This window comes from Microcaecilia unicolor, chromosome 2, assembly GCF_901765095.1.
Source record: "Microcaecilia unicolor chromosome 2, aMicUni1.1, whole genome shotgun sequence".
NCBI lineage: Eukaryota > Metazoa > Chordata > Amphibia > Gymnophiona > Siphonopidae > Microcaecilia > Microcaecilia unicolor.
Window position 1 is genome coordinate 205,629,805 of NC_044032.1, and position 247,469 is coordinate 205,877,273.

Here is a 247,469-nt window from a genome sequence, read left to right on the forward strand (position 1 = left end):
AGAAAGGTCTGGGTCACTTTGCTGTACTGAATATCTAAGTAGGAAGTGTCAGAGGACACTAGAAACTATCGCCTCAATGGGCATGTGAAGGCACAGATATCATTACTAAGAAACAGGGACTTATAGGACCCCCTTCCCTTACATCCATAACAAAAGCAAAATCAGAACAAATAAGAGGAATCTATGGACCTCTTTTATCAAGCCACTCTAGCGGTTCCTGAGCAGCAATGCTGACGGAGCCCATTCAAAGTGAATGGGCTTTGTCGGTATTACTGCACCAGGAGCCGTTAGTGTGGCTTGATAAAAGAGGCACTAGATAAGCTTGTTTGCTTTAACATTCAATTAAATATGAAAACTTGTGCTGATAGAACTGTCACTGTAGGTTCTGTCTTGCTAACAGATACTACCATTAAGAAGGATTTTGCAGGTCTATATCCTAGAGTGCATCCCTAAGGTCCCCTTCCCCCCAAGTGTCTGAGTTTTCCAAATCTTCAATGTATAAGCTAGGAGATGAAGTCAGGGGGCTCCTTTAGCAGCTTCACAGCATAAACTTAGACTTCAAGTTCAGTGAAATTTAGGAATCTGAATATGAAAGCGCTCTATGAAGGTGAGATGAATGGAGTAGAGTAGCATTATGACCATGCAACCTACAGCACATCAGGTATACAAATAACTCTTGTCTCCTAATGAAAGCGTCTGAGCAGGGTTTAGTTGGCATCTACCACTGTTCACAGCTCAGTTCACCTACATTCCTATGCCAGATCTGCTGAATGCCTTTGGCTGAAATCCCGTGCCCAGGCTGACTTCATACCTTTCAAATTCTGCTCTTTCACTTGCCAAACAAGACTACTACATCCATTTGACAAACTGTCTTGGTTCAAACCCTCGATGTCTCTTTGCCACACTGAACTCTCTACTCAAAGTGCTTTCACCTCCATCTCCCCCCCCCCCCTTCACTTTCTACCCAGGCTATGGCTGAGTAGTTCCACGACAAGGTTCACAAGATTAGCCTTGAGCTCTCAACCACATCATCTCTACTTCTCCTTCCCCCCAGCCCATTCTGTCAACCCTCCTTAAACCCCTGCCACCTTTGCTTCCTTTTCTGAAATCACTGAAGAGGAAAATGCACATTTTTTTCTTCCTCCAAACTGACTACCTGTTCCTCGTATCCTATTCCTACCCATCTACTCAGCACTATCTCTCCTACTGTCATCCCTTCTATATGTCATATCCTCAATCTTTCACTTTCCGTTGCAACTGTTCCTGATGCCTTCAAACATGCTGTAGTTACATCACTCCTCAAAAACCCTTCATTGGACCCTACCTTCACTTCTAACTATCGCCCCATCTCTCTCCTCCCTTTGTTATCAAAGCTACTTGAAAGTGCTGTTCACCACCTTTGACTTGACCTTTTTTCATCTCAAGTTATTCTTGATCCACTTCAATCTGGCTTTTACCCTCTACATTAATTCAACTGAAACAGCCAATTGTCCCGTCTGTGGCCGTGACAACCCTCAGACTTACCCTGTTTCTGGGAGTCAGTGTCTGTGCTGGCTTCTGCTTGTCTCTGTGTCTGTGTCTGTCTTAGGTTCTCTCTGGCTCTGTGTGCTGATTGCCCTACTGAACCTCACCTGTGTGGGCTATGCCTCTTCCAAGATGGCTGCCGCCTCTTCCTCTTTGCCAGTATCCAAGATGGCTCCCGCTGTTCCTTCCTATGGGATGACTGCTCTGTGTGTCAAGCCTCTGTTTGGTTGCAAGGTGATTGCTGCAGCTGTGGCTCTGGTGTTGGAGGGCTTTATTAATCACTTGAAGACTACAGTCCTGGCCTTTGCATCTCATCTAAAGGTCCTGGTGTATAGAGTGCTCTGTACACGGTTTCAGTGTTTGCTCTGTGTGAGTTTCTATGTTTGTTTAAACTAGCTAGCTTAGGCACCGTCTGGCTTGTAGCCTGTGCATAGCTCTGCTAGTTCTCTGTGTTTGTTTCCAGTGCATGACTAGTTAGCTTAGGCACCGTCTGGCTTGTAGCCTGTGCATAGCTCTGCTAGTTCTCTGTGCTTGTTCCTAGTGTTAGACTAGCCGCCCTTGCTAGCCACTATCCCAAGACTGTGTTTGTTCCTAGTGTTAGACTAGCCGCCCTTGCTAGCCACTATCCCAAGACTGTGTTTGTTCCTAGTGTTAGACTAGCCGCCCTTGCTAGCCACTATCCCAAGACTGTGATTATTCCTAGTGTAGACTAGCCAGCTTAGGCACCGTCTGGCTTGTAGCCTGTGCATAGCTCTGCTAGTTCTCTGTGTTTGTTCCTAGTGTTAGACTAGCCGCCCTTGCTAGCCACTATCCCAAGACTGTGATTGTTCCTAGTGTAGACTAGCCAGCTTAGGCACCGTTTGGCTTGTAGCCTGTGCATAACTCTGCTAGTTCTCTGTGTTTGTTCCTAGTGCAGACTAGCCAGCTTAGGCACCGTCTGGCTTGTAGCCTGTGCATAGCTCTGCTAGTTCTCTGTGTTGGTTCCTAGTGACAGACTAGCCAGCTTAGGCACCGTCTGGCTTGTAGCCTGTGTAAAGCTTTGCTAGTGTTCTGCGTTTGTTTCCAGTGCATGACTTGTTAGCTTGGGCACAGCTTAGTTGTTAGCTGGTGTATAGCCTTCCAAGTCTCCTGAGTTTGCTCTGTGTATGTTCCTGTGTATGACTGGTTTGCCTGGGTATAGCATTCCTATTAGCCTGGGTACAGTTTACTAGTCATTGTGTTGAATCCTGCCGACTGCCAGAACCCGGACAGTCCCTGCTCGTCTGCCTTGCCTTCGCCTAGGTGCCAGGGGGCACTCCTGGATCTTCATTCCTGCTGTTCCTGTAAGTCCTACCGGCTGCCAGAACCTGAGGGCTCAACCCTCGGGGAAAGGCAGTCAAGTGTAGGTGAAGCCTAGGTCCAGGGTGTTCCAGTTCCGCGGGTTCCGCTCCAGTGTGTTCCAGCCCAGCGGGTTTTCACTCCTGTATGTTCCAGTCCAGTGGGGCCACTCCAGTGTGTCCAGTCCAGCGGGCCCCACTCCAGTGCGCACCCGTCCGGTGCGTTCCAGTTCCGAGTGTTCCGGTGTAGCACTCCAGTCCGGAGTTCCGGTACAGTCTTGTTTCCTCTCTACCTGGAAGGTGATTTTGCCTGCCACTGCCGCTCCACGGTAGTGGCCTATGGACTCACAAACCCCGCGCTCCCGGGGAAGAAGCCTGAAGGTATGCCAAGGTCCTCGAGAGCGCGGCAAGCGCGACAGGATCGCGACACCAATGGCCTGTTCCTGGACAGATCCAAAGGTCTCTATTCTACCCTCATCCTTCTTGATCTATCTACTGCTTTTAACACTGTTGATCACCACCTTGATAAACTGTTTTCACTTGGATTTTGGGGCTCTGTTCTTTCTTGGTTTTCTTCTTATCTCTCCCATCACACTTTTAGTGTATGCTCTGGTGGATCCTCCTCCACTTCTATCCCACTATCAGCTGGTGTACCTCAGGGCTCTGTCTTGGGACCTCTCCTTTTCTCCATCTATACTTATTCCCTTGGTGCTCAGATCTCCTCCCATGGTTTTCAGTATTTCTACACCAGAAATTTCAGCTGGAATTCAGACCCAAGTCTCAGCCTGCCTGTCTGTCAATGCTACCTGGATGTGTCACCTCCATCTGAAGCTAAACTAAACATGGCCAAGACTCAGCTTCTTATCTTTCCCCTTAAACTCCCCTCTCCAATTCCCCCATTCTCTATTTCTGTGGATAACACTCTCATCCTCCCTGTTCCATCAGCTCATAACCTTGGGGTCACCTTTACTCTTCTCTTTCTCTGCACATATCCAACAGATTGCTAAAATTTGTTGTTTCTTTCTCTATGATATCACCAAAATTCATCCCTTCCTTTCTGAGCACACTACCAAAACCCCTTATCCACACTCTTATCACCTCACACTTAGCCTACTGCAACTTTCTTCTCAAGTCTCCCACTAAGCCATCTTTCTCCCCATCAATCTGTTCAAAATTTTGCTGCACAATTTATATTCTGCCAGAGTCGCTATGCTCATATTAGCCGTCTCAAGTCACTTCATTAGCTCCCTATCCTTTTCTGCATACAGTTCAAACTCCTCTTATTGACTTACAAGTGCATTCACTCTTCAGTTCCTCAGTACCTCTCTACTCTTCATCTTTCCCTACACTCCTTCCAGGAAATACCGTTCATTGGGTAAACCTTTCTTATCTGTACCCTTCTCCTCCACTACCAACTCCAGACTCTGTTTCTTTTATCTTGCTGCACCATATGCCTGGAATAGACTTCCTGAGTCAGCACATCAAGCTCTATCTCTGGCCATATTCAAATCTAGGCTAGAAGCCCACCTTTTTGAGGCTGCTTTAAACTCCTAACTCCTATTCACTTGTTCAGTACCCATGTCTGTTTTATAATTCCCAACATAAGTTATTTCCCTAATTCCTTATTTGTTCTGTTTGCCTATCTTGATTAGATTGTAAGCTCTATCGAGCAGAGACTGTATCTCCTATATAATAATTTGTCAATCTGCGTCACTGGACGGATGGCTGACTGGGTTAGTAACTGTATGCAAATGAGCTACTATGGAATTGGCTCACCTCCAGCCTTCCTTTCCCTCTCAGTGTCCCGCCCTCACAGAAAGAGGAAATTAAATCAGAGGAGGGTGGGACACTGAGAGGGAAGGGAAGGCTGGAGGCAAGCCCAGCCCAGCCTACTGCTTTCATTGATGCTGCTGCGACTTGAGGTAAAATAAAAGTTTTAAAGGAAAGGCGGCAGGAAGAAAAGGAGGGCTGTTGTGGGAGAAGAGGGTGGGCAGGTGAGGGCTGGGGTTGAACTGGAACTCAGGTGCTTAAAAGAGGGGCAGGTGGGGGTTGGGGCGAGTCACTGGACATGGAGGAGAGGGCAGAGAAGAATCGGTGGACATGGATGGGAGGGGAGGGCAGGGGAGAATCGCTGGACTGGAGGGAAGGGAAGGGAAGGGAAAAGAGGAGAAATCGCTTAGACGATAGCCTTCCTAGAGCCCGTTTCATTTTTTGGAGAAACGGGCTTTTTTGCTTGTCTTATATGTTTAGTGTACAGCACTGCATACATCTAGTAGCACTATAGAAATGATAAGTAGTAGTACCAGCTCATATGCCCTCTGAGCATCATATGAATGTTATCATAGACAGTATACCTAACTTCACTCAAAATAGCTTTTTCTTCAGTCCAAACATCTATTTGTTTTACTACTGATGGTATATATTATCCCAGTAAACATGCCACTGTTTGAGAAAAAGCAGCAATGTTAGGCATACCTTGAGCACTGCCAATAATAGGATGGAAAAGAAAACCTATGATTCATATTGTTTTTAACTCGTTTCCTTTTATTTATTTCCATTAGCACTGTCTCTCTCACCAAGGCATTTTTTAACAATGTTCATAAACACACATAGGCAAAGCATAGGAAAGATTCGACATGAAAATGCATTGAATTACATAATTCTGTAACAGCATTAAAGACAGAAACAGATGTGCATTCAAACTAGAAAAAGGAGTTGTTGCACTGAAGATCACTCTACCATCACAAGCCTCTGATTGGCTCTCTAGAGGCCAGTCTTGATTGACAAGGCTGTCTGTGCTTCCTTTTTCTAGCAAGGCTTTGCTAGTTCAACAGCTCAGAAAGATTATTTATTTATTAGGATTTATTTATCACCTTTTTGAAGGAATTCACTCAAGGCGGTGTACAGTAGCTGCTCCATGTCCATTTTCATTGGTTCCAGTGTATCTACAGAACTTGTTGGCAATTGGAATTACAGTTCATTATCTTGGGTAAAGTGGTAGGGTAGCCGTGTTAGTCCATTTTCAAAGGTAATAAATAGAACTAAAACAAGACAAAGAAAAGAAAATAAGTTGATTCCTTTTTTTTTATTGGATTAACAATACATTTTTTGATGCGCTTTCGAAGGTAACCCTTCTTCAGATCAAAAATTCAGAAATGAGCAAATGATGACATATATCAGAATATATCTGTGAAACATAAAAGCATTCCAATGGCATGGGGAAGGTAGGGGTGGGTGGGGAGAGGGGGTGAGAAACAGGGAGAGATGAATGAGTGATCAGAGGGTGACAAAGCAGTATTATTTTATAGTTTATAACGTGATAGGAAACCCAATTCGTGATCTAAAAATTTTTTTAAATTCCTTTGCATGCTTTAATGATGGTATTCACTAACAAACTAATCCCAGTCAGCACTCAATAAAATGCTATTAAAAAGGGAGCTTATAATCTAACCTCCAAATTAAATAGCGCCTTATGCTATACATGCTAATGTGGCTGCATGGCCAAATTACATGCACAACTTAATTGATTAAAAAGCCAATTAGTGGTGATATTTGGTACTTAACAGCCAGTTAGTGGCACTAATTGGCTTTAATTAGAATTTATGCGCACAATTTTCTAGGCGTATTCTATAATGTGGTACGTGTAAATTCTAATGTGTGCAGCTGCTAGATCTCCCTCCTGCCTGGAGGTGACACCACACTGCTACCTCTCAGCTGCCAGATGTCCACCTAGAAAGGTCACTTCTTCACTACCTCTCTGCTGCTAGACCTCCCTTCCACATGAAAAGGTCATTTCTCTATGAGTTCTCAACATCTTGCAGGGTCTGCCTCTTTGGAAAACGTTTCATAACCCTGTTAGGTCCAAGGCTCAGTAGTTCTAGGACTTTGTGAATTAAGGTTTTATTAATTCTAGCAAGCAGAACCTATAGTTAAACTTTCCCAGCCTGGAGAGGCCCCTCCAACCAAAAGGTCAAGACTCAAGCAGAAGGCTAGGAAAATAAACATACCAAGCCTCCTGCTAATCAGTTCATGCAAGGTTCAGCGTTGGGAGTCACGAACCAAGAAAGGGATCTAGGTGTCATCGTTGATGATACGTTGAAAACTTCTGCTCAATGTGCTGCTGCGGCTAGGAAAGCAAATAGAATGTTGGGTATCATTAGGAAAGGGATTGAAAACAAAAATGAGGATATTATTCTGCCATTGTATCGCTCCATGGTGCGACTGCACCTCGAGTATTGTGTTCAATTCTGGTCGCCGCACCTGAAAAAAGATATAGTGGAATTGGAAAAGGTGCAGAGAAGAGCAACAAAGATGATACAGGGGATGGGACGACTTCCCTATGAGGAAAGGCTGAAGAGGCTGGGGCTCTTCAGCTTGGAGAAAGGGCAGCTGAGGGGAGACATGATAGAGGTCTATAAGATAATGAGTGGAATGGAACGGGTAGATGTGGAGCATCTGTTTATACTTTCCAAAAACACTAGGACAAGGGGGCATGCGATGAAGCTGCAGTGTGGTAAATTTAAAATGAATCAGAGGAAATGTTTCTTCACTCAACGTGTAGTTAAACTCTGGAATTCGCTGCCGGAAAAAGTAGTTAAGGTTAACTTAGCGGACTTCAAAAAAAGGTTGGACGGCTTCCTGGAGGAAAAGGCCATAAAATGTTACTGAATGGACGAGGGAATAATACACTATTTCCAGGATGGGCGGAATAAATTGCTTGTTCTTTTGGCCGCTGTCGGTGACAGGGTGCTGGGCTCGATGGACCCTTGGTTTGTCCCAGCATGGCGATGCTAATGTACTTATCGTCAAAACATGGCGCATGTTTTTCTGCTAGTTGGTGCTGTATAAGAAGTGATTTCACTGCCACCTAAAATTGGATGGTTCCTTATAGAGTTGAGCACCTCCAATCATTTTGAAAAGTTGGCTCCTATGCAAGGGTATAGGAATGTGAGGGGGTAGGGGACAGTGCAAAAGATGAAACAACTCTCATATGAGGAGAGGCTAAAGAGGTTAAGGCTTTTCAGCTTGAAGAAGAGAAGGCTGAGTGTGGATGTGATAGAAGTCTATAAAATCCTGAGTAGAGTGGAACAGGTAAACATGAATCGATTGTTTACTCTTTTAAAAAGTACAATGATCAGGCAACGTGCTATGAACTTATGCTGTAATATTTTTTAAAACAAAGAGGAGAAAATATTTTTTCATTCAACACATAGTTAAGCTCCGGAACTCTATGCCAGAGAATGTGGTAAAAGCAGTAAGTGTAGTGGACAAATTCCTGGAGGTAAAGTCTATAAACCAATATTAAGGTAGATCTGGGGAAATCAACTGCTTATCCATGGGGGTAGGTAGCTTGGAATCTTGATACTTTTTTGGAGATTCTTCCAGGTACTTGTGACGTGGCTTGGTCACTGTTAGAAACAAGATATTGGGCTAGATAGACCTTTGGTGTGACCCAATAAGGCAATTCTTATGTTTATATGTGCATCAGAGGGGGGGAGGGGGACACAGAATGCCTATATGCCAAGAGGAACACACCTTCCACCACATACAATGCTCAAAGACACCCCCACATTCCAGTCTCACACACACATACACACACTTACTCCCATGCCCTATCTCACACACAGATATGCTGCCACCTGTTACACTGCTACCCCATCACATACCCACAAGCACACCCTGCCATGCATCCACACACTGACACACAAACACATACACACACCCTATCATGCACCTATAACCTGCTGCCTGCAACATCCCACAACTCTACCTCCAATAGCCTACACACTCATTTTCACACACCTACGCTTTCAAGACAGACACAAATATATACATAACCCCAATCCCCCTCCCCATGTGTCCACCACCCACTCAAACAGCTACATAGCCCTTGGCAAAAGCCTGCAGTTGTGGTCCCTTGAAGCAATATTGAAAGACCTGGAACAACATCTTACATCTAGGACATTGACAAAATCATCATCTGTCAACTACAGAAGGCTGCGCTACTTGGAACTGCCCACATCCTGCATCAATACCTCTGAATGTCCTAGGTTCTTGGGAAGGACTCAATATTCAGAATGCCAAACTCAATATTTAGAGAGCCATGAGCATCTGGCAGGCTGTGCAAAACCACAATAATAATAATAAATTACCAAAAAAATGAATCAGTCCTTACCCAAGCCATGTCAAAAGGAACACAATTCTAGACATACCATTATCCGCAACTGAAAATTCTGTAAAATAACAAGAAACATTAAGAAAATCTTTAACTAGGAGTTGTTCTTTTACACATATTACATTATCCTTCAAAAACTAATTAGCAAACAAAATTGCTATACATGCTCAGAAGTATTGCATTCAAGCAATGACAATTGTCCACCACAGTCATCTTCTGAGATGACCTATAATGAAGTATATTAGAAAATTACATAGTTCTAACTAAACATATTCTTCAAATAATATGTAAAAGGACAGGGAGGTCTCGGTGAATAAAATATGCTCTATCCAAGCACACTTTACTATGGTGTCTTTTTACAAAGCAGAGCTAAAAAGTTGCCTTAGCGTGCCCTTACGCGGGTCTTTCCTCCACACTAAGACCATTTTTAGCGCAGCAGTAAAATAGCTGATTTTTTCATTTTGTATTAATGGCCTTGTGCTAATGTTGCCATTAGTACATGCTCATTAAAAAACGATTAGCACATTAGACCTTACTGCCATTTCTTTTGTAGGTGGTAAGGGCTTATGCGCAAACCAAGTGCTAAATAGTTAACGCACAACAATGCACCTGCACAAACTGATTACTACAGACATGCCCCCTCCACAGTAAAAATAAAAACTATTTTTTACCACATGGTGTGCACATGCTACCCCGGAACAACTTACTGCAGGACGTAGTAACATAGTAAGTGACGGCACTTCAAAGACCTGAATGGTCCATCCAGTCTGCCCAATAGTCACATTCATTCTCAATTCAAGATTAAATCAACAATGAACGTGATATTATATACTTGATCATGGTCTTTGTTGCTTGTGGGACATAGACCATAGAAGTCCGTCCAGCTCTGTCCTTATGTTCTAACTACTGGAGTTGCCGTCAAAGCCCACTCCAGCCTATCTGAATCTATCTTGTTATCTGCGGGACACAGACCGTAAAAGTCTGCCCAGCACTGTCCTCACTTTCAAAATTACTGGAACATCCATCAAAACTCTCTACAGTCCATCCTAAACTGGATTGCTATATGTGAGACTTAGACCATACAAGCCAGCCCAGTACCGGCCTTAGTTGATACAGCCAGAGTTGCCATCTAAGTACCACTTGACATTCAAACATATATGTAACCCTTTCAGTCTTGTTTTTTATTCCATTAATTTTCTAATTAGAGACCCTCTGTGTTTATCCCATGCCTTTTTGAATTCTGCCACAGTTTTTTTTCTCCACCACCTCTCTCAGGAGGGCATTCAGGCATCAACCACCCTCATCATAAAAAAGAATTTTCTGACATTACTTCTACGTTTACCACCCCACAGCGTCAATTCATGTCCTCTAGTTTTACCATTTTCCCTTCTCTGGAAAACCCTTGTTTCTATATTAGTATCTTTCAAGTATTTAAACGTCTGTATCATGTCTCCCCTGTCTCTCCTCTCCTCTAGGGTATAAATAGTCAGGTCTTCAAGTCTCTCCTAATATGTCTTTTGGCGCAAGCTCCATATAATTTTTGTCACCTTGCTCTGGACCGCTTCAAGTCTTCTTACATCTTTAGCAAGATACAGTCTCCAAAACTGAACACAATACACCAGGTGGGGCCTCACCAATGACTTGTACAGGGGCATCAACACCTCCTTTCTTCTGTTGGTTACACCTCTCTCTATACAACCTAGAATCCTTCTGGCTATGGCCACCGTCTTGTCACACTGTTTCGTCACCTTCAGATCCTCAAATACTATCGCCCCAAGGTCCTTCTCCCTGTCTGTGCATATCAGCCTCTCACCACCTAACACATATGTCTCCCTTGGATTTCTACTCCCTAAGTGCATCACTCTGCACTTCTTTGCATTGAATTTTAGTTGCCAAACATTAGATCATTCTTCTAACTTTTGCAGATCCTTTTTCATGTTTTCCACTCCCTCCATGGTGTCCACTCTGTTACATCTTGATATCATCCGCAAAAAAAGGGCAAACCTTACCTTCTAACTCTTTGGCAATGTCACGCACAAATATATTGAACAGAATCGGCCCTAGCACCAATCCTTGAGGCACTCCACTACTCACCTTTCCTTCCTCCGAGTGAATTTGATTAACCACGACCCTCTGGCATCTGTCTGTCCACCAGTTCCTAATCCAATTCCCCACTTTGGGTCCTAACTTCAGCCTCTCAAGTTTATTCAAGAGCCTCCTATGAGGAACCGTGTCAAAGGTTTTGCTGAAATCTAAGTAGATTACATCTAGCGTATGTCTTTGATCCAATTCTCTGGTCACCCAGTCAAAGAATTCAATCAGATTTGTTTGGCACAATTTACCTTTGGTAAAACCATGTTGTCTCAGATCTTGTAATCTATTGGATTCCAGGAAATTCACTATCCTTTCCTTCAGCATCGCTTCCATTACTTTTCCAATAACTGAAGTGAGGATTGCTGACCTGTAGTTTCTAGGTTCTCCTACAATCCCATGGAACCTCCCCCTTCTCCAAGGATTTATTAAACAAATCTTTAAGAGAACCCGTCAGAACCTCTCTGAGCTCACTTAATATCCCAGGATGGATCCCGTCTGGTCCCATGGCTTTGTCCACCTTTGAATTTTCAAGTTGTTCATAAACAGGAGTGAGGAGGGGAAGAATTGATGAGTGCAATTGAGAAAATGCAGGAAACGAGGAAGAAATAAACAGAAGGAGAAATCATTTTGTGGCTGCCACTGGCCCAAGGCAGCTTGGTAAAAGGACCTCTATGTGTTTTCCCACTGAGTTCCACACATGGACATTCTTCTCACCTCAGAGATGCACAGGAGTCCACCAACAGCTGCTGGTAAATTTTATGTTGCAAACCCTTTTAACCTCAAATTGTGACTGTCACCACATGCTGGTAGATAGGTTCTTGTTGTTAGTGCTGATAACTCTCCAGTAATCAAAGAAAAAGCTTTCTAAGCTTCTCTCCCTAGCATTTCTGTTGTTGGACTTTGTTCTCCTTCCTCATCATGGAACTTGATATCCCAGCCAATGGAATTAGCTGCATTGTCATTCTCATGATCCTCATGCTCACTCCCCAGCAGAATTAGAGTTCCAGAAAAGCACAAGCCCGAGAACCTTTTCTTTCTTTTATTCCCTTGTGCAACACTGTGTAAGACAGAGGGTTTCTAACCTTTTTCATGTAAAGGGCCGCAAAGTGGACACGAGAAAGCTCTAGGGGCCAGAGCCACCGAGAGACACAGCTGGGCCCAGGGGAGAACAGGACTGCCATGCCCCCACCCTCCCCCCACTCATGCTTCTACCCCCGCCCACTCACACTGCCACCCCTGCCTGCTGTTTGAAACTATAAGTGGAATCAAAATAAAAATGCTACCAAGCAATAAAGAACCACAACGTGGATGCAGCAGCTCATAGGTTTGTTTGCTTTGTTGAGGGATGACTGCAGCACAGGGAAGGCAAAAGAGAGACTAACCTAATTGGCTTCAACTTTTGACATCATCCCATCTCCTGTTTCAGCCAACCTCCTTGGTCTGTGCTCTCCTGCTCGTACCAGGAGTCGGGACCCGGATGATTGCATTAATGCAATCGTCCCGGTCCTGGGCAACATGCAGGAGCAGGAGAGGACAGACCCAGAAGAAGCAGGCAGGCCCGGGCTCCCCACCCCCCCCAACCTTGGAGGCTGGGCCCGAGGAACTTTGCCCCCCCCCTCCCTACACACACACACACACCTCAGCAGCCCTGCCGGGGGCCATCAAAAGATTTTAGGCTTACACATGTAATTTTAAATATTAATTTTGTTTCTTCATAGATATATTTTTTTAAAACTCACTTTATTTTGGCTTAACAGCTGCAAACTCCATATATGTGACTCCTGACTGAGTAATACACTTAAGAGATATTATTAATGAGATACCTGTGTCTGCATATTGTTCACTAGTCTAGATTAGACTGATTTAAAACAGTAATGAAATATCATTCAAACCAATTAAATAAAGCCATATCCAGATTATAGCAGAAAAATATTTTAGTTGTACTACATATTCTTTCAGTCCAAATCTCAGTCACTAAAAAGGGATAGTGCACAACAGTAAAACATCCCTAACTCATGGCAGCCCTCAAACATATGGGCAGCAGGACCCCATAGAGAGCCCTCTTTGTCCTGCCTGTCACAGTTTTGCGGCCCCATAACAGATAGTTTAAAGATATTTTTGGGAGGAGGCCTGTCCTGAGTGGAGAATGGAGAGTTAGCACATAATAATTAATTTCTGTTTCTCATATTAGTATTCCATGCAGCCAAGGGGACAAACAAAGTGACCACATTACAGTATCCTACTATTAACAGGGCACCTCCCAGCACAGTGACACCAATTAAAATTGGCCCCATAATAGACAGTTGAAAAATTAAAATTTCTCACCAGAAGGATGCAGCACCTTCTGGAGGCGAATAGAGCAAGAAGGCCCCATGGAGCTCTACTGGGTAATAAGTGCCTTATATTGACGCGTGCGCTAAATGTGACCACACATGGCCTGTAGGCACTCACAACCCAGTGGAGCTTTGCGAGGCCTTCTATCTGCCTCCAGATGGTGCCACATCCTTCTGGTGAGCAGATTTATGGGGCCACAAAATTGTACTACCAGGCCGCATGTTGGAGACCACTGCTGTAAGGGAACCTAACTGCTCCTCTCCGGAAGCTCTAACCCAATTCAGTGCAATGATTAGTATCACATTTATGAGGAGGGACACCAGCCTGCTCTGCAAAATGGCTACAGGGGAAGCAGTTTTGCTTTTCTAGAGCTGGTAGCTCTGCACTTTGGCTATAATGGTACAAGAAAGGCTTTTCCTTGGGAGGTCTGTGTGTTAAGATAATGTGTTATTTTTTAATGGTACTATCAGTGCTAGCTTTTCAGGCTGGTGCTTGGAAGGAAGGATGAGATCATTGCCACCTGTTCTGACTGAGACTGCTGTGATAGTGATGGTAACGTTGGAGGGTCTCTGCTAACCTGAGGCTAAAAGCAACTGTGGGAGTTCCAGCTTTGTTTGTTTCTTTGTCTCTAGTCTTTCCAAACAATCGTGTTTTCTCTTTGATGCTGCCCCTGTTGGTGCTGTCACTCTTAAGTCTCTCTTCTTCAACTACAACAGATTTAAAGAAAAAAAAAAGCTAAATCTCTCCTGTGGGATTTTTGACATTTCCCCCCAGATTCTATAAAGGTCACCCAAATGTGAGCGTGAGTACCAAATCTACGTGCAAACTAATTAGTTAATGAGCTGTTAATCAAATTATTGACATTAACTAGCAGTAATTAGGACTTCCACGTAGAACTACCTATGTGCTATTCTATAACACTGAACCGCTTAAATTATCTTGCATGCAACTCGAAAGGGGGTGTGGCCAGGGAGGGACATGTGTGGGTCAGGGGCATCCAACTGCCATTAGTTCTGCGTCTGCATTTACACCAGGTTTCAGAGGGCATAAGGACTTAGCGCAGATCTTATCGGCGCCTAACTTTGGGCGCCAACCATTTACTGATTCTAGCCCTTACTGTAAACCACGTGTTGTTACCTGCATTACAAATGGCCCATCAACTACCATAGCTCTCCTTTACAATGTAACGCACAATGCCAGCAACATATCTAATTATAGTAAAGTGCTAAATCACTAGTTATTCTGGGTCTGTCACCTACTGATCAGAACTGTACTATGGTAATGTGGGCGAGGGTGGGCCTGGAGCAGACCTACCAAGTCTCCCGCATTCATCGGGAGACTCCCACTTTGGCGGGTCATCTCCCGCACTCGCGCCAAAGCAGGAATGTCTCCCGCTGAGACGCTTCCTGCCACCACCACGCTGCTGCTGCTGTCACTGCTGCTTTTCCCAATGAGCAGCAGTGGCTGCGGCAAAACAACCAAAAATGGAAGCGTGGGGCCTCGGCAGCAGCCTTCAAATATGCGCTGCGCTGTCAGTTCTGCCAGTCCTTTGCCCCTGCCGGAGCGGGAAGTTGACATCTGCAGGAGCAGAGGACATGCAGGGCCGAAAGCACAGCACATGCCTGAAGGCTGCTGCCACGGCCCCACGCTTCCATTTTTTGTTGTTTTGCCAGAGCCACTGCTGCTCATGGGGAGAAGCAGCAGTGGCCAGGAAACAGATACTGGGGGGAAGGGGAAGACGGAAAGGGTGTGGAGATGGAGGCAGGAATTGCTAAAAGAGAGCACAGGGGAGAAAATGGTAGAAGAGTGGAGAGCTAGATGGAAGACAGGTAGAGAGAGATGAGTGCAAAGATGAGGAGAGAAAGAGGGGACATGGAAAAAGGCAGGAGAGAGAGAAGCAGCTGGGGTGAAAGGGGGGAGACCCAGGCTAGATGGATAGAGAGAGAAAGACAGGAGAGAAAGAGGGAAGATGTTGGATGGAAGGGTAGGGGGGAAAAGAGGAGATACACTGGAAGAAGGGAGAGAGAAGGGACATGCTGAATGGAATAGAGAGCGAGAGAGAGAGACACTGGATGGAAAGATTGGGAGAGAGGGTAGATGTTGGATGGAAGGATGAGGAGAGAAAGAGGAAAGACGTTGGACAGAAGGATGGGGAGAGAAAGAGGGAAGGCGCAGGATGTAAGGGTAGGGAGAGACAGGATAGATGGATGCAGAGAGAAAAGAGGAAATGCTGGAAGGACGAGGAGAGGAAGAGAGGAGATGGATGGAAGGGTAGAGAGGGAAAGAAAGGAGCTGCTAAATGAAAAGGGGGACAGGATAGAGTTAGTGAAATATTGGAGAATAAGAGGAAGGGGCGTGGGGAGTACAAGGGTGAGGAAAAGATGAAAATCCATACATAGATGAAGTAAAAAGAGGGAAATTAAAGACTGGAAAAGCCATGGGTAGATGATGTAAAAAGAGAAATTAAAGACTGGATAGTAAGAATAAATTAAACCCGGACAGAGAAAGACAGAAAAATAAGTTGAAGAAAACAAAGAAAAAGGAGAGAGAAAAATGACAAATAGACAGGAAACGCTGGTGAGAGATCTAAGAGAAGATGAAAGAAAGCAGAATCAAGAGACTGGGACCAACACAATTAGAAAAAGTAAATGGACAGACAACAAAGGTACAGAAAATAATTTTTATTTTGAATTTAGGATAAAGTAATGTGGTAGCTGTAATAAAGGTTAATAAATGCAAATCAGTAGAGAATCCACAAACGTGGAGAACTCAACGAAATCCCACGGATAGTCACAATACAACAAAGCAGTGGGTAAAAAACCAGGAGTTCCAGAGTGAAGGTGAACCAAACTTTATTAATCAGTATACTGATTAATAAAGTTTGGTTCACCTTCACTCTGGAACTCCTGAATTTTTAACCACTGCTTTGTTGTATAATAAATGCAAATAAAACATAAAACATAAAATAGAAAATAAGGTGATATCTTTATATTGGACTGGTTTTAATACATTTTTGATTAGCCTTCACAGACCAACACTTCCTTCCTCAGGTCAGGAGAGGATACCATACCAGCAGTATGCTGTCTTAACCTGACCTGAGGCAGGAGGTTTTGGCCTCTGAAAGCTAACTGAAAATGGTATTAGGCTAGTACAATAAAAAGGTATCATCTTATTTCTATTTTCAAGTGCTTGAACTGAGTATATGCGGGAGGGCCGGCATTGGCGGTTGAAGCACGCTCAAACAGCACAGTAGGAGGCAGAGGCTTGGCCAGGTTCTGATCTCAGGGGGAGCAGACTTTTATAAAATAGGCGCCAGTTGGTGTCAGCTAGACAGCAGTGTCTGTGTTGTTGCTCAGGTGCTATGGTGGGCAATGATCAATACAGGCTGTCTCTGTTGCATCCTGCCTACAAGGAAACAGTAAGTTACATCAGGAGGCAGGACGCAGAAGAGGTCCCTCAACTGGCCAGAGCAGGCAAACTGTCTTCTTAACTACAAAGTAAAAATATTCAGGATTAGCATACACATTCCTTCCACTGCTAGACACCTTGTTTAAATCAGATGGGCCTTTGTTTGTGTGGTGACTGGCAAGGGGGTACTCCAGGACTGCCCTAGAACACAAAACTTACCACACCATAACAGCCCTAACCCACCTATCAGAAGACAATGCTACATATATTACACTGGACTGTGGAGCACCTACAATTGGGAAACTGGAACAAACTGCACTGTTACACATTCCTACACAGACACTACATGCTAGCAGAATCCTTCACCCCAGTCACACATGCAGAACATGGACAGACCCTCATCTATATAACATAAGAGTAGCCATACTGGGTCAGACCAATGGTCCATCTAGCCCAGTATCTTGTTTCCAATAGTGGCCAACCCAGCTCACAAGCACCTGGCAGAAACCCAAACTGTGACACCATTCCATTCTACCAATGTAATACAGAATAGGGAGCCACAAAAGAAAAAAAACAACAACAACAGAATTGAAATACAGACATCCCTCCCCCCCCCCCCCCCCCCCCCCACACACACACACACTCTCTCTCTGTCCAAGGAAGCCAGATTCTATAAACAGTGCAATACTGCTTTAAAAAAAAGAGACAGAAATGCATTTTTTCCTGTACATTTTACAAAGCAGGTACATCTCAGTCTTTACAAAGTATTAAATAAAAATTTCTACCTTTGTTGTCCGGGAATTTGGCTGGTCCCAGTCTTTTTTTCCATGTTCCATGAGTCAGCCTTACAAATTCTTTTCCAGTTTGGCCTTCCATGTCTTCTCTCGCCTCTTGTCTTCTTCCTTTGCTTCTCTACATCTGTTTGGCACTGATCTTGCATTTTACGTCCCCACTATCAAACAGCTGTGTATAGAGCTGCCAAGTGATCCAGTTCCAGAAGGGAGATTTTTCAACCAGTCCTAGTGTGAACTCACATCCCAAATTCATGTGGGATTTGCAGTCCCTGATTCTACCCATCAAAATATGTGCTGCAGTACATCCAAAATGACTTAAGAAAATGCACTCGGATCCCTCTACTGTTGTTTGAACAATTTATTTTCTCATTTGCTTTGGTCCCGCTGTCTCTTTTCTGTTTTTCTCTGTTTCTTCTGCCTTTACAGGGGGCTAGATGCACGAATCAATCGTTAGAGCCCTTCCCTTACCGAATCAGTAAGGAACGGGCATGCATCAAGGAATAGGAATGCAATGTAGCTCACTTGCATTCTCTATTCCATCGTTAAACAGTCAGCCAATCGGCCGGTGGAGCATGCGTAGAGCAGCCAAGCATTATGCTGGCTGCTCTGCCATGCCAAGGACGCCCTTTATGGACGTCCTTCACTATAAAAAAACTCCCTCTAAAAAGACGTTCTTTTTACACGCTACAAGCTAATGTACAGTTCAGAGGCGAGAGAATAAAAACTAACCTGATGATACGGAGGAGGTCTCTCTCAGCCAATCACAGTGTGTTTAGCTGATACTGGTAACAGCTAAACACGGTGGGATTGGCTGAGAGAGACCTGGAGCTGATCAGTTATGCTATTACTTACTTGTTCTGGAGTGCTGTATTTTGTTATGCTGTTTTGATAAATGTTCAATAGACTTCATACAACTTAAAAAAAGTGGAAAAAAAATCCAAGTGCTGGTCCTTTTTTTTTTAACAAAACTATTAATGGGATTTGAACCCACCACCTCTGGATTACAAGACCGGTGAACCACTCGGCTACAACTCTACTTGTTTGGATGTTCCACCCTTACTTCCAGGTCTCTCAGCTGAGTGAAGCATGGCCAAAAAGGACGATTTTATTATTGCGGGGGAGGGGGGGAGAGGCCGCCCGAAATGTATGTTGTTTTTTTTTTTAAGTGAAGCTTTATTTAAAAAAATCAAACAGGCTCTGATGCTGCAGGCTCTTTTTGGACATCATTGAACTCCGGAATAATAAAAACGTCCTTTTTGGCCGTGCTTCACTCAGCTGAGAGACCTAGAGGTCTCTGAGCCAATCACAGCGAGTTTTAGGTGGTGGGATATCAACTAAGCGTATTCTATATACCACACCTAAATCTAGGCACCATTTATAGAATACGCTTAGGCTGAAATGTTTTCCGTGCGGATTTTTAGGCACTATATATACAATGCCCCCCCCCCCCCCCATATGGGAACAAGGACATTTTAGCCCACCCGGCTTGAGATCTTTTGACTCAAATCCTCAGAGCTAACTGAGGTTTTTTAAAAATGAACTGTTTTACCAGATTGCTAAAAGATGAATTATAAAGGGGAAAGAAAAGTTTATGCTCTTTTAATATGTCTTCTGCTTGTCGAATGTTTCCCTGTGGAGTCTGTGGTTCAAAGTTGGGAAGTATCTCATGTTATGAGTTTTGTGGTGGGTATTGCAGTAAATTGGCAAGACTGGGTGCCTAATCCAGAGCATTCCCATGGAAATATTGTACTATAGTGTGCCAGGTCCAGAGCATTACCAAAAGAATATCACACTGTAGTGTGCTACCAAGAACATTCCCCCAGAAAGACCATCCTATACTGTCCCAAATCCAGAGAATTCCTATAGGAACACCACACTATAGTGTGTCAGACCCAGAACATTCTCATATGAATACATTACAGTGTGCCACACCCATAGTATTCCCACAGGAATAATGTACTGTGCCAAACCTTGTTATAGTATTAGAAAAGGCAGTATATTAAATTTAATATTAATAACCCATTTTGCTCATTTAGGCAAAAGGGAGAGTCTTCAAAACTGATGAACACATTGCCTGAATTTTTAGACATCAATGGTATGGACATCAAATATTTATAAATTGGCACCTCATTTGAGCCACTACAAAGGGGCATGTTTAGCAGACTTCTAGAAAGGCTTAAGAGCACTCTTAAACTACTATATTTGTTTATTTTAAATATTTATTACCTGCACAATCCAAAAGTACTTGGTGGTGAACAAATCAACATCCATAATAAGATCACAAAAGCAAGAAAACAACATATCACACATATTCGAATCTTCGACACATAAAATATATTCATATATATTCGGCTCGATAATGTCGCTGCCCTAAATCATACTGATTTCTGTTATCTTACCCATTCCATTTACTTCTCAATCTAATCTCCAAAGGCCTGTTGAAATAGATAAGTTTTCAAGTTCCATTTAAATTCTGCACGGTTTCGTAATTACTCTTAATGTAGGTGGTGATTCATTCCATCGTTTTGGACCAATGACTTTGAACACTGAGGATCTGTATTCTTCAAGATTGAAAAATTTAAAAGATGGAATATCCAGTAAATTAAAATTAGATAACCAAAGTGTCCTTGGGGGCTGATATATCCACAACAATGTAGCAATACTAGGAGAAATCAAATTACTTTATTTATTTATTGGGATTTATTAACCGCCTTTATGAAGAGAGTCGCCCAAGGAGGTGTACAGCAGGTACAGTTTAACATAAAATGTACAATTTTATTAACAGCATAACAATAGTAAAATAACCAAGTAAAACATAAATACAATAAAATAGGTAAACTTGAAAACAGTAAATTGAAACCTAATAATAGAACTACCGTGAAACAGTATTGAAAATATACATATGTAACAGCAGTGGAATTCAAATACCAGAAGTATAATACAATGTTAGCACAATACTAATAATACACCTAATAATAATACATTAGAACATTCAACTAACATGACTATGATGCTAGAGATTTTCTATAATATGGTTTACCATATATCGGCAGGACCAAGAGCAGATATATAAGTACATAAGTGCATAAGTAATGCCACACTGGGAAAAGACCAAGGGTCCATCGAGCCCAGCATCCTGTCCATGACAGCAGCCAATCCAGGCCAAGGGCACCTGGCGAGCTTCCCAAACGTACAACATTCTATACATGTTATTCCTGGAATTGTGGGAACAAGATGCATAATACAGAGTCTGTTAGTATAATTTGGTGGTTAGCTAAACTCAAGGCAAGTTCATTGGATAGTTAAGCAAGAGATAAGGAACTAATCTAAGTTATAGTGTGTATAGCAAGCTAGTCCAGGTGCAGAATGAGTGTATTTAGCACCTTGAACACTAGTAACAGAATTTTAAAACTAATTCTTTGTTCTGCCGGGAGCCAATGCAATTCTTTTAACACTGATGTAATAAAACAAAACTGTGAAAAATCTAGGACAGTTCTTGTAGCTGCATGTTGAGCTATTTCAGTCCTACCACTAAACCATTAGAATAATCAAAGTATGGCATCACCAAACTTTGAACAATCAATCTAGAATTGGAAGGACTAAGGAGATTTCATAATCTTTTCACCATTTTCAATTTAAAAAATACTTGCCTAATCAATTTAGTAACTTGTGGCTTCATAGATAAGAATATTAGTGCGAAGATTTATTGGCACACCAACAGTTAGGTGCGCCTGCTTATGATAGGTCAATGACTGGCGTAAGTGGGCATGCCTATGTACTATGCAATGCATGCAACCGATAGCTGGGCGCTAAGCAATTTAGGCAGACTCAAGGACCACAATCCAGTCAGGTTTTCAGGATTTCCCCAATGAATATGCATAAAACTACTTCTTATTGCAAATTTTATTAATATTAACAAATCAGTTTAAATCATTAATACTTTCAATGTGGATATACCTCCTGCTCATACTGTATAACTTAAACCACTAAATCAAAATTAATAACCATACATACTATCATTCATACTTATGCAAATGGAGCATATGCGCACCACTCTAGCTCAGTAATGACTCAAATCTATACAAATACACTCCTGAGCATAACAAATTATTTCCTATCACAATTTGATTATAGTGACAAAGTACATGTAACAAAGAACATCCTTGTAGGTAGTGTTCCAATAATCAAGGACTGTCTTTTAAGTGGAAATCAACAGTTGTATATTCCAGTCAAAATTGTCTTATAAGCAAAGTTCAGCAGTTGTACATGCTCATCATATTCTCTTGAGTGGTGCCAAAAGAAAACTCTTTATCTATATACCGTATCCATAGGTTTACTAGCGTAATAAATGCAAGCCCTTCAAATCCTCTTGTAGATCAGCGTTGTTAATCCACACCCTCACAGGCGTGATTGCTCCAAGCCCGACGCGTTTCACACTAGGCGTCTTCAGGGGCTCCAATTCTCAACTATTGTGTGTTCTCATATCTTCAGGCTATTGCCAAGATGACTCCCTCCATGGAATGCCGGAAATGAGATCAGCGTTACCGCTCTGCCTTACACAGGAAAAGGTTGACAAGTTCTACTATGCATGAGATCTATTTGCATGCCCTGGGCTCCTGTAGGAGGTCGATCCTGTGGAAGCAGCCTGACCAGTTAAAAAAAGGTACAACTTTTATTGTTCACATTCAGAAGGTAGAAGGGAGTAAGAAAGTATAGGAATAGGGTACATCTATGGTTCTTGTGTGTTTATTTGTAGTTAAACCCCTGAAGATGCGGCAATGTGAAACGCATTGATTGCGTAGGGTTTGACATGTTGTGGTGCTGTTCATCAGTTTACATCAGAGAATACTAAGATGGTGATTTGAACTGGAGTATGAAATAACTGTACTGAACTCCACTGAAATATCAAGGGAGAAGTAAGATGCAGTACGATACAGTGATTGGAAGAACATACCTGGCAATCCATAAGAACTGCAGGAACATTTGGCTTAGAGAGTCTTTGCAACAACTCTGAAGGAAGTACATCACGTTTGAAGGAATAGCAGCACCTCAAAATGGAAAGTGCTGCCACAGAATATTGAACTTGAAATATAGTACAATTATAGGCAACAAGAGAATATAAGTTGCAATGAAATTCTATGTAATAGATAGGAAAATTAGAATTTTTGTAACATACAGCAGTGGCGTAGCCACAGGTGGGCTTGGGTGGGCCAGGGCCCACCCATTTATGGCTCAGGCCCACCCAACAGTAGCACATGTTTAGTGGTAACTGGAGGGAATCCCAAGCTCTGCCAGCTGAAGATTTTCCCCTGATGGTAACGAAAACGCTACTCTCCATGACACTGGCACCTGCACATGCTCAGTTTTCAGTGCATGCCTGCTGCCAAGGTGGAAAGAAGTGTTTTCCCACCAGCTGAGATAATTTTTTTTTTTTGGGGGGGGGGGATAGAACACTTGGTGCCCACCCAATTCTTGCCTAGGCCCGCCCAAAATCTGTTGTCTGGCTACGCCCCTGACATACAGTCTCCAAGGGTACAGTGGATGAAACAGAAAAGAAAGATTGAATGAAATTAAGTGAGGATTAGGAGTGAAAGTAGTGTATGGATGGAATACATGAGAACTATAAAACTATAAAAATTGAGGTAGTAGCAGATTTTATTTGCATTGTGATATAAATAAAGCAATTAAGTCATAAATAAGTAGTTACTTAATTTCTAATATTATTCAATTAGTGTAACTAGAGAGAAACAGAGGGATCTCATTATAGGGACTAGTATAAATGAATATTCATCGGGAAAATCCTGAAAACCTGACCTGGTGAGGGTCGAGGTTGGACACCCCTGGTTTCAACTAGTGGCAGCCATCACATGCATAAGCATTACTATTCTTAAAACTAGGCACATTAAGTTAGTAACATAGTAAATGATGGCAGATAAAGACCTGAATGGTCCATCCAGTCTGCCCAATAGTCACATTTGTTCTCAATTCAAGATTAAATCAACAATGAATGTGAGATTACACACTTGATCCTGGTCTTTCTTTGGTGTATCTGGGACATAAACCGTAGAAGTCCACCCGGCTCTGTCCTTGTGTTCCAACTACTGGAGTTGATGTCAAAGCCCACTCCAGCCTATCTGAATCTGTCATGTCATTTGTGGAACACAGACCGTAAAAGTCTGCACGGCACTGTCCTCACCTTCCAAATTACTGGAGTCTCCATCGAAGCTCTCTCCAGTCTACCCTAAACTGGATTGCTATATGCAGGACTCAGACCGTACAACCAGCCCAGCACCGGCCTTAGTTTTTACAGCCAGAGTTGCCACTAAGCACCACTTGACATGCAAACACATATGCAACCCTTTAAATTTTTTTTTATACCATTCATTTTCTAATTAGAGATCAAAATTGCCTTTCATATGACTTTGTATTAATTTATGAGAATGCTAATATTAAAAGAATGCCTTCATATTCACAATATTTATGAACCAAAAATATGTTTAAATTGAGCATCTACCCAAATGACTCCAGTCAGTTTCAAGTATTGACCTGCATGGCTAACAGGGTGCAATGCACTGAACACTACCATTCACTTTTTACTCATGACTAGGTCGTGTTTGCTTTATCTTGAAATAATTCCACTAATTCCTTTCATTCATCATTCAAGTCGAGGCATTTTTGCTCCAGTCTTTGGAAACCCACACTCTCTTCTTCTGCCTTGGGAACAGTATTTATCTGCTTTGCTAATAGCCCAGCACTGAATATTGAAAGAGTAAGGTTGTCCACCACATACACCCAGCTCTTTGTTCTTCCAGGAAAAAAAAAGCCACTTCTCTGCCTTGGTTTATGCAGCAGTTTTCCCATCCTGACTTAAATTTAGCTTTGCGTAGGACACCACAAGATCATTCTGCATGTCCCTACCAGGCGGATCATACTGACACCTGCCACAGCTGCATGTGAATGGAACTGTTAACCTTCCTAACATGGGGTTTGTTATATCAGCAAACTCCTCCCTCGCCTGCATGTGAGGTCTGCTTTTAATCCTCACAACATGAGTCAGTTCTGGGCAACTTCTTAAGGCGGCAGGGAGCTTGTTAACATCACTGGGAAACCATGTGTCCCTTCTTTTGCATATTATCCTCAACAACCGAAATGGAGGAGAAAATTATACCAGCCACAGGAGGACAGGTTAGATTGCGACCAAAAAATGAAAATATTACCTTAAATAGATTTGTTAGATTCCATTATGTGACTGGTGGTAAGTGTTTACGTCCTCCACAAGTCATGGATTTAACAGCTTTATGATCCATGAGCTAAAATGCTACGCTTTTCTCTGTGTTTCAGAGAGGAAAACAAAACAAGTCAGCAGTTCGAGGCCTCCCATGCTGCTTTCATCTTGACAGGGCAGTTTTTCAGTTTAAGACTTCCCTCATTTCCACCAAAGGCTGCCAAGGATGGGCCACATCTAAATGTTAACATTGCAACAAAAGCATGATTCTTAGTTGGTATTTTGGTGTTTTATGTAAATAAAGATCTAGTTTTAAAGCTGACTGAAATATATGCTATATAATATCATTAAGGGACCCTAGGGGTCCTTTTACTAAGCTGCAGTATAAGGGGGCCTGCGCTAGCGTCAGCGTGTGTTTTTGATGTGCTAGCCCAGCAGTAACTGGGCAGGATTACCGCCGGGTAAGCACCGGCACTACAAAAATAAAAAATATATTTTTGTAGTGCCAGAAATGGCAAGCGCTGGGGGTAGGAACTAACACCGGGCTCCTGCGGTAGCGCGGTGATAGTTCTGGATTGGCGCACAGCAAGCCTGCTGCTGCACGCCAACCCTTTAGCAAAAGGGCCCCTTAATGCAACTTAAAATGGTGCACCGCAGGATGCGTTCAGGCTTCTTGAAATAACTGCCATTTTAGCACTTGCTAATCTACACAGTAAAAAAAATTTCAATTTTTATTTTTAGGAGAAAATGTTCCTGCACTAACCACACAACTACATTATTGTGCACTGAGGACCAAATTCTATATATGGCGCTGAAAATATCAGCATAGAACCCCCCCCTTCCCCCCCCCCCCCCCCCCCCCCCCCCGGGGGCCGCAGTTTATTTATTTATTTATTTATTTGGATTTATTTACCACCTTTTTGAAGGAATTCACTCAAGGTAGTGTACAGCAAGAATAAGTCAGACATAAGCAATGGACAATTACAGCAGTAAAAATATTCAAACAACAATACAAAGTATGGCACAGTATGCTATATTATAATCAGGCTCATTTTCGAAAGAGATGGACGTCCAAAAAGTGACATAATTCGGAATTTGGACGTCCATCTCACAGAAATGTCCAAATCTGTATAATTGAAACCACATTTTGGACATCTTTCTTAGAAGTTTGTCGGAAGGATGTCCAAATCTCAAGGGGGCGTATCAGGGGCGTGTTCAAGGCGGGACCTGGGCGTTCCTAAGACGTGGAGTCTTTGAGCCACAATGGAACAAAGCAAAAATGTCCAGCACCAAAACTTGGACATTCTGAGCTAGACCTGTTTTTCTTATGAATAAGGCACAAAAAGGTGTCCCAATTGACCAGATGACCACTGGAGGGAATCAGGGATGACCTCCCCTTACTCTCCCAGTGGACACTAACAACCTCCCACCCCCAAAAATTGTGTTGAAGAACATTACCTGCCAGCCTCTATGCCAGCCTCAGATGTCATACTCAGGTCCATGACAGCAGCATGCAGGTCTCTGGAGTAGTCCAGCGCACTTCAGACAGGTGGACCCAGGCCCACTTAGCGCTATTCTATAAACTGTGCCTAATGTTAGGTGCGGCTTATAGAATACGCGTAGCTCCCAGACCCACAAATAAATTTAGACGTGACCCTTTACACCAGCTAAAACCTGGTGTAAATTCCCACACCTAACTTAGGTGCGGATCGGGCATATTCTATGACAGTGTGCGTAATTTGTAGAAATGCCCATGATTCGCCCATGCCCCTCCCATGGCCTTACCCCCTTCTGAGATCTGCGGATTAGAATTTGCACGCACCACTTTACTGAATACGCTTAGAAAGTTGCGCACGTAAATTCTAATTTGTGCCAACTAGCGCCAGTAATTGCTTGCTTTTGGTCAATTATTGGCACTAATTGGCTTGCTAAGCAATTAAGTTGCATGCGCAATTTGGCCGCACTGCCAATTTTGTGCACCCAACATTAGTCACCATATATAGAATCTGGGGGTAACTGGTTAAGTACATAAGTATCGCCATGCTGGGACAGACCAAGGGTCCATCGAGTCCAGCACCCTAGCACCCTGTCACCAACAACGGCCAAAAGAACAAGCAATATGTCCCGCCCATCCTAGAAATACTGTATTCCCTCATCCATTCAATAACATTCGATGGTTAGTACAGGATTACTGCGTGAGCCCTTAACATCTACAAAATGGGTGGTCACAAATACTCACTTGGTAATTTTTTTAATGGCTTCGCACTCATGGTGGCATTAGAACATAGCTATTAATACAAAAGAAATGGAAAATCCGCCATTTTACAGCTGCAGCAAAAATGACCTTAGCATGCAAGAAAAAAACTGCACGAGGGTGCGCTAAGGCCACTTTTTACTGCAGCTTAGTAAAAGGGCTCCTAAACTCTTAACCAAAATTAGAGTACAGGACTATATATTTTTTATAAATGGAATACATAATTTAAACAACTTTCATATGTTTTTATTCCATGCGTTAGCCGATTCTGTTTTAACAAGTGGCAAAGTGATGAACTGGCAGTTCAGTCAGAAGAAACAAAATAAAGCAGGTAGCTGGTTTCCTTTTTCATGCGTATTATATGGAGCACATGGGCAGAGTCATTTATTTTCCCTTTGAGGAAGAATAGAAATACAATTTCCTATGTAGCCTGGGTCTCACGCTCACAAGGTCCTTGAGCACCAACTAGCTCTCAGGGTTGGGCACCCTTGACCTGGGCCACAAACAAACTGGTTTATTTTCTCTAGGCACAGGCAAGGGCTGGACTTATTTTGGTAGGCTGCGGGGTGTTAAGCTGGTTTTTTCCTGAGTTTTACTCTTTAGTATTCTTTGTTAGTCTGCGAGCAAACAAACTTCACTGTCACTCAAAGGCTTACTCAAACACCATTAAAGATTTAAGTTTCAGGAGAAGTTCCCTCTGCTCACGCCAATTTTTCCAGCTCCAGCTCCCATTGGGCTGTTCCCAAAAGCCACTTTTTTTCTTGAAATAAAATTCAGGATTCTTTTCACTTCTGCATACAATCGCAGACTTCTCTGTCACACCAAAAACCAGCTCTCTTTAAAGCAATCACTGTCAGCCAATTTTCTGTCCAATTTCCTCAAAACTCAGACTCACCAACTTCACACATCCAGTCAGTACCTTAGCTCAGCTCCAACTGCCAAATGGTTATTTTTCCTCCTGATGACATCACTCAGCTTCCAAGCAAGTTCATGCACGTGGGGGTTCTAATCCCTGCACATGCTGCATAGCACTGCTCTATTAAAATCCACAAGCTTTAAAAACAACATAACCCAAACATTCACATCCTCAATCCATAGGTCAGAGCTCTGCCATACAACCATACACTAGTCATCCATTTCATACTCTCACCACAAGCTTCCCACAGCCTTGTTGCATCTAGCTGCAATAGTAGCCAGCTCCAACTTGCAGCACATACCTCTTAAGTACTGCTCCTCAGCCACGACACCCTGTCCAGCAGCCGTGCAGCTGGCTCACCTCACAGCCAGCACTTCCATTGTAGCACCACTACTCCCAGCTGCCTCAGCATAGCACTCTGCCTCCCAGCAGCAGCCATGCAGCAACTTCTCCTTTCCCACTGCTGCACATTGCCAGAGCCCTGGAGCAAGTAAGTTTTTTTTTAATAATAATCCTTTACACTTGGTCAGACCATTATTTACATATTTTTCATCTTCACAATCAGGTCAGTGCACAGAGACAGAAAGGTGTGGAAAGTGCCCATTGTTTAAAAAAAAATTGACAATGATGAATTTTTGACTTCTATATATTCTCGTTTAGAACCTTCAGATTATGTATCTCTGGAGGCGTTGGTAAAGACCTAGCATGATTTGTTGATGTGGGCATCTGTTCATATATGTGAGGAGAACTGTATAGCGCAATGTGGTGGGGCTTCTTGGTATACCACTGACCTTAGGGATCAAAAGAGAGCCTTGTGTAGTTTGAAAGATGCTGGAAGAACACCAAAGACCCTATTTAAGTTGAGTAACTATATGGAGCAGCTATGGCAATATCGGCTTTTGGTGGAGACTAAGAAGAAGGATTATATTTCTCTAGGTTAGAGTATGCTTTGAATCATTAGTTATTTTCACAGGTTTGCACCATGGTTCATGAGCCAGAGGAGTACTCTAGAAATCAAGTTCTGTCTGCACAAGTATTTGGTGGCAATTTTGCTTCTAAATTGTAGGTTAAGATCCGAGTTGATCTTTTGGTGATCCCCATAGCTAGTGATAGGATGACTGGTGCACCTTTTAACTCCCTAATGCTGCTGGCATTTGTGGAGTCATTGGGTCCTTGAATACTACCAAATCTTCCACAGACCCTTGTCCTACTAGCTGGATAAAGATTGTCCAGGTAGTGACCTTACTTCATATTGTCCATCCATCTGTTATATCTTGTGAGATGCCGTTGAGCCTGAATTGGGCTATCGTTCATCCAGTTTTGAAGGGCCCTACTTTACATGTTTTTTTTCTCCCAAGTCTTATTGGCCTGTTTCTAGTCTGCTCTTTCTTGTGAATTTAGTAGAGCATTTGGAGCTAGCACAAATGGAGAATCATCTTGACCAGCATTTTCTGCTAAGTAAACATTAGCATGGGATCAATGCTGCTATGGGGCTGAATCATTAATGGATTGCTTATTTGATAGGTTGATACAGAGATTGGCGGCGAAGAAGTGTGGTTTTGTATATATTTTTTAGTCATTTCTTGTGCCTTTGATTCAGTAGACCGTAAATTGTAATTAGGGTGATTGCAAGAGCATGGAATTGTTTCTGTGGTTCTCCACTGTTTTCTATCATATCTGGTTTGGAGCAACAAGTAGAGGCAGGAACTTTTGCTTCATTGTGGTATAAACAGCACTCAAAAATAGATGCCAAAAAAGATAGACACTAAGCAAAATTCTATAAAGGGTGTGCAACCTATATAGAATCTTGCTTAGCGCCAATTCTCATGCCCAAACGTTAGGCGCCAGACTTATGCCTGCTGAAACCAATTTGGATGCACTGAACCAGTATTCTATAACTACATGCATAACGTTTTGGAACACTCCTGATACGCCCATGCTCCTCCCATGGCCACGCCCCCCTTTGAGAGACACACTATAAAAGATAGGTGCCCTGCCCAGATGTGCATGTAAATTTTATTGGGTCCCAATTTACATCGATTATTGGTTGTTAGCAGCCAGTTATTGATGGTTAAAAGCACATTAGTCAATTAATTTGTACACACATTTCGGGACCACGCACATATCTGGGTACCATATGTAGAATCTGAGGTTATGTTCCTTTGTCCAGTCATATGCAGTCTATTACCATCTCTATGCAGATGACATTTTTCTAACTACACCTTTTTGGTCCGTGATGGTATCCAGTCACCTGCAGTGTAGACTACATGGCCAATTGGTTGAAGATGTATGGCCTTGCTTTCAATTATTCCACAACCGAGGTACTTATTTTTATGTGTGTTCTTTGTGTTGTGCTACTTCCCAACATTGGAAGTTGGGCATATTTGTTTGTCTGTGAAACCACAGTGTATAAGAAACTGCTGGTCCCTCACAATAAGAGGCCTAGCTGTAGACTGCTCAGCAGTCAGGGTGTGGTTCAATGAGTGCAGATTTAAAAAAAAACAGCAGAAACAAGCCAGGGAGGCCCAGGGAAGACAAGAGCAGCCCTCCAGTATATGCTTACACAACCTATGTGTGTAAAGTATCAGAGGACTGGCTAAGATAGGAAAAGATTTTTCTTGGAACACTGGGAAACGTTCAACCCTTGCTCATGCTGTCACATGGAGGTCCAGTATATGACTGTCCTCCTGGATTCACAATTGTCTCTGCGGGCTCATGTTAATAAGGTTGTGAGATCTGTCTTGTATAAATTGAAGGTAATAAGCGTTTGCTGTCATCTTTCCTCCACCTCTTTACCCCTCCAGAGTTGCCTTCATCGCCCTGCAATTTTTTGGACAGTGACAACTGTGATGCTAAGCCCCGCCCTGACACTGACATCAGATGCCAGAGTTATTAGCTCTACAAGAGGGCTAACAAACAGGTTCGGGAACATCTTCAGCTCTCTGGAAAGGTCTAGCTGGGTAAGGAGGCATTTACTGTCATATTTTCTCCAACACCTTACCCCTCCAGAATTGCCTTCAAGTTCCTACAATGGTTTGGACAGTGATATCTGTGGCGCTATTCCCACCCTGAAGCTGATGTCAGACACTAGATCTACAAGAGGTCCCACAAGCAGGAGGGCCCTTCGTGTGGACCAAAGCAACCAAGGCACTAATTTTCTTTAGACTTGTTAGTAGGTTTTATTCTGTCCATTTTAATCTTATTTTTATTTGTAATGATGGAAGGTGGGACCTATTTTGGTATATTTTAATGCAAAATGTTGATGCTGTGGTCATTGATCCATTGGATCTTTTTTAATGGGATTTAGTGTTGAATGGAGGGGTTCTGTTATTATGTCTTGTAAGTGTAATTTGAGATTAGATGATTGTTTTTAATATTCAGACTGTTTGGGGAAAGGGAAGCTACTCCATGGAGACTATTTGCCCTGGGCTGGGGAGATATGAGATTAAAATACTATCTTTAGGTAAATCACAAAATAACAAGCTTGATCGTATGGATCATTGTAATACCAAGTATAATTTAATCAGCTGTTTGCTGGTTAATTGTGAAAGTAGGAGTGGCCTAGTGGTTAGAGCCCCAGTCTGGACATTCAGAGGTGCCCTGTTCAAATCCCACTGTTGCTCCTCAAGATCTTGGGCAAGTCACTTAACCCTCCATTGTCTCAGGTACAAGCTTAGATTATGAGCTCTCCAGGGTCTGGGAAAATACCAAGTGTACCTGAATGTAACTCACCTTGAGCTACTACTGAAAAAGGCATGAGCAAAATCCAAATAAATAAACTGAGGTTTTTCTGGTAATGGTAAATATGGAAGTCAAAGATTTTCTGAGAAAAGGAAGCATTGCCTTATTAAACTTAAAGGCTTAGGTCTTCTTTTACAAAGCCACCCTAACGATTCCTGTGCTGTAAATGAGAGGAAGCCCTTGGGAATTGAATGGGCTTCCTCTCATTTGCCTCGCAGGAATCACTAACACAGGTTTGTAAAAGAAGCCCTGAATGTATTAGAGAAGATTTGCTGCCAGTACCCATCTGGTATACTAATATCAGCTCAGTAGTAAAAAAAAAACCCTGATATTATTAGAGAATTTGTGGTAGATAATCGAGTTGGTTTCTTTCTACTAAATGGGCCAAGTTTCTGACAAATATCAAATGTTATCTGCAAAGTTAAAGCAGCTTTACATTGTTTGGAAACTTGGGCTATGGTTTCGAAGTTAAAACTAAACATAGATAAGACCAAATTTCTGTTGATAAGTCATCCTCGTCGGATGTGTTTAGATTTTACACTTAATGGAACAAATTATAACTTGGAACCCCATTCATTTGACCTTTGATACACACATGCAATTGTTGACAGCAAATGTTTTCAAATTGATGTGGTAGAGAAGACGAATTAGATCTTGCTTTGAAGCAAATGTTTTTCAACTAGTCATTCAGATGCTGTTATTGTCACACTTAGATTATTGCAGCATCATATATGTAGGATGTGTGTCTCAATCTGTCACAGATTGCACATTGCAGAACGCTGCGGCTCGATTGATTTTCAAATCTTCTAAATTTGAGAGTGCTTTGCCTTTCATTTGTAAACATCATTGGCTGCCAACTAAAGCCCATTCAATTTTTAAGCTATGCTGTTTTGTGTTTTTGATTTTATATGTTCAGGCCCAATATTATATGTTATCCTTAAGTACATTATATGGGAATAATTATATAAAGGACTCTAGGCATTACCTTTCCCTCCAATTATAAATCAGAGTTCTCTACTTTGTTTTCTTACCAAGCAGCCAAATGGTGGAATTCATTACCATGAATGCCATGAAACTATTCGATCTTTCATAAACTTCTAAAGACCTGGCTCAATCACAGATGTGTAGTCTTATGAATTGTTCTGCAAATTTCTTTAGTAATAGTTAGTTACAGGGCTTTTTTTTGAGGGGGTACTTGGGGGTACTGAGTACCAGCACCTTTTCCATTGTCTGCTAAAATTGACCCATGGTCCCCAAGTTTTAATGAAAGATCTCAGCCTCTGCACACCAATTCTGCTTTGTCACAAATTCAGTGACTGGTTTCAGGGAGCCTAGCTATTGTGGGGTGGGTCCCTGAAGGTGGCCTGGCATTTGAGTACCGGCACCCTTTTTGCTACCAAAAATGCACTGGTTAGTTATCTGTTATAATCTAGGGTTTGCCCTATTCCTGTTATGTAAAACGCACTGTTCTGAATTTTTTTGGTATGTGCTGCCTAGAAGTACTAACTGTACGTAACCAGCTGGAGTTAGTTGAGGTAATCATGAAAAATGAGCTGGAGGTAAAAGTACCCTCTGAGGGGACTGCAGTGGGAGTACTGGTTCTGTATAGACCACCAGGAAGCTGGGAGGGAGTTTTGAAGATCTCTGCTCAAAATTGATGTAGCCCTCCTCTCAAATTCAATTTACTCTCATTGCTGGGGATTTTAATATCCATTTAGAGAAGCAAGATGATAAACGAGTAGTAGAATTTGTGGAACTTTTACAGAAATTCAATTTGCAGATCATAAATGAAGGTAGCACACCTGAGGCAGGACATATGCTAGATGCTATTATAACATCATTCAACTTCCCTCAAAGTACCCTGGTAGACCATTGGGTCATTCACAAGTCTTTTGGGTCTGATCATTTTGTGCATGAATTTACTTTACATTTACAAGTAAATAATTTACATTGTATGGATAGAGCTACAGTCCTTTCAAGGGGTAGCACAGATCTTTCTCAATTGTGGTCAGAAACTGAAAAACATTTTTCTCAGTCATTAACATCTCCCACAAACATCTCACTGCAAATCTGGAAAGAAACTTTCCAGTCTGCATCCAAGGCCTTCAATAGACCCATGGTACACTGTTGAAGCAAAGTAGGAAGGAATGCAAAAAAAACTGGAGAGAGCTTGAAGAGTAGAGCAGACAGATAAGTTGAAATATCTCTGGAGACAACAGGTATGTCTTTATAAAAAAAAAAGAGATTCAGCTGCAGAAGAAGAGATATTTTTCAAATAGGATTGTAGAGACTTGTAATTCTAAGCAACTTTTTAATATAATGAGAAATTTGTCAACACGTGCTGAGCAACTAGTTTCACAATCAGATATTACTCAGGAAGACATAGCTCTACATTTTCTGGAGAAAATCCTAAAACTTCAATGAGAACTGGATAAAGAGAGAAATTCCAAAGGAAAGATAGAAATAGAGTTAGACTGGGATCAGACCACTGTGGTCCCTATGGGAATCCCTGTAGATTGGGTTTGGAACACCTTCTCTATTGTAGATGAGGTGTCAACAGCTAAATTGCTTTAAAAGTTTGCAAAGGGGTCCTGTAAGTTAAATCCTAGCCCAGCCAACATTTTGAAATCCTTGCCTTCTCATCTACTACTACTACTACTATTTAGCATTTCTATAGCGCTACAAGGCGTACGCAGCGCTGCACAAACATAGAAGAAAGATAGTCCCTGCTCAAAGAGCTTACAATCTAATAGACAAAAAATAAAGTAAACAAATCAAATCAATTAATGTGTACAGGAAGGAGGAGAGGAGGGTAGGTGGAGGCGAGTGGTTACAAGTGGTTACGAGTCAAAAGCAATGTTAAAGAGGTGGGCTTTCAGTCTAGATTTAAAGGTGGCCAAGGATGGGGCAACACGTACTTCAGTTTGTATAAACTTAGTCAGCAAAATTAAGGAAAATTTTCAGTCGCAACCTAGATTCTAAATCCACATTAGACAACCTGTGGAAAATTAGCCCTAGGTACTTAATGCATTAACTAATATCAGCCTCACTGCCCCCAATCTTGGACAAGTGAGAAACAGGTCCTTGTACATGAGTAGCACAGTTGGGCTTTTCTGGAGTATCACAAGACTTTCCCAGGATTCATCAGGTTTTTGGGATCCAAGGTGGCTTTCAGCTGCCGCATGGTCTCCATGCCAACCTCTCCAATCTCTTCCTCCAGCAGTTTTTGCTTCCCCAGTCCGATTCCATGTTCACCCGTTCAGGTGCCATGCAGTGCTAATGCCCTCCTGGCCAGTCTGTCTGTGAACTCTTTCACCCTCTGGACTTCTTCCAGGTCGTCTGGATTCAGCACCATGATGCAGTGGAAGTTTCCATCTCCAACGTGACCTACGATGAGGTGTCAACAGCTAAATTGCTTTAAAAGTTTGCAAAGGGGTCCTGCCAGTTAAATCCTAGCCCAGCCAAAATTTTGGAATCCTTGCCTTCTCATCTGGTACCTATCTGATCTCTGAGGGTGTTCCGGAAGGGGGTCTGATCTCAGAGGTGTTTGGGGAGAGGGGTCTGATGTCGGGGGGTTCAGGAGGGTGGTCAAACCATGTTGGGGAGGCAGGAGGAAGGGGAAAGCATTTGCATCTTCAGACAGGCCGGCCAGTATTCAGTGCCAGCACCCACATAGCTAAGCAGCCAAAGTTAAGACTGCTATTTATGTGGTCCTATTTGGTTGCTTAGCTATGTGAGCACCGTTACTGAATACTGCCAGCACCCACACAGCTGCCAGCTTTTCCCTCACTCTGCCCTCAGAATGCCCTTGTGTCATTGAATATCGTCAGCCAGCCTGTTGAGTGCAATTTAAGTGGTCTCTTGCCTGCTTCAATTGCTTTGAATATCACACCCTGTGCTTATATTTGTCAGAGCATGATTTCCATACAGTATTTCAGACATTGTTGAAGCCTTGTTGAGACTATTGTAATGTTATTTATCAAGGTCTGCCTGGTCTTACAATGAAACCACTGCAAATGACACAAAACACAGTTGCTTCTCTATTGTTGCAGCAACCTAAATATTCCCATGTAACTCCCTTCTTGACTCAACCCCATTGGTTACCTGTTGAGGCTCATGTTAAGTTTAAGCTACTATGGTTTAGGTATAAAAGAATTCATAATGTGTCTGCCTCTTCTTTGTCTCTTCTTTGTCATCTTTTGTTCATATTCACACTTCTACTAGACTGATGTGTCAGGGTTCTCAAAACACCTATATGCCCCCCTCTTTGATTTTGTGTAGGAAGCAGTTTATATGGGCTCCTGCTTTTTTTTTTTTCTTTGCCTCTTGATTGTGGAATTCCTTGTCCCTTAGCCTTCATGCAATTATTGAACTCTTCAGGAAGAGTTTGAAGACATATTTGTTTGAGCAAGTGTTTGATGCATAGTTCTTTGGTTTGGGCTAGTAAAAGGGTCTCTAATCTAAACCATGTATGTTCGGTAATTTTGTTCTTTATAATGGTCTCTACTATTTTGCCCAGCACTGACTTTAGGCTCACCGATCTGTAGCTTCCCAGATCATGCTTGAAACTCCAGCAGAAAACCCTAGCTCTAAAACATACTGTCTTGCTAGACAGGCGCTTAACCTAGGTAGATGATAAAACTTTATTATATTTTGCCCTTGATCTTTATCTTTCCATCTCTCCATAGTACAGTTAGAGGAATAAATCAGGTTTTTGCTTGATTCACTGTGTACAATATTTCACACACAGTGCTCATGTTTGTATCTGAATGCAAGCTAGTCTTATGTTTAAAACACTTTTTCTTTTTTTTTAATGTACTTACATGGCTATTTATGATTCTTTTGGGGAAATTAAGCTGAGGTTTGGCATGTTAACAGCTAGCTGGCAGGAGTGACTTTCCCCTCCTGTTTCTCTTCTCTTATTTGATGATAGAAAGAATCAGATGCTGATTTATTTATCATAAATTATATTTTTATTTATTTAGAAAGGTTTATTTTTGATGTGCTGAGAGTTTTAAGAACATAAGAATAACCATACTGGGGCAGACCAACAGTCCATCTAGCCCAGTATCCTGTTTCCAGCAGTGGCCAATCCAGATCAGAGGAGTGGCCCAGTGGTTAGAGTACTGGTCTTGATAGCCAGAGGTGGCCGGTTCTGATCCTACTGCCTCTCCTTGTGATCTTGGGCAAGTCACTTAAGCCTCCATTGTCCCAGGTACAAACTTAGATTGTGAGCCCTCCTGGGACAGAGAAATATCCAGTGTACCTGAATGTAATTCACTTTGAGCTACTACTGAAAAAGGTGTGAGCTAAATATAAGTATATATATAAAAGTACCTGACAAAAACCCAAATAGTAGCAACATTCCATGCTACCAATCTCAGGGCAAGCAGTGGCTTCCCCATGTCTGTCTCAATAGCAGACTATGGGCTTTTCCTCCAGGAACCTGTCCAAACCTTTTTTAAACCCAGATGCACTAGATGTTACCATATCCGACAATGAGTTCTCAAGCTTAACTATTTGTTGAGTGAGAAATATTTCCTCCTACTTTGTTTTAAAAGTATTTCCATGTAACTTAATTGTGTCCCCTAGTTTTTGTACTTTTTGAAAGAGTAAAAAATCGATTCACTTTTACCCATTCTATACCACTCAGGATTTTGTAGACCTCAATCATATTTCCCTTCATCTGTCTCTTTTCCAAGCTAAAGAGCTCTAACCTCTTTAGCCATTCCTTATATGGGGAGGAGTTCCATCCCCTTTATCATTTTGGTCACTCTTCTTTGAACCTTTTCTAATTCCACCATATCTTTTTTGAGATACGGCGACCAGAACTGAACGCAGTACTCAAGGTATGTTGGGGTTTTTTAAAAGCCTTTTTGTGCACTGGGTAACAAATATTCTTTTTTGAATTGGTTAAAGACAGCATGTGACCTAGTTTGTATTCTTTAAGAAAGAATGACTAGCTTCAGTTTAGCTCATTTTGGAAGTGCTTCAATGACTTTTGCAAATTAAAATGATAACGGATGGCCCAGTGGTTCTGTAGTAATATGCAAGAAGCCTGGGTTTGAGTCTTGTTCTTTGAGCCTGGGGTTGCATTCATAACCTTCAGGGGGAGAGTCCTAGCCATCCCATGACAGCAACATCAGGTACACAGGTACCATTTCCAAGTACAGCTGATGTCTATGCCACTTAGCTGAGGATTATCACAGAAGGGGGTTTAAAAATGGTAGTGACAGGGGAACAGGTATTTTTGAATGAAGGCCAGTTCCAACTGAATGGAGAAGTGTCCTAATAGTAGAATAAGTATGAAAGAATCAGTATTCCAATTCTACTGTTCCTACTGACACATCCCTTAACTTGCCATTAACTCATGATATGAACATATGGGCCATTGATCTGGACAACCAGGGCTTTTTTTTCAATATGGGGGGATGGGGGAAGCTAGTGGTCCCACTAGCCCACCAGGGATTTTGTGTTTTGGGGGGGGGGCGGCCTGGAGGTCCGCCAGACCTCCAGGCCTTGTGTTTTGGGGGGGGGGGGTCAGGCTTAGGTTTGACAGGCCCGGGAGAAAATCTCAGACCTGTCAAACCTCTTCAGTGGGTCTCCCCCATTCTTCCCTTGCTGGCAAACCCTCATGCCAGCTCCTAGGTGGCATAGGGTTTGCAGCAGGAGCAGCACCCTTGTTTGGTGCGCTGCTCGCTGATCATTAGGGAGGAATGTGGGAGACTCAGGCGTTGAGGGAGGACGTATGCTAGTTGAGTTCCCGTTTTACACCAGAATGCCTGAAGAAGAGGGTACGCTCCCCAGAGAATGGGGAAGAGAAAATGCAAAGCTGTGGTGCTGTCCTCCTCGAACACGGCTGGGGTTCCCACCACTTCTCAGTCTATTTTGGAGAGATTCGGAGTCATAACGTCGGGGATATCGGTTCTTGCTTCAGGGAACAGCAAGGCTTTATTGCCGAATCTCAGTGGAGGGAGTGACTTTGAGTCCCCCTGTTGGCACGACCCCTCCAAGACCCGGAAATAGTAATGCTTCGCTATGGAGGTCAATAATGGAAACGCCCGAAATGGGTTAGGATTTTCATGTGACCCGAGGAGGTCCTGACGCAGCATCGACTCAGATAATAAATCAACTGGGGGATTGGAGAGTGAGCTCTTCCCCCCGAAGATATCTGGAGCGGTTTCTGTGGAGAAATTGGACTTGGTGAAGCCAATAATGTCATAATGGACGTACTATAGGAACTGCAGCAGAATGTGAATAACTCTCTTCTTCAGATGTTTAAAAATTTTCACTATGTGAATACTTATCTAATACTTATCTAACAAAGTGGAAGTCCAAGATATAAAAATAGAGACTTTGATTACGGAAATGGCTTCTCTATGAAAATCAGATAATTTGGTAGTGAAGAATAGTTATCTTTCTTGTAAAAATTGGAATTTCTGGAGAACCAATTAAGGGAAAAAAACTTGAGAATGATAAATTTACCTATAATATCCTATATATCAGCTACTGAATTCTTGAAGAAATATTTCTCTGATACTTTGCTAATACCTTCTGATAGCCACCTTTTGGTGACTAAAATTATATTTCCTTTAAAATCTTCTTTATCAGAGAAAAGAGATGTAAGTTTAACTGACATTTTGGAAAATTCAGAAGTTATAGATAGAGTTATTATTAGTGACTTTTGTCTTTGATTTAGATAGGAACAATGTTTTGAAATTGTATTTCCGATACATGGTTGATAGTTTTTTGGGTTCAAAGATGCATATATTTCCTGACACATCAAGGGAATCGCAGACTGGGAGGTGTAAGGTCTTGGCTTTTAAGCCAGGAATCATTGCCCTAGGTGGGACCTTCCTAGCGCGATTCCCTTATAAGTGTTTTATTTCCTTATTACTTATTTGTTTGAACCTAAGAAATTATAAGAGTTTGTGGAAACAGGTGAAGAATCCTCTGCAGCAACTTCCTTCAGTTACCACTGTACCGGCTGCAATAACCGATTAACCTTCCTCCCTCAGAAAATGTGAAGTGTAAGATTAACCATTTTGAGTTTTTCTTATTTTCTTTAAGATTGTTTTCCTGATCTTGGATCTTCCAATTGTGGACAATTATGTAAATATATATTGTTGAGAGAAAATGTTTTTCTTTTTCTATTAATTTCTGTATTTCCTTACATTTATGTGAAAAATGTGAATGTAATTAAGTAAAATGATAAATAAAAAAAATAAAAAAAGAATGTGGGAGACTCTCGCTTTCATGCATTTGCATGCAATTAGCGATCAGAGCCGGCGAGCACATTGTTTCATGCACTGGCCAACTCTGATCATCAGGCGGAAGCAAACGGGAGAGTTAGTAGGGCACTATTGACCTCTAGCACCCGTGTTTGCTTTTGATCATCTGCCCGATAGGCCCTAAGGCTCCTTCTTAAAATCCCAGAGTAAAATTGCATGTTTGGGCAAAAGGTTACCTCAGCACTCACAAACATGGATTAGATTGTAAGCTCTTTGAGCAGGGACTGTCTTTCTTCTATGTTTGTGCAGCGCTGCGTACGCCTTGTAGCGCTATAGAAATGCTAAATAGTAGTAGTAGTAGTAATAATTAAATATGTCTCTAATCAGAAGGTTCTTCCACAGTCACTGAAGGAATCAACAGTGGCCCCCTATTCTTTGTAGGGTGTGGTGGTTTTAGACTTATTTTCTTATCTACGTTGATCAAGAAAGAGGTGGTAGTGCAGGTTGCAATTGTAGCAGGCTTCCAAAAAGTGCTTTCTTTGCAGTTACAGAAAGAACATTCTGAGTCCCTGCTCCAGAAAGGTGCCAATCAAATATGAATAGTGTGTGGTCCATTCTGAGAAAATGACCCAATAGCTTTAGAGGGAAGTATAAAACTGAGTTCAGGGAGGAGTCTTGTTTTTCCTTCTCTCTCTGGGGTCCAGTAAGGAAATGTAAAGCTGTACTGAGTGGGTACTCACTCTGAGGCTCACAAGAGCCTTGAGGCTAAGGTGAAAAAGAAACCAGAACAGAGGCTGACAGTCTGGTCCACAGCTATTCCCTGGTAGATATTGAGAGGAGTGAGGTTTGTTCCAAAAATGACTGAATAAATAAGAGGTTGCTAGTCTGGTCCAAATCTGTCCCCTGAGGCACAGAGTACTACAGTTAAAAGAGGAGGGAAGTGAGGACTCTGACATACTGCTCCGTTTTCTGATTTATTTTTCTTTCTTATACTGAGGGCTTACCTCAGTTTTTGGATGCCAAAAAAGAAGGGCAAAGTTCGGGCCTCAAGAGTATCCCTCGGTCCCAATATCTGAGAGGTCCATTGCACAGTGTTTCTAGAGGAATATCTGTATTAGATAGGGGACAGAGAGGTTTTAGAACAGGATATGGGGTGGAATCCTTGCCAGTCTCCACCATGGTCTCCATATATAACTGAATAAAAATAAAGCAGCTGTGTTGGTGTCCATGCACTTTTTATCTACATTTGATTTAATAAGAACAAGCTTCTTAATCTCATAGAGATACTGTTATATACAGTGGAGGAGTAGCCTAGTGGTTAGTGCAGTGGACTTTGATCCTGGGGAACTGAGTTCGATTCTCACTGCAGCTCCTTGTGACTCTGGGCAAGTCACTTAACCCTCCATTACCCCTGGTACAAAATAAGTACCTGAATATATGTAAACCGCTTTGAATGTAGTTGCAAAAACCCCAGAAAGGTGGTATATCAAGTCCCCTTTCCCTTATATCTAAATAGTTGGATGCTCAATCTCTTGCTGACTTTTTTCCTTCTAAAGTTGATAAGATTAGGATAGAATTATAATTGCAGTCTTTCACTGTAATAAATGAGGAAGTATCATCTTCCTTTGTGCGTGATTTTGGTCATCTTTTGATGTAATATCATGTGATAAAATTACATCAATTAGTCTGTAAATTTTCACATTCACACAGGGGCTCATTTTTGAAAAAGAAAAATGTCCAAAAATTGGTATAAAGCAGCAAACAGGTCCCTGGAGTAGCCTACTGGTTGGTGCATAGCAGTGTAGAGAAGGGGACCCAGGCCCATATCCCACTCTAACTGATACACTTGTGGTGGAACATATGAGCCCTTCAAAACCCATCAAAAACATACTGTACCCAACTGTGCACCAATACAATAGCCCTTATGTCTGCAGGTGACACTTAAATGTAGGTACAATAGGTTTTTGGTGGGTTTTGGAGGCTCACCATACAATTTAAGGGGGTAACAGTCAGATATGTACCTTGAACCTTTTATGTGAAGTCCACTGCAGTGCCTCGTAGGATGCCCTGCTACTTTGCTGGGATGTCTATGTGGCTAGACTAATGCTGGCCCTCCATAAATCCCAATGGCTTGTTTTTGTGCGTTTTTCCCTTGGACTTTTTTTTCTTTCAGAAAATGGTCCTAAAAGATAGGCACACTGAGCACAAAAACATCTAGCAAATGGCCATTTTCGAGCAAAAAGATAGACTTTTTCTGGTTCGAAAATCGCTATTTTTTGACGCTTTCAACAAAACATCCTACATCGGACTTAGACGTCATATCAAAAATAACCATCTGAGGGGCCCTTTTACTAAGCGGAGGTAAGCCCTCCACATGCCAATCTTGAACTACCTCCAGCCCAATGCGGGTGCTGGCGGTTGTTCCACCCCCAGCACGCAGCATTTTTGGCTCTAGCGGAAATATTCAAAAAATATTTTCGCAGGGGTTACCCGGTGGTTATTGGGCAGCACTATGTGCCACCTGGTTACCACCAGGTTAGCACGGGAGCCCTTACCACCCCCTCAATGGGTGGCATAGTAGGTGCTCTCCCTCCCCCCTCCCCCGCGTGGTCATATCTTTTTTCAGTCTTTTTACTCACTGCAGTAAAAAGGGCCTCAGCACGAGGCAGAAATGGCCCCCACCACTAGTGCAGGGCCCTTTTTACTGCAGCTTAGTAAAAGCGCTCTGTAGTGTACTAGATTACTGTCTTTCACATTTACTGGAATATTCTCCTCCAAGTATTATGTTATGGATTACTATAATTCGGCTTATGTTTGACTTCCACAGAAAGTTGATAGATTACAATTATTACAGAATACTGCTGCTAAAATGATCTTTCAAAATAATAAATATGATAGAGTCACTCCTTCCTTTGTTAATTGATTTACACTGGTTACCGTTGAAAGATAGGATTATTTATTTATAAGATTTCGTGTTTAGTTTTTTTCTGTCTATCTACATGACTTATTTTTTCACTCTCTTTCCAAGTTAGTATTTAGATTCATGAATAATAATTTTATTCTCTTTCTTCTGGCTCAATATTTAACAACCCCCCCCCCCCCCCCCCCCCCCCCCCCCCCCCCCCGTTTACTAAGCCAGTGTGCTAATGCCAACACAGCCCTTTCACTTTGAATGAGCTGTGTCGGCATTGCCACATGGCTTAGTGATCAGGGAGGTTAATATCAAAGAGAAATTATGAATGATCATATTCCTTTCACTGGAATTCTTTTCTGATGGAATTAAGAACTGATAATTTATATTCCTTATTTCGTAAAAATCTTAAGACGTCTTTATTAAATGAATTACTTATAAATTCTGTTTAACCTTACTTTGGTAGCTGTATGATCTATATTATTTTGTATTTTTCAATCTCGTACACCACTTGCTCCTTTTAGGAACTGGCAGTTAATAAACACTAGATTAAATTAGATTAGATTAAATTTATAGAAAGGAGAAGATTTCAGGTTTGGTTCAATGGGGAATAGTTGAAACCTAAAATTGTTACTTAACATACATAGAGGGGCATAATCGAACAGAAACGCCTATCTCCATGGGCGTTTATCTCCGAGAACGGGTCCGTGAAGGGGCGGACCGAATCGTATTTTCGAAAAAACATGGACGTTTATCTTTTTTTGAGCTGGGCGTTTTTGTTTTTCAGCGATAATGGAAACTGAAAACGCCCAGCACAAAAACGAATAACTCCAAGACATTTATTCGTGGGAGGGGCCAGGATTCGTACTGCACCGGTCCACCTCACATGCCAGGACACCAACCGGGCACCCTAGGGGGCACTTTTACAAAAAAAAAAAAAAAGGTAAAACAGCTCCCAGGTGCATAGCACCCTTTCCTTGGGTGTTGAGCCCCCCAAATCCCCCTCAAAACCCACTGCCCAGAAGTCTACACCATTACTATAGCCCTAAGGGGTGAAGGGGGGCACCTACACGTGGGTACAGTGGGTTTGGGGGGCGGTTTGGAGGGCTCCCATTTACCAGCACAAGTGTAACAGGTGGGGGGGGGGATGAGCCTGGGTCCACCTGCCTGAAGTCCACTGCTCCAGTGACCTGCATACTGCTGCCAGGGAGGTGGGTATGACATTTGAGGGTGAAAATAAAAAGTTGTGAAACGGCATATTTTGTGGTGGGAGGGGGTTTGTGACCACTGGGGGAGTCAGGGGAGGTCATCCCCGATTCCCTCCAGTGGTCATCTGGTCATTTAGGGCACTTTTTGGGGCCTTATTCGTGGAAAAACAGGGTCCAGGAAAAGTGCCCTAAATTCTCGCTAAAAACGCATATTTTTGTTCCATTATCGGCGAAAGGCGCCCATCTCTGATCGGCAGATAACCACGCCCCAGTTCCGCCTTCACCACGCCTTCGACATGCCCCCATCAACTTTGTCCGCATCCGCGACGGAGTGCAGTTGAAAACGTCCAAATTCGGCTTTCGATTATACCGCTTTATTCGTTTTTGTGAGATAAACGTCTATCTCCCGATTTGGGTCACAATATAGGCATTTTTCTATTTCGATTATAAGCAGGATAGTAACATAGTAAATGACGGCAGATAAAGACCTGTACAGTCCATCCAGTCTGCCCAACAAGATAAACTCATTTTACATGGTATGTGATACTTTATATGTATAACCGAGGTTGATTTCTCCTTGCCTTTCTCAGGGCACAGACCGTAGAAGTCTGTCCAGTATTGTTCTTGTACTAAGTTCTGAAGCTAACGTCGAAGCCCCTTAAAATTTACACTCCAGGCCATCCCTATCTATTCAGTCACGATCAGGGCGTAGACCGTAGAAGTCTGCCAGCTCCTGTTTTGTTTCCCAATTACCGGCGTCGCCACCCAATCTCCGCTAAGATTAACATTTTTTTACAGTCTTTAGGGGAGATTGTTCACGTATCAGTCATCCTATTTTTCCAAATGCTGATATGCAATTGCTTATTCCTCCGGGCCAAGATCCAGATCAAGTAATTATGCGTCTCAGTAGCTGTCTGATATGGATTCAGAATTGTATGAGATTAGAAGCCTGGTCCTAAACTCCTGAGAAACAGAATTCTTATACTTTGGAGCCCTTGTGTGGAAGGATCTAAAGTTAAGATCAATGATTCTGGTACAAAAAAAGAAATCCCTATAGATCTTTGGAGTCCTCCTTTGTCAGTTGTCGCTTTTACCACTCACAATAGTAGTTACTGATAATCCTATGTAAATGTATTATAACGAGCTCATTCATATTAAAATGAGCATTCCATGCGATGCACAGAAAGGAGCACTTACCTTACCATTCAAAATGTTTCAGCAGGTCTGGAGCTCTCATTGCATGAGGGTGACATGTGTGCCATGTGCATGTGTTATCTGTGTGTGTATCCTGAGAAAAAAAAAGGAAACTCCATGTGACATCACTGAATGCACGCCTACAAAAGTGGTTGTTGCCTTTTTTCCCTGGGCATGGGTAGAACATCGTCGCTTTCTGCAAAAGTGTTCTGTACATATACTAGGCACTTTCCCTACTGAGCCACTTGCAGAATTTCCATGCATCTCATTTGCATGCAATTTCCTTTGAGCATTGATTGCTGTTTCAAAATTGGTAACTTCAACTGCTGACACAGATGCACTTGGTATTTATTTAAATTTCTTTATTAATTTCAGATTAAACAAAGATAAACCTCTTTGATTAGATACATCCAGTTCAAACAACAGAGTCAAAAAGGAATAATCTATACATCAATCTTATATTGAAAATGGATTTTATAGTCCACTAGAAAAGTACAGTGAGATCAAGGTGGATTGAAAAACCAAAGGAAGTTGGCATGGCCAAAGTAATTTAAGGAAGACAAGCATTAGTTTCTAAATTTCAAATTTTTTCGGGACTCGAGGTTTGGAGTGGAACCTGGTTCCTCTTCATATCAAGGAAGGACCGCAATTGGTCAGGTTCGAAGAATATATATTTTTTCTTCTTGAATATCAGCATGCATTTACATGGAAATCGTAACTGGAAGACCGCCCCCATATTAAGGGACTCTTGTCTCATGTCCAAGAATTTTTTCCGCCTCTGTTATGTCCATTGTGCAATGTCTGGAAATATAGAGACCTTACTTCCTTTAAAATCTGGATGAATATCTTTAAAATAAAGTCTCATTAAAGATTCTTTATCTTGCAAAAAGACAAAAGTGGCAATTAAGGTTGTTCTAGTCTCTAGATTGCTCTAGAAAATTTGTTAAATCCAGGGTTTCAGGTGGATTAATCTGTTTAGAGGTATCTTGTTTTGGGGTAGTCTTCATTTCCAGGTAATACATTTTTTGAAGTGGGGGCAATGATTGATCAGTATATTTATATACCTCTTTCAAAAACTTCGCAAACATATCCTTAGGAGTGACAAATTTGGATCTTGGAACATTTAATAGTCTTAAATTCAGGTTTCTTGACAAGTTTTCAAGATTCTCAAGCTTCCTATGAGTTAGTATTTGTTATTACTATATTCGATCCCCTGAAATTAATACTTGTTGTTGAGACATTTTCCCCATTTGTCCTTCCAGGTCAGTTTGTTTTTTCAATAACCCCTCAGTCTGAGATTTTAATGAATTTATCTGTGCAGAATTATTCAAGGAGACGGTAATAAATGAGGTACAGACCTTGTGAAGTGATTCCAGGGCCGTCCAAATCGTCTCCAACGACACCTCCTGGGGTTTAATCAGAGGCTGCATCGCCAAAACACAAGAAGTAACTTCTTCTTGTGTTGCTGTTATCGGCGAGTCCTCTAGAATTCCCCCCGACGATATTCCGGTCGTTCGCTGGACTCCCTGTGCCAGCCCCAAGCTTGCATCGGGCATCGCTTCTGCCACCGGGGTGCGCCACTCCTTCGAATCTGCACTTCTTTCCGCGATCGGCACAGCGCTTCCGGGTGCATACGGCGGCGTAGGGGTCAACGGTCCCAGCAGGCTGAGCGAAAAATCGCTCTCCTGAGCGGGGCTCTTCCCAGCCCCACTAATGGAAACGTCCACATTCGGAGTAGAAACCCAAGATGCAGGCAAAGACTGCTGTCCAGACAAGGAAGGGCCCTGCTTCGAGAGGAGTGGTCCCTTCGGCTTGCCCTTCCTTTTCAGCATTTTTCAACAAAGAAAGGTATATTGTGGAGAACTGTCAGGAGTGTCTTGGTCATGCATCCTGCTTGGATGCCATCTTGGTCTCTGAAAAGCATGCACTCGGTATTTAACAGTGATTTTTGAGCACTGGGGCCTGAATGAACTGTGCACAGCACAGAGAATTCATACAGCACAAACTACTGTTGAAATTCTATGATGTTACACCATTATTTATTTATTAGGATTTATTTATTGCCTTTTTGTCCAAGTATTTTTTTATTTATTTTAATAAGTTACATAGCAATTACAACAACAATAACATAAGAAAATGGGCATAGCATAACAGTAAGGTATTATATTATACAAGGTAGTAAATAGACACAACCAAAGAAATATATACTATTCATATGTTAATATTGTCTGATCACACCATACGCCAGGAAGAAAACTAGTTAGAAGCTAAGTAAATGATACTTTGCACATGCTCAGTTTCATCAAAACTGAGTATGGGTGACGTGAGGGGAAGCAGGGCAGACAATGCAGAGGAGAACAGCGCTGGAGGAAGGTTTCTCCTAGTGGAGCTTGGGAACCCCCACCAGCCAAGGTATATGGAGATGTGGTGGGGGTGGCAGGAAGGTAGGGCAAAATGCGCCCCCCCCCCCCCAACACTTTAGGCTCCGCCATCTCCCCCTAATCTTTGAAATCTGGGAAAGCAGGAGTGGCCCGAGGGAGGAGCGGCAACTGTGACTGTATCCTGAGTGGGGGTGGCGGCGGCAATAGCAGCAGTCTTGCCCCAGGCCCACTGTGTCTTTCGGCGGCCCTGTCTCTATTCACCCACAGGGACCTCTTTTGGGAATGCTAGAGGGTTCTGTAGGCTCGGTAAAGGGACACAAAGGATTTTTCAGAACGTCATTATAGTAGCATTTAAGTGTATTCTACAGTGTTGGACACAAAGGGAAGAACCCCATTATTGGCATTTGCAGAATAGGTTTCGCACTTTGGTGCTTCTAGAATCCCATGCAGCTTGAGATACTCCTTGGAGCAGGAAAAAATTCCTTGTCATGAATGTTATCTTCAATCTCTGTCACATAAGACAGTAGAGTATTTAATGGATTGGAAGAATGTAGTGTAATATGAGTCTTGTGTCCCTCCAAATCACACTAACAGTGGTTCAAAGCGGTAACAAAGAAAGAAAAGGAAAAGGAAAATCACTCATAGATATGTAACAATCATTTAACCAATTTTTTTTAAAGAGATACGTCTTCAAATTCTTGCAAAAAGAAAAATAAGAAAAGGATGAGCAAAGGGCAGGAAGGAGGGATAACCAAAAATGAAGGGCTTGATAACAGAAAGAATCCTCTAAAATTCTTTTAAATTTGACACCCAAAAACAGGGCACAAATAATTGAAATGGATCTCTAGCTCATGAGATACAACAAACAGGGGGAAAGGAAAGCTAATTAAAAAGGTAGACAGGGGCAAGGCCATTGACCATTTTAAAAATTATACAAGCCACTTTAAACAAAACTCAGGCCTGGACTGGTAGCTAGTGGAAAGAAATGAGCAGTCGTAGCACTGTCAGACCTCTGAAAACCATAGATGAGTTTAGCTGTGGTGTTCTGTTGGATCTGAAGCTTAGAACGGAGTTTAGCCAGAAGAAACAAATAAAGGACATTACAGTAGTCTACATGGGCTAAAACAACTGCCTGGACCAGAATAGCAAAGTGTTTGCAATCAAAATAGTGGCAAGTACGACATAATTGACAAAATTTAAAGAATACCAATTTAACCAGATGGTTTACTTGGGGCTCAAATGAAAGCGTGGAGTCAAGGATAAACCCTAAGACCTTAGATGATCATTTGACCTTTAAAGATAGATCAATAGAAACCTAAAATGAATCTGGAATAGAATTAACATTAAGGTCAAGCCAAAGCAACTTGGTCTTGTCAGCATTCAATTTAAAACCATGAATTGAGCTATAATATTTAATCTTGGAAATACAGGTAGCAATTCTAGATGTGATATCAGTTAAATCCTCACTGACTGGAATTAATAACAGCATATCATCTGTATAGGAGTAAAATGTTACTCCTACAGAAGAAAACCTAAATCCATAGATGTCATATACACATTAAATAGAATAGACGACAGGGGGAGGCCCTGTGGGATTCCTCAGGGTGGAATCCATGAATCTGAAAAAACCTCCTTCATTTTAACCTTATAATGTCTATTACATAAAAACTCTTTAAACCATGAAAAAACACTGCCAGAAATACCAGTAGCATTTAAAAAGAAGTATATCATGGTTCATTGTGTCAAATGCAGTCATAAGATCGAATTGAAGTAGACATAAGAAGTCTGGCATCTGAAACAAGTGCTAGTATGCTCTAAAATGTAATGGGATCAGACATCCAAGGTTGTCCAGATAGAACGTTAGTTGACTCACGATGATGGCCTCTGAAGGTTTAGACAGAAGATGGATACTGCTAACCGTCTTGACAAGGTTTGAGTGGATTTTTTTTCCCATATGGCCTAGTGTGTGGGAGGGTGAGGGATGTGGACTTTACGTATAAATTATGACTTCCTGTAAGGATGAAGGTGAGAGGTTATAAGAAACCAAACCTTTCGCGGCCTGTTGTTGAATGTGAATACCTGGAAAAGAATGGGATGGGGAGGGAGGATGGGGACAAGGGAGGTGAGATAGGGAGGGGTCTGGGACCCTTTGGGGGGAGTTGGAATGTAAAAATGACTATGACTCTTTTTACGGTTTTGGATGGTTTATTGTCTCATTCAAAGTCAACATAAGTACATAAGTATTGCCACACTGGGGCAGACTAAAAGTCTATCAAGCCCAGCATCCTGTTTCCAACAGTGGCCAATCCAGGTCACAGATACCTGGTAAGATCAAAAAACAGTTCAATACATTTTATGCTGCTTATCCCAGAAATAAGCAGTGGATTTTCCACAAGTCATTTTAATAATAGTCTATGGACTTTTCCTTTAGGAAGCCATCCAAACCTTTTTAAAACCCTGTTAAGCTAACCGCCTTTACCACATTCTCTGGTAACGAATTCCAAAGTTTAATTACACGTTTGAACATAAACTGACAGTGATGATATTCAAAGCCCTTCATAATCAAAGACTTACTTTTCTGTTAGGACATTTACAGAGGTACACTCCAGACAGATGTTTTCATTCATCTCAAGGGCATTTATTAAGAATACCATCAATGCATTGAAAAGGTGAAATGAAGAACAGGACCAGAAGTATAGACTAAACTTCCATTGGAGTTACAGGTAGAATAGAACTTGTTTTCAGAACACAGTGGAGGAGTGGCCTAGTGGTTAGGGTGGTGGACTTTGGTCCTGAGGAAGTGAGTTCAATTCCCACTGCAGGCACAGGCAGCTCCTTGTGACTCTGGGCAAGTCACTTAACCTTCCATTACCCCATATAAGCTGCATTGAGTCTACCATGAGTGAGAAAGCATGGGGTACAAATGTAACAAAAAAAAAAAAAGCATTTATTTTTCCCTTGGTAATGTACTACTAGTAGAATAAAATGGATCAGATCTGGTTGTTGCAAAACCAAACAATACGGGAGGGGGGAGATTAGCTGTTAAAGGTATTCTGAAGGATCTGAAAGTGTAATGACAGGTTTCATTAGCTTCTCTCAGAGGGTCTAGGGAATGGGGATTGATTGCATTTGTGTAAATTAGGTCCAACTGGGTTAGATGTGTGTTTTTATTTGTCTGTTTTTATATGATTATAAACTGCCTTGAATGATTACAGTCAAATTTTGGCAGTATATAAGTTTTATAAACAGTTTAGTATCGTGAGTTAGTAAATGTTTTCTGCCTTGCTGAGGCCAGGAACATTGTGTGTTCCTGGCCTCAGTATCTTGTAACGAGAACAGAAAATGGTGAAAATAGCTCACCCTAAACCCTAATCCCTGCTTTAAAAAATGAGGAACTGACAAAACCCCCAACTTCTGATATCTTCTAAAAATTATAGATCCCATCAGACCCCCCCCCCCCCCCTCCTACCACTGATCTCTTTTTAAAGAATAATAGATCTTCCTAAAGCCCCTCCCTCAATCCTTTTTTCAAATGAAGAGCACCCTATGCTCCCTGCCCTGATTCATTTTCCAAATAAAGAGAACTCCGTACCTTCACCCCCCCCCCCCCCAAATCCCTTTTCAAATTCTGTGAACCAACCCCCAGATCTTCCTTCCTGGAATGTAATGAATATTTAGTAGGGGATATGTAAGATCCCTGGTCTCTCCAGAGCCAGCAACTTCCTCTTCAACCATGACAGTCTTGGGATCTAAGACAGCAACTGAATAAGAAGCTGGCCTGTCTACTCTAATAATAGCGTTGTTGCTATGTTTTGTTGGATTTTTCCTTTATGTGCAGGTTTTTTTCTTCTAATAGGGAAGAGGAGGGGCAAAGTAAAAGAATTATCCACCTGTTCTTTGCCCAGAATTTTCTTGCAGCAAACTGTTACCCCAGAGTTTTTGTAGTCTATATCCCCCTGGTAGCTCACCCACAGTTTCTGCTGTCCGGCAGATGATGAAGGATCCTTCATGGGTGGAGGTGTCTTTGAGTCAAGGTGAAGGGACTGTACCAGTGCTTCAGGCACATAAATTGGACTGTGACTGCATCAGGGGGTGAGACAAGTTGGTCTACTTTTATTATGGTGGGCTCACAGACCCTGGCTCTTCGGAACACAACTGGAGGCACTGCGGTTGAGCACTGGGTAACTGAACGAGCATCCATTGGAGAGTAGTGGTGGAAGGAAATTGGTTGCACCTCAGACATTGAAAGGAGAAGCTGCTAAGCCCCTGGAGATGATAAGAGAGAAGTTTTGAGTTACAACTGGGAGGTACTTACTGCCCATCCAACAATCATTATCTTCACGACAGTAAGAATAAAGAATAAAGTCCAGTCTCAGGCTGAGGTTTTAGATATACATAGTACCAGGATTACTGCTGTAGAATATAAAGTTGCTCAGATGGCCTCTCTTCAAAAGTGGAGGTCATCCATGAAAAATCAGTGGTCAACAAGAGGCTGGAAAACCTAGAAAATTGAAGCAACAGCCCATAATTGAGGGTTGTGATGTCTCCTAAGGGTTCCTGTTACACTTTAGGACCTTTTTTAAAAGTATCTTTGTGAGGTTTTGGGGATACAGGACAAGGCTAACTCCCATCTTTTTTTTACCATCAAGGAGTCAGGCATTTGAACAAGAGGAAGGAGTCCAAAGAAGGAATGACTTTGTGGACAGTCTTGAGTTATGTAGACGTCTTGAAGAATCCTCTAGGGGAAAAAATGTAGAACAGTTACTCTCAGGATAAAGACTCTGGGTCAAATATTCAAAGGGGTTTAACTGGGCAGGACAGGCTTCTGCCTGGTTAAACCCTACTGATCTGGCTGGCCACCAATATAAGTACATAAGTACATAAGTAATGCCATACTGGGAAAAGACCAAGGGTCCATCGAGCCCAGCATCCTGTCCACGACAGCGGCCAATCCAGGCCAAGGGCACCTGGCAAGCTTCCCAAACGTACAAACATTCTATACATGTTATTCCTGGAATTTTGGAGTTTTCCAAGTCCGTTTAGTAGCAGTTTATGGACTTGTCCTTTAGGAAACCGTCCAACCCCTTTTTAAACTCTGCTAAGCTAACCGCCTTCACCACTTTCTCCGGCAACGAATTCCAGAGTTTAATTACACATTGGGTGAAGAAAAAATTTCTCCGATTTGTTTTAAATTTACTACACTGTAGTTTCATCGCATGCCCCCTAGTCCTAGTATTTTTGGAAAGCGTGAACAGACGCTTCACATCCACCTGTTCCACTCCACTCATTATTTTATATACCTCTATCATGTCTCCCCTCAGCCGTCTCTTCTCCAAGCTGTATAGCCCTAGCCTCCATAGTCTTTCTTCATAGGGAAGTCGTCCCATCCCCGCTATCATTTTAGTCGCCCTTCGCTGCACCTTTTCCAATTCTACTATATCTTTCTTGAGATGCGGCGACCAGAATTGAACACAATACTCAAGGTGCGGTCGCACCATGGAGCGATACAACGGCATTATAACATCCTCACACCTGTTTTCCATACCTTTCCTGATAATACCCAACATTCTATTCGCTTTCTTAGCCGCAGCAGCACACTGAGCAGAAGGTTTCAGTGTGTTATCGACGACGACACCCAGATCCCTTTCTTGGTCCGTAACTCCTAACGTGGAACCTTGCATGACGTAGCTATAATTCGGGTTCTTTTTTCCCACATGCATCACCTTGCACTTGCTCACATTAAACATCATCTGCCATTTAGCCGCCCAGTCTCCCAGTCTCGTAAGGTCCTCTTGTAATTTTTCACAATCCTGTCGCGATTTAACGACTTTGAATAACTTTGTGTCATCAGCAAATTTAATTACCTCGCTAGTTACTCCCATCTCTAAATCATTTATAAATATATTAAAAAGCAGCGGTCCTAGCACGGACCCCTGAGGAACCCCACTAACTACCCTTCTCCATTGTGAATACTGCCCATTTAACCCCACTCTCTGTTTCCTATCCTTCAACCAGTTTTTAATCCACAATAGGACATTTCCTCCTATCCCATGACCCTCCAATTTCCTCTGTAGCCTTTCATGAGGTACCTTGTCAAACGCCTTTTGAAAATCCAGATACACAATATCAACCGACTCCCCTTTGTCCACATGTTTGTTCACTCCTTCAAAGAACTGAAGTAAATTGGTCAGGCAAGATTTCCCCACACAAAAGCCATGCTGACTTGGTCTCAGTAATCCATGTCCTCGGATGTGCTCTGTAATTTTGTTTTTGATAATAGCCTCTACCATTTTCCCCGGCACCGATGTCAGACTCACCGGTCTATAATTTCCCGGATCTCCCCTGGAGCCTTTTTTAAAAATGGGCGTTACATTGGCCACCCTCCAATCTTCCGGTACCACGCTCGATTTTAAGGATAAGTTGCATATCACTAGCAGTAGCTCCGCAAGCTCGTTTTTCAGTTCTATCAGTACTCTAGGATGAATACCATCTGGTCCAGGAGATTTGCTACTCTTCAGTTTGCCGAACTGCCCCATTACGTCCTCCAGGTTTACCGTGAAGTCAGTAAGTTTCTTCAACTCGTCCGCTTGAAATACCATTTCCGACACCGGTATCCCACCCAAATCTTCCTCGGTGAAGACCGAAGCAAAGAATTCATTCAGTCTCTCCGCTACGTCTTTGTCTTCCTTGATCGCCCCTTTTACCCCTCGGTCATCCAGCGGCCCAACCGATTCTTTTGCCGGCTTCCTACTTTTAATATACCGAAAAAAATTTTTACTATGTTTTTTTGCCTCTAATGCTATCTTTTTTTCATACTCCCTCTTGGCCTTCTTAATCTGCGCCTTGCATTTGCTTTGACACTCCTTATGCTGTTTCTTGTTATTTTCAGACGGTTCCTTCTTCCATTTTCTGAAGGCGTTTCTTTTAGCCCTAATAGCTTCCTTCACCTCACTTTTCAACCAGGCCGGGTGGCACCAGAGGCACTTAACCAGGCAGTGAAACCAGCTAATGAAGGGCAGTCTATGGGTGGAGTTTGGGTGGAGCTGCTACTTAACTAGTTAGCAGAGATATTCAGTCCACTAACCGCTTAAGTAACAGGATAAAGTTAGGACAGATCTCCCCTCCCTCTCCCCCTGAAGACAGGAAGTCCCCAGACAGGCCCCCACCTCCCAGACTCCCCTCTCCCCAGGTCTACCTTTTCTTGCCCTGGTGATCTAGGGGTCCTATGGGCAGGAGCAATGAGCAGCCTCACAGTACTAGCAAGCATTTGGCATTCCAGGGAAATCTTCTTGATGTATGGAAATGCCAAGTTTAACTGCAGAGGCTTGATGACATGAGTTTTTCAGAAATGTCTGAGTTGTACCAGAGGGCTTCATAAATTTTGCTGCAAGTCAAGGTAAGGATAAAACAGGTGCTGGGGCTCAAGCCATGGAGGGTAAGTGAAGGGATATAGATCTCACTTTGGCATCACTGCACACCTTGACCAGAATCTGAGATACCTCTGTTAATCTTTTTGCATTAACAATAATGCCTCTTTTCTTATAATGTACTATTTTGTATAATGGAATAGTACCTTAAGCAACATGTAAAAACAGATACAAAAAAGAAATCATGTTGCTGTCTGTTTCTATGTGTTACTCTAAAGTGCATTGTTCTTTTTTGAAACCTAATCTTAATTGATCAAAATTATCCAGTTTTTGTCTGGATTTATTATCTCCCCAAAACTAGTTCTGCAAGTGTGTATGGCCAATTTTCAGTCTTAAAGGCAGAAATGTTTTCCATAATGCTAGAGGGACTTGCAGGCAGAGAATTAGAAACACAGAAACTTTCAATACGGCATAAGATAAGGACCATAACACCCATATAGTCTGATAAGTGTATACTTTCTTCTTGTTGCAATATCATAGACCCCAGCTGAGCTCCAGCTTTTTTATCGCTTCCTCTTAATCAAGGATGTTTTATGCTTATGCCATGCCTACTTGAATTTTGTTACTGCTTTTAACTCTGCCACCTCCCCTGAGAGGTTGTCCAATGCTTCCATCACGCTTTCTGAAAGAAATACTTCCTAATCTTACTCCCGATTCCATCCCCTTTGAACCTCATAGCATGTCCTTTTCTTCTAAAACACATTTTTTTACTGAAAAATTGCTTGTATCTTGCACATTATTAACGATAGTAACATAGTAGATGACGGTAGATAAAGACTTGTTCGGTCCATCCAGTCTGCCCAACAAAATAAACTAATTGCATAAGGTATGATGTGATAATACATATGTATACCTGATCTTGATTTGTCCTTGCTGTTTTCAGGGCATAGATCGCAGAAGTCTCCCCGGCACTGGACTTGTTCTAAAACTTCAGAAGTTGTCATTAAAGCCACTGAAAAGCTCCACTTCAACCTATCCAAATCTGTTCAGCTACAATTAGGGCACAGACCATAGAAATCTGCCCAGTACTGGCTTTGCTTCTCAATTACTGGTGTTGCCACCAAATCTTTGCTAAGCTTCTTTGGATCCATTTCTTCTAAACAAGATTCCTTTGTATTTATCCCACCCATTTTTGAATTCCATTACTGTTTTCATCTCTACCACCTCCCATGGGAGTGCATTCCAGATATCCACCACCCTCTCCTTGAAAAATACTTCTTTATATTATTCCTGAGTCACTACCCCTTCAACCTCAATTCATGTCCTCTAGTTCTATTACCTTCCCATCTCTGGAAAAGGTTTGTGTGCAGATTAATACATTTCAAATATTTGAACATCTGTATCATATCACCCCTATTTCTCCTTTCCTCCAGGGTATACATGTTCAGGTCATCAAGTCTCTCCTCGTACGTCTTGCTACACAAACCCCATACCATTTTTGTTGCTTTCCTTTGAACCATTTCAATTCTTTTTACATCCTTAGCAAGATACAGCCTCCAAAACTGAACACTACTCCAAAATGGGCATCACCAATGACTTGTACAGGGGCATCGATATGTCCTTTCTTTTGCTGGTTATACCCCTCTTAATGTAGCCTAGCATCCTTCTAGCCTCAGCCACAACCTTGTTACATTTTTTCTCACTTTAAGATCCTCAGGCACCATCACCCTAAAGTCCCTCTCCTGAGCCGAGCTTACCAATCTCTCCTCTCCTATCTGGTATATCTCTTTTATATTTCTGCACCCCAAGGGCATCATTCTGCACTTCTTCGCATTAAATTTTAACTGCCAGACCTTTGACCATTCTTCTAATTTTTGGACATTTCTTCTCATGGTTTCTACTTCCTCCGGAGTATCCACTCTATTGGCTATCTTTGTGTAGTCCATTTTCCTTCTATCCCTTCAGCAATGTCTCTCACAAATATGTTAAACAGAATCAGCCCTAGCACCAGCCCCTGAGGCACTCCACTGCTCACCTTTCTTTCCTACAAGCAGATTCCATTTACCACCACACTCTGCCGCATCTTAGTCAACCAGTTTCCTATCTAGTTCACCACTTTAGGTCCCAAATTCAGCCCTCTCAGCTTATTCATGAACCTTCTGTGAGGGAGCGTATCAAAGGCTTTGCTGAAATCCATGTAGATTACATCTAGTACATGTCCTTTATCCAATTCTTTGGTCATCCAGTCAAAGTCAATCAGATTCATTTGGCTGGACTTTCCTTTGATAAAGCCATTTTGCCTCAAATCCTGTAACCTGTTGGCTTCTAGAAAGTTAACTATATTTTCCTTTAGCAGTGTCTCCATTAATTTTCTTATCACCGACGTGAGGCTTACCAGCCTGTAGTTTTCCACTTCTTCCCTGTCTCTGCTTTTGTGAAAAGGGACCACATCAGTTCATCCCCAATCCCACAGAACATCTCCCATCTCTAAACATCTACTTAATAAATCCTTAAGAGGTCCCACCAGGACTTCTCTGAGCTCCTTCAGTATCCTGGGATGTATCCCATCCAGCCCCATTTTGTCCACTTTCAGATTTTCAACGCTTTCTTCCATGAACGTTGCAATAGCCACAGAAGTATTTGTTTAGCATATTTGCTTTATTCTCCTCATAGCCATTCTTAGCATCTTTCAGTCTTACAATTCCATTCCTATCTTTTCTCCTTTCCCCAATATATCTAAAAAAGGTCTTGTCACCTCTCTTTACATCTTTAGCCATTTTTTCCTCCGCTTGTGCTTTTGCTAGTTGTATTTCCCTCTTCATTTATTTGAGTTTAATCTGGTAATCTTTTCTGTGATCCTCTTGTTGTGTTCCTCTTATTTCTGGAATGAAGTTTCTTTTGTCCTTATTTTTTCACCCACATGTTTGGCGAAAAGTATAGGCTTCCTATTTCTCTTGTTTTTGTTTAGATTCCATGTGTAAAGATCAGTTGCCATATTTAAAGCAGCTTTCAGCTTGGACCACTGTGCTTCCACTTCACCTATGCATACCCATGCTGTCAGCTCCTTCTTCAGATATTCCTCTATTTTACCAAAATCAGTATGTCTGAAATCCAGTACTTTGAGTTTTGTGCATCTGCACTCCGCTTTTGCTCTTATATCAAACCATATCATGTGATGATTACTATTGCCTAGGTGGGCACCCACTCGGACATAGGAAACATTTCATCCATTTGTGAGCACTAGGTCCAGAGTTGACCTTTCCCTCGTGGGTTCCGTCACCATTTGTCTGAGCAAGGCACTTTGACAGACATCCACGATCTCTCTACTTATCTCTGATTCTGCTGTCAGGATGTTCCAATCCACATCAGGCCAGTTGAAATCTCCAGCAATAGCACCTCCCCTTTCATGCCAAGCATATGAATATCTTCTATCAGATCCTTGTCCAGCTTCTCCATTTCTGCCATGTAGATATGGGTTCCATCTTCTCTTTCCAGGACGATCCATATAGCTTCTTCCTTTCCCCAGGTTCTCTGCATTTCAGCCACTCTAATATTGTATTTTACATACAGTGCCACTCCTCCACCTCTTCAGCCCTCCCTGTCCTTCCTAAAAAGATTATAGTCTGGTATGGTCGCATCCCATTCATGAGAATCAATGAACCATGTCTCAGTAATAGGAACAGTATCCAAGTTTTCCTCAAACATCAGGGCTTGCAAATCTTGAACCTTTTTACTTAGACTACAAACATTTGTGCTCATTGCTTTCCATTATTTGTTTCTTTGGTGTATCTGAATTTCTCTGTCATATCTCTGTCCCTCTCCTCTACAAAATAAATATTTAGACCTTAAATCGCATGCTTATGCTTATGGTGCAGGTTCTGCATAATTTTGATAGCTCTTCTCTTGACTGCTCCTACTTATTCCATATCCTTTTGGATGATAGTGCCTTGAGAATTAAATTCAAAATTCCGCATGAGGTCCCACTAAAGATTTACACTGGAACATTATCACCACCTTTTATCTACTGATAGTTTCTTCCTGTACATCCTAACATTCTACTTCCTTGTCAAATAACAACCTAACCACCCTCTTCCTAGTACCAGTGGGTGTGGAAGAATTGGCTGTCAGTCTCTATCAGGAGTTGTGAGGATGGTGATTTGAATCCTTCATGGAAAGACCTTAGGATAGATGTAGCAATCTTCACACCAACTTGGGGTTCCCAAGGTTTTCTATTAAATTAAGTAGTAATTAGAAATCCATCACTCACAGGAACAGATATTCACCAGTGTTGCTGCCACTTCTCTTCCTGAAGTTGGAATGCCATCTGGAGAAATATCAGTTGTTGGGAGACTGCCAGACCAAGAATGACCAAGCGTGTCTGCAGGGGAGGTAGAAGGTAACCCCAATGGGCTATCGGGGAATACTGTAAGACCCGGGAAATCTGATGCTGCTTTTAGGATGCTCCATAGTTTAAAGAAGAATCCTGAAACATAACATTGGAGGAAGTATGGGAAGTAATTGGAAAGTTCTTTGGTGACTCGTCTAGACACTGTTTTGTCTGTTCCTGAGCAGGTACAATCATATTAAGCAATGTGGGGATTCTGTTACTGGCTAAGATAAAAGGATTAAAGAAACTGATAAATTAGTTGAGCACTTACGTTCCACTCAGGTGGCTCTTGTGAAGCCTTGGAGGCTTATTTTCGAAAGAGAAAAACGCCCAAATTCCGACCTAAATCGGGAGATGGACGTCTTTCTCTTGTGGGTGCCCAAATCAGTATAATCGAAAGCCGATTTTGGGCGTTTCCAACTGCACTCCATCGCGGGAACGCATAAAGTTGACGGGGGCGTGTTGGAGGCGTGGTGAAGGCGGGACTGAGGCGTGGTTATCGGCTGAGCAGAGATGTGCGTGCTCGGCCGATAATGGAAAAAAGAAAGGCGTTTTCAGAGAGAATTTAGGTCACTTTTGTTGGACCCGTTTTTTTCACGAACAGGTCCCAAAAAAGTGCCCTAAATGACCAGATGACCACCGGAGGGAACCGGGGATGACCTCCCCTGACTCCCCCAGTGGTCACTAACCCCCTCCCACCAAAAAAAAACGAATGTTAAACACTTTTTTTTCCAACTTGTAAGCCAGCCTCAAATGTCATCCCCAGCTCCATGACAGCAGTATGCAGGTCCCCGAAGTAATTTTAGTTTAGTTAGTGCTGTGCGGTACCCATGCAGAGAGGAAAAATCGGAAGAAAAGAAAAACAAACAAGCAAGTGCAGTCAGGGACGTCTAAATAACCAGGGTAGTAAAAGGGGGAATCAAACCAGCAACCTTCTGATTACAAGCTCAATGCTCTAGCCAGTGAACCACATTATTCAGGTGCTTAGATGTCCTTCCCTTTCCATTAAGTCCCTCCAAGTTTCTGTCAGCCAATCACCGCTGTTTAGCTGACACAGATGTCAGCTAAATGAGCTGTGATTGGCTGACAGAAACTTGGAGAGACTTAATGGAAAGGGAAGGATGTCTAATCAGTGGTGCACTGGCTAGAGCACTGAGCTTGTAATCAAAAGGTTGCTGGTTCAATTCCCCCTTTTACTATCTTTTAATTTGGACGTCCCTGACTGCACTTGCTTGCTTGTTTTTTTTTTTCTTCCGATTTTTCCTCTCTGCATGGGTCCCGCGCAGCACCAACTAAAGTAAAATTGTTCTGGGACCTGCATACTACTGTCATGGAGCTAGGTATGATATTTGAGGCTGGCATAGAGGCATCTCAGGGGGACCAGTGCACTACGAATGCTGGCCCCTCCCACGACCAAATGCCTTGGATTTGGTCGTTTTTGAGCTGGGACGCTTCGGTTTCAATTATCGCTAAAAAACAAAAACGCACAGCTCAAAAAACGCCCCAATCCAATGTATTTTCAAAAAAAAAGATGGACGTCCATTTTTTTCGAAAATACAGTTCGGCCCGCCCCTTCACGGACCCGTTCTCAGAGATGGACGTTTTTACAAATGGGCGTTCGCGTTCGATTATGCCCCTCTTGGAAAACTATGATTGTAGGCTGAATTTGAGATTTTTAAACTTCCCTAAATCACCAGTTCTCTCTCTGTCTCCTTTGGAGATGATTAAGAAATATCTGAATGAGATCTTGCAGATCCCCACTGATAATTTTCCAGCAATTATGAAGGCTTTTTATTTTGACTGAGGAACTCCAGGGATCAAAGCTGCAACAGGTCCTACAGGCTTCTTGTAGACTTCTAACCCAGTTGTAACAAATGCAATTTTAATAGCTACCTTTGCCCTTGAATATGACCGAAATTGGATTCTTCGTTTGTATTTTCAATTTAAAGGTGTTGAATTTTTGGAACAAAATGTGCTAATATTTCCTGGCCTTTGCCAAACTACTCAGATATTACAGAGAGCTTTTTTAGCATTAAAGTCTCAACTGGTGACCTTGGGAGGGAACTTTTTTCTTCAATTTCCATGTAAATGTATGGTAACATTTTTTGATAACAATTATGCTTTTCCGGACCCGGAATATTTGAAAAATTTACAACATCCAGGCAACCTCCAGTCCTACTGGAGTCCTTCTGAACGGAGAAGTAATTCCATTTTGTTCTCCATTCAGAATATATTTCCTGTTGTATATCTTAGGATATATTTAATTTTCTTTTTCCTGTTTTTCAGTGCTGTTCCTCATGTGCAACTGAATTTCTGTATTCTTGTCTCCTTGTCCTATATTTTTCTTCAGGTTAGAGGTTAAATGCTTATTTATTTATTTGTTGCATTTGTATCCCACATTTTCCCACCTTTTTGCAGGCTCAATGTGGCTTACATAGTTCCGTTTATGGTGTTAGCTGGTTCCGGTCTAGTACATAAGTACATAAGTAATGCCATACTGGGAAAAGACCAAGGGTCCATCGAGCCCAGCATCCTGTCCACGACAGCGGCCAATCCAGGCCAAGGGCACCTGGCAAGCTTCCCAAACGTACAAACATTCTATACATGTTATTCCTGGAATTTTGGAGTTTTCCAAGTCCGTTTAGTAGCGGTTTATGGACTTGTCCTTTAGGAAACCGTCCAACCCCTTTTTAAACTCTGCTAAGCTAACCGCCTTCACCACTTTCTCCGGCAACGAATTCCAGAGTTTAGTTACACATTGGGTGAAGAAAAAATTTCTCCGATTTGTTTTAAATTTACTACACTGTAGTTTCATCGCATGCCCCCTAGTCCTAGTATTTTTGGAAAGCGTGAACAGACGCTTCACATCCACCTGTTCCACTCCACTCATTATTTTATATACCTCTATCATGTCTCCCCTCAGCCGTCTCTTCTCCAAGCTGTATAGCCCTAGCCTCCATAGTCTTTCTTCATAGGGAAGTCGTCCCATCCCCGCTATCATTTTAGTCGCCCTTCGCTGCACCTTTTCCAATTCTACTATATCTTTCTTGAGATGCGGCGACCAGAATTGAACACAATACTCAAGGTGCGGTCGCACCATGGAGCGATACAACGGCATTATAACATCCTCACACCTGTTTTCCATACATTTCCTGATAATACCCAACATTCTATTCGCTTTCTTAGCCGCAGCAGCACACTGAGCAGAAGGTTTCAGTGTGTTATCGACGACGACACCCAGATCCCTTTCTTGGTCCGTAACTCCTAACGTGGAACCTTGCATGACGTAGCTATAATTCGGGTTCTTTTTTCCCACATGCATCACCTTGCACTTGCTCACATTAAACATCATCTGCCATTTAGCCGCCCAGTCTCCCAGTCTTGTAAGGTCCTCTTGTAATTTTTCACAATCCTGTCGCGATTTAACGACTTTGAATAACTTGTGTCATCAGCAAATTTAATTACCTCGCTAGTTACTCCCATCTCTAAATCATTTATAAATATATTAAAAAGCAGCGGTCCTAGCACGGACCCCTGAGGAACCCCACTAACTACCCTTCTCCATTGTGAATACTGCCCATTTAACCCCACTCTCTGTTTCCTATCCTTCAACCAGTTTTTAATCCACAATAGGACATTTCCTCCTATCCCATGACCCTCCAATTTCCTCTGTAGCCTTTCATGAGGTACCTTGTCAAACGCCTTTTGAAAATCCAGATACACAATATCAACCGACTCCCCTTTGTCCACATGTTTGTTCACTCCTTCAAAGAATTGAAGTAAATTGGTCAGGCAAGATTTCCCCACACAAAAGCCATGCTGACTTGGTCTCAGTAATCCATGTCCTCGGATGTGCTCTGTAATTTTGTTTTTGATAATAGCCTCTACCATTTTCCCCGGCACCGACGTCAGACTCACCGGTCTATAATTTCCCAGATCTCCCCTGGAGCCTTTTTTAAAAATGGGCGTTACATTGGCCACCCTCCAATCTTCCGGTACCACGCTCGATTTTAAGGATAAGTTGCATATCACTAGCAGTAGCTCCGCAAGCTCGTTTTTCAGTTCTATAAGTACTCTAGGATGAATACCATCCGGTCCAGGAGATTTGCTACTCTTCAGTTTGCCGAACTGCCCCATTACGTCCTCCAGGTTTATCGTGAAGTCAGTAAGTTTCTCCGACTCGTCCGCTTGAAATACCATTTCCGACACCGGTATCCCACCCAAATCTTCCTCGGTGAAGACCGAAGCCAAGAATTCATTCAGTCTCTCCGCTACATCTTTGTCTTCCTTGATCGCCCCTTTTACCCCTCGGTCATCCAGCGGCCCAACCGATTCTTTTGTCGGCTTCCTGCTTTTAATATACCGAAAATTTTTTTTACTATGTCTGAACAAATACAATGTGTAACGAATACACAAGGTGATGTTGTGGTAGAATGAGGTACATGTGTGATAGGTATAATTGGGGGGAGATTAGAAAGAAGAAGGAAGAGTCAGGTAAAGTCCATTACGGTCTTTGGTTACGTTGTGTCGCAGGTATCCAAGTATTTTTATGTTGGGTCGGTGGGGTATGCTCTTCTGAACAGGTCTGTCTTTAGTGCTTTCCGGAAATTTAGGTGTGACTCATTATCTTTTCATATTTTTAGGTCAAAGCTATTTTTCTTGTCAAATGTTAAAAGCTTGTGTAATTTATAATTGCAATAAACAAAAAATAAAAAATAAATGTTTGGCACGGGAGACATGTCTGGGGCACAGAGATTGGGGGCTCTTTTACAAAGGCATGCCAAAAAGTAGCCCACAGTAGTGTGGGCGCATATATTGGGTGCTCGCTGGACCATTCTCCACCGCATCTGGAAAAAAAGAGGGGATTACATAAGTACACTAGTATCACCACACTGGGACAGACCAAAGGTCCATCAAGCCCAGCATCCTGTTTCCAACAGTGGCCAATCCAGGTCACAAATACCTGGCAAGATCCTGAAACAGTTCAATACATTTTATGCTGCTTATCCCAGAAATAAGCAGTGGATTTTCCCCAAGTCAATTTAATAATGGTCTATGGACTTTTCCTTTAGAAAGCCATCCAGACTTTTTTTAAACACCGCTAAACTAACCACCTTTACCACATTCTGTAGCAACAAATTCCAGAATTTAATTACACATTCAGTGAAGAAAACTTTTCTGTGATTCGTATTAAATTTACTACTTTGTAGCTTCATCGCATGACCCTAGTCCTAGTATTTCTGGAAAGAGTAAACAAATGATTCATGTCTACCTGTTCCACTCCACTCATTATTTTATAGATCTCTATCATATCTCCCCTCAGCCGTTTTTCTCGGCAGGAAATGGATGTGCAGCAAAATGAAAACCAGAGTGCATCTATTTATGCCCTAAGACCTTAACGCCACCCATTGACTTAGCAGTACGGGCTCACACATTACCCACACGGTAACTATCAAGCACACGCCAACTGCCAATTACCACCAGGAACGCCCCTAAGGTAGAAAATAGAAATTTATTTTCTAACATGGGCTTTCGGTGCATGCCAAACTCGGAATTACCGCCAGGCAAATGTGCTAGTCGGGCAATGCCATTGATCTGGATACTGAAGGACCAAAACAAGACAGAATTTGCATTACATGGTAATTTGCACTTTGTACATTTCAAGCATCCATGGTTGACTCTGAGCTTACATTAAAATATTCTTATTTTTTCTTCAAAGTACCTTACAAAACGTTTAGGATTCTAGGAAAAGTCATGCTTTTTCTATGGTAATTTTCATTGATCAACTGCAGATCAAGATCACATTTCCTCAAAGATGATCTGGCACAGATTACTTTTAGATAGCTTCAAAGAAAGGTTAATGTTTCCAGACTCCAAAACAAATGTTAGGATTCTTGTAGGACTCTCACATACCAAGCATGCTTCCTCATTCAGGACCATATCAAGTTAGAGCAGAGAGGGAATGTATACTATCTACTTACAGCATCTCCCTTCTTGAGTTGGCTGCAATGATACTGCCTGCCCTTTTCCATATAATAAACCATATCCCGTTCATGCCCTTGATTTAATTCTTTAATCATTTCATTTTAAAAAAATCAAATTCTTTGATATGATCTGCTTCTGAGAAAACTATACGTTTAATTGGACCTTGTAACCCATTGGATGCTCCATTGATGGATTCACACCCCAGGTCCTCATAGAACACGGGGAAGAAGGAACACTCCTTCTTCCCAGTCCTCTCCTCTCTCTGCTCTCAGCATGCATAATCTTATGTCAGGGGTTCTCAACCCAAGTCCACAGGCCACACCAGACCAGTCTAGTTTTCATGATATCTACAATGAAAATGCATGAGATAAATTTGCCTGCACTCCCTCCATTGTGTGCAAATCTATCTCATGCATATTTATTGTAGATTTCATGAAAACATGACTGGTCTGGTATGTCCTAAGGACTGGGTTGAGAATCCCTATCGTATGCAAAGGAGCAGGTTTTCTTGGGGGGGAGGAAGGTCCCTTCAACAATTTAGAGACAGATGTGGAGTGTTCCAACAAATACTGCTTTGAAGTAGTCTTTGGGGCTCATTGTCAAAAGAGAAAAATGTCCGAAAAGTGGCATAAATCTGCATGTGGATGTTTTTCTCACAAAAACATCCACACTGGTATTTTTTAAACCAATTTTTAGATGTTTTTCTATAAAGTCCATCAGCAGTGCATTCAAATCACAAGGAGACATGTCAGGGGCATGTTAAGGGTGGGATCTGGGCTTTCCTAACACTTGGATGTTTTTCTGCCATAATGGAACAAAACAATAGCATCCAGGGCTGTAAATTGAATGTTTTGGTCTAGACCTGTTTTATTAATGAATATGCCACATAAACGTGCTCTAAATGACCACTGGAGGGAATCAGGGATGACCTCCCCTTACTCCTCGGTGGTCACTATCCCCCTCCCACCTCAAAAACTGCAATTAAAAACATTACTTACCAGCTTCTGTGCCAGCCTCAGATGTTATACTCGGGTCCATTATAGCAGCAAACAGGACCCTGGAGTAGTCTAGTGGTGGTGCAGTGTACTGCAGTCAGGTAGACCCAGGCCCATACCTCCCCCTACTTTTCACACTTGTGGTGGAAACTGTTAGCACTCCAAAACTCACCAGAAACCCACTGTGCCCACATTTAGATACCCCCTTCACCCATAAGGGCTATTGTAATGGTGTACAGTTGGGGGTAGTGGGTCTGGGGTGGGTTTTGGGGGGCTCAGCAGACAACATAAGGGAGCAACGATGAGATGTGTACCTGGGAGCATTTATATGAAGTCCACAGCAGTGCCCCCTAAGGTGCTGCTCCATTGCTGTCCTGGTATGTCTGTGTGGCCAGTCTACTAAGAATGCTGGCTCCTCCTACATCCCAATGGCTTGATTTTATGCATTTTTTACTTGGACATTTTTTTTTTTCGAAAATAGACCAAAAAGATAAATGCACAGAGCACAAAAACATCAAGAAAATAGCCACTTTTGAATAAAAAACATAGACATTTTTCAGTTTTGAAAATAGCTATAGTCCCCACTTGAATTTTGGATGTTTTTATTCAGCCTTAGGTTATCTGGGCCTAACCAGGACACCCCCTCTCCTCATAGGTCCTGGTGGGGGTGAAGGTAACCAAAGACCACGTGCTCACTAATCCCATCACTTTTATTACCTTCCAACTCCACTCCAACTATAACACCTACTATCAGTTACTCTTTGCAAATCCTCCGTCTGGGCTGGGCTTTCCCCCTCCCATCCACACTGCTGTTCCTCCCCCCAGTGACTCTGGAGAGTTCTACAGCAGTCTAGTAATCCCCTGAGGAAATTGCCAACTCAGTTTGCCAGGGATTACATGAGAAATGTAGTGCTATTTCTATTGATAATTTTGATGCATTGACATAAGCATAGGATGGGAGCTTCAGCTAGATCATACGAAGGCCCATGGTATGCCTAGGAGTTTGTCTTTAGGAAGTATGAATTGCATAAGGTGGAGCATAGGTTGCACCAATCAAGTTTATCTTCTTTTGAAGATAACTTTCTGGCACCATGTGGGACAATCAAGGAGGTTAGATTAAGAACAGAAAATCTGAAGCTGCACAGCTGCCATTTTAATACATCCAAAATAAAGCAATCAAACCTATCAGATGTTGCATCCCCATTGTCGTTCATTATTGTTGGTAGCATTTTTATTTGATCTCACTTATATTTTCAAACATAACGACTTCTGCAGCATACAGATGTACACAGAGGAAGTATTGGTTTCATCAGTTAGAGATTTGGAGGAGCTGGTAATAGGAACTCCCTATCACCCTAACAGGCATTGTATTTGTGCAGAGGTTTTTTTTTTTCACCCAGTACAGGACCACCAAAACAGACATCATGTTATGAGAATCAGATGCTCAACAGTCAGAGTTTCCATTTGTAAGTACAATGGAGTTTTTTTAACATCTTTTTTTTTCCTATGTATACATCAAAAGAGAAAGATGGTATGTGGGAACTTGCTCCTTTTGTTGTGTAGAATGCAGTGGTATATTAAAATGCACCTGATTTTTTTCTTATAACCACTATTTCCAAAAGGAGGTATTGAATAATCAGAGCTACCTTCATGCAGAAGTTCTGTCCAGCGTCAGTCTAAATGTGCCAACATTGTCCAGTTCTGTTATACATATTTATTTCTTCTCCAAGTATGTTTGGTTGTAAATGGCTCTTTTTGTTGTTGATGTTGTTGTTGTTGTTGTTGTTGTTTTAGAATCTTTGTCTCCCGGCTGGGTGTTTGCATATAGATGAGTGTGATTTTATTAGGTAGACAAACAATACACCACCAAAATACAATAGCAAGTAGCGCACTATTAGTCGCCAAGTTCACTCAAAGTTAATTATGTTCAGTGGAAAATAAATCTGTTGGCTGCCTGCTATCTGAATATTTCATCACTGTTTCATTATTGCTACCAAGTATTATATATTATGGGTATTTGCTTTCATCTTTGATTGTTTTAATTTGTTTATCTAGACCTTAAATGCACATGGTATTGCTTGTTAAAACCCAAAAGTGAAACCTAAGGGTGATTAAACAATTTGGTATAAACTGTGTTGTGCAAGGTATATGGATGTCTGTTCTGGTGTGTGCATGTGATGATGTTTGAATAACTGTCTATACTTATAGCTATGATTTCTGAACATGCAGCACCATCAAAGGACAGGCTTTTAAATGCCCAGTTGGATATATATGCTAATGTTAACTTTGTTAAATCCTTCAGACATATCCATCAACTTGCTCCCATGATATTACTGAATTCTATTATTTTGTCTCACTGTATTTCCAAATGAAAGCCAGATTGAACCCGAGTTTGCTTGGGACAATGTGGGCTATAAATGTCAAATTTTTTAAAAAAACAGATCTTTTATCCTCCACATTTTAAGGCACTGGCTATCCAACTGGAACAGATTTAGTCTTTTTACAGATGAACCACACATAGGCAGTCTTTAATTTCTAATTACCTTTTGCTATTGTTTTCAATGCGTTTGCTATTGTTTTGAGTGAATTAAAATGCCAGCAAGCTCCCCCAACTGGCTTCTGCCCCCATAATGGGACAGAAAGGCTCATGCCGCCTTTTGTCTCAATATAACATCCTTGGGGACAATGTAGGGCTCTGGTAGAAGCCATAGAAAAGGCTTGTTTTATGCAACAATTGCAGATGGTTCTTAATTGCCAATGTAATTTTTTTCTATTGTGCAAGCTCTGGTTGATGGTCTATCTGCATTTAATCAATCTGAAGAATTGAGCCAAAAGCTATTTTTAGAATATTTTGTTAAGAAAGTGGAACATATTTGTGACACCCTGCCCCATGAGATGAGGGGGCAATGTTTCCAAATGGGATAGTTTTGTGCATACCATGACAGTAGTGAACCTCACTGTTATGATGTATCATTAGAGGATCCCATATAGTAGAACTGGAAACAGATTGTAAAGAGGAAATTTTTGTCTCTGGAGTATTCATCTGAGATTCCACAAAAGAGATATTAGAATCTATTGTTTTAAACTTAGCAATGGCTTCAGATGTAAAAGTAACAGAGCAGCTGTAGTAGATTTAAGTTCTTCAGTTCGAGTGACAACAGTCCAAATATCTTTCAACAATACTACGGGAGATGTTTTAGAAGTGGATGGCTATAAATTTTGAAAAGGAAAAACAACTTCCCTTGGCAAACCTGAAGCAGGAATTTTTCCTAATTCTTTAGAACAGGTTTTTCTCCTGCTCCAGGTCGGGGAGTTAATGCAGCTGAAGTAATTGGTTCTGGGGGGGGTTCTCTTAGCAGAGTTTAGCAGTGCTTCATTGTTCACTACCTCAGATGTAACAAGCAAAACAGAGGAATCAACAATAATTTGCTTGTTCATTGGGCCAATAGGAGTAGGTGTAGAAGTCAAAGTACACTGAATCTTCCCCTTCCTTTTCCTCATCAGATCTTGCAATATAGTCACAATTCCCCAAAGAGTCTATTCTCTTGTTAACTCCAGTGACCTTAAGATGCTCCCAAGGGGCCTGGCATGCGCACTGGGGCCACACGCTGCAAGGCATGTGCAGCTTTATTGGAGAGGTTACATTTTGATGACATCAGACATCATGCGTCTCTCATGTTCCAAAGCCCTGATTTCACTTGCAAGCAAACAGTTCATCCAGAACAAAATACCTGTGATCAAACAGGTGCTACCACACACTCCAGGTAAACCTGGTCTTCCCCCAGTCTTCCTCTGTTAATGCAGAGTGCCTCAATTTGGTATTGGATCTTTCTCATTATCTTTACTGATCTTGATCTTATGAGATATCAGGGACACCTCCGCTCACAATAATTTTATTTTTCCTTCAGCACAGTTTTTCAATGAGGAGTTATTCTCTTTCTCTTCTTCCCCTTCCCCTGCCCCTGTATCGTTACTGGTAAAATTGTGCCGGTAGTTTTTGCTGCACAATATTGGATTAAATTAATTTCTATGATATTAATAAATTGTGTCTTTATACAGGTTAAGGCCTTACTCGTTTTACTTAATGAACTCTTCATTCTAGGTGTTAAATTCAACTTGGGTAATCTTTCCCTGTCTGTGAACACAGTGGCCTCGATATTCAGACCGCGGGAGGTAGCCGGGCTGTCTCCCATGGTCTGCACTGAACCCAGATATTCAATGCTGGGCCATTTCCGGTCACTGGCATTGAATATCCAGGTTTTTTCCAGCCTATTTCTTAGGACAGTTCCAGCAGCCCTCTCCATGCTTCTTATTAATATCTATGGAGTAGATATTCAAAAGGATTTAACCAGACAGGAGAGGCTCAGTCGATATTCAGACACAGCCGGTTATCTTTAAACCAGCCAAAGATGTACCAGGGTTTGATGCAACCAAATATGACCGCCAAACCCGGTTTAAAAATCAGCGGATAGCCAGTTATATCACATGATATAAACAGTTATCTGCCAGCTGTTAACCACGATTATTCAGCGGCAGATAGTCAGTTATCTCCCGCTGAATATCAATGGATAAGTGCTATTTAACTGGTCAGCATCCGTTCTGAGCGATTAAATAGTGCTAAATATCGGGCGGAGTATATTTATATATTTCCAGAGAGGCTAAGAGCTCAGTCATTAATTCTTCCACTTCTGGTCTTTCTCCCTTCTTTTTTCTTCCTCTTCAGCTAACATCTTAGCTTGTCTTTCATTTATTTCACTTTCTTGCAGTAATAGATTTCCTCTCTATTGTTACCTTATCATTGCTATTAGTAAAGGACTGTGGGGTACTTAATGTTGCCTCTAAACCTGAACCGGCACTTTGGACTAGCTTTCATCTTTTGTCCAAATCCATTATCAGCTGAAGTTATGAAGGGTGGAGCAAATATAACTGCCAATGTTCTACTGCATATTGGGGGAAATTCTATATATGGTGCCTTAAAAGTTGGTGCTGTAATACCACGTGGATAGCGTGATTCTATAAACTATGCCTAAAGTTAGTTTATAGAATATACTCACGCGCCATTCTTGTGACTAAAATTAAGTGCAGATCTGGTGTATTCTATAATAGTGCATATAGTTTTTTTGAAATGCCCACAACCCGATCATTCCATACCCATGGTCATGCTGTGCACATTAGGATTTGACTGTGCACATTAGGATTTACACACACCACGTTATAGAATATGCCTAGAAAGTTGTGCATATTAATTCTAATTAAAGCCAATTAGTGCGGCTAATTGGTTGCTAAGTACCAATTATCAGCACTGTTTGGTTTGTTAATCAATTAAGTTGTGCATGTAATTTGGCCATGCAGCCAAATTAGCACGCACAACTTAAGGCACCATATATAGAATTTGGGGGATTATGAATGCAATGTTGACTGAGAGTGGCCTACCTCTCTGTCAGAAGTAGGCTGGTGTTAAATCAAGAAAGCTACATTGGATTCAGTGGATCTTGCTGTTTATCACCCTATTTCAAATCTACCTACTTGGAAAAATTAATTGAAGCAGTAGTCCTTCGTCATTGATAAAAATTTATTAACGAACATGGCATTTTAAATGAGCATTAACACGGTTTTCAGATGGGACGTTGAATGGAACTCTTCCTATTGTCAATGTTCCAACAGGGCTGCTGAGTGGGGGAGCAGGGGGGCAGGGGGGCCCAAGTGGGGGGCTGACCACCACCCGAGTGGGAGAGGTGGCCATGGCCCGAGTTGGGGGGAGAAACGGTGGGGGGGGGGGGGCAGTAGTGGCAGCGGCCCTGTCCCGAGCCCAGCTCTGTCTCTCGGCAGCCCTGTGTTCCACTCTTCATTTACAGCTTTAGATAGCCCTGATACAACTTGTCTGATGATTTTCACTAATTATATCATCAGCTTTTGATACACTAGACCATTCTGGGTGTCTTTTACTAAGACGCACTCATGTTTTTAGCGCACGTTAAAATTGGGTGCGCGCTAAACGTTAGAGACGCCAATGCATTCCTATGGGTGTCTCTAATGTTTAGCACATGCCCCATTGTAGCGCACACTAAAAACATGAGCGTAACTTAGTAAAAGGGGGGGTCTCTGTTTTTTATGTAATTTCAGAATTTAGGTATTGATTCATGGTGCTGAGGTGATTTGCCTCTTATTTCTTAGGACAGTTCCAGCAGGTGAAGGTGGGAGACAAGATCTGATTAATCTGGGTTATGTTCTGGAGTTCTTCAGAGATCAGCTCTCTCCATGCTTCCTATTAACGTCTATGGGGTAAATACTTAAAAGGATTTAACCAGACAGGAGAGGCTCCTGCCTGGTGAAATCTCGCTCATTGAACCAGCAACCGATATTCAGCATCACAGGGCCTGATGATCAAACGTAAATGCAGGCGCTAGAGGCCACTTGCGCCTGACTAGTGCCGCATTTACCCAGAGTCAATGATCAGAGGGTGTCTGGCGTGAGCGCGCAGGGAATACCTTCAGTCCTGGGGGTCCAGTGGACACCCAGACCCTCCAATGGCTGAGGTCCTGGTGGCCTTGTGCTCCCCCACACCCCCCCTGGATAGCAGCATGGGTAAATGGAGGGCCAACGGACCTCTAGTCCCCTGACTCCCCCCCCCAACATGAGGGCACAGGGAGGCTAGAGGTCTAGTGGAGGTCGGCAAGGGTCCTGAGTGCCTACCATGGGGAACAGTGCAAGCAGGCTGTTCCCCATAATGACAGGTCCGGACCTGCCATAAGATTTTGAACGGTATAGGTAGATGCTCAGGTCTGTGCATTACTCAGAATGCTCATTTTCATACTAATGAACTCCTTGCAATATATTTGCATAGAATTCTTGGTAGCTGCTAACAGCACAACTTTGAGCTGTCTGAGTGCATCTCATCTTCATCACTGTCGTCATGTCTCTCCTACTCTTCTCTGTATTCTCTTTCTCCTTCTCCTGCTCTTTGTTGGGGATATCAATCCCAATCCTGGTCCTCCTAATCACCCTACTCATGCAGGTCACACCGCAATGTCTCCAATCTAATTTCTGTTCCTCTCCTCTCCTCTTCTTTTCTGCTTTTCTCCTGTGCTATGTGGAATGCCGCTCAGTCTCCAACAAACTTTCCTACATCCATGACTTCTTTATCTCTCGTACTCTCCATCTGCTTGCATTAACTCAGACTCGGCTTTGCCCTGAAGACTATGCATCAGCTACTGCCCTGTACCATGGAGGTTACCGTTTCTCCCATACACTTCACCAGGTTGGCTGCAGAGGTGATGTTGGGCTACTACTCTCACCCTCTTGTAGATTTCAACCTCTTCTTCCACCTTAGTCTCATTGCTTTTCTTCCTTTGCCTCTTGCTTTTCTTCCTTTGACAGCCAGCATGGTTAAAAAGTGAGGTGAAGGAAGTTATTAGAACTAAAAGAAAATCCTTCAGAAAAAGCAAAAAGGAACTGACTGAAAATAATAAGAAAAGGCATAAGGAATGGCAAGTCAAATGCAAAGTGCTGATAAGGAAGGCAAAGAGGGACTTTGAAAAAAAGATTGCGTTGAAAGCAAAAACACATAGTACAAAATTTTTTAGGTATATAAAAGCAAGAAGCCAGCAAAAGAATTGGTTGGACCGCTAGATGACCGAGGGGTAAAAGAGGAACTCAGGGAAGACAAAGCCATAGCAGAGAGTGAAGAGATTAAATTAATTCTTTGTTTCTGTCTTCACCGAAGAAGATTGGGAGACATACCAGTGCCAGAAATGGTATTCAAAGCTGAGTCAGAGAAACTGAATAAAATCTCTATAAACTTGGAGGATGTAATGGTGCAATTTCACAAATTGAAGAATAGCAAATCTCCTGGGATGGATGGTATTCATCCCAGAGTATTGATAGAATTGAAAAATAAATTTGCAGGACTATTGTTAGTAATATGTAATTTCTTTACAGTCAAGCATAGCTCCGGAAGATTGGAGAGTGGCCAATATAATGCCAATTTTTTAGAAAGGTTCCAGAGGAGATCCGGGAAATTATAGACCATTCAGCCTGATGTTGGTTCCGGGAAAAATGGTAGACTATTATAAAGAACAAAATTACAGAGCATATTCAAAAGCATAGATTAATGAGACAAAGCCAACATGGATTTAGTGAAGGGAAATCTTGTCTCACCAACCTATTACATTTCTTTGAAGGGGTGAATAAACATGTGGATAAAGGTAAGCCGGTCGATATTTTGTATCTGGATTTTCAAAAGGCATTTGACAAAGTACCTGATGAAAGACTACAGAGAAAATTGGAGAGCCATGGGATAGGAGGTAGTGTCCTATTGTGGATTAAAAACTGGTTAAAAGATAGAAAACAGAGAGTAGGGTTAAATGGTCAGTATTCTCAATGGAGAAGGGTAGATAGTGGAGTTCCGCAGGGCTATGTGCAGGGACTGCTGCTTTTTAATATATTTATAAATGACCTAGACATGGGAGTAGCTAGTGAGGTAATTAAATTTTCTGATGACACAAAGTTATTCAAAGTTGTTAAATCGCAAAAGGATTGTGAAAAATTACAAAAGGACCAACTTAAAAGTTGGTGCTGTAATTTTACTGTGTTGTTGGCGGTAAATCGCCATTTACCGACAACAACACAGGCTGCTACCTATATGCCCTTGACAAAGCAAGAGACCGCAAAACAGGGTCCTGTCGGGCTTATCAGATTATCGGAGTTGCCTAAAGAGGTTTCACTAACCTAAACCGAAACCCGATGAGCTCCAGCCGTTGAAGTTATTAGACAGAGCTGGGAGCTTACAAGCTAAGTTGATTTTGTGCATTACTTGCTCATTAATTGCAATAATGTTTAATTTTTGAATTATTGAACAATGGTACCCACGGACAATGTTGTGCCTTTTTGCTGAAATTAATGAACAATATATAGGCAATTTTTTTCACATATGAGAATTAGCGGGTACCATTGGTTGGCTGGAGGTGGTCAATGATTACAAATACATACAGACCGGTGAGCCAGAACAACAGTTGGCACACACGGATATTTCTGACGTTATGAGATAACCTCCCCAGCCGTTCATGGCCCTATTGCAATACGTGAACTTTGTCCAGTTTTTGTTGTGTGCTTTGTACAAATTACTGTTGGACTAAGTTTAGCCATTATTTATTCTTTGTTGTTGTATTTCTAGGATAAGCAGCATAAAATGTATTGTACTCTTTTGGAATCTTGCCAGGTACTTGTGACCTGGATTGGCCACTGTTGGAAACAGGATCCTGGGCTTAATGGACCTTTGGTCTGTCACAGTATGGCAATACTTAATGTACTTATGTACTTAGGTATGAGATATTAGGTATTTCTTATTCTATTAATGTGAATGTCATAATATTTTGTAAGCTGCATTGAGCCTGCAAATGGGTTGGGAAAATGTGGGATACAAGTGCAGCAAATAAATAAATGACTATATTGTGTCGATAGCCAATTATAGCATGCAACAAACTTTTGAATTCATCAACACCGGGGAAAGATCTCCCAACCCTACCCCATTGTCTTTTTTTTCTCCAAATCAGCCCTAATGATGGATTATGAATGGAGGAAAGGGGAGACAAGATAGTCAAGAGTGGGTTTGTTCTAGTCAGATGGGTGTGTAGTGGTGTGTAGCAATATGTCGGCCTGAAAGGGTCTAACCAGACGTGGAGTGGAATGTGGGACTGGTGTAGGTGTGTTAAGTGCCCCATATGTTTAACTGACTGACTAAACCAAAGGAGACAGGCCTCAGAGCCAAAAAGCTGTTCTTTCAAATGCAGTGAGGGAGGTGAGAAAGGTGGCATGGGGTAGGGGTTGGGTAGATAACTAGTGGAGGTAGGGATATAAAAATAAAAAAAACTGTATGGCAATAGTATTGGGAAGTAGTAGTGCTGGATTTGACGTATGTTGCCACAGAGGTCATACGATTGTGAACATTTGTTGTCTTGTGTGTTGCTAATAATGAATTTGTAAATTAATGTGTTGGACTATCAACAGGAGATAGCATACAGTATCTGCTGCAGCCATTCCGTACTCTGTGTAAGCAATACATGTGAGCATTGAGTTTCTGCATTAACCATTTTTGTTCACTCCAGGCAATGGCAAAATAGTCTGGATTTTATGTGAGGAATCTGGGAGCAAAGGAACTTCTTAGGCCTTTGAATAAAGCTTTCCTCCTACTGCAGTGATTATAACATCTCGGAAGAGGAGTTCTGTTTTACTCAGTACAGTCTCCCTCTTGACTTTTGCCTCATCTTCTTTCCCCACAGCTTTTCTCTGACTGATCTCAGGATTCTTCCACTCAGTGTAGTAAAAGGATTCCCTGGACATAAGCACCTGAAGGATAACCAGATTTGATGGACTCAAGTTTGCTGATAATGTACCCTCCCCCAAAAAATTCTACTACGAGACATAAAACGAAATCTAAGTTCTCCAAGCATTAGGGAAAACCCTACCACTGAGAGTCTTAATTTGTTCCAGGCATAATTCTGATGAAATTATTTTCCATAGATCAACTGGCCAAATATGTCAGCTAGAACGTTAATCCAAATTTATTGCTCAAACAAGAACTGAACAACCAGTTAAATCATCTGGTATAATGTACTGAATAACGCAGTAAGTTCCTCGTGCATTGGAAATTGTTTTTTACAAGTAATCTTTGCCATGCTTTAGACGCAGATAGGTAAGAGAACTATTCTCCCATATGCAACAAGTTTAAGGGGTGAATATTTTGTTCTGGTAAGCACATTTTGATTGGGGAAACAAGAAATTCATTAAGACTAAAGTTTACCCTTCTTATAATTTACTTATTTGGAATCTACTTCTAACCAGCGGCTATCTGCCTAGGTTTTATTATGCTTCAATTTACTATTGCTGAGAGGCAGAAACTATTTGGGCAGAACGGTTTTGAACATTTTCTCAGCTTTGAAGATGTAGGTTTTGCACAGCTGTAGGGTCGTCTTAAATAGCTGCATCTATTGAAACAGTTTTACAGTCTTCCTCTCTATTTGTTCTCCTGGTGCGGGAAAAGCTATTCTCCTGTTGACCTCTAGCCAGTTTGGCTGAAGTGATTCCAGCTCCTCAGTGTCACTGTCAGATCTGTATCTTTTAGAAATAGTGCACCAATTACACTCTTGCTATGGGGTAAATATTCAACTAATGGTGGTGAGCGATTTTATAGTTGCCGCCAGCCATTTGTCTGATATTCGATGCCAGGCCATATCCAGGCACCAGCATTGACTATCCAGGTATGTGCAGATGGACAGCACTTATCAGTTAAGGCCCGTATTCATTATTACTTAGGGCCCTGTTTACAAAGGTGAGCCAGCGTTTTTAGCGCGTGCTAAAAATTAGTGTGCGCTGTGTAAATGTCCATAATATTCCTATGAGTGTCTACATGGTTAGCATGTGCTAAAAACGCTAGTGCGTCTTTATAAACGGGGCCCTTAATTAGATAGGTAAAACTGGGCAAAGATAGGACTGTTTTATGCAGTCCAATTTCTCCGGTTACCTTATCCGGTTACGTACGGCACGTAACCACATAAGTTCATGTTTATGTTTATTCCGGGACTAGATATACTGCCTTTACAAAATCAAGGTCAAAACAGTTAACAAAATCAATAAAATAGAAAAACCAAGAATTCCAATAAAAATAGGAAAGGGCACAATCAGCCAACATGATTAAAAAAAGAAACCAACATAGCAGGCACATACATACACACACAAACCCACCCTGACTCCACCCCCAGATTTGATGGACTCAAGTTTGCCAATAATGTACCCTCTCCCCTCCCACCCCCCCCCCCCAATCCTTCCCCCAAAACATAGCTGGTTTGGGCATAAGTGGTAGTCTCCAGTTAAGGGCCACTGAATATCCACAGAGTGCACTGCACAGGTAATTTAAGTGAGTCAGAGTTTCTTCTGCCTGGTGAAATTGCTTTGAATATTGACCCCTGTGCTTCTTATCCTTTGTAAGTGACATAAGTACATAAATATTGCCACACTGGGTCAAACCAAAGGTCCATCAAGCCCAGTATCCTGCCAATCCAGGTCACAAATACCTGGCAAGATCCCGAAAAAGTTCAATACATTTTATGCTGCTTATCCCAGAAATAAGCAGTAGATTTTCCCCAAGTCAATTTAATAATGGTCTATGGACTTTTCCTTTAGGTAGCTGCCCAGACCTTTTTAAAACCCTGCTAAGCTAACTGCCTTTATCACATTCTCTGGCAATGAATTCCAGAGTTTAATTACACGTTGAGTGAAGAAGCACTAATTTTAATACTCCTGCTCGGTGTCTGTCCTGGTATTCCTACCATCAGCATTTGTCCCTGAGCCTCGGGTGGAGCAGGAATTCCACAAGCTCAGAAGCATTCCAATGAATCAGAGCCACCACTCAGCCCATTAGAGAGTGGTTGTTCCAGAGGAGAAAGATGGAATAATGCTTAGAGGGCAAGGCATCTGGGAATCATAATTTTAGGAGAGTGTGCTGCTTTAAGAAAAAGACTGCTGGGTAAAGGTTTCATTAGACAATAAAAAGAAAGCAAGCCCTCTGCGGGGTAACAGAAACATGAAGTAGGAGTGGGGGTAAGGGTAGACCCACTGACTGCAAACAGGTGTGACCATTACTAACTACAATAAATACACCAACAAATAAAAGGGATTAAAAAAGGAATAACAGAGAAAAAAAACTGACAAAGTGTTACAAATAAATCAATAACAATAGTACATTAATTGGCCTGCAAGACAGACATTTTATTTATTTTTATTACATTTGTACTCCACACTTTCCCACTCATGGCAGGCAATGGAGGGTTAAGTGACTTGCCCAGAGTCACAAGGAGCTACCTGTGCCAGGAATTGAACTCAGTTCCCCAGGACCAAAGTCCACCACCCTAACCACTAGGCCACTCCTCCACTCCATACAATAATAATACAATATTAATATAGATCCGACATGGCCATGTTCTGTCTTGATGCCTCATCAGGGACACATGATATAGCATACAACATACCTAGAATAAATACCGAAAAATACAAAATTACAGTTACTAGAAATAACTTCTGTAGCTTTCAGTATTTTTTTAGACCAGCTTATTTTCTTACCTAGGTTTCCACTGCTTGATGTTTCAGTCATGCCTGCTTCAGGGGCTGCCAAAACAAGCAGAAAACATAATGCACTATAAGCTGCTACATTCATTTCACAAAATAAAAAGAAATCCTCTATTCAGGGCCAAAAATAATAACTCATTAGTACTAGCTGCAGGCTCAGCAACACAGACCTTAAAGACATTGAAATGGCACAGGTTGGAACACCTTTTCTAAAGTACGGAAAGGTAGGAGACTATTTTACAGCAAGGCTTGTGACACAGTTCCACATAAATAAACTGTATCAGCCTGTCTTTATTCATGAGAGGTGTTCCATCCCTTTTATCACTAGTTTTCCATTTAAGCCCACATCTCGGAGAGTGGGTTTCCAAAAAAATCTTATACTAAATCTCTCAAACTGCAAATGATCTAAAAATAAATAATCAGTTTGGTGATATTTAACCAGTCATTTGCATGAGAACTTAAAGAAAAAAGAAGCCCCCAATGCAAGTTCCTAGGATTTTATTTGAAGAAAAGTTTTTTTTTTGTTTTTGTCGCTCTTTTCTGAGCTTATTCTGGTGTAATAGCCTGAGCAGGGCGGGGCAGAGAGCCTCTTGCAGGCACAGCCAAGCCGCAAAGTAAAAGTAAGAAAATTTCTTTTAATGACGTTTCCCTCACAAATATACACAGAACCCTGTTCTCTCCATATGCCTGGAAACACAGGATTAAACATAAATCATTTGACAGTTCAAGTCCAGTCATCAAAAGGGATTGGCTCCTGCCAGGTTTCAGAAAATCACAGTTTGCACACGAGTATCAGCTTGGAGTTCAGTATTAAACAAAAAGGAAAATCCTGCCAGGCCCCAAAAGTCATGAATTATATTGTTGAAATGAGAACTCTTCCTACTTTGACCAGTCTTCTGGTCCTTTGCGCAAGTCATGGAGGGCATGTTCTGGAGGGCTGTTCCCTTCTGCTCCATGCCCTCCATGGTTTGTTTCTGCTCTGGGGGTTTTTCTCCCGTGGCTGAACCAGGCTTTCCATGCTGAGCAGTCTAGAGCTAGGTTCCTTTATGTGACCCTGTGTGGGAATATGCTTAAGGGGGACTGGTTGTTTCCTATATTCTCCATCACATGCTGCTATATCTTTTTTTGGTCTTATATTCTCTTTGTATTATTAACCACTAGTATTTCATCAATGGAAATCTCCAAACTTCTTTAAATTTTGTTAATAAGATAGTACTTAGCTTTTAATACGCAGAGCCGGCTATAAAGGGTTCTTCAAACTGAAATACAAACTAACGCATGCGTCAACCTTTTCCTACTTGAGCACACAATTCTGGAACGCGCTTGCCATACAACTTAAAAACGATCTATGAACTAACTAACTTCCGCTAACTACTGAAGACCCATCTCTTTAACAAGGCATACCACAAAGATCAACAAATGTGAACTCCTACACTTATATTCAGAATTGTCTTACAATATTTGCTTGTTATACTACTATTATGTTTTAATCATTATCATGTTACCCAAGATCCTTCTGTTATACTAAATGTCTATTTTCTTATATACTTCCACTATTCATGATGTATTGTAAGCCACATTGAGCCTGCAAAGAGGTGGGAAAATGTGGGATACAAATGCAATAAATAAATAAATAAAACATGTTATATCTTGATGACATTAGAATAAGGCTGTCACCATGTATGGCAGGCATTTAAAATTGTGTGTGTGGGGGGGGGGGGTTGTCCTTGAAAAAGCCGCTTGACAGCAAGACATGTAACATGTCGGATTGAAGAACCCTAATGAATCCCAGAACAGTGTGTCAATCAGATTTACCAAAAGACAATGTAAAGAACCAAGGTTTTAATGAAGTCTTAAAAAATTCGAAGGAAGTCCTCAGACTGAAGAGAAGGAGGAAGATTGTTCCAAGTGTGGGAAGCGAGAAAATAGAAAGCGCTGTATCTAGTGGAATCACAAAATGGTTGCTTGGGGCCAGGAAGAACCAGACGATGGTCATTTAGGGAGTGAAGAGTATGAGAGGGGTTAAGCATGCTAGATAATCCGGAACCCCAAAGCAAAAGGCATGAAAAATCATTGTAGTCACTATTTAGCTGAAAAGGTGATATTTGGTCCACTAACCAAATAAGCACATAAAGTTAAGACAGCAAAAATGCTGTCCTAATTTCACAAGTCGAATTAACCAGGCAATGGTCTGAATATCAGCTGGTGCCCAGTTAACTTCTGGGTCAACACACATAATCAAATATTCTTTTTTTTTATTTTTTTTATTTTATTATTTATTCATTTAAACAATATTTACAAGAAACATCTTGGTTAGGATAGAGTCAATAATAAGAATTACACAAAGTGAATATAAGAACAAGGAAAAAAAAAAAGAAAGCATAATGGGAAAGAAAAAGTAAATAAATCTTTACTTTTCAAAATCTTATGACTCTCAAGTCCATAAATGGAGATCCAAGATTAAATAATCTAGGGGAGAAATATAACACAAGAACTATTTAAACGGCAATTCTTGCTCTGCTAAGAAATTGTACATCTTCTTCTTAATGCTTCTCCATTTTAACTGAGGTTATCAGTGTTGAAACGTGAACAGGTTCAGTAAACATATATTTTTTACCCCCAAGCCTTATTATGCACTTGCAGGGGTACCTTAAAAAGAAGGTACCCCCCAAGTGCAAAACATCTGGCTTAAGGAGCAAAAATTGTTTCCTCCGTCTTCTTGTCTCCTTAGAGACATCAGGAAATAGCATTATTCTGAAACCCAGAAAGGGTTTCTCTTTATTTTGGAAAAACAGACGGAAAATCCAGTTCTTATCAGGCATCAATGCGACAGTCACCACCAAAGTAGCGGTCGTCGCCAAGTCAGAGTCAGAGGTCTCAAGCAAAAGAGAGACATCTATCGATTTTTCTTGATCCAAATTTTTTCCTGGGACATAATATACTTGTGAAAAGGGTGGAAAGTCCTTTTCCAAGATATTCAAACCTTCAGAAAAATAGCGTTTCAACATATCCAAAGGAAGAACATTTAGAGGGGCATAATTGAACGAAAACGCCTATCTCCATGGGCGTTTATCTCCGAGAACGGGTCAGTGAAGGGGCGGACCGAACCGTATTTTCGAAAAAAATAGACGCCCATGTTTTATTCAACAATGTGTGAGCTGGGCGTTTTTGTTTTTCAGCGATAATAGAAAATGAAAGCGCCCAGCTCAAAAACGAATAAATCCAAGACATTTATTCGTGGGAGGGGCCAGGATTCGTAGTGCACTGGTCCCCCTCACATGCCAGGACATCAACCGGGCACCCTAGGGGGCACTTTTACAAAACCAAAAAAAAAGGTCAAAGAGCTCCCAGGTGCATAGCACCCTTCCCTTGTGTGTTGAGCCCCCCAAATCCCCCTCAAAACCCACTGCCCACAAGTCTACACCATTACTATAGCCCTAAGGGGTGAAGGGGGGCACCTACATGTGGGTACAGTGGGTTTGGGGGGGTTGGACGACTAATAAGCATTAAGCAGCACAATTGTAACAGGTAGGGGGGGATGGGCCTGGGTCCACCTGCCTGAAGTCCACTGCACCCCCTAACAACTCCTCCAGTGACCTGCATACTGCTGCCAGGGAGCTGGGTATGACATTTGAGGGTGAAAATAAAAATGTGTGAAACATCATTTTTTTGTGGTGGGAGGGGGTTAGGTACCACTGGGGGAGTCAGGGGAGGTCATCCCCGATTCCCTCCAGTGGTCATCTGGTCATTTAGGGCACTTTTTGGGGCCTTATTCGTGAAAAAACAGGGTCCAGGAAAAGTGTCCTAAATTCTAGCTAAAAACGCATACTTTCTTCCCATTATCGCTGAAATGCGCCCATCTTTGTTCGGCAGATAACCACGCCCCAGTTCCGCCTTCACCACACCTCTGACACGCCCCCATAAACTTTGTCCGCATCCGCGACGGAGTGCAGTTGAAAACGCCCAAAAATCGGCTTTCGATTATACCGCTTTATTCGTTTTTGTGAGATAAACGTCCATCTCCCGATTTAGGTCGGAACTTGGGCGTTTTTCTCATTCGATTATAAGCTGGTTGGTAACCTAGGAAAATTGACAAATCTCAGGTTATGATTTTTAGTGAAATTATCAAATATTTCCATTTTTTGCCTGATATTTGTCACATCTTTCAACATCGTAGTTTGTATTGTTTCCAACTTCATAACCCTTTGATCAATTTTTTCTACTTTTTCGTTCAAAACTTTAGTCTCTTCTTCCTTTTTTTGCAATTCCATTTCAATATGCTTTACTTTTGGTAAAACCTCATTAACTTGTTTAAGGAAAATCTGTCCCAGGTTAGACATTAAGTCCCACAAAACATCTAGAGTCACTTCCTTTGGTTTTACCGCTAACTCTTTAGGAAGTTCAAACCTTGCTGAAGACTGCTCACGATCTTCACTTCGACTCTCAGTTTCTCTCCCTTCATTCCCCACCGGCACTGTGGGCAAACTGCCCTCCATTCCCTCCTCAGATAGAGTCGACGCTTCTCCCCGGCATTCTCCTGGGTCCGTGCCTTCTTCCAAGGGGGACCCTGTCGGGTCAGAGAGGAAAGAACTTGCGCCGAGGGGTTGAGGAGGCAGAGTTCGCGCTGCGGGGCTCAAAGTTGTTTCAAGACCAGGGGAAGCCGAAATCTCCCTTTCGCCGACGTTCCCTACTGGTGGCATTCCGCATTCAGGTACAACTGCTCGTGGCCTCAAAAATTGGTCAATTGGACCCGGTAAAGGAGGTTGAGGCGGGGAAGCTGTGCCCGCTATTCTCCCCCTACACTTCGGCATCTTGGGAGCGAGGTTCAGAGCGTCCTAACAGAGCGACGCCATCTTGGATCCATAATCAAATATTCTTGCACATGCCCTGGCATTGAATATCTGAAGTTAGTTCACTAGCAGCTTACTACCTCCCTCCCCCCCCACCCCCCCCACCCCCCCATAAAAATATTGCAAGAAAAGTTACACTGTAGATGTGGGGAGAGCTGGAAGGCAAATGATATTTACAAATATTCTAATGCCAGCATCTGACCTGACGAACACTAGTTACTAGAGCTGCAATATAACCGGCTATCCACCAATATTCAGTGCCTCGCCAGCTAAGTTTGGAGCAGTTGAAGATTACAGCTGGCAGCGTGGAGACAGAGTTGGTTCTGCATATCAGGTCACCTGATAATAATACTGGTTTTAGCGATTTCAAGATTATTTTTTAGTGGTCACATCGAAATATGATGATTACAGTGGATACACAAGCTTTCTAATGGAGCGATATCAAATGATTTAAAAGAGCTGCATTTTGGTGGTTCAAGTTGTGGAGCATTTGACAATGATATATCACTGGATTTGGACTCTCATATTTTGGAGTTTACAAGACAATTTGTGTGACCATTTAAGTCTCACATTGGACTTATTTATTGGTATTATTCAATTTAAAGAGTTCATACTTTGTTGTTCACAGGATTATGTGGTCTGACTGGTATGAGTGAAAGGCTTGAATGTGCTTTGTGTGAATTGTTAACTTTATAAATGTATTGAAATAAAAGATAATTATATAATCTTTTGTAAATTCTGGAGTATTTAATTAAGAATACTGTATATTTTGCCCTAGTTTATCTTAGTATATCCCCTGAGTTTGGATTATAGCCAAATTAGACCACCAAAATAGCTGGAAAATATTTGGCTGATTTAAGCTTAACTGGCCAGCGCTGAATATCGGCTTGGCTGGTTAAATTTAAACTGGCCATAAAACATCCGGATATTCAATGCCAGTCACCAGAAACGGCCTGGCATTGAATATCCAGGCTGACTGCCAACCTCAGGAGTGTGCCAGGCTCCCTCTCAAGGTTTGAATATCAGGCCCTATGTTACTGTTACCCATGGCATTTTTTTACAGGGTAAAGTTTATTGTGTAATAGTAACAGACATTGCCTGTCTGGATCTTCTACCTTGTTTGTAGTGAGAGAAAGGTAAGAAAGGTCACAGTTCTATCTTGTGCACAGATAGAGTTTTGTTATGTTTCCATATCTCTTAACTGACCTCTCATCTAGTCATTTCTGACAGCACAAGCAGGAAACCAGGATTGTTTCTCCTCACCATCAGATTTTGGATAAACATAGAGAAGACTGTAGCTCCTTGTGACTCTGGGCAAGTCACTTAAACCTCCATTGCCCCAGGTTCAAAATAAGTACTTGTATATAATATGTAAACTGCTTTGATTGTAACCACAGAAAGGTGGCATATCAAGTCCCACTCCCTTTCCCTTATGCCACAAGACAAGTACAAATAATTGAGTCCTGGTCTCACTAACAACTTGTACATGAGCATTATCACCTCCTTTTTTTTTCTCTCATTATACACCTCTCAGTGCAGCCGAGCATCCTTCTGGCCTTGGCCATGACCTTGTCACATTGTTTCGCCACCTTGATATCCTCAGACACTATTACTCTAAAGTCTCTGTCCTCATCCATGCACATCAACCTCTCATCTCCTATCACAGATAGCTCCTTTGGATTTCTGCACCCCAAATGCATCACCCTACATTTCTTCACATTAAAGCTTAACTAACAAGCATTAGACCAAGCTTCTAATTTTTGTAGATCACTTCTCATCTCCTTCTGGGGTGTCTGCAAAAAGGAATACTTTCCCTTCTAACCTTCTAGCAATATCACTCACAAATACATTGAACAGAATCAGCTCCAGATTGGATCTCTGAGGCATTCCACTACTCATCTTTCTTTCTTTTGAGTGAATTCCATATACCACTGCTCTCTGCCACCTATCAGTAAGCCAATTTCTGATCCAGTTTACTACTTCAGGTCCCATCCTCAAGCTTCTCAGTTTATTTCTTTTTTATTTATTTTTATTTATTTATTTGTAGCATTTGTACCCCACATTTTCCCACCTATTTGCAGGCTCAATGTGGCTTACATTTGCTGTAGTGGCGATTGCTATTTCCGGTCTACAGAGTTGCACATGGTTTTACATTCAGTGCATACATACATGGTATAAGAATACATTGTGATCTTGCGTAGGTGTCAACATTATATTATTGCTCAGTTATCGACATTAGGGTAGAAAGTGATAGTGTTTGGCAGTGAGGTTAGTCAGCATTGTGTGGTTACATAGTAATCGATTTTAGATTAGAAGTGGGATTGTTTGTTTATTAAAAGCATTGAGGTTATTTGATCGAGTGATTAAGGTCGATCCTTCTATGAGGAACAGTATGAAAGACTTTGCTGAAATCTAAGTAGACCACACTGAGTGCATGCTCTTGATCCATTTCTTTTATCACCCAGTCAAAGAAATCAACCAGATTTGTTCAACATGATTTGCTCTTGGTAAAGTCATGTTGCCTCAGACCATGTAACTCATTGGATTGTAAAAAGTTGACTATCCTTTCCTTCAGTAGCATCTCCATTACCTTTCCCACCACCGAGGTAAGGCTCACTGATCTGTAGTTTCCCACCTCTTCTCTATTAGTCTTTGTGAACAGAGATCGCATCGGTCTTTCTCCAACCCTGTGGCACTTCTCCAGTCTTCAAGGATCTATTAAACAGATCTATTAGAGAGCCCACCAAAAACTCTTTAAGCTCCCTCAATATCCTGGGATGTATCTCATCCAGTTCCATGGCTTTGTCCACATTCAGTTTTGCAAGTTGTTCATCAACACTTTCTGTCATGAACAATGTGGTATCTGTGCCATCCCCATATGGAGCTTTGCCAGGTTTTTCTTCTGTAAATCCTAAACAGAAGTAATTGTTGAGCCATTCCACCTTTCCCTCATCACTTTCTACACATTGATCATAGTATTTTTGAGTCTCTGGCCATCCTTCTTTTGCCAATATACCAGTAAAAAATATTGTCGCCTCACTTTACATCTCTAGCCTGCACTTTTGCTATCCCGATTTATTTCTTCATCTCTCTCAGCAGTATTCTTTTTTGTGTTCCTCTTTTTTGGCTTATTTTTTTCTCTTGCTCTTTTACTTGACTTTCCTTGACTTGCCCTTTTTATAGCACCTTTCAATTTAGCCCTACTGTCCCTCCACTTCCTTTAACCTGCCAGTTCCTCTTCACGTTCTTCTCCATTTTGCTGCAGTCTGTGTATTTGAAATCCAGGGTTTGAGTTTGGTATGAATGGACTCAACTTTAGCTCTTGGGTCAAACTATACCATGCATGGATCATTGCCAACCAGGTGGGCTTTGGCCTGTGCCTCAGTAGTCTCTGCCTTCCTTTCTTGATACAGCATTTACAGAGTAATGTCTAGACAAAAAATAAAACAGAGAAAAGAAAATAAGATACCACCTTTTTATTGGACTAACTTAATACATCTTTTGATTAGGTTTCGAAGGTAACCCTTCTTCTTCAGATCAGAAATAAGCAAATGTTGATAACAGTATATATAAGTGAAACATCAAAGCATTCCAATGTCAGTCTCACAGGAAGAGGGTGGGGTGGGTAATGTGAGAAATATGGGAGCTGGGTGGATAAGAGACAGGGAAAGAGGCATGATAAGAGGGTGACACCCTTACCATGCTCCCATGTTTCTCACCTTACCCACCCCCACCCTCTTCCTGTGAGACTGTCATTGGAATGCTTTGATGTTTCAGTTATATATACTTTATTTATCAACATTTGCTTATTTCTGATCTGAAGAAGAAGGGTTACCTTCAAAAGCTAATCAAAAAATGTATTAAGATAGTCCAATAAAAAAAGGTATCATCTTATTTTCTTTTCTATGTTTTTTATTTTATTTCTATTGATTGTCTTTAAAAGTGGACTAACAAGGCTACCACATCACTCTACTCAGAGTAATGTTCAAATCATCTTTTTGTGTAGTTAGAAGCAGCAGCAGTGACAGTGTTAGCAGTAGCTATTGCAGCTGCCATTTGTTCCTCTTGTACTCCTCTCTAACTTCAGGGCAGTCTCTTGTTTAATAAAACTTGTGCATATCTTTGCAATTTTTGCTTCAGCATGCACTCCTGCAACAGCTATGCTTCTTGTGGACCAGTTTGAGTGTGTTGACTTTACTGACCTTGAAGATCTTGATGTATGTCTAGAAGAGCTGAAATGCTGTGAGGTGACTTGGGTCGAGTCCCATCCTGGCCTCTGCCTTTTTTGATAGTATCCTCCACTAGGTTCTTGCATTCCTGATCTATGCCTTCCTGAAGGTCCCTTTCTTCTAAGTATTCGTATGTAATATACTCCATTAGGATGTTGAGATATTTTTCAAACAGAATTTCATAAGACTTGTTACTAGACCAGTGGTTCCCAAACATTCTCAGGTCACAGCACTCCTAGGCTACATATTTCTTTTCAAGTCTCCCCTCCAGCTCCCTGCCCCGCCCCCATCACCACTGAGTCCTAGCCCAAGCCCCACTAGCTGAAGAGGTCTACTGCCTGAGGTCCAAGCACCATGCTTCTTGCATAAGCAAATCAGTAGCATGCTTCAGTCACCAACACCTGCATTCCTATGCATGCCCTCTCCCCCTTCCATCCAGCATCTGCCCTCCTTGTCTCCCCCTTCATCCAGTGTCTCCCTCTTTCTCCTTCCTTCCATCCGTCTGCCCTCCTTGTCTCCCCCTTCCATCCAGCGTCTGCCCTCTATCTGTGCCAAGTGAATCCCCTTTCTTTGTTTTCCAAAAGATCTGACTAGAACTTGGTCCCCTATCCTCAGTGACTCTTCTGGCCCAATCAGAATATGCATACCTACTGTCCAAATGATTTAGCACAGCAGAAGTCCAGTGTTGGTCCAGACACTCTCCATGAGCATGTTGGTGCCTTCAAAAGGGGCACACAGGCATTATCACATATTTGGGGGTTATAAATCTGTCCAGCTTCACCCCCCCCCCAAGATAAAATAAGATGTTCTCTGTGCTAACAGTGTCCTTGGTCAGCAAGCACTGTCCATGGGCTGATAGAGAAATAGGAAATGTCCAAGCAGCCATTTTATTCTTGTTCACACAGATGATTCAGGTTCAGACCTGTATAGTACATAGGCCTCAGTTGTGCACAGGGTGACACACACCTGGGATACCTCTACAGGGGTATGTCTACTAAAGCATGCAAGGTAATAGGTGGGAAGGGGCATTTATGATATGATGTCTAAATCCAATTTTGGATGTTTTGCTGAACAAATCCAAAAGTCAAGTGGAAAAAAACATGGCTTTTTTTCAACCTGAAAACATCTATCTTTTTGTTTTGAAAATGGCCATTTTCTAGATGTTTTTAGATGTTTTGTGTTCAGTGCATTTTTTTTTTGTGATCATTTTGGGGAAAAAAAAGTCTCCAAGGGAAAAATGCACCAAAACAAGCCAGTAGGACATATGGCGGGCCAATATTCTTAGTAGACTAGACACAGACATCCCAGCAGCGGGCACCCTAGGGGGTACTGCAGTGGACTCCACATAAAATGTCCCAGGTACATATCTCACCATTACCCCCTTATATTGTATGGAGATCCCTCAAAAATTCACCAAAACATTAGTGCACCCAACTGTCTACCACTACAATAGCTCATATGGCTGCAGGTGTCACCTATATGTGGGTACAGTAGGTTTGTGGTGAGGTTTGGAGGGCTCATGCTTTCCACTACAAGTGCACCAGTTAGAGTGAGATATGGGCCTGGGTCACCTTCTGTACAGTGCACTGCACTGACTTCTAGGCTACAGCAGGGACCTACTTGCTGCTCTAATAGGACTGGCCATAACATCTGAAGCTGTCATAGAGGCTGGTATGTACTGTTTCTTTCACATCTTTAGGGGATGGGTGGGGTTCGGTGACCACTGGGAGAATAAGAGGGGGGAGGTCATGCCTCAATCCCTCCAATGGTCATCTGGTCATTTAGGGCACCTTTAAATGACTTATTTGTGATCGAAACAGGTCCAGACCAAAACATCCAACTTATAGCCCTGGACATTTTTGCTTTATTCCATTATGGCAGAAAAACGTCCAAGTTGTGGTAACGCCCCAAATCCCACCCCAACATGCCCCCTTGTGATTTGGATGTACTGTAGATGAAGTGCATAGAAAAACCTCTAAAAATGGGTTTCAAAAAATAATGATTTGGACGTTTTTGCAACACAAACCCGCCCCTTTTTGGATGTTTTTCTGTTTGAAAAATGAGCCCCTTAGTGTGTGCTAATGCGGGACTTTCCCGTGTGCTAAGCCCATTTCTAGCCCACCTAGGAAATGAAGCATTTTCAACTATTTCTTTTTCAGGTTGTGTGTTAATGTTTCCAATAACGTGCATAACTTGAAAAACTATTAAGGCAATAAGGGCTTCTGCATTATGGACGCACTAACCAGTTAGCACATGCAAATGTTGGCAAGCCAACTGAATAGCACACCCATACTCCCTCCAAAAATAAATACAAAATATAAATAATATATACTTAGCATGCGCAAAAAAAGTTACAAACCAAAAAAACATTTAATGCACTTTGCGCTAAAAGTTTAATTCACGCTAAGTGCACATTAGGGTTTAACACCCTTTCATAGACATACCCCATAGTGTCTCTCCCTTTCTGTTTCATAACATTCCCAGACTTTTGGGGTCAATTTGACCATTTGCCTAGGCTTGGTACAGTCTTCCATTTACTGAATGTGAAATGAAGCTTCATGCGTTGCAGTCAGGGTATTTTTGGATGAATTCTGGTGTTTTCTGCACTGATGGGCTGATGCTCAGAACTCCTGCAATAAGCCAACAGTGCAGAAAACATACCGCTGGAACAGCGCAGAAACCTAGCTCGCCAATGCTCAAAGGAAATCGTGTTCAAATTATATGTGCCCTGTAAAAGTGAAAGCAAGGGGGAATGTGCTTGGCGCATGGGGAGACGGGTTTGCAGTAAGCTCAATTTATGTACCAGGCAAACCCAAATGTGAAGCACGCATTGGCGTCCGTTTTCTGTGCCTTTAAATATAAGCGTTTCAATTTTTATTTTTTTAACTTGGAAGGCTTATATTTAAATGCAGAAAACAGATGCCAATATGTGCTTTCACTTTGAGGTTTGCTCTGACTCGCACGCTTAGAGGTTTGCGTGGGCTTCCTTCTGCTTCCAAATTAAATAAAAACTGGCAGATTTTAAAGCAAGAATCATGAGAAATCTTAACACCCTAATGCCTGCTCCAAGCTGGCATTATTTTTTCAGCGGTAAAGCGGCTTTGTTTTGTGCGCTCTTCTCTGGGCATTGGGAGGAAATGGCCTCATTGACATCCATTTGACTACATTTGCAAGTTCTTTGCTCTAACCTTTGGCGTGTGCACGTTCCCACCCATGCTACAGCCTCTGATCATTCTGCACTCACTAATGTGGGCGCTAGTCCTTCGCTAATCGCCTCTAGCGTCCGCATTTGGTTCTGAGCATCGGTCTATGAGTTGGAGATTTTAGCATTTGTTTTCAGCAATTAGATTGCTTTCTACTAGATTAAGACTTGTCATTTTTATAGTAATTGTACAAATTGACACTAATCTGGCTGTTTAGCAATTGTTTCAGTTTCTTTGCAAACAAGCTGCCAAATTTCAGATTACACTGGCAAAGGAGGAAGGCAGCTCCAGTTCCTTTGATCTGCAGATTCAGGCAGCAATGGCTTTGCACGGGAACAGATTTGTGCTAGAAATGACTATTAAGAAACTGCTTTCCCCACACTCCTGTGAAAAGTACTTCTTTTCAATATTTTTCTGTGATTTGCCTTTTTTCTCATAATCAGGCTAAACACACTGCTCTTCACTGATAGACCAATGCTTAGAACGCCTGCGGTAAAGCCAACAGCGCAGAACCCAAACCACCAGAACAGCGTAGAAACTAGCTCGCCAATGCTCAGAGGAAATGGTATTCAAATTATATGTGCATCGAACAAGCGAAAGCAAGGGGGAATACTTGGTGCATGTGCAGAAGAGTTTGCAGTAAGCTCAGCTCATGCGCCAGGCAAACCCAAAAGTGAAGCACACATTAGCCACTGTTTTCTGCGCCCTTTCCTGTCTGAGCACACTATCAGAACCCTCATCCACACTCTTATCACCTCTCGCTTAGACTATTGCAACTTGCTTCTCATAGGTCTCCCACTTAGCCATCTCTCTCCTCTTCAATCTGTTCAAAATTCTGCTGCACAACTAATGTTCCGCCAGTGTCTTTATGCTCATATTAGCCCTCTCCTCAAGTCACTTCACTGGCTTCCTATCCGTTTCCGAATACAGTTCAAACTCCTCTTATTGACTTATAAGTGCATTCACTCTGCAGCTCCTCAGTACCTCTCCACTCTCATCTCTCCCTACATTCCTCCCCGGGAACTCCGTTCACTGGGTAAATCTCTCTTATCTGCACCCTTCTCCTCCACTGCTAACTCCAGACTCCGTTTCTTTTATCTTGCTGCACCATATGCCTGGAATAGACTTCCCGAGCCTGTACGTCAAGCTCCATCTCTGGCCGTCTTCAAATCTAAGCTAAAAGCCCACCTTTTTGATGCTGCTATTAACTCCTAACCCGTATTCACTTGTTTAGAACCATTTTATCATTCTCACTTTAATATTCCCTTAGCTCTTGTTTGTCCTGTTTGTCTGTCCTAATTAGATTGTAAGCTCTGTCGAGCAGGGACTGTCTCTTCATGTTCAAGTGTACAGTGCTGCGTACGTCTAGTAGCGCTTTAGAAATGATAAGTAGTAGTAGTAAATATAGGCTTTTCAATTTTTTTTTATTTCTTTTACTTGGAAGGATTATATTTAATGCTGGAAACAGGTGCTAATGTGTGCTTTCACTTTTGGGTTTGCTCTGACACGCACACATTCGTCTTTCACTACCAGCGCTTAGGGACTTGCACGGGCTTCCTTCTGCTTCCAAATTAAATAAAAACCGGTTAAATTTTAAAGAAATAATTGTGAGAAATCCTCTCTTCAAACACCCTGATTCCTGCTCTGAGGGCGGCTTTGTTTCGTGCGCTGTTCTCTTAGCACTGGAAGGGAATTTGCATGCTATTTGCGCTAATCTTTGGCATGCACATTGTCTCCCATGCTAGAGCCCTCTGAGCATTCTGCAGTCACTAACGCTGGTGCTAGTCCAGCGCTAATCGCCTCTAACGCCAGCGTTACATTTTGAACATTGGCCTATGAGTTTTTTAACCAGGAGTCTACCAGCGAGCTTTTCTGAGAGAAGGTGTCATGTGGCTTCTGTATTTCCTTTATAGCAATCGCTTCCGTTTCAGAGAGTGTCATTCTACCGGCCCTCTAATACTTCTTTTTACTTTGATTATTTTTATTTTTTATTTTTTTTGCTTTACCGATTTAAAATATATGTCTTTTTACCACTACATAAATTTACGTGTGTACATTTTAAATAATTATAATTAGTGTCAATAATTGCTTGTTAAAAAGCCAATTATTGGCCCTTATCAGCTCGTTATTCAATTAAATTGCACATGCAAATTGGGCACCTGCCCAAATTTGCATGGACAATTTTTAACACATTTTTAACACATAGAATTAGGCCGTAAGCATAAATTCAGTTTCAGCAATTACGCATGTAATTCCTGGTATAGAATAGTACACAAGTAACAGTATTCTACAACCCACACACATAAGTTCTAGGAACGCCCCTGACCCACTCATTCCCCTCCTACATCCATGCCCCCTTACAGTGGCACGCTACAGATTTTGCATGCTTAATTTGCAGAATACCGACTAAGGGCAGTTATGCACATAACTACAAATCAGTCAGTGGTGTACCTAGGGTGGGGTGGTGGGAGCGGTCCGCCCCGGGTGCATGCCGCTGGAGGAGTGCAGAAAGCAGCTGCGCAGCTGACGGCTCCACTGGTTCCCTGCTCCCTCTGCCCGGAACAGGTTAATTCTGCTCCCTCTGCCCCGGAACAGGTTAATTCCTGTTCCGGGGCAGAGGGAGCAGGTAACCAGCGGAACCGACAGCCGCGCGGCTGCTCCCAGCAGGTAAAAATGCACCTGGGTGGGTGTTGATGCGCTGGGGGGTGTTGTGCTACATCCGGGGGAGGACACCGCTGCACCCGGTGGGGGGGGGAGTGCAGCGGCGATCCGCCCCGGGTGGCAGCCGACCAAGGATCACCACTGAAATTAGTGCCAGTTAACACCAATTGTAGTCAATTATTGGCTATTAATGCCAATTACCAGCTAATTTACCAATTAGATTCCATGAGTAACTGACAATAGCATGCAAGCTTATAGAATTAGGGGGATAGGGGGTAACTTTATATTCATTTTCACACATATGTGACTGTGTATATATATTCATAGGCTGTTACAGAATTCTACTGGTGTAAAAATATGCATGATAACATGATGGCACAAATTGTGCCGCTAGGCATGTATAGGGGTAGAGTTGCCTGTGATTTCTGCCACTTACGCTAGTATTTTAAAAAGACACGTAGGTGCCAATGTGTCTATACAACAGCACCCAAGGAGGTGCCTACTCACTCTCTTATACCAGGTGCCCCTTTATAAAACTACCTTCCTAGTGGCCCAATGTCAAAAAATTATGGGAGCAAATCTATACCAGGGCACCTTTATTTAGGTGCCCCAGTGCTGCACGAGAAACACCTATTCTATAATAGCATCTAGGTGGCAATGTTCCCTCTAAGCTGTGTGGGAGTCCTCCACCTACAGTCCTGCCAGTGGGTGGCGCAGTTTCATTATCACATTTTCAGTAGTGAGGGACAGTCAAGCTCTGCAGGACTCCAGGGAACCTGCCTGTCCCTAGTGATTGAAATACAATATTGAAGCACCCCACACACACACACACACACACTGGCAGCAGTGCAGTTGGAGGACTCCCACTCAGCAAAGAGGGAACAGTGCTCGGTGGCCCAATTTCATTATAGAATACAAGATGTCACCTAAATTTAGACACAGATAAATGGGTGAGCGTGATTTCCACCTTTGTTTAAGATGCATGTGTAAGTTGGAGACATGCCCACACCCCATGCTCCGCCCACATATACTCCCCTTGTAGTTCTGTGCTATACCACTTACATGCTTTCTTGTAGAACATGTAGTGCATTTCATGTGCATGTGCCACTTTTCTGTGCACTCACACGACAGTTATAGAATTGCCTTTTATATGTAAAAGTGGCACCAATGAAGCAGTGACAGAGAAAATAAACAACAGAGGATTAAAGAAAGATACCTTTCTTAATCCTTCATTTAAAGCCCTGACTGAGACGGGCACTTTTATGAAATTTATAGCACATTTCTCCTTGCTGAGTTGGCAATGTGTATGTGATGAGGGTGTGTGTAAAGGGAAAAGAGATGCTTATCTGGGGGTGGGGAGAGGTAGTGGGAGAGGGTGTATACAGCCTGTGTGTGGGAGAGTAGGGTGTGTATGTGAAATGTGTGTGCTTGTATAGGACAGCGTGGAGCCAGGGAGGGTGTCGAGTGGATGAATGTTTCGTGTTTCAAGTTTATTAATATTTACTACCCCGCCTTACAGACATGCCATCTAGGCAGCTTACAATCTAATAAAGAGCAGAATAAGAAAAAGAAAATAAAAATTTAAACAAGACAGACAGTTTAGGGAAGGGGGGAAAGAACGTCAATTTCGATAGGGAAGAGGGGAGGGAAGAAACAAAAGGTAAGCTTCACTGTCTTCCAGGGGACCCTGTCTACGTCTCCAGTGCATGAATGTGAGGCATGTGTGGCTGTCCTCGGCACTCTCTCCCCTTTCTCTCCTCACACTCTTATTGCTTTTTCTCTCCTCTTCTCCCTCTCTTCTGCTCCCCCATCCCTGTCACGAAATGCAAAGGTATGGAGTTTCTGTTGGCATGCTCCACTTCTCTGTGGGGTTTCACCTTCAGCTGGCGAGACTTTAAGAACCTCTGTTGGTCCTCTGCACCTCACTGCACACAGGTCTCCTCCTCCTCCATCTGCTCTGCTATCCAGACACACATGCACAGATGCACAGAAGCATTAATGCCTGCAGACGGAGGGACAGACATGCGGAGGGCCACATCATCAACAGCAGGCGCTCTTACTTAAGCAAAATGCATCTAAAATATGTTTGTACCAGTGGCATAGCCAGACCTGACATTTTGGCTGGGCCCAGCGCTAATATGGGTGGGCACCTCTGCACCGAGAGAAAACCGCCGGCACCTACACTTTTATTTTAGCTTTTTAATTTTAAACTAGGTACTGCAGAGACCATCCCCATCCAAAAACCCACCAAAATGAGAGAAAGACAACTTTTTTTAAAATTAAGCTAGCTTGGCACTATTAAAATTTATTGTTGGGGAATTTTGGGGTGGGGATGGGCTCCTCATTGCCCTAGGCAGTGAAACATCTACCCCCCTCCCATCCAGAAGCCCACTACCAGGCCAAAGCCATTATTTTGATTACAAAAGAGTAATCAAAATGCTGGCTGGTCATGGTGGTGGGCTTCTGGGTGGGGGTGGGCTCTTCACTGCAGGTATATTTTAATCATTAAATATATACATTTTTTGCTCTAGGCAGTGAAGTGCTTACCCCACCCAGAAATTCCACAACAATAAATTTTAATAGTGCCCAGGCCAAAGCTAGCTTAATTAAAAAAAAAATTACATGATGATGTTAAAATTGTGATGTAAAAAAAAAGCATTAAAAATGTTATTACCTGCAGTGCTGGACTGGGCTGGCAGCTGCTTGGCAGTAAAGTTGCACCACGGTTCGGTACTGAGACAGGAACTCGATTGATTCTCAAATCTCGAAGAACCTTTCCTTTCCCACGTTTCCAGGGCCAGGCTCGCACTAGCTCAGTCACAGTGCTCAATCCTGTGTGCAGCTATTATTTTAGCCTGCCCTGCCCAGATGATGGCCACGAGCGAGCAGAGTGAGCGTGAGCCTGAGCACACCGCCGCACATAGCCACGTCATACGGTCATACCACGTAGGATGGAACGACGACGAAATGCGCAACGCAACCTGCATTTCAGTGCTAACTGCGTGCCGCGCCGAGCCAACTGCCGATTCTGTCTGCCTCTGCAAGCCCGAAAGGACACTGGAGCCTGGAGATCAGCTGAGCGGGTGCTGTCTGCCGTGATACGCTAGGCTGCTGCAGTGTGCGCTTGGATGGGCGGGCCTAAGCTGAAATTGGATGGGCTTGGGCCCACCCAGGCCCACCCGTAGCTACGCCCCTGGTTTGTACGTAAAGGTTTTTGATGCCAGAGCTCATCAGACGCCTATTCCATCCGAACTGGAAGTGCAAAGAATCAAGAACAAACTGCCGTGCCAAAAAAAAAATCTATCTATCTACATAGATACATAGATAGATAGACAGACAGACAGACAAACAGACAACAGGGTAAGGCAAAAAAAAAAAAAGTAGCGCCCTAGAGTTTTGTACCATTTTCTCAGCAACTGCTTTAAATTTCAATAAGAAATCATATTTACATATTACTATTAACAACATTTAATTATCTTAAGCTATGTTGATGTTACTGACATTTTAGCGTTACTACTTGGTGATTTTTGCACATTCAAAATATTTGAACTAAAGCACAGTATAATAACGTCACTCAAACAATTTCACAGTCACTGTGAATGTTCAAGGTGTTCACTCCCAGCTATAACTGAAAGAGGGCAGGGCTCAGTATGATGGAAAGAATTGAAGTGGCATCATTAACAGTAAGCCGGTACCCCTTTTTGTTTCAAAATAATGGTACTTTTACAGTGCAAACATGTTTGAATGCACATAAATCACTGGGTGGTCACAGTAAAACATCTGTAACTTTGCTGTGTTTAAAGATAATCTCATCCCATTCAGCACATAAATGTAGATAGCAACAACAAATAAAGCTGCACAATTTCATGTTGAAATTCCAAGTGGTTGTGGAGAAAATTGCAATAAAACTCTAGGGGATCAATTTTTTTTTGCATCAACTGTATATATATATAAAATCTCCAGACTATATGCTCAATCTGATTGATCTCCCCACCAGAAACATGTCTGCAACTTCACGAATTTACCTCAATCTACATTACCCCAATTGCAAAGGACTTAAGTACAAAACCTATTATGGATCCAACTTCTCCTTCTTGGGCAGCCAACTCTGGAATGCCCTCCCCAGACCTAGCCGATCAATTAGTGACTATCTACCCTTCCGGAAATCACTAAAAACTCATCTGTTCAAGCAAGCCTACCCAAATGACCAAGATTAATCCTATGAACCCATCTACACATCACATATCTGGGAGACAACGATAGTGACCTAGACTACTTCTCCCACCTAATTTCTCTATGCTTATCCCTTGTCCCATCCCCCTTCCACCTCCTCTACCCCTCCTTCAATGCTTACCTACCCTTGTTCATACCACTCCTACTCCTTTCACTCCTTTCACTACTTATTTCTATTTATTCTACTATACTTAGCTTATTTTTTCTTCATCAATATTCTGTAATCCCTGTTACTATGTAAGCCGCATTGAACCTGCTCTGAGTGGGAAAGCGCGGGGTACAAATGTAATAATAAAATAAAATAAATAATAAAATGACTCAAATGCAGATACAGCAAAAAGAGTTATGGGGAGAATTTGGGGCGGGGACGAAGGTCTACTTACTCCTGCTTTGGATAAGAATCCACACAGCTAATTCTTCCCAACTGAATTGTCCCTGGGGAAAAATTAACCATTATAACACAGTTCCAAAACAAGTCATTATTGGGAGAGTACAAGTAGCTTCACGGGTACAGCAATGAACCAAGTTTCCGATCCCACTCCCCCCAATGACATTCCTTGTGGCCTCAGGCACTGGCGTATTTAAATTAGGTGCATTAGTGGTATATGCATCCCCTGTTAGACCTGGCTTCCTGCCCACACCTCCACCTTAAAATCTTCTCTGCTATAGTTTTCACTCAGGCAGCAGCACAGGCACACATAGGCTGCTTACAGCCTGCACCAGGACTTCCTCCCTGAACCATCCCACCCTTCACAAAACAGGAAGTTGCATCAGAAAGGGTGGGATAGTTCAGCAGGGAAGTCCTGGTGCAGGCCACTGGCAGCCTATGAGTGCTGCTGCCACGGTGAAGACTGCAGCACAGAGAATTTTAAAATGTGTGTGAGGGGGAAGATGGGTTGGCAGCGGCAGTACAGGGGAAGTTGCACAAGGAGAGATGCACCCCCTGTAAAAAAAATTCCTGGCTACGCTACTGACCTTAGGCAAGTCATTTGGGGGAAAATTCTATAAAGGGGAGCCTTTATGCAATCAATTTTTGGGCTGAATTTCGAAGGGCTTGGAGAATTGCTTGAAATTCATTCTTCTGGAAGAAATGTATGTTTTTATCGGACTTTAAAATTAGGTTTTCCTTCTCTAAAAAATGTTTGACTAAAAACCAGGGGGCACAGCTTTGGAATATGTTACCCATGAATATGAAAAATCTGCCACCCTATTTTTTTTAGGAAGGCTTTGAAAACCTACATAACAAATAGCTGAGACATCTTAAATTTTGATCAGATGATGTTAATACTATATGATGATAATTTTTGTAATTTACTCCATTGTAGAGAATTCATGTTTTGTGAACCGCTGTGAAATCTTTTTGAACAACAGGTGGTATATAAAACCGGGAGAATAGTATATATATAGGTGCTTAAAGGGAGCCTTATTCGAGTGTATTCTCTAAAGGAAAGTAGGTGCCTATTTTCCTTTATACAACACTAGCACAACAGGTTCTAAAGGTGCAGATATATGAACAGCAAGTACCCCTAGCCACAGAGCTGCTGTATAGCATTGTGCCTAAATCATAAAAGACTGCCCATATAATCCTATATAATAAAACGCACCTCCAACATTCTGAAGCTGACTGCATGGCTGAGGCATTCCTGCTCTCTGTATCCATCTCCTGAATTGACATCACGTACTTCCGGGTTTGTCACAAGCAGAAGTGACCAACCACACAAGGTTTTTTGGCTTCAGAATGTTGGAAGTGCATTCTATTAAATAGGATTGGTCAGTTCCTTGAAGCACAGCCAGAGCTCAGCGTCCTGTACAGTAACGCTCAGACACCAGAGAGAGAGGGGGGGGGGGGTGACACCAGAGAGAGGGAGGGAGGGGGGGCATCTCTGTCACACACACACTCTCTCTCTCAGTCAGTTTCTTTCTCTCTCTCACTCTCACACACTGTCTCTCTCACACACTCTTATGTCTCACACTGTATCACATTCACTCTCTATGTGTCACACAGTCACTCACACACTCTCTTGGTCTCATACACTCAGTCTCACAGAGAGTCTGTCTCATACACTCTCTCGCACACACTGTATCTGTGTGAAACACACTCTCTCTCTCTCACACTGTGTCTCACATACGCACTTGCACACACTCTCATTCTCACACACACACACTCTCTCTCTCTCTCTCACAGACACACTCGCACCCAGACTCACTCTCTCTCTCACACACACACACACTCGCACATTCACTCTCTCTCTCACACACAATCACTCTCACATACACTCTCTCAAACATACACACTCCGAGGAAAACCTTGCTAGCGCCCGTTTCATTTGTGTCAGAAACGGGCCTTTTTTACTAGTATCATATAATCTATGTATGTAAATGTGCATCGTACCCACACTCCGCCCAAACTCCCTTCATGTGTACTTCAAACTATACACTATTACACTGAGGCAGCAGTGCATAGCTGAAATAATGACATTTTATATGTCTGTATACACAGTGGGCTGCATGAATGTCACTACTAATCCAGGCAGGCTGCAACATTACATAACGTAGGAACCTGAAATGTCTAGAGCTCTCTAGTCCTTCTGTGATTAATAATAAGTAAAAATGTAACTAAAAATGACAAAAACAAACTGCTAGAGTGGCTTATTCTGAAAATATTTGTAAAATACACTATTTAAAATCACCAAAACTCTGATTAATGATGTTTTCTGTGTATACTTCCAATGGTCTCGGAAGCTGCATAAAATTGCCCACCCATGGTCTGTTGCCTAAATAAGTACATAAGTATTGCCATATTGGGACAGACTGAAGGTCCATCAAGCCCAGCATCCTGTTTCCAACAGTGGCCAATCCAGGTTACAAGTATCTGGCAAGATCCCAAAACAGTACAATACATTTTATGCTGCTTATCCTAGAAATATATAATACAAAGACTAGTAGAAAATCAGTGCGTACAACTACTGTTTCACTGTTATGTTATAGGGAAAGTCTCATACAGTCGCCAAGATTGTTTTTATCACCTTTCTTGGTGGCACCTCTTGTTTTCACGACAATTATAGTCATTGACAGTCCCTTCCTCCTCCTTAAATTTTGATCAATGTTTTCTCCAGATCTATAATTAGGCTTTTTTTTTTAAATATTTTTTTTATGTTTTTCACTTTTTGTATATACGGTATTCTGGAGGTTACTTTCTCACTTCTCTCACTTCAAACTGTCAGCGTACACACTATGAACTCATATGCTGAGCTTTTAAGGCTAGGCTGTGCTTGAATATAGTGTTAAATCTCTACTTAGCTTAAGTATCTGGGTGCTAGTAGGGCCCCTCTTTGCTTCGCTTCCGTGTCCAGGTGCTGGTGCTTGCCCCGACAGGTGCCTGTTTCGCTCAATGCGGCTTTCTCAAGCGATCAAATTGCACTCTGGTCTACTGGACAGCCAAAGGGAAGGCTGACATCCCAGGAGAGCAATGGGGCACCCTAGAAGGCATTTCTGTGCACTTCACTAAACTGCTCTCAGGTACACATCTCACCTTTGCTCCTTTATCTTGTCTCGTGAGCCCTCCAAAATTCACCCAAAACACACTTTCCCCCATTGAGGACATTGTCCTCTCAATGTCCCGCCCTCCTCTGATGTAATTTCCTTTCCACGAGGACGGGACACTGAGAGTAAAGGGAAGGCTGGAGGCGCGCCTGCTGCTTTCACTGCCACAGCAACTTGAGGTAAAATAAGTTTTAAACGCTGGGCGGCAGGAAGGAAAGGAGGGCTGTTGTGGGAGAAGAGGGTGGGCAGGTCGGGCTGGGGTTGGAACTGGAAGTCGGAGGCTGAAAAGGCAGGGCAGATGGGGTTTGGGGTGAATCATTGAACATGGATGGGAGGGCAGGGCAGAGGAGCATCACTGGCCATGGATGGGCATTGGGAGGGGAGGGTATGGGAGAGAAGAGAAATCGTTGAACACAGAGGGGAGGGGAGGGCAGAGGAGAATCGCTGAACATGGATGGAAGGGGAGGGTAGGGGAGAGAGGAGAAATCACTGGACATGGAGGGGAAGGGAGGGCAGGGGAGAGAGGAGAATTGCTGGATATGGATAGAGGAGAGGGCAAGGGGCGAGAGGAGAGTTGCTGGACATGGAGGGAAGGAGAGGGCATGGGAGAGAGGAGAGTTGCTGAACATGGATGGGTGGAGGGAAGGGCAGAAGAAATGCTGGACATGGAAGGAGGAGAGGGAAGACAAGAAGGAGATACACATGGATGGAGGGAAGAGAGGAGAAATTCTGGACATGTATGGGGAAGACAGAGGAAGGAGATGCATATGGATGGAGGGGAGAGGAGAAATGCTGGACATGGATGGAGGGGAGGGAAGACAGAGGAAGGAGATGCATATGGATGGAGGGGAGAGGAGAAATGCTGGACATGGATGGAGGGGAGGGAAGACAGAGGAGGAGATGCACATGGATGGAGGGGGAGAGAGGAGAAATGCTGGACATAGATGGAGGGGTGGGAAGACAGAGGAAGAAGATGCACATAGATGGAAGGGGAGAGATGAGAAATACTGGACATGGATGGAGGGAAGGGAAGAGAAAGGAAGTGAGATTAACATGGAAGGAGGGGCGGAGAGAGAGGAGAAATGCTGGACATGGATGGAGGGATTGAGGAAAAATGCTGGACATGGAGGAGAGAGGAAGGAGATGCATATGGATGAAGGAGAGGGAAGAAAGAGGAGGGAGATGCATACTGATGGAGATGAGGGAAAGGGAAAAGAGGAGAAAAACTACACATGGATGGAAAAAAATAGGCAAAAGCTGGATCCACTCTATACCTTCTCCAGTCAAATTCGCGGAAGACCCAGCTTTTACCTATGGATGTAGGGCAAGAAATGAAGAAGAAAGGAGGAAAGTAAAGAAATAAATGGAAAGGAAGCCCTGGAAACGGAGTTAAGAGAACAGATAGAGAGCAGCAGAATCAGAGACTGGGACCAACATTATCAGAAAAATAAAGTCACCAGACAACAAAGGTAGAAAAAATAATTTTATTTTCATTTTAGTGTTTGGAATATGTCCAGTTTGAGAATGTACATTTGCTGTCTTATTTTGCAGTGTATAGCAACGTGTTTTTTTTCTGTTTTTCTGGTATTGTGCTGCATGCAGAGTCTAACTTCTTAGGATTTCAGGTTAATTTTTGAAGAATTTGAAGAGGGGCTATCTCTGTTCTGCATGTGTGACTGCAAGGCCAACTGTCTGAATAGGGACCTGTTTGTTAGGTTCTGAGATTTTGATAACATATTGTTTCAGGTTTGGCAAGACTGTCGGTGTTAGCACGAGTTGTCCAGTGCTTCCCCGAGTGGGACTAGGTCTCTTTACTTTTGGGTACTCAGGAGCACTTGGTGGAGCAGGGCATCTTGGCCTCGCAGTGCACTTCCTTTACAATGCTCTTTTGCTCATCAAGAAATTGATTCTGTCCTACTGGGTGGCAGAAGATTCACCACCACCACTATCTGCAGCTATGGTTTGTCAATATGAGAGAAATGGCCTGTTTTGAACTTAGGATCTATCATCACAGCAGTCTCACTAGTCTCCCACAGCTGATGATAACAAATGCTGTGGCACAAGGTTTTACACTTGTACCCTGCAACTATTTAGACAGTAGACTCATTTTACACGCCATTCATTTTCGATTTGGTATTGCTCTGTTGTTATTGTTTTTTTCTGTTGCAATAAAATATATTTTGTAAAAAAAAGCAAAACAACAAATAATCCTTAAACATAGGGACAAGGGGTGTATTGGGTTGGGGGGAGGGAGGGTAAGATTTGTTGGTAAAATATTGATGATGTGCAAGTTGAGCAAAGTTGTGTTATGATGATTCTATTGCATGATATTTGGCCATGTATTTTGTTGATGGAATATGTCTGTTTTGGGTTGTATCATCAATAAAAAAAAATTGTTGAACCATAAAAAAAAACAAAAACAAAAGAAAGGTGAATGTAGTCTTAAGACTATTTCTTTTTTGGTAGTGGCAGGTAGCAGGAGAATATTGGGTTGCGTTCATTCAGCACCCCCCCCCCCCCCCAATCATTTTGAAAAGTTGGCTCCTATGACAGGGGGAGATATAAGAGCATTAGATTAATGGTCCAGCCTGTGGTCTGAGAGGGGACTCCGTGTCCTGGGGAGAGATGGTGAGGTTGGGCTGGTGAGGGATCACTTAGCAGGAGAAATGGAAGGCAAGAAGATCCTCTGGTGAATTAAGCTGCTTCTGGTCCAGCACTGAAAGGGTTGAGCTGAAAGACCATGAAGAAAAAGGAAACAGCCATGGACACGGGTTGAACTTTCATTCCATTTAGAGGTGTGATATTTTAGCAAGTCAAACACTCAATAATGAAATACTATTGAAATTTGCAAAAACTACAAAAAGATTACAACTCGGAGCTGTTTTTCATGCCTTTCACATATTCATGAAGCTGGGCAGATGGCAGGAAAGTTAGGGTCATTCATCTATATCACTTATAATTCCTACAAAGATACAAACTGTCCGAGTAAGGACCAATGGCATAGTATCAAAGTAACAGTTTCAGCTACCAGACAGTCACAGGGTAATTATATCACACTTGCTGAGATTACTTCATTCTAAAATTCTGAATTGGTGGTCACCTGTACTGTTATCCTAAAATTTCAACCTGATTATTCACTCAGAAATATTCTCAGAGCATTCAAGATCCAGGTGCTTCATGCTTCATTTAGAAGTATAGCTAGACCATATCCAGACTAAAAATCCACTGACTGCATCATTCTTCGGATTTATAGGTTACTTCAATTGCAGACTGTTGTTAATTCAAGGGGAGGGGGGGGGGGGAAGGGATTATTTTCCGTGTACATCTATTTCTCGATCTGTTTTAGAAACAACAATAACAACAAATTTCCAAGCACTGGGAAGCACAAATTTTCTTGTTTTTGTTCAAATACTTGTTAGTTTCTTGCAGAACTAGTTCTGGAATTCTACACTGTAGGCACACAACACACGAAAAACAGACTTTCGAAAGGGAGACGAATATGTAAAAGAAAAACGATCCGTCTCCGCTTGCTTTGCTTTACCTTTTTTTTTTTTTTTCTTCTTCCCAAAATTTACATTCATATATCTTTCCATCCCCACCCCCGTTTTTTTTTTTCCTTTTTCTCTTTCTTTTTTCCAGGCAGGGCAGAGCAGGGGCCGGTTGCTGGTTGCCTGTGTTTACCCTGCAGGGCTGGGCTGATTGCTGATAGCGGGATGGTTGAGTTTACTTTGCTTTCCTTTTTGGAGTTTATTGTAAAGGGGTAAAGTTTTTTCGGGTCCATCACGTGACCCTGACAGGTCCTGCCTATTGAGAGCCAGACCACCCACATGGAGACGATGGAACTGCTTAATAGAAACAGGCATGTAATTGTGAGACCTTCCAGCACTCCGCAGAATGCCTGCAACCCATGCAGAAGGATTATTACACTCTCAGTTCCTGATGGCAAGAAACTGATGTGATATTACGGGACTACGTACCACTGAAACCCCCCTCTCCCCTTCCCACACACACAAAAAAAATAAAGCCCCACCGTTCCTCTGCAAAAGTCACCGGGGATTCGCAAACCAAGAAGAAAATGGTAAGTTTTGTTTTGGTTTTTTTTGTAAGCACCACGATTTAAATAGAACTGTGAACAAAAAGAAAGCAGAAATCCTGGAGCTTGCTTCTGAAAAGTGAGCTGTTGGCAGATGGCACCGGTTGTGTTGTGATGCTTAAATTGGGGTGGGGGGGGAGCTAGGGGAGAAAAATAATCGTGGAGGGGGTTATTTAATCGTGCTGCAAGGAGTTTCTAAACGTACTGTACCTATAGGGGCCGGGAGGCAACTTTGTCTTTCCAGGAGGGAGGGGAAAGGGTGAAATTGATCAGTGTTCATTTCTATGCAAGGGGTCTCCTGGATCCTATTTTCACGCTTGGAAGGGTCACCCCTCAGCTTCCGTTCTTCGGCCCCCTCCGAGCTCCTGACTCCTAGTAAGTTTTACAGGAAGGAGGGGGGAGAGAGGGGGGGGGGGAAGCACCGCGTTATCTCCTGCAGTTCAGAAGGCTTTCAGGGACCGAAGGGTTACACTTTTTTTAAAGGGGGCACAGCTCTATATAAGTTATGTTTATAACCTACACATAACTATGTTCTGCGTAGCTGTTCCATCTCGTACAAGCTCGTTTCCACAAGATTTATGAACACTTTTAGAACCAGTGGCCTGGCCGAACTGAAGCCCACCAGCTTCTGCCTCCCAGTCCTGGATGTAATATGCACTGAACCTCAGCATCCTTCACTAAAGAAAAGTAAATTTGCGCTACCACCAGCTTCTCTCTCTGGCTCCCAAACAGCAGATACCTCCACGTTAGATAAATGCAGCGCATTTCAAAGGAAACCTGAGGGACTCGTCCACTCTAAATTATGTCGCTAGAAATATGTTGAAATCAGTACCCGACCCCTTGAAGTGCTTTAAAATAAAGGTTTAGATTAAGACAGGAGCGAGGCATCTTCTGCTTTCCAGACAGGGCCGCTTGCATGGTTGGGACAGCAAAGTGATGAGTTGTGTGTATTAGCGTGATAAAGGGCTACTGGAATAGACAACCGAGTTTGTGTGTTATGTAATTTGACAATTTGGAATGCAGCAGCTAAAAGCAGCGTTAGACAGTGCTTTGGAAAAAAAAAGTATTTCTTATAAAAACGTATTGGTCCTTGGAGAGAAAAACTGGCTAGGCACATTGCCATGAAGAAAAATATCTTGTCTTCCCTGAGATTGTTTTTATATATCTATTTCACACATGCACACACCTTTCTCTTTTCTCCTGCCTCTGCTGCAGTGTATGAAGTCCTATTGAGACATGTAGGCGTGATGTGTAAACCGGATTAGCAAGCCTGAAAGAAAGACACACAATGAGGCGGAATTCTCTTACTTCCTTTTGATTTCTCACGCCTATATCTCTAATAAATTTGTTGCTCCAGCAGCGGGTCAAAGGGATCGTGCCCCTTCTCCCCCCCCCCCCTCCCAAGACACACGAGACCCGAGACGGCAGAGATCAGTTGGGGGGGGGGGGGAGGTGTGAACGCCTGTTTGCCAAAATTGCAAGATTTAGTGAGCAGGGTGGCTTGGGAGGCTCCAATATGATCGGTATAAAGGTTTCCTATTCGCCCAGTGGGCTCGTATGGCATTCTGCCAGAAAACGGATCCATTTCTGAGGACTTTTTGTGATGACAGGATTTGCTCTGGAATGTAAAACATGCTGACTAGTGGCACTATGGTTTTTCCACTTTGCTGTGACGCTTAGCCCTTTGAATGACGTGTGAATGTGCCTCATGGGGAGCGCATATCTTGCAGCAGTGACACTGAACGTATCCGAGGGCTCCTGTCCGTGCTGCACGCTCTTCCCCTGTGCTTCCTCTGACCTCGCAGAGCTGTTTGAATTTTTTTTAAAAGCGGTCGCTGGTAATTAGCCGCATTATTTTGACAAGTTGGCTGGACCAGTTCCATTTCGTACAGTAACTTGGGAAAGGGGGAGTAAAGCAGGCAGCCCAAGTTCTCAGGTGTCTCTTTTCTAAATAGGCCTTTGTAGTGTCTTGGCTCTTCGCAGGTTGTTAATATACAAAAGTTGCATGCAATGCAACAACAGCAGTGTTTAGTGGAGAAACTATAAAAGTGAATTTTGAACGGGCAAATCTGTGTTTTCTTAACAAATGAGTCGCAGTTCAGCCTTATCAGGGAAAAGCGAACTCTATATCTCTGTTAAGAAAAATGTTTATATAGGTTTTCCCAATCTACCAGTATGTTTCATTCATTCATTTCAGCAGAGTTTTTTTTTGTGACCACGTATTTGCTCGTATTGAGAACACTTTGTAGAATCCTTATCCAAGTGTTTATATCTAAATAAGTCGGAGTGTTTTTTTCACATAACATACCTATTTTATACCTGCCAAAGAGAGAGAGAGAGAGCTCCAATGTCAGTTCTTTGTATCACTGTATGGGCTGTTTTGGTACTGACTTAGATTGCTAAATAAAATCAAGATTAATGAATGGAATTTGACACCGCTAGAAATAACCCCCCCCCCCCCCCCCATTTAATTCAGAAAGTCTTAGCGTTCTAAATAGAGAACCAAAAACAGTGTGGGGGTAGGGGGCCTGTAAGTGAGCTAAACCTTGTATAGAAGAGGCACGTTTGGTGATTTTTTTTTCTTCCAAAAGTGCGTTTTATATTCGATCTGTAGAATTCTGGTGATTTGTTGAAGTTAACAAAACCTGCTGTGAGGCACAGTTACCTGCACTGGGCATGCATATTAAAGCCAACAATGCTTACAAATGTAAATAGGGCAGATTGATTAGGGACAACATTATCACAGGGAATGTAGCACTCGCATGCATCAGCAATGAGGCAAATTGGGGGCAGGCCTGTCTCTGACCACCCAAGTAGAGACAGACTTTTACACTGACACCTCTTCCTTTTTTTAAACATTACAGAAACAAGGCCAATTAGATCCCCACAGTAATTCATCTCTTCTGTATGAAAAAAGCAGACCACAGGGAGAGAAGCGATTAAGACAGTGCTTGTTTAGTTTGAGTCTTCAGATCGAGTTTTGGAACCAGTAGCAGGAATTTACTGGCAAGGGCTATTGTTTCCCCTGTTTGAAAGAATTAGAAGTTAACCGCATCAAACAGGAAAGGGAAAAGGGGGAATCGGCAAACTTGACGCTCACAAAGCAAAGATAAAAAGAGGGAACTTTTTATTCTTGTCTCGTTTTAGTGTAGTGTTGTAGCTCGGGCTTGCTCAACAGGAACTTTGTCATGCTTCATGCATGAACCCTGATGTTAAGTCCAACCTCAAAATACCTATTTCTGGCGTTGCCCACCACACATAGTCATAAAATAAACAAGATTCAAACAACAGAGATTTGTAATATTTTTGTCCCAGACGTTCTTAACCTTTTTTTTTTTTCAATTATAAAACCCCCCAAATGGAAGCACATCTGGCTCCTTTGTAGATTTGTTTTAAAACGCTTCCCTCATTCCCATGCAGACCAACAGAGCTGTTCTCTAGTAATGAATGCTGTCTTTTGGTTCTTTTAGTCTCTAGTATTTAGAAAGCGTTTGAGGTTTACGGAGCAACTTTTTGAGACTCCTTTTCATAAGAAAGATTTTCTCCTATGTTCTAATTGCCAAAATCGTCTTGTTGGGGGGGCCCTTCATGGCTCTGAATATTATTTTTAAAGACGTTTCCAATTCTGTGCTGATTAGATATTTTCTTTATGTGGGAACTGGGAAATGTCTGTTTCTTGATGTGAGCTACCATTGAAAATGTATGAGCTCCTACAGTTGTAGGAACATGAGAACAGTTTTGTGTTCCGTTCAGTCAAGTGTCTGTCTCAGCATTCTACTCAGTACTACTGTAAGTCAAAGTTGAATAGGCAAGATGGTTTGTTTCAGGAACTCTAGACTGCCCCTATTTGACTGACTGTACATTTGTCCTTTAGATTGTAAGCTCCTTTGAGCAGGGACTGTCCTTCTATGTTAAATTGTACAGCGCTGCGTAACCCTAGTAGCGCTTTAGAAATGTCAAGTAGTAGTAGTAGTAAGTAGTAGTTTTTGTTTCTGCCGCACTGTAAACAAGAGGACCGAAATATTATAGTTTACAAACATCTGATATGAGCTACCTGTAGCAAAACACCACCATTGGAGAAAGTCGTAGAATAACTGCACATCCTATATTCCATTACTGAATCAGTTTCAGGATGATTTGTAAAGCCAAGGCTCATCAGAGCACAATGATTTTATTTCTCATCCTAAAGCATGCTATGGGTACATAGCATTGTTTTGTCGGGGAATATGGTAGCAGGGATGTACGGATAACATAACTACGGTTATATCTTGCATATAAAGGACGGAACGAAACCGCTGCAATGACAGCTGTGCTTTGCTTGGGTTCTGCCGTCACCGGCACTCGCTCTCGCAGGCTGGCCTCGCGGCACTGAAAATTGGGGCTTTTGCAACTGGCGGGCCAGCCTCAATGGGCAGGTCCCGTCGGGCATCACTATTGGTCGCTGGCAGCCAGCGCGCAACCTCATTGGGCAGCGTACAGGGGGCAGAGCCCGGGTGATGAAAGCACTATGGCTTGTCCGGCATCCGTCCGTGAACGTACGCAAAGCGAGGAGCGCGACGCGTAAAGGCGGACAGGAGGGGGCTGAACACGCAAAAAAAAAAAAAAAAAAACCCTCACGAACCTCCTTTTCTGCCGACTGCACGCACCCCTGTGGAAAAGACAGGCTTTTCTTCGTTTCCCTCGCAGTTTTTTTTTGTTTGTTTTAATTTGTTTTCGATTTCTTTTCTCAACTAATTCGGCAGCAAAGCGCCGACAGTCGCGAAAAGCGTGACGGCAGGAGCTCGCGCCGCTGCGAGATACGTCCGTCATGTGACCCTTCCTTGGGTCCTCCTCCTCTCCTCCTCCTGCTTTCACAGAATGTGTTGCAGCTTTTATTTTTTTCAATGAACACACACAGTGTGCGCCTTAAAGCTGCAGCACCCCTAGCTCATGCCAGCTCGACCGCAGCCACGCCTCCTACCATATTTGGTTCCCCCCCCCCTCGCCTTTTTAAATGCTGGGAAGGGGGTTACTTACAAAATCTATGCGGCATTTACAAAAACGTTGTATGAGCAGACAGCTGCACAACGTCCAAAGGAAACAAATTAAACGAAAAATATTAAAACATACTATAAGTCACGTGCAAAAATGTTGATTAAAACGTTTATCTTGCCGGCTCTAAGTAGAATCATTTAATATAAGTGATACATTTTTGAGTGGATAAACAAATGCGACGAATACAAATTCATTTAGTTTCAGTATTAAAAAGAAATCAGCATTAAATATCAGTTTATCACGTTTGACACTGACAAATAGTATTGTCAGAACAGTTCCACTTAAAACAAAAAAGTGGCGTAGAAACAGTGCTGATCAGCATCCGAGTATCTTCATTTTTTTTAAATGAATAGTCTTTAGATAAGCATGTAATAAGCCAGCATATCGGGTTTGTGTGTTTGTGCAATCCCGATAACATTTTAAAAATTGCGACAACCGATCCATTTTAAAAGACTTCGTTTTACTTTAAACTTGCTTTTAACTGTACGCTTTCTTTGTAAAAGTCTTGCATTTTAATAAAACAAAACAAACAAAAAAAGCTGGCACTCCGAAGCGCATTATCTACTGCCCTTTCATTATATGTGGATGCCTGAGAATCCAAGCTAGACCTCCCAGCAATTCGCTGGAGCTTATGGCGCTTTTTCCCCCCCCTCGTTTTAAAGGGCTGCGAGAAACTGTCCGAACCCCAGATCGCAGATGTTTTGTGCTTTCCTGCTAGAGATGTTCGTTTACCCTAAAAATCATATATATTTTCATATGCATACAGTATAGTTGCAGAAAGTGAGTGTATATAAAACATCTCTTGAAAAAAGATCTTCTAATGCGAGTCGACTCACAAGGAGCAGTAGAAAGAAAAGAGGAAGAAGCAGAAAGGGTTGGGGGGAGGCACATTCTTAATGGCAGGATTGCATGCGAGAAGGTTGGATCTCTTTAAGGCTCCCCCTGAAGCTGGAGATGCACACACAAGGCTCGCCTGCCTGGGTGGTCTCTCTACTTTGGTGAGCTGTTGCTAAGCAGCTAATAATAGTCATGTTTGCTGAGTAATTTCAGCCCTCTCCCAGCCAATCGCCTCCAAGAAACTGAAGCCATCTGACAGCCCTGGGGGCGGGATTTCCATTTTTTTCCTCCTTTCACCCCTCCTCCTTTTTCCTCCAAATGGAGAAACCTCGCCCCCCTTCTTCATCTCATCTATTGAATCAAGCTAACAAGAGCAGCAGTAGCAAAAGAACACAAGACTTGAGTCCCAGGGCCCGGAGTCAGGAAAGAGTTCTTGGTAGACCTGTTAGGATTTCTCATCACTTTTTTTTTAATGCATCTTAGTCTTCCCTGAGTCTTCTCTCTCTTTTTTTTTTTCTTCCCTGGGCTCTGTTACAGCCCCCTCCTCTTCCCGGTGTGCCAGTGCAGGATGGTACTAAGCGACGGGAGAAGCGATCCGGAGAGCAGCTTCCCTTCTAGCACGCACAGCTGAGGAAGAAGAAACGAGCAAAAATAAATTACACAGCCGAAGACTTTTCTTGATTTTGCTTTTCTGTCCGGGTGTTTGTTTTTCTTTCTTTGCAAAAGAAAAAAAAAACTGAACAAAGAAAGGAGAGGAAAGGGAGAGCGCTCTCAAGCTGCACGAAAGAGACGCAAGACTTATTTTTATATATATATATATATACATGGATTTTGTTTTTGCGAAGCAGATCCCACGCTGAATAAAAGGCAGGAGAGAAGCGGGCTAGATCCGAAGCGGGAGCCTCCTCCTGCTGCACTAGCAGCTCCTCTCCCTCTGGATGCGGGATCGGGCGGCGAGCTCCGGAGCGCGAAATGTGGGCATGGAAGAAGGCGCCAGGTCTGCCTCGCCGGGAGCAGCATGAAGAGAGCCGCCAGCGCCTGAGCCAGAGAGGCAGCCCGCCGAGCCTGAGCCGGCGACATGGCCTGGGCCATTAGCGCGCCGCCGCCAGGGGCAGATCGCCGGCCCGGAGCCCGCCGTCGGCGCCGCAGGAGGAGCCGAGCCCCGCCGCCGCCGGACCCGCACTACCTGCAGCGGCCGAGCTACTGTGACGCGGCGTTCGCTCTGGAGCAGATCGAAAAGGTGCGCTCCATTTCCCCTTGATTCCTCCCGCCTTCTCTGCTTCCTTTCACTTGAAAATTCGGGGAGTGTGGGGTGAAATGTGCGGGGAAGGGAATGGTGGGCTCGTTGTTTAAAGCCGCCTTGCATCGGTTCTGCATATGTTGCTTGCCTGTGTCAAATCGGCGGGTTTTATTATATTAAAGATAGATTTTCAGCCGATTTATAGCATACACATCCCCCCCTTTCTTGCCAAAATAAAAAAAAATTACCTGCCACCCTGCCTGTCGCTGACCGGTTGCATTATTATTATTATTTTTAGAGAGTTAAAGTTGTAAACAAATTGCCACCATAGATATTGCTGTGTAGCTGCGATCGGGAGTTTTGATTCCCCCCCCCCCCCCAGCCGATTTCTGACCTGATGCAATTAAAATGGAGTAGATGTAGGTCCGGATTCCTGGCCAAAGCGTAAAGTAAACACACGCCCAGCCGTTGCCCTGTCCTAAAGTGGCGTATCTGCTCCGGCGAGCTGATATTTTCCTCCTGGAGTTTGCGAGATGATTTGATGGGGGGAAGAGGCAGAAATCCATGTGGCTGCCCTCTTCCGTTCACAAATATTGTCGTAAGTTGCAGATGGCTGCTGCTCTTTCCTAATTCAGATCACACAGCGTCTCCAAACTCTCTATGGCAATGAACCCTTAAAGCCTGCAATGAAAATGCTTTAACCACGTGTTTTTTTTTTTAATAAACTATAAGATCTGTTGCAAAGATGCTTCATTGAAAGTTATGGTTCTGAGCTCTTCCTGTGGATTTCAGAACCCCCACCCCCTTTTATTTTTGTTTAATGTGGGCCGTGCAGTAAGTACAAGGTGTGCTAGGAATCTGGGACAGTAACTAGTCGCAGACTAGTTTACTTCTCCCTCAGAAATCGCAGTCGCAAACCTAACTGTGCCATGATTTGCTGAGTTCTGATTGTTGACATTTCCCTGTTGTCTGGCATGGAAGCTGCGGTGTAGGTGGATTGGGGATTTTATTTTTGGTTACTTGTAAGACTCAGTTAATCTGTTTACGCCCATGGCATGTCTTGTATTTCCATGTATAATAACCCTTTCCCATCATTTTGCAACAGGAGTAGATATACCCTCTCTCAGGTTTATGTGTTACCTTTTCTAATTCCTGCATTTTAAGCCGGCTGCTGTTTTGTTTAATTGCAGGGGAAGGCTACTGGAAGGAAGGCACCGCTGTGGCTAAGAGCGAAGTTTCAGAGACTATTATTTAAGCTGGGCTGTTACATTCAAAAAAACTGCGGAAAGTTTTTGGTTGTGGGCCTCCTCATATTTGGGGCTTTCGCAGTAGGATTAAGGGCAGCTAATCTAGAGACCAACGTGGAGGAGCTCTGGGTAGAAGGTAAGAGTTCGTCATCCTCCCCACCCACTTACCCCCTGATAAAGATATTCGTGTACCAACAATACACCTAAGGCAAAAAAAAAAAAAAAAAGCAAGCAACAACAGAACCCACCCCCCAAACCTGCTCACACTGAGGAAATTGTTTAGTAGCCTGGCAAGGTGCCAAGTAGGACCTACAAAGAGCTTGCTGTAGTCCATCCTTGTGCAGGGTCTTTTTCTGAAGAGGAGGGGAGATCGGATTTTTTTTTTTTAATCCGTTTTGGCAGCAGTGACCCTCTGCTCGAATGCTGCGGCAGTAAGATAAGGCGTTCTGGTGGGCACCTTTTAATATTTTTTTATTTTTTTGCCTTTTAATGGAAGGTAGAGATGCCCTAGAGAAAGCCCTTATTACTGTTTGTTGTTTTTATTTTTACGTTGTTGTTTTAAATGATGTTTGATGCAGAGCCTGTGGGGGAGCCCCTTGATAAGAAATTGCACAGCACCTCGTCCTTGCCTGCTAGGGCTCTGGCAGCACTGTTTCCCTGACCAAAGCCGCCATTTTACAGCAGGCTGTGTGCCCCCAGCAGTAGAAGAGCCTCAGTGCAGCACTGAGAAGGCGCTGTGTGTGGTCCTGTTTTTTTGGACAGCTTTCAGCTTTGAAAGAAAAAAAAAAAACCCATTTGTCTCAAGGTTAAAAAAAAAAAAAAAGAGGGGGGGGGGGGAGTGAAGCAGAGATTGGAAGGCATGTTTGCAAAGTAGATTAATGTTTCCTAGCGGGTGGGGAGGGGGAGGCTTATTTGATGGAATTATACTTTAGAAGATTGCATTTTCAGAAAAAAATGTGTTTTAAAGTGAGCAGGCTTAAGGAGGAGGAATATGTTCAATTAACTTTTTTTTTTTTGTGAACTATGATCTGTGTTCCATTAGTCAACCCCCCCCCCCCCCCCCACCACCACCACCACACACACAAAAAAAAGACACATTGAAGGGTTTTCTTCATCCTCCTCAATCTCAGATTCTTGAGGTTTGTAGGATTTTTTTTCACTTTTTTTTTTTTTAAATCTCTTCTTGGAGTAAGAAGACTATCAAAACAAATGCTTGCAATAATGGCTTTGTTTTGTATTTGGACTGCAGAGCTTCTCTTTAAAATGTGTGAGGCAGCTTCCCAGAGCTAAAAATGCTATAAGCTGTTAATTTGGAATATATTGTACATAGAAACATGACGGCAGATAAAGGCCATATGACCCATCCAGTCTGCCCATCCTCTGTAACCCCTAATTATTCCTGTTCCTAAGCGATCCCACATGATTATCCCATGCATTTTTAAATTCAGCGTTGTTTAAAATTGTGCTGACCATTGTCAAGTTGTGCCTGTACAGAGAGGGATCAGAAGCGCAAGGTCGGGTATCAAGGTGATGATGCACTGGGCAGAGAATGCCGTATCAAGATGATTTGATGGGGGAAAGGAGCTAAATCCAAAATTCTTTCCATCATATGCACCAATATATATTGCACACACTTGTTGGCTAAGGTGCATTGAATCATCTGTGCAGAATAATTTGAATTCCACCCAACATCTCTTTTCATCTTCCTGGCCTGACCAAAGCAGTCTGCAGGCATCCTCTCATGCAGCCTGTCAAGCTTTCTAAAAACTATGTACCTAAGAGTACAGAGAGCACCCCCTTGTGGGCAATGGCAAAACACCACAAGACATATAAGTACCCTCCCCCCACCCCTCCTCCACAGATGCCACAAAATGTACTACATATATATGTATATAATCTTTTTTATTATTTTTTATTTTTTAGTACAGCTTAGAGATAAAAACCATATGGTTCTTATCAAGGGCCATTTTCACAGAACTGGTGCATGGCACATTTTGATGCTAAGGCCTGTGGTACCCAGTGTGTCAATGTTCTGATGCTTGACCCTGCTCTCTGGTGTGTATATGCCTAGTCCTCACCTTTATTTATTTATTGTTTTGTTTGGTTTTTTTTTACTTTACATTACGAGTTTGATCATATTTCTTCCAAGAAGGCCATGAAAGCTAAGGTTTTTTATTCATGCCAATTCCATTGGATCCTTTTAGGGCAAGAAAAGATTGCTTAAGGTAGCCCTGAAGGCTAATGTTGGGACTCTTCTTGCTCACTTTTGCTAAAAACAAAAATGTGCAAAGCATCAGATATTGTTGGGCCTGGCGTTACTCTGCATAACTATGAGCTGGGTCTGAGCTGCCGTGTCCTGGGGGTGGGAACAGGGCAGTTCAGGCCATGGTTGCTCAATGAGCAGTGCTTGACTCTGTGCCTGGGGCATCAATGTGTTACCCTGCTTCTGTCATGCAGTGTCCTCTGTAGAATGTGAAGAATGAGTTTTACCTGCTCTGTTTTTGGTTTCTGTTTGTTATGATCTGTTACCTCACTGGTGCTGCTTTAAAAATGGTCGCTGCTCATGTTGATATTGAAGAGCACTTTTCCAAAACTCGGTCTTTTTTTTTGTTTGTCAGTTTTGAGTTATGCAATTAATTTTGTTCACCAAGGCAAGATTCGTTTACTGTACCTTATTCCTGTACCCAAACTCGCTGAGTCCATGGTATTTTAATGACTTTGTGTTGAATACTTTATGCGAAACTCACTCAGTTCAGAAGCTGCTACTTATTTTTCTCAGAACTGCTGCTGATGGAGTGAGTCAGTTTTAGAAAAGTGCTCTTCAGTGACATTTTACCTTTCTTTGAGTACAGGCTATGGCCATGTCTTAGTATTGCAGCCAAGAAAGTATTTCATTTGCATAAGATGACTCCACTCTGGTATCATTTCAAAGGTTTAAGGATGTGGTTGTGCTCTCCTGGGGGAGGGGGGGGGCAACCTCTGCCAGAACAGTTAACCAGGTCTCTCCAGTGAAACAAAGCTCATCTGAGGTCAGCATCCCTTGGTGCTACCCCTGCAAGCAACTGACCTTTTTTTTTTTTTTTAATTCTTGCAGCATCAGTTGTCCCCCCCCCCCCTCTCCCCGAACATTACCCCCAGGATCTGCTTGGACAGGATGGCTAATGCTGGGAGTTCTTGTTTTTTTTAGGTTAAACACTGACACTCAGCCTAGCAGCGATGTTGCTGTATTGCTGCAAATCACTTCAGTTTTTGTCACTGTGTGGATGACGCCTTACGAATCTGGATCTGTTATCTGGAGAGCCAGAAGGAAGAAAAGAAAAAAAAAAAAAAAAGCAGTGATGGGGCAAAATTAGTGTCTTATGTGCTGCAAAGGGAAATAACCTGCTGTGAGGTCTGAAGGGTGCTTTGTGGGCTGCTAGTCCTCCATTTATCAGTGCTGCATTGCCCTTTTTAATGCCTCATTTCCATTATTCTGCATCTCTTTTCATGTAGGTTTCCACCAGGTTTTTCTGCTTCCTGGTGTCAAATTCTGTAGCTGGGTGGAAGTTTTTTTTTTTTCTGATACCAGAACAAGCATGGAAGAGTGTATAACATAAACTCCATTGCACCTCTTGATGTGAGCTACTGGTTTATACTAGATTCTGGAAGTCTGAACCTATTGATTGTAAATGCCAATTTCCCCTTAATCCAGCTGAACATTGGCTTTGGTATGCGGTTGCCCACGTAGAGGGAAAACAAGTCCAAAGCTATGGGTTTAATTGTTGGTATTGGAGTTAAAAGGTACAAATTAGATGCAGATAAGAGTGCCCAGTACTACTGGTCTGAATCCTGTAGACCTTTTTTAATTTTTTTTTTTTTTTTTGCAATTTATCTTGAAATTTTAACAGTTTAGCTGCCTCCTAAGCTTTCTTCCCATCACTTTTCGCTCATAGTTCAGTGTGTGTGGTTTCTCCCTCCTCCCCCCACCTCCCCAAGTAGTCCAAATGATCTGGTTATGCGCATAGGGGCTACACAAATAAAAGGAGCATATTTCTGGAGTTTAATATATAAACAGACTGCAGAGTGAGACGCAGGGTGAGAGGGCAAGGCATTTTGAGAGACTATATGGAAACAATGCTTTTCCTGTGCTTGAAAGCTTGCAAAGAGAAAAAATCTTAGTAGTTCGCAGGGGTACAGAAGTTAATGCAATAATTCTCGAGCTGATCAATCGTATCCACGTTTAACGTAAGGTGCTGCTGGCTGGAGATGCATTGTTTAGAGCATGAGGCTGCAAACCTGGTGACCTCCAATGAACCCTTCCCCTCCCCACTCTCTCTAAGGTTCTCTAACCTTGAGAAATCACTTAGGACCCTGTTTGTAAAGCCGTGTTATAGGCGCGCGTTAACCGTGTATGCACCTACAATATCCCTATAGTTACCTACACAGCGCACGCGCTAATTGTAGGCGCGTTAAACGCTAATGCGCCATAGTAAACAGGGCCCTTTGCTTCTGTTTGCTCAGATGATTTTTGGCAGAGTTCCTAACAATTTAAGGTGATTATCCACCTTATAATTGAAAGAGAAAAACGCCTAGATTTCGACCCAAATCGGGAGATAGACGTTTATCTCACAAAAACGAATAAATCGGTATAATGGAAAGCCGATTTTGGACGTTTTCAACTGCACTCCATCGCGGAAGCGTACAAAGTTGACGGGGGCGTGTCGGAGGCGTGGCGAAGGTGGAACTGGGGCGTGGTTATCGGCCGAGGAGAGATGGGCGCCTTTCGCCGATAATGGAAAAAAAGTATGCGTTTGTAGCTAGAATTTAGGGCACTTTTCGTGGACCCTGTTTTTTCACGAATAAGGCCCCAAAAAGTGCCCTAAATGACCAGATTACCCCCAGAGGGAATCGGGGATGACCTCCCCTGACTCCCCCAGTGGTCACTAACCCCCTCCCACCACAAAAAATGTTTCACAACTTTTTATTTTTACCCTCAAATGTCATACCCACCTCCCTGGCAGCAGTATGCAGGTCCCTGGAGCAGTTGTTAGGGGGTGCAGTGGACTTCAGGCAGGTGGACCCAGGCCCATCCCCCCCTACCTGTTACAATTGTGCTGCTTAATGCTTAGTCGTCCAACCCCCCCCAAACCCACTGTACCCACATGTAGGTGCCCCCTTTCACCCCTTAGGGCTATAGTAATGGTGTAGACTTGTGGGCAGTGGGTTTTGAGGGGGATTTGGGGGGCTCAACACACAAGGGAAGAGTGCTATGCACCTGGGAGCTCTTTTACCTTTTTTTTTGTTTTTGTAAAAGTGCCCCCTAGGGTGCCCGGTTGGTGTCCTGGCATGTGAGGGGGACCAGTGCACTACGAATCCTGGCCCCTCCCACGAACAAATGCCTTGGATTTATTTGTTTTTGAGCTGGGCGCTTTCATTTTCCATTATCACTGAAAAACAAAAACGCCCAGCTCACAAATTGTCGAATAAAACATGGACGTCTATTTTTTTCGAAAATACGGTTCGGTCCGCCCCTTCACGGACCTGTTCTCGGAGATAAACGCCCATGGAGATAGACGTTTTTGTTCAATTATGACCCTCCATGTGTAGTGTAGCAAAGGCCTATAACCCCTTGGGGAGGGGGGAGGGGAGCTGTCCATACCCAGCTTGATTCCATCAAAACTGCACACACAACTGGTCATCTAAATACATATAAATAAAAAATAATCGTATCCAGGGTTGGAGGAAAAACTGCCAAGAGGCTCCTTTGCATTTCAGCATTGTGGCATAAGTCCATTTAAGGAGAGGTATACATTTGTTCTCACTCCCTCGCATGTACTAGGTCATCTGCTCGGTTATGTATGCATGAGATTTTGTACCTTTAATAAGACTTTGCACCTGCTACCCAGTTGAATGCGACTTGACTGAGGCCATCCACAGGTTTCCCGCATCATTGTCCAGCTAGTGCCAGGGCAGCCTCTAGTGACTTTCAGTAGCATTATCTGGAGAGTGCTGAGGCGGTCCAGGGGGTGGATCCTGGGTGGAGCCAGAATTTATCCCAAGACAGCACGAAAGCTGGATACAGATGTTATTGTCTAGCACTGAGTGTGTGTACATATATATATATATATACACTGTGCAGTTTAAATGGGTTACTAGTGAAGGTGATGGAGGCCATCACTGCAGCAGGTTTTGTTCACACTTTAAGACAGGTGGAGAGTAGTGATAGGAAAATGGTTGAGATGGGAGAGAGATTGGACTACTTAGGAGAATTTTATGTGCTTCTCCCTTAAATGGAGCCTTTAGCTATCATTTGTCGCTCTTGCTGTGATTCCTGTGTAATTGTGAAACATTGTGGAACATTAGTGACTTGATTTGATCTGGAACACGTGGTATGTTGTTTAATTTATGGAGCATACTTTTTCCTTGAAAAGACTTCAGGGGCATTTTTGATACAGTGCAAGAGATATTAGAGCTGTAAGAAATTTTCATCAAGCTTTAATAATTATTTTAGGGGCCCTTTTATTAAGCTGTGTCTTAACACCTCTTAAAATGGCATACTGCAGGGGGGGGAGGGATGTTGAGACTGGGGGCCCAACACCTCTTAAAATGGTGTACCACGGGGTGGGAGGCTATTGGGAGTAGAGAGTGGGCGTTCCTACACTAATTAGTCCATCCACATTAGCGCACATAAGTGGTTAGCACAGAAATAGCATGTGAGCCCTTACTGCCTACAAAATGGGTGGTCGTTAGCACTTGTGTGGTGGTGGTGGTGGCGGTGGTATGTTTTGTGTGTTGTTTTTTAAATGGCCACGCACTAATGGCAACATTAGTACATTGCCTTTAATTCAAAAATTAGAAAATTAGCCACTTTACAGCTGCAGTAAAAATGGCCCTTAGCATGTGGGAAAGACCCATGTAAAGGCACCCGAAGGCTGAGTTTTACTGTATCTTAGAAAAAGGAGTCCTTAATGTCTTACATATAGCCTGAAAGCTAGTTATCAAAGCTGTGTACAATCAAGTGCAGTAGGTATTTTTCTATCCCTGGAAGGCTTTAAACAAAACATTAATTTGCTGCCTGTGATGTACTTTCATATTTGTGGGGGAGGAAGTTGTCTTGGGCCCTTCCCTAACAATATTAGAACCTGTGTATCCATATCTTTCCTTTCTCTTATTAGCCAAAATGGTGATGTGAAGGAAATATCTTGAATGGACTTCCCTGGCCAGTTGCTGTTCCCCATTTACATTTTCTTATTCATTGGTATTTCGTTCATGAGCCTTCCAGGGTTGGCAGCCCCGTGAACATCTGGCTGTCTTAAGCAGCTACCCATTCTTGGAAGGGCCAATCTCCAAACCTTCCACATAATGTCATGATCTGAGGAGTATGTGTCGGAATTCGCATCTGTAGCAGGCTCCTGTTTTTATTGAGAATGACTGCTTTTTCAGGTTAACACAAGGCGCAGTTGACTGAATACTTGTGTTTAACTGAGATTGTACCATTAACTGATGAAGCTGCCTGTATAATGGAGACAGCCTTGATAAGAGTAGTTGATGAGGAAGGGAGCTATGTAGAGCCCAGAAAATGAGACATTTGTATTGGTGACGTGAAAAAATTAGTGTCACATTACCCAGCATGTGGAACTGATTAGTGCTCCAAAGGAGGTTCTTTTTCTTCTTTACCATTAGTTTTGAATGCAATAGACCACTTCACTGTAAAACTCAAATTCAGTTGGCACGCAAGGCACAAGAATCATGAGTTTGTTTGCATTATGATTTGTGTAGTGCTGGGTTTTGTGCACTGGCTCCCACCACCTTCTAGACCACCGGGGTGGGCAATAATTGTCCTTGAGAGCCACACCCTAGTCAGGTATATGCATGAGATTGTTTCACATGTTCTGCTTCCATTGTGTGCAAATAGATTTCATGCATATTTATTGTGGAAATGTTGAAAACCTGACTAGGTTGTGGCCCATGAGGACTGGTTGCCCACTCGTACTCTATCTAGCCTTTTGCTTGAAATGGAGTATATCCAATTTTCTTTTTTCTTTCCGAGAAGGATCAGATCAATGGGACAGTCTAAAACATTTTGTCTTTTGGTCCTGCTGCTCTGACTGGTAGATGCAGGCCCTCGCTGGGCTCGGACACCACTTCCGAGAACATGGGGCTGCATTGACCCTCCAGTGGGTCCATAAGCTTTAGTCCATGCAGTGGAGTGTCTGTTACTTGTACGTCTGTGAGTGTGGAGGCTCCAGAAATATGACAGCTTCCAGATGTGAGCTCCGACTGATCCGTTTGTTTAGATTCTGTTCCACAGCTGATGCCTAGATTAGTGCTAGCTGGATGAAGCTATGGGAGGTTTGTCTGGCTTCAACAATGGCATGTTTATATTTCATCTGGATTTCTTTTTCAAAACTGACCTCCCTTTGACCCCCTGGAGTTTTGTCCAGTAGGATACTGGCTTGTCCAGACCTACTGTATTTCTCTCTGGTGTCTGGGACTCCACTGTGCGTATTCATCTGGATTTGAGTGGGGGGGGGGGGGGGAGCTAGGTTTGATACGTTGACATTTGGGGAGACTTGAGTTGTTGCCCCTGAGGTGTCCAGTTGTTCTACTAGTGAATTAGGCAACGCTTGGTCTTGTTCCAGACCTTTTGCAGAATGTACAAAACAAAAGCAGCAATACTTGCAAACCTGTTTTTAAGTAATTCTGTTTGGAGAGCAAAATCTATGATTGTGTGCCTCCATTTTTTTTAACTTTAATCTATATTTTGTTTTTGATGAACAAATTCATGTTCACCCCTACTTAGCTCCCTATCCCCACCAATATAAGTCATCCTTTTGAAAGTGGATGTACAAATTGTCATGATGATAAAGTTTCTTGAATTAATACCCAGGACCTGTTCTGCTAATGCTCTTGAGTGACTTGTTTATAGTATGTAAGCAGAGCATGAACATCTGGGAAGTGGTCACAGAGTTAAAAAAAAAAATTAAGATATATAAAGAAAGGGGAGACCTGTGAATAAAAGCTCGGAAGGAAGCAACAGAGCTCAAGAACTGTTGCTTTAACATCTTGGATCAGCAAAAGTATAGAGCTGCTGTTAGGGAGGGGGTATAAACAAGGCAGTTGCTCTGGGCCCCATATGCCACAGGGGTCCCCAAAATAGAAGACAGGGTTGTCTGCCAGTGTGACTTTACAGCCCCCTCCCAAATTTCAGCCCTAGGCTGCAGCATGTCAACGCATGCCCTGACAAAGTAGTCCACAGAGGGAGACTAGTCCCCCCCCCCCCCCCCTTCCTCTGAAGTATTCTGCATGGATAGGCTGTTCCCTCTTGAGCCTCATCCTTCCCCTTTCCCATTTCCACGTAGCCAGAGAGTGGCAATTATTTGGGGTATTCGCATGCTGAACAAAAAAAAAAAAAAAGGATTCAGGAATTGGTAAAAAAAGTATCATTGTTGAGGCCGTCCTGGAAAATTAAAGAACCTAGATTTTCATGTGGCCCTTGAACTCTGTTTCTGTTTTTCAGTGGTGGTGGTGGTGGTGGTAAATGTGCAAAGTACACAGAGGCTAGGTAACACTAGTGACCTTTGCTCTTGATATCTGTATTACTGCATTAAGAGTCACTTTATTAAAAACCTGACGTGGCCATGTTTTGCTGTCAGACTGCATCAGGGGCGCAATTAGGTCATTTGATTCAAAATAAGCAAGCGGATCCAGCCATATTGGAACTACTGTTCCACTCTTGCTCACGGTGAAGCGGTGTTTATCACACAACATAATTGTACCCCCAATGTAGCCTGAAGACGAAACATGGCTACATTAGGGTTTTTAATAAAGTGACTCTTTGACAACTCTGTGCATACAGAAATGTAACTTCAAATTAATTAGGCTATCCTAAATTGACTTTGACTTTCCCATCCCCACCCTATTTCCCACAATGACAGACTTTTTTTTTTTCTTTTTTGCTGCTACAGGAAAGTGTGTGTTCTGTGGTGGTTTGGTTTCTATAAATTGTTAAATTTATTACAGGAGTCTTAATAGTCACAGCAGTTCTGGGGAAAGGGAGGGGGATGTTTATGGTGTTATGGTACTCTTTAAATTTACCAATGTAAGATTGATCTAGAGCAGGGGTTCTCAGCCCAGTCCTCCCCCAGCCAATCAGGTTGTCAGGATACCCACCAGGAATATGCATGAGAAACTTTTGCACTTTCTCCACTGTACGTGTATCATGCATATTCCTGGTGGGTATCCTGACAACCTGACAGTCCAAGTGTGTCCCAAGGACTGGGCTGAGAACCACTGATCTGGGATGATCTCATAAGTTCTCATATCTTGCATTATTTCAAATTAATCGTAAATTGGACCAACAGTCATTTAATCAGAACCAGTCAGGAATGCATCTTATTGAGTGTGGCCTTTGGTTGTTTCCGCAAACTGTTATTTATTTTTTCCGCTATGATTTATTTCTTATCTAAAACGTGCAGTCTGTGATCCAGATGCAAAGTTTTTTGGGCTGCACTGCACAAAAATGCTTATCTGGACCCAAAGCCTTCAGTGGGCCAACAGATTTGGCTAGCTTTTCTTTTGGTGCAGTTTGGATGCCCCTGCGTGACCCTGTCCACGCCTCACCACTGGTTACTAAAGTCTGAATCTGGGACATAAAGCTGGGGCCGTGCCTCTGCCTTTTGGTAACATCCAACGTTTCAGATATGTCCCAACAGAATCTTGTTAGACGAAGAGGCTGAGGGGAGAATCCTGGATGGTTTTTTTTTTTTTTTTCCTTCCTTTTTCTGGAACTTTCACTGTGAGGGTTTTTAGTCCGCTCTGTTCCCTTGGTGAAAATGCTTTTCAAAGCATAATAGACTAGTTCACAGCTTTTTTTTTTTGTTTTCCTCCCTAACTACCACAGCTGGTTTTCACTTGGTAATTGAATACGCACACGCAAAACTTTAGTTCAGCAAACTAGAAATGAGCCACTGTGAACTAAAGTTGCACATGGGTCCCTCCTCTCCTCTCCTCCTCTTCCCCCCCCCCCCCCCCCCCCCCCCCCCCCCCGTCTTTAAATCATTGCTTAAGGGTTTCTGGCCCCTAGCTCAGGAATCCTGCCCAAAAATGCCAGATGTATTACACAGTCACATACTGAAATGTAAACAGTGCTGCCTGCCATGAGAGCAGGGTGGTCCATATCCTATTAGAAAAAAAAAAAAGTGAAAAATTCCTCTGCTCTGACTTGAGGCCGGTAGTTGTAGTGTGTTTGGCTGTAGAACCAGGTTTTCTAGAACTAGGAGAGCACAGATGAATTAATGCTCTCTGATTGCCAGACAGAATTGAAAAGCAGAATGTGACTTGGATAGGATGGTTCAATTCAGCCAAAGGAGATGATAACATGTGAGATGTCAGAAAGTGGTACATATTATCGTCACTTGAAAGCAAAAGGGTTGTATATGTGCTTGATGTGAAACAGAGAAAACGAGAAGTGAAGTTTTAATGTGCTTATTGTAGATCACCAATAACTTAGTAAATTTTTTACATTTTTGAACACAATAAAATATCAGAACAGTTTTACATTGAAGTCCTTACAGCAGTGCACTGAAATATGTCTGTCAGCATTTCATGCAAAAATTGCACATAGGTGACTATGCAGGTGACTATATGTAATTCATTTTTTTTTTCTTAAAGCTTTAAAATCATGTGTATGCCTTTTTTTAATCCCCCCCCTTCTCCCTCCCCCACACAAAACCTTCTAATGCATAGTGAAGGGAGGTTGGGGCCTGGCTTGTTTCAAGGCCTCTGTGTAATGGAAAGACTGGATAGGCAGGCTGCAGGGATGTATAAACATCCTCGGGAGCAGAGATGAGGTATTTGGTTGTCCTCGGATTTCTTCCCAGGCAGATGCTGCTGGGCTCTGCCTTTTCTCACTAATCGCCACTCTTTCATACTGGTTGGTGGAGTGGCATTTCTGTGTGTGCAGGAGAAAGCATTGGTTGGATACATGGACTGGGTTCTGAGATACGAAGAGCACCTTTTTCTCAGGGGTTTCAAACTGTTATTTCAATAACAGGCCTGCTGGGGGTGGGGAGGGGTCAACCATTTCGAGTAATGCAGGGGAGTGGAATGGTTATGAAGAGAGACGAGGAGGAAAAAAGTAGTAATTTTGTAAATGTAGAAACATTATTATAATACCAGCACTTGGGATGGAGTGATTTGGCCTTGTGGGTGCAGGAGGTAGTTGAAGCATTACAGACTCCAAAGCTGAGCCCTGTGATTTTGGGGGAGAAGAGTGTTGCAGCTTCAGACTCCCACTGGGGAAAGGCATTGTCCCTGTGTTGCTCCCTTTGGTTGAGTCGCATCCCATGGTGTGCGCTAGGCGAGTGTGACAGGAGTGGGTCAGATCATGGAACCTGCCAGGCTGCAAACAGCAGCCCATGGGTCATATTTTTTTTTACACCCCTGCCTTAAGTCAGTGCTGATTTTGTTTTCCAAGGCCTATCAGCTTAGCAGTTTTTCCTTTTCCAGAAATGTTTGTAAGTCGGACAGATACTTTGCAGTCTAGGCATTTCGTGGCTTACGAGAAGGGGGACAGGCAGTTGCTCCCACCAAGCTTTCCGTGTGCCCCCTGCTGATGCACTTCCCTCACCCTTCCCCCCCTGGGAATCTTGGAGAATTTGTGGGCAGGGGGCAGAGCAGCAGCTTCAATGTTTCTCTCAAGTACTCGCTTGTGCTCTCTGTCTTCTACACACACAGCCTCCCCCCTCTTTTTTATTTCAGAAAAAGCCACCCACTATTCTTGCCTCCGTCATATACCTCAAATTGTCACTTGCATAAACAAATCCATCCTCCCTTTGCCCCTCAGTCAGAGGGATGCACATACTGTTTAGAAATAATTCACAATATAAAGAATGCTTTGAAATGTGTTGTACTCCGGGGATACCTCTTTACGTTCTTCAAAACACTTAGATTAGTCTATTCAGGAATGAACAAACCAGCAGTGGCTGCATTAAGCTGAACCTTGGACTTGCCATACTGGGTCAGGCCAAGGGTCCATCAAGCCAATGTCCTATTTTCCAACAGCCAGATCAGAAGCACCTGCCTGGGGGGGGGGGGGGGCAATTCTGAAGACCCAGTAGACATTTATTCTGAGGTATTAAGACTTGGCTCCATGAGGAAGGTAATTTGGAGAGTTTGGGACAATGGAAATTTTAATATATGTGCTGTCTGATAAAACGGGATGTGATGTTTCAAAAGCAGTAAAAAAAAAAAAATCCAACTAAATATGCTTGGACTGGAAGAACCATTTCCAGGACAGCAATTCCACATGAGAATTGTAGGCAAGTTGGATGGGCCCAACCTATGCAGTATTTCATTGGTTTGTTTTCATTCAACTTTTTTTTTTCATCTTTCTGGGTTTCCTCAGTGGGGCAGTCGATTACAACTGATTGTAGAGATTTAAATCTGTGTAGCTTGCTACTATTCTGCTTTAAGTGGAGTTACTATATCGAAAAAGTTGTGAAAAAAGAAACAGGAAGTCTGGAAAACCAGAACTGCTAAAGGAATTATTTGTTACAAAGTGGGGCTGCTGGATTGTTTGTTGAACAGAGACTTGTACCTGTAGCAGTCCTATAGCAATGCCCAATGAGGGAATGAAGGGCGGGGGAGCTAATGTTCCAGTCCATGGAATTAGGGGAAAATGCCGGAAACTCCTGGCCATTCCCACTCCTGGCTCTGCCACTGCTCTTCAGTCTTTGAGTTTGAGCCATTCTACATCCCTGTGTGTCGCCTTTTCCCAGCTGTAGCGGTGCTGGCTACAGCTTTGTTCCTCCTTCCTTCTCCTCATTCAGCAGCTGTCACCAAGGATTTCTGAAGACCTTAGATTCAGAGATACCATGTTCCTTTTGCCTGGTCCCTCCTCTTGACTCTGCACTCCAGCCTCCACCTATTTCTTCCCTGCAAACCTTTCCTCCTCCTCCTCCTCATGAATGTTGGTCTTTTGCACTGACATCACACACTTTTGTCTCTCCCCGTTGCACTGTTAAGTGAAAATACAGAACACACACTTCTAATTTTTGGTGCAAGAATGCATATGATTGTAATTCTTTTTTATAAGAGCATGTGAAAAAAATGTAATGCCACTTCCCATAGCGGACAAAAGCTTGAAACTTGAGCGAATGTTGATGAGGGCTAAATATCTATTAGCTGCTTGTGATTTGGAGAAATGGAATGACCTTTTTTCCTCCTTTTTTTTCCCTCCCCCCCACCCCCTTTTTTCCCTTTTTTAATACAGGCTACAGTTTCACATGGCTTGCAAAAGAAACCCCTCTCCTTTTTTGTTTCCCACACCAATTGATTTATCATTTTGCTTGCAAGCAGACTTAGAATGTTAGGGCAGGAACACACTCACTTTTTTCTCGTAACTTTTTTGTTGTGGACCGAAACCAGTTGACTTGAATAAATTTTTCTGTGGCCTGAATGAAGCCAGCAACGTGGAAAAATCTTGCCATTCAGGCCCGTCTGAATGTACATTTCAGCCACACAGTAAGCTGCATTGGTAGGCAGTGGACTGCTAAATACAACCATTTTTTGCAGCCGATAGTTAGACAGGTGATTAGCATAATTAGCAGAGAGTAGGCTATACATATGGAAATGCTAAGTGTGTAAATGCCAGCTGCAGTGTAAAATTTATGTCAGGGGTCGACAGGGCTGTGCGAAAGTATTGTGTTACAGCTGCAGGTCAAAACTGCCATTGCCTACCCGCTTTTCTCTCTGCGGTGAATGCTCCAAACAGAAGAGAAAAGAGAGAAATATAACAGATAAGGCTTTGATTGAACTGCCCAGCTCTGTGCAAAAAGGGGAAATCTTCCTATTAAAAAAAAAATCTGCACTGAAATGTGCTTAAATTTTGCTTCATGCCATCTCCAAATATCAGATTTTTAAAATATATTTTATTTTTTTCATTTTATTCAGGCTTTCACAAGAGGCAGATTTTATTTATTTTTGTGCTTTCTTACTTGTTTTTGCCCCTGAAGGGAGTGGCTGGCTGGGGAAGGTTGAAATGCTGATCATTACTTAAAAAAAAATTGGTGCCCCAGTTCCTTTCTTAGACCCCCCGCTTTTTAACGCCCACACCTGCACTCACTCTTTGCATATGTAGTGGCATCAATGCCCGGGGGGGGGGGGGGAACCTGGTGAGTGTTGCAGGTGATAAACTAGAGATCTGGCCCTCATTTACTCTCATGAAGGATACACCTCCTGAAAAAATTGTATTCTGTTTGTGTCACGAGCTCATTTTTCTTTTTCTGGTACTGTGTACAGGGGGGTGTGCTCAATCCTTTGTAAATTGCAAGACTAATGCAAAGTATTTTTGTCCAAGTAGCCTTTTTTTTTTAACTTTTGTTGTTTTAATGGCTTAATGGACTATTTTGTACTTGAGGATATGTATTTATATTTCTGCTGGTAGAGGTGGTGGTGACAGAGTATAGCTCACACCAGGCTGACCTGGCAGTGAAACTTCCTCACAGCCACAGGGGGTCCTTATGAATCGACCCCTAATCCAGCTAATCCTGATTGTAACAAAATCATGAAAGTGGCCCCCGGTGATGTGTTTCCCTGCACAGATGCAGCAAAGGAGCGCTGTTTGGGAATCATTCTGTGCAGTGTGCAGTATTCCCCCCCCTTCCCCCCCCCCCCCCCAACCAGCTTGGGGGGGGAGGGGAAAGGCTGTGTGAAGTGCAGGACCTGTCCATTGTATCCTGGCTCACTGCCCCACCTCCCTTGCGGCCTGGACTGGGAAGTCAATGAGTGGAGGGCGTGTTTGGTCCTTTACAGCAGATTCTGAATTTGACTTGTAAAAGGGATGGCGGAATCCAGCCTTAGCAAGAAAACTGATCAACTTCAGCAGCATGGGCAAGACCTGTGTAAGAAGGGTTGAGATAGATGGTGTGTCCAAAGATTCCACATCCCAATTTCCACCGGGGGGGGGGGGCACTTATGGAGCAGTGACGGGGCCGGCCCAACCATAAGGCAGACTTGGTAATGGCCTAGGGCAGCAGCTTCTGGGGGGTCAGAAAAGAACAGCTGCAATAAAGCAAAACAGTAGGTCCACAGCCACATAATCTCAAAGAACCATCAATGTGAACATTTTACCTGCAGGAAGGGTGGGCAGAGGGCAGTGTTCAAAGAGACCATTTACCTTTGGAAATTGCTGACATATGCGTGTTTGTGATATGTATGTACTTGAGGATATGTATTTATATTTCTGCTGGTAGAGGTGGTGGTGACAGAGTATAGCTCACACCAGGCTGACCTGCTGTCGGGGGGGGGGGGGGGGGGGGCAGATTAGGGGCCTGAAAATTAATTGAAGGTAGGAGTAGGGCAAATGGCAGAGATTTTGCCTAGATTCCAAGTAGTCTTGCACGTGCCATGGGCTATGTATTAGGATGTTAGTGTTACTGAGCAGCATTTTTGGAATCTGGGTGTGTAGCAGGCTAGAGCCCAACCGACCCTAGGATCTTCAGTTTCTGCTGAAACCAGAGTCTGAGATCAAAATTGGTTGAAATTGTAACTGAAACTTCTCTTTCTCTCTCCTCCCCCCCCCAAAAAATAAAAAAAAAATCCCATTCATAGGCCCTCCTGGTCTTCAGGAACAGGAACAAACCCCACTTGTGCCTGCCCCATGCCACTGCGCCATCGCAGTGGCTGCTGAGACTGCCATTGGCGGTCCTGCCAACTATGTTGTGACTGGAACCAGCATAGACAGGAGGGGAGTCTCCTGCCCGTGGCGGTTCCAGGTGCAAAATGGCTGCCAGCAACCGTTGCGATGGGGCAAGAATGAGTAGGGTTTGTTCTTTTCCCCCAAAGATGTCACTAAACCACCAGGCCTGCCCGGGGAGGGCCTACTGGTGGAAGAGGAGGAGCGAGTTTTGGGTTTTAGCCAAGAATGCACAGGTATTTTCAAATGAAACCCAAACCTGGATTTTGGTCCAGTTTTTTGTGCTGATTTTGAAACCAAACCTGAAATGTGGTTGCCCTCGATACCAGGCACGCCTGTAAAGATGAAAAAATGTCTCTGCTGACAGATGTAGCCCAACATGTGGTCAAGGAAGCTGGTGGTTAGGTTAAGGATATGGTGGGCTGCAAGGGCTATGACAGGGATCAGGTTCGATGCCGATCTGACCTGCCCACATCCAGCGGTGAGAGCAGGTCCAAGACACTGTAAGGCAGTCCTCTACAAATTTTCATAAAATCTAGGATCCAGCAGCTGAGACCTCTCTCTTGCTTCTCCTTCCCCATCCCTCCAATGTTGTCCACGGTGAATTTTATTTTTTTCTTGGGGGTGGGGGAGAAGAGGAGGGATGGGAATCCCCTGCCAGATTAGCAGTAGCTCTTTCGGAAACTGATTTACTAAGGCTCTTTGCCTGGGCAAAGGAACTTCAGTAAATCAGTTCATCAAGGTGCCTTTGCAAGTCACTGGCAGAAGCCAGCAGTCTCCCTTCCCAAAGTGTGCTGCCAGCTGTGTGTCAGCACTGACTTGATAGGTGAAGCAGAGAGGCAACTGCATCTTTGTTTCACATATCACCACGGCCTGGGTCCCCATAAGTCTCTCACGCCCCTCTCCAGTCACTCTCATACCCCAAACCCCCAAGCCTTAACTTAGTCACTCTTGTGGCTCCGTACAGCGATTGGGCTCTCCACGTGCTGTGCAGGAAGTTTGGGAAGTCTTGTGGTTTCAAGTCCCGTGAGAGTTCCTGAACCTCACATTGTGGCTGAAAATGTGGAGAGCCTGATTGCTGTGCAGAGCCAGGAAAGCTGTTTCAGAGGCAGCGCTGCAAACGGGAGGAAAAAACTTTTGGGGGTATGAAATCCCAGGCGCCAGGGTGCAATTTGTAGGTGACCTGGCATCCGTGATTTGTCAAGGCCTGTGTAAGGCCTTTCAAAGGGATCTACCTCAGGAAAACAAGACAGAAACTGTATTCTTTCATAATGTTTTCACTCCTACGTTTTATTTTTATTCCTGTTCTATGTTTTTTGATGTTGGACGGTGAGGCAGTTTTTAGGAAACAAAATACTTCAGCATCAGTCTTCAGATTGCACTTTGGAGGGGGAGCGAAGGTGAGTGCTTGTGTCTCTTCTGTTTGTAGAGATTTGATGGAACATGCCAGTGCAAGTGAAAAGATTTCAAAGCAGTGTTTCATGAGGAGGCAGGGAAAGTTTTAGTGTGTAGAAAAAAATACTGAGGGGTCTGCAAGAAGAGAAAAAACTGCTTTGGAAGCAGACTCTCTGATGATAGGATTGAGAATTTGATTGCAGCCTGGGACACACACAGCTCGAGTTCTAGTAGACCCTCTCCTGAGACCCGTGCCTTGCATTGAACAAGAGCTGAAGTGCTTTCTTCTCTGTAGTAGCAAGAGGTGCTAGCATTTTCCTCTTTATCATTTTAAAATAAACCAAATGGCAGATGGCTTTTAATGTGATCAAGTGTAAAGTAGTGCATGTGGGAAAGAGGAACCCAAACCATAGTAATGTGATCCATGGTTCTACATTAGGAGTCACCACCCAGAAAAAGGGATCTAGGTGTCATTGTTGATGATGCTTTACTTAACATTTCTAAAGCGCTACTAGGGTTACGCAGTGCTGTATAATTTAACATGAAAACCTCTGCTCAATGTGCATCAGCAGCAGTTAAGAAAGCAAATAGAATGTTGGGAATTATTAGGAAAGGAATGGAAAACAAAATTGAGAATGTTATAATGCCTTTGTATCCGCTCCATGGTGCGACCACACCTTGAATACTGTGTGCAGATCTGGTCACCGAACCTCAAAAAGATATAGTGGATTAGAAAAGGTACAGAGAATGGCGAGGAAAATGATAAAGGGGATGGGATGACTTCCCTGTGAGGAAAGGCTAATGCGGCTAAAGGTCTTCAGCTTGGAGAAGAGATGGCTGAGGGCAGATGTGATAAAGGTTTATCAAACACTGAGTGGAGTGGAGCAGGTAGATGTGAATCGCTTGTTTGCTCTTTTCAAACATACTAGATGTAGTAAAAGCAGTTAGGGTTTTAAAAAGGTAGAGATAATTTCCTGGGGGGGGGGGGGGGGGAAGCCCATAAGCCGCCATTAAGATGGACTTGGGGAAAATCCACTGCTTATTTCTAGGATAAGCAGCATAAAATCGGTTTTGCTGTGCTGGGATCTTGCCAGGTACTTGTGACCTGGATTGGCCACTGTTGGAAACAGGATACTGGGCTCGATGGACCTTCGGTCTGTCCCAGTATGGCAGTGCTTATGTTCTTACCTAGCAGCTAAAGGGGTGATGTGAGGTAGAACTCAACATGTAAAGCAAACCAAAGGGTTTGTTTGTACCATTCTCTTCATAAGAAGCCCTTCTCTTTCCGCCCCTCCCTTCCAGCCTTCTGCTTCTAAAGCAGCTGTTAATACATTCTGTATGTTCTGGGTGGACCAAAAGGTTTTCTGAGGCTACGAGGGAAGCCCTGGAGAGCTGAGTATAGCTCTCTGGTAAGAATCCACTTAAAGGGTTGCAACTTTTCCCCCCAAAATTTTATTAGAACGATATTGATATACATCTACAAAAGCAATAGGGTTGCAAGAAAAGGAACTTTTTTTCCTGATTTTATTAGAAGATATACATCTACAAAAGCAAACTTGCAACCATGTAAGAATCAGAACAAACACTGTTCAACCCAATTACCCACCCCCTTCCCAGGCCTACACAAGAAGTTCTGCAGTTGAAGTTTGCATGATGGTATTGTTTCTTTCTAGACTTTTGCATATCCAGTAATTAGCAGGAGGGACTATCTAGAGATTGAACCCTTTAGAATTCCTTGCTGTACTTTTTCCCTTTTCCTTCTTATTCTGTGATTTGTATCATAGAGATTTACGTAACGAAATCAGTGTCCAATGGCTTTTCATCCTCTCAGAACAGACTGTAGAAACCAAGGTGATGAGTGCAGGATACTGAACTGCTATAATATGGAATGTGCGAATGGATCAACGTCAGTGGCTTAGATTGAATTCCAAAACATTTTGGCACAGGTTGAGATGCTACAGAGGCAATGTTCTTAGCCCCTGGGGAGGGAATTGCAGTCATGTGGGTGGGATTCGTTTATATGTCTGTGTGATTCTGAAGAGCTGTGGTTTTGTGGCCCCTCCCCCCAGTACAGACACCACATACTGTGATGGACAGCTGAGTTGTTATGAAATGGAGTGGGATTAAACAGAGAAAGATCTCTTGTAGCTAAAAATAGAAACCAGTGGGACAAGGTGTCCTCAACCCAGTCCTCAGGGCATACCCAGCCAGTCAATTTTTCAGGATACCCACAAGGAATATGAATGAGAGATTGGCATACAATGGAGGTAGTGCATGCAGTTTTATCTCATGTATATTCATTGTGGATATCCTGAAAACTTGACTAGCTGGGTGTGTCCTGAAGACTGATCTGAGAAAACCTAGTCTAGAAGTTTTGAGTAAAGAAACATGGATGTCTCAGGGGTCTAGTGGTAAAGGGGGGAGCCTTGTGGACAAGACACAGGTAGGGAAAAACAGGCAGTGATTGGGGAGGGATCAACCAGTGCAGTTGCCCTGGGATCCCCATGCCTGCTTGAAGCTGAAGGAGGTAGAAGCCTGCTTGTGATTTTAGACTCCCACGTTTCTACCCCAGGTCTCACTGTGTCTAACAGTGGTCCATGGTTTTAAGAACTGCGATAACACAAAATCTTAAAAGTGATATTTTGAATAGTGCTATCCATATACAGTACAGACTTGTACAGATCCTAATGTCAAACACTTGGGTAGCCTCCAAAGCCTCTGCCAATGCATATATCACTTATGTTACCCATAGAAGTATAATCTTCTGAACTCCTTCCCTTGTCTGCTTCAGTGCAGACAGGAAGTCAGCACTTGTATTCATCTTTTCTGCCTTTCTCTCTTGGTTTTTTTTTTTTTTTTTGTTACATTTGTACCCCGCGCTTTCCCACTCATGGCAGGCTCAATGCGGCTTACATGGGGCAATGGAGGGTTAATTGACTTGCCCAGAGTCACCTCTAGCTTCCAGGGATTATTTTTCCTGTGCATCCCTCTACCCCTTCAAACATAAAATACCATGTCTGTTTTACAGCCTGCTGAAAGTTTCATTTATTTTAGGGTTACCATATGGCTCCAGAAAAAAGGACAGATTGAGCCAGTCCGAGTTTTACTTCCATTGCTTTCAATGGATACAAAACCCGGACTGGATCAATGTGTTCTTTTTCTGGAGCCATATGGTAACCCTACTTAGCATCATTTTTCTAAGAGCAAACTAGATGGAGGAATTTGGCTCTGGTGACTGCTGTAGCAGGCCAGCGGACTTCGGATTTTTATAAATTTAGGAGGCAGCTGCTTACTGTTTCTAAAACACAAACCTTATGACCCTTTATTTCCCAAACATGAGTTTTAGTACAAACCTAGGTGCTGGTGTAAATATTCTAATACACAGAGAGTTATAAAAGGGATTTGCACGGGGGGAGGTTTGTGTACAAGTCTATATGTATTTTTAGGACAGATTGGAAGAAAGTTGGGGCTCGGAGGATGAGGACGCAGCAGAGCCCCAAATAGTCATTATAGTGAGCTGTATAGATTATTAACCTATTTTCATTTTTTTTTTAAATTTATTTTTCTGTATTGGTTGTATTGCTTTTTCATATTTGTTTTGCTATTATGATATGAACTTGGATGGTAAAAGTGGAATACTGCCGCTTGAAATTAAATTAAGCATAACTAATGGAATTTTGGATCTGTTTCTAAATAGAGATTAACGTGTGGGAGCAGGACGAGGCCAGATTTCTGATTTGTGAAAAAGCGTGAGATGGGATGGGGGGAGCAGGGGGACCTCAGTAAGTCCAGCAGCTGCTACTGGTACCTGTGAAATGCCCATGAAAAGCCTATTTAGAGATGATCAGATTGTATTCCACTTCTTGTATTGAAGCGACCGAGTACTTGAACGAATCTGCTTTGCTGGAGTTAGGTGTCATTGACATTATTTAGAATTTTGGTACTGAGTGTGGAATGGGCAAGTCATGTATGATGCTGATCCCTCCAGATTCGCCAACCTGGTTTTATTTTCAGGGGCATCCAGGCTCTGTGTTTGAACCTGTTTCATAGGGTGAAAGTGTAGAAATATTTTGTGACTGTTCATTTTAGCAGTCCTGAAGAAAAGATCTGTTTGTGGCCCTTGCAGGGGTGGTCAAACCCATTCCTTCAATAGACAAAGAATAGATATGAAGGATTCCAGTGAGGATGCACAAGCATTGAATGCTCTACTTTTTTCTTTTATAGTACTTTGTTTAGGGTAGATATGTGGGCTGGGAACCTAAGGGCTCGGGTTAAAATCCCACAGAGGCTCAGTGTGGCCTTGGGGAAAACCACTTAACCCTCCATTGCCTTGGGGTGACCAGGGGTGGTGCTGGCAACCTCGGGCCTGCCATGGAAACTGTCACTTGCAGGGGCCCCTGTAAGTTGTTCACGGCTTGATACGTGTGCAGAGAATTTGTTAATAGCAAACTGAATACTGGCGGTGAACATGGGATAACATAAGAATAGCCACACTGGGTCAAACTGATCGCCTCGATTCAGAGCAAAAAGTACACCTTAATAGGATGCTAGGTTATTTTGGGCAGGATTGTAATTTGAGACTAATTTTTATAACTAGCACAGAAAATATTAGGCCTTATTTGTTAGTAAATTTAATTCCTCCCCCCCTCCCCCCACCAATACTTTCATGAACCATTTGTATTAGCTATGAGGAGATTCTGTATTAGGGCTTCTGATTTTAGGTTTTAACCAATTAAAAAACAAAACAGGAAAGCCCTTAAGTGATACAAATGTACATATTGGATTCTACCAGAAAAGGTACCTGTGTCATGAGAACACTGTCAAACAGGTTTGTATCCTCCAAGAGCTCCTAAGTAGCTGTAAAATCAGCATGTACACTTATGGTTCTTAAAAACCGAAGAATAGAAGCCCTAATTTAAAACTTGTTTCCAGTAGGTCCTAATTCTGCAAAGCTGATGACTAACACATACATAGGACATTCATCTGCACATTTTACGGTGGATGTAGGAAATACAGTCAACCATTTTTATAGTGCTAGGATTTTAAATTTACGGCTCGTATCCCAGGGGTTATTCAATTATCCTACCAGCATGGAGTGAAACCAAAAGTGTTGGAAAAATACCGTCACAAAACATTCATTAAAAAAAAAAAAAAAAAAAAAACTGTACACTTGAATGTGTTTGAATAATTCTGGCTTTAGGTTTTCCCATCTGACTACAGAATATTCATGATGGTGGATGTTTTAGGGAATGGCTCTGGAGCCTCAGAGTGAATTGCCATTCATGCAGCTTTTCGTATTTATTTTTCTGTAGTTGGTGGGCGAGTGAGCCGGGAATTAAATTACACACGCCAGAAGATTGGAGAGGAGGCCATGTTTAACCCCCAGCTTCTGATTCAGACTCCACGAGAAGATGGTGCTAATGTACTTACAGTGGAAGCACTCCAGCAACACCTTCACTCTGCACTTGAAGCAAGTAGGGTACAAGTCTACATGTACAACAAGTAAGAGAAGGTCTTCAGTGTTTTAGCTGTTAACTGGTACTTCTCGCTTAAACCAGAAATTGCAACGTATCTTGAAAGAAGCGCATGCAGCTTGGTTTTGGACAGGGGTGGACTTGGGGAGTTTTTGGTGTCCAGTTCTGCGGTATCTGTTGAACCATGCTTGCAGAACAAAATATGGGAAATTGGAGAATAGCAAAGCTTCTCATTGTCATAGCTGATATTCTTCCTTTTTCAGAAGGAGCGACTTCCAGGTGCCCTTCACTTTGTGGGGACTAAATCTTGACTTCATGTGCTATAGGGTGATGACGCCAACCCCCCTGACCTATGAAACAGCCTCATCTGCTCTGATTGCCCCTTTTGTTTTTAGGTCTAGTGTATGACTCATGGTAAATCACTGAAGTGTGTAACCCAACAACATAAGGTGAACATGGCTTGTGCTAAGCTTATTACAGATTAACACAGTATAGTGGGGTACAAAAGTTAGCGCCATCCATGTTAAACATTAGCGTGGGTTACCATGCTTCATTGAGTAGTCCTCTATATTTCCCAGTATACCATTTTGCCAAATATAACAGTACTTTTTTCCCATTTTTCTCTTTCTTGTGAAAAGCCTTCAACCAGCAAAATCAGAAATGCGTGTCTAGGCCATCTTAAGGTGGCATTATGCCTATTTCTGAAGCATTGAGGTGTTCTGGGGCCCTGGTGCCATATAGATCTATTTTATGCAACGTTTAAAAAAAATTGAGGTTAAGAACCAAACATGTCTCGCAAGCCTTTCCTTCTACCTCCTCCAAAAGAGGCATTGATCTGGTTGGTGATGAGTTGGAATTTGGACAGCATCTTGGTATGGGTGTTCCTTTTAAAGGCCTCCTGTAGCTGTACCCCTGGTAGATTCTTGGGACTGGCCAGGTGGTGTTTATGCAGACGTAATGCTACTGAAATACTTAACCAAATGCCCCAGCCCAACTACAGTTTGCCAGTGGGTGACGCCATATCCTTTTCCTTTTGTAGACAGTGGAAATTGGAACACTTGTGTTATAAATCAGGCGAGCTTATCACAGAAGCTGGATACATGGAACAGGTATGTGGATGTGCAATAAACAAATTTACATCATTTTTTTTCCCACCTGCTTGCTTTCCTCCTCTGCTTTGCACGTCTGTCAGTGTGCTTCCATGAACTGTGCTATGTTCCCTCGCAAAATAATTTTTGTCTTTCACTTTTGCAGATTATAGAATCTCTTTATCCTTGTTTGATTATCACACCATTGGATTGTTTCTGGGACGGTGCAAAACTACAGTCGGGGACTGCGTATTTACTGTAAGTGACCTGCCTTCTCTTTCCTATTTCTGCACTTGCCAGGGTGCAGAGAGGTGCCAAGGTCTGGGTAGAGAAAACTAGCAGGTCCTTAAAGTTGTAGACTTAGAATATCCATGGTCTCACGTTGTTGCTTTTTGTGCCGGGGTTGTGGGGAAAGGATGGCTGTTTGATGAAGATTTGCTTTTGAGTTTATCCTAAAGAGCCTGTAAAATGAAAGACTTTGGAGGTAAATTCTTTGAATTAAAAAAAAAAAAAAGACCCTTCAAGTGAAAATAGTGAGAAGGGGGACAACCCCATTCTGATCTCTGTTGAAACTCAAACATTATTTGTATTTTTCTTCCTTTGTACCTTTCTTGCACTGTGATATGTTGGTTTTTTTTTTTTTTTGCCACATAGCAGGAAGGGTTAATTGTTCATGTAATTGCCATGTACAGACATTTTTTGGTTAAATTTGAAATGGTGTTCAGAATTACTGTTCTGGTCTCCATTTTGGCCATCTCTTAATGTGCAGTTTTAGATGGGGAGTGAAGGGTTTTACGTTTTTCTGGTTAGGAGATTTGGAATGATGACTCAAGCCTGGTTAAGCAGATACAGTGTGGTTTGAACCACAAGCCAAAAAAAAAAAAAAATAGCCGAAAGCTTTTCTGGTCTGTAAACCTCAGATTGAAGGGTGAGAGGGGGAAGCAGCGGTGACAGTGGTGGTGGGAGTAAGAAAGTTGTTTGGTTCACTGTCATAGGGCTAAAGTGGTATTGATGGTATTAAAGATCAGATATTTTGATTTGTATTTTACAAAATAGTATTTAGACCCAGCAAGTGTAATCATGACCCCCTGTGGGTTCTCTTCCACCCAGCTCACATTCTCGTGTCCAATGGCATAGCCACGGGTGGGCCGGGGCCCACCCACTTTGGACTCGGGCCCACCCAAAATTGTGACCTTCTTGCTGTGGCTGGTGGGGATTCCCAAACCTTGCCAGCTGAAGATTTTCTCTCCTTGGGCAGCCCTCGCTCTTCCAAATGTCAGCCAGAAGCACTTGCCTTGAGCTGATGCTTAGACCGGCCCTTCTGCACATGCTCAGTTTTCACACATGCAAAAGCACTGAGCATGCACAGCCTGCAGGCAGCAGCATCAGTTTGAGGCAAGTGCTGCTCGAGAAGGAAGAGGAAATTTTCATTTGACAGGATTTGGGGATCCCTGCCAGCTCAAGTATTTAATATTTGGGGTTTGTGGGCGGGGGGAGGGGGGGGTGAATTCCATGCCCACCCAAAATTGGCCATCTATCTATGCCCCTACTCCTCTCTAGCTGCTTTTTGCTCCAAAGGACAATGTCACCCAGGCTGTGCATGGATAGCGGTAAAGATGTAGCCAAAACAATAAGGCACAAACAAGAGGGGGGGGGGGGGGTTCCACCATTTTGTGTACTCTACACCTAAGATCCTGGGAGGAATTATAGGATAAACCTGCATACTTCCCCGCCCCAGTACGTTTATTTACTTAGATTTGCTCACACCTTTTTCAGTAGTAGCTCAAGGTGAGTTACATTCAGGTACACTGGATATTTCTCTGTCCCAGGAGGGCTTACAATCTGAGTTTGTACCTGAGGCAATGGAGGGTTAAGTGACTTGCCCAAGATCACAAGAAGCAGCAGTGGGATTTGACCTGGCCACCTCTGGATTGCAAGACTGGTGCTCTAACCACTAGGCCACTCCACCCCTTCTAGCTTAGCCTTTCTACATTATACTCAACCACATCTACTGCTTTCAAGGAAAGAGGCCATCTCATGTCTTCTCTGGAAAACTGTCCTGGAAAACAAAATTCACTCTCTCCAGTAGATGGGAGACGTGACCCCTTCTTAATCCCCAGCTCACGATTCATATGCTTTCTGGTATCTTGTGCATGCACTGCAGTGAGGCTTCCAGACATTGGGTTTATGCGGTTGTAAAGGTGCAGATAAGACAGCAGTCATAGGAGGGCACTTTTCCAAAGTGATTTATGTGGGTAAAAATTATTTTACCTTTGTAGGAAAAACTACCCACCCTTCCACCCCATAAATGTTTCTAGCTTCTTGGCGATGTGGTGCATGGTTTGTTTTTTCAAAACTATGTATGCACTTTTTCCACTGGTTTTCTTTCAACCACACCCAAATCTGATGGAGGTGTTTGAGTACTGTATGCCCATGACAATTTTCAAATCAGATGTACATGTAGACTCTGAAAATTGGAGGGAAAGACTGCAGGTAATAACTATGCCCAAACTTTGCATCCATACTGGCAGCTTTGAAAGTTACTCTTACAAAACTGTTGCTCATTGTTAAAAATAAATGCAGAACAAGTATTCTTAGTTTATTTCTGACCGTTGTAGGATTGTTTCCTGAGTCCTTCTGTACAGACTGCACAGCTGTGACTGTGTCTGCTTCCAGGATTTCAAGAGTGTTTTTTTCCTCATTCCTGGCTGATTTCTTTCACAGAGGTAAACCCCCTTTGCAGTGGACAAACTTTGACCCTTTGGAATTCCTGGAGGAGGTAAAGAAAATAAACTATCAAATGGACAGCTGGGAGGAAATGCTGAACAAGGCTGAGGTTGGTCATGGCTATATGGATCGACCCTGCCTGAACCCTGCGGATTCTGATTGCCCAGCCACAGCCCCCAACAAAAATTCAACTGGAGTAAGTGTGCCCGTTCCAGGAGCTCTTTTTCCACCTTCTGTCTATATGTTCATGGATTTTTACACGTGAAGCCTTGGATTTATGCAGAAGGTTGAAATATGAATTAGTTAATATTGCAAGGTCCACACATGTCAATCCTTAATATATATAAAGGAAGGAAGGAAAAGATCTCTGTAGTTCACGTGTAGCGATAATAGTAGCTGTTGGTCTTGGAAAGATTTTTGGCCGAAGAAAGAAGTTACAGTTATGTTATTTCTAATCCTCTTGAATTTTCTCTTCTTCCTTTTATATCTTACCTTTTTTCTAAAAATGGTGCAGTTGACTGCTGACTACAGAGCCTGGTGCTCTCTTACAACTTGGGTGAAATATGCCCACGAAAAGCTTCTAAATTTTATAATTCTTGATACAGGGCTCTGCTTCTTCCCTCTGCTCTTGCAGACACAGATGTGCCGACACTTGTCTTATGCACTGCCCAGATGCTCACGTAGCAGAAATTCCACTGTAAGAATTGCCGAGTGTCGAGTAAAGCAAGAGCATTTGGGATGCTTCATATTGTGCCTAAACTCGCCTCCCTTTATTTTAAGCTTGCCATTCACACATGACCTCTCTTGTATCTTATGCGTGCTGTTAAGGAGTCCATGCTATGTATGAGACGATATTTTAAAGTCATATTCAGATATTCGGCGCCAGGTGGTCCCTGGATGCCAACCCTGAATATTTGGGTATAGAGTGGCCACTGAAGTTATCCAAGTACCACGATAGAACAGCTATTCATATACCAGTGCTGAATAACTTGTCCAGATAGTTATCTGAGATATTGGTGGTACCCACATAATTTGTGGCTCTACACCTGGATTGCCTTGTCTCTATCCAGATATTGCTGGGGTGGTCAGTAAAGATATTAAGCATTGTTTGGATAATGCTGCTGAAAATCTGGGTGTGACCTTGGTAAGCATGACTTAGGTAGGAGACAGTCCTTTCCAGATCTATACCACTGAATATTGGGGCCATAATTGCTCCTTTTAATTCTGATGTTACACTCTGTCTCACCCCTACTCCCACCCCCTTTATCAGTCCTGGATAGAAAATGTAGAACAGCCCTAGTATGAATTAAACACAGCATGTTGATTTTTTTTTGTTTGTTTTTATTTTTTTAAGTATTTTAAATTGATTTCTTCAAAACATAATGCCATGCAGACACAGCTGCTTACTCAAATGTCAGAAAAACACACTGTACTTTTCATGAAGCGTTCCTTAGTGTCCCTCCAGACCAGTCCAGGATCGGACTGATGGGTTGTGCACTCCTTCCAGCAGGTGCAGACTGAGAAGTTCTGACTCTGGGAGCCAATAAGAGCCCTGGCCATGTGACCCCAGTCTCAGTAATCTCAGTCTCCAGCAGGTGGAAGGAGGTGAGCCCTTAGTCTCCTCTCTCTTTCTTGCTTTTTTTTCTCCTTTAGTTTCTTCTTCTGTGCACCGCATCTCTTGTGGTCTGGGGTGTTACAGTTAGGGTACCGGGTCCCTCCCCTCAGAAAAACACACTGTACTTTTCATGGATCGTTTTCATAACTTAATTCTATGACTGTCACAATATTAAGTTGTAAAAACACTCCATAGAAGTACAGTGTGTGCTTTCTGACATTGAGTAAGCAGCTGTTTCTTCGAAGCATCATGCTTTGAAGAAATTGTTGCCCAAGATTGTGGGGGGGGGGGGGGGGGGGGGGGAGTTATTGGTCTGGACTACCGTTAAGCGGTGTTTAATCCCAGCGATTAGTAGCTAGGTCTCGTTCTATCAAATGGGACATGTGATAAAACAGCATGAGTTAGTAGTAAAATAACCCGTCTTAACAGTAACCCATGTTGCGTCCATTTGGTAGGCAGCGGTTAGGAAGTAATGAAAGCATTTTAAAATCTTTGTTTTGGACGGTGTGTAATCCGATGTCTCCCCTCTGGTATGAGCCAGAAGTCACTCTGTGTATCTTGTGCTTCCAGCCTCTTGACGTAGCCCTGGTTTTAAGTGGTGGATGCTACGGGTTGTCCAGGAAGTACATGCACTGGCAGGAGGAACTGATAGTCGGAGGCACAGTGAAGAACAGCAGTGGAAGTCTAATCAGGTAGGCTCATGGACAGGTCTGCATGAGGCTTGGGTTGTTGGTTCAGCCTCTACTGCACACTTCCAGGCTGTTCTGTACAGGGCTCAATGGAGCTTGGTAAGGCTTGGCACAACGTTTCTCAATTTAACAAACATCCCCTTCCCCATGTTCTTTACTCTCTTGCTAGGCCTGTGGAATGATTTTGCTGGAGATACTGTTTCACTCCCTTTGGCGGTTCTAGCACAGAGGTCTGTTGCCGGAACATTCCAGGGCCAATGACTTCATGCCACGTATAAACTGCAGGGTGTAAAAATGTAATAGATGTGGGGTCTTATTTAGTAAAGGTTTTCTTCCATTAAGCACAGATTTTAGAGAATCCTTTGTGAATTAGGCCCATAGAGGAGGGCCTGGGGGTGGGTGATCTGTGGCTACAAATACAGGAGACATAAGTGACAGGGGGCTGCCTGCAGATCATCTAAGGTAAAAGTACAATTATCTGGGCAGCACAGGGAGAACAGACATTTTCTGACAAACCATAATTGCCCTTTGTGTGCTGCATGGATTTCTGTTGAATATCAGAGCTCAGTCTACTAATTCTTGTCTGAGAAGAGCAAAGAGCCTGGCAATCCTTTGCATGCCAGTTACGCATGTCTGAGTTCCTGTGCTTCAACCTATCGCCTTTTGTATATACAAGAGGAAATGGGCTGCATGTCTAATATCTGTAGCCCTGCAAGACTGCGCTGCTCATATAGCAAGCTTCTCCGCCTCTGCACTGAAACAACAAGGCTCAGGTTAGTGTCCATCTCCCCTGTAATGGGGGATCTGGCCCCTGCAAGATCCTCTGGTCTCCTGACATGGTGAAGAGTCGTGAAAGCTGCCCAGGCACAGCTGGCTGTCTCCTGCTTGGGGCCTTGGCACGCTTGTAGTGGTTAACTTGAGAATAAGTATATGAATGTCTCGCTGCACGCAGGCAAGAAGTGGAGATAGCATGTTTAGGGGAAAGGGAAAAACGCACAGGCTGTCAAGAGTTCTTTGAGCAAGATGCTTAAATAATGTTCAGTTCATGAGTTTAGTTTTTTCTTCTTTCCTTGATGTTTCTCTTACAGCGCCCAGGCTTTACAGACCATGTTTCAGCTCATGACACCCAAGCAAATGTTTGAGCACTTCAAGGATTATGATTATGTTTCCCATATCAACTGGAATGAAGACAAAGCTGCAGCGATCCTGGAGGCCTGGCAAAGGACCTATGTGGAGGTAAGCTGAAATACTGTTTGTTTGTTTTTTTTCTCAAAGGGTTTCACACTCTGTTGGAAGGTATGTTGCTACCTGTTACACTGTCCTAGTGTAGGAGCATCCCGCTGAGTGCCAAATGATTGAACCGGGCCAGTGTTTTGTTTGAGCTCCAGTCAGGTTTTCTGTGTCCTGTGTCAGCTGGAGCTGAGAATACTGCAGAAAGACACTGTTCACAGCTTTGGAGGGCTGCAGGAAGTGTAGTTGTAGTCTTTGCTTTAAAAATGATACCTAGTAGCCACACTTACAGCCAGTGGTGGATTCCAGAAGAAGCCCTGGCCCAGAACTGTTAACTACAATGACAGTGTTGGCAGGGGAGATGTATACAATAGAGGGAAATAATCCTTGAGCAGCTGCAACTGAAGGATCGTGGTGCCAGATCCTACAGTTAAAAGAAAGTACTGGGTTAAACTGGATCTATTCAGGTTTTGTTTATCTGTCTTGATATACTGCTAAAGAGGGGAGCCAATCAAAGCAGTTTACAAATAGGTTAAAAGGAAATGGAAAAGAGCTACAATGTAATAGGAAAGGTAAAGAAATTCAGTTTAATTTGGGAAACGGGTATTAACAGGAGAGTCACACTAGGTAAATAGGGAGAGACACTATCATGTGGCTTCAGCGTCATCAATCGATGCAGCAGGCAGCGAAGTTTGGCAGGAGCCAAAGGCTTTGGTAAATAGGTAGGCCTTAAGCTGAGCCTTAAAAGTTGGCAGAGAAACTTATGAGCAGAGCATCGGTGGGACAGCATTCCAGAGCACAGGGCCCATCATGCTAAATATCTTAGTCCGTATAGAGGAACGATGGATGCCATGGAGTGAAGGTACTTGCAGTAGGTGTTCCTGAGACGAACAAAGGGTTCTCGATGGACTAAGGTACCAGATATTGAGATAAATATAAAGGTTGGCTAGAATGATAAATTTTGTGAACCAAAAAAAGTAGTTTGTAAGAAACTCAGTGATACGGGCAGCCAGTGCTCCTAACGTAACAAGGGAATAGTATGATTAAAGTGTTTAACCCCAGTAAGAAGGCATATGGCTGTATTCTGGACTAGTTGGAGACGTTGGATATCTCTCTCTCTCCCCCCCCCCCCCCCCCCCCCCCCCCCACAATTCTATAAATTGGCACCTCATTCTAAGCACCAGAAGGGGTGCCTGTAAGCCATTCTAGAAAAATCGCATTATGACCAATCAGTGGCTGGCATAAGTCGGTACAGTTAAGTGCATTATGCATGCACACGGCCAGTGGTATTCTATAAGCTGCACACGTCGCTTTGATATGCCAAGGCTTTGCTCGCATGTAACCTCCTGGCAGTGCTCAATGCTGTTCTATAAACAGTTCACCTAAATCCTTTAGCACTTAACTTTCACGCATAAACACCGCTATTTTATTTACTAGGCACACTGATAGCGCATAAATGTAGCACTGGCTTACAGAATTGCCTCTTTTATGTTTTTCTGGAGCATGCCCATCTGGAAGAATTTTTAGGGAGTTGAACCAATCGCATCAAGAGATTTCATTAGGTAATGAGTAGGCTCAGGAATGGTTTTATAAAGAAATAGAAGTATGCTGACTGGAAACCAGCTTAATCCCTTCAAGTATTTGTTAGCAAATCAGTATGCTTCTTACTATTAGATGTTTTTCCTCCTTTAGCTTTTGACAGTTGCCTCTTGAGCCTTAAATTGAGAATGCATGTTCCTTTGAGAAAAGTTGAATGCATTTTAAAATGGAGAGAAAATCCCTAATGTGTTAAGTTTTGGGTTTTTTTTCTGTAGTGCTGGTCATTGTGCAGTGAATGAAGGTGACACTAAGGGTGACACTCTTTTACTAAGCTGTGGTAGTGATTCCCGGCCCAGCAAATGTGCCGAAGCCCATTCACTTCCTATGGGCTTCATCACATTTGCCACATGAGAATCACTACTGTGGCTTGGCCAAAAGAGCCCTAAGAGGTGGAGTGGCTTGCTGTGTCCTAAGGCAACCACTGCCAGTCTGGGTACCAGTGTCGTCGGTGGCATTCCTTTTCATTTAGTCTTGCCTCTTGATTACCTGTTGTACTGGATATGAGTGCTGTTTTGTTTTGTGTACACCAGAGGACTAAAAGGCCTAAAAATGGCCTTGTCTGGCACCAAGACATAGGGCAAGGCCCTTTGAGGATCATTTTCAAAGCTCCCAACTGAATTGTGAGCAAAAGCTTTGTTGTCCAAATTGAACAAGAAATTTAAAACAACGCCCCCCCCCCCCCCCCCCCCAAGTTTTTAGAACAGTGGAGATTTGAAATCATTGGGATGGCGTATATCGGTGTTATAAGTTTGGGCCTTAGTGGACTCAACTGTAGCATTGCTCCTTTCACCTCTGAAGTGGCAGCACGCAGGTTGCAGAAGCATCGGAACTGCTCTCCCTGTCACCAAGATCTTAGGGTGAAAGATGATCTGTATAAATGCAGGTAGTGGAGGACGAAAGCATTTTTTTTGTTCCTTTTTAATAACCTGACAGATTTTACAGCTAGTCTTTAGTTTGTCCCTGAAGTGCAGGGCTTTGGTTGAGATGTGTTTTGGGGGGGGGGGGGGGGGGGGTGAACGTGGTATTTATTTCAGCATGCATTGCCCATTGCTGTTTTTCTTTCCACCCCCCCCCCCCCCCCCCCCTCTAACCTGCTTTTGCCTGCTGCATACTCGGAACATGTGAGCAGCGGGCATAAAACGAGAGTTTTTCCAGTGTGTGACTTGTGGTAGGGAAAGTGTCTGGAAAACATTAGCGAGGCCCAGAATCTGTTCACAGCTGCAGTCCCATTGGTGAGGTCATGTGACATTAGCTGGCCTTTGTTTCCCAGGCGGTGACCTCTGCCGAGCTGCTCCTGACCTCTGTGAACTGCCAGCCAATTAAAAGCCCAGAGAAAGAGCCGCATGCCTCCCCCCTCCCCACCCTAAAGAATTTTGTTCTTTTTCGATGAGAGCATTGCAGGCCAAGCTGCTGAAGAGAGAGTACAAAACCAACTTTAAATTTTGGAAATTGAAAAGAAGTTGGCTTTGAATGGGGCCAGGATTGTGGTCTCGTTGTAGGACATGGGGGTGTAATTTGGCCAGCACTGTAAGGTACATCAGCCTCCTGCACTGCCATCCGGGTGGCTTACTTTTCCAGTGTCCACTGAGACCAATGACAGCACAAAGCAGATAAAAGTTTCCTTGGCTGTAGCTGGCATTTTTCAAATTTCCCTTTTTTATTTTTTTTTTAATTACCTTGAAGTCTATAGGCAAACCTGTTTGGTTTTTATTATTTCTTTCTCTAGTACTTTTATTTTTCTTTTGTGTTTTTACTGATTTCTTGTGGAGATGTTGCTGCTGTTTTTTGGTGGGAGGAGGGGTGCTGCATGGGCTTCCTGTAATCGAGGAAACCGAAACAAGGAGCAGGGCCTGTGAGTGTTGTGCTCCCTTTTCTATTGCTGCACATGTGCTAGGTCTCCTGTGGTAGCACTGGCACCCCAGGCAGCCACACAGGCTGCACCCCCTCCCTCCAAGGCTCGTCAGATTAAAGATTGTGGAAGTCTCCCACTGGGAACTGTGGCTTCCGGGCTGAATAAGAGGTTTTAGACCTGAGTGGAGGCACATGGGGCTTCATGTTAAGGGTTACAAGCTGCAGTATGTCTCTGGCTATCACGGCACATTAGCAACTCTGGTTGCGGCAATTGGCAGCAGGTGCATCGTCAGTCACGTCTAGTTAAACTGCCCTTTTGGGGCAAGTGGCTATTTGAAGAAGGTCTCAGTAACTTGGTGAAAGAACTGGGAGAAATTAAGCCACAACGGTTGCCAGAGGATAGTCAAAAGCCTTTGGTCATCTATCTTCAGGTGGTGCTCAATCTCAATTTCAAGACAGCAGACTGTACCAGCTTGGTTATCAGCAATATGGTCAGAAGTCCTGCTTTCAGTTTCAGGCACACCAGTGTTCCTTTCATGTGGACAGGACATACTCCTTTCCATCAGCTGGACCATCCAATGCCTCCAGAGATTTGCAGTGATGCAAGACTGAACTTTTCTCTTCCTCAAGTGGGAGGATGTCTTAAGGAGTTTCGGGAGGAGTGGGCCAAAATCATGTCGGATCAGTGGGTTCTGGATGTCCTTACAGAAGGTTACAAGTTGAGTTCTCCTGCCCGGTCACTCTTGCAGTGTCCTTGTCAAAAGGGAACCAAGACTGTTGAGGTTCAGATCACCATAGATTCCTTGCTGGTGCTCTGGGCCATTGTTCCACTTCCTCAGGCTGAACAGGGACAAGGCAGATACTCCCATCTACTTCATTATCCGAAAGAAGGAAGGCACTTTTCATCTAGTCTTAGATCTCCCAGGTCTAAACAGCTGCTTCTGAGTGTCCTGCTTTTGCATAGACACTAAGATCAGTCATAGCCTCAGTTTAAGCGGGTGAATTTTCTCACCACCCTCGATCTCGAGGCATAGTGGTTCTCAGCAGATTGTGTTCTCAGTCAAGGCAGGCCCAGGTCTGGGGCTACATCCAGATTAAGGGGTCAGTGATGGCACAATGGGAAGTGGTGCTGGGCAAGGGCTCATATGCAGCCGTTACAAGAATCTCTTCAGTCGCTGGTCTCCAATGTCACAGAAGTACAATATTCATCTTCCATGGATGCTGGTTGCCAGACAGAGTATGCAGTGGTGGTTGTCACCTGGTAATTTGACCTTTGGAGCTCCCTTTCCAATAAAATCTCAGTTGAGATGGAAAGGTTTTTCTGTCTTGGTCATTGCTGTTACTGTATTGTCAGACTTGGAAACGATCTGCATCAATGGTGTATGCAAGGGTGTGGAGGATGATGTGATGGCTGGTGTTTTGAGCACAGACTGTCTCCCTTCTCTGCTTAGATCACTTATATCGTAGCATTTCTCCAAGCAAGCCTTCAGAAAGGATTGAAGTTGGGTTCTCTAAATGTTCAGGTTATGGCGTTGGCCTGTTTTAGAGGCCAACTACAGAAGACGTCTCTTGTGGTTCAGTTCTTATGGGGAGTGAGCCGCTTGTGGTCTTCCTTTCGTATGCAGTGTCCAGAGTGGAACTTTAATTTTTTTGGTTCTTCAGAAGCCTCTTTTGAGCCATTCCAGAAGACCGCCTTGAAAGATCTCACACTAAAGAAAGTGGTCTTGGTGGCTGTTGCGTCAGCATGTAGGGTTTCAGAGCTTCAGGCTCTTTTGTTGGGATCCCTTTCTTCACTTTAGGAGGCAGGGGTCTCCCTGTGCACAGATCCTTCCTTTTCTTCCAAAAATGGTATCGGCACTTTATCTCAACCAATCTGTGGAGCTTCCGTTCTTTTGTAGAGAGTACTGAAGCTTCTCAATGTCTGTAGAGTCCATTAGGTATCTGGAAGCCACAAATGAATTTCGCAAATCGGACTGAGCTTTTTGGTAAACAGAGACTTGGCCTCATGGCTTCCAAGCCCACAATTGCTAGATGGCTGAAGGAGACTATCAAGTCAGTCATATTTGCTTGCAGGGAAGCAGGCTCCTTCAGTCTTGCAGGCTCATTATATGAGACGTTCAAAGACATCCTGGGTGGAGACTACTTTACTGTTTCCAGTGGATATATGCATGTCAGCGATGTGGTCAATGCTGTATACCTTGCCAAACACTTCAGGGTGGATGTTGCGGCACTCTTGGAAGCCAGTTTTGGGGCTTCGGCCCTCAGGGCAATGGTGCCAAGATCCCACCACTTGCTTTTGAACATCCCATATGTTCTGGAATAGTGAGAAGCTACATAATGGAAGGAGATATTGTCTCTTTTTCTTCCCATTAGTCCTCGCCACTATTCCAGAGACCTGCCCAAGGTTTCTGATAGGTTTAGTTGGTGAGAAGTAATGGGTCAAATGACACTCACCTTGTATGGTGATTCCTGCATATCTGTTCTCTACAAGTTGTTCAGAGATGAGGTCCATACGTGTGCTCAACTGGTTAGTGTTGGGTTAACGAGTTGTTTTAAGGTTGTTGTATTTATTCCGAGTTTCTCCTTACTGCGTATCTACTTGAATACTGAGGAGCTAGACTGGACGCCAAGAGAGATATCTTAGCTCAGTTTTCAGTTCTCTGTCTCCACCTGCTGGTTGATGGACACAACTGCCACAGGTTCTGGAATGTTGGAGAGGACTAATGGAAAGAAAATATGCCCTAATTTCTCGGGGGGGGGGGGGGGGTTGTGGGGTGTTTTTGTTTGTTTTTGTTTCAAGTCATTCTTTATAAAAAAAAAAATCTAGGTTTTATTTCAGCTGCTTTCTCAACATAATTTTGTAATGCTGAAGATACATAACTTTTGTTTCTGGTTTCCTCAGAAGATTCATATCCAACCCCTCAGAATCCCTATTCTCCTGCCAACATATTTATTAAAGTATATTGTATCAAGCAAAAAAAAAATCAAGGTGGAATCTAACCAAACATTGTTAAAATAACATTAAGGGGTATAATTATTCACATGGACTACTGTTAAAGACGTTCTATTTTACCACTAACTTGTGCTGTTGTAGCGTAGGTCCCATTTTATGCAGCGAGACCTAGTTACTAATAATTGGGGGTAATAGTAAACACATTTCAACAGTAGCCCATGTCGATAACTACCCCCCCCCCCCCCATTACAAAAATATAAGATGAAAAAAGCACCCCCCCCCCCTCTCCAAATTAGCAGAGAGAACAAAAGCTGAGTGGCTGTTCACACTTCTGTCCTTCCAAACAAATTATCTTCCTGATTTGAGATGTCGTCTTGCCCTGTGACTGATTCAATCCCATCTGTGTGCTTTGTTACTGCTGTTCCCTCTGCTTTGGCAGATTGATCTACCTCTAGTTGTTTTTTGTGTTTGTATATGTTGTGATATTGTGTTTTTGTGTTGTTAGCATTTTTGAGATGTGGTATTTTTTTGTAAGGTGTTAAATTTGAAATCTGTGTGTTAGTAGTTTGATACACTATAACATCATACCAGCAAAGTTGTTTACTGTGGCTTTATTTTAACAAACTAAACCTAACCTTCGCTGTTTATCCAGAAAAGTGAAGATACAGCATCCTTTGCAAAAGGATAGGGTTCAGGAAAAAAATAGAATATGTAAAAAAAATGAGACTCAGTTTATGCAGTAACTCATGTGACCCATTGTGAAACTGTTAGGAAATTTACATTCAAAGGAGGTTATTTTAATTGCGTTTTGTCCTGGCTTCAGTTCGGTGATGGAATTTGGGGACTGGCAGAATGTCCGCTGTGTTTTCGCTGATTAAGTGAGCCAGTAGTTACGTTTTCAGGATATCCACAGTGAATAGGTGGGAGATGCTGGTTTTATATCATGTCTGTCTTGTATGTAAATATCTCTTGCATATTCTTTGCCAATATCCTGAAAACCCAGCTGATTAGGTGGAATTACTAGGACTGATTTAGGACTCCTGCCCCAGTGAGATGTATTTTGTAGTGGCATCAGTGTTGGCAGTGTTGAAAAGATTCAGTGGGTCGTGTAAAAACAGCTTCTGCAGTTTGTGAAGTATGTGCACACACCAGATGTATACCACATTTTTGAGATGTGAAGTACAGTCCCTGCTCGTCGGTGTTCGCAGATGAGACACACTGAAAAACCATCTAAGAGGATAGAATGGTTCAGTGGAGAATTTGTGCTGTCATGAAATGTGGTGTGTGTTAATGCAATGAGCACTGAATCTCCAGTCCCCTTATAAAACAGGTAAATTGTAAACACTCACCTGTGTTTGGTTACAGAGGGGCGTTAATGATTCCTGTAGTTGGGAAAACAGCAAGGAAGCATGGATTCTGGAGTACGTTAGAGGGATCAATATGCCAAAATTACGTTTTTGGTTTGTGGCCAAAGCAATCTATGTACGAGAATCAGGACATAGGGAGGCAGGGCTGTTAGAGAAACTCGCCTCAAGCCCTTATTGCAGAGATTTGGGGGTGGGGGGGGACATGTAGTTCGTAAAGGGTTCAACACAAAAGAGAAACAGGTGGAAACACAACTTCAAGAGATCAATCCAGGACAAGAGGTGAAGTGCTCCAAAACAAACTTTATTGAGGACCCAACACGGTCCGTGTTTAGGTTTTTAAAAAAACCTTCATCAGGGGTCAATCAGTAGTTGCACTGGAGATATACTGACAGACAAAGGAGCTCATAAGAATGTGGTCTCTTGAATAAGGAGTATTTGCCGCGTACCCACAGTTGTTGGGTGTTGGGTCCTCAATAAAGTTTGTTTTGGAGCACTTCACCTCTTGTCCTGGATTGATCTCTTGAAGTTGTGTTTCCACCTGTTTCTCTTTTGTGTTGAACTTTTGTGGAAATTTTGGACCTTTTTTTACGGTGGTTCGTAAAGGGTTACCACAGACAGAGCCTTATACAGAGCAGTTCAAGGACAAGTGCAAGTATTCATCAATAGCTAAACACTTCATCAAATGTCGGTGGCTTTGCAGTGGGAACCAGTGCAACGATGGTCAATGAAGACTAGATGTAGGGATTTGCCCACTGATTTTTTTTTTTCCTATTTCCAGGCTTAGGAGGGGGAAGGTCAGCTATTGCAGTTTGCATTGATCCTCATCTGTCTTTGTGACACACATGCCTCTGGGTGTCAGTCAAAATACTGAAGAAATGAGTAGTGGGAGTGACTTTGGCACCTCGTGTATAAATTTAGTATGTTCCAGTGTATCTTCACAGGCAATATATTGCTTAGTCATTTTGAATTTTCTTGTGACCCGTTAGCTCTCAAAACCTAGTCAGAGATATTGAGATCTTCAGAGCTAAGAAGATGCCGAACAGTTGGTCCAGTGAAGAGGTCTCCCTTAAAACTTGTTTGATGTTTATTTCCAGTGGACTAACGCAGAAACCCCAGTACTTTTGTTTCTGACACCGGTGGTGGTAATTTGTTCTGCAGGTTGTCCATCGAAGTGTTGCTCAAAACTCTACTCAGAAGGTGTTATCTTTCACCACAACTACCCTGGATGATATCCTGAAGTCCTTCTCTGATGTCAGCGTTATACGAGTGGCCAGTGGTTACTTATTAATGGTAAGAGACTGGAGTTTTTACTGAAAAATAAAAGCACTTTCTCATCTTCCCATCGCATTGCAGTTCGAACTTCATGTAAAGGAATGTCATTAAGGTCTCATAATATAGCAGGTTGCTGGCATTTGAATTTTGAAGGATATTTAAAGGCTCCTTTTACAAAGTGGCATTACCAATTAGCGGCGCGCTGAATACGAACAAGCCCGTTAAGTTCCTATGCGCTTCTTCGCATTCATTACATGCTAATCAGTAGCGCCGCTTTGTAAAAGGAGCCCTAAGTGTCAGTGTACCTTCCTAAAATACTAGGCTCAACCAGCAGCTAGACTGAAGCTGTGGACATTTTCACCTGGTGGGAGCAATTGTAAGCACTGACTCAAAAGCCCGAACGTAATTTATTAGCTGCGTGCATAAATTGCAACTCTGTCCCCGTGCAGGCACAGCACAGTAGAAACGACAAAGCAAGCCAATGATGTGCTAAAGTCCTTTTTAATTAATAAATATCTTCACAAGATAACAGCAACTAGCAACTAACGACTCAACACAGGCTGTGTTTCGGCTCAAAACGCCTTCCTCAGGATTCTGTATAAAAGCATGATATGTACCTAAAGACCAAGGGGTCCTTTTGCAAAGGCACGCTAGCGTTTTTAGCGTGCACTAAATGCTAGAGACGCCCATTGGAATATATGTGTGTCTTTAGCGTGGTCTAAAAACTCTAGTGCACCTTTGTAAAAGGACCCTTAAATAAACAAATCGCAGATACAGTCAACTCTGCCCCCGTACATGCTTGTTGTGTAAAATGTACGCGCCTTCGTGGCATCAGTTCTTAATGTTGCTTTTTGTTTCTGTGACAGCTTGCCTATGCCTGCCTGACTATGCTGCGGTGGGACTGTGCAAAGTCGCAGGGTGCAGTAGGGCTGGCAGGAGTTCTGTTGGTTGCGCTGTCTGTGGCTGCTGGGCTGGGTCTATGCTCACTGATCGGGATTTCCTTCAATGCTGCAACAACTCAGGTACTAAAGGTGTAATCATGCTGGCTGTGCCGCATGGTTTCTCGCAAGCTAGGGAAACACTTGAAGGAATGCGTTATAACTGAAGGAGGAGGCTAAAAAAAAAAAAAGCATGACTACCTGTGTCCCTGTCCTCGGGATCTGGAACTGCAAGAAACAAGCAGAACCTGCAGGTCTTAGTGCGGAAGGTGTTAGCACAAGCATTGGAAAACATTCTTTTGTATTTTATTTTCTCTCTTTATTAAAGAACAAATCATTGTACTAAAACAAGCAGCAGCCTATCCCCCCGGGAGCTCTGCAAAGAAAGTACCACAATTTAAAACATGGGGGGAGCACTTGAATCTTTGAAAGATACTTTGACCCCAAAAACGCACCAAAAAAAAAAAGGGAAAAACTCTCTTGTACTTTCTAATACTGTGATCTTGTACCTTTCATAGGGAAGAGGAAGTGTCATCCCAGTTCTTTCTGGGCTGTCTGATTTTTCTGGATGTTCACAGTGCATAGTCGAGAGAGAGTTGAATGCACATTTGTTGCTGTATGTAGATGGCTCTCCTGCCTTTTCACTGAAAACTTGGCCGGGTGGGTCCTGAGGACCAGGTTGTGAATCATGGCCGTAAAGTGCCATATCTTCTCCCCCCCTTCCCCCACTCCTATGTCATGGGATATTTGTAAGTGTAAACCTGAAGCTTGCAGGGCTGATGCTCAAATGTCTGGCTTTGTAGGCCTTGACCGTCTGCTTTGTTCTCTTCCCCAGGTTTTGCCATTTCTTGCTCTTGGAGTCGGTGTGGATGATGTCTTCCTTTTGGCACATGCCTTCAGCGAAACAGGGCAGAATAAAAAAATACCATTTGAGGTAATTGCAGATGCTTAAAACAAAAGACTCATTTCAATAATGAGGGAAAAGAGCCTTGCACTGATGAGTTCTGCAGTACAGTCAGCTGCCGGGGTCTCTTCTGGGATAGCTGTGTTTTTTCTGAGGTGTTGAGTGAAGAGTCAAAAGAAAATAGATTTTGACAGTAAAATGCTTAGTTGTGGTAACATAACGCATGAGTGGAGTGCATATGCATCCAAAATGGATGATTGTCAAATAGAGAAACTTGTGCCACCCATGGGGACCCACTCCATCTTACCAATAAATTGTGCAGACACATTTTTCTGGATTCTTTGCTGCTGCTGAGTTGGTGCAGCTCAGCCGTGGCCTTGGTATCTGCTAAGTAATAGTGTGTTCTGGCTAGTAAGAGTCCATGTAAATCACTGGAAGCACCCTCTGCTTTAAACAGACTGGCTCTTAGAGGTGGGATTTGGGGGGGATGGGGGAGAGTTTTGAAGGATAGTCAGCTGATAGGGGTGAGGAGATACAAGAGTCCAGGTTCCCTATAACATCTTAACATTTTATGTCTTAGGTTCGTGTAATGTGGTTACAGTATAGGTGTGGGGTAAGGAAGGGTGTGGGTATATAGGCATATGTTATAAAAAATTTCAACTGTATAATATCTTTGATTGTACTGTTCAATAAAAATGTTTAAAGTAAACAGACTGGCTCTTAGAGGGAGGTGGGGTATTTAAGTACCAAAAAGACACCTATGTGGAGCATGTTCCTTTAAGGAACATAAGTGCCTACTTTCCTGTATAGAATAGTAGCCTTAACAGGGCAGGTGCTCAAACTCAATTCCTGGAGATATATGCATAGCTTTACTGTTCTAGAAGTTGTGTGGGTTGTATGAGCCCCACCCGGACTCTGCTTGTGTGTGTGCTTTACCCAAAATATGCACTCTGGAAGGTGTGTGTATAGGTACACAATCTCTTATCTGGAATCCTTGGGACCAGATGCATTCTGAGTCTCAGAATGCTAATCTGGAAGGCTAGGGATCGGGAGCTTGGCAAAACCATGGTACAACATATTGGTACTTATTGGGAAATAGTATTCATGTTCTGCATCTTACTGTTAAACATAGGGAGTCTGCAGCTCTTTTGAGTGATTTATTTTAAAATTTATATCCCACCTTTTAACAAGGCCAGTTACAAATAAACATTTTAGAAACAATCAGAAACAAGCTTAAAATCATCACACCCCCAAAAACCCTATCTGTCCAGAGAGGCACAAGCAAAACAGTAAAGCAATACAGAAGTTTACTCTTCTGAAAAGGCCTTAACAAAGCAATGGGTTTTCAATAATCGTATAAACTGTTCTACACTTTCACCACGCAGTAAATAACTAGGAAGCCCGTTCCATAGAACAGGGGCAGCCATAGATCAAGTGTAATTCCGAGACTCCACATATTGGCACGCTTTAACTGATGGAACACACAAATACTTGGCAGACTCGGAACACAACACACGCCTTGACATACAAAGTTTCAACACATCAATGAAGTACTTAGGTATTTCCAGATACAAACATCTTAAAAACGTAACAAAATATACCCTGTGCATGATTGGCAACCAATATAATCTTTTCAGTACAAGCCTGGTGGTCCTTATTCTTTAAAGGTTACACTCCTAAATTTAAGCTCTTAAATATACACTCCTAAATTACAAGTTTAATCTATGTTCCTAATTTAGGACCTATTACGCTCATGAATTTAGCGTAAATTTAGGAGCATAAATTATGCTTTATTCTATAAAGGCTGCACTCCTAAATTTGAGCATAATTTACACTACTAAATTTAAGACTGTAATTAATGCTTCTAAATGTATGCTAAATCTAAGAGCATAACAGGCCCTAAATTAGGAGCACAGATTACTCTCGTAATTTAGGAGCGTACATTTAAGAGCTTAAATTTAGGAGCATAACCTTTATAGAATAAGGCCCTATGCGCTGACCACAAATATTTAGCGGGAGATAACCAGTTAAGTGCGGTTTAACTGGTCAGGAACCGTTCCTGGCCTGTTTAAATATCGCTGAATATCTGTCAGATTGTTTTTTTTGAAGCTCTTGCTTTTGAAGGAGAGATTGTTTAGAGCTGAATTGGGGTGGGGTTTCTGCTGGTTTTTGCCACTGCAGAGCAGCTGCATGTTGAGTGTGAAGTTTCGAATTTGACCCAAATATATGTTGATTATAAAGGAATGCATGTGGGGCCACTGTGGCTTTTATTTGTTGGTGGGCTGCAGTTACTACATTCTTGTTTGTCTGTGCACTTTTTACATCAAAAGCAAAGGTTGCGGTAGCCTGTGGGTGAGCTGTTCCCGGTCCCTAAGTGGATCTGTAGCCTTGTGTGGTCCCAGGGGTTTGTTTGCACCGTGTTTTGTAAGGAGTTGGCTTGACGCCCATAGGCCCGCTGATAAGTGCTGAGAGGTTGGGCTGGGAATATTTGCCATCTGAAAATAATTGTGAAGGGGGCCTCGAGAGAGAACGTGCATGCCATTCTTGCCAGGTATCTTTTTCTGTGCTTGCCTCCTAAAATCGTGTTCTTGATTGTTGGAATGAAGTGATCTTGACAGTTGTGTGTTAACAGGAATCCTGTTCAGAAGGAATGGATCCTAAGGAGCTTAGCCGAGATTGGGTGCCAGAGCCAGTGGTGGGAGGCGGGACTGGTGGTTGGGAGGCGGGGATAGTGCTGGGCAGACTTATACGGTCTGTGCCAGAACCGGTGGAGGGAAGCGGGGCTGATGGTTGGGAGGCAGGGATAGTGCTGGGCAGACTTATACGGTCTGTGCCCTGAAAAGGACAGGTACAAATCAAGGTAAGGTATACACAAAAAGTAGCACATGAGTTTATCTTGTTGGGCAGACTGGATGGACCGTGCAGGTCTTTTTCTGCCGTCATCTACTATGTTACTATGACACAATGTACCATCTATTAACAGCTACTTTTATTTCTGGTTGTAAACATAGTTTTAGTTTTTTGTGAGATGGCACCACATGAAGAATCGCATGCTCAAGAACTGCCCACTGCAGTATTAGCATGGAGTTCATGCAAAACAAACAGAACCTAGCTTCTGGACTTTGGCACAGGCTTGCACATATCTCAATGAATTTATGCCCTGTAGGATCCTCTTAACCCCATGACATACATCCTGATCATCTGATAGGACGTTGAACACTGGGGTGGGGAGGGGCACAGATGGGATACTGTAGTCTCCAGCCGTTGTTTTCTTCAGAAAGTAGGCTGAAGGGCAATGAATTGAAAGCCACCCTGTCCAATGACAACAAGCTCAACCATACTTGTTGAGGCACACTCGCTTTCACTAATGGAGAGAGAAGAATTACACACAGTGGTGTATAAAGTTCTGAAGAGGAAATGGTGGTTGGAGAGTTCTGCCGTATTAAGCTTCAAGAATGACGTGATTGGGTTGTCTTTTACCTGCTGGAACGAGACCCATATGACCTAACTTTATGACCTAACTTTTCAAATACTTGTGTTTTGCAGGACCGGACGGGGGAGTGCCTGAAGCGAACCGGGGCCAGTGTGGCTCTGACTTCCATCAGTAATGTCACTGCTTTTTTCATGGCTGCCCTAATTCCCATTCCAGCTCTGCGTGCCTTTTCACTCCAGGTAACCACTGTCTGTACAGTCTGGGTAAATCTTTGCTGTTTATCATTTTCATTTCCTGTATTGAAAACTTACTGTTTTGAGGAGAAATAAAAAATTTAAGAGTCTCTGGTAGTATGCTGTAAAGTGCAACATGGTGCCCCATTGCCTTTATTCTGACCAGTCGAAGAATGTATCTTTCTAGCTTCAAAACATATTTTCCCCTAATTCTGTAAGTCGCCAAAAATTTGGGCATGCACCTAATTTGCACACAGTTTAATGGGATGAGCTTATTGGCGCCAGTAATTGGCTTTTTAGCAAGCAGTTATTGGTGTTAATTAGATTTAATTTGAACTTTATACACAAGTAAAAAAAAAAAGGGGGGGGGGTGTGGAAAGGGGGAGGGTCATGGTGGAATGAGGGCACTCTTAGCACTTGCGTGCATTGTTTAGGAGCGATTCCCTGACATAAGCTGCGCCTGACTATAAGAGCGGCATATAGAATATCGCTTTCTTTGGTACCATGTATTCTTTGGTAGCCCTCTATTAACAGCATAACTGTTTTTATGATGGGCAGTATATCAAATAAACGAACCTCAATGTGATAGTGCCCTGTGACGTTCCTTAAAAGAAAATGTTGCGTACCTGAGCTGGCCTTACGCTAGGATTTGGATTTTAATTCCTCGCTTTCCAAATCCTGAGCTGAAGGTGAGTCAGAGTAAGTGTCTGTTTCCAAGAAGGCGTATGCTCCAAGTAATGTGTCTGAGACGGTGGAGGGTGAAGTGACTTGGCAGAAATTAACAGGAATGTCAGTGGGAGATGGGAGTTTGAACCCTGGGGGTCCCTGGTGGTTCTAAGCTTACTAATTTGCCCACGCACATGCTCTTCCCTTGTATTAATTTTAATGAGGTGGCTTTATTTTAGCAAAGCTCTTTTTTTTTTTTTTTTTTTTTTCTTTAATGGAATCTAATATATTCTGCAAGGTTTACTTTTTACAATTGTTTTTTCTTGTAAGTATTTCTTTATTCATAATTTCCTATGATTACTCTGTTTCTGAACAGAGACTTCTTGGATTATTTTTGTTAATTACATAAATAAAAGCTATATATATATAATATTTAAATCATGATGAAACTTGGATCTAGCTATGTAGTTCCTTTGTGTTGGTGTCTGTAGTAGTGTCGTGTGAGACACCTGTCTCTGAATGACCTGGAGAACATTGAGTTAAGGACGACGTAATACAGGGAAGGAGCATGATCCCAAGAAACTTCCTCCTGCCAGGGCTCAGATGCTCCCTGTAGACCAGAGGTTCTCAATCCAGTCCTCGGGACACACCTAGCCAGTCAGGTTTTCAGGATATCTGCAATGAATTATATATGAGAGAGATTTGCAAGCATTGCCTCCATTGCATTATATCTCATGCATATTCTTCGTGGATATCCTACAAATCAGACTGACTTGACTGAGAACCCTCGTACCACTTAACTTTCAGGAAATCAGAAATATGTCAACAGCTGGATTCTTACATCAAAGCTGTGTAAATATATTCATTGTGTCCTGGAAAGCAGATTTGCTCACCAAGGCCTCGTAGATAGAATAGACACCATAGAGAGATGACGGGGGAGAATGAAGTATAAAGTATTTCTGCAACCATGGCCTTGAGGCTGTGGGCTCTTGCTTCTAGGTTTTTAAGCTTGTCAGACTGTGGTGGCTGTGTGTGCACTGTCCCGTGGCAGTACTCAGGAAGTCCAGGGAAGCTGAATATCCTGGGTCATCTTGCGTGCTGTCTGTTAATTTTCAGTGGAAGCTTGGTGGAGATAGAGATTTCTTTTTGTGATATGAACGGGCCTCCAGTTGTAAGGCTTGGGATTCTGGTTGGCCACTAGCTCTATGGAAAATGGTACCTAAATGTATTGATCAACTTTTGCCATCGTGAAGATTTTAAGTTAAGTCAGCAGCAAGACTAGTATTTGACTGGCCTAGGGACTACGGTAGAAACATTATCTGGTAAAGTTATTGATCTCCAGAAGTGTACCACTCATCTGGTTAAAGATCAGATGGGGATGCACAGGGAATGGAAACCAGGATAAAAGGTTCAGTTGGATTCCTCAGCTTTCCCATGTCCTGGACAGTTATACTGGAAAATGTGTTAAAGTCCCTATGGAGCGTATGCCCCTAGTGGTGTGTGCTTTGTCTGAGGAGGTGGAAAGGTTTGAAACAAATTGAGGAGCATGATGGTAAAGATCAACCTCTGTTGTACAGTCTGAACATAACATTCTTATATTGCAGTTCTTGTGTATCGAGTACAGCAGTGTACAACAGTTGCTTTATATGACACAATTCTGGATTATGTCAGACTGCTGATGTAGGCCATGTGGCCAAATCACAACCTGTCGAGTCGCCTCAGAAGTTAAAGATAGCTCTGTACACGTTTGGTGGCTGTTGATTTTACTGGTCATCTCCACAGTGTCCTTTACTGTGTACTGTGGAAGTTGGTTCTTCTTGCCTTAGGTGTAAATTCCAGATGCACCTTTGTAGCCAGCCACCTTTTTTTTTCTCTTGGATTTTGAGATTATTTCCAATATAATGAAGTTTCTTTTCTGCAAAATAATAAAATCTGGTTTTCCTAGTACGAAGATGTGAGAGGGGGAACTTGGGCGGTGTCTTTCTGTTCTGATTTCCTTGTTAATAGGTTTTTATCTTTCAGAATAATTCCTGTGTTCTTCTCTCTTCTTGAGTTAACTTTTTAGTTTATTTCCATTTATTAATCTTCGTGTTTCCTTTCTGAAGAGTCTTTAATTTCTGTTTGGGTATGGATTTATTGCATATACTTTATCCCTTTACAGATCTAATTCTAGTACAAGGTTACTTTTATTTTGTATGTTAAACTTGAATAAAAAATCAAATATAATTATAACCCTGATAGCCTGCACCAGTGATTGTTGGGTGTGTTTTTGTTAATCGTTGGCTGCAGTGGGAGATTTTTTGTTGCCATATATTTAGCATTGGGCTGTACCCAGATACTGGCGCTGAATATTGAGCAATAACATGGCTGCCAACACTTGTCCCGAATACCAGCAATATTCAGACTTGTACCGGACAGTGGCGTAGCCTGGGCCCCCCGACCCTCCAGCTGAAGACTTTGCCTAGCGCTGGTCTGCGGGAGTCCTGCAACATTGCCTGCCCTGCTCTCTCTTCCCCTCATGTCGGGCACGCTCCTTTTAGTGAAATTGAGAGTTTCACTAAAAGGAACGTGCCAGACGAGAGGGGAAGAGAGAGCAGGGCAGGCAATATGGCGACGAAGTCTTCAGCTGGCGGAGGTTGGGGTCCCCCGCCAGCCAAGATGTTACAGCGGTGACAGTGGGCGGCGGAGGGGCGGTGACCAAAATGTGTCCCACCTCGGGCTCTGGCACCCTCCCACCTCGAGATCTGGCTACGCCCCTGGTACCGGATAACGTTAGGCCAACCTTTTTGCTGTCCTAACTTGATCCAAATAGTTTAGTGGCCTGAGTATCACCACTAACCAAGTAACTCCTGGCTCCACCTTAGCACCCCCCCCCCCCCCCCCAGATCACCCTAGCACAGTGGTTCCCCAACCCGTGAGGGTTTTAGGATAACCCCAATGAATATTCATGAGATTTACACTCACTGCCTCCACATCTCTCTCATGAATATCCTGAAACCCTGAGTGGCTAGGCAGCCCCCAGAACAGGTTTGGGAACTACTGTACTAGTGCTATCTAGATAGTGCTCGAGCAGTCACTGGTAATTTTCAGGGGCATTATCCAAATAGTGATTTGGCACCAGGTGTGGCTTCTACCTAGATAATTGCTGCTTAATATTGACTTCTTAGATTTTTATGGAATCGGTGTAAGAGAATGGGATTTGAAATACTGCCTCTGTGCCTACAATCAAAACAATTTACATATTATATACAGGTAGTTGCTTATTTTGTACCTGGGGCAATGGCGGGTGAAGTGACTTGCCCAGAGTCACAAGGAACTGCAGTGGTTCTCAGGCTACCGCACTATGCGTTGGGCTAAAACCACCAGTCCACTCACTGTCGAGCATCCTTACCTCTTAGCTGCCTTTTAAAGCTCTGGCAGGATTTTTCCTTTTTATAGGTTTTGTTTACCAGTCAAGCACAACTTTTTGAAAACATTTCCATCAGTATAGAAATACTGACTATATAAACATAAAGCTTAATCTACTAGTGCAGTTGCCAAAGGTTTAAAAAGGAGAAAAAAAAACCCTCTTATTAAGCCAGACACAAAGAGCAGTTAGAAACTGTATACAGCATCTGCAAGGATCCTTTTGGGGCACAGGGTGGGGACAGCTTGCCTTCAAATAGGTTTGTATTGCACATACCATGAGAGCAGTGACCCTCAATCTTAGGCCAGGGTAAGAGGATCTTTAACCTCTGAAATTTACTGCTAATGCTTGCTGCAGGATTTGCATCCTCTTAGAGAGCTTCTTTGGGAAATTTTGATTTTTAATCAGATTGTGGTGCGCACCCCCCCCCCTCCCCCCCCAGGATAATAAACATTTCTGTATGCATCTTGCACATTTTTTTTTCTCCTGTGATTCTCTTGGCTCTTCCGGTTGAAGGGGGCTGGGGATAGCATGCTTTTGGAATGGGTGGCTTCTCTGAATATTGTCGCTACTTTTTTTTTTTTTCTCTTTTTAAAGCCGAGGGTTGTAGAAGGCCCCAGGAGGGTTCCCCTAGCAGGGTACTGTGCTGCTAGAAACAATTTATAGCCTAAACTGACCTCTTGAACAAAACAGAAAACCCTAGCTTTGTGCAGAACAGTCCTTGTGCTTGGGTCCTCTTTCCCCCCCCCCCCCCCCCCCCCCCAATTCAATTTTCTTGCTGCTTGATCTCTGATCTGCCTCAAGGAGGTATGGGCTGTCATTTTTCTTAATGCTTGTGCTTGCTAGAGGATCAGCAATGGTTACGGAAAGCAGCCCTGAGGTAAGTCCCTTCGTGATTACAGCTGGGGGGGTCCAAAAGACGTTTATCAACATTTTAGCTCATTCATATCAGGTTTTGGGGTTTTCTTCTGAGAAATATCAAGCAAACTGTAGCCTGACTTTTTTTGTAAATCCTTGAGTAACGTTCAAGGACATCTGTGTAATGTGAAGGCAGAAATCGTCTGGAGCTCGCTCTCATTTTTGCAAGTTTTTTTTAAGATCTATACTTTTGCCTTCCGGGCTTCACCTGGCAGGTAATTCGTTTTAATCAGCTTTTGGAATCGCTTGGCCCTGCAGTACTGTAGTGGGTGGTCTCCTTACATTTGGATGTCTTTTCTTCTTCCCCTACCCTCATTCTTTTTCACTCACATGTGTTTCGACAGGCTTTCAGTCAGGAGTTTTACTGTTTTTGACACTTTTTTTTTTTTCCCCCTACCATGTTCAGAACCCCTGACACATATAACTTTATTTTCTTTTCGAGAATACTTTTATTCTCATTGCACAGATAATGAATCGGTAAGAGAACAGCTGCTGCCTCTGTTAATGACAACCAGAGAGAGAGCTATCAAAGCCTCCTGGGCTCCTTTCAAGTCATTCAGTCAATAAGCGAGAATAAATGGCTCCCTGAATTAGCACTTACAGATACAGACTTGTCTTGTACCTATGCTTTCTCATCTCTTTTCTGTCCTCTTCAGTAGGATGCCTCAGATTGGGGGGGAGGGAGGTTTGTAACAATATGCCTATGTCTAAATAGGAAAAAAGTTGCTTAAGACAATGTACATGCCTATGTGGCTTTATAAATTGACCATCCAAAACCATAACTGGTAAGGCTGCCTCCTGATCAAAGGAGGTGTATACTCTTAAGTACTCCGCTCCTGGGAACACCTGCACACATCGCATAAAAATAGGCGTACTCTTTCTGTGGGCCTCCTTTTTGTACACACGCGGTTTTGTAAGGGTTCCTTTCCTGCTTTACACATGGGAAATGCCTTATCAAATTGAATCCCATATCGTTCTCATCTTCCGCCCAGAGTGTTGCCTTTAAAAGTTGGAATGAAGTCTTTTGGCCCTACTGTGTCACTGTTGATTCATCTTCCGCCCAGAGTGTTGCCTTTAAAAGTTGAAATGAAGTCTTTTGGCCCTACTGTGTCACTGTTGATAAAGCTTTTCCTCTGAAACCCAAATGCTTTCCCAGCTTGCAGTGTCCCGTTAGCTTGCTGGAGCCCTTTGATTTATGGCTGTTAGGGGCAGTCTTTCTCTAAATGGGTTAATTTGTATGTAGTACAGCAGTAAAGTCTCACCCTTAAACCTGGATCTGTTGGGTGCGAACTCCATCTTCCCAGTTTACTGTTAAAGCTCCTCCTTGGTACAGATAACAGGTCCAAATGACCTAAAACAGTGCAGAAATAGGAAATTGTTGAATAAGAACATTTGACTTCACAGGTCTGAACATTACTACTTGTAGTGAAGAGCTTAAAAAAAATACAAAACAAAAAAACCCTGCCAGGCAATTTGCCTCTTCAGCCTTGCCCCAGGCAGTGTGCGAGGACTGCAGTGGGTTTAAATCCTTCTGGCAGTTTCTGTACCAGCCAGGTGCAGAAACAGGCAACCCCTTGAGTTCCATCTGGATTTCTGCTCTGGAATTCACACTGTTGAACATTAGCCATACTGGGTCAGACCAATGGTCGATCTAGCCCAGTATCCTGCTAATATCAGTGGCCAATTCAGGTCACAAGTACCTGACAGAATCCTAAATAGTAGCAACTTTCCATGCTACTGATCCCAGGGCAAGCATTGGCTTCCCTCATGTCTGTCTCCATGGCAAACTATGGACTTTTCCTCCAGGAACTTGTCCAAACCTTTTTTAAATCCAGATAACACTAACTGCTGTTACCACGTCCTCTGGCAACGAGTTCCATAGCTTAACTATTCTGTGAGTGTACATAAGTAATGCCATACTGGGAAAAGACCAAAGGTCCATCGAGCCCAGCATCCTGTTCCCGACAGCGGCCAATCCAGGTCAAGGGCACCTGGCAAGCTACCCAAACGTACAAACATTTTATACAAGTTATTCCCGAAATTGTGGATTTTCCCAAGTCCATTTAGTGAAAAAATGTTTCCTCATATTTTGTGTTAAAAGTTACTGCCATGAGTTACTGCCATGTAATTTCATTGAGTGTCCCCTGGTCTTTGTACTTTTTGAAAGCGTGAAAAATCGATTTCATTCTTACTCATTCTACCCCAGTCAGGATTTTGTAGACTTCAAATCATATTTCCTCGCAACCATCTCTTTTCCAAGCTGAAGAGCCATAACCTCTTTATCCTTTCTTCATATTAGAGAAGGTTCATCCACTAAATCATTTTGGTTGCTCTTCTTTGAACCTTTTCTAATTCCACTATATATTTTTTGAGATACAGCGACTAGAATTGAACGCAATACTCAAGGGTGAGGATCACACCATGGAACGATAACAGAGGCATTATAATATTCTTGGTCTTACTACCATCCCTTTCCTAATAACTCCTAGCATCCTGTTGGCTTTTTTGGCCTCCGCTGCACACTGGGCAGAAGATTTCAGTGTATTATCTACGAAGACACCTAGATCTCTTTCCTTGAGTGCTGGCTCCTATGGTGGACCCTAGCATCAGGTAACTATGATTTGGATTCTTTTTCCCAATGTGCATCACTTCGCACTTGTCCACATTAAATTTCATCTTCCATTTGGATGCCCAGCCTTCCAGTTCTCTAAGGTCTTCCTGCAATTTTTCACAGTCCACATGTTTTTTGACAACTTTGAATAGTTTTGTGTGATCTGCAAATTTAATCGCCTTGCTTGTTCTGATTTCCAGATCATTTATAAATAAATTCAATAACACTTGTCCCAGTACAGATCCCTGAGGCACTCCACTATTCACCCTCCTCCGTTAACCCTACCCTCTGGTCTCTGTCCAGTAACCAAATCCTAATCCACAAAAGAACATTGCTTCCTATTCCATGACTTCAGTTTTCTCAGGAGCCTTTCTTGAGAAACTTTGTCAAAAGCTTTCTGAAAATCTAGATACACTACATCATCCGACTCACCTTAATCCACATGTTTATTCATGTCTTTAAAGAAATGAAGCAAATTGTTGAGGCAAGACTTCCCTTGGCTGAACCCATGCTGACTCTGTCCCATTAAACCATGTTTGTCTATGTATTCCGTAATTTTAGTCTTCATTATTGTTTCCACTATTTTGCTTGGCACAGAAGCCAGGCTTACCAATCTGTAACTTCCCAGATCATCCCTTTTTAAAAATTGACGTTATATTGGCCACCCTCCAATCTTCAGGTGCTATAGGATGATTTTAATGACAGGTTACAGATTGCTAACAGCAGATCAGCAATTTCATGTTTTTAGTTTTCAGTACCCTGGGGTGTATACCATCTGGTCCAGGTGATTTATCACTCTTTAACTTATCAACTTGGCTCGGTACGTCTTCCAGGTTTTCCTTTTTGAGATGGAGGAGAAAATCTTTTTTTTTCTGTTTTCTCTTGGATGTGAAAACAAGCCCTGTTTTTTTTTTTTGTTTTTTTTTTTGGGGGGGGGGGGTTCTGTTTTTTTGTTTGTTTGTTTTTTTAATATTCACATGCACCTGTATGTTCAGCTGTTGAAGGGAGGTGAGGAGTTGGGCACATTGACAGTCCAGGTGTACTGAGTCCTACTAATGTCACCTTCATTTCATAGCCAATATTTTAACAATTTTGTACCTGTTTTTGAAAAGACAATTAGTAAAACAATTTTTTTGACGGGGGGGGGGGGGGGGGGAGGGACGCAGAGAGCTAGCTGAGTATTCTGTGCAAATATTAAAAAAAAAAACCCACACAGATGGAAAACAGAGCTGTAGGGGAGGCACAGATAAGCAGGCAGCAGTAAGTTGGAGCTGCTCCACTGCCTCTTGATCTGCTCATCACCTCTGGCTATGGAATACACCCACTCTCTGTGTGGTCTGTCAGGAACAGCAAATATCCATCCACACACAGCCTGGGCAGGGCCCCTCCCTGACTGCAGCACAGACGGCCTTTCTTCTCATCCATCACAGAGCAACAGCAGCACTGGCTGTGGCTTAGTGCTGGCTGGCAAACAGAGAACATTGCTTCTCTAAGGCTGAATAGATAGCTGGTTTTTTTTTGTTTTTTTTTTAACTAGGACTTTTTTTCCTCTTCATTTGCTTAACCACTAAGAACTTTTATAAGGGCATCTTCGCACTTATGTGACAGGATATGTGTGTAACAAGGCTCATGTAAAAGTACATGCAATAAGAATTGATTCGGGTATAGGTAGGTTTGGGGGGAGGGAGTTGGGCAGAGCACAGGCAAAATTGTGGTTTAGTCAGTTTGCTTTATATAATGCACATATATATTTTACACCTTCTGGCATGGTGTAAATATCTGTGGCTTCATTGTCGCAGTGATTTTTATGGCTTGGATATCCGGAAAACCTGGTAAGGAGGACTGGGCTTGGAAAACACTGACTGACACCATACTGTAGATTGCCTGTGCCCACCTTTCTGGTCTATGATTGGTGTAATGGCAGGTGCATGATGGTAGGTGCACCAGTGATTAGTACTCGACAATGGAATCTGGGTGCCCAGATGGTATTACAGGATAGCACTGTGTGGCATTGGAGCGCCTATAAGATTTGCCTCCTAAGAGCTTCCTTCCATTGGATACTGTCCGAAGGGATTACAGCATGGTTCGCACTAGATCAACTAATCGCAGTGCTTGAAAACTCCTGCAGTCATTTTTCTTATGCCCAGTGATGGGGAAAGTACAGCTCCAAAAGCTTAAACCTCCTACTGTGTATTAACCTAGTAAAGGTCTGAGTTGTGCCTACCTACTTTTATCTTCTCTCTAACCAATTCTGCTTTTGACAGGTTCAAGATTTGGGTTCTTCTCTTTTCCCTTTGTGGCTGTTTGCACCAGCTCCCAGTGATGTATGGACCTGTATGCTTGTTCAGCTGCTTTTTATTCTCTGTGCTGAAAGGTACAGGTCAGTGATGCAGACTGTGCCCTTTCTTTCACTCCTAGGCTGCTGTGGTGGTGGTGTTCAACTTTGCCATGGTGCTGCTCATCTTCCCTGCCATTCTCAGTATGGATCTATACCGGCGTGAAGATCGCAGGCTTGATATCTTCTGCTGTTTTGCAAGGTAAAAAGCTCTCTGTGAGGCTGAGGGCAACAGATTTGTTTGCTTTTGTCATCAGCTTCCTCCCCCCTCCCTCCAGGGATGAGCATGGGAGAAATAAATCTTAGGTTCATTTGGCCTTTGTTTCCGGTTTTCAAAACCTGTTTGGTTTTTCATACCTATTTTAACTAAAAAAAAAAAAAAAAAAAGAGACTGTGCTTTAGAACATTTTAACCAGCACAGATGGATCTAATACATTTGTGCAGAAAATCACATGCATTACCTACATAACATAGTAGATGACGGCAGAAAAAGACCTGCACGGTCCATTCAGTCTGCCCAACAAGATAAACTCATATGTGCTACTTTTTAATTAGCACATTTCTCAAGGTGTGCCAGCAAACTGAATATGTGCCTAATGAATGCACATCCCTAAATCACTTTTATCAAATAAAGGTGATCCAGGGTGTATGGAGTGATGTCTTACCTATAATTTGGGAGCGGGAAGGATTTTCTCTGTGATCCAACAGGCAAAGAATGTCTTTTGCTGCTTAAATCTTGTCTTTTTTTTCCCCCTTGTCTCCCAAATTCCTCCTGTTCGCTGTGATCTCCCCTGGCTACACTGCTTCAGCTTCTTCACATTATGTCTGTCGTTTTTCTTGCATTGGATTCATAGAGTTCAGTTAAAAGGAGAATAAACCTTTTATGGGGTGAAGCTCCAGCTGTCGCAGGCCAGTTAAATTCCAAGGGTCCATACTTACATAAAGCCTAGTTCTTATAGTATGGCATTGTAAAAACCCAACTCACTTGCGTACAGTGGCTACCTTGGAAGACCTTGCAATCTGTGTCAATCACATGGAGGTTTATTTCTGGCTTGAGGGCCATACAGTGGGTAGTAGACAGACAGAAGACCCTGTCATTAGAGTAAGTGAGCAGGAGGAGACAGTACACTGCACAGTTTGTGCATAGAGTGCTATAGCAGACCCAAGGACAGGTAATGGCAACCCTTTGTTTTTATGCGCTGAACTGCCACCTAGTGGCTAGAGCCAGCATCTATAGATGAAACCAAATACAGAAAATTATGTTTATGATTTACATTTTTTAGGATTCATTTACCGCCTTTTTTGAAGGAATTCAAGGTGGTGTACAGCAAGAATAAATCAAACATAAAAATAGACAATTACAGCACTAAAAGTATTCAAACAGCAATACAAAGTATGGCATAGTATGCTATATTATGCCAACACATTAAAATATTTTAATAGGATGTAAGCAAAGATGGACCATATAGATAAAGAGTAACAGGAGTAAGAAAATAAGGGACTAGTTAGAGTTGCAGATGAAGTAAGAAAGGTGTTTGAACATTATCGTGGCTAGGTTAGGAGTGGATACATTTTTTTTTTTTTTTTTTTTCTGCAGAAGACATCCTTTTTATTCACAGTTTTGTCTCGGTAAATAATAGGTTTAGATGCTCTTTCAGCTTTGTCAGGGGCTATCTGCTCCACACCCTGTTAAAGTGTGAGGAGAACTGCTCTTGTTAAGTCATTTTAACATCCAGACAGAATTGAAGAGTAGAACGTGACCAGTTGGGTCTCAGCTATGCGAGAGAACTGAGAGTCACCGATGGAGGAGTTCACAGAATTTGAAAATATAAAATTGAGCACAAGGCCAGTATTAATCCTCGCTGTGAGCTTTAGTTGGTTTGCACAGCATGGTATGATCATCTTAAAGGGGATTGAGTTTTATAAATGGCTATATATGTATTTACAATTATTTTTCTGATCACATTTAACCTGGAATTGAGCCTCCCTTTGTACTTGTTTGTAGACCTGTTTTCCTGCACTGGCATGCTGTTATTAGCTGTGGTACAGAATTGCAGTCTGTATTTAAATTAGTGGTTCCCAAAAACAGAGTGTAGCTCAGTAAACAACAAGAAACTTCCAGTACCCTACCATATATATATATTTTTTTTTAAGTTTAAAGGAGGTCTTTATTAAGACATTGAGAATACAAGGTAACATTGACAACTGATATCAAATAAGCAGAAACAATTCCACAACATAGATGACCAGAGTCTATTCTTATATAACAACCTCCAGTTTCTCCCCTTTTTACAACTTTAAATTCCCCTCCACCCCACCTATTCCGTATTTTTAAATTGAAATATTTGCTCACCATGGTGCTCATTTTCAAAGCACGAGTTCCTTAGGTTACTGTGTGACTTGGTAAGTCTGAATGCTTTGAAAATACACCTTGCAATAAAATAATTGTATTTAATATGTTTTTTGTCTTGTAGCCCTTGTGCCAGCAGAGTGATTCAAGTGGAGCCTCAAGCCTATGCCAGCAACCCAGACAATGCCCGCTACAGCCCCCCGCCTCCCTACAGCAGCCACAGCTTCGCGCACGAAACACAGATCACCATGCAGTCCATGGTACAGCTGCGCACGGAGTACGACCCGCGTACCCAGGCATACTATACCACTGCACAACCCTGCTCCGAGATCTGTGTCCAGCCAGCTGTCGCCCTCATGCCACAGGGTGGCCTCGGCAGTCATGTCTCGGAGAGTGCCAGCTCCACCCGGGACCTCCTCTCTCAGTGCACGGACTCCGGTGTGCCCTGTCTCGAGCCTCCCTGCACCAGGTGGACTCTGTCATCCTTTGCAGAGAAACATTATGCACCACTGCTGCTGAGACCAAGAACGAAGGTAATGCATGGAAGTGGCTTTTTGTCTGTTTGACGTTTGTGGGGTGGTTTTGTTTTTTTTTTACTTCCTGTTGCCATCTCTTCCCCTCTATAATGTTCCCGTTGCAATGACCGCCTTTTGTTAAGAGTCACAGCCCAAGGCTCTCTTTAGGTACTCGGTCCCCTTAATTCTATTTACTTGCACGTACAGTTGACATTTATCCCTGGATTCTATATATGGTGCTTTGAGTTGCACACGCAGCTTAATTGAATAATGAGCCTATCGGCACTGATAACTGGGCAGTAACAAGTAATTATCAACACTAATTGGTGAAAATTATAACTAATGTGTGCATCTTTCTGAGGCGTATTCTATAAAGAGGTGCGTGGATCCGGAAAGGGGACGTGGCCATGGGAGGAGCATGAGCAGGTCCCGGGGGATTCCTAAAACTTGCGCGCATTGTTATAAAATTAGGGGGATCCGCTCCTAATTATGTGCAGGGATTTATACCAGGTTTTCATTGGTGTAAATGGTCACACCTAAATATAGTTGCAGCTCCCGGTGCTATTCTGTAAGCTGAACCTAACTGTAAGTGTGGTTTATAGAATAGCACTAAGCGCAGGGTTTTTTTCAGCGTCATTTATAGAATCTAGCCCTTAGCGTGGAAAACTGTGCGTGTTTTATAGAATAGTGCCAGTTGCATGTGTAGCATAATTAACTGCTAATTAGCAGCAACTTAATAATTGTCTATAATTCGTGTTGCACTAATTTGCAGTTACACGTTGGGTAACTGCCCTTCGTTGGTATTCTACAAATTGAGTGCACAACTGCAAGAATGGCGTGGACCTGGGGGAATATGCAGTGGCGCACCAAGGTGGGGGCGGGTGCACGCCGCTGGGGGGGGGGGGTGCCGTGCGCCTGTTGGCTCCGAGTCCGCTCGTTTCCTCCCTGCTGCTCCCTCTGTGCGGAACAGGTTACTTCCTGTTCCGGGGCAGAGGGAGCAGCAGGGAACAAGCGGACTCGGAGCCAACATGCGCGCAGCACCCGGGGGGGGGTGTAATTTGCCCGGGGGGGGGGGGGGCGCATCGGCAATCCGCCCCGGGTGTCAGCCAGCCTAGGAACGCCACTGGGAACATGCCTAGCACTTGCATGTTCAGTTTATAAAATATTATCAGTTATGTGCCTGATGGATGACAGGTGTGAGCATTTATAGTAGCCATTGAGCTAAGTGCTTACACCTAAAATGAGGCACATAACTGAACTTATGCTAGTATTCTATCATGGCGATTATGCGCATAATTGCTGATATAGAACTCACACACAGCTGGCATCATCCCTGCAACTAATTTGAGGCAACCTGTGGAGAAGTTCCCTCTGTATGTGTGTGTGCCCTTTGTTCGGCCTGTTTACCAGTGCCTGGGACTCCCTGGCTCTGCGTGGCCCAAGGAGCGGAAGGTAGACTGGTAAATCTTAACCCAAGTCACTGGCATAGCAGCGCTGTCACCAGTCACCCTCTCTGCTGAGATTTTTTGTGCAATTGTTTTGTAACTGGTATGAAGCAAGTTCTTGAGAGAATTGAAAAGCATGAGCCAGGCCAGGAGTATTGATCTAGCTTGTCCTGGTGTTTTCCTGCTGCAGGTGATGGTGATCCTTTTTTTCCTGGTTTTGCTGGGAATTAGCCTGTACGGCACCACACGCGTCAGGGACGGGCTGGACCTTACAGACATTGTGCCCCGGGAAACGAGGGAATATGATTTCATTGCTGCACAGTTCCGATTTTTCTCTTTCTACAACATGTATGTGGTAACCCAGAAAGCAGATTATCCTCGCACCCAGCACCTCCTCCACAGCCTCCACCAGAGCTTCAGCACTGTCAAGTACGTCTTGCTGGAAGATAACAAACAGCTCCCCAAAATGTGGCTGCACTACTTCCGAGACTGGCTGCAAGGTAAGAGGAGATGCATGCTTTCTAGCCTGTGGAGGAACAGGAGAGCTGATCTTACGATGTTTGTGCAGTTATGGGTTGCCACAGAAGCAGATGACAAGATAAAATGAACCCACTCAAAAATAACTAGATATTGCAAAAAAAAAAAAAAACCCAAAAAAATTCTAAATTGAGATGAATTCAGGGTTGCAGATGTCTAAGCAGGGAAGATAACCAGTCAGTCTTCAAGGAATTACCAGTCTCCTCTTATGTATGTACACATAGGATCAATATTGAAAAGTGCTTATGCATTCGTCACCGGTGGAGAATACATAGGTGCTTTTTAAATTGTATTTGGGGCAATTGAACATAAAGTTCCTGGACATGTAAATCCAGAATTATATGGTTGAAAAGGGAGTGCCAGAGGTTTGGGGGGGTTGCAGTAGTTACACATGAAGGGCGATTCTGTAATCTAGGCCAGGGGTCCTCAAATCCAGCCCTTGAGGTCCACAACCCAACCTGGTTTTCAAGATTGCCATAATGAATATGTATGAGATGTATTTGCATTTGCTGCTTCCATTGCATTCAGCTGCTAAATGTATGTTTTATGGCGTAAATTATATAAATGGTGCTGGAAAAAAAATAGCGCTTGGCCCTGTTCTATAAACGGTGTTCAAAGTTTGGTACTATTTAGAGAGTAACGCTTACGCTGGGATCTGACTGCGTTTAGGCACAACCATTTACACCAACTGAACCCTGGTGTAAATCCTCATGCCTAATTATGCGTGGATCCCCCTTATTCTGTAACAACTCGCCTAAATTGTGGGACTGCCCATGACCCTCCTATGGCTGCGCCCCCTTTATTTTTTTTTTTTTGTTTATGCGCAGATCCGGGCACGAAAATTTACACACACAGATTTTACTTAGTGCCAATTAGCACGGACAATTGATAGGGCCCAATTATCAGTGCTAATTGACTTGTTGGGTGCACACGCAATTTAAAGCACTATTTATAGAATTCAGGGAGGGGGGTATGTCGAGCTGGGCCTCACAAAATGCAGGTATGAGCTAAATGTTCGTTTTTGGATGTTCCACTTACATCTGAATCAGGGGCGTAGACAGACTTCGGTGGGAGGGGGGTCCAGAGCCCGAGGTGACAGGGCACATTTTAGTGCTGCCACCATCAACTGTGACACACATCCCCCTGCCGACAACCCTGCCGAGAATCTCGACGTCAGACTCGCAGAAACAGAACGAAGCCTTGCGCCGGAAGAAGAGGACCTCCGCCAGCAAAGATAGGCTTTGACGGCAGGAGGGGGGAGCCCTACGGGTGTCCAGGCCCCCGTGGCCCCACGTAGCTACACCACTTCTGAATAGTCAGCAAGACTGGCTAAACAGAGCACTACTAAGTGGGTGCATAACTTGAACCGATCTAAATTAGACAGTGTAAATTATACACTGCCAGTCCTGTGGAATATTAGCTTCATATCAGTGGCGTAGTTAGGTGGGGCCTGGGCCCCCTCAAATCTGCTCTGGGCCCCTGGTTGACTGAAGACTTCGTCCAGCGCTGGTCTGCAGCGGCACCACCGTCATTGCCTGCCCTGCTCTCTCTTCCCCTCAGGGGAAGAGAGCAGGGGGCAGGCACTTCGGCAGTGCCGGAGACCAGCGCTGGATGAAATCTTCAGCTGGCAGGGGTTGGGGACCCCCACCAGTCAACATGTACAACAACAGCAGTGGGCGGTGGCAGGGGGGGCCAGCAGCGGGGCGGTAACCAAAATGTGCCCCCCCTACCTTGTGCTCTGGCCCCCTCCCACTTTGAGGTCTGACTATGTCCTTCATATATGATAAAAGCTTTTGTGTATGCCTCTGTGTTCAAATGCCAGAGGGCTGGTGAATTCACTGAGTTGGCAGTTCACCTTTCTTGCATGCCATTGGATTGCCACCTTCTGGTTAAGCCCATGCTGGTTCTGGTTCTGAGAGCTTGGAGTGAAAGGTTTGCCTTAAGTTCATTTTTCTGCCACTGCTTTGGCAGATGGTCATGTATAGGCCTGCTGTATGTTTTGGGGGCTGCTCCCTCAACCCTAAAGAGTAACTTGATTTAAAAAGCAGTAATGTTATACCTCCCCCCCCCCCCTCGCCTTTTGTTTAAAACATTAGGGGTTTCTTCTTGGGGGGCGGGGGTAAAAATCTGATATTGGTGGTAAAGCCACAGATAATGTAGGAAGAGGGTGATGGGTTGGAAGAAAGCATGGTTTGGTAGGTGGAACACTGAGATATGAGATACTTGGAGAAGCCCTGGGATGTGAGTTCAAGATTTTTCCTTTGCTGCCAACTCCAAGTGAACTACCCAATAAACCAATCTCCGTGTTTTTGTGCCTGTTGTCTGGTCCTGTTTGGAGCTTCCCTACCCCATTAAAATTTGGAGAGGTTAGAGTTAGCATCATCTGCTTTCTGCTATTAGTTGCCAGGCTTGTACCTAATCTGTGTCTTAAATGCTACAAGCTTTTCTGATGCAGAAGATTAAAGAATAGTTCTTTGGTTTAAGCTGGTGGCTTCCCACTTTTCTGTCTTGTTCAGCACCCCCAAACTTGTAACTTGATTGTGTTTCAAAATGTCGAGATGGTGGGGATTTGATCTAACTTAGAAATAACTTTGCTTCCACACATCACCAATGTGTCAAGTGTTTTTCAGTCCATACTGTGTTCCATTAGCTTTGAGTGTGACTAAGTAAGCTGAAAATTCACTACCATCATCTTATGAACAGCTAAAGCATGGACTTTGGAAGGGTTTTTTTTTTTTTATTTTAAACCATTGGTGTTTTGTTACAGGAAAAAGTAAACCTCTCAAAGTGCTAAAAATGTTCCCCCTTTGATGTTTTAAACATTATGGTCAACATAAATTCAAACACCGACTGCGCTGTTTAAATCTATATCTGGATATTGGCACTATATTTTCCTTCCCTAACTTACTGGGATAGTTATCTGGGAACAGCTAATATTCAACCCTGGTACCCAGATAGCTTCCTGCTCTGCCTTGCCCCCCCCCCCTCCCCCGGGGCACCTCGCTACTACCCAGAAAAGTGCCAAAGTGATCCGAGCATGTTTAGCAGCATTATCCTACTAATGCTACTGAAATCTAGGTGTGGCCTCAATGAGTGGCAGTTCTCCAGGTAGGATCCACTCCATATAAAGTCCCGGTTTTTGGAAGGTTTCACAGCCTTTTGCATTGCGAGAATGAATTTCTTTAGAGCTCTGAAAACATTACTTAGCACAGTGGGTCTCAACCCAGTCCTCGGGGGGAGGGGGGGGGATACCCATATTAAATGTGGATGTGAGAAATTTGCATAGGCCCCCTCTGTATGCAAATCTAACTCATGCATATTCATTGTGGGTATCTCCCCGAGAACTGGGTTAATGTGAAATTGTGTCCATGAAGAATGCCTTGCTCATCTGATGAGCAAAGAGCTCATTTTTACTGTAAGAAATGAGGAGAGTGGGACTTCAGTGGTGGTGGGGAGGCCCCGGGAGCTTCTTTGGAAAAAAAAAGCCTCCAAAAATAGTTGTTATATTCAGACTTTATGGGTCAGGATGATTTTTTTTTTCTTTTGATTTTCTCCGTTCCTTTGGAAGTGGTGGTGGTTGGTGGTAGTGTTGGTTGGCTGTTTCTTCATTTTTGGACAGTGACTGGAGATGTAGACCAATCTCTTAAAACCCAGAGGAAAATGCAGACCCAAGCTTTCCTGTGTGCTGTGGCCAGCTGTACCACCCAGGGATTCAGGCTGCTTACTGCTAGGATTGTTTGCGCTTTGCTGGAAACTTGAGTTGTGCCTAATTGGTTCCTTCTGTTTAGCAGCTTGATTTTAGGTCATCTTTTCCTTTTCTCCCCCACCCCCCATCACTTTTTTTTTCCGCTGGCAGCACTAGCAATACTATGTAAATAAACGAAATGTGAGCATTGGTGAAATATATACAAAGCAAAACTCGATAGGATGCAAGTGATGTGTGTGTTACAGATGAGTTTAAAACGCATGGCACTGTGTCTTTGCTAGTTAGGCTCACTGGGGTTTGGTTTTATGCTCTTCCTCCCCTCTCCCCCCTTTTAATTGAAAAGAAAATGATTTGGTTGGACTGTTTTAATAATTGCGGGGGGGGGGGGGGGGGTTAATGGTTGAAGTCATGTTTAAAATACCAGAGATCCCTCCAGCTCTGCCTATGACTGGCCCAAAGTACTACTCAATGCTGGTAATCCAGAGAGGCCAAAAAGACCAAATTCAAGATAACCCTTCAGTTCTGGGGGGAAGAGGAATTTGTTATAAAGCGGCAGAAGGGGTCGGGGGTGATCTGCCTTCTAATTCCGCTCAAAAGTCAGGGACCTCGGTTTCCAACATGGGAATTTCCGGCTTAGAACAAAAACGATGCAACAAGTTGTATGGTGATGCCTTTTTAATCAAACTCTTAATATATGTTTAATTTTAACTTTTTATTTCTCAAGACAGTCACAATTTTTTATTTAGCCCAATAAAGTATCAGCTAATTGAAAAATGTAATACTGATATTGCAAAGCCTGGTATGTAGAAGGAAGTGTTAGGTTCTATGCTGTTTCGTCCAACCAACCAAGTTGAAAAACACGCACTTAGGAGTCTAGTTTATCAATGTGGACTACTGTTAACACAAGTTATTCACCATCAACTTGTGCTATTTTAGCATAGGTCCCATTTTTTTTTTAAATGAAATGAGACCTAGTTATTAACGGGGGTTAACAGTAAAATAGCACATCTTAAGAGTAACCCGTGTTGATAACCTCTCCTCTCCCCTTAGTGTGGGACAGTGGTGCGTTTCCCTTCATTCTTCTGTTTGTAGACTCTGGTAAGTTTGTGCGAGTCGGTGGAAAATAGAATAGTTGTCAGATCGTTATTCAGCCACTGCAGTCAGCCAGCTGGTTGCAGTGTCTCAAAATATCTGGATGTTCAGCGCTACTGTCTGTATAGCGTCCAATACTGAGTGTCTGGATGAGGCAGGCGACACCAGAAGCACTTATCTGGACAGCGGCAATATTATCTGCTATCTAGATAACTTAAGACAGTTTTATCCAGATAGACTGAACGTTGCTGCTATCTGGATAAGTCCTGGGACAGCTTTAGCTCCGCACACACACGCTGCCTCGACACTATTCACATAGCGCTGATGCAAACTGTAAGGATAATCGGAGGAACTACCCGGATACTGCTGCTGAATACCCCAGTCAGCTGCACCGATCTAGATAACAGATACTGTTACTGTGTCTGAACAAGGTGGTAGGAGCTGGCTGGTTGGGAGTGTGTGAATCTTTTGTGTGAGTGAGTTGGTATTGTGTACCTATTTGCATGTGGCATATCTGGGGGACCTCTTTGAGGGTGTGGGGGTATGAGGCAAAATGTTTCTACCTGTAGGTGTATAAGTATTTCTTTCCTTTCCTCTGTACACTCATACCTTGCCTCCCCTGCTCTTATTTCCTCAGCCTCCAACCTCCTCCCATCCTCTTCCTTGTACTTTTGCCCCTTGCACTTGTGCTCCCATCCCTCCCTCATGCCTGACAGCTGTCTGTGTTTGTTCTTAATTCTCTAGGGCTACAAAACCATCCGAAAAAGCAAATAAATGAGTTTTGTAACTTGGCTCCCCTTGGATATATAGTTTTGTAGAATCTACCTCTTAGTGTGCAGTTCCTTGCATGATTTTTTTTTTTTTTTTAGTGTTTTTGTAAAATAGCTGTTCTCATTGTACCTACCACAAAATATCTATATTTTGTCAACAACCTTATCCATATTTAGAAAGGCCTTCTAATTCAGTGAGCCTTTTGTGAAATAAGTTGTACATTTTAAACGACTGGGCTTCACATCTTCTACTGCTAGACAGATATCCTCAAGTAGCCGCTGAGCTTGAGATAAGCACGGGGGGGGGGGGGGGGGGGGGGCTACTGGATCTCAATAGGAACCATAAGCCAGAGATAGCATAGCACAGACCATTAATGGGCATTGAATTCCTGCAGATGGTCAGAGAGAGAGAGCTATTGTAGACCAGTCTCAGTTGGCCAACCCTCGACATTCCGCTTTAGATGGTGGAACTTTGCGTTAGCAAGCAGTCGCTTTAGTTTTCAAATTTCATTGCAATATGAAATAGGCGTTTACACAGCTTAGTACAAGGGCTCCAGAGTTATCTGAGCGCCAGTTCCCAGATAACTAACTGGGCGTGTTGGACTTCAAAAATAGCAGTCTAACTATGGTTGGGTTTCCAGGTACTGGAATATCAGCCTTACCCTAGTAATGTGTGTGAACAGAAGAATAGCCATACTGGGTCAGAGTTGGTTCATCTAGCCCAGTATCCTGTTTCCAACAGTGGCCGATCCAGGTCACAAGTACCTGGCAGAAACTCAGATCCTGCAAACACCCAGATATTCAGTAGGAGCCAGAACTGAAGATCCACATCTAATTCATCCATCGTTAAATTAAAAAAAAAATGGTTTTAAAGCCGCTGACTGCTGCTGGCTTGTTGTAGACGTAGACTTTTCTCTTTTGGGTAATTAACCTTAGTTTTATAGAGACATTTCTTAATTCTTGCAAACTCTGTTAGACACCCAGATATCTAAGAGGTGCTCAAACGAGGCAAAGACCGGTTTCCGGAACAAAGTAAATCTTCAGAATGCATTAAATTTTTTTTTTGTACACTCATTTCTTACTCTAGTGTCCAATGTGAATTCAGAACTGATACACTTGTAAGTTAAATGAATTGTAATTGCATTTATTTCTAACAATATCCAAAAGATGTGTGTGAATTTTTGGGCAGTTCTGTAGTTATAACTGAGAGCAGGTTGTCTGCAGAGGAATTAGCAGAGCCAGGTGGGGGAACATGGCACCAGTCTTGGGTGAACAGAACACACTGGACGTCCATCAACCATCAGAGCACCATCTAGTACTCGGGAGCCCCTAGGAACAGGAGAGCAACATTTTGTTCTGCACAGGGAAATAGATGCAATGGGGAAGCATAGAGGAAAAATACCATTGGGGTCTTTCTTATAAGTTGTGATGATTTAGTGATGAAGTGTGTAACAGAATTCAGGACTGAATGTAATGGAGATGTGGCGTGAATACTTCTGTGGTGACCCCTGGAACTGGACCAAAGACTTCTGCCTTATTTCACTTAGGCCATCTGAGCTGGAATTTGAACCAGTCTTCTAACGGAGTAAGGCTCCACCTCTGGTAGAAAAGCTTGGCATGTTCCAGTCTGACAGGGTCCACCCCCCCCCCCCCCCCCCCCCCCCGGACCATAAGAGCATGAACCCCGGCCTTGGTGTGTGAAGTTATGTGGAGTAGGATTCTCTACGGACGGCAGACGGAGAAAATGGCAGGAATTCCTTGACAGGAAGTAAAGGGGATTTTGTGATTTGCTTGTGGCTTTGCTGCTTTGTTAGAAGTGGGATAGTGAGTGCACAGATCTTGGCAAGCTGTTTTCTAGCTTCTATCAGTGCGTGCATGCAGGGGTGCCACACTCATTTTTTTAAGGCCCTGTCAGGGAATGCTTGTGGTGAAGACGTTTGTTCTGTGGAAAGTTTTTTCCCGGTGACTACCTCTTTTTATTTTAAACTGGTAATCTTGGCAAGACTGAAACACTCTGTGAGGTCTGACCATGGTTTTCCCTGTAAACGCGGAGTGAAAGAAGCCCTTCTATAATTTTAAGCTGTGGCACATTCAATCTGACCAGTTTTAGGTCACTGTGTGCCAGGATGGTCAGACATGTATTCATTTACAGGCATTAGAAGTGTTTGTGCTGAGTATACTGACTTCAGAAGAGGGCTACATGGGATTTAGAATTTAAAAGGGAGGGGGAACCTCAGTAAATTGGAATACGTGTGTGACCCTCAACCTTGTTTTCTCTTCCACTGTGCTTATCACTTTACAGCTGTAACTTACCTCTCAGATGTGTAGCAATTTGGTTTTGATTATAGCTTCTCAGTGCAGCTGTGAGGTGGGCCGAGGCTGTGTTTTCCTCCCTCTTGCTTCCGGGACGTGTGGTTTCTGTCATCTGTTCTCGGAGCCTGCTTTTGCTGGGCTGTGGCTTCCTGTTCCAGATCTGATCCAAATTACTTGCCTGTACGAACCCGCTTATGTAAATACGTGTGTGTCCTGTGAGGTATTTCTCTCATCCTCTCCTCTTTTTTTTTTTTTTTTCCTGTCCAACCCCCCCCCCCCCCCCCCCCCCCCCCCCCCCACCGGCGAAGGGTGGCAGAGAGGAAGAAAGCAGTTGAGTGAATGGGTGTTGGCTGTGATCTTGACATGGACTGGCAGCAGATTCCAAGACTTGTATTAGCTGCACAAGTTGAACACATGGAACAAATTGAGAGAACTGTGTTCCCTCGTTCTCCGCTAGGAGCAGCTGAGTTGCTGTTTTTAAAACTCAGCATTGGTGTAGTGTATATGTCTTTTCTCCTCTCTTTGAGGGGGGGGGGGGGTGGAATTCCTGATTTTTCAGGTGCCTTTCAGAAGCACGAGGCGGTTGGTGCACACCCTCATCGCTCCTGCACTTTTGCAGGTGCTTCTTTAGCTTGTTGGATCTTCTGTTGAGGCTCATCTGTGCTGCTGTGAGGTTTAGCTTTAGAGATATGCTTAGGCCCAGGGTTAGCAAAACCTGGTTTCTAGATGGGTGAAAGAGAAATGCAATAGTAGAGTTGCTTTTACAATGGATTTTTTTTTTTAAATCTTTCTTCATCTGAGCCAGATTTAGAGGGCTGGAATACCGTGTAGCTGATTTCTGGCACTGTGCATACACCACCAGGTAACATTCAAAAAAATGTGCATATAGGATGTAATTTAAAAGGTGGCTCCATCTAGTTCCTAAGTTTGACACTAAAACGAAGTCAATGGAAGTGCCAAAATGAGGTGGGGGGGGGGAACGGCAAACACATATGTACACTTCGGTTACAGAATAGTGTGTAAGGGGCCGACATACAGACTGCAGGAGTTAGCCAGGTTGATCCCCCGTGATCGGTGTTGAGCCCTGAGTATTCAGTGCTGGGACATTCCAGTGACTGGCATTGAATATCCAATTTATTTTTGGCAGGTTTCAACTTAGCCGGCCGAGTCGGTATCAGTGCTAGCTGGTGTTGTTGAACCTGGCCAAAGATAGGCCTGCTACTTTGGTGGCCCAATTTGGTTGCCAGCTAGCGGATAGCCAGCTGTATCGCACGGTATAACATGATCGGCTAAGCGCTGATGGAGTATTCTGTGGGAGACAACTATCGCCTGCTGATATTCGCTGATATCTGATTTGAAGTGCTATTTAACCGGCCAGGAGCTGTACCAGACTGAATAGTGGGGCGATAAGTGTTGTAGGGTAACTGTAAAGGCAGCGTTCACATAAGTGGGTCATGGGGTGTTTTCCATTGTTAGTGTACACGTAATTGCATTTAGGCAGGTTGTACATTTGCACCTACCATAAAGCAGCATAGTGTTTGTACCTGATGGCTGACTTATGCTTGTATTCTATAACATAAGAATATAAGTATTGCCATCAAGCCCAGCATCCTGTTTCAACAGTGGCCAATCCAGGTCAACAAGTACCTGGCAAGATCCCAAAACCAGTACAATGCATTTTATGCTGCTTTATCCTAGAAATAAGCAGTGGATTTTCCCAAAGTCCATTTTAATAATGGTCTGTGGACTTTTCCTTTAGAAAGCTATCCAAACCTTTTTAAAACCCAGCTAAGCTAACTGCTTTTACGAATTCCAGATTTTAATTACACATTGAGGGAAGAAAAAGTTTCTCAGCTTCATTTTAATTTACTACTTTATAGCTTTATTGCATGCCCCCTAGTCCTAGTATTTTTAGAAAGAGTAAACAAGCGATTCACGTCTACCCATGTCCACTCCATTCATTACTCCCCTCAGCTGTCTTTTCTCCAAGCTGAAGAGCCCTAGCCACTTTAGCCTTCCCTCATAGGGAAGTTGTCCCATCCCCTTTAGGCACATAAATTTCCTGCGTTAAATGCTAACTTTGCCCCTAGATTTTGGGTGCCTAATTTGCAGCACCCTTCATAGAACTGCCCCTGTACTATATATTGAGCACTTATTAGCATTTTAACATACAAGATCTGTTATATTTATAATGTGGCATCATAATGAATTCATTTGAATTTTGGTGAGCTAATTAGTTCTGGACACGAAGGTGCAATAGACTTCAGTCCAGTTGATCCTAACGTTAGTGCTGCCTTCAGCTCTTTGACAGTCCCCTGGTACTGTATTCTAAACCTTGAATCGTACGCTGATGTGTGTGTCTGTGATTGAAGAAAAATGCTCTGAAATAGGGGTAGGGGTGAATGTTTTAGGTTTTAATTGTACTCAGCTTCAGTCATGGTTGGTAACTTGTAGGTGGTGTAAATCTTTTTTTTTTTTTTTTTTTTTTTAATAACTAATGATGGCACATTTTCCCAACTGAACTTCATCCAAAATCTGTGCAACAAGAATAGACTATAGCGATGTTTTTCATGACCAGGCCCTGGGGCCAGTGACATCCCCCATTCACCCCCGATATAGCTGTCCAACTCCAGTATGTGCTCTCCCTCCACTTCCCTATGTTTATCCAGAGGCTTGCTGTTAGCAGGGTCTCCAGAGCTACTCTGTTTTCCTTCAGGACTGTGCAGATCTCGGTGAGTTTGTTGTGCGGTGTACAGACTCGCACACTGTTCTTGTGAGACTGTGCGAGAAGTGAAGAATTTTGGACACCACCCAGATCAACCTTACTGAGAGCCACGTGGAAGAAAACAGAATAGCCACCTAGACGCAGCGCCTGTAACAAGACTCTTGAGAAACATCATGAGCATTAGCAAACCGGGGGGGGGGGGGGGTTGGAGAGAGTGGGGACAGGATGGCTGCTGACTGGGAGAAGGGGCTGGTGGGAGTTTAGAAGGGAGTGTGTATTGCGGGAAGAGTTTTAGGGGAAATATGGATGAAGGGAGAATCTGGAGAAAATTTCATTTTATTCACACACCTTGCTCTGAGTGTGTCTGAGTAGCAGGGCTGGCAATATCATTGGAGAGGGGAGTGTTCTCTCTAAAGCTGTGCGTGCACGCACGCAGGTCAGAAAAGAAGCGCACACGCTTAGCGAGTACACACACAGTTTTTGTTGGCTTTCTTTATTGTGAACATAGGCTACACCGCAAACATTGAATTAAGGCTGAAAACTTGCCTAAACCTTTTTCATGCAGATATGGGTTAGCAAAAATTAGAGGGAACATTGGATGCCCCCCCCCCCCCCCCCCCCCCCCCCACACACACACACACCTCCGTCCTACCCAGGACTTTGGACACCATCCACTTTATCAACCCTGGCTCTATAATTGTCTTTTTTTGCCAATGTGACCCCCCACTTCAAAAATTGTAGACCACTGGCCTATAATGTAGGCTTTGCAGCTGGCTGCTTCATCATATATAAGCAACCTCTCCCCCCTCCCCTTTAAAAATGTATCGGTTAAAATGTTCATCTCTTCAGCTACGAGATCTTTTTCTAGGGTGACATAGTTCAAACCTGGCAAGAGATTTCCTTACATCTGAACCTTCCCAACTAACACTATTCCATAATGAATTGTCTGAATTCCAAGATGTGTAAGGGTGCCTTTGAAGCTGCTCTATGTGGGAGGGGGTTCACAGCCTCTTGAACTCTTGCACTGTGGTCAGGAGCTAGCAACTTACAGGGACTCTTCAGACCTATAAGCCAGAAGAATGTTTAGAAGGTGGCATTTGCTCACGGTGCTAGTTTCTCTGTGCATCCTAACTTCTGAGTTTCTCATCTTTATTCCCACCAGGACTTCAAGATGTTTTTGATCACGAATGGGAGGCTGGGAAGATCACCTATAACAACTACAAAAATGGTTCAGATGATGCAGTTTTGGCCTACAAGCTTCTACTGCAAACGGGGAATAGAGACAAGCCCATCGATGTCAGTCAGGTAAGATATTGTAGTCTTGACCTCTTAACATATGGAAACACACATTTGAAGTAGACCAAAAAGTGGTAGATACTTCATTGATTTATTCAGTTAATTCATAAAGTGCTTCCATTCAAATTCCCGGCCCAAGGAGTGTATAAGTTTAGTCGGACGTCTGGGCAAAACGTTAAGGGAGGGTCAGTTATTCTGCAGTCAGGGCTTAAAGACAGAAAATAGCGCTGTGCTACCCTTTGAAGTAGAACTGCAAAAAGGTGGGACCAGAGATTCAGCAGTCCCAGTTGGCTGAAAATACACTCAGAATTATCCAAATTATTTTTTTAGCAGCGATCACTTCGTTTTGATATTACCCTCACATTGGAGGAGGGGGGGGGGGGTGGAATTTTCAACTAAACCCTTTGTTTAATTGAAAAGACTCCTTCCATTCTGTGCCTGTGGGGAAAAAAGCTCTTTAAGTGCTGTACTGCTCCACCGCAATAGTAATGAACGATTGGATCACGTTGCAGGTGACAGAAGAACATGCGTGTGTATGTAAAATGGTTTGCGGGGTAGGGTTGTTTTTGTTTGCCGAAGGCATGGTATGACCATGCTTAATCCCAGTAACTTGAATGGGAGGGAGGGTGTGACACCCTCTCATTTTTCCTCTAATTATTGGGATTTTAGTATTTAGTTTCCTCGCTCCTGTAGCTTGAGAGACCCAAAACAATCGGATAGATTTCACTCAGTAAGAGAGTTGTTGAACTGTAGAAAGCCAGCTGTCTAAGCTGCTAGGCAGAAAGCACCGTCTTAGCCATTGTGTTGCCCTAGACGTGTTGCATGGGATTGCGCACGGCCTTTTCAATCCAGTCAGGTTTTGCCAAATGAATGGTTTTTCAGCTTACGGGGTGTAGTTGCTGCAAGGTTCCTTGTGTGGTCACCGAGATTTTTGTACAATGGTTGTCTGAGAGGCTGCAGAAAGGGTCGCAGACTCGGGGTTTTTTTTCAAAACAAATGCTTGCTCTGTTCCCAAGTAGGAGTGTCCGTCACATTCTGGATGGATGCAGTGACCCGGTCTTTCATCGAATCTGCATCAATTTGCATAGTGCTGGAGTTTTACTTGACAATAACTGCTCCTATCTTGTTCTGCTTACTTCGGTTAAAGCTTCAGAAACATGCTTGTAATTGGGCTCCTGGAAATTGCTTTAAAAGTCAGAAATGTAAATTAATAAATACCAAATATACTTGGCGAGTTTCACAGACTGAGGACACCATCACCTCAGCGTGTGCTCACACCGCTAACGCACATGATTGGTAAATAGGCCTCACTGCATAAAATGAGAGTTGCAGTAAATGATCTCTATTAACATGTGTTTACTACATCTAGCCCTGACTTGAAGTGCTAATTGTGATCAGTATTGAATCGTTTATATAGAAATAGGCTTTAAATCTTATGGCGAGGACCTTGGAGTCTACAGCACATGTTGAGAGAGGAAAACTTTCATTGTTTAGTGAATAAGTGTAGTATTAATATGTGAGGTTTTTAAGACCATTATCTAAAGCTTCAAAGACCTTTTCATGGATAACCCAGCATGCCTTTTTTGTGTGTGAAAATGAAGCCCAACTATACGCATATATAGGAGAGGCGTTTGGGGGAGGGGAGGGCACGGAACGGAGTGAAATCGTGCATTTGGACTTCCTAAAATGTGTGTAATATGTTTTCATGGAGAAAATCCCCATACAGATTGTTCACATACTTTTTCTCTGAGTCAATTTTCAAAGGGAACCTTCTTTTCAAAGCGGATGTAAGTAAAGTCTGGTGGTTAAAAACTACACATGTTTTAAATTACACCTGAGATACTCCCACTAAACTAGTTTGACTTGAAGGCCGAGGCAGTGTCTTGTGCCTTGTCCTGGATTGTCATAAATTGTATACATCCCGAGAACACTTCTTACTAAACGAAACCTCTGCTTTCTACATAACTTTGCTGGAATTAAAGGAAACATTGTTTAAAAAATAAAAAAAAGTTGCATCCAGTTAGACTGAGGACATGTAAACTGGCATCTTCTTTTGCTTACCAAGGGATTATGTGCAGATTGGATTTCTAGCTCTTACAATTCTGTATCATAAAACAGAATGTCTTAATAAGGTACTTGGAAAGGGATTTTAGTTTAAGAAACAGATTTGTTCGATGCATTTGCCTTGCTGAAATTTAATTTGCTATTGCCGAGAGAGCCAACCTCCTCTTAGTACACAGGGTCATGCAAGGCTAAAGGGTTCTCCTGTGACAGGAGCCTTGAGTTTGTAGGACTGAGTTAACCTACTCTGGAGGCACGTTCATCCTCTTGTCACAAATCCAGGCCTTAGATCAGAAAAGAGCAGAACTCTTGATGTGTTTAGGTTGAGATACAGAACATGTGCAGTATGGTGGCAAATTATTAATGTCCCACCACCAGGTGCTGTTAGGCACAGGGCGATTGCTGAATCTTGAGGATTAAATGCCCTTCTTACTAGATGCAATTCCAGTTCTTCTGTGAGTGGAGGAGTGGCCTAGTGGTTAGGGTGGTGGACTTTGGTCCTGGGGAACTGAGGAACTGAGTTCGATTCCCAGCACAGGCAGCTCCTTGTGACTCTGGGCAAGTCACTTAACCCTCCATTGCCTGCCGCATTGAGCCTGCCATGAGTGGGGAAAAAGTGCGGGGTACAAATGTAACAAAACAAAAAAAGTGTATCTAGAATGCATTTGTTTATGGATGTGTTGGATGCCTGTCTGTTCTGGAACCAGGAGATGTATCGTTCCCTAACTAGTGCCTGTTGACTAAGGAAAGAGCAAGCCATAGAAAAGAGAAGATTTAATAAAATGTATTATAGCAAAATAAGATTTGCAAGTGGTGAACAGCTACTTCAGTTGAGTTTCTCTTATGCCTTCAGGGCAGGAAGGCCTCGCTTTCAATGATGATCCTTGTAAAGTGCTTCCTTTTATTTTGTATCTAAAAAAAAAAAAATACTGTGTTGAGTGCCAATTTGTAGCTTGTATGTATTAAGCCAGTGTTTCCCAAGTTGGTCCTGGAGTACCCCTTTGCCAGTCCAGTCAAGTTTTCAGGATATCCACAATAAATATGCATGAAGGTGATTTTGTATACACTGATTTGTATATGCAGATCTCTTTCGTGCGTATTCATTGTGGCTATCCTGAAAACCTGACTGGCAAGGGGTACTCCGGGACCAACTTGGGGAAATATTGATTTAAGCTACATGTGCTGCCTGGTCCTGTGCTGGTTGGAAACAGGTTCTGAGAAGAGAGAGAGAGGATATTTAAAAATGATGCCCCAGCAGGCTGGGTTTTGATCTGTGTCTAGGTTTCTTGTGGAACAGAAGTTCCTGAACTTTGCACCCCTGAGCTAATTTTCTCCTAACTGGAAGGAAGAAAAGTGTGAGGCAGCCATGGGGGGAGAGGCAGGTAATATTGCAGGACCCTGCTGTTCCAAAGGCAAAGACAGTACAGTTGCTATGTATCCCATGGATTAATTGAATGCAGACCTTGGAATCTAGGCTTTGTACCTTATTCTTTTTTTTTTTTTTCTGTTTTTCACATGGCAGTTTGCATCCAGGCAGAGTTTGTGGCAATACTTGTTTGCTGGCAGCCCTGGAGCAAACTGCTACTACCTACCCCTCACAGACACTTTCAGACTGCAACCTTAGCACCCAGCAATTCCAAATACACACAACTCAGAAAGGAGATGGAGTACTGTTTTCTTCATAGCACTTCCATTCCCAGTACGGCATTTCTTTCACTGTTAACAGCAGAGGGTAATGGTCTAGATGCAAATATAAATGCTTAAGCCTGCTTGCTATGCCTTGGCTGCGGGGAAGGGAGGGGGGATCCAGTGCCTTAGATGGTGAAAGGCAGTTTCTGAGATGTAACCAAAGCTGTTTAGTTCGCTTTGCTCTTAAAATGTAAATGAGTAAGCAGTTACATTTTCGTATGTCGGGGTCTTGGTTTCTCAAAGAGGGTCCTTACACCTCCATAGGCATCACAGTAGACACATGCAGTTTGCCCAGCAAAACTTTGTCATCTGGTTTTGTACCACTTCCGGTGGTTAAGCATATAAAGTCACACAGACAACCTAGCACTGGCTTGCTCCTCTCCTTCCATCACCCCCTTATGTCTTTCACCTAACCTCTCAACCTTTTCCTGCCACTGCCCTTCACAGTTGTCTCTGCTGTACTTTGTTCACAGTCCCCATTAGCAGGCCATTTCAGGTCTTGGCTTCCTCTTCATCTTTAAAATCGCACCTAACTCGGACCCATTTCAGCTTCTGTTCACTGTTCTTTACTATGACCAGAGTGAAGTTACAGCATCCACAAACATCCAGCTAGACTCGGCAAGGGGTTGAAGGGCAAGGGTTGAAGGTTGTATCTCTTTTAAAATGTTTTTAAAATATTGGCCTTTTTCTCCCTTTAAAGTTGCACAGAAGTATGTCTTAGCACTGTACACCTCTTCTCCCCCCCTCCCCCCCCCCCACTAGCATTTGAACTATGCTGACTGAAATGCTTCCTCAAGGAAATGGGCAGCTCTCGTCTTCCACGTGACTGTGCTCTGGGGAGTATTAAAAAGCAGAACCCTCATCTGAAAAAAGTCTTCTCATCTGTTCACTTTTGCAGTTGACGAAACAGCGGCTCGTGGATGCAGATGGGATCATTAACCCAAATGCCTTCTACATCTACCTGACAGCCTGGGTTAGCAACGACCCCGTGGCTTATGCAGCCTCCCAAGCCAACATCCGACCTCACCCACCTGAATGGGTCCACGACAAAGCCGACTATATGCCAGAAACGAGGACAAGAAGTAAGTGGTACTACAGCTGGGAGTAGAGTTTGTGCTGCCCCTCCCTTCCCTTTCTGTGAGGTACATAAGTACATAAGTAGTGCCATACTGGGAAAGACCAAAGGTCCATCTAGCCCAGCATCCTGTCACCGACAGTGGCCAATCCAGGTCAAGGGCACCTGGCACGCTCCCCAGACCAGGAGTGGACTGATAAACTAAAATGAACAAAAAGATTTTAACCGAAACCATTAATGCCACTGATGTATCATCCTCCACATGTTCAGAACTTATTGTTTTGGAAGATGTAAGTCGCAAGCAAAATGGGTTAGTACTTCTATTTATTGTATTTATTAAGATTTATTTACCGCCTTTTTGAAGGAATTCACTCAAGGCGGTGTACAGTAAGAATAGATCAAACATGAGCAATAGGCAATTACAGCAGTAAAAAATATATTCAAATAACAATATACTACTACTACTATTTAGCATTTCTATAGCGCTACAAGGCATACGCAGCGCTGCACAAACATAGAAGAAAGACAGTCCCTGCTCAAAGAGCTTACAATCTAATAGACAAAAATAAAAAATAAGCAAATCAAATCAATTAATGTGAACGGGAAGGAAGAGAGGAGGGTAGGTGGAGGCGAGTGGTTACAAGTGGTTACAAGTCAAAAGCAATGTTAAGAGGTGGGCTTTCAGTCTAGATTTAAAGGTGGCCAAGAATGGGGCAAGACGTAGGGGCTCAGGAAGTTTATTCCAGGCGTAGGGTGCAGCGAGACAGAAGGCGCGAAGTCTGGAGTTGGCAGTAGTGGAGAAGGGAACAGATAAGAAGGATTTATCCATGGATCGGAGTGCACGGGAAGGGGTGTAGGGAAGGACGAGTGTGGAGAGATACTGGGGAGCAGCAGAGTGAATACATTTATAGGTTAGTAGAAGAAGTTTGAACAGGATGCGAAAACGGATAGGGAGCCAGTGAAGGGTCTTGAGGAGAGGGGTAGTATGAGTAAAGCGACCCTGGCGGAAGATGAGACGGGCAGCAGAGTTTTATATATAAAGTATGGCATGGTATACTACTTACAATGTCAACACAATACGTAAAAGAACATTATAATTGATAGTGAAGGGTAAAGCAAAGATGTAACATATGGATAGGTAAGAAAGTAGGAAGAGTTAGAAAGTAAGGTGACTGATTTAAAGAAAGTTGCACATGAGGTCAGAGAGATGGTTAAATATTATCTCAGCTAGGGTAGGAGTGCATAAACATGTCCCGCTGCAGTATGTGCAGCCCATGTCACTCCTTGTGTGAGTGAGACTAACAGTTTAGTTACTTCTGCCATTAAAGGCCTGGTTGAAGAGCCAAGCTTTCACCTGCTTCCTGAAGTAGAGATAAGTCTTGTGTTAGGCGGAGCCATTCATTGATAGATTTAGCCCTTCAGACTTCCCATGCATGCTGTCTGTAATAACATATTAAAAACATATGCAAGGATTTAGGTGTGAGTATAACGGAGAAGGAAAACCGTTCATTTTCAGAGAACAGGCGAGAAATGGGGGGGGGGGGTACAGAGGAAATCTGCTATGGCTTTTTTTTTTTCTTTGATGTCCTCCTTAATTGTTTCTGGCTGGATGGGCAGCAACAGCACTCCCAGTCTGTAGAGCACTTGCTGCAGTGTCTGCTTTGTATGGAGGAGAGAACCCCCTGTATTAGTCTGTGCTCGCTCAGGTGCTGCAGTCTCAGCTGTGATTTAGCTTGTGGCTGCTGGGTGGAGCAAAAGGGGTGGTGGAGAGAGAGTGGTGCTGGGAAAGACAGATTGATAGAGGTAGGCTGGGTTTAGCCCCTGGAAACTGGACTGGATGTAACAGGCGAGGCTTTCTGTGCCATCTCCCACCCCTGGAGCTCTGTGGCATTCAGCCAGATCTTGTCAGAATGAAATTTATAGTTGAGATCATAATAGGACAAATCATGTTTAGCAAAGTCAGTTTGGAGGAGCCTGCAGGGTCTGGAACACACAGCAGTAGCAGCTGACTGCCCCAGTGCCGTGATCCACTTTTCTTATTCTTGCTTCCACGGGACTGTTAACGTTGCAGGACCAAAAACACAAAAGTTCATGAACAATTAAAGTTCACCATAACATGAAAGCAACCAAACATGTCAGGTTTCCCCGAGAAATCCTTGCTTCAGGGAAGGCAGGGGCTAATTTTCTAAAGCCCATTTTAAATGCAGGAAAGGTCTTTAATTGTGCAACTGTATATGTATAAAAAGCACACACATGAAAAATATGTGCGTGCTCTTGATAAGTAAGTCAGACCAGTCCCTCATGCTGTCTGAGCATAGATGTTCCAGGGACGTGGATAGAAATTCCATGTGTGAAGGGAAGGAGTATTCTTGTAAGGCTGTACTACCGTCTGCCGGCACAGAACGAACAGATAGATGTTACATCAGGGAGATAACATTTTCTAGATGTAATAAACGACTGCTTCTTGGAGCAACAGGTCCAGGAACCGACGAGAGGGGGAGCCATTTTGCATCTGGTCCTTGATCGCGTGCAGGGCATAGTGCCAAGAGGTGGCAATGTTGGGTCCCCTGGGCAACAGTGATCATAACATGATCAAGCTACTATCTGGAATGAGCCCACAAAGGAAATCTGTTGTAGCTGCATTTAATTTTCGAAAGGGTGACTATAATAAAATGAGGAAAATGGTTAAAAAGAAGCAAAAAGGATTGGCTGCTAAGGTTAGGATACTAAATCCAGGAATGGTCATTATTCAAGAATACCATCTTGAAAGCCCAGATGCATTCCAGATATTTATAAAGGTGGAAAGAAGAGAAAACGATAGCCAGCATGGTTAAAAAAAAATGAAATAAAAGAGGCTATTACAGCCAATAGATTGTCCTTCAAAGAATGAAAAAAGGACCCAGATAAAGAAAATAAGAAGCAACATAAGCACTGGCAAATCAGATGCAAAGCATTAATAAAGAAGGCTAAAAGGATATGAAGAGAAACTTGCCACAGAAACTAAAACAGTAACAACGTTTTCAGGTACATCAGAAGCAGAAAGTCAGCATGTGAATCTATGGGACTGTTAGATCACGAAGCGCAAAAAAGGGGCACTCGGGGAGGACAAGGCCATAGCAGAGAAGCTGAATGAATGAATTCTTTGCTTCGGTCATTACAGAAAAAGATGTAAGAGATCTGCCTGTACCGGAAATGGTTTTCAAGGGTGATGATGCCGAGGAACTGAAAGAAATCTCGGTGAACCTGGAAGATGTACTGAGCCAAATTGACAGAGTAGTAAATCACCTGGACCGGATGGCATACATCCAAGTGTACTCAAAGAACTCAAGCATGAAATTGCTGATCTGCTGTTAGTAATATGTAACCTGTCGTTAAAATCGTCCATAGTACCTGAAGATTGGAGGGTGGCCAGTGTGACGCCGATTCTTAAAAAGGGTTCCAGGGGTGATCGGGGAAATTACAGACCAGTAAGCCTGACTTCTGTGCCAGGCAAAATAGTGGGGAAAAAATAGTGGAAACTATTATAAAATTACGGAACACATAGACAAATATGGTTTAATGGGACAGAGTCAGCATGGGTTCAGCCAAGGGAAGTCTTTCCTCACCAATTTGCTTCATTTCTTTGAAGGCGTGAATAAACATGTGGATAAAGGTGAACTGGTTGATGTAGTATATCTAGATTTTCAGAATGCTTTTGATCAGGTTCCTCATGAGAGGCTCCTGAGAAAATTAAAAGGAGGCAGTGCTCTAGTGTGGATTAGGAATTGCTTATTGGACAGAAAACAGAGGGTAGGATTAAATGGTCATTTCTCTCAAAGGTGGAGGATGAATAATGGAGTGCCGCAAGGATCTTGGGACCGGTGCTATTTAACATATTTATAAGTGATATGGAAATTGGAACGACAAATGAAGTGATTCAGTTTGCAGATGACACACATCTAGTCAAGGTTGTTAAAACACCGTGCGGACTGTGAAGGAAATTGGAAGACTGGACATCTAAATGGCAGATGAAATTTAATGTGGACAAATGCAAGGTGATGCACATTGGAAAGAATAATCCAAATCAGTTACCTGATAACTACTGTCCACCTTGGAGGTCAGCACTAAAGAAAAAGATCTAGGTGTAGTTGTAGATAATACACTGAAATCTTCTGCCTGGTGTGTGGCAGAAACCAAAAAAGCAAACGGGATGCTAGGAATTATTAGGAAAGGGATGGTGAATAAGACTGAAAATACTAATGCCTCTGTATCGCTCCATGGTGCGACCTCACCTTGAGTATTGTGTTCTGTTTTGGTCGCCATATCTCAAAAAAGATATAGCAGAATTTTAAAAAGGTTCGAAGAAGAGCGACAAAAATGATAAAGGGGATAGAACTCCTCTCGTATGAGGAAAGACTAAAGAGGTTAGGGCTGTTCAGCTTGCAAAAGAGACAGATGAGGGGAGATATGATTTGAGATCTACAAAATCCTGAGTGATGTAGAACAAGTAGAAGTAAGTCAATATTTTTTACTCATTCCAAAAATACAAAGACTAGGGGACACTCAAGGAAGTTACATAGAAATAATTTTAAAACAAATAGGAGGGAATATTTTTTTCACTCAATGAATAGTTAAGCTCTGGAACACTTTGCAAGAGGATGTGGTAACAGTGGTTAGCTTGGACAAGTTCCTGGAGGAAAAGTCCACAGACTGCAATTGAGACAGATAGGGAGAAGCAACTGCTTGCCCTGGGATTTGTAGCATGGAATGTTGCCACAATGGGTTTCTGCCAGGTACTTGTGACCTAGCTTGGCCACTGATGGGAACAGGATACTGGGTTAGATGGACCATTGGTCTGACCCAGTATGGCTACAATTATTTTCTTATGTTCTTATGTGGTTTACTTCTGTGGTTTGTGTGAACGTGAGATGGTACATGCTTGGAGCATGTGCACAGATATTTATACCCCTTTTAAAGCTGGTATTTGGACAGCGGATCCAGTGCACACTTTATATGGAGATGTGGGTGGTATTGTTGCCCTTTGTAAAATAAGCTCAGACTAGACGCCTGTTTGGACATGTAAGCAATCCTGCTTCAAAATCAAGCCCAAATAAGTGTTTTTTTAAATTTGTATTACATTTTTCCTATTATGGTAGTTGTTTGCACAAAAAGTCTGCCACTTATCTTCTGAGTCAGAGCATGCTTTTATTTTTATGAAATGGATTTCTTTATTGCCTTCTAGTGGAACGCATGAGTTTTTATTTAAAGCTGCTGCTGCTGCTTTTTTTTTTTTTTTTTTTTTTTTTTAATTGCAGAAGTGGTATGTTGTGAGAAGAAGCCATTGGTCTTTAAACATTAGCACATGCCCACATGTAGTAACAGCCGGCTTTGGCATAGCACATGACTTTTTCATTGCCTTTCAGGTTGGGGGCCTGTTGTGATCACAGCATGAAGGAGCTCAAAGATGTTTGTGCTTTGACTGGAATCCATTGAGAGAACTAGCACTAATCTTTTACAAAATTTGATATTTGTAATGTTTTTAAAGCCGTTTCTGTATCAGATCTTGCCTCCAGATACTGATAGAACAGTTTTCTATTTCTCAATTAACCATTTAATGTTTTCCCACCCCCAGTTCCAGCAGCTGAGCCCATTGAATATGCCCAGTTTCCTTTCTACCTCAACGGCCTGCAGGAGACGTCGGACTTTGTGGGGGCAATAGAGAAAGTGAGGGCCATCTGTAACAACTACACGCAGCTGGGTGTAGCCAGCTACCCCAATGGCTATCCCTTCTTGTTCTGGGAACAGTACCTGGGGCTCCGGCACTGGCTGCTCCTGTCCATCAGCGTGGTCCTGGCCTGTACCTTCCTGGTCTGCGCCCTCTTCCTCCTCAACCCCTGGACTGCTGCAATCATAGTAAGTCAACAAGGGTCTTTGTTACGGTGGGATTCCTTCCGACATGGGTCTGGTCTCATTCAGGAAAGGTTTGTTTATGTCTGAGCCACTGGAGACGCATGTACCTTACATCATTCATGCTGTATTTATTCAACTTTGGATAGAGGTGAGGGAAAGCTGTCTGGTAAGAGTGCATGTTTTTAAACAAAAAATAGGCCCCATTTGTTTTGCTTAACGTTGAAACTTTCTCACACACTCATCTGACATCTAAACCTCCCTCCTTCAAGACCCCATGCAGCTGTTCTTTCTAAATCCACAATCTAATCAAACATCCCTGGACGCATAGTGTCTGCCGCTCCCCCCCCCCCCCCCCCCCCCCCCCCCCTTTCCAAAAAACGTCTTCATTTTAAAGTTCTCCGGCTCAGCTTTTTCATATTTGTTTTTTTTGTTTTTCATTTGTTGCTCTTTTCTATATCTGTAAGTGAAACCTTTAGCCAACTTGAAATGTGTATTGTTCAGAACGCAGATAATCGATAAAGTGACTGACTGCTATGCTGACTGGGTCAGTTGTCAGGTGACTTGTAGTGTTTGTGTTTGAAATGCTAGTAATTTTACCTGTACGTTTGTCCCTAAAGTTTTGTCTGTCCAGACATGCGTTTTGTAACTGAGCAGACGTGTGGATTGGACAGAGGCTGTATGTGAGGAAAGGTTAGTGAGCTGTGCAGGAGAGTTCACTAGCTGGCAGCCCCCTTACTAGTTAGGCATTCAGAGCAAGGGCAGGACACTCACCTCATTGTAAATGGCCACTTTGGCATTGTCTTTGCTTACAGATCAGTTGTTTCCGTCTTGAAAAGAGAGTTTGTTACTTGTCTTATCCTGCATCCCTCTTATCCTTACTCTTATGACGGTATGTGCTGTCATCTCCTTGCATCAGAGATCTATTAAATCTGCTCCCCGGCCTCTCCTCCTCTGCCATAACTTAACCAGACAAATGGGGGGGAAAATGACTATTACATTGTCCTTTCCTAGCAGCTGCAATGACCTAGAATTAGCAGACAGGGAGCACATGGCCCATCAGCTACTGCATGATCACAGGCCGCCCAGCTGAACTGCCTGCCACACGGGTTCCTTTACCAAATAGGAAGCCTGGGTGGACCTACTGATGGACTTGTACTAATCACAGGTCACATATTTCATTGCCACTGTTTCCAGGCATGGAGAGATTGGTGGTGGTGGGGTACCTACTTTGGGAAGGAAGAGGCTGGGCTTCTGAACTGTTAGCTTGTGAGGTATTAAGACTTTACCCCTGTCTTCCCTTAATTTTTGTTTTCTCTCTTTCCACCTTCTTTTCCACATCTTGTTCCTCTCCAGTATCTTCTATGCAAGTTTCATTTTTCTTTTCTTAAGAACTACAACTACCCTCTTCCTAGCCCTGTGCGGGCCGTGGATGTTTCTCTATGGGTCCTCATCAGGTCATTGCCTTGCTTCCTCCTTTCTTGTTGGGGATTGTCCAGTGCTACCAAACTGTCCCCCCAGCTTCATCCTTTAAAAAACATCAATTCACACCATCACATGCTTTACGTCAGAAAATGGTGACTGTCAGCTTTTAGAAACATGAGATTATCCCAGATTTAGTACGTCTTCACTGGTTACCAGCAGCCTTTAGGATTTGGTTCAGGATCTTAGCTTTAATATTTGTCAGGGTCCTATTTTAAAGATATTAGAGTGCTGTGTACCTCAGAAAGGAATTTACTCTTCTCAGCCTGTTCTGTGTACTCCTTATTAAGTGGATATGCGATTTATCGAAACCAAAAAGGTGTTTTCCTTTGTAGGCCCAAGCTTTTGAAATTCCACTTCTTAAAATGACAGATACATATTTGAGCTTTCACAAACAGCACAAGGCATGAATTAAAATTTTTCCTGCAAATGGCAGGCTGTATTTAAACCCTGTTTGGTGAATATTTATTTGAAAGCATTTATCTGGATGACGGCACCTGCTCTCCAGTTAAGTGCGTTGGTCAAGGCTATTAGTGGTGCTAAAAATAGTCTTGTTTGGATAGTGCCGGGGGGGGGGGGGGGGGGGGGGGGGCAGGGCCAGCAGTAATCTGGGTTAATGGTCTAAATAATCACCACTTACCAGATAACTATCCAGATCAAGTCAGCACTGAATTTCAGTCATGCCCTGAGTATCTGATTAGCTAGCGGATTGAGGTTTGGCTGGCTATCATCACTATCTGGAAAGCATGGTCACTCTGTCTGGATATTTGGTGTTGGCTGCAACCAAAACACTGGTGTTGACTATCTGGATTTTTTTTTTTTTTTTATCACCACTGCAGGTGTTTAAAAAAAAAAAAAAAAGGGGTGGGGGGGGAGAAGCCCTGAACATTGGCCCGTGTTTAATATCCTATAAATACAATAGGGTTTATTTTTATTTAAATTTATATGTACTAGCTGACACCTGGTGAAATTTTACCAGAGGAGTCTGTCTATTCTTGTGCCCCTGCTAAGCCACCGCTGACCCCCAACGCCTCATGAGCCAAGCATGCAGTCTCAATGCCCCCTCTCATTCCTAGAAGTAACTTTCTCTCGGTATCCCCTCCAGCTCCCCATGGTCATTTTCCACCTTTCCCCCCATAACTCCTGCTGTCACTCTGAAAGGTGCCTCTCCCATACCCATTTCCTCATCTACCATATCTGCACCAAGTCCAGAGTGCACCACCTTTGCCCTGTGCACCACAGTCCTTACCACTCTGACTTACAGCAGGATAGGTTTCCCCTACATGGATAGGAACAACTCCTGCCTGTGCCGGTTCCAGTCTCAAAATGGTTGCCGTGACCTCCAGTGACAGTCTAGCAAAACTCGCTGGAAGACCCAGAAGCCATTTTGAAGTAGGATCCAAGTGGGAATCGCTCCTGCACCTACTACCACCAAAGACCCAGGAGGAGCTGCCGCCGAGGGGGTGGGTTTGCAAAGGGTAAGGGGGGTCGAATTAGGAGAGAGGCACACTGTGGTTGGATGGGGTAGAGCCAGTTTAGTCTTACTCTTCGGTCTCAGCTGAACGCAAACAGCCAGTTTCGGTCATAGATTCAGTTTTTTGACAGAAACTGAAGATCTTTGTTTCAGCGGGCTCTGTACAAGAGCCACTGTTTGACCGGGAAACAGTTGTCCTAAATAGCAACAGAAAATGTGATCGACACTGGCCATGCCTGTCATTAATTCTTGGGTTGTGTTGGGTGAAAAGCAGGAAGAGTTACTTAATCTGACTTTAGTGAGATTTGTTTGCAGTGGGTTCGTATCCTTTCTGTCTGTGGTACGAGGCTGCTCAGGCAGTGAAACTGTGTGGTACTTTTTTAAATTGTGCTTTCTCCGTTCCCTCCAAAAGCTCCATTTCCTTCTGTCCCCCCTCTGCAGGTGCTAGTCCTAGCTCTGATGACCGTGGAGCTCTTCGGAATGATGGGGTTGATTGGGATAAAGCTGAGCGCAGTGCCTGTGGTCATTCTCATCGCCTCCGTTGGCATAGGAGTAGAATTTACCGTCCATGTTGCCTTGGTATGTTGAACCCCTGCTAGTGTTGCACTAAAACTGCATCCATGTGTTGTGAGTTAGAAATAAAGCAAAAAAATAAAAGCTACTGTAAAGTGGGGGTGGAGGGATGATAGAAGAATGAATTTAAGAACCAAGGAAGCCAAGGTTCAAATCCTATTTTCTTTCAAACCTTCTGAAGGTATTGAAGAGTGAGACAAACAATAAATGTCCTAGTTTAACCTATAACTCAGTGATTCCCAAACCTGTTCTCGGCCAATCAGGATATGTACAATGAATATGCATGAGGTAGACTTGCATGCCAAGGTGGCAGTGAACGCAAATCTCTCATGCATATTCATTGTGGATGTCCTGTAAACCTTGACTGGCTGTGGTTCCTCCAGGACAGGTTTGGGAATCAGTGCTGAAGCCTCCAGTGTCTGGTTATCTCCTCTGTCTAGCTCAGGGGTGTCCAACCTCGGTCCTCAAGGGCCGCAGTCCAGTTGGGTTTTTCAGGATTTCCCCAGTGAATATGCACAAGATATTTGCATGCAATGGAAGCAGTTCATGCAAATAGATCTCATTCATGTTATGTTGGGTTTATGTTAAAGAGATAATGCTGTGTTACAGCATCACAGAGCTTGGACTGTGATTCTTATCCCTGTTCTTCAGCTAACCATGAAGCCGATAGAAAAATAAGGAGCCTACAAGATTGCACTGCTCAAAGATAAGACTTTTTGGGATTACAAATGCAGCACTGTTTTTCAGAAGACTCCTTGCTAATTTAAAAGTGTAACTTTGTTACAGATTGGCTCAGGACATTTGTTTATGCTTAGGATGGGTTTTTTTGTATAGCGTTTGTATTTTGCGTAAAAAAGAGTGGTGGCAAAAGTTTAATGAAATTTGTGATTTTCTGACTGGCATTAGACATAAGATATAAATTGTATGCACAGTTTGGGTACGATAACTCATCTAGTATCATATTCGTATTCATTGGGGAAAACCTGACTGGATTGCGGCCCTCGAAGACTGAGATTGGGCACCCCTGGTCTAGCTGCAGTCGGTAAAACAGAAATTGTATGTGATGCATAACGTACTGTTTGAATTTATCCTCTTATCACCCTAACTTAATCGGATGATAAGAGTGTGTCTTTTTTTTTTTTGGTTTGTTTAATTTTCCAAAAGGTACCTATTTGATAAAGGTAACATAGTTTCTTATGTGCCTTTTTATAAAATAGGCTTCCAAAATTTTCCCCAGTGGTTCACAAATGGACACCTGCTTTGAGGCAGGTGCATGTATGAGCCTCACAGCGCCTCCACATGGATCATGTAAAAAAAAAAAAAAAAAAAGTGTGCGTGCTTATGTGGGCACATGTTCATGTCTACCTATACAGTTCTTATAATAACTTTTTCACATGTAGAACCTGCAGAAGATCCTTTGTGATATTTCAGGCCTAACTTTCATAATCTCAGAAGCTGTGTAGTTGCTCATCCGCTGTAGACTTAAGGGCCGCGTTACTAAGCCGCGTTAGGAGCCAAATGTGTGAACACTAACTGCATGCTAAAAAAAATGTATTTTATTTTTTTGGGTGGGTGATCCTGCACAAAACAGCACATCTATGTTAGTGCAAGAATAACACATGAACCCTTACTGCCTACAAAATGGGTGATAAGTTCTCAGGTGGCAACCTTTTTTTTTTTTTTTTTTTAAATGGCCGTGCAGTAATGGCTATATTAATATATGGCCATTAATAGGAAAAAATGTAGAAAATCAGCTGTTAACTTTTTTTTTTTTCAGCTTTATGAATTATTTTTCTCCTTTTGAAAGCTGTAATTTGAATAGGATTGAGAGTGGAGGGTGGTAGAGTGCATGCCCCGCCCTGCCCCCTCAAAAAAAAAAGGCCAAGGAATTGGTGGGATATTGGGTAGATATAAAATGGAAGTGTGTTTATGGAAGGAGAGCATTGCTTAAAGCAATCCAGACCCATCTAGTCTGCTTCTTTTGCAGCAGTGCCAAAATTCCCCACACTAAAGAATTCTCTGAGCCGTTCTGTTTCCCCTTTTTGCCCTTCAACGGTGTTAGTTGAATGGCACCTCCATCACCATTCTCTGCAAATAAATGCTCCACCCACCCCCCAAACAGTTCATGATCTTTTGTTATAGAATATCTCTTACTTCAAGTGAAACTCAGCTCTACCTCATGGCATGATCTGTCTCCTGGCTAGCTGAGCTTGTCCCGGTGAAAGTATAGTGAACATGTTTTTTTTTTTTTCTTTTTAATATAGAAATGCCATAAAAGCTGTACAGGATGCCCCTGTATAAACAACTGGGAGCAGGGTTGCCTGAGAGCAAATGTTAATCCTGTTTGTACTGGTTTGCCTTGGCCAGACTGTCATGAGCTCAGTGTGTCCCAGCCAGACTGCTCAGTGACGCTCCATTTCAGTACCCATCTTCTGTTCAGTTGGTGTGAGGGCAGAATTGTTTTGATTTATTACAAGCTTTTGGGCTGTTTTCTGTGTGTAGTCTCCTTCCTTCCAAACGCAGCGATCCTTTAAAGCCAGTGTTGCTTAGCGGCCTGGTGTAGGAAATGAGATGTCCAGGCTGGAATGTTGACATTCCTAAGTTGTTTTTTTTTTTTGTTTTTTACATAAGGACATAAGGCTTTGCCAAATGTGGAGCCTTTTGTACGATACATAGATTGTCAGCAAATACATATCCATTTTCTAGCATACACAATGTGAGCAGCAGTTTTACAAAGCTGCACATAAAAAAAAAAGTGGGGAAAGTATGTGGAGCATGGCTCATGAAATTCCTTCCAACCCTGCTATCAATCTATATGTATGTTTAAATAAGTGGGTGAATGTCTACTTTAAATGGTTGAGTTGTGGGGGTAGTTTTGGAGAGTGAGGTAGTACATGGATGTCTAATGAGTTTGAATTTCTCATTTTACAGGCTTTTTTAACAGGCATTGGAGACAAGAACCGCAGGGCTGTTCTGGCCTTGGAGCACATGTTTGCACCAGTGTTGGACGGAGCAGTATCCACGCTACTGGGGGTGTTAATGCTCGCAGGATCAGAATTTGATTTTATTGTCAGGTAAAATGAAATATTTGTGCGTGGGTGTATGGATAAATAGAGACCCTTGTCTCAGACTGTTCCAGCTCTTGTGCACTGCTTGCTGTGGTCACTGCCATGCCTGTTGTGTTTAGATGTGCTTAAGATTGAGCAAATTTACCCCACACCATGCTATATTATTTAGTAACACTATAAAACCCTTACCTTACAAATTAAGAGCTAGATTCTATATATGGCGCCTGAAAATGCCACACAGAAAAAGATACGCCTAGACATATTCTCTAAAATACGCCTACATTTTATAGAATAGTATTACATTTCCACGCGGTATATAGACTATGCCGAGCGCCTCCCACGTGACTTAATTTAGTTATGACCATTTGCACCATGTTTTACATGGTGTAAACCAGACGCCTAAATTAGGTGCAGAGCAGGTGTATTCTATATCAACGTGCATAGATTTTCAAAATGGCCACGCCCTGCACATAGCCAGACGTCTTTTCAACTATGCAACTTAGAATTTGCACACACCACGTTACAGAATATGCTCTGATTATCTAGTTAAGTTACATGTATTGTTATAGAATACACTTCAATGTCCGTGCGGAAATTAAGGTGTGATTATGTAGAATCCAGCAGTAAATGTTTGCAACTAAAATCGTGCCTGTCCTTTTTCAAATGGAGTGAAGCTGTGGGTACACTTTCATCTCTTTCCTCATAAGACAACATAATACTCCTTACTGGTGAGCTGGGCTTAGCCTGCAACCTAAAGTTCTTGTCTAGAAACATTAACATATATAGGGAGGAGAATAGCCTTTCCTCATAGGGGTTCACAAGCAAACAAGCTAGGGCTCTTCAGCTTGGAGAAAAGATGGCTGAGGGGAGATACAATAGAGGTCTATAAAATAGTGAGTGGAGTGGAACAGGTAGATGTGAATCGCTCGTTTACTCTTTCCAAAATTCTAGGACTAAGAGGGGCACGCAATGAAGCCACTATATCTAAAACAAATGGGAGAAAGTTTTCTTCACTGAATGTGTAATTAATTTTGAAATTCATTGCCAGAGAATGTGGTAAAAGCAGTTAGCTTAGCAGGGTTTTAAAAAGGTTTGGATAATTTCCTAAAAGCCCATGAGGTATTAAGATGGATTCTGGAAAATCTACTGCTTATTTCTAGGATAAGTAGCATAAAATCTTTTTTATTGATCTGGGATCCTTCCAGGTACTTTGACTTAGATTGGCCACTGTTGGAAAGGATACTGGACTTGATGGACCTTTGGTCTGTCCCAATATGGCAATTTTTATGTTCTAGCATTAGATTAATTTTATAACAATTTGAGAGGCCTCGTAGGCACCTGTTCTGAAGCTATTTTATAAAAAGCACATAATATCTCACAACCTGCAACAATCCAAGTTAAATTGTGGCCTCATACCTTGCATGCTTTGTCCTCCATACAAACTCCTCCCTTGACCTACCTACCTCCAAGTTAGGTAGAAGTACAGGCCTCCTTGTTACCCCACCTGTTTATGCACAGTGTAATTTTTTATAAGATACTAGCTGCACATCTATAGCAGGGTTTACATGTGAAAAATCCTTTTAAGTATTTACCCCCCTGTGTGCAAAGGAGCAGTTTGCAAGGTTTTGCCCTGAAGATTTTTCTAGAAAGCTTGCACACCCCCATCATCTCATCCTCCTCCTCATCCCATTACCCCAAACTTCAAATCATGAAATACAGAGAGGCAGCTAGAGGGACTTGGAGGTAAAGACAAGCCAGATTTACATGTAGACTTAAGGCCCTTGACTAAACCATGGTAAAATTTGCAGTTAGCACAGCTTAACACGGGTCTTCACCATGTGGTAGCTGAAAATTTAATTCTCCTACTTATGTGGGGCATGGCATTTGCTGTTACAGGTGCGTTAAAATTTGCAGCTACTCTGTAGTACTTTGCTTGGAGTTAATGTAATCCGAAGATGTGGATTAGTGTGCGATATTTGCAGCCTGCTAACCACAGAACGCCTTCCATGCCCATTCTCTGCTCATGACACACCCCCTAAAACAAATGCACTTAAGGGGTCTTTTACTAAGCCGCTGTAATGTTTTTAGTTTGCGGTAAAAAAAAAACAGCTGAATCCCTGGCCGCCTTCAAATCCGGGCTAAAGGCCTACCTGTTTGATGCTGCTTTTGACTCCTAACTTGTCACTTACTCGTAACCTTTATCTTGTCTTCCTCTCTTCAATAGTCCCTTTCCCTATGTGACCTTCTGTCTCTCCTACCCTTATCCTTATTGGTCCTGTCTGTCTGTCCTGATTTAGATTGTAAGCTCTTTTGAGCAGGGACTGTCTTTTCTTCATGTTCAATTGTGAAGCGCTGTGTACGACTGGTAGCGCTATAGAAATGATTTATAGTAGTAGTAGTAGTAAATGCCGAGATACCCCATAGGAATATAATAAGCGCCTTGGCGTTTACCACCAGCTGATTTCTAACACGAGCTAAAAACACTACCGCGGCTTAGTAAAAGACCCCTCTAATGCACAGTAACAGCAAAAATACCACAGTCCCGTAATGGCAGTGGGGCCATCCATATTTGGTCGCAGATCTCAGATGTGTGTGTAAACTAATTGGTCAATTAGAACCTAACAATCATTTATTGGAGTTAACTGGCAGTAATTAGTTACGTGTGTATGTGCCCCTATGTCCAGTTCCATAACCTGCATACCTAAATTTCGTAGTATGTGACCCAAGGGGTGTGGTCAAGGACGATCCCAGAAATTAGGGGTGATAGAATACTTGGGCATTTGCACCAGCTTTTGCCGGGCATAAGTTCTTACTCTTGGTTGAGCAGAGGATGCTCACCGAGCTACTGTCCTGTAAAGGCTGTGCGAAATGGCCTTTGCAGAATATTATCTTAGTGCAGATTATAACAGCACCTGACTCTGGGACGCAGTTTACTAAATCTTAGCCCAAAGTGCTTAACATAGTTTAGTTAAAAATGTGAGTTTGTCGGGTCTGAGAACAGAGGGGCTTCCCCCCCACCCGCTTAAGCGTTTGAGATGCCTAGTGAAATGTGCTCGTTTTTCGTTCTGTAAACCTGTGAGGTCTGCAGAAGAGGCTGGTCTTGACAGCAACACTGTTTTTTTGGTTTTTTTCTTTGTTGTAATCAAACGTGATATGAAAGAGAGAGAGCCAGGGTTCAGCAGATGGCCTCAGTCAGCTGGATGAGTTCATGCGTCTGCGAGAAAATACAGTAAATTTTTACTTTGTATCGCAGCTAACGCGCAGGAGTAACCACGAAAGTGACAGTGCTCTGACCAGAATGGAAAACATTTTCAGGGGTGGTGGTGGTGAACTAGAGCTGTAATAGTCGGTCTAGGCCAGAGTTTCCCCAAAATGGGGTCGTACAGCCCACATTTAGGGCCGTGAACTGGGTGGGCTGTCCATTTGGGCATCATTTTATTCTGCTCCTCCAAGGGGGGGAGGGGGCTGTCACACAATTTTACTTGGCTGCAATCACAGGGTCACAGCCACAAAAATTAAGCAGTGGTCTAGGCACTTCTGTCCAACAGTGAAGCTTGTTTTGGAAGAAAGGGGTGTTGAATATGGGGCAAGAATGTTAACACCGAAGATGCATACCTTTTGCTGTTATAGGGGTGTGTGAGGAAGAATGGTAGCGAGCACAGTCGCAGGTGGCAGTTTTGAGTGTTTATGAAAACGTGCAGAATGTTTACTGTAACCTAATTTTAAAAAGAGAATAAATGAGTCTGACTGGTTTCCCCTCAGTCTGTGCTTTCCAGCACTTTCTGGCTTTTTCCAGGACAGATGTAAAATGATTGAGCTGGATTCAGTGGGACCCCAGCTTTCTGGAAAGGAGTGGATTAGGCCGGCAGTGCGCTCAGCGAGATGGAGTAAATTAACAGACATTGTATACTCTAAGTGGACAGCGATATAATTGGCTTGTTTATTCTAGCGTTAGATGGATGAGATACAAATGTTACTTCTACGTGGTGTCGATGTATCTCCCACTCTGTCTAAAGTCCCTGGTAGTTTACATTAGTGAGGACCATGGGCTTGGCAAGTTCTCCTAATGTAGTTCACAAGTTCCAAGATGTTTAGAATATCCGGATATTTCTGTGTGCGGGGGATTTTTTTTTTTTTTTTTTTTAACAAGGAGCCAATTTTCCTCATCTGTTCATGAAACCATTCAGCAGCCCAGATGCAGTAAGGTCGGAGGCATTGTGCAGCTTTATTCAAAGGGCCATGAAAAGAGAGAGAAACCACAGCCATCCTGAACTCCCACTGCACCCCGCCCCCAACCACCACCTAAAAAAATAATTAAAAACAAAAAAAAAAACCACTTAGCCAAGGTTGCACTCTTGAAGCCTTTAGCTCTAGAATGTGCCTTTTGAGTTTAGTCTGAGCTCTGGCTGTGCCAAATCCCCCTAGTTCGTCAGGCTCTCCCGATCCTGACAGGTCTACCTTGGTATTCATGAAGGTTTCCAGACCTTGGCTCTCACTGATGGGAAAGGACAGCCACTTGTGCAATTTCCTCCTCTTCCCCCGGCGCTCCAGCCTTTTGTCTGCATGCTGGCGTTTTGCGTCGGCCAATTCAGGGATGCTAAATTGTTGAACAGAAGCGTAGCTTGCTCTGCCATTGTGAAGTGCCCCTTAGTCAGTACAATGATGGAGCTTTAGAGCAGAATGATTGGAATGTTTCTCTTTAGCAGCGAGCTCATTCCTGTTCTCTGGAGGAAGAGACTGTGTGTGTGTTTCAGGCGAACAGGCAAAGCTTGGAGGGGTTTGCACAGAGAGATTGTGATTAATGAAGAAATGGAAAGTGGGGGTGGGGGGTTGTTGAGTCTTACCTGGCATACTTGAAGTTTAATTAGTGATTCTGTTTGCAGGCTGTAGAAGCATTTTTGCTAGTGGATTAGCCGCTTGAGAGAAGTGGGCTGCCTTGTCTGCCGTAGATAAAATGGTTTAAATTCTGTCCCCTTCGCTTCATTTGTTTGCTTCTGCTGGGGTTTCACTAATGGGGGCCCCCTCTTCCTTTGTGTCCCTCCTTTTCCCATCCGCTCATCTATTCAATTCACGTTCCATATTTTCCTGTTTGTGAAACGCGTACATAAATAACATTGCATGCCACGAGAGCTCAGTGAATTAAACTAATTTCTTTTTGTGTCTTTTCCTCTTCTTTTCTCTAACCAACACATTTGGGTTGTGGACTGTAGCGTGCAAGGTAAAAATGCAAAAAAAAAAAAAAAAGTGTTGCTGGCTTTGTGCAAGTTGTGTTTTTAAGCAATCATTGATTTTGTGTAATTTTATTTTTTTAATCTGTTTTTTAAATGTTTGTTGCTAATTACTTTTTTTTTCCCCCCTTTCCTCCAGGTACTTCTTTGCAGTTCTGGCCATCTTAACTGTTCTAGGCGTGTTAAATGGATTGGTGCTGCTTCCGGTTCTGCTGTCATTTTTTGGTCCATACCCGGAGGTTAGTAATTATTTTAAGATGAATTAACTGGTAGCTTTGTTTATCGTATTTTCCTTTTGGCTCCTTTTTGAAGTATTTGTGGGGTTTTTTTCTGTAACACTTTTTTGATTGACGTGTGTAAAACAAAGCCTGAAAAGTTCTAATTGAACACTTCCCTTTTGTTTAGTAGCATTTCATCTGACTAATCTGGATCCCTGGGGGGCAAAAGATTGTGGAAGTGTGGGAGGAGGGAGGGAGAGCACCAGGACACAAACCCAATCCCCTACATTGTGTGACCTTGAGCAAAGTGTTGTCTTTTAATATTATCATTTGGGTTTTTTAAATCAACTGCACCATACCCAGGGCCCAGCTGAAAACCAGCTATTTTGTCTCAAGCTGGCTTTCCATGACAAACATTATTTTCTGCATGTTATGTGTTTCTTTTCTACACAGTGGAAAATTGTGTAGGAAAAAGGTGCTCAACAATTCCTCAAATTTTTTTTTTTTTTTTTTTTTTGTTTAGCTAGAGCTAAAATTCTAACTAACTTGCCCTCTATGGCAGCCTGGTTCAAGTTGTCTTTTTACCGAGCTTTAGTTCAAATAGCAAAATTATCGCTGCCACTCACTGCAGCAGTGTTTCCCCCTATAAGTGACCCCATGTACGTTTAAGGAGGGCACTCCAGCTCATTACTAAGAGGTCTAAGGAGGAAATGGGTTTTTTTTTCACTCCCATGAATGTTTAAGCTCTGAAACTTTTGTTGTGGTATCTAGAGCTGTACCAAATAGTATATTTTATTATTCGGCTGAATACAAATATTGGGTATTGAGCTTTAACATAACAAAAGAAGCAATCAAAATCAGAGATTGTGTGTGTTTCAGTAGGATTTAGCACAGTAGAGCCCTGGATTATTCGTACTTGAATTTAAATTGCAATTTGGCCAAATATGAATAATGTATTCAGGGCCGAATCGAACACGAATATTCCGCACATCCCCAGTGGTAATGGCAGTTAGCGTATCTGGGTTTAGAAAAAGTTTGGACAAGTTCCTGGAGGAACAGTCTATAGTCTGCTATTGAGACAGGAAAAGCCACTGCTTGTTCCAGGGATCAGTAGCATGAATCTTACTATTTGGGTACTTGTGACCTGGATTGGCCACTGTTGGAAGCAGGATACTGGGCTAGAATGTTCTTATGTCTTGGTTCAGAGCATCGCTCAGCTGTTTCCCGTTACCCAGTGCCAGGAGACTTCAGCATTAAACTGCAGTGGTCTCACCTATTTTATTTTAAATGGTAAAACTGGTGGGTAACCACTGCGGCAAGGGTTTCATTTTATCAGAAATAGCCAGGTTTATTGTGTGTAAGTAAATGTTTTATACATGGCAGTAAAACTGGTTGTCCTTATTTAGGTTTTGCCAACGAATGGACGAGACCAGTTGCCCACCCCGTCACCTGAACCACCGCCCAGTGTTGTGAGGTTTGCAGAGCCACCGGGACACACCAACAGTGGGTCAGATTCGTCCGATTCAGAGTACTGTTCTCAGACCACTGTGTCGGGAATCAGTGAGGAGCTCCATCAGTACGAAGCTCATCGCGTCTCTGGCCAGCCGACCCATCGGGTTATAGTCGAAGCAACGGAGAATCCTGTCTTTCCCAGATCCACAGTAAGCATATTACTTTCCCTACCAGTGCTCATCACTGTTAAAAACGTTGAACTTAAAGCATAACATTAAATGTAAACCTCCCTTTCTGTAGTCTGGGGCAGGGGTCCTTGCATTTTCTTAGGACAGCAGGCTTTGAGGTTAATCCAGACAGGGCTTCTAACTCCCTGCTCTCTCATTTAACATAGAAATGACAGCAGATAAAGACCCCAACCACTCAGGTTTTTAGGGATTTCCACAATGAATATTCCTGAGAGAATTGCCTACATTGTCTCCTTGGTATGCAAATCAAGCTCATGCATATTCATTGTGGATATCCCTATAACCCTGACTGGCTGGGGTTCCCCCACTGCACCAGACATTTGTGGGGTCACTTCTGTTTAAAAAAAGTTTTTGCATCTGGGAAAGTGCTCTTAGAAAGCTCTACAACCAGGTGCAACAAGATGGCATGCATTTGTACAAACCCCTCATGCAGGCATTCATAGGATTACCATACGTCCGGGTTTCCCTGGACATGTCCTCTTTTTGAGGGCACCGTCGGAACTCCGGGCAGGTTTTTAATTTTTTATCATTTTTCCAGGTTCCCATGTTTGTGCCAGTAGAGTGGTCACCTGACCTGACTGGCACATGCATGTGAATCCTCCTGCTTTGGGACCTGCGCGCAAGGTCCTCGTGCAGTGCATGCTTCACGTTGGGCAACTAAGGTCAGGTCAAGTAAGGACAAGAGAGGAGGTCAGGTCAAATGAGGTGCCGATGTGTGCGGACGGTGCTGCATTGACAGCGAGAGAAAGAGGCTGGCACCGCAGGCTTTGTCTTCTGGACATCGCCTGTCCTGTTGCTAAAGCTAAACTTGCTTGGGTGGCGCAGCTCATCGCAGACCGCAGGATTTGTTGTGGTCAAGTCGGGTCCAACTCCGGGAACATAATCCTTGAATTTGGGCCAAGAGAGGCCGGGACTGGACTAGTCCGGAGTACCTAAAAATAGCCAAGCAGGCTGTTCTTGGGCAGTCTGCGTGACGTGAGGAGAGCAGGCAGACAAGACTAGAGCAAGCAAGCAGTAGACTGAGAGCACGGATCAGGAAGCGAAGTTGCATTCATTGACTTGCGCTGCAGACTGCGGATGCAGGCCTCAGCTGACACAAGCTTGGTTGAAGCTGCTGACTGGTGGGAGGCTCCATGGCACGAGAGGGGAGGGGATGTGGAATGTGGGGGGGGGGGGGGGGGGGGTGAGGGAGCTGTTAAAAAAAAAAGTGGGTGGAGGAAGGCTGGAAAAGGATTTGAGGGGAGAGAAATATATAGAAGACGATGGCTTTCTTTGGGGGGGGGGGTTCAAGTCGTGACTGTGGGAGTGGGGAAGGGGTGGGGAGGGAGCACGGATATTGGTGCCCTTTTTTTTTCTCAGGGCAAATATGGTAACCCTAGGCATTCACAGGGGAGAAATGCAGCATATGCACACGTTTTATAAACTCTACCTGATATTTAAAACCATTTCACCGCCAGGAACAACTCCTGGCCAGTTAAATGGTACTTATCAAGCAGTATTCAGCAGGAGATAGCCAGTTATCTCCTGCTGAATATTGCCAGTTAGTGCTTAGTGGATAACTGGTTATATCGCGTGATTTAACCGGCTGTCCGCTAATATTCAGCACATCATCGGCTAAGTTTGGTGGGAAATTAGGCCGCTGAAATAGAAGGTATATTTTTCTGGCTAGTTTTAAATTTAACCGCCCAGAGCTGAATATCGGCGTGGCCAATTATGTTTAAACCTGCCAAAAATAAACCAGATGTTCAGTGCTGGTCACAGGAAATATCCTGGCATATCCATTCTCAGCACCGACCACAGGAGGCAGCCCAGGCCTTATGAATGTACATTTATTTGTACACTACTAGGGGTTATTGTAGGAGTCCTTTTAATGAAGACATTTTTGTTACTTTTGTAAGTACAAGACTGGCACCCCGCTAATAAAGTATTCTTCTTATTTTCAGGTGGTTCAGCCAGATACCAGACATAACCCATTAAGCTCCAGGCATCAGCCCAGCCAGGAAGTGGGATCACAGCGGCAGCACAGCAGACAGCCCAAGCGGGAGCTGAGGGAAGGGCCGCACCCACCACCTTACAGACTGCGCAGGGACGCTTTTGAAACGTCTACTGAAGGGCATTGTGGACCTAGTACTAGGGACCGCTCGGGGCAAAGGTCCCACTCTCAGAACATTCGAAACCCAGCATTCACTGCCACGGGCCCTCCGAGGCCGGCATACTGCCAGCCCATCACTACTGTGACTGCCTCCGCTTCAGTTACTGTTGCGGTACACCCTTCTGTGCACAGCCATAACTTGTGTGGAGGATTCCCGTCTTACGAGGGGTACCACGAAACAAACCATGGAACTTTTCAGGACCCCCATGTGCCTTTCGGCGTTCACTGTGAGCAAAGGAACTGTAAAGTAGATGTAATAGAATTGCAAGATGTTGAATGTGAAGAAAGGACTTGTGGGAACAGTTCGGATTAAGGTAACTTTCTGTGCTTTGACGACATGTTTTTTGGGAGCGTGTCACTAGATGGTGGAGTTTCGTTTTGCAAGGTGGTTTAATTGACAGGGGGGTTTTTTTGGGTTTTTTTTTTTTTTACCCACCCTATATGTGACTGCAAATAGGTACCTTTTTCCACAATGTGCATGCTTTTAACCTTACTTTTTGTGAAGGTATTCCTGGGATGGCAACAACTTTTATTTTCAAAACTAGACATGTTGGGGGTAATATTCAGCCTGCAGCTTGTAAGCCGCTCACATCCACAGGCTGAACCTAACCTTGAATATTCAAAGCCAGGGCAATTGTGGCTCTTGGGCGTTGAATGTCTGGGTTTGTGCACCGACTTGGAAGTTAACCAGCTCCGCTGCCCAGTTAACTCGGCCTTTTTGCTGTTCTAGCTATGCCCTTACGTAGCTGGTTAGTGGACTGAAATATTGCAGCTAACTGGCTACATAATGGCTCCCGGACTGTCCCTAACCAAGGGGCCCATTTGCTAAGCCGCATAAGCTTCTATTCACACCAGAATGGAGTTACCACCCGGCTACCGCGTGGCTCTTGCGGTAAATTCATTTTGGCGCATCTCTGATACGCAAGTCCGAAAATATTTTTATTTTCGGACGTGCGTATCGGACGCGCGCCAAGTGGCGTTTGACACGCACAGGTCATTACCGCTCAGTTACCATGTGAGACTTTACCGCTAGGTCTATGGCTGGCAGTAGGTCTCAGACCCAAAATGGACACGCGGCAATTTTCATTTTGTCGCACGTCCATTTTCGGCAAAAAATTAAAAAAGGCATTTTTTTACAGGTGCGCTGAAAAATGATTCTGTGCGTGCCCAAAACACACGTCTGCACTACCGCAGGCCATTTTTCACCGCGCCGTTGTAAAAGGGCCCCTGGACAGTTAGGGAACTGTCAGTTAGCAGTGATACTCGGCAGCATTACCCAGTTGACCTGCAGAATATTAAAGGAGTTTAACCAGGCAGAAGCCTCTCCTGCCTGATTAAATCTTTTTGAAATATCAGGTCGGTTGTGTGTGTTACAGTAAAAGCTTTTTCTTTTGGCCGTTTTAAAGATAACCGGCTATGTCTGAATTTCGACTTAGCCGGTTATCTTTAAACCAGCCAAAAATAAACCGGATATTCCATGCCAGTCACCGGAAACAGCCAAGCATTGACTATCCAGGCTCAGCGCCAACCGCTGGAATTAGCCGGTCTAACTCCTGCGGTCTGAATATCGGCCCCACCATCTTTCTTAGGTGGTTCACAGCACATTGCCACATCATTGAATTTTTAAAACTGGCCTGCCACTGGTTTGTCGCCAGAATCAGCTGACTCCGTTTTTTACCTTGTTTCTGATAAGAGGGGGGGGGGGGGGGGAAACTGTATGGAGGACTTAGGCTATGGATTTGGTTTCAGCTGAAACAGGTAAACTCTGTTTCGGTCATCCTGTAGTTCTGACCAAGTGTAAATGTGTGCAGGTGTTTAACCAGAGTCCGTTCAGGTTTTCAGAGGGTTGTTTTTATGCACACACAAGCATCTGTGCCTGTATAGAGTAACTCCAGACCAGGTGACATGTTGTAAATTTACCTTCTGAGCATATTTCCAGCAACAGTCTTACCTGAACAAAAAAGCAATAGCAAATGACTCTGCATCCCTTGTGCTCAGAGCAGGGTTTAAAGGGAAACCACAACTATTACTCCTGGGGGAATTCTGTGGTACAGCATTTTTTTTTTAATTGCAGACTATATCAAAATACATTATAACTTCTAAACAGAAAAATTCTTACTCAAAGATGCAAAATGTGAAAGTTCTCAGTGCAGATTTTCCCAGCAATACACTAATAGAGCACCATAGCTAGGGTGTCTGGCTTTCAGTGCTTTTTATTTTTTAATTTCAGTTCATGTCCCAAGGGAAGCTCAGAGCTGTAGACAGTGCTGATTTCTTGCAGCAAAACAGGGGTGTTCATTATTGTTGCAACAAATAGCAGCAGCTGAAAAAAGTTACCTACAAATTCCTCTTGGGTTCCACAGATTTGCAAATGAAAATACATGAAATCCAGAAACCCTAAATATAAGGCTGGAGGTCACGTCTCCCCTACACACAGACTCATACACACACTATCCTCATTCAACACTGTCTGTCCCCCCCCCCCCCCCCCCCCCCCCCCCCACAACCTTCAGATCATCCTCTTCCAACACTCGCTGTCTCCTACCCCAGCTCATCTCCCTTCAACATTTTTCTCTTAGCTCATATTACCCCTCCTGCATTCACATCATGTTGCCTCCATCACTTCATCCAACAATACACCATATGCCCCCCGTTGCCCAGTCTCCCGCTTACCCTCCTATTCCACATGTTCTTTTACCCTCTGTGTCCAGCTCTACCCCTCCATCTCATTTATACTTCCACATACATCTCCTTACCCTCTATCTCCATCTCCCCCCTCCACCTTATTTCCACATGTCCACTTACTTTGTCTCTAGCTCTTCTTCCACCCCCGCCCCACCTCGCATATCACCTTACCCCCCTTGTTGTCTCCACCTTGTCTCCCTTCCATATATGCTCTGCTTACCAACTACTTCCTCTCCCATTGTTTTTACTAACCCCTTGTTACATAAGCATTGCTATACTGGGACAAACTGAAGATCCATCAAGCCCTGTATCCTGTTTCCCACAGTGGCCAATCCAAGTCGCAAGTACCTGGCCAGATCCCAAAAGTGTGAAACAGATTTCATGCTGCTTATCCTAGGGGGCATGCAATGAAGCTATTAAGTGGTAAATTAAAACAAACCAGAGAAAAATTTTTCTTCACTCGACGTGTAATTAAACTCTGGAATTAGTTGCCAGAGCATGTGGTAAAAGTAGTTAGGTTAGCAGGGTTTTAAAAAGTTTGAATAATTTCCTGGGGGGAAAAAAGCCCATAAGTCTTTATTAAGATGGACTTGGGAAAATCGACTGCTTATTCCTAGGATAAGCAGCATAAAATCTGTTTTACTGTTCTGCGATCTTGCCAGGTACTTGTGACCTGAATTGGCCACGTTAAGTTTAAAGTGACAGTGGGTTATACAAGCAATGTGAAGATCAAAGAAGGCATACTGCATCCCTGAGGTGCACAGAAATGGGTCTGACTTTTGGGCTGGCCACAATGAATATTCATCAGATGCTAGGCCCAGGAGTTCAGCTTCTTCTGAAGACCAGGAGGATCTTCCCAGCTCTCACAACAAGTGGAGGGTTAAGTGACTTGCCCAGAGTTGCAGTGGGAATTGAACCCAGGACATCATGATCAAAGCCAGCTGCACTAACCATTAGGCCACTCCTCTACTCCGGGTACATAAAGTGCATAACAACATCATCTTGGAACCATCACAAACTCTCCGTACTTCAGAAACAAAGTACAAAAACCCCAACTCTCCCCACTCCCAATACAAAAACTGTAAGCCTCCATCCTGACATCCACCCACCCAATTCAGGAGCAGTACAGTCACTTTGAGAGATACTGTGCCAGTACATAAGCATCGTCGTGCTGGGACAGACCAAGGGTCCATCGAGCCCAGCACCCTGTCTCCAACAGCGGCCAAAAGAACAATTTGTCCCGCCCATCCCAGAAATAGTGGATTTTTCCCACGTACATTCAATAACATTCTATGGCCTTTTCCTCCAGGAAGCCGTCCAACCCTTTTTTTCAAATTCTGCTAAGTCAACCGCCTTAACCACTTTTTCCGGCAACGAATTACGTGTTGAGTGAAGAAAAATTTCCTCCAATTTGTTCTAAATGTACTACACTGCAGCTTCATCACATGCCCCCTTGTCCTAGTATTTTTGGAAAGCGTAAACAGACGCTTCACATCGACCCTTTCCATTCCACTCATTATCTTATAGACCTCTATCATATCTCCCCTCATCCCCCTTTTCTCCAAGCTAAAGAGCCCCAGCCTCTTCAGCCTTTCCTCATAGGGAAGTTGTCCCATCCCCTGTATCATCTTTGTTGCCCTTCTCTGCACCTTTTCTAATTCCACTATATCTTTTTTGAAGTGCGGCGACCAGAATTGCACACACTACTCGAGGTGCGGTCGCACCATGGAGCGATACAATGGCAGAATAATACCCTCATTTTTGTTTTCCATCCCTTTCCTAATAATACCCAACATTCAATTGCTTTCCTAGCCTCAGCAGCACATTGAGCAGAAGGTTTCAACGTATCATCAACGATGACAACTAGATACCTTTCTTGGTCTGTGACTCCTAACGCTGAACCCTGCAATGACGTAGCTATAGTTTGGGTTCCTCTTTCCCACATGCATCACTTTGCACTTGTTCACATTAAACGTCATCTGCCATTTAGACGCCCAGTCTCGTAAGGTCCTCTTGTAATTTTTCACAATCTTCCTGCGATTTGACGACTTTGAATAACTTTGTGTCATCAGCAAATTTGATTACCTCACTAGTTACCCCATCTCTAGGTCATTTATGAATATGTTAAAAAGCAGAGGTCCCAGCACAGATCCCTAAGGGACCCCACTAACTACCCTTCTACATTGCAAATATTGACCTTTTAACCCTACTCTGTTTCCTATCTTTCAACCAATTTTTAATCCACAGTAAGACACTACCTCCGATCCCATGTCCCTCTAATTTCCACTGTAGTCTTTCATGAGGGACTTTATCAAACGCCTTCTGAAAATCTAGATACACAATGGGGCTCATTTTCAAAGCACTTAGACTTACAGAGTTCCATAGGTTACTATGGAACTTTGTAAGTCTAAGTGCTTTGAAAATAGGCCTCTATATCAACCAGGAGCAAGATGTTTGTTATAATCCCTAATGCCCCTAGAGACAAACTGTCCTTCTCTTTCTTCTTCCTCCACCCCCCCCCCCCCCCCCACCCCTGATTCCTCTCATTTTCTGCACATATGAAAAACACTGCTAAAGAGTGTCATTTTGTTCCTGTTCAGCATTGCTAAAAATCTATCCCTTCCTTACTATGCATGTTAGCAAAACACTTATCCGCTCTCATTTAGTTTGGGCATAAGACTGCTTCGGCCTACTCCTCGCACATCTCAGATGAAACCATCTTTCTGTACTGCAGACTATTCAAAATGCAGCTGCACAAATTCATACATATCCATAGAAAATGACAGATAAAAAAAACATATAGCTTATCCAGTTTGTCTATCCACAACTGCTTCTCTTTTATTTTTTTTTTCCCTCTCTCAGAAAGCCACTGTGCTTGTCCCACGCTTTCTTGAATTCAGATACCTGTGATCTTCCTTCTACGTCAGTAGAACCATGTAACATTTCTCCAGACATCATTATGACTGTCGGACAGAGTTCAGGCTTCTATTGCTCATCTACAAATGCCTTCTCTCTACAGCTCCGTATTACCTATCTTCTTTTTCCTTACCTTCTTCCTTTTGAACTCATTCATCTGCCAAAGTCACTCTTTGGTACTCTTTTCCACCATCTTTCCTCCATTGCTAACTCCCATCTCTGCTGTTTAAACCTTTTGCCTAGGATAGACTTGCTGAGTTGGTGTGTTGTTTCATCTGACTGTATTCAAATTCCAACTGGAAACTCGCCTTTCTTTTATTTATTTATTTATTTAGATTTTGCTCACACCTTTTTCACTAGTAGCTCAAGGTTAGTTATATTCAGGTACTCTGGATATTTCTCTGTCCCAGGAGGGCTCACAATCTAAGTTTGTACCTGAGACAGTGGAGGGTTAAGTGACTTGCCCAAGATCACAAGGAGCAGCAGTGGGATTTGAATCGGCCACCTCTGGATTGCAAGACCAGTGCTCTAACCACTAGGCCACTCTTCCACTCCTTTATGTGGTTGGTTTTACAGTGTAATCATTTCTCTATAATATATTCTACTGGAACTTATCAGGGCCGGCTCAAGGGATAATGGTGTCCTGAGCCAACTTGCTTTGGTGGCGCCTCCCCATTGCATCACTTCCGGCACCTCCTGTCTCCTCATTTACCTTTCTCCTCTCCCCTCCTTCCCTGAGCCAGTCTCTTCCCCCTCAGTTCGGGTCTAGTACTGCTCCCTCATGTTTCTCATTCCTCCGTAGTCCTCTAAAGTTTACTTCAGTCACTGGTAGCAAGCTTCATTCAGCCAGCCCCTGGATCTTCCCTCTGCCACGTTCCTCCCACAGGAAATGGCATCAGAGGAGGCAGGATGCAGCAGAGGGAAGATCCAGAGGCTGGCCAAAGGAACTTGTCTTGCTGCTGCTGCTGCCACTGGCAGTCAACACTTTAGAGGGCCGCAGGAGAGTGAAAGAGAGGTGAGGGAGCAGTGCTGGACCCATGGGGAGGTGGAAGAGAGAGAGGTGGAAGAGAGAAGGGGGGGGGAGAAAAGGCTTAACCTGTAAGCCAGGTGAGGTCAGAGGCTGGGTATTTTGGCACCCTTAATCGCCGGTGCCCTGGGCCAGAGCCTCACCTGGTCCAGTGGTTAAGCCAGCCTTGCTTTTTGTCTTGACTAAACTGTATGGAGCAGGGACGCCTATGTGCGCAAGTGCAAAGCAGTTTAAAAAGTTGTATTTGTTGGAGCTTGAAGATGTTTCCAGGTTGCAGGTTAGGCAATGGTACATCTGCTAATGGAGTGGAGGAGTGGCCTAGTGGTAGATTGCCATTTTTGACATCCAGAGGTGCCCAGTTCAAATCCCACTGCTGCTCTTTGTGATTTGGGGCAAGTCACTTAATCCTCCATTGCCTCATGTACAAACGGTATGAGCCCTTCAGGGACAGGGAAAATACCTAGTGACCTGAATGTAACTCGCCTTGAGCTACTACTGAAAAAGGTGTGAGCAAATACAAAAATATTTTAAGAGGTTTTGAAGCAGTAGATGCTTTATATTTTTATGTATGTTTTCTTTGTACCCCATTTAGTTGTAGGTGGGCTATAAGTGTGGAAAATAAATCAAATGCACAGTGCGGTGTACACCTGACAGCACTTAGAAATGACTAACAGTAGTGGTAGACTGAGGCAGTATTACATCCTCATGCCTTTCCAATAAATCTGGATTGAATAGCTAGGGTGTCAAACCTTGGCCCTTGCCAGGTCGGGTTTTCAGGATTTCCACAATAAATATGCATGAGATCTATTTGCATACAATGGAGGCAGTGCACACGAACAGAACTTGTGCATATTCTTTGGGGAAATCCTGAAAGCCCAAATGGATTGTGGTCCTCAGACACCGCTGGGAGTAGCTGATGGCAGCTTGGGAGGAGGGAGCAGGGTTTGCTACTTAAAAGTGGAAAAGCTATAACTTTGTGTCTTTTTCTGCTCTTCAGGGATGCGTAGGAACAAGCATAGAAGGCCAAAGATGGGAAACCCTTCTTTCCAGAACTTTGAGAGGAGCCGCTGGAAGTGGTGGGAGAGGGACAATGCTGCATCAGGACAACAGTGTTCCTTATTACTGTAACCTATTTGTATTATTGTGTTCAGTAAGTCTATAAATAATTTAAAAGGTGTACACATGTGTAACATACAGATGAACATTGTTTGTAAAATAGCAGAACTGTTAGATGGGGGGATGGAATTTGCACAGCTCCCGTGTAGAGTGTGGACAATGTTGATTTTTGCTCGGGGCTTCATTGTACGTTGTTCTGTGCCACACAACTAAGCTTAACCTTAGTCCATAATTTCAGCATACCTTGCTGCTGCTTAAATATTGTATAATTTACTTGTATAATTAATTCTATGCAAATATTGCTTATGTAATAGGAAATTGTCATGTTTTGTAAATGTCTATTGGTTTTAAAATATTTTAAATTTGCATATCACAAGGCTGTGGTAGTATGAACTGTTACTGTTGACGTTCAAACACGCTATGCGTGAAACTTAAAAAAAATTTCTTTTTTTTTTTTTTTTTGTTTTTCCTGTTGATGAGCAGATATGAAGAAAAGCATGCTAATCCTGATGTCTTAAGTAGGTTTAGCCAACTGTGGTTTGTTCTGTTGTAAGTGTGTGTGTGTGAATGGATGGTGTTTTCTCATGTACTGTAATCCCTTTTGCTGTATTGTGGCCCATAGTGCAGAGATTCCTAAATCCAGTCTGAACGACTACAACCCAGTCTGCTTTTTGGGATTTCTACAGTGGATGTGAGATCTGTTCTCGTGTGCTGCCTCTTGAGCGCGAATCTCCTATCCATGTTCATTGTGGAAATGTTGAGAACCAGACTGGGCTGCAGCACCCCGGGACCAAATTTGGGGACCTCTGCTTTAATGTATTTATTAACCCCTTGGTGCTGGGAGTTCTGGCTCCTCCCTCCACTGGGTGCTAGTGGAACAGCCGTAGAGCACTTAGACTGCTGTCAATTTCCTCCCTTTTGAGGTAGTGAAACACCTGTTCTGGGTCACCTCAACAGACTAGGCCAGCTTGGAGTTTTGCCCCCACAGCCTTGACTTTCCAAATAATGCTGAATGTGGCTTAACTATACCTGAATACATACTTGTGCTGTAAGTTCCTGCCACAGAGAGCTTACAATCTAAGGGGGTCCCTTTTTCTAATCTGCATTAAAAGGGGCCCTAGCGGTGGTGACCATTTTTGCTGCAGGCTGAGGCCCTTTTTACTAATGCAGATAAAAAGGCCGAAAAAAAAAGAAATGTCCATGCGGTAAGATTGCACTTACCGATTGGCCATGTTGGGGGGGGGGGGGGGGGGGAGCAGTTACCATCACCCATTGAGGTGGCGGTAAGGGCTACTGCGCTAACACGGCAGTAACTGGGCAGTGCATGGCGCTTGCCCAGTTACTGCTGGGTAACTACTGTGGTAAAAAAAAAATAGGGACCTATTTTCCATAGCACCAGAAATGCTGTGTACTGGGGGTGGAACTGCTGTCCGTGTTGGGCCCGTGATAGTTCCGAATTACCGCACGGTAAGCCCTCGGTGGGCTTTACCGCTGCTTAGTTAAAGGGCTCCTAAATGAGTAGATAGTGCCATGCCCAAAGTTATAAGATGTTAGTGGGAGAAGCAGGATTTGAACCTTGGACTAGAGCTGTACCAAATAGCATATTTTACTATTCAGCCGAATACGAAAAATGAAAAAACTATTCGGCTGAATATGAATACCGAATACGAATAATGGGCATTGAGCTTTAACATAACAAGTAATAAAAGAAGCAACGCAAAATCAGATCAAGTATTTATTTCAGTAGGATACTGGATTATTCATATTATGAATTTAATTCACTATTGGGGGCCAAATCGAATCAAATATGAATGTTTGGTACAGCCCTACCTTGGACATGTTTCCCCCTTTCACAGAGAAAATGACACTACAAACCTTAAGAGTGGGGGCAATACCAAAACGGAATGAATCTGCTAGAGGTGACCAGGGTCAGGTGGCTGCTCTGCTTTGAGGCCTGTAATGTCAAGATTCAGGACCTAAAAACAAACGGGCAGGCGATCTACAAGATCCAGAGTAGTCAGCAAAACAGCAGATCGATGATGATAAAAGGACTACATTTATTTAGCACATAAAAGCATAAGTAGTTAAAAGCCCGACATGGCCACTTTTCACCCTCTCCAGGGGCTGTTAAAAACAAGAGGTGTGATCCAAATATGTCACTTAATGGTTAAAAAGCTTAAGCTCTGTGGATCAGCAGCTTGTGGCGTAGAACTGAGCTTTTTACCATGAGGTGATATATTTGGATCCACAACTTTTGGTTTTAACAGCCCCTGACTTGGCTCTTGAGAGGGCGAAACATGCCTTTGTCGGGCTTTTAAACTTTTTATGCTTTTATGTGCTGAATAAATTTGGACCTTTTTATTATCAGTCTGCTGTTTTGCTGCCTACATTATGTCAAGATGCAGGGCAGGGTTTCAGTCATTTAATAAAAAAAAAATGTTCGGCTTTCTGCATCCTCCATTTCCCCTTCCATCTAATTGGCAATGAATTTTAGTCATTTGGAATAAGTATAAAAATACTTGTGTTGTCACTGCATGTCCTAAAGTCAAATCAAATGCCAAAAAAAAAAAATCAAACACAAAATATCTTATATTAAATTTACTTAAAGCTAAGCACTTGCTTCTAAATATCAAATGTTAACATTTCAAGGAAGGAATTGAATGCAGGAGCCCCCACCCTTATTCTGGGTGTTTGTATAAGCTACTGTTTTGAATCGTATTAAGGATTAAACTGGTCACTGCCTCCTTTTTTTAGCTCACTTTCACAACCAAGACAGCAGGCCTCAGTTTAGCACTAGAGGTGGATGTGACCTCAGACCTTTTTTTTTTTTTTTATAACGACGAAAAATCTGCAACAAAAACTTGTATACAAATTAGAAAGCTGCCTTGTATACTGCGGTGTCGGCCCTAACGTACAGCATGCTTCTCGCTATACTGCTTTGCTGCCTGTCAGTGATTTGGTTCCTAAATTCAGTCATCAAAGCCCTTCTGCCGGCCAAGCAACATTTTCAGAAATACCCATGACACATTCATGAATTATATGAATTTATCTAGGTTGCCCTGAGAACTGGACCCTGGTTAAGAGCTGCGGAAGTCAGGTTCAAGAAATGAAATTAGGAACCACTTTTCTTGTTTGGTGGGGTTTTTTTTTAATGTTCTAGCATGCTCTTCCTCTTTGTAGTTCAGCCTCCCCACCCCTCTCTTCTAATCTCACTAGTATGTTTGCGCTCTCTGCAATTTCTGCACAAAGGGGTCCTTTTACTAAGGCTCGCTAGTGTTTTTAGCACACGCTAAAAATAAGCATGTGCTAAACACTAGAGACACCCATTTAGTTGTTTCTAGTGTTTAGCGTGTGCTGATCATTAGCGTGCACTAAAAATGCTACCATGACTTTGTAAGAGACACTCTTTCTCCTATAGTCACATTGGCAAAGGGGGAACTCAGTGGCCGGCAACTGTTCTAGGTTTTTTTTTTTGTTTGTTTAGTTGTTTTGTTTTAATTTTTGTATTTGTTTTTTTTTTCCTGTTGGTGATATTTATATTTTTTGTAATGAGAATGTTTTCTTACAGTATTTGTCATGCCAGTTTATAACAAACAATGCAGGGATTTTTTTTTTAATTTCTATTGGAAACACTATTACAGCTATGTTCTACCTTTTTTAATGGAAATGTATTTGTATAGAGTGCTTACTAATGTTAAATAGGAAAGAGAGTATATAACATTTTACATTTTAAGGATTCATTGTAACTTTTTTTTAGTGTGAGGAGTTAAAAAGAAAAAAAAATTCAAATTGGGTCTCAATGTCTGCCCAATGGGGGCAGGGGATGGGTTTGTGTCATTTCAATTACAAAGATAAAAGTATGCCATATAATTTATTTATATGAAAATTTATTTTTGTAGTGTACATAGTAGTCATCAAGTCTTCTGACAGAAGTATATTTTTAAAGAGTTTATATGTAATTGATACCATGTTGTTGAGACGTGAAACATGATTACAGTGCACACATTGTAAATGCCAGTGGAGAGGAAAAATGTTTATAACAGTGTTGAGAGGTTAAAGAGAGTGAATATAATATCCATACTGTTTGACAATGTTTTAGTTTCCATTTTGATCTCGCATGGCTCTTGTTAAAACCTTGAAAAGTGGAAATTGTACAAACTCTCTAAATATTAATGTTCAAACACTGATAGAAATTCTAACATGAATAAAAATATTATAACTTATTGGCTGTGTGTGTTTTGGTGGTTTTGAGTATGATTTGAGATTGATTTTTGTTTTCATCAAATGAAATGAGACACTTTTTTGCACAAGAGACACTCTTTTGAGTAGGAGCTTCTCTAGTAAGGCATATGTCCCTCACACTTGGAGCAAGAAGAGAGCAGATGCTGTTTGTGAGCTTTCCAAGTAGTTGACAGAAAGCAGGTCCCCATCTCCCTCCACCCCTTGCAGACTTGTTTATTCTTTGCTGGGTGCACACAAGTAGAGGAGAGGAAGTGGCCCAGAGACTGGACACCCTCCCCCCCCCCCCCCCCCCCCCCCTGCAGGGCTACTCAATTCCGAAATGAGAGAGATTTGCATACTACGGAGGCAGTTCATGCAAACCTCTTCCTTAGCGTCCCTCCGGACCGGACCAGGATTGGACTGATGGGTTGTGCTCGGTCTGGAGGGACTAAAGGAAAGCAAATTAGCAGGTAAGATCTAATTTCTCCTTCATGCATATTCATGTATCCTGAAAACCTGGCCTGCCTATGGACTTCAAAGGCTGGAATTGAGTAGTATTGTGGGAGCAATGAGCTAAGGACCTTCCAAACAGAGCTCACATCCTGCTTCACTCACTTGGGCAAGTCACTTTGGGGTTCTTTGCAAATTTTACTATGGTTTAATAGTCACCACAGCTTAACACAAAACGTTGCACAGTAGCTGCAAATCACAGCAACTATTAGGGGCATGCCCAGCATTTCTATTACAGATGCCACATTAACTTTTCAGTGTCACACAGTGCTTTTGCTTTGGTTAGCTTGGAAACACCTCCTACTTAGGAAGCAGTAAGTGGCCCCGTGCTTACTGCAAACGAGCCCATTAGCAAGCATGCTAAGTATATAAGTATTGCCATACTGGGATAAACCAGCATCCTGTTTCCAATAATTGCCAATCCAGGTCACAAGTACCTGGCAAGATCCCAAAACAGTACAATACATTTTATGCTTCTTATTCTAGAAATAAGTGGTGGATTTTCCCCAAGTCCATTTTAATAATGGCTTATGGACTTTTCTTTTTGGAAGCTAGCTAAACCTTTTTTAAACCCCGCTAAGCTAACTGCCTTCCACACCCTATAACAAAAAAAAAAAAAACCACTTGAACAGTTCACCACACACAGTAACTGCAAAAATACTGCAAAGCCCCTTAATGTAGCTGTGCACTAGCCTGCATCTGCTGTTTGTGCTCTACACTAGCACCCTCCTCCCACAGACTGGGCCCCAGCCGCCTCTGGGTGAGTCTCCTGCTCTCAAGGTGTTCACCAGTGATTTCTAGGTTACTGGGGCCACACCCCCAGTGGTCCCATAGTTCCTAGAAAGCACGCACAGACCCAACACACAAAACACCAGGATTCTTAGTCCAGACATGCATAGGCAATAAACTAAAAATGTCATGAAAAAATTAGAACAATGAACAGAAAAGGTGCAATCATCAAACAGTAACATAACTAAATATGGATCAATTATAAAACTAACTAAACACTTGTATACTATCTAAATAGTACTTTCAGAGACCAGGACATATATCTTTCTCACAAATTATCAAATATAACTGTTGACAGGGCATCAGCAAAAATATCTTTCTCTCTTTTCTCCCTGGATAAGACTGAAGAAAAAGCCAGTACATTCCTAGATGATATTGAGCTCCTGGGCCAATCAGAGCCTAGAACAGCAAGTTTTAAAAGTAACTGGCCATATCACTGCAGGTTACTTCTTATCTGTTAACTAAAGAAGGAAGAAGTCAGTTCTCTGCAACAGGTTTAACATAAACATGCACCACCTGCTGGCCAAACTAAAGAAATACACTTCAAGAAATAATACAGTTTTACAGACTTAAAAACCCACGGTTTTGTCATAGCTCCATACCATCAAGAAACACTTTCTGAATGTTGTCCTATGACCTGTGGTGTCCCTCAGGGCACCGTATTAGCACCAACACTATTCAATATATTTCTGGCCGCATTTCTTGTTCTGCAATCCATAGAACTCGCAGCCTTTGTATATGCTGACGATACCCAAATACTGTCACAATTGGACCTGTCCGAACCTCATGAAATACAAACCATTAGTGATAAGCTCAAACAAGTTACAAACTGGTTAAGTGATAATAAAATGAACTTCAACCCAGATAAATCTAAAGATTTGCTATTCTCCAATACCCCTGATCATCATTTGCTCTACCATTGATGCTTTGTAATGTGCAGATTCCACTAGTTCCCTCTCTGAGGCTTCTTGGTATCATACTGGATCATACTGTAAATTTTCAACCTCAGCTCTTTAGTTCATTGCTGCTTCTTTCTACCTAAGAGCCTAAATTTGGCTTCCAGAACATCTTTCCCATATTTTCCTGTGTCATTGGTACCCTCATGCACCAAGACAGTCTGCTCCTCCCCAGCACTATCTAAAATCCTGTCTAGGTGATGCGTGAGGTCCACTACCTTTGCACCAGGCAGGCAAGTGACCAAGTGATCCTCACATCCACCAGCCACCCACTATCTACATGCCTAATAATTGAACCAACTACAACAGCCATCCTAACCCTTCCCTCCTAGGCAGAAGCTCCTGAAGACACATCCATGGTGCAAGAGGATATTCCCTTTTTTTTAATTATTTTTTTATATAATTTTTTTTTTTTTTTTACTCTTATGGACTTAGAGAATCCTTATCTATTACTATACTTTCACTTTTAGCTGTTTTAAAGTGATAGGGGCTGTTTTTAAGGTGTTCTTCAAGTTTATTTTTACAGTGAGGCACCTTTCATGGTTGAAACACATTGATGATGTCATTGGAATGCACTGACATCATTGAAACACATAACATCATCTTCAATGCGTTCCACCACTATTTTATTTTTATTACATTTTTAATGACTTTTTTTTAATTAAATTTCTCAGTGATTTTGTTAGTTATGGATTTTAGAACATCTTAATTTGCATCTATGTTTCCTGTATCAGCTCTTCCTATCCTAGCCCCCAGCTACTTATCCTAGTCTGAAGCATCAGCATCCAGGGCCGCCGAGAGACTGAGTCGAGCCCGGGGCAGGGCCACCGCCCCCCCCCCCCTCTCTCCCCTGAGACCATCATCACCACCGCTACCACCCCCCCAATCATCGCTGCCACCCCTCTAGGACCGCTGCTGCCCCACGCCCGCCGCAACTGCAACTACCTTGTCTGGCAGGATCCCAAGGCCCCGCCAGCACTACTCTTCTCTCTGCCGCAAGGCCTGCCCCTGCGGCTGCTTTTTTTTTCTCACGTCGCACATAACCGAGCATGTGTGGCCTGAGGGGAAAAGCTGCCGGTTGGCTGGCAAGGCGGCAGATTGAAGAAGAGCAGCACTGGAGGAAGACCTTTTCTGCTAGGGGGGACCTCGTCAGCCAAACCAGAGGCCCTGGCCTGAAGTCCAGGCTCCAAGTGGGGCCTAGCGCTGGAGTTTTCTCCCTGTTGGGACGTGATCACTCGGGTCCTATCAAGAGCAGGAGAGAGAGAGACCCCAGCGCCGGGCCCCCCTTGGAGGCCCAAGCCCAGGGAATTCCCCCCCCCCCCCCCCCCCCCACCGCCCCCCCTCACGGTGGCCCTGTCAGCATCCCTCCTCCTACTTGTACTGGTGGAAGATTGCACCTTTTCTTCTTTTACTTTGTGCAACTTATTCTGTTTTTTCTGCTGCCACCACACAAAAGCAGTACAAAGAGTTGGGAATAAAGATGCACCTCCTACTGCCACAAAGGGTGGAGCTGGTGATAAGCTATCATTGTCTGTAAGCTTTGGTGAACTGAGTCAGTGCCTCACTGGCCTGCCCCTAAGCCAGCCCCGACCTCCTCCCTCTGATTTCAGATGCTGTCTCATTTCCTTTTCACTTTCTCTGTGATCCTCCATTTTCAATCCTTCTTCCTTCTGATTTTCAATTCCCCCTTTCCTTCCCTGTTTGCTTCCATTCCCTAACCCTCTGCCCTGTTTCCTGAGATCCACTCTAGTGGTACATCTCACTGACATTTGTCAAAATAATTGATTTTGATAGGCTGAGAACCTGGAAGCGGGCATGACACCTATCAGGACATGCCCAAGCCATGGCCACTCCCCAGCTCTTTTGGTGACATCACTGGATATTATGTCAGCCCCACCCCTTATGCCTTCTTTGTTTAGTCCCACCTAAAACCCCACCCCTTTATATAACCCCACCCAAACTCCACTCCTTTTTGTGATGTCACAATGTGACATCATAGTCACACCCCTTTTTCAAAGATGGTGGCTACCACTGGGAACCCTACATCATTTCCGGTTTTCACTACTAGCCATCATCACAGATGGGTCCATGTGACGGGAAGTGACGTCAACCCCTCCCCGACACTGCCGTGGAGGAATGTGTGCAGCTTAACCTTTCTTCTCACAGGAAAGAAAATAGGCATTTTAGCCTTCAGAATTTTCCTTTCAAACGGATCTGTTTTTTTCACAACACAAGACAGCAAGCAGCAGATGCAAAGCTATTTTAAGATTATCACAAGAAATCATGGGGGGGGGGGGCGGTCTGACCCATCAGTCTTTCAATACATGCTGACTTTTGCTGTTTGCAACTTTGGCTTCTCTTCTTTAAAGTGGACTCCTTCCCTCTTAGTCTTACAGAATGTGTGCTGTTCTTTATCTGTGTGAGATCAATTGGTCTGCAGTATGTCCCCCCCCCCATCCCCCAAGAGTATGGATCAGTGGCAGATAGCCCCACACAACAAAGAGGCAGAGAAAAAACTCCAGACCCAGACATTTTACACTGTTTGCAAGTTTGGCTGTTTAAAAAAAGGTGCTGGTTAACATCACACTGTACACTGCCTTTCCTCACTATACATGTACCCCTGCCCCTCCCCACCTCTACGTATATCCCTGCTCCTCCCCACCTCTATGTGAAAAATGCTTTATTAAGAAGCATACATGTTTTTTAAAAAGCTAGGCAAGGTCATGTGAAATTATACAATGCTTTATACAGGGTGTGTTTTGCTCTAACAGTCAAAAGAAAGAAAAAAAAAAGAAACAGCAGCTGTTTTATTCTTTGCAAGTTTGACTGTTTTCAAAATGTTGGTGGTAAAAGGCTCTGCCCCTTCAACACCAGTAAAAGAAAGATAAAAAGAAATAGCAATGAAAATAGTGACAGAACAATGCTTTAAGTTGCTTTAGCAGTATTCCAGCTGCCAGGCTGGTTGCTTGGTGAAAGGGCATGGGGTTTGATAATATCATCTTTCTGTGGTTACAAAGTGGTTTACATATTATATACACAGGTAATTTTTTCCTCCCCAGGAGTGTTAGGCCACTGTATATAGAGAGATGCAACGTGCAGCTAATCATACACTTCCTCTCCACTCCCCTTAAACGACTCCCCCCACACTACAGTGCTAGTATTGCAGTCTTGTACAAAAAAAAATCCTAACCAGAATTTACTTTGATTCAGAGGTGATCGGGAGTTTACATTTTCACTATGGCTACTGACGAATTTGATGCACGCTTGCGTCATTCCTTTGCATGCATCATAGTGAGGCCATCCAACAGTGGTAAAAGTGCATTTGTTAAAAAATTGTTAGAACACGCTGGTCTTACAATCAGCGTGAAACCCAATCAAATTGTATGGTGTTATACCTGCTGGCAACCTATGTATGAAGAACTGTCAAACCAGTACCCATTTATACATTTTATGGACATTTAACGATGACCAGTTGTTTCCATCCCACAAAGTAAATCTGTCCCATGATTGGATCATTTTTTTTGTTGGATTTTACCCTGTCTTGGACAGAAGTACCCAAGACAAAATCTTGCTCTCAGTACTCTTCTTGTTATAGAGAAAGAGTTAACCCAGTGGAATTTTGGAACTTAGTCAGCTTCTTTCACCCTCTCTTACTGATGATCATTTCTTTGAGACCTGGAATTCCATATGCAGTGAAACTCTTAATAGCCTGGCGCCAGTTAAAAACAAACTGAAAGTCCATAGAAACTCAGAGAAATGGTTCGACCAGGAATTTTTGCTACTGAAATGATTCTGAAGGAGATTAGAAATGTTCTCCCACTCCAGAAAACAAAAGTACCTAGTGATCTGAGATCCATGAATATAAATCTTTACTAAGAAAAGGAGAGATTATTACTGTAAAACAAAATAAAACATGGAAAAGAAAATAAGATGATACCTTTTTTATTGGACATAACTTAATACATGTCTTGATTAGCTTTCCCTTCTTCGTCAGATCGGAAATAAGCAAATGTGGTAGCAGATAGTATATATAAGAGAAACATCAAAGCATTACTTTGACAGTCCAACAGATAGTTGGAACTGACAAACCAGATACTAGGAAATTATTTTCTCTACTAGACCAGTTGACAAACGTGAATCAATTAGTTACTACTTCAAGCTCTATTTCCCCATCCTCTTCTGATTTAGCACTGTATTTCCAAGCTAAGATTGAAACAATTAGAAACCAGCTCAAAATATCCGACTTTTACTGTACTCTGCCGTTCTATCTCTCCACTTTGATCCATGTAGGTAGAATCTGGCAGCAATTTGATGAGGTACAATTTTCAGATACTAAATGTTTGCTTACTAAGTATGCTAAATCCTCTTGCTGCATATTTAATCAAGTCAGCTTCCTCAACTTTAATTATGACTATTATCCAATGGATCAATTTTCACTTAATTTCTGGGAAATTTCCTTCTGCTGGATGCAACATTATTCTCACCCCTATATTAAAGAATCAAAAACTGAGCACATCTGATGTGAGTAACTACCATCCTATCACATCTACTCCTCTGTTTGTTAAGATCAAGGAGGGTTATGTGACTGAGCAATTAGACTTATCTCCAAAAATTTGACATTCTGCACTCCTCTCAATCAGGTTTCAGGAAAAACTACAGTACCAAAACTGTTCTGTCAACCTTTATAGCATATGCTAAGGAATTACTTTGTAAAGGACAATGTGCAATGTGCAATTATTCAATTTAATCTAAGTAGCGCTTTTGATTTGGTGGATTTTGAACTGATGACCCACATCCTGAATCATTTTGGCATTCAGAGTTCAGTCCTATCTTAGTTCAATGTTTTTTTGACAAACTGCTGTTCCACTGTCAAGAAAGATGGGGTCCTTTAAGTGGTGTCCCCCAGGGTTCCCATCTTTCTCTTTCACTTTTCAACTTACTATTGCAGTCCTTAGGTGTTATTCTTGACCAAGCTGAGATGAAACACTTTACGAGGATGATGTTACAGTAATCTTACCTGTCTCTCAACTCTGGTCCAATACACTATCCCTTATCAGAACTTGTGTCTCATTAATAGATAATTGGGTCACATTTCACAGGCTTAAACTAAACAAGAGTAAGACTAAGTTTTTATGGTTGGGCTCCAAGTAAGATTCAATGTACATCGAGATCCTAGTTTTGGAAGGTGATCAGTTTTCTTTGGATCTTCATTCAAAAATTTTAGGAGTTGAAGTAGATCATCTATGGACTATGCAGTTTCATATCCAATCGATTATTAAGCATTCTTACCTAATAAGAAAATTGAGGATTTTTAGAAAATATTTTAGTTTTGAGGCTTTCAGACTCCTGGTCCAATCCATGATTCTTCCTAGATTGGACTACTGTAATCTAATATTAGCAGTTTGTTCAAAATCATTGATTCATCATTTACAGTTAGTACAAAACTCTGCTGTTAGATTGATCTTTGAACTACCCAGATTTGAACCACTTCAACTGCACTATTCCAGGCTCCACTGGGCGAATACAGTTCAAGCTGGGCATTACTACTTTTAAAATTCTCAATGGGGAAATTCCAAACTATATGCTAAATTTAACATCTTTGTTACATGGCCCCTCTTCTAGACATGATACTTGTAACCTGTTTCAACTTAAATTTCCAATGTTTAAGAACTTAAAATCAGTTAAACATTTCACTCTGTCTATTCAGTAACAGCTAGGCAACTTTTGGAATCAACTCTCAATTTATCTGAAGATCTTGTACTCACTATCTTTACTTCAGAAAGCATCTAAAGGCTTTCCTATTCAAAAAGCCTATCTGACTTTTGTAATCCGCCCTTGAACTGTATAGGTATAGGCAAAATATATATACAGGTATAACCAGTTCTTTTTTGTAGGAAAAAAGGTACCGGTACTCATTAGGTGCGAGGTCACCAACTATGGCTCTGCCCCTATTGCAGCCACACCCACATTAGCCACACCCCTTATACCAACCATGGCACATATAAACAGGCATCATTGAAAATATACCAGTATAGGAGAAAAAAATAACTTGTGATTTTTTTCTTCATTATAAATAATTTCTGTACCCTGTTACAGCTCTAGTATACCCACTGCAAAATAAGACAGCAGATGTAAATTCTCAAATTGGACATACTGCAAACACTAAATGAAAATAAAATAATTATTTCTACCTTTGTTGTCTGATAACTTTGTTTTTCTGATCATGTTGGTCCCCGTCTCTGATTCTGCTGCTCTTTATCTGTTCTCTTAACTCCGTTTCCAGGGCTTCCTTTCCATTTATTTCTTTACTAGCCGTTGAGCCCGTAAAAACGGGCTGGTATTGGGGTTTTCCTTCCCCTCCCCCCCTCGTGAGGTTGCCACCGCTCCTCTCCCCCCCCCCCCCGCGAGGTCGCCACCGCACTCCCCCCTCAGAGTCACCGGCGCCATCCCTCCACCCGGCCCGGGCCCTCTCTTCCCTTCTGAACTTACACATCCATTTGCCGAATGCAGCAAGGCACATCGGCTGAGCTGCCGTGGGCCCTTCCTTCTCTGCCTGTGGCCCCGCCCTCCTGTGACGTAACGTCAGCGAGGGCGGGACACAGGCAGAGAAGGAAGGGGCAGCTGAGATGATGTGCGTTGCTGCGTTCGATGAATGGATGTGTACGTTCAGAAGGGAAGAGAGGGCCCGGGCCGGGTGAAGGGGTGGCGGCGGCGACTCCGAGTGGGGGGGAGCGGTAGCAACCTCGGCGGCGCAGTTTCCCTCTCTGTCCCGCCCCCCCATCATCACGTATTGACGCGGGGGGTGGGACAGAGAGGGAAATCTCTACTGCGCATTTGCGAGTGAGTCGGTCACTTGCCGTTTATATGTTTGATTCTTCATTTCTTGCCCTACATCCATAAGTAAAAGCTAGGTCCTCCATGGAATTGACTGGAGGAGTTATAACGTGGATCCAGCTTTTGCCTATTTTTTTCCATCCATGTGCAGTTTTTCTCCTCTCTTCCCTTTCCCTCATCTCCATCCACGTACATCTTCTTCTTTTCTGTTTCCTCCCCTCCATCCATGTGCAGCTTTTCTCCTCTTTTCCCTTTCCTTCATCTCCATCCATATACATCTTCTTCTTTTCTCTTTCCTCCCCTCCATCCATGTCCAGCATTTCTCCTCTCTCCCCTGTCCACCCCGCCATTCATCCATGTCCAGTAATTCTCCTCTCTCCCCTGCCCTCCCCTCCATCCATCTATTTCCAGCAATTCTCTCTCCTCTCCATCCATTTCTAGCATTTCTCCTCTCTTCCCTGCCCTCCCCTCCTATCCATGCCCAGCGATTCTCCTCTCTCCCCTGCCCTCCCCTCCCCTCCCATCCATGTCCAGCAATTCTCCTCTGCCCCCTGTCCTCCCCTGCCATCATGTCCAGCAGTTTTCCTCTCTCTCCTGCCCTCCCCTCTAATCCATCCGATGATTCTCCTCTCTCCCCCCTCCCCTCCCATCAATGACTACTACTACTACTTATACATAGTAGATGACGGCAGAAAAAGACCTGCACGGTCCATCCAGTCTGCCCAACAAGATAAATTCATATGTGCTTCTTTTTTATTTGTACTGTCCTCTTCAGGGCACAGACCGTATAAGTCTGGCCAGCCCTATCCCCGCCTCCCAACCACCAACCCCGCCTCCCACCACCAGCTCTGGCACAGACTGTATAAGTCTGCCCAGCACTATCCTCACCTTCCAACTACCAGTCCCGCCTCCCACCACCAGCTCTGGCACAGACTGTATAAGTCTGCCCAGCACTATCCTCACCTTCCAACTACCAGTCCCGCCTCCCACCACCAGCTCTGGCACAGACTGTATAAGTCTGCCCAGCACTATCCTCACCTTCCAACTACCAGTCCCGCCTCCCACCACCAGCTCTGGCACAGACCGTATAAGTCTGCCCAGCACTATCCCTGCCTCCCACCACCGGCTCTGGCACAGACCGTATAAGTCTGCCCAGCAGTATCCCCGCAGCCCAACCACCAGCCCCGGCACAGACCGTATAAGTCTGCCCAGCACTAGCCCCGCCCCCCAACCACCAGCTCTGCCACCCATTCTAGGCTAAGCTCCTGAGGATCCCTTCCTTCTGCACAGGATTCCTTTATGTTTATCCCACGCATGTTTGAATTCCGTTACCGTTTTCATCTCCACCACCTCCCACGGGAGGGCATTCCAAGCATCCACCACCCTCTCCGTGAAAAAATACTTCCTGACATTCTTCTTGAGTCTGCCCCCCTTCATTTCTATAGTGCTATTAGACGTACGCAGCATGTCCAGTGATTCTCTCTTCCCTGCCCTCCCATCCATGTCCATCGATTCTCCTCTCCCCTGCCTGTGGTTCTTGTTCATAGGGACATAATGGGGTTTATTATATTTGAAGGTGACAAACACGTTACTTTTCCCTTTAATCGGTATGCAACGCAGCAGTGGTACAAAATGATCTTCTATTAACTGATGCTCCACAATGTCTGTATAGAGGTACAAGGTGTTAAAAACAACTGTGATGTCAGTGGACAAGCTTGCATTATTAATAAAACTGTTAGTTTCTAACCCTAAAATGATCACTAATTCGTTGTATGCTCGGATGAGTGCCGATGAGCCCATATTACTCATTACAGTTCTATGCCTGATGGGATCATAATAGATTAACAGGGGTTGCTTATCAAGTTTCCCCACTCAAATAATAACCTCTCCATACTACAAATATTTCATCCGATAAGCATACCCCATCAAGACATAAAATTGGTCTTTTGTAATGTTGTCCCACATTTGTGGGTACTGTATTCCCGCCAAACCCACTTCCCAAGGGCCTTGTAGATCCAGAGGTCTTGCTAAATGTACTGTAAAATTATGACTTGTGTTTTGCGGGAATATTTCTGCAATGGAGAACCCCTCATCATCCATGTTGGTTCTTGTGCGCAGCCTTAGATGTCTTATACTTCTCTGGCTAGCACCCAACTGTTAAATTTCTCAGTCCAGCCTCTTCATTTCATTAGACAGTTTTTGCTCCACCCCCTTCCTTTTACTTCTAAAATCATTTCAAAGTGGTAGACCCTGTCAGTGTCAGGATTGATTAGTTCTTTGGGGTGCAAAGAAACTTCTATGGCTTCCCCATAATCCTGAATCTTATAAACAGGCTTCTGCCCACTGTTTAATACATCTGTTATTATAAATATCTCATTGGTCCACATTTGTTCATTCATATCCCTTTTGAAAAGTGTCTTTTGTTTTCGACAGTCTTACGTGATCGTCTTTTGCAAAATGTTTCATGGCCATTTCTAGTTCTGCATTCCCTCTATAGATCATTTTCCAGACCTGCAGAGAATTCAGAAGTGTCATGTCAATAGGTCTACCCCATATGGTACTGTGAAAACTCCAATTATAGCTACATAGCATGGCCCGCAAAACATCTACATAGTGAAAAGTGTTGCGTGAAGTGAAGTACCATCACATTTTAGACTTTTAGTATGTGGTTAAACCTCTCTACCACGGCCGCTTTTACATCATTGTTGGTCACAAAATGGCAGATTCCTTTTCTTTTCAGTAACGTCTATACAGGTTTATTTAAAAACTTTTTACCTTTATGTGTTTGTATTTTTTTAGGCGTTTGGCCTAAACTAAATGTCAGTAATCATCAGTATGTATTTATAGCCATAGTTAAAAGAAGACAGAACTGACAGATCCACCAAGTCCGCTTGCAGCTAAGCATCCACCTCTGAAACTTTGATGTTGTTTCTTTGAAAACTAATGTGTAAGATATAAGCATCTTGCCGCCTGAGCCATTCTTTGACCTGTTTTTGTGTGAAAGCTTTATTATGTTCTCTAGAGGCATTGAACAGCGGTGTGATGCCTCCTAAACTCCTGACTGACTCCGGATCAAAATTCTGGTTATGATTTTTTTGTACATGACTTCCTGGGTGGTGCACATTTCAACATTAGTGCTGTAGGGTGGGGGGAGCCATGTAAGGGGAGTGGGAAGGAGGCGTATGATTAGCCGCATGTTGCATCCCTCTATGTACAGTGGCCTAACATTCCTGGGGAGGAAAAAATACTGTGTATAATATGTAAACCACTTTGATTGTAACTACAGAAAGATGGTATATCAAATCCCATCCCCTTTGTCTTTCACCCAGTGGCGTTGGAAGGGGGGGAGGTGGGGCGGTCCGCCCCGGGTGCACGCCGCTGGGGGGGTGTCGGCTCCGCTGGTTCCCTGCTCCCTGTGCCCCGGGGCAGAGAGAGCATGGAACCAACAGCGCCGACGCAGCTCCCAGCAACATGCACTCGGGGCTGTTCGGCCCTCCCGCCCATCCCTCTCCGCTTTCCCTCGTAAGTACGCGCTATGGGGGGGTGCGCTCCGGAGGGGGGAGGGTGCGCCGTGCTGCACCCGGGGGGGGGGTGCACAGTGGCAACCCGCCCCGGGTGTCAGCTGCCCTCGCTATGGCACTGCTTTCACCAAGCAACCAGCCTGACAGCTGGAATACTGCTAAAGTAAAATAAAGCCTTGTTTTGTCACTATTTTAATTTAAAAAGAAAAAACTTTGCTTATCTGTAACTTTCCCTGTTGATAACATATATGTTTGTAAGTCTCACACACACAAGGAGTAAAACGGGCAGCACTCCTACCCTAGCTGAGATAATATTTAATCACCTCTCTAACCTCGTGTGCAACTTTCTTTAAATTAGACCCTTATTTTGTAACTCCTCTTACCAGTGGTGTGCTGGAGTTGGCTCGCACTGGCTCGCAAGTCAGTTGTTAAATTTTTTAACATTTTGCAAGCCAGTTGTTCAGGCAGGGCGAGCCAGCGGTGGTGGTTGTTGTTGTTCAGGCAGGGCGAGCCAGCGGTGGTGGTTGTTGTTGTTCAGGCAGGGCTCTCCCTCTTGCTCCCTGTTGGGCTCCCCCCCCCCCCCCCGGAGCCACAGGGTCCCAGCACATACCTGAAGGCAGCCACCCTGGTGGTCTAGTGGATTCTTCTGGGCAGGAAAGATCCCCAGTCTTTCCTGCCTGTTGCCGGTGCTGACCCTCCTGCAGCCACATCGCTCTTTAAAAATAGCTGCTGAGACTTCCAGCAGTGCTCAACATTCAGAGTTTTTATCTATTTATTTGCTTATTTATGGTACTTTATCCCACATTCAACATGAATTAGATTGGAACCTGGGAGCATTTAAAATCTTTTTTTGTTTCCCCTAGAGGGAGTAATACATTGCCCCCCCCCCAGGCTGTATCCCTGGGTATAGCCAGCCCTGCAAATTGGGGGGGGGGGCACAGAGGTGTACTGGGACCCCCAGTCCACCTCTATGTGCCCCCCCTCCAAAAAAAATGGCAGGGCTGGCTATACCCAGGGAGAGAGCCTGTTAAAAATTTACCAGCACACCACTGCCTCTTACTCTCTTACCTACCATCTTTGCTTATCCCCTACACTGTCTATTAAAATGTTTTATTATGTATTATGATGACCTTGCAAGTAGTATACAATGGGGCTCATTTTTTAAAAACATCTAAAAAGTGGCATAAAGCAGCATTTAGATGTTTTTCTCACAAAAACGTCCAAATCAGTATTTTCAAAGCCTATTTTTCAAATTTCTATGCTGTTCTTCTGTAGTCTGTCCAAATCTCAAGGGGGCGTATCGGGGGTGGAATTTGGGTGTTCCTAGGACATTTTTCGGCCATAATGGAAGAAAACAAAACTGTCCAGGACTAAAGCTAACACGTTTTGAGCTAGACCTGTTTTTATAACAAATAAGGCACAAACCACTGGAGGGAATCAGGGGTGACCCCTCCTACCCCCAAAAAATGTGAATAAAAATATGACTTACCCAACTCTATCACAGCCTCAGATGTTAAAGTCAGGTCTATTAGAGCACCATGCAGGTCCCTAGAGTAGTGTAGTGGTCGGTGCAGTACACTATGGAGTGGGGGACTCAGGTCCCTATCTCCCTCTACCTGTCACACTTGTGGTGGAAACTGTGACCCCCAAAGTCTCTCATAAGTGCCCCCTTCACCCAGTGGAGGGTAGTAGGTTTTGGATGGGTTTGGGGGGCTCAGGGGACTAGATAAGAGAGAAAAGGTGAGATGTATAGCTGGGAACATTTTTATGAAGTGCATTGAAGTGCCCTCTAAGGTGCCCCATTGCTCTCCTGGGATGTCTGGGGGACCAGTTTACTAAAAATACTGACTCCTCCTACATCCCAATGGCATGAATCTCTACATTTTACACTTATTCATTTTTTTTTTTTCAAAAATAGACCAAATAAAAAAACGTCCAAAGCACAAAACCTTGTTTTAAATAGTATTTTTGAAAAAAAAAAAAAGATAGATGTTTTTCTTTTTCGAGAATGACCTTCTTTCCTATTCGGATTTTGGATGTTTGGTGCAAAACATCCAAAATTGAACTTAGACATCAAATTTGAAAATGCCTCTCCACATCATACTTTGTATTGTTATTTGAATATTTGATGTATTCTTACTGTATACCGCATTGAGTGAATTCCTTCAAAAAGGTGATAATAAATCCTAATAAATAAATAAACATAACAATTTATTTTTATAGCCCCAATACCTCGCAGTTCAATGCGGATTACAAAACAAGAAGCTGGACAAGCCAGGAAAACATAATTTAATGACAATCAAAGAAACATAATCAGTTAAAATTAATACATTCAATTCCTAACAAATTTTTGAAACAAGGATGTTTTAAGCAAACGTCTAAAATGTACATTCCCCGATGCCTGTAAAATCAAAACAAGAAACCTCTTTACCTAATTTAGCTGCCTGATAAGAAAACAAAGAACAAATACATCTCTTTCTTCTTTTACCTTTCATAGATGGATAGGTAAACAGATTAGTTAATCGAGAAGGTCTAACTGAACTCCATAAAACAAAACACTGTATCAAATAGAAAGGTGCCAATCCATAAGAAACCTTACACAGGACTTACTACAGAGAAAGGGGCCTAGCAGTCTGAACCCTTGGCAATGATGTTCCTGCTCACAAATGTCTGAACTGGATTAATTCAGCCGTTGCTTCTATGTGCCATCACATTACAAGGTTATGCTTTGTATTTCTCTCTGTAGCTTCTTCACACAGTGCCATTTGGTCACTTCCATACCATTTGACTGGACGCAGGCTCTGATCACTCACACGGTGACCTTTTAGGTATTTGTGAGAAGTAAGGATATCATTATCTGTACATCTCCTCCCACATTCTCATGTGCCAGCATCTTTCATCAGGTTGCAGTACTGTTTCTCACACCACCGTATTCATATTCACCTGTGATGCTCAATCTTCATCACTCAGTCAGTCACAGTAACTGGAAACTGAGTCTCAAAGGGCCACACAAAAGTCTTTTTTCTTGTTGTGCAACCGAGCGTCTCTTTATAGGTGTTTCCTACATTATTGTCTTTAAAGTTTTATTTTGATCTTTCCATTTTGACATTTGTCTCATGTGACTCCTTCAAAATCTTTTTTAGCAAGCAGAAGACAAAGAATGCTTGATATTCAGGCTTTGCTGAATTTCAACTGTTGTAAAATTCAATAATTAGGTTAAAAAGAAAAATACTCTCACACGTGCACAAACCTCTTTCTCATAAGAAAAATAGATTTGAGTCACACTATAGAATAGGGACAGGCAACTCTGGTCCTCGGTTTTCAGGATATCCACGATGAATAGATTGGTAGTGCATGTAAATTTAGCTCATGCATTTTCATTGTGGACATGCTGAAAACACGACCTACCTGTGGCACTAAGGGACCAAAGTTGCCTATCCTGCTAAAGGAGCCAACAGAAACATCATTATTATTCACAGTTCCAACCATACCTCTCTCTTAGACTGATTTATCGAAAATTAGACGCATCTTCCCTCTGTCATTGCAGCTGTAAGTCCATAGATGGTTGGTTCAACAGTGTGTATACTTTTAATCATATTAGGCGGAAGTGCTCCCAGGTGTGTGTTTAAGATCAGAAGAGCGAAATAACAGGTATATACCTTGATTTACTAAAGCAAACATTTTCTCACTAAAGGGGCTTCATGTGGCAAAAATGCTGGCAAATATACCGAACATTGAAACATGCCAGACTTGTACAGCTACTTAACACACAAAGCTCCTTTTACAAAACAGTTTCACCAAAAGGGCTATTTTGGCAAAAGCATTTGTGACTTAGCAGCCATTTTTGTAAAATTAAACTATGGGATGCAAATGGATTTCTGAGTTATTTAAATCCTTTAGTTACACTTTGTGAGAAATTTCTTGTGCATGATCCTGGCTGTGAAAATACCACATTTCTGGCCGTGGCAGCATGCAAAAACATTTTTTAAATGCCCTTCTTGTACTATGGCAGGGACATAAATGGGGTTTCTGACCCCAATTCAGAGGTCACCCTAAAATGACCTAAAATCCCTAATGGATCCAACACCCTCCCCCTTCCAGTCATGGCCTAGGGTTCTGTAATTATCAGTAGCATGGCCCTTACTGAAAAAAAATAAAGGAGTGCATTGGAAACCCCCCTGACCTGTCCCTGTACATCCCCAATTCAACTCAAATGTAAATTATCTGGAAGTGGGCAAGAGCGATCCCCACTTGATCCCCTGTCCCAGTGCCACCATCTTGTAAGATGTCAGTGTCTGACCCCTAGCAATATGCCAGAAAGTCACTAAGGGTCACTCTTTCAAATAAGGGAATACTGCTGCTGCACAAAATCCTGGTATTTTCACACCTCAGTAAGTGTAATTGTTATTTTTTGTGAATACTAGCATGCAGAGAGTTTTCCATATGCTGTGTTTTGTAAAACTGAGTATTAATGAGTTGTTTTACATGTATGTACATTGCAGCATCTAATTTTTATGGAATTTGCATAAACTTTCACATGAAGTGGATGTCGCATAATAGAAGGATCAACAAAAAAGTGGGAGATGCAAATTCCTGACTTTTACTTATAAGTTCTGCATAGTAATTCAACTCTAAAACTGTGATACTTGGAGATATATATATATATATTGGAGAGTCTGAGACAAGTCTTTTAGTAATGCATTCACTGGACAGATCGATTCTCACTCTGACCACTAAGTGTAAGATTGAAGCCCTGGGCAGCTGGGATTTAGGCTGGAAAAATAGGCTAAGGACGACATGCTCTCTGTATCTTTCTGTCTCATGGCCTTTTGGCTGAGAAAGGAGGAATTCCTTCTTGCTGAGAAAAGCTAAACCAGGGGTAGGCAACCTCTATACTTAGAGGGCCGCATGAAAGTCAGTACTATCCTCTATGGGCTGCAACTTTATGTAATGTCAGAACCAGAAATGCACAGAATGGTGTAGCCATGAGGGGACTTGGAGTCTTGCCCCCCCCCCCCAAAAAAAAAAAAAAATTGAGGTGTATTCTGGAGGCCACACCTTCAAAAAGGTATAACAGGATGGAGTCAGTCCAGAGGATGGCTATTAAAATAGCTAGTTGTGTTCATCATAAAGCATATGGGGATAGATTTAAAGCTCTAAATACGTATATTTTAGAACAAAGGAGGGAGAGGGGAGATATTAAAGAGATATTTAAATACCTCCATGACATCAATGCACAGGAGGCAAGTCTCTTCCAACTGAGGAGTCATAGGATGAAGGTGAAAGGAGGTAGACTCAGGAGTAATCTAAGGAAATATTTCTTTACAGAAAGGGTAGTGGATGCATAGAACAGCCTCCCAGCAGAGGTGGTGGAGGTGAATGAGGACTGAATTTAAATTCAAGAAAATATGGGACTAGCACAGAGGATCTCTGAGTGACAGGAAAGAATTATAGAGCTTAGTAGTTCATGCAGACTGGATAGGAGGCAGTATTGTCTTTATCTAATGTAATTTTTCTCTGTATCTAAAATTGCCTCCAAGGAAGGAAAATTTTTGCTAAACTGAAGAGATTAATGCAGAAAGGGATTTTAGCTACAAGATACAAATAAGCTCTGGGCTCACTTATGTTCTTAGCTATACTTCATGGAGAAATTTTCATGCATTGCCACAGCCAGGAACATCCCACAGTCCAAGCTATCACAACATACAAAATTGTTTTGTTTTTTTTTAAAGGGCCCTCATTGCTAAAAAATTTAAAGGATGTTCTGGCCTGAATCTGAGGTTCCATGGAACTGTTCTCCTGGGGGTACCCTAAACTCAATGGTTGCTCATTGAGCCCCTCCTCCAGCTCTGATGTAAGGCTAAAATGTTGCAAAGTCCCTTTTCCTTGAAATTACACTCTTCCCAAAACCCTGTCCCTTCCCAATATAAAGGGCCAGCCTAGCACCCCCAGTAAACCCCTCCCTCTGGAATCCTAGCTCATCCCAAGGGATCCAGAAAGCAACAGGGAGAAAAGAAATCCTCACTCACTCCTGTCCTGGTGGTTGCCTATCTCAAAATGACACTGGCCAACCCTGAGTAGTAGTCTTGCAGAACCAGAGGTCAGGCCACCAAACAAGGTGTGTTGGGGTGCTGGGGGGTGGGGGAATCCAGGCTGGGCCTTTATATTGGGAAGGGTTGGGGCTTCAAAGGGAAGAACTGGTAAAGTTTTAGCCCTTCATCAATGCTGGAGGGAGGGAGGGGGAATGTTGGGGGCACTTAAAATTTTTAGCACCACCACCTGAAAAGGGACTTCTTTGTTTTTCAACCATCTCTAGAAAAAGAAATAGCTGCAACCGTTGACCTGTAGTTTTTTTCTGCAAAAAGAAGAGATGCAAAGTCTTTTATGAACACTTGATTTACTGCTTTTTTTTGCAGGAATTTGCATTGTAGCAGCTCATTAAAAACTTTCATGTAGAGTGTGCTTCACCTGAATTTGCAAAAATGCACATCATGAACAAAACATACCTATACTTTAGCATTTTGGGGGGCATTTCCATTGCATCTGTTTAAACCTGGTATATTTCAGGAATGGCCAACACACTCTTAATACTTTCTTCATCAATCTCAATACGTAAGAGTCTCATTCCAGTGTGAAAAGCATGGAAATGTTTTGCCACTGGTCCATAAAATGTTTGAAAGCTATAAACCCTGTGAAAAGGTAAAAGGCAATACTTACACATAAAATACTATTCTTAGGGAGGTCAGGGGGAAGGAGGAGGAGACTCTATGGAGAACGAACAGTTGGGAGCATCAAAGATTTTGGATACATGGTTATATGATGCCATCTAAGAAGTTGCAAGTCCTGATTATCCTCAGCCTCAGTACTGTTTATAGTGGAGTCTGTTCTTACATGGCCCCCTCTGACAACCTAGTATCAGTGAGGGCTGTAAAAAGTGGTAAGAAAGTATGGAAGTTAGAGACAGATACAAGAGAGAAGAAAGGTTTTCCTGGCCCTAAGACAGGAGGTTCGTTCCTTGGGAGCAACTTTCCTTTTAGCTTTTCCTTGTAAATGTCTTATTAAATATCTGGGTGTCAAATGCTTTGAGCCTGAGCAGTTGCGTGCTTTTTTGGATTCGAAGAAGATTGTGAATGCTTTTGGATTAGAGCTTGATTAAGATTGGATAGGATTGAATAATGTATGCCCTTTTCTTATATTTATGGTTTCCTTTTTGTATCTCCTTACGTTTCTAGCCTCCCCCTCCCCCCCCGAATTTTTATGGTCTAAGGAGGATGCTTTAAAGATTTTGTTCTAATTTTTTTCTTCTGTTTGTATGGTATTGAATCTGTGTTTCTGTTGCAAGTGTTTTGACTTGTGAATTATTTGAAATACAATAAATAAATAATGATATTGAATGCACCACACAGCATATATTGAATATTTGCATGAAAAATGTATCCCTGTTTGAAATTCTATTAAGGTTATCAATAGAAATCAAACAAAATAAAACATGGAAAAGAAAATAAGATGATACCTTTTTTATTGGACATAACTTAATACATTTCTTGATTAGCTTTCGAAGGTTGCCCTTCTTCCTCAGATCGGAAATAAGCTTCTCAAACTGGGATTTGAGAAGTTTTTCTCTGCAGCGTGTCCAAATCACAAGGTGACATGTTGGGGGCAGGATCTGGGCATTCCTAAAACTTGCACAACAAAGAGGGGATACAAAGTGCAAACAAAGATCCAAACAGCAAAAGAAAGCACCAGAAGCCTTCAAAATAGGGACAAAATTCCTTTAATCACATAATTAAGGAAACAGTCTTCAAAACATTACCTGACACGAGCCTTGTTTCAGCGCACAGCGCCTGTGTCAGAGTCACAAGGATTGTAAAGGCCGTGTGCAGCGTCAAAACTTGCTACCTCTACACATGTATCAAGATAAAAACGCTGTCCCTCAGTATCGGAAATCAGTATGTTTTATGCACACACTGATCTCCGATACTGAGGGACAGCGTATTTATCTTGATACATGTGCAGAGGTAGCAAGTTTTGATGCTGCACACGGCCTTTACAATCCTTGTGATCCCTGATGCAGGGGCTGGGCGCCGAAACAAGGCCCATGTCGGGTCCATTTTTTGAAGACTGTTTCCTTAATTAAGTGAGTAAAGGAATTTTGTCCCTATTTTGAAGGCTCCTGGTGCTTTCTTTTACTGTTTCATTCCTAAAACTTGGACATTTTTCTGCCAACAAAGCAAAAATGCCCAGGGCTAAAAGTTAGACATTTTGGTGTAGACCTGTTTCAATCACGTCTAAGTCACAAAAAAGTATCCTAAATGACCACTGGAAGGATTAAGGCATGACCCCCCTTACTCCCCTAGTGGTCACTGACCCCTTCCTACCCCTCCAGATGTGAAAGAAATAGTATATACCAGCCTCTATGACAGCTTCAGATGTTATGGCCAGTCCTATTAATACAGCAACAGGTCCCTGGAGTAGCCTAGTGGTTGGTGCAGTGGACTGTAGAGAAGGGGACCCAGACCCATATCCTACTCTAACTGTTACACTTTAGTGGAAAGTGTGAGCCCTCCAAAACCCACCACAAACCTACTATACCCATATATAGGTGACACCAGGCATAAGGGCACAGTAGGTTTTTGGAGAGCTCACTATACAATATAAGGGGGTAACGGTGAGATGTATACCTGGCACCTTTGATTGTGAAGTCCACTGCTCTACTGGGATGTCTGTGTGGTCAGTTTACTAAGAATGCTGCCCCCTCCCCCTCACACATCCCAATGACTTGCTTTTGTGCATTTTTCCTTTTTTTTTTTTTCTTTTCTCGAAATTGGTCCTAAAAGATAGCTGCATTGAGCACAAAAATGTCTAGCAAATGGCCATTTTCAAAACAAAAAAATTGGATGTTTTTCTGGTTTGAAAATGGTTTCTTCACTACTGGATTTTTGGACGTTTTTCACAAAATGTCCAATACTGGATTTTGACATCATATTGAAAATACACCTCAGTGCCACTTAAAAATACTCCTCAGATAGAAATCAGAAATAATATCCTTAGAGACCCTGCTTCAGCAGAGGGAAATGTTTAAAACAAAGTGCTTCAAAATTTTAAATAACTGATTGCATATATAGGGACCCTTTTACCAAACTGCTGTAAAGAGTTCCTTTGCGCGTCCTTACGTGGGTCATTCGCGCACACTATGGCCATATTTACAGCAGTGGCATAGCTACAGGGGGCCATGGGGGCCTGGGCCCTCCCAAATTGTCTCTGGGACCCCTGGTTTGGCTGACGGGGGTCCCCAACCCCTGCCAGCTGAAGCGTTTGTACAACGCTGGTCTTTGGCTCTCTGCCACATTGCCTGCCCTGCTCTTCCCCTCACATTGCGTGCATGCTTGTTTTAGTGAAATTGAACATGTGTGTCACTTCGCACATGC

General features: G+C 43.0%; 1 protein-coding gene across 2 annotated transcripts; it reads left to right on the forward strand.

Moving 5' to 3' along the window:
• Positions 1–106,199: 106,199 nt before the first annotated feature.
• PTCH1 (patched 1) lies at positions 106,200–222,393 on the forward strand. Of its 2 annotated transcripts, none has more exons than XM_030193648.1 (24): positions 106,200–106,356; positions 114,673–114,865; positions 138,115–138,304; positions 139,316–139,385; positions 139,531–139,622; positions 142,089–142,287; positions 144,277–144,398; positions 145,484–145,631; positions 154,554–154,685; positions 155,534–155,689; positions 156,441–156,539; positions 160,056–160,181; positions 170,195–170,313; positions 172,586–172,994; positions 174,612–174,921; positions 186,727–186,869; positions 191,509–191,692; positions 197,297–197,577; positions 200,969–201,106; positions 204,032–204,174; positions 209,536–209,635; positions 211,021–211,275; positions 213,258–213,780; positions 221,092–222,393. In XM_030193648.1, exons 1-23 carry the CDS (start codon positions 106,354–106,356, stop codon positions 213,777–213,779), a joined length of 4,134 nt encoding a protein of 1,377 aa, XP_030049508.1. In that variant the 5' UTR covers positions 106,200–106,353; the 3' UTR covers position 213,780; positions 221,092–222,393. The 2 variants fall into 2 exon arrangements, with proteins under 2 accessions (XP_030049508.1, XP_030049507.1); XM_030193647.1 differs by lacking the exon at positions 106,200–106,356 and adding an exon at positions 113,196–113,482.
• The last annotated feature ends 25,076 nt before the right edge of the window (positions 222,394–247,469 follow it).

Coding starts and splice junctions, on each gene's coding strand:
- PTCH1 (XM_030193647.1), top strand. CDS start 113,321: ATGGCCTGGGCCATTAGCGCGCCGCCGCCAGGGGCAGATCGCCGGCCC. Junction 174,922..186,726: donor CTTCCGAGACTGGCTGCAAG/GTAAGAGGAGAT, acceptor TATTCCCACCAG/GACTTCAAGATGTTTTTGAT. Junction 209,636..211,020: donor TTTTTGGTCCATACCCGGAG/GTTAGTAATTAT, acceptor GTCCTTATTTAG/GTTTTGCCAACGAATGGACG.